General features: G+C 45.5%; 5 protein-coding genes and 1 long non-coding RNA gene across 19 annotated transcripts in view; 4 read left to right on the top strand and 2 right to left on the bottom strand.

The window, feature by feature from the left end:
* The window catches only part of SFR1 (SWI5 dependent homologous recombination repair protein 1), a 10,589-nt gene extending 9,159 nt beyond the window's left edge, over positions 1-1,430 (top strand). For all 4 annotated transcript variants that reach the window (XM_075935531.1, XM_075935530.1, XM_006135381.4 and 1 more), the window contains one exon: positions 544-1,430. In XM_075935531.1, coding sequence (XP_075791646.1) covers positions 544-735 — 192 coding nt within the window. In that variant the 3' untranslated portion in view covers positions 736-1,430. The remainder of the gene's footprint in view (positions 1-543) is intronic.
* Positions 1,431-3,053: 1,623 nt separating this feature from the next.
* On the bottom strand, positions 3,054-93,036 carry CFAP43 (cilia and flagella associated protein 43). 3 transcript variants are annotated; one of them, XM_075935526.1, is made up of 39 exons: positions 92,887-93,036; positions 87,393-87,646; positions 85,336-85,432; positions 80,549-80,716; positions 79,140-79,290; positions 71,456-71,612; positions 67,721-67,783; positions 66,594-66,670; positions 65,416-65,547; positions 64,323-64,439; positions 62,730-62,810; positions 60,048-60,196; positions 58,740-58,843; positions 56,611-56,751; positions 53,238-53,407; positions 51,327-51,479; positions 50,470-50,600; positions 46,482-46,641; positions 45,932-46,042; positions 37,849-37,926; positions 35,442-35,567; positions 34,691-34,795; positions 33,294-33,410; positions 32,733-32,939; positions 27,016-27,222; positions 22,914-23,003; positions 21,098-21,175; positions 19,494-19,619; positions 17,776-17,895; positions 17,588-17,695; positions 15,191-15,277; positions 14,431-14,519; positions 13,442-13,649; positions 12,105-12,217; positions 10,931-11,093; positions 9,039-9,203; positions 7,189-7,269; positions 5,426-5,579; positions 3,054-3,467 (listed from the first exon to the last, which is right to left on the bottom strand). In XM_075935526.1, the coding sequence occupies exons 1-39, from the start codon at positions 92,961-92,963 to the stop codon at positions 3,295-3,297; spliced, it is 5,088 nt and encodes a 1,695-aa protein (XP_075791641.1). In that variant the 5' UTR covers positions 92,964-93,036; the 3' UTR covers positions 3,054-3,294. The 3 variants fall into 3 exon arrangements, with proteins under 3 accessions (XP_075791641.1, XP_075791642.1, XP_075791643.1); XM_075935527.1 differs by having other exon boundaries at positions 46,482-46,638; XM_075935528.1 differs by lacking the exon at positions 65,416-65,547.
* LOC142830460 (uncharacterized) lies at positions 32,836-50,604 on the top strand. The gene is made up of 3 exons (XR_012905729.1): positions 32,836-32,958; positions 49,647-49,770; positions 50,481-50,604. It is a non-coding gene; the product is annotated as an uncharacterized LOC142830460 (long non-coding RNA).
* A 4,065-nt stretch (positions 93,037-97,101) lies between the features above and the next one.
* Positions 97,102-115,518, top strand: GSTO1 (glutathione S-transferase omega 1). The gene is made up of 6 exons (XM_006135385.3): positions 97,102-97,258; positions 98,083-98,191; positions 105,562-105,784; positions 107,152-107,253; positions 111,618-111,724; positions 115,022-115,518. The coding sequence occupies exons 1-6, from the start codon at positions 97,225-97,227 to the stop codon at positions 115,173-115,175; spliced, it is 729 nt and encodes a 242-aa protein (XP_006135447.2). The 5' UTR covers positions 97,102-97,224; the 3' UTR covers positions 115,176-115,518.
* Positions 115,519-118,745: 3,227 nt separating this feature from the next.
* ITPRIP (inositol 1,4,5-trisphosphate receptor interacting protein) lies at positions 118,746-173,399 on the bottom strand. 8 transcript variants are annotated; one of them, XR_012905726.1, is made up of 4 exons: positions 172,610-173,399; positions 131,706-131,798; positions 129,029-129,147; positions 118,746-121,262 (listed from the first exon to the last, which is right to left on the bottom strand). XR_012905726.1 is itself a non-coding variant. In XM_075935521.1 (2 exons), the coding sequence occupies exon 2, from the start codon at positions 142,836-142,838 to the stop codon at positions 141,186-141,188; it is 1,653 nt and encodes a 550-aa protein (XP_075791636.1). In that variant the 5' UTR covers positions 142,839-142,851; positions 172,610-173,337; the 3' UTR covers positions 136,930-141,185. The 8 variants fall into 8 exon arrangements, 5 of the variants coding, with proteins under 5 accessions (XP_075791636.1, XP_075791639.1, XP_075791637.1 ...); XR_012905727.1 differs by lacking the exon at positions 172,610-173,399 and adding an exon at positions 135,802-136,877; XR_012905728.1 differs by lacking the exon at positions 131,706-131,798 and having other exon boundaries at positions 172,610-173,397.
* Positions 173,400-189,917: 16,518 nt separating this feature from the next.
* Positions 189,918-287,497, top strand: CFAP58 (cilia and flagella associated protein 58). 2 transcript variants are annotated; one of them, XM_075935519.1, is made up of 18 exons: positions 189,918-190,002; positions 194,890-195,171; positions 202,247-202,395; positions 204,637-204,793; positions 206,659-206,853; positions 210,637-210,774; positions 213,341-213,500; positions 220,508-220,590; positions 222,767-222,958; positions 231,522-231,683; positions 235,763-235,909; positions 241,295-241,435; positions 241,806-242,029; positions 244,985-245,096; positions 247,134-247,238; positions 272,109-272,228; positions 280,212-280,345; positions 287,248-287,497. In XM_075935519.1, the coding sequence occupies exons 1-18, from the start codon at positions 189,994-189,996 to the stop codon at positions 287,366-287,368; spliced, it is 2,631 nt and encodes an 876-aa protein (XP_075791634.1). In that variant the 5' UTR covers positions 189,918-189,993; the 3' UTR covers positions 287,369-287,497. The 2 variants fall into 2 exon arrangements, with proteins under 2 accessions (XP_075791634.1, XP_075791635.1); XM_075935520.1 differs by lacking the exon at positions 272,109-272,228.
* The last annotated feature ends 861 nt before the right edge of the window (positions 287,498-288,358 follow it).

Genomic DNA, 288,358 nt, shown 5'->3' with positions numbered 1-288,358 from the left:
TGTACTTCTAAGTAGATGAGCTGGTTTTTCCATTTCCTATTCTGGACTGCACCACTACAAAAGTATAAATTCCATTCCAGAGTAGGAATGTTAAAAATCGTGTAATGGAGTTAACCGTATAACTGCTGAAAATCTCAGCGGTTACTTGGTTAGCTGCGCTGCAGGCTCTGCAGCATAAAGTTTAGCCCTTGCCTGGCTCTGCTCCTGCCGAGGAGGCTTTGCTGGGGCAGCAAAGCCTTCACCCGGGAGCTGGCCAGGCAGCCGGTTCCCACCTGGTTTCTGGGGATGCAGCTTTGCTGAGTGTAACCAACGCTGTTAACGGATAAGCATCTGCTTGTCAGTTAAATGGTTAGTCATTTACACTCAAACATCCCTTCTCCGAAGGAGGCTGAAATTCCTTCTGCATATAGTTTTTTGATTGTACAGTAATTGTTTTGGGGAATCCTTCAGTTAATAAAATTATTATAAAAATATCTGTAAAGTTCCAAATATTACCTTTCTATAATTTCTGCAACTCAGTAAGTAACCTTTCCCCCATTTCAGAATAACCTCTCAGAATTGCAGTCTTTGATAACAAAATGGAGACGCAGCACCCAGTTGATGCTTTATGAACTCCAGTCAGCCTTGTCTACAGATGGCAAGAAACTGAGCCTCACTCTGTTGATAGACAATTTTGGATTAGAAGACAAGTTGCTGCACTACAGTAGAACAGAAGACGACTTTACAGATATGTAACACAATTACAAAGGTCTGCGTTATTAAAAAAAAGTCTTCAGAAAAGATTGAATAAAAACTGATTGCATTGTAAGAATTAAATTATCATGATAGTTTTTCAGTAGTGGACTGTTGTAATACTGTTCTGTATATGCTGTAAGAGGCAGTTATTTTCTTAAAGGGATTATTTTATTTATTTGTATGGCAGAAACTTACTTGTTGAGAATTGTCCTTGGTGGATGTAAAAACAGATGCATCCTCTCTGATCAGTTTTACATAGTACAGTACATCTCTTGTTTGATATAATGGGATCAAGTTAAGTGCTTTTTGTAGTTGTACTGAGATGTTGAGGAATTTAACACATACATATTCTGAAAGTTTCTTCAATTTGCTAGTCGATTGATGCAAGCCTTCTAAGGATTAAGTCTATGTGTAATCAAATTGCATGTTGTCAATTACTGAAGCAATATTGAGTTTCGATACCTGGCTTTATTTCCTGTGATACTAGAAGCAATACATATTCTATTGTATTTAACAAAAACAGAACTCTCTCTAATGTATTTAAAGTCACATTTAATTTACCTTTCTGCAATAATTCTTTGTAAATCCCATAGACATTTCCTCCTCTTTGCTTCTTGTGTTTTAGTTCTAATGTGCGAGTGGTATTTTATAATGGTAGAGATTGTGTGAGAGAAATAGATTCCAAATTGACACTGTCCTCCTTGACCGTCTATTTATTTTAGTTGTTTCTTCACTGAATTTCTTTTTTTTCTTCAAAATTCTTCATCCTGTAATTCATTAGAACCCCAGCTGCCCCCCACCTCCAGGATGCACCAAATCCTTGTACATACCCAGATTCTTAATTTACTCTAATTTTCTTGTATTGCACAGGTGTCCATTTAGTCTCCCTTCCTCAACATTGAATCACTTCTGATGCATCTGACGAAGTGGGTCTTTGCCCATGAAAGCTTATGCTCCAACACTTCCGTTAGTCTATAAGGTGCCACAGGACTCCTTGCCGCTTTTGCAGATTCAGACTAACACTGACACCCCTCTGATACTTGACAAACTGCTAATGAGGGCTTGGCAGGATATAAGAAAACTAGGGCTACGTCTACACAGTAACAGCAATCAAGAAGTTTTGATAACAGATTTAGAGTTTGTTAAACAAAAGTATTAATGCTGTTAGTAATGTCACTTTTTGGAATGGGATTCTGACTTGATCCATATTTCTTAGATGAGAGCAGAAATAATTCAGGTGGAGGGAAAATTATAATGGCAGGAAACTTGTGCACCAGTCCATCTTAGAACATGTGGTAAAATTTAGTTAAAGGTTCCTCTTTTTTTCCCCCTTTTCCCATCTGTTTGGGGAGAGGTGGTATGAAAAGAAATTGCATGCCAGCACAACTGAAGATAGATTCTACTAGTGGGATATATAATAGAAACTGAGTCCAGTAGGGTAGAACTCTAGTAGTAAGGCTTATGTAATCTTAAAAAAAATTGAACAGTTTTTATATACGGTGAAGTGGAATAAAATTTAAGAGCAGAAATAAGATACACAATCTCTTAATTGAAACCATTCAATTAAGGGGGGGAGGGATAGCTCAGTGGTTTGAGCATTAGCCTGCTAAACCCAGGGCTGTGAGTTCAATCCTTGTGGAAGTGATTGGGGGCAAAAATTTGTCAGAGATGGTATTTGGTCCTGCTGTGAGGGCAGGGGACTGGACTAGATGACCTTTCAAGGTCCCTTCCAGTTCTAGGAGATAGGCAATCTCCATTATAAAAACATAAACTTAACTTGTATCATCAAGAATTGAAAACCAGTTCATACTTCACTTACCAAGCCTGCTGAGTTCAGAAGCGTGTATCATTTCAGTTATAGTAAGTGGAAAAAACAGTCGTGTAAACATAGTGCTGAGAACACTTTCCTGTGGTATTTGCAGACCTTGGCCTGTTCAGTGTGCAGTGGTATCAACTAAAGAGGTAAAATATGGGTTCCAGAACTCAAGACTTGGAAGTTAAACAAAGCAGGAGTGGGCTTTTAAATTATAATATAATTGAGGTAAAGAGCATCTAAAGCTGCTTGTTATGGTATCATATAGCAATGATGATGAACTGTTTTGTTTTAAGTAATCATTATGAGTAGAATGAAATACCAAATATAAACAAGTAATCTGAATTTTAACAACCTAATTTTAGTTTTACTACGTGGGGCAATTTTGCCTTATATTTTTCCTAAACAGCAAAGATGGAAATAAAATTCAGGGTTTTCTGAATTGATTCCATTGTTCAGTACCCTAGGAATGTGTGTTGCAGACTATCAAATACACAAAGTCACGTTGTTCAAAACATCTATTTTTATAGTAATAAACTACATGCTTATGCTATTAAGCTACAAAATCATTCTATGCTTACAGAAGGCACCCCAAACATAAAACAACTTTCATGCTCAGTCTAGTAAAATATTTTAAAATAGCAAATCAAGGAAGAAATCAATTCATTTGTAGAGAGATTTATCTATCCTAAGAAAGAGTTAAGCAGTGATGAACTCGCGTGTGCTACGTCAGTGGAAGTACCGTTCTAATAGTCCATTTCAAAAAGGGCAGGAAATGTTCTCATTCTCAGCCTCTCAACTTCCGCCTGAAGAACTGAAATCTCCTGTGCCTGTTCTTTTGCAAGTTCCACTAGTTGTCGCTGCTGCACAATATCCTGATAATGCTTCTTTGCAGCTTTTTCAGCAGCCGGCTGTGTGTCTGTGCAAAGCAAAATATCAGAAATATTTTCTCTACCAGAAGTTAGCTATTGTTCACTTCTGGGGAAATTTTGCACTATTGTGTGCATGTGTAATTAATGAGCTGGGCGTATTTTGGGCAGAAGAAAGCTTTTGCTGGAATGTTCCTGCCGTTTTGCCTTTTCCCCACAAGAGGGTTCTGTGGTGCTCGAACACAGCTGCTGCTTCCAGCCAGTTAAGGAAAAGAAAGACTTAGCCTACTTTCTTCACAGTAGGTAGGTGAGACAGGATGGGGGGGGGGGATCATATAGGCACATGAGAGCAAGTGGGGGAGCACAGACTGGGATGGGATGAATGGGAGTAGAGGCACAGGGCCATAGGTGGGTGGGAGGTGCAGGACCACGTGGGCAGAGGGAGAAGAGGTCAGGCAGAGGGCTGGCACAGACACATGGGGGAAAAAAGAGGAGGGTGCAGAGTCACATAGGAATAGGGAACCACATGAAGAGAGGGGTGCAAGGACACATGGGGAACAAGGCAGATGTACCTGGCTGAATGTGAGACCAAGAAGAAACTCCGTAAGGGTATGTCTACACAGAAGCATTATTCCGAAATAACAAAGAGCACGTCTACATTGAAAGCCAATATTTTGAAGAAATGGTGCACTGGAGGACTTCTTACTCTGACTCCTGTAATCCTCATTTTACAAGGAGTAAGGGAAGTCAAAGGAAGAGAGTTCTTCGATTTCCTGCTGCGCAGATATCGCCAAAAGCCAAATTAAGCTATTTTGACAAGCTACGCAATTGACCCAGCTCAAGTTGCTTAGTTTAATCTGACTTTTACCTTGCTATGTAGATGTGCCCTAAGAGTCCCTCCCCGCCCCAGAACGGAAAACTGTTCTACACTTTTTCCCACCCATGTCAAACCTCCAAGTTCACATCCAGGCTCCTTCCCAGCAATTACTCCCTGTTCCTCAGCTCCATTACCCCTGACTACAAGCCTTTGCCGTGCTTCTAAAAGGGTGTGGGAAATGTGGTTCTGTACTGTATTTGAAATGAATTACTACTCAAGAGTTCTGTGTTAATATGTCTGACAAGGAATCTATTTGTCAATAAACATTTTCTGAATCTTTTCGTTGTCTGAATAATACAGACTTGCGTGCTGACAGGGATTTTGCAATAAATGACCAAAAATAATTGAAACTGGTGGGATTATATTGCTATTTTAGGTAAATAAAATATACAGAGTTTTGCAGAATTAAAAAATTGTGCACAGAATTTTTAATTTTTTTGGTTCAGACTTCCCTCAGAAGTAAGGATAAGTCCTGCCTCAGAGTGTATCTTATTTCAGTGGCTAGACTTGCAGAAGAGCTCATATTTGGGACAAATTTTTGTTCTTGCAAATATATTGCTATTTCTGTTTTGCCCAGGCACAAATGCTGAGAGGAGGATAGGTGAATTTATTTTTCAGAGATGTTAAAATCATTGCACCTTATTCTCTGCTGATGCAAATGGGAATAGTTTTATGACTTCAATGGGGTTTCACCAGCTTATACTAACAGCAGTAAACTAACGAGTTAATACAAGCAAAAATCTCAAGTCTAGACACAGCTGGTCCTCGAGTTGCGAATGGTCAACTTACAACCGTTTGCAGTTACGACCAAAGCTGTCATAAATAGCAGACTCCAAGTTACGAACACGATCTGCGCTTATGAACAGCGCGCTTGCGTGTAACTCTATGGGGTCCAACTTACAAACAAACCGAGTTACGACCAATTGCTTGGTCTGTAACCGGTTCGTAAGTCGGGGAGAGGCTGTATATCCCTTACAGTCTGATGGACATAGACATTTTAATCTTAGGCATGGTAATACTGTTTTGTCCCTGTAGTGCTGTTAATGGAGAATAAGATTGACCCGCTTTAGAGCTGTATTTTATGAATGTCCTTTACTTGTGACCTAAAGTGTGCTACAGAACATGACTCACCAGCTGCTTCAAAGATGTGCCGCCTTTCTGAAACAGACACAAGCATTTCTTGCAGCTCCTGGCTAAGTTTGTAGTTTGCTTGTTCCTTTAGACAGATTCGCTTCTCCAGATCTTTAAATATTTTCTGACGGTTCTTCATATTCTTCTTGTGCAGCTGTCCATTTCCAGATGTATAAAGCAAATATGCAACTTTATGAAAGCTGCCTGGACAAACTTTAATGGAAATCTGTCAACTAACGCACACTGGGGCTCACTTTGCTTTTATATTTGGCTAGTTAGTACAATGTCACTTCATTTTACACAGCACCTTTCATACAAATCGTATCCCAATTTTAGGGAGTTCCAATATAACCACTAGGAAACAAATAAGAGGTATGGGCCAAATGAAAAAAGACTTGAAGATGAAATAAAGAGGGGGAGATGCAGGAGAACTATCCCAGATAGCAGGATCTACAGAGAAAAAAAGTATCAGAGGGGTAGCCATGTTAGTCTGGATCTGCAAAAGCGACAAGGAGTCCTGTAGCACCTTATAGACTAACAGATGTATTGGAGCAGAAGCTTTCGTGGGCAAAAACCCACTTCGTCAGATGCATGTAGTGGAAATTTCCAGAGGCAAGAAACAGGCTAGAGATAACAAGGTTAGTTAAATCAGGGAGGATGAGGCCCACTTCTAGCAGAAAAAAAAGGCTCTTCTGCCAACTTGCATGAAATTGTGTGAAAGGATAGAGAGGAAGGTGGCAAATGCCACAGCTGTAAGGAGGATCTTAGAGAAAGTGGGAGATGGCTACTGTATGCTGGAGGAAGTCCATGGATGATTTATAAACAAGGGCAAATTTTGGATGAGACAGTGGATGGGAGCTGGGCTCATGCTTTTTTGTATGTAGGCGGACAGCACTATGCATGTGGAGGAGCTTGGAGAGGCTGGATATGAGAAACCCATACAGAAAGCGGCGAGGAGTCCTGTGGCACCTTATAGACTAACTGAGGTGTAGGAGCATAAGCTTTCGTGGGCAAAGACCCACTTTGTCAGATGCATGTAGTGGAAATGTCCAGAGGCAGGTATAAATATGCAGGCCAGAATCATTTATACCTGCCTCTGGAAATTTCCACTACATGCATCTGACGAAGTGGGTCTTTACCCACAAAAGCTTATGCTCCTACACCTCAGTTAGTCTATAAGGTGCCACAGGACTCCTCGCTGCTTTTGCAGATTCAGACTAACTCGGCTACCCCTCTGATACTTGACACCATACAGAAAGCTCTTTCAGTACAGAAAGCAATAGGAGATGTCAAAGGTTGGGGTCAAAGGATAATACCAAGGTTAAGAAGAGTGAGGGCATTTGGGAGGTCTTCATTGAAGAGGGAAGGAAGGAGTTGGGTTGAACAAAATGGTGCTACTCACAAGTTCATTTGTTCAGTTACAACACATTTACCTGGCCTTTTTCACCCTGCCCCCCCTTCCCTATAACTTGCCCCTTCTGCAGCATGAGGGAGACTCTGATGCACATCTGCCTCTAGTCCACCAGGTTACAGCCCCATTTCTGGTTTCTCCAGAAAAGAACCTTCTCCTCAGGGCCTGGCTGCACTTTCCTCTGCAACTGCTGGTACCTGGACACGCCATTGGTGGCCCCATGAAGTCCTGAGACCTGCTCACCAACCTCTGGCTGGGGGGAGGGGCCTTTAGATGGGGGTGGATTTGTACCCTTCCCTCCTCCCCCCCCCGACCCCCAGGACTCAATAGGTACAACACATTTAGGATTTACCTTGTCCATAACGCCAAGTGTCTGCTCCATTATAGAAACCTGTTGAGTGATGCGGCTGTCATAGTTTAGTATCCTTAGGAACTGCAGAATTAAACAGAAAAATCAGACTATTAGGTATCTGAGTGTTTTTAACCATTTCGGGATCCTGCGTTGGCAGCTATGTTTTATGAAACTTAGAAAAACATTTGTTTTAATCTTGCATAGCACAACGCATTTTATAAATAATAAAATTAACATTTCTAAGATGTCTTAGATGCTGCTTGTGTACTTGAACATTCTATTCAAGTTCACGTATGCTTTATGTATTCATGTACATGTGTTCATTGTCAACTCTAATATACTCTATCGTAAGTGTGTCTGTTGTGAGAAGCAGCTCTCAAACTCTGTAGTCTCCAAGACTAGAGGTCTTAAAAGGAAGCCCAACAGTTTTGGTGACCACGGTTCTGGAGATTATGCTCTACATAGCAAAGGAACGCTTTTACCATTCCGTCTCCCAGTGACAGAATCAGGCTGACAATCTGTTTACACTGTGTTAATTAGTTATGATACACTCCCCAAGCCATGTTCATGAGGGAGAATGGAAAATATTTCTGCCTAATCTAGCTAGACAGTCTGATGTCCCACAGACAGTCTAACAGATGGTACCTTTGAGAGAGAATCCTTTTTCTTTGCAAACTGACCCCCATATAGTTCTGAATTTTACTTTCATGGTTATTTTTCTAGATAATTTATTCAAGTCTCTCTGGGAGACACCAGATGGTAGCATATTATTTGCCAGGATCTTGTTGTCAGGTGGAAAATATGAAATAGTCTTATATAACTCATGACCAATAGCATGCAGTTTGTAGATAACTTGTCCACTTCCTGGTTCAGGTAAACTTGTTGGGCTCACCCAGACAGATAGCAAGGCTCTGCTTGTGATTTTGCAGCAAGAACTTTACAGCTTAGGGTTGATACTGTATTCTTATGTTGGCATCAATCCTAACAATCCCCTTTTTGCACTTCTAAAATAAAAAAAAAGGTTCCCTTTTTTTTTTTTTTTTGGTTTTGTTTTACGGAACAGCACACTGATAATGTTGTGATTTTCTGTGAGATACCAAATGGGGTCACTTCAGAGCTCGCATTGAGATCAAGAATGTGTTTACTTTAAAAATGAATTGGTTCAGGCTGATTCCTTGCTTTAGGTGCCAGTATGGATACTAGAAGTTTAGAACCAATTCTGCCCTCAGCTACGCCTAGGCTTACTAGAATTCATTTTTTTAAATAAGTTTTTGTTGTTAACTATTTAATATAATGGGAAATTAAGTGTGTGGCTGGGTAGGGCAACACTGACAGCAGTGTGCAAGGGAGGCTGTTGGGTCCTGGCCCAGCAGAGGAGAGCCCCCCCCCCCCCCAGCCAGGGCTGTGAGGAGATCGAGTCCGTAGCTCAATGGCTGCTTCTTGGGGCCAGTTCTGCATACTCCATTGCTGAGTGATTGAATGGGCCAGTGACAGTACAGCTGTAGAAGGCTCCCTCGTGGCCATGGGTCCAGTGACAATAGATCCATATGGGAGTTAAGTTGCAGGGAAGTCTGCACTTGCTGACTGTTATTCATGGGAGGTTTTTTTACGGAGCCGGGTCTGTTTCTGAGTGTCAGGTGAAACTGACATTTATCAATGGCTAATGATTTAAATAGAATCTTCCCAAGCCTAATTACCCCGTACGAATCCAAAGACTTCAGAGACAAAGCAAAATTTAGTCCTTAACATTAAATTGTTGTGCTTGTATTCCCAATGAAAGAATACAAATAACAATAGAAACATGGCAACAGCCTTCCTCCATATCAAAACTCAATTGCAGAGTTACTTACTAGCTGGTGATCTCTTGAAACGTGCAGTTTTTGAATATCCCGAGCCTTCTGGTTAAGATCTTCCATCTGCATCTTCATTTTTTTATGTTCCCATTCCAACTGAAATATCCCTTTAGAGAAGTCTTTACTTTCCACCATGCTAGCAATTTTCTTTTCTCCTTGAGCCTGAAAAATAGAGCTTAATTTAAACACATGTTATGAATTACGGAATATTTTTCTTCCAATTTATAATTTCAGTCATTTTAATATGTCACATTGCAATCCTTTAAGAAGGCTAGTGGTCAGACAGACCACATGTCAAAAAAGGACACAATATTAGGGTATGTTTACACTGCAGTCTTCTTTCGAGAGAGGAATGCAAATGCAGCCGAGCGAAATTGCAAATGAAGCGCAGATTTGAATTTCCCATGCTTCATTTGCATAATGGCGTCCGGGTGCTTTTTTGAAATACCCTATTTTGAAAAAAAAACCCATTGTCTAGATAGGGTTATTTTGAGAAAATACCCTTCTTTTGGAACAACCTTACTCCTTAAAAAATTAGGTTTAAGAGTTAATTCAAAAGAAGGTTTTTTTCTCTAAATAACCCCGTCTAAACAGTGTTTTTTTTTCAAAATAGGAAATTTCAAAAAAGCGCTCGGATGCCATTATGCAAATGAAGCATGAGATTTGTAAATTTGCGCTTCATTTGCAATTTTGCTCAGCTGCATTTGCATTCTTCTCTCAAAAGAGGAATGCAGTGTAGACATATCCTTAAGAACCATCAGGAAAGGAACAGATAATATGATAGAAAATATAATGCCACTATATAAATCCATGGTATGGCCATACCTTGAATACTATGTGCAGTTCTGGTTGTTCTGTCTCAAAAACATACTGGAATTGGAAAGGGTAACAACAATATCTAAAGGTATGGAATAGCTTCATATGCAGAGAGATTAAAAAGTCTGGAGGCTTTTCAGCTTGGAAAAGAGATGAACAAGAAGACTTATGACCAAGATCTATAAAATCATGACAGGTGTGTAGGAAGAGAAAGGAAGTGATATTTACTCCTTCTTATAATAGCAGAACCAGGGTCACCAAATGAAATGAATAAGCAAACAAACAAAAGGAAATACTTCATACAACATATAGTCAACCTGTGGAACTCATTGCCAGGGGATGTTGTAGAGGCCAAAACTCATAACTGGGTTAAAAGTATTAGATAAGTTCCTGGTGGATAGGTTCATCAATGGCTTTTAGCAAGATGGCCAGAGATGCAATCCCATGCTCTGAGTGCCTAAATACCATGAAAAACCTGGGCTGAAGCCCTTATATAAAGTGGGAGAACACACAGGTATTGACTGAAGTTTAAAACCTTTAAAAACCCAGGCCTAAGCATTTCTCTACAATATATGAACTTATCCCAGTGTCAGATAGGTTGCAGTTACCACTGAAGACTATATCCAGTAGCAATAAAAAGCACATTTTTATGCACTGCAGATGCCAAGAAAATAACTTTTATATATATAAAAGAGGAATCACGTAATTTTTGAAAGTTTCACTGTAACCCAACATTCAGTTACCTGTCATGACTGTACAATTAGGGAATGTAGAAGTGATGTACAGTATAGGATATTAATTATCTATATGCAGCATATATATAATGAGCATAGTGCTTAAAGATGCTGCTTTTCCATTGATTGGTGTTCAATGTAACCTTTACATTAGAGATTTTACAGAACTCAAGGACCTTTCAAAATAAAGGTTACAACTGAGCCCACTGGTGTATGTCACTTCATTAAAAGAGACTAAATCACGTATTACAGAGATATCAAACTAGATAAAAGCTGTAGTGGCCAAAGGGAAATCTATTCATTTAAAGCCCTTCATTTCCCCCAGAAAATGTAAATTACCCGGATTGTGCAATTCAGTTCTTCAATCACACTCTTGTGAATGAGAATAGCATCAGTGTAATCTGGTATTAGCCCAGGAACACTCTCCAATTCCACCTGTCCTTGTTTCAGCAGAAGCTGGATAGTCAAATCCAATTGAAACCTCATCTTCTCCTCTCGTAGGCTAAAATTGCAGAGAACCAATAGCAGTTTTTAGTGATTAATAAAATGCTTGTGTTTTAAATCTTCTCTTTGATCAGAGGGCAAAAGAAAGATTAGGAAGTCATCTGTAAACTAGAATCACTCCAATGTTCATAATTCTGTGTTTGCCAATGACCAAATGTATGTTTCAGCAAAGGTTTGCTGCCTCACACTCTGTTTCGTCCTTTTTGCTCTTACAATAAGTGTTTTGCACGTGACATCCTACTTCTTTCCATGCAGACTGTGTTTTGTCTTCACTGCCAAGTCAAGCAGAAATTACACGGAAGAAAGCCCATAGTGATCAAACAAAACCTTCAGCAATAATTCTAAAGGATTCCCCCAAACCCTTCTCCCTCCTAGTCAAGTACATGTCTTTCTGTATCAATTATCTTCTTAGACTTTGTTCCCAAATAATACTCCCATCTCAAAAGTGGTGAGAACCAGATGGAATACAGGTTGAACCTCTCTGGTCCAGGATTCTCTAGTATGGCAACATGTGTGGTTTGGCAGGGCCACAGATGATGCTGGACCTGAGAGCTGCAGCAGCTGGGAGAGGGAGCCAGCTGGAAGTACAGCGGCAGAGGGGCTGGCAGCCGGGAGCCCAGCCAGTGCTGGCACTGAAGCCTAGTGGCCAGGGTTGGTGGCTGTGAGGGGAGCCTGGCTGGGAGACCCCAGAAGCTGGCAGCAGAAGAGTCAGAACTGACCTCGCCTAGTCTGGCTAACTCCCTCGTTCGGGACCCGTCAGGTCCTGAGGGTGCCAGACCAGGGAGGTCCAATCTGTAGCAGCTGACAGCCTGGGAAGAATACAGCATTACATGTCTGAACCTTGAACTGAAGTGAAGGCTCTTTCAGAATTAGACTCTCAGAGGAGTTTTGGAGAGAAGCGTGATGCAGTGCAGCGCTCTCACTTCTCTCCAGACTTTCTATCCTGGGTCTGCAGAGGGCTAACATGTAGGTGAATGTGAAAGAAAGAAAGAAGACTAAGCAAAATTACATATTGAGCTCGTTTAGAACTTTTTCAATGTCCATCTTGATCTTTTCATCATCATCCATCCTTTTCTGGAGAAAGGCCTGCATCTCTGCCAGCGTCAGGGCTTTCCGCTTCACCTAAACAAACACACACACACACATCACCACTGCTGAGCACACTGACCTCTGCAAATGTGGAGGAAACCCTTTCATGGGAGACAAATTTTGCTCATTTTCCACAAGAACAGATTTTTAAGAACTGGATAGGGGAGCAGGCTTCCTTCCTGACTCCCTATAAAGTCCAGGTATAGCCCTTACCTGATCTTTGAAAGTTTACCCCTTACTAACGCATGTGTTGTTCCTATGGAAGGAAAGTCTCGTTTCCTTCTCACTTCAGCAAAATGAAAGAGACCTGAGCTACATCTTGGGATATTTAAGGTTGACATTTTGGTGACCTTACCCTCAATTAATAGGGTAACAGGCTGTTTCCCCGCCTCCTGCACCGCCATAGTGGCATGAACAGACTCCACCAGCCAGTAGAATAGAGGGAGTTTATTGCTTCTCCAGGATACAGCACAGCACAGATGTAATCTTGTTACAGGGCAGGCCTAGGATGCCTCAGCCCCCCTTGAGATGGGAGAGACTGGGCCCCTAAATCCCAGCCTGTTGCTTAGGCTGCTTCCTCCATGAAACCAGACAGAAACTAAAACTCTCTTCCAGCCCTGTCCCCCAGCCAGGTGTTGGTCTCCGCCTTCCTCCCGTTGTCTCCCTCCCTGGGAGGCTGAGCCTGGGTGTCTAGGTTAATACACATTTGGGAGAGTCAGTGAGAATCTCCCATCACAGCGCAGGGGGACCCTGGGTCACAGAGCATACAGCCCCCCACTACGCCACACAGGGCTTTCAATCAACATGTTAGGATTTGCTCTTGATTTGCTCTAGGAACCATTCATCGGTGTAAATAAACGAAGCAGGTTTACATGCAAGCTGACAGGTGTATAATGATATAAAAAACCTTGATGATTTCCTTTTGTTTTGGTGGTGACGGGGAAAGGAGAATGAGAAGGGATCTTTTGTGACTGTCCCTGTTACTTTCTTTGGAGGATAGCAGGATGTTGCTTCCTTAGAAGCAACGCACACTGCTCTGTGTCTGCTGGAAGAGGGAGCTCTGCTAAAGAGTGATGACTACTCAGCTCAGCCACATCCTGGAAGTGAACTAGGGACTCACAGATCACCTGTGCTGGGCTGCCCTTTGCCTAGTCCTCGGAACTTGATGCTCTGGGTTAAAATCCCAAAACATCAAAGGGTATGTTCCAAACAGTAAAACAACAGCAAAGAAAATCTGACGGTAATCACACGACATACCAGCTGTTCACTTTCCACTTTGGTTCGTCTAGCCAAACAGAAACGTTGCCAGACAGTCGGGTCTAGTCCCTCAGGCATGTTTTCAGGGCTATCCATTTCATCTATGGCTTTCATTAAATGGGCAAGTGCTTCTTTGTAAGCTCTGGCTGAGCCTGGCCGGTCTCCATAAGGGTTTGCAGTGTCAAGTTGCATCTTGATCTTCTGGGCTCTGGTGTCCCCAGCCACGGCATACATAGTAAAACAAATGTTTTATCTTTCTTCTAACATAGAACAAGGTCTCCTAGCACTAAAAACACTTCACACCACTATCTTAATTTCCGGCAGTGTGCAATGGAAAATACTATTTAAAAACATAAAAAGGCATGTTTTAGGTGGTTGTTTATTAATCATAGAATCATAGGACTGGAAGGGACCTCGAGAGGTCATCGAGTCCAGCCCCCCGCCCTCAAGGCAGGACCAAGCTCCGTCTACACCATCCCTGACAGATGTCTATCTAACCTGTTCTTAAATATCTCCAGAGAGGGAGATTCCCCCACCTCCCTTGGCAATTTATTCCAATATTTGACCACCCTGACAGTTAGGAATTTTTTCCTAATGTCCAATCTAAACCTCCCCTGCTGCACTTTAAGCCCATTACTCCTTGTCCTGTCCTCAGAAACCAAGAGGAACAAATTTTCTCCATCCTCCTTGTGACACCTTTTTTAGATATTTGAAAACCGCTATCATGTCCCCCCTTAATGATTCTGATCATAATCTAAATAGTGATATGTGGAGAGAAGATCGCTTGAAAAGGTCTGTCATTACTATCAGCAGGATAGTTGATCATCAGCAATGATTAATAGCCATTGTCATTACAGAGGTGCATAAACGGATCAGTAATCAATGGCCTACTGCAAACTAAGAGACTTCACAGAGCTTAGAAAATATAATCTCCCATCACGTCATAAAATATCATGTAGAAAATGGTTTGAGTGAAAGGGGAATTTTACCTTGGTCGGCGTTTGTAAAGTTTGAAAAGATGATCAACGTGATGTGCAGGGACATCCGAAAATTCCTTTCTAAAGCCACGTTCCAGAATCTAGCAAGAAAAAACCCCCACAAGAAAACATCAGCATGCACATGTGCTAGAAATATAGACTAAGGATGAAGCATGCGAAAAGGCAGTAGGGCAGGGCGGGGCAATAATTTTTAACCAGGGCCACATCAGAAATTTTTGAAGTGGTCCTGGGCCGTCCCAGAAAGGTCAGGGCCAAGACACTTCCATGCTTCCTCCACCCCCACAGATTGTGATTGGTCTAGGGTTGGGGGAGTGTGTAAAGCCTTTGTCCCCCCCCTCTAGGTACCCTTTCCCCTGGTGGTGGGAGGAGACTTCACATGCCCATCCCCGTCCTCATGCCCTGATTGGCCTGGAGGCGGGGGGAGCGTGTGAAATCTCCTCCCACCCTGCCCCCGTCCTGCAAGGAGTATGCAGTGCTTAGAAGTGCTGCACCCCTTGCTAGGCTAGCAGGTTAAACGCAGGCAGTGGTCTTGGCACTTTGCGAGACATGGTCCTTGTCCAAGAAACTTACTAAGGCCTGATCCTGTGCCAGGCAAGTATTCCCACTGACTTCAGTGTTGCATTAATCTGTATGGAAGACTCGTGCGTAAGAGCGCTCCTCAACTAAATACTGTGTATTCCTAAGGAGGTTTAGTAATGACCCCTTTTCCCTCTGCAATTGCATCCTGCTTGAGCACAGGACTAGAACTTACTTTGTCTTCTGCTGCCAGGTTGTCATAGGTCTCTCTGTAAGCATCAACCTGGGCTCGCACAACCTGCACTGCCTCTGCAGTACTGAGCTGTAACAAAACCAGGTGGGTGTCAATAACAGAGCAACTGGGATGCCAGTCACAGATATCACACCCGCTGACAAGTTATCTTTTCTCAGACTCAGATGCAACAATTGGATTAAATTCACCTCTGGTGTAACATGCTCCTAAGCCAGGGATGGGCGATACATTTTGATGGGGAGGGCACTCCAAGAATTTGGTAAGTGGTCAAGGGCTGCACTTTTCTCTGGAGGAATGTGCAGAGTCTGAGATGGAGGTTGGATGCAGAAGGGAGTTTGAGGGGGGGAAGGGGGTGCAGGAGAGGGTGTGGAGTCTGAGAGGGAGTTTGGGTGAAGGACCAGGGTTGTGACCTGGGGCAGGAGATGGGAGAGGGTTCTGACCTGGACAGGGAGTGCCGAAGGAGGTACAGAGGGTTTGGGTTATGACTTGAGGTAAGGGATTGGGGGCAACAGAGGGTGCAGGGTTGGGGAAGGGGTGTGGGTGCAGGAGAGGAGTCTGGCATGGGGAAGTGGTACAGCAGGGGGGCCAGTGCCTGGAAGGGATTACTGACCTGGGGGAAGAAGGGTGCAGAGGGCTTGGGTGGTGACATGGGGCAGGAGGGGGTGTTGACCTGTAGCAGAGAGTTAGGGTGCAAGAGGAAGTGGAGTGCCAGTTCTGACTAGAAGACGCTTATATAGGTGGCTCCCAGTCAGCAGCCCACCAAGACCCTCAGGTAGGCTCCCTGCCTTTCGCAGCCCCAGACCGTTCAAAGTTGTTGGCTGCTGCGACCATGTGCCTTTGAGCATTGTTTGCCCCTTGCGGGGAGTGCAGAGGGGGAGAGAATTTGCACACAGCACAATCCTCACACCTCCCATTGGCTGTATTTTGCCCACCCCTGCCCCAAGCAGACACCACAAACAGGATTCAATACAAATTGGATTCCTGCAAAGCTTTCTATGGTGCGATTCAGGATGCAACGTAATGTATTGATAGTAGTTCCTGGCTGCCTGAGAGTCTGCCCTGCTCCCTGAAAGGCACGACAGGTTAGATCAGCTAGTGCAAGAGATCCCTAGCTTTGCAGGTCTGTTGAACTGGTCCAATGACAGATTAATAGGTGAGCATCCAGGACAAAGCAGTCAGAATTTTGATAGTACAGGCGGAACCTCTCTAGTTCGGCACTCCCTGGTCCAGCATGATTTTACTTAGCCGGATGTCCACTTATCACGGGTCTGGCCAAGTTTTGTGCTGTCCTGTAGTTTGTTTACAGATGCCAGTCCTGGCTCTCAGTGTCCTATGCTGTTACTTAGCTCTAAATTACTACTACGTCTTCTCAGAGCCCAGCAAGTAGTGGAAGTGCTGGTTGCTAAATATAAGTATGTTTTTATCTAATTTCCTTGTGCCAATAAGGTAGAATTGTGGAACAACACTAACACTTTGTTATGAAGAGAACTGATGAGCCTTGGCTAGGTACAGGGATATACAGGGTATATCAGTACAGTCATACATTATTAAGCAGCATTGCAAACATTGTTCCATTTATTCACCTCAGCAAAATAAAAGGAGACTCACTTGCTACAATATTGACAACCTGAAGTTTGGCAAATTCTCAGGTTCAGTACCCACCAGGTTCTGATAGCGCCGGATTAGAGAGATTCATCCTGTAGAACCGTGGTGTCCAACCAGTTCTGAAGCAATAGCGTCTATAATGGCTACTGTTATAGCAATCTAGCCGCACTCAACTGGCCAAATAGCCACATGTGGCTAGTGTCTAGCGTGTAGGACACCATGGCTGTAGAATATTTGTAGTCCTTTGTATACTTATGTCTAAGTGCAGACATATTTGTATTGAACTCCAGTCACTATGTTGGCTTATATATGGTGAGTCGGTGGGCAAACCCCGATAACTTCAGCTTCAGGAAATTAATTCAAATGTCTTCGAATGTAGCACTTCTTTAAGAAAGATGGCAACATTAGATATCCTTTTGTGCAGGTTCTTGTAGCAACCTGCATAAAAGGATATAATGGTAGCATTAACAGTGCTATCAGACAAGTTACAGACTCCCACTGACACACCAAAATACAATCGTTGACAAATAGAAGCATATTCTCTGCATAGTATGGAAATTTGCACAAGTAATTCCAGACACGCTAAGAGAAGTATGTACCCAAGAAGATGTGCTTTTATTACAGGAGTCTTCTGCCACCATTTAATAAATAGCTCAACAGATGTACAAATCATGGGGGAAATTATTGGTGGCAGCTTGAAGAACATTTATATTTGTAAAGAGCAGGTTCCATACGAAAATTGTTGGAACCCTATAGTCTAAGTACTGGCTTCACCTTTTCTTTCCGCTTCTTTTCAAGGAAGTGATTCAGTCCAGCTTCTCTTGTGCTCAGCTCTTCGTCCAACAGCAAAGAGTAAAGGAGGTTGTTTATTTTGAGTTCCTCCTGGGAACAATTGTGAGGAGAAAGATCAGCAATCTTGCAGCTTGGGCACAGAGATACTAACTCCAAGATCTCTACTTTACCTGGTATATGACCATCTCTGACTCAACTTTCCGCTCAAAGAGCTTGGTCACAACGTCGTCAAAAGTTTGTGTTGTTTCCTGAATGGAGGTTTGAAGTTTCTTCAGTTCAGTTTCTAGTGTCTGGAGCCGGAAGGGGAAAGAGAAGTATTAAAAGTTACAAGACTGTGCATGCTTTTAAAAGTGTGAGTGGGTGGAGAGGTGCACGCATAGTGAGCACTTTGGGTAGGAACCATCTTTGTGTTCTATGTTTGTTCCGTACCACAGTGGTCTATGACTGGTGCCCTTTGGGTCTACTGAAATTGAATGAATGAAGTGATTACACATCTAGAAAACAAACCATAAAATGTTGACAATGGCTCTTGTATTTACATCATTAGACCATTCTCCTTCAGAAGCCATGAATGCTAGCTTGACTATCTTTTGCTAACGTGGAAAACCAAGATTAAAAAAAAAAATCTCCACAAATTTTAATCGTGTTGGTCTGACAATATTGGAACTGATTTGTGAGGTGCTGAGTTCCTATAACTCCTGTTGGAGTTAATGGGAAATAAGAATCATATCCAAACCAAGTCTTTTAAATCAAAGCTTTAAAGTGTGTGGCTATAAGGTTTTTATTTATTTATTTATTTATTTATTTATTAGAAAGAGATTACAAAAATAGCTTTGACCATTGACTTCCACTGAAACTAAGGAGCCTAATAAATATCAGAGGGGGAGCCGTGTTAGTCTGAATCTGCAAAAACAACGAGAAGTCCTGTGGCACCTTATAGACTAACAGGAACCTAAATAATTTTTAAGAATGGGGCTCAGGAACCTAAAACACTTAGACACTTGAAAATATTACCTAAATATTAGTTTTTTATTCCAATTAGAACTAGTAAGCTGAGAAAGAATTATCTAGGTTCTATTTTTTTCCCCTTCTTCCCTTCCTTCCTTCCACTCCTTAACTTTTGTCTCTTGTTCCTTGAATATTTTTTTTTCTTCTTCATTCCAAAGGGCATTGGGTTAAGAAACAAAAGGAGGTGGGGGAATCTCCCAAAGATAACAAAACAAATTCAGCTACATTTTGGGGAGTCATTACGTTAGTGATGCTACTACATGCAGAAAGAGCCCAGATGTGTTTAAACCAGGCATGATCGGTATTGGAGTGTGCTGCACTTCATAAGATCAGGTCCTGTATTTCCACCATCACATAAAAGTTATTCTTCAATAAAAAGTATCAGAGACAATGTTGTAGGACAGGAGCAAAAGAAAGGATCTTTCAGCCAAAAGGGGCCAACAAGTGACACATTGGGAATGAGGGTGTTGCAAAGCTGAATGTTCTGCTGCCCAAATTCCTCTTTGAACGATAAAAATTGTTAGACCATGTGCATCGGATATTCATATTTCCTGCAACTCAGTTAATGGATTTCCAAACATCCTTCTGGAAATATTTGTCCATTTGTGATGGAAAGGAATGACACGATTTCATCAGACGTGGAATGTGCTAGTTATTATAGGTAAACGTCATCTTTTCTTCTCTAAATTGAGACTTCTACAATGCCATGAGTAAATGTTAATTTTTAACACACTTATGGGCCTTTTTTATTTTATTAAAATAAATCTTTTCTCCATCCCCCCTCAAGAAACCAAGAGGTCATGTCATAAATCCTGAGAAAGATCAGAAACTGTGTTTAAGAATACTGAACAAAATCATTCCTTTTCTCGTTTCATTTTACCTTTCTGTATTTTTCCCTTTCTTCATTTAGCTCCTTAACTTTTTTCTCGTATTCTTTGAATATTTTCTTTTCTTCTTCATTCCACAGAGCATCAGGTTTAGAAACAAAAGGAGGTGGGGGAATCTCCTGAAGATAACAAAACAGCCATACAACACATGAGCAACATCGATTTCCATTAAAGAGCACCAAGGAAAATAACCTACAAACACCAGTAAGCAACCTCCAAAACAGTATGGTGAGCTTCATCTTAAGCCAAGTCTATACTAGACCCAGAAGGTCAGCTTAAGAGACACAACTCCAGCTACATAAATAGGGTAGCTGGAATCAACATATCTTAAGCTAAGTTTGGCGCTGTCTTCACAGTGGGAGGTCAACAGGAGCAAATGCTCCCATTGGTTTCAATTGCTCCTTGTGAATCGAGGAGTACCAGCAATGACTGGGGGCACCCTCAGCATTCAATTTAGCGGGTCTTTACTAGACCCGCTAAATTGAATGCCAGAAGATTGATCTCCAAAGGGGCTAGCAGAGACGTGGCCTTCGTAGAAGCTGAAAGAACTACACAAGTCATGGGTCCAAAGAATGTATATCTCTGCCTCTGATCTGGCCTTATTTTATGTTCCTTGACTTCCTCGAGTAACACTAGTGTTGAACCTGCAGCATTTACATGGGATGGAGCATTAACTACACTGATTAGCAGCACCAATGGCTGTGGTGTGTGTAACATGGCCATTTTCACTTGCATTCTCTCCCAAAAAATCATTGGATACCACACAATTCCAGTGAGGTTTTACAGCAAGTTCAGTTCTACTATTATTGCTAAAAGATCAGTTTTTCCATTATGAATCCCTTAATTAGCTCCTAGGCCAAGGTGAACTTTCATTTCCTGAAAACACAACAGCTTTAGACAGAGCACTTGGATCTATTTTACCTTTTTACCCTGGAGCACCATTTTACTTTGATAGCAGATGTTTTCTCCCTCTACTATTGCAGCAGGCTTCCTTTGCTGAAGAATGTAGAGGGAAGCAGCCCCTTCTAAGAACAAGGCTAAAACCCCTTTATGAATTGGCCATTAAAGAAGTAATATAAAGTCAGGTCTCTATACTTGCTATTCTGTAGCACCTCTGAAGCAAATGACGCCATAACAATAAATTACTATGGTCACTGCTAAATTTGGGTCTTTTAGAATCATCTGATTTGAAAGGAACTATAGTAGATTGATCTTCCTATCTATTTTCCTTTACAGTGGAAGAATTGATTCAGTGTCCCTAAATTATCTCTGTTAACGAGGTGCAGTCTGACCTGGAATAGCTCCAGTTAGAAGAGTTCCACAACCTCTTTTTGCTTGTTCTATTGCTTAACTCTGGTAGAAATATTTGCACTGCCCGCGAAAATTCAGATTTATACAAAAATATCAAAGGTTTCCTCTTTCAACACAATTCTTCTGACAAAACATTTTCCCAGGACTGGTGCTTAAGGCAAATTTTCACCATTTCTGTCTCTTTTAAACTCTTGGAATGCCCATTAGAGTTCAGAAATGGTGAATTATATTTAGTTCTAATCACTGCAACTGTTACTTTAATCATATGAGAGAAACAAAAACTCACGATCTTCAAGATGTCATCCTTTTTGACTTCTAGGACCCCGCCCATCATGTCATCAAGGGCACGCAGCCTTGCAGTGTTCTGGAAAAGATAACCAATGAAAAGAAAATGCTGCAGAACAGGGTACTTGGGATATTCAGGCAGGGGTGCTGGAATCTTTCACCTTTACGGTGCCAGTGAGAATGGTCACCACTGAATGGAATGCTGTTTGGTGACCAACGTGAAATAAATTAGCAATCTCAGTGTGATTCGTGGAGGACAGATGCCCATATATCAAGTAACTATCACTACAATAGGCAGCCAAGTTTCCTTCAGACTGGAAGTTCTTCGAGTGCTTGTTCATTTCCATCCCATGTTAGGTGTGCACTGTTGCTGGAGATTTTTTTCCTGAGCAGTATCCAATGGATCCTGGCAAAAGTGGGTCTCTGATTCTTGGCTCAGTGGACAATGGCCTGTGCAGGTTCAGTGATCTTTTAGGAATCCATGGGGTTTCCTCCCTGTACTAGGCCTTCCCTCCAGATGCTCATACATCTGTCTGAAAGACGGGCTCCTCTGTCACACTGACCGGCACCCAACCCATCTACATAGAAAGGTTAGAAAGGACCACACCATTCTGTAAATCTACACAGCTATTTGAGGCAGGATGCAAGGTCTATTCATTTCAGCCTGGGAATTTCGTCCTGACTCACTTCCTGCATTTGCACGTGCTATGAGGAGGTGAGTATCCCATCATCAATAAGAGCTCTGGCTTTATTCGGGGGTGTTTTTGGCCCAAGACCTGATCCAGAACATTTGCAGGGCAGCAACCTGGTCATTGGTACATACCTTCTTCACCCACTGTGCCATCACCCAGCAGGCCAGAGATGGTGCCAGGTTTGATAGAGCAGTGTTTCAAACCATAAGTCCATGAACTCTGAATCCACCTCCTTGGGTACCACTTAGGAGTTTCCCAATGTGGAATGGATACAAGCAAGCACTCAAAGAAGAAAAAAACGGCTACTGACCTTTCCATAACTATTGTTCTTTGAGATGTGTTGCTCGTGTCTACAACCTACCCTCCTGCCCGTTCGTCAGAGTTAGCTGGTAAGAAGGAACTGAGAAGGTGCAGGGCTCGCTGGATCCCTTATACTAGCACCTGTGTGCACATCACTAGAGCTGGCCTGAGGGATACCACTCTGGCAACTGTGCATGCAGCGTGCACACACCTAACGTAGAGTCGACAAGAGCAACACATCTCGAAGAACAGTTATGGAAAGATTAGTAGGTGGCCAGTGCATTCACAGGCATGACTAACTTACTTACTCTTATAAGGTGGGCAAGCTGTTGGCAGGTTAGCATGAGAGAAGGGTCCATTGTCACTGCCTATGCTATATCTATTCTATGGCCAGATCTTTCTGAAAGGCTACTGCAGATACCTACTTTTTAAAGCCAGAAGGGACCACTGTGATCACAGTTAACTTCTTCAAAACACAGGCCAAAAAGCCTCACCCAAAATTGCTGCATCAAGACCATAACCTTTGATTGAGCTACAGCATATCTTTTAGAAAGCTATCCGGCCTTAAAATCTGTCAAGCTAACACTCCCCACCAATGCTATTTAAAAAAAATAAAAACCACCCCTAACTTAAACCCTTCTTTTCTCCATAAGATCTCTATTTAGTTCTGACTATAAAGGATGGAAATGGACAGTAATACATTTAATTGTAATGATAATCATTCCCAAGTGCTGAGTGGAATGTACCAATACAAAAAAAAATTCTTAAACAAAATTGCAGCTAATAGAATATTTAGCAAGGAAAATACTACTTCAACAAAAGTACCATAGCAGCAAGACGTCTTTCCATTTCCAGCTTAGCCATCATCTCCGCTTTTGCTCTTTGCTCTGGGGTGAGGTATTTTTCAACTTTAATCTGTGAAGACAAAAAGACTGAGCTCACATTTTCCTCTGGGTAGGTTCTTTCATAGACCTGACAATTAATGTTTAGAAAAAATATAATAATATGGGCTAGTGTGCTTATTTTTCATATCACTGGTCTACAGTAAAATTCTTCAAAATGTTCATTCTCTTGTGACTACATGTAACCGCCACCAGGCGGATTTGAACCTGGGACCTGTGGAGCTGAGTATAGGAGCCTCTACCCTCTGAGCTAAAAGCCAGCTGACTCCCAGCCCATGCTGTAAAGAGGTCTCTTGATCTTAACTGTTGCTGTGGTCTCGGTACCACTTGCGTTGCTCAGTAACCGCACTAGGGCTACGTCTAGACTGGCATGATTTTCCGCAAATGCTTTTAACGGAAAAGTTTTTCCGTTAAAAGCATTTGCGGAAAAGAGCGTCCAGATTGGCACGGACACTTTTCCTCAAAAACACTTTTTGCGGAAAAGCGTCCGTGCCAATCTAGACGTGGTTTTACGCAAGAAAGCCCCGATCGCCATTTTTGCCATCGGGGCTTTTTTGTGCAAAACAATACCGCGTTGTCTACACTGGCCCTCTTGTGCAAAAGCATTTGCGCAAGAGGGCTTTTGCCTAAATGGGAGCAGCATAGTATTTCCACAAGAACACTGACAATCTTACATGAGATCGTCAGTGTTCTTGGGGAAATTCAAGCGGCCAGTGTAGACAGCTGGCAAGTTTTTCTGCAAAAGCACTTGCTTTTGCGGAAAAACTTGCCAGTCTAGACGCAGCCTAGGTGTTTGGGTTACATACACAGTACAGCTTTCTCTGAGCATAGTCCAAAAGCCATGCTCTAAATTAATAAAAACATAAACTCTTCTAATTTTTTCTTCTTGTAGGTTGTGTTTTGTGCATTATGCATCTGGGTTTTCTGGTATCAAAATGGAGGGGACTGGAACATCTCCCTCATACAACTAGCCTATCTAAAAATCACACAACCCTATTCCCTTCCTTGTATCCAATGTTCTATTTTTTTCCATCCATGTATGGAATACATTTTGTTATGCGCACTAAGGTATGTGCAGATGTGCACCATCAATAAAAAAACACAATTTCAGCTGTTGCCATCTGTGGGTGTGTGGCTAATTAACTGGATGACATTTGAATCTCTCCTGGATGGCTGCCCAAGCGCACAGTTTACAGAGAACACGGCTTGTATCCCTTGATTGCCTCCTTTATCTGCTGCAGAATCAAGCTCCCTCACCTCCACGGTTTTGTACAATTCTGCCCTCAGCTACAGTGCAACATTTGTGACAAACCTTGAAAGGCTTCGTTTCTATTCTAGATCTAGAACTCTTGGACTCTGAGTAATTTCTACATTTAGCAAAAATACCACCACTAGTATGTACATTGCACAAAACAAGCCAATGGCATGATGTGTGTTTCCAGGATTGACATGATGATGTAGACCAAGGCTACTTAACTTTGGAAGCCCCAGGGGCCACAATGATGCACATGCCGAGGGCCACAACTTATGTCTTGTTGCATATACATGCAAATATATGCAAATAGCTTCTTTCATACTGACAGGCATGAATACAAAGATTAAGGCAAGACTACACAACACGCAGGCCCCATTTAAGTCAGTTCTGATTATATTAATAAAATATAATATTTACCCGATTTCCACCCATATGGCAGCACTTTTAATGAGCAATGACAGTCTGGGAATTAAAATGCATATCAACAGAAGACCATTATATTGACTACTTTTTAGTTTTGGCTCCCACCCGCACGCTGCGTGTTGAGTAGCCCTGATGTAGAGGAACACATGAACCTGAAATGAAAGAGGATCCTACAACCAAATTCATTTTGGGAGAGAAGAAAAAGAAAAAAGGTAGATTGGATAAATAGAGAAGCATGTGCCAGGAATTCTGTGATGATTTCTAACTTGCTAGTTGAATTTAGAAGTACTATGCTAGCCATGCTTTGACACTAAGGTAATAGGTGCTAAAAACTGCCACTTTGGGATCACTCTAGAGCAGGGGTCTCCAAACTACGGCCCGGGGGCCGGATGCAGCCCGCGAGGCCCTCTCATCCGGCCCGTGGAGACCTTTTTGGATTCAAAGACAGAAGAAGTGAGATTGTTTCAAAACCCATTTGAAGCAGATGTGGCCAGTTGCCCAGATGAACTGCAGCTGGAAGTCATTGAGTTGCAAGCAAATGACCTCCTTAGGGACAAGTTCAAAATAGGACTGGTGGGTTTTTACCAGTTTTTGCCCAAGGAAGACTTTCCTAATGTCAAAACTTTTGCATCAAGGTACCTTTCAATCTTTGGAACAACATACCTGTGTGAACAAACATTTTCAAGAATGAAATATGTGAAGAACAATTTGAGAACAAACTTGTCCGATGATAATCTCAGGTCACTGTTGATGTTAGGGACAACAAATCTAAAGCCAGAAATGTCTGCTATTTTGGCATCCAGGAAACAATTTCACCATTCACACTAATACAGGTGTTCATGTGTAGTGTATGAATGTGTTATTAAATAATAACTGAATAAAATAATATTAAATAAATAATTAAAAACAACATCCATGTTTTGATTGTTTTTTATTTGGACCTCAAGTGTGTAGTCGGCCCCCGAACTGCTGTTTGATAGTTAATGCGGCCCTCGGGCTGAAAAGTTTGGAGACCCCTGCTCTAGAGAAAGCAGGTGATTGCCTATGAAGACATCACATTGAAAAAACAAATGTATGAAACAAGACAAGGGATTTTCACTCTTATGTCCTATCACAATCCTTCATCGGTTAGCACAGGAGTGGGCAATAATTTTTAATGGGGGGCCACGCCAAGATTTTGGCAAGTGGTCAAGGGCCGCATTTTTACCGAGGGGGTGTGGGGTCTGGGACAGAGGTTGGTACAGAAGGGAGCTTGGGGGAGGAAACTGAGATGTAGGAGGGGGTGTGGAGTCTGAGAGGGTTTGTCTACACTAGCTCGTTAATTCGAGCTAGGTAGGCAAATGAGGCAACCGGAGTTGCAAATAAAGCCCGGGATTTAAATATCCTGGGCTTTATTTGCATGTTCCCGTCCGGTCACCATTTTGAAATTTCACTAGCCCGAACTCACTGCCGCGCAGCTACACGCGGCAGTGAAACGTTAATTTGAACTAAGTCCTTAGTTCGAGTTAACTGTTACTCCGGTCGCCTCATTTGCCTACCTAGCTCGAATTAACGAGCTAATGTAGACATACCCAGAGGGAGTTTGGGTGAAGGAGAGGATTCTGGCCTGAGGGAAGTGTTCTAGTAGTGGGTTCAGGATCTGGGTGGGAGCTGTGTCGTAGGTAAAAGGTGTGTAGAGGGTTTGGGTGGTGACCCGAGGCAGGGGAATGGGGTGCAAGGCCAAGGAGGGTGTATGAGTGCCGGAGAGGAGTCTAGCCTTGGAAAGGGTTATAGGTAAGGGTGCAGAGTCTGGGAGGGATTCTGGCCTTGGAGAGGGTTATAGGAGAGGGTGCAGGGTCTGGGAGGGAGTTGTGACCTGGGGGAAAGGAGTAAAGAGGTTTGGGTGGTGTCCTGAGGCAGGAAGTTTGGGGGGGAGAGGCGTTGGGTGCCAGAGGCAGGCTCTGGCTGGGAGGTGCTTACTTAGGTAGCTCCCAGCCCTCAGCCCTCAGCCCTCCAGGAACCTGAAGGCTGCAGTTGCAAGCTACTCCACCAGCTTTTCTCCCAGTAACATTTCTATCACTTTTCAAGGGATGTTAGTCTAGCATCTTTAAAAGCACTGCTTTTAACTTCTGCGATTTTCGCAAATTTCTTTTCACTTCTACAGACAAAATTATCTAGAATCAATCCTTCCTTCCCAAACCTGGAAAGCCCACGGTAATGCAGAGTTCCCAAAATAATAAATGTGTACCTGGAAATGTCACTTTTATGGCTACTTTCTTTATCCTGACATAATGGATTGAAATGATGGAGAACCGGAGAACTAAGTTTGCCCCAGTGGATAAAAGAGAACGATTTATTATTCAGATACCTCTGAATCCTGGACAGTGAGAGCTCGCTCTGGTATTTCATCATCTGTCAGAGCTGGCTCCCAGACCGCCTCCTGGAGCTCGAGCTGTTCCACGATTTCTTGGATCCTCAGGTTCCTTTCCTTTACACGCGCAATCTCCTGCTCCTTCTGTCTAGCGACGGTGCCAAACTCCTTATTAAATGCAGTTTTCACCTTGTAAATGATGTCCTGAAATACCAGACAAGCAAAAGGCAACAGTGGCAGGGTCATGTCCTTTTTGACTGGCTACCACTCACCAACTAGTCAAAAGACAGGAAACCAAGTGTGTCACCCCTGTCATAATAACCCTAAATGCAAAAGTCTGGCTTTAGGAAGCCTGTGAATGCTAAAGGATATGGGGAAATTGGCAAGCAGAGCTAAAACTTAGTTCTTCTGATTTCTTAGAACCATTCCATTGATTTTCTGAGACCTCCTTTTCATTGGGCAAGGCCGTGAATAAACACCCTGTCAAAAATAGATAAAAACATTAGGCAGACATTGGTTTCTAACTGGTGAATATATGATTGGAGATTATGATAGGGCATAAGCACAAGGCAGCAGCGTTTAAGTTGTGTGGACAATCTTAATTTTATTTCCTGCTTTTGAGTACTATTATCTGCCAATTTCAAATTGCTTCCGAATGGAACAGCATTATATAGTACATGTTTATGCACATAAAGGGTACGTCTAAACTACATGGCTCCGTTGACGGAGCCATGTAGATTTGTTGTTTTGGCAAAGGCAAATGAAGCCGCGATTTAAATGATCACGGCTTCATTTAAATTTACATGGCTGCCGCGCTGAGCCGATAAACAGCTGATCAGCTGTTTGTCTGCTCAGCACGCTAGTCTTGACGCTCCCCTGCCGACATCAAAGCCCTTTGTCGGCAGCCCCGGTAAACCTCATCCCACGAGGAATAACGGGGCTGCCGACAAAGGGCTGTGATGTCGGCAGGGGAGCGTCTAGACTAGCGCGCGGAGCGGACATACAGCTGATCAGCTGTTTGTCGGCTCAGCGTGGCAGCCATGTAAATTAAATTGAAGCCGCGATCATTTAAATCGCGGCTTCATTTGACTTTGCCTATCTGTCTAATCTACATGCCTCTGACGACAGAGGCATGTAGTCTAGACACAGCCAAAGTAGCAGTGAAATGAGTGTTCCAAGTGTGTGAAACAAAGCAGAGTCCCATGAATGATTTTTAGAAGTCTGTATTCTAAGTAGATAAATTCTTTATTCAGTTTCTGTAATTTATTTCAACGAAGGGAACTGGATTATCCAGAAGAAAAATATTCATCTTTCTTCTTATTTCCTATTGCACTAGAATGAAACATAAATCAGTGGCTGAATTAGGCTACTAAATACATGTTTCAAGATGACTAGCCACATATAATTTGTGTGTAATGATAAATATTTTTGTTAATGATTATCTAACCTACTTCTGGCATAATCAGTAATAAAGCCATGTGGCAGATGAGAAGCAATGAAGCAGCAAGGTGACCCACCATGTGCAGCTGTTAGTGCGTCCCTGTGCCTTTGATCAGAGAATTTCAGCAGCAGTGTGTGTCTGGGTCGGGTCTGCGCTACCCCCACCTCACACTGCTGTCAGTGCTTATCTAGTGAGCATAATCCCACCCACCCTTGATTCATTCTCCACTTCTGAGTCTGGAAGCTGAACTCCAAAGTAGAGGGGAACACTTACAGGGACACCCATGTTGGAGAACATCAGTTACTGAACAAGGTGAGAAACCACCTCCCCTTCTTTGAGGAGCGTCCCTGTGGGTGCTCAATGTCCCACATTGGATGGAAGGGGCTTCAGAATTGCCTGTGTAAGTGTAGCAGTGTCAGGTCTCACCTCACTCGATCGTCCCATTTTGGCTAAGTGTGGATTCCTGCACTGCCTTCAATCTTCAGCCTTTCAGCTACTCAGTCCTCCGGCCAAGTCACACAGTCCTGTGTAAAAGCTCAAAGCCTTTTTGGGGTATAAGCCTAATAGGGGGCCATTCTAGTGCCCCCTGTAGAGTGTCTCTTTTCTCTTACTTTGGTTCCTCATTCAGGAGCAAGTGGTGCTCCCAGAACCTCTCCTCCTGGAGACAGTTTCTTGCCCCTCTCTCACGGCTTTTCTTCAGTTCATCAATTCTCAACAGCTCTCTGCTGGAAGCTGTCTCTGGATCTTTCACCTCTGACTTCCCTTCCATGTCTGGGCTGCAACTGAGTTCCCTTCCATGTCTGGACTGCAACTACAGTTCTTTTTGTAGGCCTTCCTGGCCCTTGATTAGCTGGTTTCTTCCCAGCCCTTCTAGCCAGCCTGGAGGATTTCTCTATGGCCCTTTGTAGCCATAAGGGTTTCGTCCATCCCATCATAATAAGCAATGATAACACTGTAAGAGCTAGGAATGCATCTGATCTTGAACTTCGGTTGATTGCGTAGTGTTTTGTAAAAGTGTGTGCAGAAGCCCAAGTGGCTGTTCTAAATATGTCTACGATTGGTACATTGTTTAGAAAGGTTACTAAAGTTGAAGAGGATCTGGCACAGTGAGTTCTGATCTTCAATAGGGACTACAGATTCTTTTGTTGATAACATTGTCAGAAATACCTGAGCTCTATTTAAACAGACTCTATGTAGAGAAAGTGGATCCTTTAGAATGATCTGTAGTGGAAATCAAAGCCTCAGAGATTTTCTAAAATGCTTAGCTCTGTCAAGGTAGAATACTAGTATGTACCTGATGTCTAGAGTATGTAGTACTGAGTCCTGCATGTTCCTGTGAGTTTGGAGAAGAATGAGGGAAGATGGATTGGTTTATTTACATAGGAGGAGGAAGACCATATCCTTGAAAAAGGTGATGTAAGATGGGTGTGCCATGAAGGCCCCTAACTCACCCTCGGTGTGCTGATGTGGTAGACACCAAGAACACCACCTTCACGACTAAACACATCAGAAAACATGTTGCTAGGGATTTGAATGAGCGTCCAGTGAGACAGCATAACACTAAATTCAAATCCCACCGTGGAATTAAAAACAAGTGAGACAGGGAAATCATATGACACATTTCACATATCACCAGAGGGTAGCAGCTTGTTTATTTCTCTGCTCCAGTGAAGTGTTAATCTAGATATTTCAGCCCCCACTGTCATCTCCCTAGGAAAATATAGGGAATTGAGGTAGAATCATCTTATGAAATTAAAGCATGTTTACTGTATTTCCCCCTTCATCTGCAGTCCATCTGTTTTTCCCATCCTTCCCTTAATCTAGGTCCCTCCCTCCCTCCCTCATCATGAGTTAGTATGCACACTTCAGGGTAAAAGTTCTTGATACCCATAAGGAAATGTACCTTAGCTGCGAAATGTACCTTGATTGAGCTAATGGAGAGTCCAGATGTCATTAGTCCCAAAATGTAGTCCAATACCAAAGGTATGGGTGCGGAATGGCAATAATTTGCTTGTTTTGGCATTATATGTGGAACATCTTCCATTTGTGAAGGTAAGTATTACATGTAGTTGTCCTTCTACTGTTTAGTAATATGTCTATAACCTCTTCCAAACAGGCTAATTCATCGTGCTGGAACTATACTCTCTGGGGCAAGTCTCTCCAGATTTGAGTAGTGAACTTGGCCCGGCATACTATAAGTATGACCTGCATTCTTTGTTCTTATACATGTATATACATTTACATTTAGCTGTATTAAAATGTACATTGTTTGCACACAGTTTAGGAAGAGATCCAGATCAATCAGTATCTGTGTTCTGTCCACTTCATTATTTACCGCTCCCCCAGGATTTGTGTCATTTGCAAATTTTATCAGTGATTTTATGTTTTCTTCCAGGTCATCGATTAAAATGTGAGATAGGATAGGGTCAAGAACTGATCACTGTGGAGCCTCATCAGAAACTCTGTTAATTCCCCCTTCAGTTACATTTTGAGACATATCAGCTAGCCAATGTTTAATCAATGTAAGTTGTGCCATGCTAATTTTATATTGTTAAAGTTTCAAGTTAAAAACATTATAGAAATCTAAGTATATTACTTGAACACGATTGCCTTAATCAACCAAAGCTGTAATTTTATTAAAAAAAAAAGCAACTTTGGCAGGCTCTATCATCTGTAAACTCATGTTGATTTGCATTAATTACATTACCCTTGTTTAGTTTTTTGTTAACTGAATCCCATTTCAACCACTCCATTATCTTCCTAGGATTGATGTCACATTGAGAGGCCTATAACAGGTCACCCTGTTTATCCTTTTTAAAATCTCACACATTAGCTTCCTTCCAGTCTTCTTGAACTTCCCTGATGCTCCAAGACTGATTGAAAAGCATCTTTAATGGTCCAACATGCTTCTCAACCAGCTATTTAAAAACTCGTAGATGCAAATTTTCTGAACCTGTTAATCTTAAAATGCCAACTATAGTAGCTTCCTCCAGAGATACTAATGGAATGGCGTATTATCACCACATGATGAGACAATATAATCTGTTATTTCCCAAATGTAAAACAGAAATATTTAATTAACACTTCTGTATTTTTGCATTATTATTGATAATTCTATCAAGTTAGGGAACAGTATCATTAGTGGGAAATCTTTTTATCTCTCTAGATATTAAAGAAAGTTTTTCCTGTAGGGGCGAAAGTGACGTTATCATGTCATTCTATATTGCCCTGCTCCCCAGCCTCAACAGAGTCCCAGAATGGGAAGAGGCAACCATGGCTCATGGTTCCCCTTCCCCACTGAAGGAGGGCCAGGGGGCAGCAGAAGTGGCTCCTTGCTGCGCTGGGGGCCCCAATGCTCCGGGACCCAGCAGGGGTGCTATGTGCCCAGAGCTCCAGCCCAGAACCTTTCTACTCCCCTGCGGGGGAGCGTGGTGAGGAGAAAACCCTGAGGCTCTGCGCCAGAAGCAACTTGTGGAGAAGCGTGCTTACTGCTGAAGGGAGAGCTGTGGCTGTGGCGGAGGGGCGAGAGGCTGGGGATGGGTTGGTGAGCGTAGCAGGGGAGATTGGCAAGCATAGCAAGCAGGGGGCATTGCCCCCTAGTTTGTAATATATTTTAAAAACTCCTTCTCTTTGCCCTTAACTCTGCTGACCATAGATTTTTCCTTGTTATCCTTTGTTTCCCTTATCAATGTTCTACAATTCCTACCGTATGATTTATATTAATTATTATAAATGATTTTCTGATATTATAGTTAACTTCACTTCCCCTGAAAACCATCTCAGATTTTTAATCAGCAAAGCTTTCTTCCTCACTTGTGGAATTGTGGCTTTTTGAGAATCTAGTAAGGAGTTCTTATATAACAGAGATGTCTAGCGACGAGGAGTTCTGTGGCACCTTATAGACTAACTGAAGCGTAGGAGCATAAGCTTTCGTGGGCAAAGACCCACTTCGTCAGATGCAACTGACGCATCTGACAAAGTGGGTCTTTGCCCACGAAAGCTTATGCTCCTACGCTTCAGTTAGTCTATAAGGTGCCACAGGACTCCTCGTCGCTTTTGCAGATTCAGACTAACACGGCTACCCCTCTGATACTTGAGAGATGTCTAGGGATTTAAATAAGGATGGACTAATGAGCTGGAAAAACAAAGAAAGCTGTCTTTCATTCAGCAGAAGAGCATATTGCTGAGAGAGAACCTACCAACAACTCTGAGTGCTGAGAACCTGTACTTGTGGTAGTAACAATGCAAAAACAGAAAGGTATGAAGAGGTTACCTGTAGTAATATGACTTGGTTAATCTTCTCCTCCCTGGTGTGTAGGTCCATTTGGTGGTATAAGATGGATGTGTCTCCCCCATACTGAGAACTCAGGCTCCCGATCAAGGAACAGGCTGTACACTCATCAGTCACAGCTTCTTCTTCTACCTTCTCTCCTTCCTCCTTGGGAGGTACAGCCTGAATCTCAACAATCTCCTTCCGAATCTGAACATCCAAAACCACAGTAAGTTGATCAACTATATAAATGATCTCAGAATCCTCTGTGTAGAAATGGTACCTTAGTCCGTCCATTTATAGCTAATTGAATTCCTAAAAGTATTCAGTTTAAGAGGTACAATTCTACAGTGACCTTACTTCTATTATCAAGACAAAATGTTTAACATGAAATATATTTTTGTCATAAAATAAACAATGGATTTAATGTTTGTTTCTTTTGCATTTTATTTGCTTAGAGCTTAGAAACAAACATCTGCCTGTTTAAGCATAATCACGGTGGTCTTGCAGAAGGCCCTGAGTTAACATCTCTTCCTACTTTTGGGCAGGGGGAAGTGATTGTACCTTAAGATCAGCTGACTCAATCTTCTTTAACTGCAGGACCCTTTCCAAGACTTCCAATTCTTCTTTACTACGTTCTTTCATTGGGTAATTCATCACCGCATAGGGTGTATGGAAGCACTTGTAAAATGAGAAAAAAAGACACAAATAAAATTTCCCCAGTTAAAACACCATTCAGTTCAGCTGTTTTCCAGCTAGTTGGTAAACAGGTACTTAGCTTTATTGCTATGTATAAAGTAGACGAGTATTCAGGAGCAATACAAAATTGGAGGGTCTTTGAAGTGAAAAACAGTTGCTTTAAATATCTTCAAAATAAAAAAAAATGTAAAACAATTCAGGAACCTGACCATTTGCTCCTTACTTTTTTACTGGATCACTGTCCAGTAATCATTCTGTTTAGTTTCCAGGCTTAGCTGCAGTGGGATTTCTCTTTCTCTGTGTTTCTAGCAAAAATTTACAAATAATAATACAAGAGCAATTAGCCATAGTAAATGCTAATCTCTTTCAGAAGCTCCTTGTTCTAGGAAGCTGCATAAAGGAATTCTTGTAACAAAGTGGAATTTCAAGGTTGCTTGTTTGCAAATTATCATCCATTGTTCCTCCAACTAAGAGCTGCACAGTTCTCCAATCTCTTGGGGAAACAATTGGAGGGATTGTATGTTTATTCACTGAAAAATGGATGACTCAAAATTATCTGCAAATTGTACCTGATAATTTTGTCTGAGAAAATTTTTTCAGCAACCTTTAGGAAAAAAAGAGTGAACAGATTACAGTTGATTTATACAGTCTGAATTAAAACAGAACAAGGAGTAAAAGTAATTTCTTCTGTATATGAAAATAGATTAAATATTATTTCCAGTACATCATTAGAACTGTATAACCAGATTCAATCTGAAAACACATCTCCCACCTCACTGATGAATAATCACTATACAGTCATTCTTTTTGGCCCAATGAATATTTAAGCTTTTATACAAAGTGGAACAGATTCAATAAGAGAGACAGAGCAACCCACCCCATATATCCCATTCATATAGCAAGAGGGAGCTCTGGGTTCAGATTCCTGCTGGGGAGTCAAACCTGGGCCACCCACATCCCAGTCAGGTGTACTAGCTGGGGCTGGGGGAATATACACCTAGCTGTTATCTGAAGCTGGCTCACAACAGACTTTGCTGACCAATTCCAAACTTTTAAAAAACCCAACTGGGTATTTTTCCTGATTTTTTTTGTTTTCTGGCTACCAAAAATATTCACCCAGCTCTAATTGTATTTGCTTTGGGAAGCAGCAAGTTCTTTCCTACATGCTTTGCAAACCCAAATTGTGGTAAGCTTCCTGCATACTTAGCCTCCATCCCAAACTACAGGGGAAAGGTGTGAAATAAATTAACAGTAAAAGATACCTTAATAGCACGACCTTTTATGGACATGGAGTCCCAGCATTCCTTTTTGATGATGTCACGCAGATAGCAGTTGGCTAGATTATCCATCTCAATTTCCTTCCTTATCTTTCAGGATTTGGGGAGGGGAGGAAGGAAATAAAGTAATTTTCAATGGGTTCCTCAAGTGGACATCACAGATGTTCTGCATTGCTAGAACACAGCACTTTGTACTGTAGCAATTTGAATCTGCAAAGCACGCCACAAATATTTAACATTTTACAGATGAAAATGGCAGGGGGTTAAGAAATGTGCCCAAGGTTTCTGGGGGAATGTCAGGGATTAGAACTCCATAGTTCTTGGCACAGACCAGATTTTCTAGACAAATTGCAGTTCTGACTACATGACAGTTTTGATCTGTCTGTGGAAACTAGCAAACTGAAAACTTGAAATAATTATATTTTGTACAATGAAAAATAAGGATGAAAAGATACAGCTGCTGTGTGATACTTCTTCATCAGAACTCTTGTCCTATATTACACTGATGAATATTTTTAAAGAACCAACCTGATCCGTTCATTTCCAGGAGATCTTTTGTCATTCTATTTATTTATTTACAGTTGGGCAAACACATTTGTGCAGCTCTTAATTTAACACCTTACAAACTTTTCTGCTTGGATTTTCTCCTTTTTGCGCTTTTTCTCCTTTGCTCCTGTCTAATCCCTTCTCCCTTCCATTCCTGTCATTTTGAAAATTTTACACCATTCTATCATACCCTGGCCACTTCTTGTTCACTCTCCACATGCAGCCTTTCCTGTTCTTCGATGTCCAGGTTGAATTCCTGCTGGTCCAATCTCTCATTCTCAGGTGACTGCTCATTTTCATACATCATTACCTGAATCTGAATTGTATTCAAAAAGTACAAAGAGAAAAAGTGAATTCATCTGTACATAAACTGAAGGAATTCTGTTTTCTAGCACATTAATAGAACGGATAAAAGCTATTCTATATATTATCAGACTTTTAACTACTGCTATGTAGATTTCAAGATCTCAGCTGAAGAGGGTTATATATACACATAGGGGTTTGTATCTACATAAATATTTTTCTTCCTCATTTGAAATTAGTGTCTGGGTTTCCTTAATGATTATTTATTGTATTGCACACTCAGTATTCTGACTATGAGCACTTAAAAGAAAATTCATTTGCATTTTTGTATGATTGTCTTAATTCACGTAACTTGAATACCTCTCAGAACGTGAGTAGGAGTTCGTATTTTTTAAGAGGGAGCAGCTTTATTTTTTGTATAGTGAAAATAATGTACGTTAATAATAAATATTAATAATATAGATTTTTATTTGACAGCAGGCATTTTTAAAAAGAGATTGTCAGAGGTGACAGACCCAAAATTTAACCTATTCTACAAGTAAAACTCTTTTGCAAATCTTGACCCTGAATTATTTGCATTGTGCACACAGGGGGATAAGCCACAGCTGTGTAGTTACTTGCTCAAGGTCACTGAACAGGTCAGTGGCAGAGCTAGGAACAGTACGCAGATTTCCCATTTCCCTGTCCAGCACTTATCCACTGAATTCCAAGGCCTGTAAAATTGCACTTTAGGTCATGCTTAACTTTAAGCACTTGCTTAAATCCACCCCTTTCAGCAAAGCACTTAGGCCCCAATCCTGACTCCTGCTCCCTCACGCATCCTCATGCAGTCCCAACCCCTTGCCCTGGGCCCTCCCCACACCCCAACCCTGGCTCCTGCACCCCCACATCCCCACCCCCTGCTTTAAGCCCCCCCACACCCAACCCTACCCCCTGCACTAAGCCTCTAGCATCCCACCACCACACTTACATTTCTTACTGTCCTATCGCACCCCCCAGCTCCCTATACTAAGCCACCCCCCTTGGGGAGTGGAGAATATAATAGAACCTATAAGAAATGTAAGTTATTTTCACCTGGGCCCCGAGGCAGTGAAGCACCCCAATTCAGAAAAGGCATGTAAATCTGTACTTAGACTTAACATGCATTTAAATCCCTGTGAAGTCAAAGTTGTGCTTTAACTTCAAATTAAGTTCAGCATGTGATCAGGTGCTTTCCTGAATCCGGGCCCTGCCGGCATGTCTACACTTTGCAGTTGGGGTGCAGTTCCCATAAGAACGGCCATACTGGGTCCATCTAGCCCAGTATCCTGTCTGCTGACAGTGGCCAATGCCAGATGCCCCACAGGGAGGGAACACAACAGGAAATCATCAAGTGATCCCTCTCCTATCACCCACTTCCAGTCAAACAGAGGCTAGGGACGCCATTCCTACCCATCCCAGCGGGAGGAGAAATACACTCTTCATCTAGCTCGCATGTTAAAAAGTGTAGTCATAGCAGCAGGTATGTCAGGAAGGACTAAGGTCTCTGGTGGATACATGTTCAGGGCAGTTAGCTCTTCCAGCTGCTTGTGCTGCCAGGGCTACCCTCTACTGTTAGCATGCTATCTTGATCAGAAATAGTGTGTGTGTCTCTTCAAGCTGGGAATCTCACTCCTCGCTTGCAGCGCTTTGCTGAATCAGGGCCTGTGATGCTGGGCCACCCACAGTCCAAAAATCTCAGGGTGATTGTTTCTGGACCAATCTTGCCAGGTGCTGAATTTCCAGTGACCTTGACTCCTATGTACAATAAGTGTTGAGAGTGCAGGGCTCTTCAGAGGAGCCAGGCGTCAATCTGCCAGATGGGCCTTTGTTTGCTGGATTCATTTTTATTTTAGCACCCGTACTCTTCACAGCCTGAGAAGTCAGGCAGAGCAGAGCAGAGCAGAGGGGCAGTGACATGTACACTCAAATCAAACTAAAGCCAGCTAGTGAGGCTCTGCCTTACAGACAGCAGCATGGAGGGGACAGTTGGCCCTGCATGTGTGCAGTGAGAGGACATGCAGGGGTGAATGCACTAGGGGAAGTAATCTGCACTAGTTATAGGGTTGGCACAACTTTTGAATTGAAAGGGGAACTCAAGTCTGGATCCTGGTATGCTTCGAGTACAGTGCTCAGAGCCTGCTCAGGACTTATGGCAAAGCCCAATGGAGCCTAGAGCTTGGAGGTGCTATTCTAATACTCAGAAAAGCAAACTAAAAGTGGCAGATAGAACTAGTTTCCCTGGAAGCAATTTATGAACAGTCTCAAACACTCACCATTTTACGAAGCGTTTTAATTCCTTTTTTCAGCTCTTTTTTCTTGTCAGCAAATTTCTTGACCTCTTCTTTGACGGCCTGGGGTGCAATAAATACACGATTGAAGGAAGAAAGGAGACGAGGAGAACAAGAAAAGAAATGAAATAGCTAAACAGAATATTATCTATTGGAGAAATAAATCACATAATCCCCCCTGTAATGCTGAAGGATTAACAATCAGCAAGACAGGCGACCTGTAAGCAGCCATTAAGGCCCTATCAAATGAGAACTGCAATGGTAAACAAAGTCGTGCCTTACAGATAATTATCAAAGGCTTGTTAAGTGACTGGAATTTGTACCATTTCTGTTCGAGAATCAAAGGGCAGATGCTAAGTTTATCTATCTATCTATATTTACCTAGATCTTGTTAGAAGTTTAACAATGTAACCAGATTAGTGTGACGGTGATAATTCCCTTTCCTGTCTTAATTGCATTGTACTATACTAGCATGGTTCACTTAGCTTTAAGATCAAATATTTAAAACGCTGCAGGAAACTAATAACATTATTTACATTGTTTTCAGCCTAATGAAGTACTGGCTAATTGTTTTATGTGAATGAAAGCAATTAATTTAACTGCATGTATGTAGGAAATGGAAGATTAGCTTCAAAGCAACAATCCTGCTGTAACAATCCAGCTTGCTAGTGAGCTATAAAGGATAGCTCTGGGCATGATCCCACCATCTCAGGTCTGTTTAAGTAAGAACTTGCATAGATGCTGCTACTGCCTATTGGACTATAACCTTTTAAATCAATGCAACAAACACTTTTAAAAATCAACAGCCTCACCACCTCTGCTATGAAACTGATCTAAGAATTTTACACATATTTGTATGTAGATGGCTCTTTTAACCACTTGCAACGCTTTTCTTTCTTTTCCTTTTATTATTACAACTTTTAGTTTTAGGTACTAAAGAATTGGTATCAGCATGATTATTGGGTAAGGTCTGAGACCCATATTGACCTGGGGTCAGTTTCTGGTCCTTAGGGTCTTGTGAACCAGGTTTTCAGTAACCCCTTACTACAGTAGACTTGCCTGTCCGGATGGAAGTCAAGTTCTGGAATGCTTAAAGGGAATTGTATTTGGTTTCTTGGTGACCCGTGTGGTATAACAGAACCTGTTTTGTTACTGGCTTGGTGAATCTAATTAGAGAATACACCACCAGTTTTTTGGACTGGCTGCCCTGAGTGTGGCATCAGCAGTGTGGTCCATCCAGGTACCCAGTCACCCCTTCCCACAAACAGGATTAATTATTGACTGCAAGCAATAAACAACATCAGATCATCTTGTTGGATTCAATTTCGTAGTGCTTATTCCCAGAATCATCCTAACTTACAGGAGAACGCCCCTTGAAATTAACAAATTGCTCACATCAGCAAAGATTTTTAACCCACCAGATTCATCTCTCAGGGAACTTTATACATAGGACGGGGTGTTCAGAATATATTGAATGAGTAGCCATAGACCGATGGCTGAGAGTCAGGCCAACTACCTCTTCATGTACAAAACCCACTAGATATTGAAGCAATCCAAATACAAACATCTATCTTAACTAGTCAGTTTGGAGATTATGGATTTTTGGAATCCAGTTGACAATGAATGAGTTTGAATGGAAGTATGAAGTTGGTGGACCCAACCCAGGAGAGACTTTGTCACTTGAAACAAGAGATGTGAACAGTTAAAATTAAAACTGGAACTGGGTTCTGGAGTGTAAGACTCATGGAGGGCAGCAGCAAATTGAGTCAAGTAGTCAGAGAAATGACTCAGTTTTATATTAGAATTCCTGAAGTGAGCAAAACGAGATAGACGGGATGTGGAAGACTCTATTCAGAGGGTATCACAGTGCTCTATTTAAAACAAGATGACATTGATATAGAGTATGAATACTCAACAAAAAGGCAACACAAGCTTACACCAGTGAATTCACAAGCTGTACGAGCATGCTGTATTACAAACATGCAAAAATAACTTTCATCCAGTGATACACTCTGTAGTGGGGTGGCTGCCCCACTGTGATAAGTGAAGGGTTAAAGCTGGCTGACCCTAGCAGAGGAACTTAGCATAGGGACCCTCTGCCGGAAGCCTCGTCCTACCTGTCTTCACTTCCCTTAACTGCCCACAATATGCCCTGGGCTACTTCCCCATGACCTTTGCATCTTCTCAGGCCTTGTATCAAGACCCACAGCCTGGCAGGCATCAGGCTAGAGCCCCTCTCTCCTGAGCCTGTCCAGGATTGCTCCACCTAAGGTGCTTCTTCAAGGGAACCAGTCCTTCCCCTTCGCTGGTCAGGACCCAACTGCTCTCTGCTCTGCTGAGCAGCTCCTTATAAACAGGGCTGTCCCAGCCAGCCACCCTTCGATTGGCTCCCTATAAACCTCTCTCTGATTGGCTGGGTATGTGCAGGTTCCTTACAGCCTGCTTTAGGAGTTGTAATTTACACAAGAGCCTTTGGTGAGGGACCTTGTCAAAGGCTTTCTGAAAATCTAAGTATACTATATCTACAGGATTCCCCTTGTCTGCATATTTGTTAACCCCTTCAAAGAACTCTAATAGATTAGTAAGACATGATTTCCCTTTACAGAAACCATGTTGACTTTTGTCCAACAAATTATGTTCTTCTACATGCCTCACAATTTTATTCTTTACTATTGTTTCGACTAATTTGTCCGGTACTGAAGTTAGACTTATCGGTCTGTAATTGCCAGGATCGCCTCTAGAGCCCTTTTTAAATATTGGTGTCACGTTGGCTACCTTCCAGTCATTAGGTACGGAAGCCAATTTAAAGGATAGATTACAAACCACAGATAATAGTTCAGCAATTTCCCATTTGAGTTCTTTTAGAACCCTTGGATGAATGCCATCCGGTTCCGGAGATTTGTTAACATTAAGTTTTTCTATTTGTTCCAAAACCTCCTCTAATGACACTTCAATCCGGGACAGTTCCTCAGATTCATCACCCACAAAGGATGGTGCAGATTTGGGAAGCTCCTTAACATCCTCAGCCATGAAGACTGAAGCAAAGAAATCATTTCATTTCTCCGCAATGGCTTTATCGTGCTTGATTGCGTCTTTTATATCTCAATCATCTAGGGGACCCACAGGTTTTTTAGCAGGCTTCCTGCTTCTAATGTACTTAAAAAACATTTTGTTATTTCTTTTTGAGTTTTTGGCTAGCTGTTCCTCAAAATCTTTTTTTGCTTTCCTTATTACATTTTTACACTTGATTTGACAGTGTTTATGTTCCTTTCTATTTATCTCACTAGGATTGGACTTCCACTTCTTAAAAGATACCTTTTTGTCCCTCATTACTTCTTTACATGCTATGTTTTTTAATTTGGGGTATACATTTAAGTTGGGCCTCTATTATGGTGTCTTTGAAAAGTTTCCATGCAGCTTGCAGGGATTTGGCTCTAGTCATTGTGCCTTTTAATTTCTGTTTAACTAACCTCCTCATTTTTGTGTAATTCCCCTTTTTGAAATTAAATGCCAGGGTGCTGGACTGCTGAGGTGTTCTTCCCACCACAGGAATGTTAAATGTTATTATATTATGGTCACTATTTCCAAGCGGTCCTGTAACGGTTATCTCCTGGACCTGATCCTGTGCTCCGCCCAGGACTAAATCGAGAATTGCCTCTCCCCTTGTGGGTTCCTGTACCAGCTGCTCCAAGAAGCAGTCATTTAAGCCATACTTCCATTCAAATTCATTCATTGTCAACTGGATTCCAAAAATCCATAATCTCCAAACTGACTAGTAGTGGGTGGGTCAAGGTCCCCCCCCCCTTCCTTCTTGCACTGCACCTAACCACCACAGAGTGTGACCTTTACAATTGATGTTTTTGCCTTAGGCAAGGAGCTAGACTTTGGGGCTGCAGTTGGCCTCAGTGGCTTGTGTACTGATTGTGGACTGCTGATACATCCCTGGAAGGGACAAGAACAGAGTGGTGGGCACTGCTAAAGGGCAGCGTCCTGAAGAGGACACCACAGCCCAGAGAGTGATGTGGGTCCAGAGCCAGAGGATGGATTCCCACCGGACAGCAGAAGAGAAAATGGGCAAGATATGGCCAGAATGTGGCACACTCCATAAACCGAGCTAATTCTCAGCGTAACTAGCAGGAGGCACAGCGTGGTGAGTTGAGCCTGCTACAAGCACCTACCATGATTATGATGGACAAGGAAAAGATATTCTACAACAAATTGCAAGACTTGCTAAACCAGGCTTATGCGTCTGATGTTATTCAAGTTATGGGTAAAGTGACCCCCATTTAAAACCTGGAATTAAGGGGCAGAGAGACAACGGCAAAAGATTCCTTAAACTGTGCAGCATGTATAATCTGTACATGTATAATCTGTACATCTGTACATAATCTGTGCAGCATGTATAATCTGTGTTTTCCCTCGTCACAGAAAACACAAACTAACACTAAAGTCAAATGATGAAATAACTGAGACACAATTGGATCACACTGCCATCAACAGGCAGCAGAGAAAATCATGGCTGGATATTTGATTTGGGGAGACGACAGCCTCACCTGTCCCTTGGGCAAGGTAAAGGGGTTGGCCCTGTGCTCCTGGAAGGGGTGTGGTCTCAGGTGGAAGGGGTGCCGCCCAGACTGCAGTGTGCCCCTCCACCCCACAGTGCTCTGGCAGCAATTTAAAGGCTCTGGGGTTGTAGAAGCAGCGGTCGGGAGCCCTAGGCCTTTTTGAAGCATCAGGCTTTGGGGTAGTTGCCCCCTTTGCCCTCCCTGTGGGCGGGCTTGTGCTGATGTAAGAAGTTACTACTATCTTTTCATCTATACAGTTAGGCTAAAGCTAAAAGACAAGCTAGGAAGAAAAGAGAGATGGTTTTTGATGTGAAGAGGTTTGATCCCAAAATCAAGGAGATGTTTAAAATCCAGGCCTTAAGGGGATTGCATGAGTAGTGGCTAATGAATGATGATATACAGGGACAATAGGCTCAGTTTAAAGATGTTTTCTGGGAAACTAACAAAACTTCATTTGGACCAAGAGGATCAATGAGAGAAGAGTGGAAAATGTCAGGTACCTGGAAACTGACTGAGGAAAGAAAAGGCTTAAAAAAGAGGAAAGAACAAGGAACATGACAAGAAGAACAATGTACATTACAATGGGTATATGTAAAGAAAGATAAAGATGGAAAAACATATGTTTCATAGATAAGAAAGAATAGCCTGATAAAAAAGTGAGAGAAGCTGAAGCATCAGTGAGAGATGACTAAGAAACTATTTCAGATGTGTAGGCAATTTGTCATCACGATCGCAGAGTCACAGCGGGACAATAAAATCAAAAGATGAAAGATTGTTAACAATGGAAGTAAAACAAAATGAATGATGGTGAAAACATTTCCATGAAATACTTAACCAGCCAGACCCAACAATACTAATAAATGAACACAAAGCAGGTGAAGAATTGAATATGCTACTGCTAGAAATTCCAGAAGCAGAAATAAAGGAAGCAATTAGGCAGCTGAAAAATGGTAAAGTGCTTGCTCAAAATAAGACAACTTCTGAAATGCTTTAAGCCAGGGAGGATGTGGTACTGCATGAAATGCAAAAACTTTCTGATATAGGTTGAGAGAAAATAGTTCTATCCAGGGGACTGAGAGAAAGGTGTGACCTGTAACTTACCAATAAGTGGTGTGTGGCAGTTGGGGAAGAATAACACTACTGTTAGTATGTAGGAAAGTGTTCTGTAGTGAACATAATCAAATGAAAAATTGTAAAATAGCAAACCAAAAAGATCATGTCTAGATCACATCTCTATCCAGAAATGACTGATTCAGAAAGGGCTTGTTTACCAGAGAAGATTAGTTTTGAATTTTATAGATTTCACCAAAACTTTTGACTACATTCATAGAGAGTCACTTTGGAAGATCTTAAGACAATATTGGCTTCCTAGAAAGATAGGGCCACCAACCATAATGCTCTATAAAGGTTCAAAATACCGTACTGTGAAAGGATAATTGGCTTCATATTGTCACTGAAGTACAGCAGCACTACATTTTATCATCCTTTCTCTTCTACATTGTTACAGATTATGTGATAAAAAGAGCATCCTCAAAGGAAGATAGAGGAGTTATGTGAAATAAAGTAAAACTTCAAGATCTAAACTTTGCTGACACTGCCATGAAAAAGACTATCATTAATGTCAAATGTGGGTCTGCCAAAGTAGGATTAAGAATCAGCTAAAAGACTGTTGAAGTCCTGATTGCTAAATGAGGAGTCAGCAATGATGGTGTGTATGTGATTGATAGTGAAAAGTACGGCATAGTTAACAAGGATGTATATCTTGCAGGCACAATCAGTACTGGTGGGCAACTCCTGAAAGAGGTAGATGCAAGAAGTGGGAAGATAAGTGGAACTTTTTCACGACTGGCAAATACTTGGAAAAATAAGGAGATTCACACAAGAACCAAAATAAAGTGATATAATGTCACTCGTGAAACCCACATTTTTGTGTGCTTCTGAAACTTCCAAATGCTAGAAACTCACAACAGGACACTTAGCACATTCCATCAGAGACATCTGCGGAGAATATGTGGCGTACCGTGGTAAAATAAAGTAATCAACAGTGATATGTTACAAAGGACAGGTCAGCAGACTGTAGAGAAAATTATTTGAGAAAGAAGACTGAAGAAGTTGGGAGACGTCATACAGATGTCAAAAAATATTCCTAGACAAGTCTGTGTCTAGATACTACCTGGTAGAAGATGGAAAGGAGGAAGACAACAGATGACATGGAAAACTATTCAGAAGGTTGCCAACGCCATGGAAACAGCTTATGATGCAGCAAGAAACAGGGGATTGTCATACAGAGGTGGAAACATGGGCTGCCTCAGTTGTCAGAAGGCACAGGAGCATCTAATCAAATCTAATAATCAAAGTTTTTAGAACAAAGTCCTTTTAGCATAACCTCGTCTTGTACCAGTGGATTCTAAAGGAAACAAATTTTCCTCTGGGGTAATTAAAACATGAAGTGAATTAACATATCATACCCATTCTGGAAGCTATGGTGGCCAGCTGGAGTCTACAGTTTTGCAAACAGGAAATGTTACAATTCCTCTGCATTTCAGTGACTCTGAAATTTGCTTCCTCCTTCCTCTTCTCCAAAGTGGATTCACAACTTTCCACAGCCCAACTGCTATTAATGGCAACTGGATGGGTATGAGCCTGACGTGAGATAGACTCCGTAATCTGAAAGTCAATCCTATGAGGAACAATGCTCTTTCCTGAGATCACCCAGGAAGACAATCATATCTGTCAGTCATTTCCTTTGCTTTCTCCCCTCCCATCATCTGAAAGCAGATGGCACACAGAGCTCTAGCTTACACAAGGACCATTCACCAGCCACATATCTGTGTGTTTGAAAAATATACACACTAACAATAAAATCAGCAGTTGCCAAGGTCACACAGTTCTGTATCTCCTCTCTTCCCACCTAGAGCCCTACAAGGCATTTCTGCCTCCTTAAAACAGGATCCTTCCTTTTCACAGGACTATTATTCCAACACTAGTCTGGAACATCCACACATCTTTCAGATTTATCTCACAATCCTAAGTATTGATTTAACAAGGCAGTGAAATTCGGTCTGATGGCTCATGAGAAGAAAGCTCATTTGCATGGTTTCTGATGCTGATCCATCTGTGCAAGTTTCTGAGTCATATTTTTAGGAAATCTTTCTAGGCTTTGGCATAATCAGCTTGCTGCCTAATGGTTCCAGTTGTCATAGAGTCCTATTTTTTATTATTTTTACTGCTGTAATGTGTAGAAACCCTACTGTGCAACAACTATTCAAACATATCACAAAGAAATAGTCCCTGTCCCAAAGAACTTACAATCCTGGGCCAAGATTTTCAAAAGTGATTAGTGACTGAAGGGGCCCAACTTTCCACACCTTTAAGGCACCTGATTTCCAGAAAGTGCTGAGTATCCACTCTCTGAAAACTAGGCCCCAAAATGTGAGGCACCCAAACTCACCAGTCATTTTTGAATATTTTGGCCCCGGTTGATGCCTGCCCTGTAACAATACCTTCTGTACTTTCTGGTTCATCCAGGTAATGTCATCAGTAGTGACTACATTCATGCTGAGGTAGCTCTCTTCAATTTGCATCTCCAAACTTGGTTTCTTCTGGAGCATTTCCTGAAATTAAAATTTTAAGACAGATATTTACACAGATTTATATCCACAATGCCTAGTTCCAACAATTCATATCCCTCTCAATCTTTTAGTCACACCTTTTATAAAAACTGCTTCAAATATGAATATTCAGGGAAAACAAGAAAAAAATATCATCTCTTTGGCAACTGCTGTGTTGGGGTGAACCTGCAAACCCTTGCTACCATGCATATGTACGAATTACACCATTGCAATAAAAATAAGTCTGACGTTAATAAATCCATAAAATTTCCCCCTTTCACCTAGAAACTCTCCCAGAGGCAGGGCATGGTGCCAGGATACAATACATTTTATAAATTTGTAATAAGGGATTAAATTTCTTCTCAAGAATTATCAAATCTTTTTCTCGCCACTCTTTTTAAGATAAGAATTTTTTGTTTCAAATTATTAAAAAGTTTAAGACCTGAGATTCCGAGAGTGATTCCACTTTGAACTGTGTAGCAATGTTCCACTCCTCCATGGACTTTAAAACAATATTTTCACTGTAAATTGAATTGTTCAGAACGGTGAGAATGAGATGCCAATAATCAGTAGCTTCTTTAATGTCACTGTCTCCAGTCCTGCTGGAAAAAAGGGGGAACTGACATGTTTTTCTGTGTATTGTGGGAAAGGCTGAAGAATTTAAAAACGTTTATTACAATATATTAAGCTAATATAAGCATGGAGTTTCTGTTCCATAGGGAATCCCAGTACAGGCAGTCCCCGGGTTACATGGATCCGACTTACATCGGATCCCTACTTACAAACGGGGTGAGGCAACCATGCACTAGCTGCTTGCCCCCAGCAGACCAGGGAGACGTGAAGCTAGCGCCACCCCCAGCAGCCCAGGGAGACGCGGAGCGGCTTTTCTCAGCAGACACCTCAGCTTGAGAATAAAGGACTGAGGGAAGTGAGGTGTGGGAGAATAAAACTGAGCTCTGGAGAAATGTTTGGCTAGAGTTTCCCCTACAATATGTACCAGTTCCGACTTACATACAAATTCAACTTAAGAACAAACCTACAGTCCCTATCTTGTACATAACCCGGGGACTGCCTGTACAGGCATTTCAGTATCTGTTTTAACTCTGAAGTAGGACTAACGATCAAACTATTGAAATTTTTCACAGGATAAAATATTCTGAAAAATAATTATTTGGAAATATCAAAACATTTTGTTCTGCCGTTTTCAATCAAAATGAAAGGTTTCAACATTTACAAATTGAAAAGTTTTGTTTCAAGTGGGTCAACATTAATTCTTCTGTTCTGCCTCTGTGATACCTCATGGGATCTGTAGTTCCAAGTCCCTCATAACACCATTCCACGCTCTGGGCTCTGCTCCCCAGCTGGACTTCACCTCCCATGAGATATAGTGGTCTCTCCCTGTGGCTGAGCCACTGTGGTGCTTATGTGACTCCATGTAAATATGGATCCAGTGAGCATCTTCCATATGACCTGCTTGGGCTGGCTGGGAGGGAGCCCACATTCAGTGGCCTAAAGAGATCCCTATGTGTTGCTACTATGCCTGCCACTCCCTGCACAAGTCTTAAAGCTGGAAGGGACCTGCAGAGAACATCAAGTCCAGCCCCTCGTGCTGAAGCAGGACCAAGTAGACCCAGACCATCCCTGACAGGCATTTGTTTAACCTTTTCTTAAAAGCCCTGCAATGATGGGGCTTCCCCAACTCACTTGGAAGCCTATTCAAGTGCTTAACCTTATCTTTATGGCTACAATGTGTTTACTAATATCTAACCTAAATTTCCATTGTTGCCAATTAAGCCCATTTCTTCTTGTTCTATTTTCAGTGGACAGGGAGAACAACTGACCACCATTCTCTTTGTAACAGCCCTTTACATATCTGAAGACTGTTACAAAGTCCACCCTCTGTTGTCTTGTCTCAACACTAAACTTACCCAGTTTTATTAACCTTTTCTAAACCCTTTGTCATTTCTGTTGCTCTCCTCTGGACTTTCTATAGATTATCTACAACTTTCTTAAAGTTTGCCACTCCAAACTGGACACAGTACTCCCGCTGACACCTCATCAGTGCAAAGGAGAGAGGGACAATTGCTTCCCAGGCCTTTCATACAATCTTACTGTTGACATGCTGCAAAATGATATCAACCTTTTCCCAACTTGCATTACACTATTGATTTATATTAAATTTGTGATCAACTGTAACCCCCAGATTATTTTCTGCAGTACTACCACCTTGCCAATTATTCCTCATTTTGTATTTGTTCCTTCAATTTTTCCTTCGGAAGTGTAGCACTTTGTGTGCTCTTGTTTCTGCTGAATATCATCTTGTTGATTTTAGGCCAATTCTCCAATTTTGAATTCTAATTCTAACCTCCAAAGTGCTTGGAGCTTTTCCCAGCATGGTGACATCTGCAAGTTTTTAAAGTGTACACCCCATTCCTTTATTCAAGACACATTCATGAAATTTTTGAATAGAACTAGAGCTAGGACAGACATCTGAGGTATACTCCTTGATAAGAATCTCTGTTTGACAAGAAACTAGACTGAGTATGGTCTTTCAACCAAGTGTGTACCCACTTTACAATAATTTACTCTAAAACAGATTTCTCTAGTTTGCTTATGAGACTATGTCAAATGGGACTATGTCAAATGTCTTACTGTCAATGTACAATATAAATCAGCATAGATGTCTATAGCTATCCCTCCATCTACTAGGCCAGTGACTTTCATTGTAACCTTTTGACACTTCTGCATGCCTCCTTCTAAAGCTTATTTGTCAAACAGCTAAGTAAACATAACTATATCACAAATTATCAAGCAGGGGAGGGGTCAAGATTTATGAGTTACAATTACCATTCCTTTTTCCATAACTGGATGGAATGAGGATCCCAAAACTTTTTTCTGATGTGATATGGGGTCACACTGTAGAAATGGCCAAAGACCAATGAACTATATTATTGTGACTTGAAAGTTTTATTTGTTTTAAGGCTGACTAAGGAGTCAGCTTTAGAAATATGGAGACTGAGCTTCTCAGGATGGATATAGCACGGCTAGATATGACTCTTGGTATTTATTTTTTTAAGTCCAATAGCATATTAATGGCTGTACAGGACAGAAATACTATGACAGTTCCTGCCCAGAAATCTTGTAGTGTAGAAAACAGACAAAGGACAGACAATGCTTGGCCCTGCCATGAGGGCAGGGACTGGACTTGATGATCTCTCTCGAGGTCCCTTACAGATCTAATGTTCTATGAGTCTATGAATATGCAGATGTTCAAGATTTAGAGGAACTGGAACGTGTGTATATACATAAACTTAATGATTTTATATTCTTAACGATCTGGTAGGACAACCTCTAATGTGAGAGGAAGAGTGTCAATATCCAAAGCCCATTCAATCCTTGGCCTTTCTCGGGTGACTGACAAGGAGAAGCATCATTATGTTTCTATGAAACAACATTATCTGTTTGCAGTTTCTACCATGGGAAAGAAAATGCTTTTCTAGGACTTACTCTGGAATAGCCTAAAATGGCCTAAAGCCAATAAAGGGGGACATTTTCCTTCATTTTTCTTTGTAATTATTTGTATTCATCAGTGTTTGTCTTCTTTCAGTTTTAACCTTAAGGTGTCCTGTGATAGAAAGGTCCTGCCACACCCTGCCCCAGGGAAAGAGCTATAGATAAAGTCCTCCACGGGGCTAGAGAGGCTCTGGAAGAACCAGCCAATCTGCAAAGCAGTAAGTGCATGGGAGAGCTCAAACAGTACAGACTGTGAGGCAGGTTGGCTGACCAAGAAAGCTGTCTCTAGGAGGGGAAACCCTGGAGGCACCATTCTCTCTAAATGGGGAACAAACTGACGGAGGAGTTTGAAACTGATGCTGAGACTTGTGATAAAACCCAGAGCCAAGAGCAAGGAGTTGTCTCCATTAGGGAAAGCCCGGGAGGCACCATTCTCTCCAAGGGGAACAGACTAAAAGGGACACTAGCAGAAGGCACCAGGATGGGCCCCTGTTAAGTATGTACCCCACAAGGGGATTGTATTTCCCCCAGGGGTGTGATGCGTCTGGAAGGCTGAGTGACCAAAAGGCTTTTCAAATGAGAGAGAGCAGACACATGCACTCGGCCACATGAAGGCGCTTGCAAGAAACGAGTGCCACCCAGTTACATGCCCTATATAACTAACTCCTGAAGATAGTCATAAACCTGAACTGCAGCCATTGCTGGACTCATCAATCAAGTGATTTCAGCTGATTAACTGCCCAAGTTTGGTAATCACAGATTGCTGCTGTAGGGTGGTATGCTATCTGTATAGAAGATATACAATAATACAAACTTCCACATAATAAAACATATGGTCTAAAGCTTTTAACTGCATGCAGCAATTAGTGTGGTTGGGCACCAGTATTTATGTCATAATCAATTAATCTCATACATACCTCCATTTCAGGCATACAAGGGTACCATCATCTATGCCATTGACTAATATGAACTGGCCATCCAATGAAAATGCCAACGACCTAATCCCATGTCCTTGATAAGAATGGCAGTGCTCCTGAGCAACCGTTTCCTGAAAAAGTTACAGAAATGGTATCAGATCAGGAGAAAATATGTATTTTCTACAGGTATATGTCACGAAATTCTGTTAACAGGTTTTCTTGTTTTAAATGCTCCTTAACATTAGGCTAAAACTTTATTCACAATGTCGTTAAGGAGCATAAAAACCACCTCCAGATCAGCTGCTAGAAGTGGGCCTCATCCTCCTTGATTGGATCCACCTGGTCATCTCCAGCCTGATCCTGGCCTGCATATTTATTCCTGCCTCCGGAAATTTCCACTACATGCATCTGACGAAGTGGGTCTTTGCCCACGAAAGCTTATGCTCCTACACTTCAGTTAGTCTATAAGGTGCCACAGGACTCTTCGTCGCTTTTGCAGATTCAGACTAACACGGCTACCCCTCTGACATTAGAGTGTGTGGCTGTAAAAGTTGTGCCAAGTTTTGACTCCTGCCCTAGATTAACCTCCTAGGGCTGAACCATTGGGTTAATTTCTCAGATGTCTGTGATGCATAGCAAAATGATCTATGAGAAGATTTCCTGTAGAAGAAAATAAGCAGCAAATGATCACCCACCCACCCTCTGAAAATAAAAGCATCAGATTAGTCAATTTCCTTTTCTCTTTAAGTCCAGCAAGTACTTTTCTGTAGCAATTTGTACATTTCCTTTCGTTACACTGATCAATTCAGTAACTCTCCACTTCATAAATTTAATGAGGCCTATGCACTGATGCCTACCAAAGTAACTGTATCATGGATAAATAATACTCCATCCTTAGCCACCGACGCCAACAGCTGTCTGTTGGGTGACAAATGGAGAAAACCTTGTCCGAACTGCTTGCTTGGAATCGTCTTCTGTGATAAAAAAATTGGTGCGACTTTCCAGGTTTTCTGTAAACCAAACAAAATATCAAACAGCAATTGAGATAATGGAAGAATCAACAGCTGGCCATATAAAACTGAATGATAATGCTGGCAGGTACAAATAGCTTGTAGGATTATCTTTCTCATATGTTGCCTTTTGTAAGATCTATGGGCTTGGACATATCACGGCTATGCTGGTAATATGTTATCTTGGTCTCTTGAGTTTCAGAAGGAGATACAGTAAGGCTATGTCTACACTCGCGGCTTCTTGCGCACGTATGGCTGTTCTTGCGCAAGAATCTGCAGACTGTCCACACTGCCCGCCTGTTCTTGTGCATGGAAATTTACAGTACGGCATGGTAAGAGAGAGCTCCTTGCGCAAGAGTTACACTTTTTTTTATCAGGTGTAAGCCCTCTTGCGCAGGAGCTCTTTCACAAGAGGGCAGTATGGACACTTGGCAGGGATTTCTGGTGCAAGAAAGCCCTATGGCTAAAATGGCCATCAGAGCTTTCTTGTGCAAGAGAGCATCCACACTGCTGTGGGAGCTCTTGTGCAAAAGCACAGCGCGCACATGGCAGTGTGGACGCTTTCTTGCACAAGACTACTTGCACAAGAACCCTTGCGCAAGATGTTCTTGCGCAAGAAGCCGCCGATGTAGACATAGCCTAGATGTTTTAGGAGTTGCAATTAATGGAGCTGACTGAGCTGGGGGGTCCTTCAGCTTAATAGGAAAGAGCCTTCCAACAAGGCTTTCTCCATGAGGATTTGCACTTCCACTTGGTCTGAAATAGCACAAATCTGTTGACCTTTAGGACACCGGCCTGCCGACAGGAGAGGAGGAAAGGGGCAGTTGCCCCAGGGCTCTGTGATTCAAAGAAGCCCAGAGCCCCAGGCCCATTAAATCACCACATGCTCCAGGTGACTCTGAGGGCTGAGGGAAGGGGTCCAGCACTGCACTCTGGGAAGCACTGAGGCCTGGTTGCCCCCAACCCCGCCCTGTGGGGGGCGTGGAGCCAGCCGCCTGCACCTTGCCCAACAGCCTGCAGAAGCTGTTCTCCCCCTCCCCCCACCAGGGCATATTAGATAAAAGGGTCTGTCTCTTTTCCCAGGTTTTGGGCTGGTAAGGAAGCACAGAGGGTTGGTGTTTATGGAGAGTAGGACATTTTTGTGGAGGAAGGAACTGAAATTTTCACATTTGGGTGATTATTTTCTGGAGTGGGGCAGCTGTTTGCATGTTTCAACATATGTGAAAAATCACCCAGTGACTGGGACATGTATCTTTCCATGTATTCTACAGATCCAAATAAATATTACAGCAATCTGAAATTGAGTGATTCAGAACTACCCGAGACTGCGCCAGACAGAAACTGCATATTGGCTCTGGAAGGAAATGTAGCAAACAGCACATTCCCTAGACACCCCTGGGTTCAGAGGCTTAATGTCTAATTCTAGCTCGTGAGGAAGAATTGTATTTGAAGTACAGGCATCAGCCATTCTGCAGGATTGTACCATTTTAGGAACAGTGTGGTCTTTGTGTTGGCATACTGATCTAATTCCTGTGATACACACCTCTGAGGCTGAGTACTGCGTGAGCACCATGTAGATACCAAATGGCGGTGACTTATTCTACCGTAAGCTAGTGGAGAATGATTCAATTTTATAGGAGTCAGAGAAAGATAGATGAGATTGCACGTATTTGCTGCTGTGCTCATGCCCCTCCCATGTCTTGTGTTGTCAAGATTACAATATTTTACTTCCACCCAAACACATGATCAGAGAAATACCTTTTCGGCAAGACAGTATTTACAGATGAAAGGAGCGTGGTTGCAATAGCCATACACAGTGTCAACATTCTGTCTGACTGCAGAGGACAGGGGGTAATCTAGGTCATACTGACGCTTCTGAATGACACTGTTCTTTATCAGCCCTCTTTCATCAATACACTCCTCATTGTCTAGAAAATTGAAAGCGAAAGAGATTACAGGTCTTCGAACAGATATTTCACCTTTAAAAATAAAATGGGAATTGTGAACAACAGACACAAGTTTTCAGGCCCCAGCTAATCTCAGTAGAGAGGGTGTGTTTTGCACAGGGGATGGGGAGTCAGGATTTCAGCTTTGCCATTGACTTTGTGTGACTTTGGATAAGTCTGTAGATCCAGATTTGTGCAAGGGCATCTCCATTTTCTCTCTGCCCAACATGAGCCACCTATAATAAGGATTGATTTTCAAAAGATGAAAACACCCATAACTCTAGCTGAAGTCAATAGAAGTTGCAGGTGTTCAGCACCTGTGAAAATCATGCCCTATTTTCAGTGTTTAAAATTGGGCACCTACAAGAGTGGATATTTAAAGAAAATATCGGCCAGAGTACCCTTATGCCTCAGTGAAAATAACTATGTAAAGTGTAGCACTAACAAGTTCCTTTTAGAATTTAGATTTACATGATAAAAAAGCCTACCACCACATTTTCTTACAACTTTATATAGTAAAGCCTCCTCCAAAAATAGTTTTGCTAACAAATTCATGTACAGACATAAACTGAATGACAGCATTGTGGCACAAAAGTCCCATTTTGACTGTAATGTTATAAACTTTATACGCCACAAAACCACCAAACTATACGGCATGATTGGTACTCTCCGGGGGTATGTCTACACTACCCCGCTAGTTCGAACTAGCGGGGTAATGTAGGCATACCGCACTTGCTAATGAAGCCCGGGATTTGAATTTCCCGGGCTTCATTAGCATAAGCGGGGAGCCGCCATTTTTAAATCCCCGCTGCTTCGAACCCCGTGTAGCGCGGCTACACGGGGCTCGAACTAGGTAGTTCGGACTAGGGTGCCTATTCCGAACTACCGGTACACCTCGTTTCACGAGGAGTACCGGTAGTTCGGAATAGGACCCTAGTCCGAACTACCTAGTTCGAGCCCCGTGTAGCCGCGCTACACGGGGTTCGAAGCAGCGGGGATTTAAAAATGGCGGCTCCCCGCTTATGCTAATGAAGCCCGGGAAATTCAAATCCCGGGCTTCATTAGCAAGTGCGGTATGCCTACATTACCCCGCTAGTTCGAACTAGCGGGGTAGTGTAGACATACCCTGGCTAAGGGAGTTCCAGAACTTAAACAGCAGATTGTGACTGTATATCAGGACTAGGCTGTACTCCTAGGCTACGTCTAGATTGCATCCCTTTTTCGTAAGAGGGATGCAAATTAGACGTATCGCAATTGCTAATGAAGCGGGGATTTAAATCTCCCCCGCTTCATTTGCATAAAAATGGCTGCCGCTTTTTTTCGGCCCGGAGCTTTGCCGGGAAAAAGCACCAGTCTAGATGCGGATCTTTCGGAAAATAAAGCCTTTTCCGAAAGATCCCTTATTCCTCTTAAAATAAGGGATAAGGGATCTTTCGGAAAAGGCTTTATTTTCCGAAAGATCTGCGTCTAGACTGGCGCTTTTTCCCGGCAAAGCTCCGAGCTGAAAAAAAGCGGCAGCCATTTTTATGCTAATGAAGCGGGGGAGATTTAAATCCCCGCTTCATTAGCAACTGCGATACGTCTAATTTGCATCCCTTTTACGAAAAAGGGATGCAATCTAGACGTAGCCCTAGGGTGTGGAGGGCACTTGATAGAGCACCACTACATTGTCTATATCTTTCTATTCATATGTACATTCAACCAAGGGCTCAATGATCAGTCTTGTCATTCTGCATGCAATCCTTGGAGTTTATGGTACATGAAAAAAACGGGACCTGCTTTAAAAATGTTATAACATCAAGAACACATACTGAATTCCACAAACGAATACATGGCCTGTGTTATGCAGGAAATCAGATGGATGATTTCAATGCTCCCTTCTGGCCATAAAAACCTCCAAACCTATGAATTTATGACCAAACTACAAAAAAAAAAAAATCACTCACCTTCCAGTGCTGAGCATTTTATAAATGCTCACATAGATTAAATAAGGCTGGGGTACATTTTGAGAACTCTTTAGGGATTGCTCACTTTATTGAAGGTCTAACCTCTCTCACTCCACAAAACACCACTTTCCATTTCAATGTCATGCCCCAACATGTGCTCTGCTGAAAATCAATGACTACAGAAATGTAGGGCCAGATGCTCAGCTGGTGAATGGGGCTATACTGATTTACAAAGGCTGAGAACCTAAAGTCTCCCTACAAAGTAAATCCTAGTTCCCTCCTGCCCTCAGTGCTGTTCCCTTATTTCACACCATGTTCCTTTGTAATAGTCTTAAATTAGGATACAAGATTTTTTTTTAAATGATTGAGTTTTTTACTATGAACTTTTATCTCATGGTTCTATGGGAAAGACAGTCATTATTATTTATTAATGAATTAACATCTGACAAGTTCTCTATTAAGCCACCATAATTCACTGAAGGATTGATGAAATAAACTTCTCTCTCCCACCTTCCTCTCCTCCTGCTAGCCTCTGGCCCTCTCAGGCTATGTCTAGACTGCAGGCTTCTTTCGGAAGAAGCTTTTTCGGAAGAGATCTTCTGGAAAATCTTCTTTCAAAAGAGAGCATCCACACAGCCCAAGCACATCGAAAAAGTGATCTGCTTTTTCGAAAGAGAGTGTCCACAATGAATGGACTCTATCTCGCATTTAAGCTGTGATTACTCTGGATGGAGTGGCCATCAGGGCACCTTTGCTTTTTCCTCTTTCCTCTTCTTTCAAAATAACTCCCTCTTCCCCGTCCACACACTCCCTTTTCCAAAAGAGCTCTGTCAGAAAAAGGCTTCTTCCTTGTAGAATGAGGATTACCAATGTCAGAAAACCTCCTCTGTTCTTTGATTGTCTTTTGAAAGAACGCAATTGCAGTTTTCCAAAAAAAAACCTCTGTAGTGTAGACATACCCTCATTGAGTAGTGGCAATTTGATACCAGAGGTCGATCACCATTCCCTCGCTTCTTTCTTGCCTCCCACACTCAACTCATTGGAATACTGCAGTACTATTTCGTTAAATGAATCAGCTGATTAAAGGAAGCCTACAGATAGTCATACTAGAAATGATACACTGGAAGGGTATATAAAGTAGATAGATAAAACAGATTACAGCAGATGTGCTTTCTGCAAGGGACATTAGCGTACACGTGTCTCAAGGAATGTCACACAAGGAATGTATTTTAGTTTTACCTAGTGTGAGAGTTGAAGGCAGACGAAAGATTTCCAGTCTTGCTCTTTTGATCTCTGGTGGACAAAGAAGTGCCATCACCTCAACTAATTCACTCTCCACATCATAAAATGCAGAAAGGCCTAGAACTTCATTACTCAACACTGAAAGCAGATGGAGATCAACATTTAAACCAGTTAGTGCATCAAGTTGTATTTGTTCCTGTTGGGATCCCTTGGGAAGGACAATAATGATTCTGAACATGACATAACATAATCATAGTGCATTGCATTTAAGTGACTTTATTTAAATTGAGAAAATCAGCACAGTTGGAAACTGATTTTCAAAAATACCAAATACCCACAATTCCACCTGAAGTCAGTGGGTGCTGCAGATGCTCACTACTTCTGAAAACGAACACACAAACAGGCTTTTCACTCCACAGGGAAGTTTGAGACTTAAGCTGATCTTATAGATTAAGCAACCTGAAATTTTAGCAAATTTCTGCTGCTGATAATCACTGGGTAAAATGTAACAAGGCATGGAAAAGGTCAGCCATTCACATTTGGACTGATCATGCAAATTTTGAAATTATACCAGGAGATACTATTTTAGACCAAATCTAATTCTGAGGGATATTGCAATCAATGAAACTCTGTATATGATCTGTTCAAAGGCCACCATGGAATTCAAATTAAATTAAAACACCGCCATAATGCATTTTAGGCTCAAAATTAAGACACGGATACACACCATTAATAATATTAATACCACCAATGGGTTATATACATAACAAGTTTCAACTCTCAGAAGGATCCTTTTCATGAGTTAAAGGAAATTTCATCTGCCACTTAGAATTAATTGCTCATTTACACCCAAGAAGGTTTTAAGCACCTGCTTAAATTGAAATACATGCTTAAGTTCGGGACTATCAACAAAAAAAGTTAACAGGGCAGTTTGCAAAGTGCTGTGTTTGCTAATTACCTATGGCTAACTCTGATTAAAAAAATTTCCTTCATAGCAAAAGAAAAAGTACAGCAGGCAAGTCGATATTAGGGTGAGGTCACCTGAGCCTGTACATTTCAGCTTAATGCATGAATGAAGCAAAGCATTAAATCAGAGTTTGATACTGAAGTAAGAGCATTAGGCTTAGAGCTATTTTCATCGCTGGATGAATTAGACTTGGCTATTAGCATTTGAGAATAGTGGTTACAGCATTTACACATTGCATATTTGTAGTCTTCCTCTATCATTTTGTCTTCTTCGGAATCAATCATTAACACTTACAGTTTCACCAGTCACCATGTTAAAGTGATGTAGGACAGGCCTGCAGCATACTGCTCAGTACTTGGACAAAGGATAGGCAGACTAGCTATCAGTCCCAGTCCCTCACTTATTGGATCAAAAGGGGCTGGGAGTGCTTTGCTGGCACCATTCTCAGCTTCTTGGGCAAGAAATTGGAGCAAATGCTTTATTCTGCTCATCGGTAATTCCTCTGGCCTATGATGCGGAACCCATACTGTTGGGAACCAAAATTAGAGGGGGGCAAAAAGCCAGGGCCAGACCAAACTAAGCAGGAAAAAGATTTTCATACAGAATTCTTCAGGGAGAGAGGCTGGCAGAGAATCACATACACTTGGTTGGTGCCCTAAAACAACACTGTCAGGATGCTCAAGGTTTATGTCTGAAGTTGAAAGTGCAGTACATGTGCACCCCATGGCAAAGATGTCTAGGTTATGGAGAAACTCTCAGAGTACAGGATTTAAGACTCCAGTGAACACTGTCATTGAATTGTATCTATTAAAGTGTATTCGTTCAGAAGAATGTTATAGTTTGATATGGTGCCAAACACAAAGGAGGATTGCACATCAGAGATTGTTGTCAATTGTCATAAAAAAGGGAAACAAATATGACAAAATTGCATTTATTAGGAAAAAATACAGAGCACTACATAAAGAAGTGAAGTCACTAGCATTGCAATCCTCCATCCCAATTCCATCCTTGTATTAAACACTTTAATTTCTACATAACAGCATATATTAAATAAAAGCTTTAGAAATCAATTTTGCCACTATTCAAAACTATTACTAAAGGCACCTAGTGAAAATACAATATTGCATATTAGAATATTATATTCTGTTGCATATATTACCTAAGTATCCAAGAACCTGGAATAACTTTGAAGGTCGGGCATCTAAAATAAAGATATGTCCTTCTGAAGCTGCAGTTATGAGGTACTGACCACTCTGATCATATCTAGACAAAACAGAATTCCACTTAAATACAGTTTTTGCCCATGGCACCCTAATTGCAGTGTTCCACTTGATACAATTTAAAACAAAAAGCTAAGTTGTGCTCTGAGTTGTACTCATGTACCCCAATTGGTTTCACTGGGGCTCATGCTGTAACATATTTAGCCTGTAGGATTTTCTCAGCTAGGACCTGACCTAAAGCCTGCTGAAATCCACGAGAGGCTTGGCTATTTACTTCAGTGGGCTTTTGATGTAAATCTAACAATATTGCACAGTAAGTTATCTGAGTTACATTATACAGTCTTTCATGCCTTTTAGTTCACCTTTTGCAGACTTCTAATCAGGCTTCATATTCCACATGCTCTCTGTCCTTCTATATATTGATACACTTTCAAAATCTATTACTCAATATGTGAATTCTCAATGTTTTATCTTGGAGAAGATAATGAAGAGATGACATCTGATCTCTCAAATAATAGGTTTGTTAACATATTCAATATCAATCCTATTTATTAAAATATTAAAGAAGATTAACGATTACCTCTAGTGATCACTATTAAATGCTTACAATTATTGAAATCCAGCAATATAAATGCCCCTAGAGCTAACTGCATAGGAATAATCACATTTGTTACTGTTAACAAAAATAACAAATAGTAATAGAAACATTCATCATGTGAGAAGGAATAGCTCAGAGCTTTAAGAATCAGATTTGAGATGTCTCCATTTCCTAGACCCATCGGTACTACTCATTGCAGGACTGACTAACCCTTCATCCTCCCAAGTTAGATACACTGAGTTCCATGTACCAGTGTGTGTGTGTGTACGAGGGGGTGTCTGTCAGATAGGACCTTATGAATGTATATCCTTCCTGCACTTTGTGCCATTTTTCATAAGATTATGGGTTTATTCCATTGCCTTCAGCAAAGTGCTGCCTCACCTACTACGATGATTCTGCATAGTTGTTAGCCTGCTTGCTGTTCGACAATGAATGTCTGTAGTTGTAAACCAATTTTGGATCCTTCAACACAATGAGCCCCAGAGCATGTGATATTGTCATTCCTTATTCTTTTCATGAACCTACTCCACAATGTCTCATCTGACATACACAACTCTGTACTAGAACATGCAGAAAAGAGCACGGAGACTTTCAATGCACACATTTTTCAGCCTACCTGCTGACTGCTCCTCTACTACTATGTACTTACTGCAGATGGTGAACAGGTAAGTTGGAAAGAAGAACTCTATGAACCACACGTGGTGTTTCAACTGTGGTAACATCAATGAAATAGACATGACCTGTTTTAGTCCCCACAGCAACACTGCATGAGGAAGGGCAGCAAACCATAGCAGTCACCTAGTTAAACAGTAACATGCACTTAATTTGTATCGCAGCATCTTATTATACAACTTTCTCTATTATGTAAAGTTCCCTCAAAATCAGTAAAATAGCAAAAAGTGATCAAAGAAAATAAGACTTTGACTTCAGTAGGCAGGCCCGGCCAAAGAGTTCACCAGGCCCAAGGCAGCACTCAGTGTCTGGCTGAGCCGCACGGCTTCTAGTCAGGGCAGCGAATGAGCGGCCAGGTGGGCAGAGCTAGGCAGTGCGGGATCCTGAATGTGCGGGGGTCCAAGGCAACCACCTCGCCTGCCTTGCCCAAAGACTGAGCCTGTCAGCAGGGTCACAGAAAAGGTCCATAAAAACATTATGCACTTTGCCCCCAGGAAATCACTACTAGATCCTTAAAGCCCATTTCCATTCTTATCCCAAGGTCTATACACTCAAGCTCCTGAATCAGATCAACAATTAGTCAGTGTTCTTCTAAATGGATCAGAGAGGTTGGCTGATGAGAAGAGATGGTCCGAAAAAGTTTTGACATCCTATGAAATACTTTGAAATTTTAAAATAAAAAATGTCATCCCAACTCAGAACCACAAGAGCATAATATGCCCAGCAATTCCAGTCCAGAAAAGCAAATGACTGGGGGTGCTTCTACACAGCACCCTAAACTCGAAACAAGATATGCAATTTGCACTACGCAAATTGTGTATCTTATTTTGAAACGATTTCAAAATAGCTTATTTTGAAATCTGGTGCATCTACAGAGTGCCAAATTTCAAAATAACGTGCTATTTCAAACCATCTCTTATCCCTCATGTAACAAGGTTTACCGGGAAGGTGAAATAGCACGCCTGTTATTTCAAAAAATATTTCAAAATAACGGGAGGCTTGTGTGGATGCGGGGTAGCTATTTCGGGATACTTCTGGTATCCTGAAATAGCTGTGCAGTGTAGATGTACCCTGGGACTCAAATCTATGCCACCTGTATAGTAGTCCAATACATTAGTACAAGGCTGAATATGCAACAATTTAGTTGAGATTTGAAGACCCTTTTAATGCAAAACACAAAAACAAAGTTGTAAAATATGAAACATTTTAAAATCAAAATTGTAGCCAAGGAGAGGGGTTTGGTGCATCATTAATAGTGACCAGATAGAGTTCTAAAGGACAAATAGTGTAGGCAAATAACTTAATATTCTGCCCAGTCAGTAGATTATTTGTTAGTTTTTGTAGTGAGTGAAGTAACACTTTTCTTGGAGCAGTTTCTGTAAATGGGTAAACTAACAGTTCATGCAAGGAGTTTCCTAGTACAATCAAACCATCAGACTGTTTGCAAGAGTCAAGGACTATTGGGGCAAAGATGGTATAGAGTTTAAATTAAGTATCTGGGGAGAACTATAATGCTGATTCAACATTTTTAAATTAAAGGTGAATGGTAAAGTTGGTTGGCTGCTTTGTTTTTTAAAGGCCAAAACTCTTTTATTGTTTAAGGTTTCAAAAAAGTCAAAATAACCATTGTTAAAACATAATTATCAATTAATTGTATTTTAATAAAGTTGCTGCCTTAAAATTCTAATGAAGTGGGACTGGAGACTTCTTTTTTCTGACAGAAAGCATAAAATCAAGTATGAAACAAAGACCTGAATTCAAAGCTAAATTATATCATTCTTTGGTTATCAGCAAGAATTTTGGTTACTCTTTGCAAAGAACAGCATTTCTTTTGGTTAATAAAAATGCCTTCTAAAGTGTCATGAAATCCAGAGAGGTTTCTTTATGCATAGAAAGTGTTTTGATCTGAGAATTATTAAGGCCCTGATCACTAAAGACCACGTGCAAAGGTTTTTGTCTCAAAGCAAATATGAAGCCTTTATTGCAAATCACCATCTGGGATTTATATCTTAATTAAAATAAAAAAATATTATAATTTTCTGTCCAGTGACCTTCTTGGTAAAGACTATAATGGAAAAGCTCATATGAATGGTGGCCAAGGCTAGAATACTGCTGAAGAATAGCTTTCAGATTTCAGATATTCAGCAGGAGTCAAGTGAAATGCATTAGCCATTTGGCTACTAAGGTAATTCAACACAGTCCATAAAGTCCCCATATTTTACAGATGGGGAAACTAAGGCACGGAGCAGTGAAGTGACTTGCCCAAGGTCATCCAGCAGGACAATGGCAAAGCAAGAAATAGAATCAAGATCTCCTGAATTTCAGTTTAGTACTTCATTCATTAGACTAAACTAAACCTGAAGAGACTTCGGGTTTTTTGCAATGGAGGATCCTGGGAGGCAGTACAGAGCTGAATTGGGTGAAATTAATGAGATATATTATAACAACCAACATTTTAGAAATTATTTTCTTTAAAACATAAAAAAATGGCCATCTTTGTAGTTATAGGACATCAGTATAAGATTCCTGAATCCAGGAGATCTTTATGATCCACTGGGCTTTTCAGAAACACATTTTCAGCACTATTAAAATGGTAAATCAACAGCATTTTGCTTAATGACTTTCCTTGATTTAAACCTAAATTTCCAATAATCTGTACCTCTGAGTTCAAGCAGAGCTTGCTGATGAAAGTTCCGTCTTCCAGCAGCCAAACATGCACTTCCCCTGAAATTGCTACAGACTGATAAAAAAAAAGAGATTGATTAAAGCGGGGAAAAATGGACAGGAAGTGGCCAGTGACTTTCTACAGAAAACAAACCAGGATGATGAGTGGGCATAGCAAGTAAAGAGATGCTGGTTTATTTCTAAATTATCACAGCAGCTCATACACAGGGCTGCTAGTCAAATTCCTTTAGGTTTGCATCTATATTGGGAAAATTTGTAAGCATTTTTACACCAACAATGCTACAGTGATGGTGCTTAGAACAAGATTAGATAATGTACTGGTAATGTATGTGCCTGATCTACACTAGCACTTCCACCTCTGACATTTAGCTGGCAGTGTAGAAAAATGCTCATAATTTTTCCAGTAAATATGCCTGAAAAAGAGGACTTGGTCTTTGGAGATTTATGTCAGCACCTTGCATCTAATTATTTAAATCTTCAGAGAACTGTACAATATTAAGTAAGTAACTCTCATTATTCCCCTAGGCAGCATTTACTAAAAATGAGGAGACTTACACAACTGATTCCTCAGCACCTCAAAGCTTCTTTATGCTGGCTCTCTGGGGACTTCCCTCACAGGTAAAAAAAACAATGTAGCTGGCTGTACACTATCTCCTGGAAAAGTCATTCTCACAAGCAGAATGCAAGTGTGTTTTCAAGATGAAACAGGCATGTCCATGGCACTGCTATCCCCTGGGTATGGAAAATTCCCATGGGATATGTGGATGGCTGGGCACAGGGCTTGTCTACACGGATGAGCTGTGTGGCAGTTGCCCCTTTAAAATGCTGCCTCCATGCATTTCAAAGGGGCAGCTGCCATGGAGCCTGGGGTCAGCTGGGGACTCCCAGCAAAACCTGGGCTCCCCACAGCATTTCCCCAGAACCTAGGATCAGCTGGGGACTCCCCAGCTGATCTCGGGCTCCTAACAGCACGCAGAGTAAGCATGTGAGTCTCTCGCTGACCCCAGGCGCCATGTCTTTGAAATGCACAAGAGCCCCTACTGGGGACTCTTGTGCATTTCAAAGCAGGCACGCTGCATGCAGCCCAGAGTCAGCGGGACTTCCTGCTGGCCCCGAGCTGTACACTGAGTTCTGCATGTACCTACTAGGGGCTCCTGTACATTTCAAAGGAGGAATGCAGATGTGCCTATCAACTAGTGAATGGAAATTCCATCAACTAGTCAATTAACCGCATTTTAACATCCTTAATACAGGGTTACTTTTCCATGGCCACAGAGTGAATCAATAGGATAATCCATTTGAGAATTTAGCAATTGTTCACTTAGCCACACTTCAAAGAATGCAAGGCTAGAATCCATTCTCAGTTATACTAACCTAGACCTGGAATGCTCATGTTAATGGAGTTACTCTGGATCTACACTGATATAACTGATATCACAATATGAGCTCCAGTTTCTGCAGCACATTGGCTTCTATGCTATGTAGGTCTCCACAGCAGTATTTCAGTTACTATTATTTCTACTGAAGATAATCAGTATTATACACAACAAAGGAAACAGTTCCTCACCACACAATACTTGTTCCCTGGAGTAAGAAAATCAGCTGACAGGAAATGATCATTGTATGCATCTAGCAGCTTGATGATTTCCTCATTGTGAGAAGTTTTGTAGATATAGACTGATCCCTAACAAATACAATTGATAATACATTATTTGTCTATAAAATATATAATAAAAGTCCTCAATTGCATCAACAAAATTTTTCTTAAATTTGCTCTTTAAACTATTACAAATGTCCCTGAATTGAAGAGAAAAACTCAGATTATGTAAATCAATGTATTCCCCTAAAGTGGACCATTCCAGAAAAAAGCTGAAACAAAATTGAAGCAAATTCTATTTTTTAATTTCATTTAAAGAACTAATAAAACAGTTTAAAATAAAATAAAATAACATAAAATGCCCTCAAAAAGATTTATAGCTGAATATCGCAAAGCATTTGGGAAACATTTATTAATTAACCCTGTGAAGCAGTGATGCAATATTATAATTATTTTTAAAAAAGAAAAATCAGGCACAATGAGAAGTGTGAATGACCATAGTCACCGTGCCAGTGCTAGGAACAGAACCCAGAAATCCTGACTTGCACACTCCTGCTCCATCCTCTTATCCAGAATATTTTCTTCTTTCTCTACTGTGCTATAATGGTTTTCACATTAAAAATATCAAAAGTGTTGTAGAATTAAAAACAACAATTAAAATTATTCAAGAACTAGAAGATAGAAGAACTAGAAGAATTATTCAAGAACTAGAAGACTTCTCTGAAGAGAATTTGAATTTTCTTCTATTTCTTTTCTGAAGGAATTGAATTATTCCCTTAGGCCTCAATGCTGCGCAGATTTATGTACAGACTTCAATACTTTGATAAGACCAGTAAGTCTCAGAATCATACATGAGAGTCAGGAAACTATATGGTGCAATCCAGCATCGTCAGAAGTCCATTGGTTTGTGCGTCACTCACACACACACACACACACATTAGGCCAAACTCACCTCTGTTGTAATGCCCTTGACTTTAGTGGGGTTAACTAGGAATGGATTTAGCCCCAGTGATATGAAAAGTATCACGCACTGACATGGGCACCTCATTAAATAATACTGTACCTTGTATGTTTCTACTAATAATGTGTTGTAGTCAGGGGAGAAAACCAGACTGGTTATTGGTTCGGCTACATCAAAGTAATCATCCACCTGATAGTATGAGCCTTTGATTTGGTAAACTTGCACAATACCATCCTAAACAGGAAAGATACATTTGAATGCAGATCAGATCTAGACCACTTATCCTAACTAGTTACAGCAAAACTGCACTGTGTGAATTTTTGAGACACCCTGTGGGAACAGATGGTATACTTCCACTGATATCTGTCACTGTTGGTCTTGTCCATGTGAATAGGACACCTCAACTGAAATACTGCATGATGCCAAAAATGAAGAGAAACTAACAATTTTTTTTTAAATCTAGGCTTAAAAATAATTCACATTTAATTGCAATGGGTCAGATTCCGTTATTAGTTGCACTACAGGTACGTCTATATTGCAACACTATTTCAGGATACTGGAGTATCCTGAAATAGCTATCCTGTATCTTCCCACAAGCCCATTATTTTAGGAAGTTTCACAATAGCGCTTTATTTAGAAATTTGGTGCTGTGTAGACAGTGCTAAATGACAAAATAAGCTATTCTGAAATAGCATCAAAATAAGTTACGCGTTTTGCATAGCTCAAAGTGCGTATCTTATTTTGAATGACGGTATGTGTAAATGCACCCTACGTGTCCTCATTTGATTTCAGTGAGATCGCACAGGAGTAATATAAACAGAATTTAGCCTACTGTGTTTTTGTTACAGAAAAACCAAGACAGCTTAGTTAAGTTCTGTCATACATAAAGGCAGATTGGACTTTGGAGCATAATGCAACTGAGCCAATATCTTGGACGTTCTCTTTCTCCTCTTCCATTCACTGTCCACCCTAATTCTCTCCTATCTATTTACCACTCTGTAAGAGCTCTTCGACAGAAAGCTACCTATTGTTAAATGATGGGAGCTTAATCTCTACTTGCTTGTAAGAACTATGAAAAAAGGATTCTTCCCTCCAGATTTGTTGTCCCTAATCATAAACAGAAAAATATTACAACACTAGAGAGATATTTCCAGGTTCTACAGCTCTTTGCTTCTCACTTCTGCACGAGCTAGGGGTTCTGCAAGCACATTTCACTGGACTATGTTTTGTTTTGGGTTTTTCCACACGAGGCCTGGTTCAGGGAATGAGGGATGCCTTACAGTTCCAGCTGCATAGAGTCCATTCTTATGATATGCCATGGCAAGCAGGACAGGTTTTTGTGTCCTCTTTCTGTGTTCTGCAAAAGCAAAAACAACATAAAACAATGTTTTTAAAAAATGGCTTAGCTCTTAGTCTCTCATTGAATGTACTGCTTGTGAAAGATGAGACTGACAACCTTGGAGGGGGGGGGAACTCCACACTCCCCAGCAATGCTTCTTTACCTTGATTTGAGAAAGATTGCACTTGTGGGAGAGAAAATAATTCAGAGAGCAGAAAGGTGTCAGCTGTAGCTGTGGCTTCTGTGATGTGGACATCTGTCCACCGCACAGTGAACTGAGATTATCAATTTATTTTGAATAGGCCACTATACAGTCACCGAGAAAAAACAGATTTGTTTCAAGATTCCCAACAGCAATTGCAAAAGAACAACTAATACAAGGCTAGTGCTATAGAACCAACACATCATTTCTAAACCAAATGTAGGGGCCCGAGTCTGATCTGACATCACTGTAAATAAGAACGAAGACAAACAGGACCACTGACAGGGGAGGAGGTGGGCAAAGAGGACAACTCCTCCAGGGCCCAGTGATATTAAAGGGCCCAGAGCTCCCAGCAGCCGCCGCTGCTACTGCAACAACAGACAGAGCCCTGGGCTCTTTAAATCGCTGCTGGAGTGCTGCGCAGCATGCCCTGGGCAGCACTGATGGTTGCTGGGGGCGATGAAGTGTTGTCTGGGTGGCGCTGAGGGCTGCCTGACCCCAGCCCTGCCCCTTCCACCCAAGGCCCTAACCCTTCCAGAGGTGCAGTGCAGGACCACCCCACCTTGCCCAGAGGCCCGGCAAGGCTGTCAGCCCCACTGAACACAAACCAAATCAGTCCAGTTTCACTGTCCCTGCTACGGCTTTCAAAATGACTTTTCATTAGTTCCACCTGTGTTGATGATTTTTTGATGCAGATATCTGCTCTCGTGCCATTAAACGCTCTCTTACAGGCCACTACCATCAGTAGCCCTTTAGCCAGTGCTCTGCTTGGGACTGAGTTTATACTGATATGAATTATGACTCCCAGCAGCAACTGGTGCTGCCTTAAAAAAAAACCAATCGATTTCATGAAAACAAGTGAATACCTTCCTTTTTCAAGATGTCGTCAGAAAGAAGTGATAAGGAACGAAATTTTGTTTTCTTCTGTTCTGCATTAAAAAAAAAGAAAAATTAAAGCACAACTACATGGTATGTAGCTAATATGTGAATGTTGCATTGAGGGTGAGCCATAGTCTAGTCTACTGAACACAGAGCTGGGAATCATGAGACATGTTTTCTTTTCCTGTCTCTGCCAATTAATTCATCTGTGTGACTGTGGGCAAGTTGTTTCTGTGGCTCAGTTACCTCATCAATAAAATGGAAATAACAATCATAAAAATATAAGATTGGAAAGAAGACAGCTGATATGGTCTCGCCTGGAATTCTTATCAATAAACTGGCAAATACAACTTAGGTAGGGCTACTATAAGGTAGGTGCAGTAATGGCTGGATAACCATTCTCAGAGAGTAGTTATTAATGGTTCACAATCCTGCTGGAAACGTATAACAAGTGGGATTCCACAGAGGTCTGTTCTGGTACCGGTTCTGTTTAATATCTTCATCAACTATTTAAATATCATCATAAAGAGTACGCTTATTAAGTTTGCAGATGATACCAAGCTGGGAGGGGTTGCAACTGCTTTGGAGGACAGGGTCATAATTCAAAATGATCTGGACAAATTGGAGAAATGGTCTGAGGTAAACAGAATGAAGTTTAATAAGGACAAATGCAAAATACTCCACTTAGGAAGGAACAATCAGTTTCACACATACAGAATAGGAAGCGACTGTCTAGGAAGGAGTACAGGAGAAAGGGATCTAGGGGTTATAGTGGACCACAGGCTAAATATGAATCAACAGTGTGACACCGTTGCAAAAAAAGCAAACATGATTCTGGGATGCATGAACAGGTGTGTTGTGAGCAAGACACGAGAAGTCATTCTTCTGCTCTACTCTGCGCTGATTAGGCCTCAGTTGGAGTATTGTGTCCAGTTCTGAGCACCACATTTCAAGAAAGATGTGGAGAAATTGGAGAAGATCCAGAGAAGAGCAACAAGAATGATTAAAGGTCTAGAGAACATGACCTATGAAGGAAGACTAAAAGAATTGGGCTTGTTTAGTTTGGCAAAGAGAAGACTGAGAGGGGACATGATAGCAGTTTTCAGGTATCTAAAAGGGTGTCACAGGGAGGAGGGAGAAAACATGTTCTTCCTGGCCTCTGAGGATAGAACAAGAAGCAATGGGCTTAAACTGCAGCAAGGGAGGTTTAGGTAGGACATTAGGAAAAGGTTCCTAACTGTCAGGATGGTTAAACACTGGAATAAACTGCCTAGGGAGGTTGTAGAATCTCCATCTCTGGAGATACTTAGGAGCAAGTTGGATAGACGTCTATCAGGGATGATCTCTAGAAGGTACTGGGTCATGCCATGAGGGCAGGGGACTGGACTCAATGACCTCTCGAGGTCCCTTCCAGGCCTAGTATTCTATGACTCTATGAACCCCAATAGGTCATCTAGTCTAGTCCCTTCACTAAGGCTAGATTAAGAATTATTTAGCATCTACACCATGCCTGATGTCTCTGCCTACCATTTTGAGATGTATAGATGTAAATCAGTATGTATTCTAATGCACAGTGTTAGTGTTAATATTAGTATTAACTTAGATTCTCCCTTATTTGATTAATCTATGATAACTTCATGTTTTCTGTTATTTCCACTCCAATTCATCTGAAGAAGTGGATTTTACCCAAGAAAGCTCATGATTCTATATATTTTTGTTAGGCTCTAAGGTGCCACAGGACTACTTGTTGTTTTTAGAAGAACTTCATCTACCCCAAAAATGTTCAGGGGAAATGTAGCAGCTGTAAATGAATTGATTCAAAACATGCTTCATTTTGTTTTATTCAATGGGACTTCAGCATTGGGGCTGTGAATGACTTATTAGATAGTCAAAAGCTTATTAGATAGTCAACATGCTAGTCAACTAATCGCTTCCCCCCCTTGCTGCCTCTATCAGAAAGAGGAAGAAGGGGGGGGGGGGGAAGAGGAGAGACTACTTCGAAGCAGCAGCACTGTGTGGAGCCCAAGGCCAGACCCTGGGCTCCACAGGATGCTGCTGCTTTGAAACGCCGTGTGCAGCCCGGGCCCCATGCTGCACACAGCATTTTAGAAAACAGCACCACATGGAGCCCGAGGGCAGTTGGGGACTCCCCACTGACCCTGGGCTCCATGCAGCACTACCACTTTGAAACTCCACTTTGAAACGCAAATTGCATTGACTATTCAATTACACAATTAATCTAAATTTAACAACCCAATTCAGCATGTGCTTGAAGTTGAGGCTGTAATTAAGAGCTTTGCTAAGTAGAAAAGGTCTTAATTGCATACTATATTTTAAGTTAAGAACTTTGTGTTTTGGAACCTAAGAGCATACAACACCACCGCACAATAGTTTAGAACAGGAAGCCATCTGAAACCCCGAAAGTTGGCACCTACTGAATTGAGAAATCACAAACTTTTCTTGGAGACTTCCAAATACAAGTTGTACCTCCCGGTCTGGCACCTTTGGGACCTGGTTGGTCCTGAACTAGGTTATCTGCCAGACCAGAGGAAGTCAATGTTGGCCCTGCTCCGCTGGCAGCAGTGACCAAGCAGGAACTGGGGGGAGGGTGTTCTTGAGAGAAGATCTTGAGAGAAGAGGCAGGGTGGCTGTGCTCCTGCTTGAGAACACGCACATGGATGTCAGACTGCAGTTGTTGCTGGTCTATGAAAGTCCAGACTGTAGAGGTCCAACCTATACTTATCTTGCTTGAGTTATGATAATGCCCAGATCGCAGGTAGGGGATTAACACAGCACTTTTTGTTAAAAAAATAAATCAGTGATAACCCTCCATATCTGGATTAATCACCACACTTTAAGTGAGGTACAGTATGATGCTATTCCCCCATATTTTATGGAAATATGTTTTGAATATGAATATGGATAACTTGAATATGTGTTATGCAAAACAGGGCAAGTAACCTATCATTCAAGAGCCTGTAATCCCTTTAATATGTATATTCTATTTGTGTGCACATATCATACTTGTAGGTAAAGTTAAAAATATTAAGTGGGAACCTGTTTTATTAATTCTAGGTTTTCTAATGAAAGCCATTTGTGGTAGTTGAGGGACTTACTGGCCCAGCGCTCAAGACAATGATTTGTAAGAGGGTTTGTTTTTCCTGTAAGCCCAAACTGTGGTTGATCCTACAAAGACATGTGTTCATGCCAACTGGTGCTTGAATCCATCTTAAATTTAGTATTTTTCCATGCAGACGGGAAGAAGTGAACAAAGTATTCCAGCCCTGGGAAATTCTATTTAAGGGAGGAATACCTCAAAAATGAGGAATAAGGGTTCTCATGCAAAAGGGTTTTTTTGTGCAAATCAGACCCATCTACACTGTGGTTTTTTGTGCAAAAACCTCTTCCACAAAAATTTACAAATGAAAGTGTGACATATGCTAATGAGCACTCCATTTGCATTTCCTCTTCTGCAAGAGAGGTGCAGTGTAGACATAGCCTAAGTCTGGCCTGCTAATGCTTTTACATCAGATCTGCAGGATTGTTAATGAGATCTGAGCTACCAGCAGTGTTGTTCCTTTTTAAGACCAAACAGCATTGAAGCATTTGTAATTTTTTTTTTTTTGCCAGAGGAAAGAGTGGTGAAAGGAAAAGGGAAGAGACCACATACAAAGAGATACATAGAATTTCTGTAAAAACCTTTCAGTGCACCTGTTTGTTACCTTTAGAGTCTTGTGGTTTGTAATAGAGACGAGAAGCTTTGAGTGACTCAACATTAGCTGCCAAAAAATGTCCCTCTTCACAGCCCATATAAAGATCAGATGTTGCAGTCCAGCAGTGGACAGTAGGGTGTACTGAAGGCTGGATGTCATCTTTAGGCTTCAATAAAAAAAAGCAAGCTTCAGTTAAAAGTGGCAAACATTTCTATTCATAAATATGGAGGTTCAGAGATTTTGTAGATCTAATGCATAACGCAGGGCTACTCAACATGTGGCCCATGGGCCGCATGCAGCCCGCGGCCTGTTCGTTTGCGACCCGCGGTGCAGTTTGGTTTATGCAGGGCTCAACACACAGCCCGTGGGTGGGTGCCAAAACAAAAAAGGAGTTAATACAATAGTCTTCTGTTGATATGCATTTTAGTAGTTAAATTCCTGGACTTTTATTGCTCATTGAAAGTGCTGTCATATGGGTGGAAATCGGGTGAATATTGCATTTTATTAATATCAGTAGAATTGACTTAAATGGGGCCTATGTGTTGTGTAGTCTTGCTTTAATCTTTGTATTCATGCCCATCAGTGTGAAAAAAGCTATTTGCATATATATTTGCATGTATATGCAACCACACTTAAGTTGCAGCCCTCAGCATGTGCTGTGAGTATCACTATGGGCCCCAGGGCTTCCAAAGTTGAGTAGCCCTGGCATAATACAAGGAAGATAATTTCATACACTTGCTTCTTCATTATGGAACCCAATAACTTGCATTTGACTAAATATCTTCCAGAAAGTGTCCAATATAGGTTCTTATTGTGTCTTTTCCACTAGAATTCAGAGCCCTTTTGTATCTGGTATCTTCTCCCTGTGAAGATACTTACACTCTGTAACCAAATCACCCCTCAGTCTTCTTTTTGGTAACCTACAGGCAGTCCCCAGGTTATGTACAAGATAGGGACTGTAGGTTTGTTCTTAAGTTGAATTTGTATGTAAGTCGGAACTGGCATCCAGATTCAGCCGCTGCTGAAACTGACCAGCGGCTGACTACAGGAAGCCCGACGCAGAGTTACTCTGCCCTGGGCTTCCTGGAATCAGCCACTGATCAGTTTCAACAGCGGCTAAATCTGGACGCCTGGGACAGAGCAGCTGGGGTGCTGCCGAGTAGGTCCCCGCAGCGCCCCACCTCAGCACTGCAGGGACCAACCCGGCAGCACCCCAGCTGCTCTACCCCAGGTGTCCTCAAGTCAGCTGCTGCTGAAACTGATCAGTGGCTAATTCCAGGAAGCCCGGGGCAGAGCAACTCTTACTCGGGCTTCCTGTAGTCAGCCACTGATCGGTTTCAGCAGCGGCTGACTTGGGGACGCCTGGGGCAGAGCAGCTAGGGTGCTGCCGGGTTGGTCCAGTAGCGCCGAGGAGCGGCACTGCAGGACCAACCCGGCAGTGCCCCAGCTGCTCTACCCCAGGCGTCGGCAAGAAAAGCCTGGTCTGCTGGGGGGGGGAGGACGCACTAGCTGCGCGCCCCCCCCCCAGCAGACCAGGGAGATGCAGGTGGCGGGACCGCCCAGACGCGCCGCGGTCCCGCCGCCCGCCTCCTCCGCGGCTTTGCTCCGCGTCTCCCTGGTCTGCTGGGGGGGCTCCCCCAGCAGACCAGGGAGACGAGGAGCAGCTTTTCTCGTCGCGGAGGAGGCAGACGGCAGGACTGCGGCGCGTCTGGGTGGTCCCGCTGCCCGTGTCCTCCACGGCTTTGCTCCACGTCTCCCTGGTCTGCTGGGGGGGGCCCCCCCCCAGCAGACCAGGGAGACGAGGAGCAGCTTTTCTCGCCCCGGAGGACGCGGGTGGTCCCGCAGCCTGCGTCCTTCGGGTGCGAGGAAAGCCCCGTTCGTAAGTACGGATCCGACCTAAGTCGGATCCATGTAACTCGAGGACTGCCTGTAATGTGATGGAGCTCTTTAAATAATCTCATGATAAGGATAAGTATCTCCAGTCCTTGAATTATTTTTGTGGCTTTTTTCTGCACCCTCTCCAGTTTTCCAATATGTTTTAAAAAAATGGGGGCAGTAGACCAGGATGCAATATTCTTTTACCAGCCTCACTGATGCTGTCCACAGTAGTAAATTCACCTTTCTACCCCTGCTCACTACTATCTTGTTTATACATCTAAGGATCACATAGCCCATTGGCCACACCATTGTCCTAGGTGCTCAAGGTGAGTTGTTTGTCCACTATAACAAAGGACCCCATATCAACTTGGGTGTCATAGGCTATGGGGGGTTGTGACTCCCCAAACAGACTGGCATGGCCGCATCCACATTCTGCCCCCAGGCACCCTCCTGTCTGCTTCCAGTTCCCATCCTGTTCTTCTGTGCCAAGAGGCTGGGGTAGGCAGGCAGGCTTGGAACAGTGCTTACAAGGCCTGGGGCTGGGGATACTGCACACTTAGCTCTAGGATTAGGGGTGCTAGGACCATGTTGCCTGCCTGGTGCTGCACGGCTGGGACTGAGAAGGCTCCATCCATGCTTTCTACCTGGTGCTCTGGAGCTGTGGGCACTGGGGCCAAAATGCTCACCCAGGATTAGAGGACTATGGGGAGGGCAGCTGCAGAGGAGGTTGCTTTCCACAACCTCCATAGGCCGTTTATTCCAGTGTTTAACCATCCTGATAGTTAGGAAGTTTTTTCTAATGTCCAACCTAAACCTCCCTTGCTGCAGTTTAGGCCCACTGCTTGTTCTATCCTCAGAGGCCAAGGAGAACAATGTTTCCCTCCTCCTTGTAAGACCCTTTTAGATACTTGAAAACAGCTATCATGTCCTCTCATTCTTCTCTTTTCTAAACTAAACAAGTCCAATTCTTTCAGTCTTCCCTCATAGATCATGTTCTCTAGACCTTTAATCATTTTTGCTGCTCTTCTCTGGATCTTCTCCAATTTTTCCACATCTTTCCTGAAATGTGGTGCCCAGAACTGGACATAAAACTCCAAGGCTATGTCTACACTGCAGGCTTCTTACACAAGAACTTTTGGTACAAGAGCATGTCCACACTGCCATGTTCTTTTGCGCAAGAGTGTCCATGGCAGTGTGGACGCTCTCTTGAGCAAGAAACCCCTGTTCACGTTCATACGTGCCTTTGTGTGCAAGAGCTCTTGCGCAAAAAGGCTTATTCCTTGTGAGGAAAGGAATAACTCTTGCGCAAAATGCCCTCTCTTCTGACGATCTACTGTAAACTTTCTTGCGCAAGAACGAGCTTATAGTGTGGACACTCTGCAAATTTTTGCACAAGAATGACTGTTCTTGTGCAAGAAGCCTGAAGTGTAGACATAGCGCAACTGTGGCCTAATCAGCACACAGTAGAGCGGAAGAATGACTTCTTATGTCTTGCTCATAACACTCCTGTTAATGCAGCCCAGAATCATGTTTGCTTTTTTTGCAACAGTGTCACGCTGTTGACTCATATTTACCATGTGGTCCACTATGACTCCTAGATTCCTTTCTGCAGTGCTCCTTCCTAGACAGTCGCTTCCCATTCTGTAAGTATGAAACTAATTGTTCCTTCCTAAGTGGAGCACTTAGCATTTGTCTTTATTAAACTTCATCCTATTAACTGTATGTTTTCCAGGATACAGTCCTGCATTCCAAGTAAAGCCTACATTTTTGTACCTACATGTATGCTCTTGCATTTGGCAGCATTAAAATGCGTTTTGCTTGCATGGGCACAATTCACCATGGCTATGTCTAGACTACAAGCCTCTTTCAAAAGAGAGCGTCTAGACTTCAACCATTTTTTTTTTCCGAAAAAATGAACTGCTTTTTTGAAAGAGAGCACCCAGGCAGTGTGGATGGTCTCTTTCGAAGAAGCCCTGTTTGCATTCAAGAATACAACATTTTTTGAAAGAGCACTTTCGAAAAAAGGCATTCTTCCTCATAAAATGAGGTTTACTGCGGTTGAAAAAACCGCCGCATTCTTTCGATTTAATTTTGAAAGAATGCGGTGGCAGTCTCGACGCAGAGGAAGTTTTTTCGAAAAAAGGCCACTTTTTTCAAAAAAATCCTGTAGTCTAGACACACCCCAAATGATTCAGATTGCTCCATTGGACTACCCTGTGCCCATCTCTGCCAGATTTCCTGTGCAAACTTGGGCAAGTCACTTAGAGTGGTGCTGAAATTTTCAGCAGGGATGCTGAAAGCCAGCCCCCTTACTACTGTCTGTGCCCCTCACCCTGCCAACTGGTGCTAGCAGTGCCCTGTCTCTGGGAGGAGGTACGTAGACATTGCTAAGTGGACCAAAGCTGGGGCCACAGCTGGCAGAGGTCCAGGAGCAGAGGCCCAGTTGCAGGGCCCTAAGAGCAGGGCCAGTGGCCAGGGAGTGGTGTGTGGCTAGCGCCCCAGTAGTATAGCCCTGAGCATGGAGTCAGTGGATGGAAACCGAGTCCCAGGTGCAATTCTAAATCCAGAATGGGACCATAAACTTGAATACTCGTGACAACAGGAAAGCACTCCCATTTGCTGTTTGCGTTGTAAGATTGTACAGTCATTCAGAAGCTTTCTAAAGCTTTGTTCCTTTAAATAGCACTCTCTAGAGGTAAAGTCCAGAATCCTCGACATAATACCTGATGGCATCTAACCATGTATGGTCACAAAGAGGATACATAAGAACATAAGAATGGCCCTTCTGGGTCAGACCAAAGGTCCATCCAGCCCCTAGTTCTTAATTTCACCAAATGAAATTAATAGGTAGCAGGTTTAAAACAAACAAAAGGAAGTTTTTCTTCATGCAGCTCACAGTCAATCTATGGAACTCCTTGCCAGAGGACATTTTGAAAACCAGAACTTTAACAGGGTTCAACAAAAGAACCAGATAAATTCATGGAGATTAGATCCACCAATGGCTATTAGCCAAGATGGGTAGGAATGGTGTCCCTAGCCTCTAGCAAATGCTGGGAATGGGTGACAGGAGAGGGATCACTTAGTGATTTCCTGTTCCCTCTGGGGCATCTGGTATTGGCCACTGTCAGAAGACAAGATACTGGGCAAGACAGACTTTTGGTCTGACCCAGTATGACTTTTGGTCTGACCCAACAATAGCCAATGCCAGGTGTCCCAGAGGGAGAGAATCAAACAGGTAATGATCAAACGATCTCTCTCCTGCCATCCATCTTCACCATCTGACAAACAGAGGCTAGGGACACCATTCCTTACCCATACTGGCTAATAGCCATTAATGGACTTAACCTCCATGAATTTATCTAGTTCTCTTTTAAACCCTGTGATAGTCCTAGCCTTCACAAGCTCCTCAGGCAAGGAGTTCCATAGATTGACTATGCTCTGTGTGAAGAACTTCTTTTATTTGTTTTAAACCTACTGCCCATTAGTTTCATTTGGCGGCCCCTAGTTCTTATATTATGGGAACAAGTAAATAACTTTTCCTTATTCACTTTCTCCACACCACTCATGATTTTATAGACCTCTATCATATCCCTCCTTAGTCTCCTCTTTTCCAAGCTGAAAAGTCCCAGTCTTTTTAATCTCTCCTCATATGGGACTCGTTCCAAACCCCTAATCATTTTAGTTGCCCTTCTCTGAACCTTTTCTAGTGCCAGTATATCTTTTTTGAGATGAGGAGACCACATCTGTACACAGTATTCAAGATGTGGACGTACCATGGATTTATATAAGGGTAATAAGATATTCTCCGTCTTACTCTCTATCCCCTTTTTAATGATTCCTAACATCCTGTTTGCTTTTTTGACTACCGCTGCACACTGCATAGACGTCTTCAGAGACATGCATGGTAACAAAAATCTATGTCTGGATACCAAAATTCAGGGTCTCTGTTATAAGAGATACTGAAACAGAAAATATCTTCTTGTGCAAGAAGGTTAAAAACTTTATACTGCTGCCCCTTTTGGGCAATACGTGGTTACAGTTCCAGCTACAATAACAGATTCTGAAGCATAATTAGAGCATGTGGATTTCCATAAATGTAAATATTAAGAATGCCCTTTCATCTGATTCAGACCCAGCAACAAAAGACATAAAAATCTTCTTTTCCTGTTGAATCCTTCATGTAGAATGTTTCCTCAGGACATAATAATCCTGCTCTGTTTGAATTCAATTGAAAAACTGACTTAAATTAGACATGTCCTTCTTGATTGAATGGGCATATGAGGTAACAGAGAGGAAAAAATCCTTTGACAAATACTAAATGAGACATTTGTGCTTTTCTGCAGATGAATTTTTGGATTTGATCCAATGGGAGGAGCTGAACAAACCACTTTCAACTCCAGAAGACCAAATGGGAGTTTTTATCTACAGCAGAGCACCGAGGCCCTAAAAGGCTAGAGAACAAAGTGACCACTGCAGTCCACTATTGGTAAATATTGCAATAGATGGTAAGGGAAGGGAGAAGGGAATTCCTTGGTGAGCACATTATCTTAATCTTCTGCATAAAGCCACTTAGGCTAGCAGATGTCCAAAGTCAATGCTGGGCTTACACACTGACAGACTTTATTGACTTGGATTGAGTAGCCTCCTTTATCAGTAGAAGCAACAAGGAGTCCTGGTGCACCTTATAGACTAACAGATGTATTGGAGCATAAGCTTTCATGGGCAAAGACCCGCTTCGTCAGATGCATGTCGCTTTTGCAGATCCAGACTAACACGGCTACCCCTCTGATCCTTATCAGTAGGTGTTTGAAAGCCTGTTGATGGTGGGTGGGAGGGAGGAGAGACAAGAAGGGGACAATTGCCCCAGGGCCTGGCAAGTCTAAAGGACCCAGGGCTCCCAGACACTGCTATCTCTACAGCAGCAGTGGAACCCAAAACCCTAGGCCTTTTAAATTACTGCTGGAGTGCCATGCAGCATGCTCCGTGCAGCCCAAAGAGATGGGGGGTACCGTGGCATGCTCCAGGTGGTGCTGAGGGATGGCTGCCCACGCCTTTCACCCGAGCCCCCGTCCTTTCCAGGAGTTCAGAGTGTCCCCAACTTGCCCAGTGTATCTGGAAGCTCCTCTGGGTGGATGTGAGACCCTTCCTATCCTGCAGAGGATACCAGTGCTCAACAAGCACCATTTCTTCTTTATGCTTCCAACTGAAGGCAGCCTTTGCTAACAATTTGCTAATTTAAGGAACTAGAAAGAAAATAGCCCCAAAAGGCAAAATTACAAGAAATGAATGAGGAAAGTGAGGACAACGTGTGTGATTCACCCTTTTGCATCTTCTGCAGTCACAATGGAACTGAAGTGTGTGGAGACCTCCCCCTTCTTCTTTTATAATCTTGAAATCTTCTGCAAGAGAGGGGGTGAATGACCACAATGGGCATAACTTGCTAGAAAAAAATCGGTAGCTTGATACCAGAGACACTATTTCTCACAAACAGGACAATGCAGAGATTACCTGAGGAAGAACTACAAGGTACTCCACTATATTTACCTTGGAAAGTTAATACAGGCTATGCCTGTCATGCTGGGATTTATCTAGGATTCTAGGTGTTTCAAACCTGATGCAATAAACAGTAAGCCACCTCCACAATTACAATCTGAATGCTACTAAGGGTTTCACAAACATTTCAGAGGAACTATCCCTCTTTTCTGAACTAGAAAAGTTTAATATGTTTTCCATTTATGAATTCTGATCATCTCTGTCAGTATCATTACAATCATATATAGTTTGTATTAGCAGTTAGATGTAGAGCTGTAATTACCCTGAATGTTTCTGCCTCGTCCCCTGCCAGCCCAGCAATGGCTGAAACTGGCAGCACAGGACCATAGTAGAGATCTTGGAGATCAGGATGTGAAAAAAACTCATCCCGGTTACACATCTGAGAGCCATCTTCAGCAGGGAGTCTGACAGGCCTGCAAACAGAGAGAGAAATAGCACATGAGCAGAGGAAGCACTTACAGAAAATAAACACTGATACATCACCAGAAAGTACATTTTCAAAACCTGGAGACTCTGACTTTTTGTTGATGTTCTAATATAAAGACTTTCCCTCTATTATAACAATGAAAGGCTGAGATAGACAACCATTGTACATGGCAGATACTGTTGTAACACATTCATTCATACCTCCCCCGCCCCCCCGTTATAGTTAAAATAGCAAACCAATTAAGTGTAGACAAGCCATCTGCAGTGTTGGGCAAATTACACTGAACATTAGAAAAATCATCTTTGGATTCGTAAATTCACTACATGGGATGTGGTAACCACAGAGAAGACAAATACTTGACCCCATGGGTGTGTCTACACTACATGGATCCGTTGATGGAGCCATGTAGTCTAGACACACTCCATATGAGGGTTTTTTGCAGACCAGTCTGTGACGAAATCTGTACTTTTAAAATACAAGCATTCTACTTTACTAAATGATCTTTGCCGGCAATAAACTGTCCAAACAGGGTAATTGCATGTAACAGCATTGCCCTGTCAATATTCCTTAGTCCTCTTATGGTGGAGCCAGTTGCAGGAGTGGGTAGATAGCCTCATCTTCACATGCTTTCGGTCCTGGGCCTCTTACCAAATCTGTCCTTTCACAGCCATTATTGTGGTGATTGTAATCTGGACACCTAAGCACTAGGAAATTACATCACAAATTCAAGATACATAATTCAATCGGCAGTTAAAGTTCTTATTGGTTACTAGCTGGAGTTACCTGGCATTGCTCGGGAAAGTGGAAGAACTGAGAGGAGGGAGGGGGAAGGGAGCCGCGCGACTGCCGCCAGCACCCAAGCCCGCCCTCTGCTTCCTTGTCCCTCTGCCGGCCTTGGTGAGTGATTGTCCCCACCGCCTCCCTTGGGAAGCCGCATCTCCCCGCACTGCCAAGCTCTGTGCAGCCCTGGAGAGAGGCGTTGGTCTCTCATCTCTTTCCTCCCACAGTACCTTAAAACCTTCTCCTGGATAAAAGATTATCCTATGCAAAGTTTGATTGTGGTAGCTCTTATAGTGTCCAAATTATTAGCACACAAACATACAGACATTCTCCTTTATATATTAGATGATTTAAAGGGCTGCAATTAATCCTAATTGGATCCATATAGTCTTAATCTTTGTAAACTGATATATGTCAAAAAGCTCTTTATAATTTTCTTTTAATCTGGAGGGTGTGTTACTTACTTTGACCTGAGATGATGTTCCTGATCGTTCCTTTCAATATTCCAGATAGTAAGGGAGTTTTCATTGGACAAACAAAGTTGGTGCCAGTTCATGGGGTTAAAGCTCAGAGAGGTCACTTCTACACCAGGTTGAGATTTACTGCACAACAGGATATTTTCTTGCCAGTCCCTTCAAAAGATAAAATTTAAAAATTGACACCGAGGGCAGTAGTTGATGCTCCGCTCCTCTCAGGCGTCTTGCACCTGATCACACACAAGCACTTTCTACTGCCAGTCAGGTTAATTCCTCTTGGCGGGAATGATAAAGGAAGCTGGATAATCAGCCATAAGTAAAACAAAAATATTCTTTAGGGCTGACATTGCTACTGAGAGCAAACGTTGCAATAATATGCAAAACAAACATGTCCGCAAGTGCTGCTGTGCCTCCAAAGCAGCACTGTTTTGTGGACAGGGCACGAAGCTGGGAGTCGTTTGTTAATTTCCTGAATAACACATTTGACGCCAAAGCTGCTCCTACCAATTTGCAAACTACACAGCTGTGTAGGGTACCATGAGATTCAGGACACCAAATTGCCCCAAATTTCATGGCGCCCTTGGCAGCTGCATGCTGCAGTATGTGGCGCTGCAGGCTCTGGCAGCCGGCCCCATCTCTAGGTCTACATCTCCATGGGCTGTGCCCAGCAAAGCCATCCCTACGTGGTGTGGGTCCCGGGAGAACCCCCCTGCTCTGCCCCTGCTTCACCCTTGCTCCCACTCTACCGCTTCCCCTAAGTCTCTATCTTGCTCACACTCTACCCCTTCTCCTAAACTCTCAGCCCTGCTCCACCCCACCCTGGCTCTTCCTGCCTCTGCTCCATCTCCAGCCCACCTTTATTCCACTAGGCGAGATTGCCTGGGGGATTGGTGTTGGCCTGCTGGCTTCCAGCCACATCGCTCTGCTTCCTGCTGCCAGTGAGTATGAGGATGGTTCCACCCCTTCCTCCAAACTCCTTCCCCCAAGCAATGCAGCTGGGAGTCAGGGGAGCAGAGTGGACTGTGGTCAAGTTGCTCTGCTTCCTACTGCTACGGGTGAGCTTAGAGGAAGGCCTGACCCCTGCTACCTCCCTATCTAGCTGCCCTGTTCTCATTCCCCACAGCTCCTTCCCCCGTGACCCCACAGCTCTTGAGCGCAGCCTCACTTGTAGAGGAGAGGGGCTGTGGAGGGCACCAGAACTTCTAGGGACTGCCCTGTTTGCTGCTAACTTCTTAGAAATCTTTGCAATTTAAAAATGTATTGGTCAACATGTAACTTGAAATTGGAGTTGGAATTTCAGCCTTGTTATGTACCACTAAGGTTAGAGTGAAGATCTCTAGCATGTAGGTGCTACTTCAAATGAGTTTAATATAATCCTGTTGGTCTAGCTTGTAACAAATTCATTTATAGATATTGATCAGGATGCAAGAAAATTATTAACATTAATATCAGATGGAAAAAAGAAAACATGATTTAAGAGGTGTACTTTATCTTGATACACTAGTATTAACACATGTTCAGTAGCTTCCATTAATATTAAAGGAAATTACAAGGTGAAATTCTGGCATGAAAAGATGTTAGTATAGTGCTCTCTCTAAAGATCTGTCAGGGTGCTCCAATACATAGCAAGCTGTGCCAAGATTCTTTTGTAGTAGCTAATTTACTAAGGTACAATGTGATATGGTGCATGTGTCTGGCACTGAGTCATTGCTTTGAACAGAAGAAAGATCTAGGGATAAAATGTCTCCCACGAAAAGCAGCTTTTCATTATCAATAAGCTTCCTATACTTCACGTCCAAGCAATCTTATTAACATCTTTTACCTGCACGTAGCAAACATTTTGAAGTTTGCAATACATATAGACATTGCACAAACATCATGCTGAAATTGCAGCACACTACTAAAATATTCTGCTCTATTTTATCCTGTAAAATATTACTTCTATGTATTCAAAGTAGAAAGAATTCACATTGATGGATAAATTAGACTGCATAGATGAAGGCCCGGATTGTGCAATGAAATTCACACAGCACACAGGTAATTGAGTGGAGCTCATTGCCGGATCAAGGCCTACTATTATAACAACATTCTGGGATATTTTTTATTAAATTGTTTCAGACTTAAATTGTCGGTCAAATTCATTCGGGGGTCACTTTGCTGGTTAAATAATCTTAAAGCAGATGGCCTTAGGAAGTTCCATTACTTGGAAAAGTTCCAGCATTTCCAGTGGAAATGCCTATCCTTATAGATACAGAATCTCTCTAGGACTAGCATAATCTTTCAAACTGATGGAACTTCTAAAGTGCAGACAAGGCATAAACTCAGCCAAACATGTTAATTTTGTTGTGAATGATCATCGTTCATGCCTTTTAGAAAGTAAGCTCTTCTCGATAGAAAGTCTGTTGACTGACTGGTATGCTTTATCTGTTGTAAAGTACATTTAAGCCTAAATCCTGAGATGAAGTGCACAGCTAGAGTATGTAGTGAACGCTGTTGTTCTCTCCTGGGGACTGAGAAGAGAATTACAGAAACTAAGAGTTGGAAGAGACCTCAGGAGGTCATCTAGTCCATCCCACTGCTCAAAGCAGGACCAACCCCAACTAAATCATCCCAGCCAGGACTTTGTCAAGCCTGACCTTAAAAATATCTATGAATCATAGAGCTGAAAGAGACCTCAGGAGGTCATCAAGTCCAGCCCCCTGCTCTAGGCAGGACTAATCCCAACTAGATCAACACAGCCAGGGCTTTGTCAAGCCGAGACTTAAACACCTCTAGGGATGGAGATTCCACCACTCCCTAGGCAACCCCTTTCAGTGCTTCACTAGTGAAATAGTGCAATCCATCCCATCATCCAGATCATTAATGAAGATGTTGAACAACACTGGCCCCAGGACCGACCCCGCAGCACTCCAATACATACTTCTTAACTTGCTGGCAAGAATACTGTAGAAGACTATACAAAACCTTTGCTAGAGTCAAGGTATATTGTGTATCAACCACTTTCCCCATATCCACATAGCCAGTTATCTCATCATAGAAGGCAATTAGATTGGTCAGGCATGACTTGCCCTGAGTGAATCCATGTTGACTGTTCCTGCTCTCCTCTCCTCCAAGTGTTTCAAAGTGGATTCAAAAGATTTTTCATTATCGTTATAATTAATTATTACTGCAGGGGGTTGGGGGTGGCAGCTCTTGCGTATAATCCCAGACACTTGGAAAGTTGAGGCTGGCTGATTGCTCACAGCTATAATGAGTTATACTCGTCAGGTATCCGGTGCCACCGACAGCCTGCCCAGTTAGGGAGCCGAAAGCCTAGCTGGAACAACACAAATGATATCTTGAGATGGGTGCTCTCTCTGGGAGGACTGCTGTTCTCAGCCGGAAGTTAAGACAAGGGTGGTGGTGCTTTAAGATGAGAGAAACTGGGAATTCTCAGGGATGTGATTGGCAGGGCCGCAGGACACCCTAAAATTTGGGGCACCATCGGGACAGCAGGTAAAAGTAGGTTGGTTTCCACAGGTACATGTGTGGGAGCTGATCCACTCCCGCTGTCCCTGTGTATATGGGGAGAGTGGTGTTCTGGATTGCTGCCACAGGCCGCCCGAGCCCAGGGCTGCAGATGGAATGGCTGAGCCCCTGGGCAAAGTGGCGGGAGGAGAGGGGGCATCTCCAGTACCCAGAACGGTGGGGCTTTGGGTGGAAGGCACAGGGTTGGTGGCTAGTCTCTCCCAGCCATACCTTCAGCAATGCCTGGCTTGTGTTGCCCAGGGCTCCAGCAGTAATTTGAAGGGACTGGGGCTCTGGCCAGCATTGTGATATGGGAAGCTCTGGACCTTTTTAAATTGCTAGGCCCCAGGAATGCTGCCCCTTTTGCCCTATCCCTGGCCCTAAACCCAGCTTCTCACATATTAGAGGCTGAAACACTGATTTACAGCAAGCTGCGGAGCCAAGTGACAGCCTTCGCAGCAGCTAGGTGAGGCATTTAACCCCTTTCTCTGCTGGACTCTCCCAAACAATGCCCTATGGGGACGGGGAGAGTGCAAAGGGCTCTGGGCAGGGAGCGGAAACAAATCGCTTGGGGGATGTGGGGCGGGAGGGTTGCCTAGGGCCCCATAAATTCTAAGGATAGCCCTGTTGATAGGAGTGCTGAAGCTTCTTAAGGGAAAACTAATATATAGCCTTTACATAGCACTTTTTATCCCCAATCTGCTTTACGAATTTTAACTAATGAATACTCATATGAGCTCCATGAAGTAATTAAGATTCATTATCCTCATTTTACAGAGGAAATGACTGAGTGGGGACATTAACATGGCAGGCCCAGGACCCTCAAGGGAGCCAGTGTCAGCATTAAAAGTCAGCAGTTCCTGACTATAAGTCCTGTGCCCTGGCTAGCAGGCAACTTTCTTTCACAATTACCACTGAAGTCAGCTTCCAGGACTGTTCACATAATTAAGTGATGGAAATAGCTTATTTTCCTGGATGTCATAAATGCATCACAATGTAAAAGCTTGAAGAGAACAGTCTGGAAGTCAGCTATGGCAAAATAACAATTAATTTTATATGGTGTTTTCCACACCGGCCAATGCAAGACAATTCTGGCAGAGAACGTTTGCAGGCAGTGGCAGATTAGAGAGGAAGGAGGAAGCAAAGGTGTCATTTGGACTTACTGGTTTCTCTTGACAAGTAAGTAACTGAAGCCCTGCTCAAGGAATGTACATACAAAAACCCTGACCTAAGCTACTCAGTATTATAGGAAAACGTCTGACACTTACCATATGGAAAGAACAAATTCTGGAACTGAAGAGTAACTGGCCAGATAAGGACCCATGTAACTGAATGCAAGTAAAGAATAGTTCAGCTGAGCCTGCCCTAAAATATAAAATCAATAGCAAGGGTTTTAGTAAGCTTTAAACTTTGCTTTGGACAACCACAGGCCTGATGCTTTGCTCCATCCGTGATAATTCACTTTGATTTGGCCATATAAAGATAATTTTCGTTATGAGTTCTAAGAAACAAATTGGATGTAAAACTGCTTGTATAGATCTCTTCTAGCAATGGAATAGTCTTCACAGATATCACCCCTTCAATCCCAGGCAACACATGATTTTTTGTGTTGCCCCCTAGGTAACATGATTGCCCTCTAGGTAACATTCTCCTGGGCACTTCCATCTAGTTGTATTAATATTTTGTGCTGTTATAGTAGGGATGTGAATGGTTAACCACCTCTGGATAAATGGTGGGGGCCTAGACTGGGTGTGCCTCAGGCAGGGGCGCTCCAGCCAGCCACAGCAGCCCCTGAAGAAATGCTGCTCTTTGCCTGCTGTTTTTGCATTTTAAAGAGTTAACTGACCCATCATATTTCTATAGTTTGAAAGAATCCATTATGTGGACAGAGAGGCTGGCATCAATCTTCTACTGATTAAACTTCATTCTTTAACTGATTAAATCAGCCCATGAGGTAGGATGCTCTGGAGTAATATACAGGCAGTCCCCGGGTTACATGGATCCGACTTACATCGGATCCCTACTTACAAACGGGGTGAGGCAACCCCGCACTAGCTGCTTCCCCCCAGCAGACCAGGGAGACGCGAAGCTAGCACCCCCCTCCCCCAGCAGACCAGGGAGACGCAGAGCGGCTTTTCTCAGCAGACACCTCAGCTTGAGAATAAAGGACTAAGGGAAGTGAGGTGTGGGAGAATAAAACCGAGCTCTGGAGAAATGTTGGCTAGAGTTTCCCCTACAATATGTACCAGTTCCGACTTACATACAAATTCAACTTAAGAACAAACCTACAGTCCCTATCTTGTACGTAACCCAGGGACTGCCTGTATCCAGCAATAAAACAGGTAAGAAGAGAAGACAACTAGGTTTCTTTCTGTGGAGTCAGATATAGGAGGGCTTCTTATGAAACAGTCAGGAGAGGGCATCATTATTAACTAACTTCTTCAAAAGCAAACACCCTAAAAAACCCAAATTCAATGAGAACTCCTTTGCTACTGAGAAAATTTTCTGCATGTTTGGCTATGTCTACACCGCCTCTTTTTAGCGGAAGAGGCAATGCAAATAAAGCGTTCATTAGCGACTTCTCGTGCTTCATTTGCATATTCTCTTCCGATGCTTTTTGAGGAAGAGGTTTTTGCACACAAAAAAAGCAGTGCAGATGTGTCTGTTTTGCGCAAAAAAAACCTTTTGCGCAAGAACATGTAAACCTCATTTTTTGAGAAATAAGGTTTCTTACGCAAAAGGGTAGTTTTGTGCAAAACGGACCCATCTATAGGGTTCCTGCACAAAAGGGAGTTTTTGTGCAAAACAGACCCATCTACACTGCTTTTTTTGCACAAAAACCTCTTTCACAAAAAGCATCAGAGGAGACTATGCAAATGAAGTGTGAAACATTGCATTGCCTCTTCCACAAAAAAGAGGCAGTGTAGATGTACTGCTTATGTGTCTTATTCCGAAGAGAGAGATGAATTAGTAATTCAAGATATTTTAATCAAGCTGCTAACATTGCTGACTCAGATTTCAGTAGGAACAGAGACTGACCCTATTGCAAAGATCCCATGGACTTCCTCAGGTGCAGCATTAGCCCTTCATAGTGCCCTCTCATTCAGCTCTTAGCTGTGCTTACAAATGTAATGGGTTTGTAGTGGATCTAAGGGCTACAGATCTGGGTCTTTATTTAAAAGCAGTACAAGGATCTTTATAGGACTCCCTGCATCTCTCCTGTCACTGCAAACCTTTCTGCTGTGTTGCTTTTGCCCTTCGCAAGATGGAGATTTAATATTTATTTTAAAAGAATAGAAACAAGGAAGGAAACCTCCATCCCTACCTTTTATTTCTGTCTGTTTAACCAGTCCTGGAAAAGCATAGATATAGATGACAGGATTTAGCTTCTGGTCTGAAAAAGCCACCACTTGACTGTTCCCATTCACAGCAAAAGCTCCCACGAGGCCATTCATACACTTCAGAAATGTCCTCTTCTGTGTTTCAATGTCCACGAAAAGGATGTAGTTGCCAGAAGGGTAACAGATAGTCTTGTTGTTGACAAAACCAACATTCCTGTTCGTGAATCCCTGAACCCATCTTTGGGGGAAAGTAAGTGAGCATTAAACACTGGACATAAACACATTTTACTTAAAATATAATGTGGAACAAAAGGATGGCAACAAATGGAAATTACTTTTGATCCAAGACCTGGGACTTGCTATATTCAGCCCTGGACCAGTTTCAAAAAATCACCACTGGGAGGGATGGGGAGCAGAGACGGTTTCAAGATCTAGCATCAAGAAGAATTAGCGCAGCACTTCTCAAAGCATGGGACATGTCCCATTTGGGGATGCACAAAGGACTAGGAAGAGGAGCTGGGACAGATGTCTATTTTTTTTCTCTAGTTCCAGATTTTACTTAAAAAAATCTGCCTGGTCCAAACACAGCTTTTGTAATCATGTCTGTTAAGGGTGTGGGTTTTTCTGGATATAGTTATAATGGAAAAACTGAAGAAGTGGGTTGAGCCCATGAAAGCTCATGATATCGCAGCGTTTCTTAAACTGTGTTCCACGGCACAGAGGCAGTCAGAGGTGTGCTGCAGAGAGAACAGAAAAAAATTCTGCTCCCCCACACCCTGCAGAGCCCGTAGACAGCTCCCTTCTCCCCAGCCGCAGGACAGCCCTCCCTGTCCCACGGGGCCTCCAGGGCTTCGCAGCCCCTCCTCCTCCATGTGTGCAGGCAGCTGCTTTTACAGCTGCCACTGCTGCTGGGAGGAAGAGGGGTGGCCAGAGCTGAGGAGTCACTCCCGGACCTTGCTGTTTTAAAACTGCCGCCTGTGGGGAACCAGGCTCAGGCTCAGGCTCAGGCTCTGCTGCCGCCCCCTACCTGGGGCACTCTCGGGATCTGCTGCCCCCTCCTTGGCGCATGCTCCTGCTCTGCTGCCCCCATGAGCTGCTGCTCTCTCTCCCTTGTGCCCCTCCCCTGCCTGCTGGGGAAGTGGCAGAGTTGGATGTGGCCGGGATGGTCGGGGTTTCTACTCTTCCCCCCACCCACCGTCCTGCCAACGGGAAGCCTGGCCTGGTGCTGCAGCTGCACTGGGTTCCCCGCTGCATGGGTGGGGGAAGAGGGGGAAACTGAGCTCTCCATCCCTGTCCCTCCCCCCAGAAACAAGAGCATGCTCCCTGGAGGCTTTCCCTGCTACAGCAGGGTGCCAAGCCAGGCAAGCATCTAGGGTTGCCAGGTGTCCAGTATTCTACCGGACAGTCCGGTTTTTGAGGCCTCTGTCTGGTAAAAAAAATCCAGAAAATACCAGACATGTGCAATGTCTGGTATTTCCTGGATTTCTGGCTGGGCATGGGACGGAAGCCTGGCGGAGGGAGTGGCTGGGAGGCGGGGCGCGATCGGCGCTGGGAGCCCTGGCTGAGTCTGAAGCCCTGTCCCTGCTCCTGAGCATGTGGTGGAGCTACAGCCGGACTCACTTGCACTTCTCCAGACCGTGCATGGGACTGACAGCGCCCCGGGATCTACACGTGTCTGGGTCAGTTCCACCTTACCCCCTCGCTTTCCCCGACTCTTCCCAACCAGCTCCACTGCCCCCGACCCACTCCCAGCCACTCCTGCTTCCTGCCGGCCGGTTCTTCTCCTCCCGATCTCCCCTGGCCAGCCACGCTACCTCCAACATCAAAAGCCTTTGTCGACCTCCCCGGTAAACCTCATCCCACAAGGCATAACGGGGCGGTCAACAAAGGCTTTTGATGTCGACCACTGAGCATCCAGACTACTGCGCTGTGCCAACAAACAGCTGATTGGCACAGCGCGGCAGCCATTTTGATGTAAATGAAGCTTCATTTTGCTATGTCTACAAAGCTCATCTAGCTATGCAGTGTAGACATAAGACACCACATTACTTGATCACCTTCTGTCTGCAAGCCCAGCTGGGTGGGGCCACAGCAGGGGGTATGGGTGAGGAGGAAGGAGAGGCTCCAGCTGTTAGTGCCTCACTATGCCCCAACCAGTTAGGTCAGTGGAAGCTCTCCTGGTGAGGACATGTCAGACGGGACATGCATCACTGCAGTAATTACTGCAACAGCTGTACATCAACCTAACTTCGGGTGACTTAATTGTGTAGTGGAGACAGGGCCATAGTCTTTTCTCTTATCGCTTCTAGTCATTTTTCTACTTCTGTTTTCTTTTTCTGTAGTGGTCTTTTCTTTCTTGGGGGGGGGGGGGGCTCTCCTCGCATTCTCCACATGATAGCTTTCTTTTACACCGCTGGTGAGTGCTGCCAGAGTGTTCTTGCTGCACGAGAGGTTTGGGGTTTGTGTGTTCATTTGTGCTTTCTTGAGGGATGAGCATATGTTTACTGAAGAGCTAAGCACCCTGGCAACAGAGATGATAAATTAAGCTAGTGAACTTCTGTCCGAGCCCTCGAAGGCTATGTCTACGTAACAGCATTATTTTGGAATAACGGATGTTATTCTGAAATAACATAGTCTGCGACTATACCACAAGCAGTTATTTTGACATAATGTCAAAATAATGTCGAGCTGGAAGACTTCTTACTCAGACTCCTGTAACTCTCATTTTATGAGGAATAAGGGAAGTCAGAGGAAGAGTGCTCTTTCTTGGATTGCCAGCTGTGTAGACAGTGCCAAAAGCTGAAAAAACCTATTTCGACTTAAGCTACGCAACTGACGGAGCTCAAATTGTGTAGGTTATTTCGGCTTTAGCTGTGTAAACGTGCCCTAAATGTGCCCCAGATTTACGGCCAGCCTGCACATGTTGGCAGACCTGTATGAATGTTCAGAGGACTAGTAACTCACTTTTACCCAGCACAGATTTAGGACCAGTATTGTAAAAAGCATTTTTTTATGTGCATACACTGAAAAAACGTCTCTGAAACATATATGCACAAAGTTATTATGATGGTCATGCAATTTATGCTTATAAAACATACATGTATCGCTTCACAATCAAAATCAGTCTGCAAGCTGAAAATTCAAGTCACAATCTGCAAACAAACTCAATTTCTCTGGAGGGAATCACAAAGCTGGTCAGAAATTTTCAGATGGAACAGTTTTGTCAGAAAATGCAGATTCAGCAAAAGCAAAACATTTCATGGTCACATGCTGATTGATTTTAAAAAATGGAATGGATGGTTTTTATAAGGTCCTTCTGTTTTGACCTTTTCGGGACAGAACATTTTTATGTTCCATTGCAAAACTACTGCTCATTTGATTTTTATGATATAATAAATATGCTAATTATATTTTCTAAAAAGTTATTTCACAGACATTTTCAAAAAATTGTTTTCATTTCAATTCAGAATGGGAAATGTTTTCAGAATCACAGAATTCTCTGAAATGCAAAATCTTGTTTTCACCAAGCTCTAGAGGTCACCTCAAATTTCAGGACTATATAGCACTTTAAAGACTAACAAGATGGTTTATTAGATGATGAGCTTTTGTGGGCCAGACCCACTTCCTCAGATCAAATAGTGGAAGAAAATAGTCACAACCATATATACCAAAGGATACAATTAAAAAAAATGAGCACATATGAAAAGGACAAATCACATTTCAGAACAGAAGGGGGATGCGCGGGGGGGGGGGGGGGGGGGGAAGGAAGGTAAATGTCTGTGAGCTAATGGTATTAGAGGTGATAATTGGGGAAGCTATCTTTGTAATGGGTAAGGTAGTTGGGGTCTTTGTTCAGCCCCCTGCGGACCTCAAATTTCTTGAGTGATCTCTTTAAACTGAACATAACTGCATTGGCTAGCTTCAGAGACCCAGGAAAGATTTGGAATTGGGGCACATTAAGGTTAATGGGCGCTGGGCACATGAGGTGAATGGGGACTGAAGGCAGCACACATGGGGTTGATAAAGGGATGAGGCACATGGACATTGGAGTAAAGGGCGGTGCTGAAGATGGGACTAATGGGGGGCTGAGGATCTTGGAGTTAGGGCGTGGGGTATATGGAATTAGGGGCAGGGCAAGGCAGCTCAAGGAGACACATGCGGTGAAGAGGGCGGGGTATATGGGATTAAAGGATGGGGCAAGGAGGCTCAAGGAGGCACATAGGGTTGAGAGTGGGGTATATGGGATTATGGGGGTGGGGCAAGGCAGCTCAGAGAGACATGCGGTTAAGGGGGCGGGGTATATGGAATTAGGGGCAGGACAAGGCTCCTTAGGGAGGCACATCGGGTTAGGGGGTGGGGTCTATGGAATTAGGGGGTGGGACAAGGCAGCTCAGGGAGGCATAAGGGGTTAAGGGGGCAGGGTATATGGGATTGCAGAGCAAAGTAGCTCAGGGAGGCAAATGGGGGTAAAGGGGCAGAGCATATGGAATTGGGGTGGGGCAAGGAAGCTCAGGGAGGTGGGGGGTATATGGGATTAAGGGGCGGGGTCTATAGAATTAGGGCGAGGCAAGGCAGCTCAGGGAGGTATACTATGGGGCAGAGGGCAGGGTATATGGGATTAAGGGGCGGGGTCTATGGAATTAGGGCGGGGCAAAGAGGCTCCGGGAGGTATTACATGGGGTAGGGGCGGGGCTATGGGGCTAAGGGGCGGAGCGAGGCGGCTCCGGGAGGTATGACATGGGGTAGGGGCGGGGCTATGGGGCTAAGGGGCGGGGCTAAGGGGCGGGGCGAGGCGGCTCCGGGAGGTATGACATGGGGTAGGGGCGGGGCTATGGGGCTAAGGGGCGGGGCTAAGGGGCGGGGCGAGGCGGCTCCGGGAGGTATGACATGGGGTAGGGGCGGGGCTATGGGGCTAAGGGGCGGGGCGAGGCGGCTCCGGGAGGTATGACATGGGGTAGGGGCGGGGCTATGGGGCTAAGGGGCGGGGCGAGGCGGCTCCGGGAGGTATGACATGGGGTAGGGGCGGGGCTTTGGGGCTAAGGGGCGTGGCTAAGGGGCGGGGCGAGGCGGCTCCGGGAGGTATGACATGGGGTAGGGGCGGGGCTTTGGGGTTAAGGGGCGGGGCTATGGGGCTAAGGGGCGGGGCAAGGCGGCTCCGGGAGGTATGACATGGGGTAGGGGCGGGGCTTTGGGGCTAAGGGGCGTGGCTAAGGGGCGGGGCGGGGCGGCTCCGGGAGGTATGACATGGGGTAGGGGCGGGGCTTTGGGGTTAAGGGGCGGGGCTATGGGGCTAAGGGGCGGGGCAAGGCGGCTCCGGGAGGTATGACATGGGGTAGGGGCGGGGCTTTGGGGCTAAGGGGCGTGGCTAAGGGGCGGGGCGAGGCGGCTCCGGGAGGTATGACATGGGGTAGGGGCGGGGCTTTGGGGCTAAGGAGGGGCACAGGCAGCGGGGGGCGAGGGACGCGCGGCCTCCCCCACCTCACTTCCAGGTCGGCTTCCCAGGCGCGGCGGCGGCCGCTGTCGCTGTCGCTGTCACTCTCCTCCTCCGACTCCATAGTCACCCCCCGCCGGCAGCAGCTCCGCGGCCGCACCGTTTACATCGGTCTCCTAGGAACGAACAACAGCCTCTGCCATTGGCTGTTGCCGGCGCTCCCCCCCACCCCCGCCGTACACCAGCGTCCGAACGTGCAGCGGATTGGTTGTCGCCGGCAGCGAGCGTTCAGCCAATGAGCGGCGGGCTGGCTGTCCGGGGAGCGCGCGGTTGGCACGTGCCCCACCCACCCAACACTCCAAGTGGGAGCAAGGGCTGGGCTCCAGGGAGGGACAGGGCGAGGGTGAGCCTGCTGCAGGCATGCGCTGGGGTGTGTGAGCTCAATGCACCAGGGAACGAGAGACCCTTGCCCATTGAGGGGAGGGATAGCTCAGTGGTTTGGGCATTGGCTTGCTAAACTCAGCGTTGTGAGTTGGCTCCTTGTGGAGCTGATTTGGGGGCAAAAATTTGTCAGGATGGTACTTGGTCCTGCTGTGAAGGCAAGGGACTGGACTCAATGACCAAGGTCCCTGCCAGTTCTAGGAGAGAGGCAATCTTTATAAATTCTGAAGAGTGGTCCTGCCCCTCTCTCTCATATGAGCACAACAAGGAGTCCCTGGACCCTGGCACTTGAAAGGCTAACCCATTGATTAGGACCAAAATGAATATTTTGTATTGCGTTCTGAAGTGGTGACCCCCTGTGGTCATTCTTATTTCTTATAAAAGCATCCCACCGTCCAGATCCAATTCTGTCGCAGGACTCAGAAATCTTCTGGTCGACAGTTTAACTGCTCCTAAGAAACAGTGGTGTCCTGGGAAGCTATAGCCACAGAAGGAGTTGCAATAAAGGATAACAGGGACCAGTCCTGAGGACCACTCTGAATATCCAGACAGACCTGTGAACTGGAGTTAATTCAGTAGGAACAGAGAGCAGAGCACTGGGGTTATGTGATCAGGGTTGCTAAACAGAGAAGTTATTGTATTATGTACCAGATGGAACTACTTCAGGATGTGCCACGCCAATCTGAGATATGAATCAGCTTAGATGTCAGAAATATTCTTTTGCCTCCCATAGTGAAAAGTAATCTGAACGGATGGTTATTGCAATGTCATGGTGAGCTATACATTTATATGTGTACTGTCCAACGCCAGAATTCATCATTATCCAGACTGGACATTTGATCTGAACTCTGTCCCACACTTGCCATGGACTCAAAGCGCTCCTGCCCAACTGTAGACTGATTCTTTATGTTGCTCTGTATGTAGGTGAGCCCTTTATATATAATACAATATTCTGCATTTTTATGGCCCTTTCATCCTACAGTGTTTTAAAACATTATGCACAGCACCGCTGAAATGGAGTGGTCTTTGTGGTCGAGGGCACCCACAAAGAGCACAGAGGACACTGCACAACAGTGGAGGACAGACAATGGACATTTTAGCCAAGGACAATAGGACAGAGTTGTACCTTGCCAATACTGCCATGATATTGCCCATACAGATCACTCAGTAAATTGCATAATACCTAGGCAGGATGAGGAGCTTTGTTCATACTAATGAGACTGGATGCCAGGATTCCAGGGAGTTGTCTTTATGTTCAGACCTGAGGCTAAGATAGAACCTCTCTAGTCCTCTGGACCTGATTGGTGCCAAATCAGAGAATCTGCCAAACCACGGGAGGTTAATATCATAGGAAGTGGATCTCTTTTTATTTTGCTGAGGAGCATAAATGGAACAGCACTTGCAGTGCTCCTTACCAATGTATGACTATCCTGATACACCCTATATACTTCTACACCTAGCCAAAGGTTATCATCTCTCTCTGTAATAAAGTATTAGTGTTGTTACACAATTTTACTATATTGACACAAGGAAATAAGTAGATAAAAACATGCTTATGTTTAGCAGGATCACCAACACTTCCACTGCTTACTGGGCTCTTAGAAGACATTTCAAGGTAAATTAGAGAGAACATTGGGAGCTAGGACTGGTGGCTGTAAACAAACTTTATGGGGCTGTGGGAAACTTGGCCACACTCATAAGTAGACATCTGGCTGACCAAAATCATGCTGCTGGACCACAAATGTTGCCAGATGAGAGTGGTGGACTAGAAAGATTTAACCTGTACTTCCGTAACCAAAGAGGATAGGACTGTTCCTTATTTAAACCTCGCCCTAAGTCAGAAGTACATCTGATAAATAAGGACACTCAGAGCAAAACAGAAATATTGCCTAAGAAATTATTGATTTTGGTAGGTGGGGCATTATGTGTTTAAGACTTTCTGGAGTAAGTAGCAATCACAGCAAAGGGTGGTACAAGAAACTGCAGAGGCATGGATTATGTTTGTCCAGTGCACTAACCGCTTAGGCAGTACACACACTCCCTCATAGACACATGCCACTCCCTGGAGCAAAGTTAGATAACCAAACAGCAACAATGACTTAGCAAAAATTCAGGCCCTGGGCTCAGTGCCAACCTTAGGGTTCAAACTACTGAAACCATTGTGCTGAAAGGTGTAACCTAATGTTGTTATCAGATATTGATCACCTCACTACTGTCTCTCATGCTCTTTGGCCACAGAAGAGGTGGGATATTGATCCTCAAGCAATAACTAAGGGGCAAATCTACAGTCAATGGCAAAATAAAACAAGAGTTTTGGCAGTCTGTGAACTAGACTCTGTCAAATAGGCACAGCCTTGCAAGGTCACAGTACCCCAGGATGAGGGATTTCACCTTGTGCCTCATTTTATCATGAGAAACACCCTTTTAGTTGGCCCTTGCCTAAGTAATATTGGGTGGAAGGCTCTTTATGTCCTCCTTTAACTCTATTTTGCACTCACATAAGGGGCAGTTACACTCTGGCTGCAAATGACTTTACCCTGACAGGGTAGGAAAAATTTGACTACTTCTGTGTTCCCCTGGGGACTTGGGATCATGCGATGCTGCCTTGTCTTTCTCTACCCTTTCCCCCTCCATAGTTTGTGCACATTCAAGTCCTAGGCTGTGTCTACATTGGTGCGATCTTGCGCCAAAGCGGCCGCTCTTGTGCAAAAACTTGCTGCCTGTCTACACTGGCCGTGTGTTCTTGAGCAAGTACACTAATGTTCTACTGTATAAAATCAGGGCTTCTTGCACAAGAACTCTGATGCTCCCACTCAGGAATAAGCCCTCTTGCTCAACTGTTCTTGTGCAAGAGGCTGGTGAAGATAGGCAACATGAATTTCTTGCGCAAGAAAGCCCTATGGTTAAAATGGCCATCCGAGCTTTCTTGCCCAAGAGAGCATTTACACTGGCATGGATGCTCTTGCGCAAAAGCACATGCCAGTGTAGACGCTCTCTTCTGGAAGAGTTTTTGCACAAGAACTCTTCTGCAAAAGAGTTCTTGCACAAGATCATGCCAATGTAGACATAGCCCCCTACTGTGCTTTGGGTTTGTGTCAGGTGTATTCACCCACAATGTTCCTTCTAATTTTTTTCATCCACGTGTGGATTTTTTTCCATCCATGTGCAGAATACACGTTTTGGCTATGTCTACACTCACGGCTTCTTGCACAAGAACATCTTGCGCAAGTCTTCTTGTGCAAGAAGTCTTACGCAAGAAAACGTCCACACTGCTTTTGCGCAAGAACTCCCATGGCAGTGCGGACGCTCTCTTGCGCAAGAAAGCTCTGACGCTCATTTTAGCCATAGGGCTTTCTTGCGCAAGAAATCCCTGCCGAGCATCCACACTGCCCTCTTGCGCAAGAGCTCCTGCGCAAGAGGGCTTACACCTGTTACAAAAGAGCGTAGCTCTTACGCAAGGAGCCCTCTCTTACCACGCCGTACTGTAAATTTCCTTGCGCAACAGCAGGCGGGCAGGGTAGACGCTCTGCAGATTCTTGCACAAGAACGGCCGTACTTGTGCAAGAAGCCACGCGTGGAGACATAGCCTTTATGTGCACCACGGCATGTGCAAAGGTGCCCAAAAGTAGAAACCAAAAACTTAGCACTGCTAATCAGTTGGGCAGCCTTTGAATCGCTCCTGAGCAGCGGTGCAAGAGGAAACGTGGATCAAAGGAGCTACAGGAGCAGGCCATGGGGTGAGTTGCTGGGGCAGAGGCTGGTGCGTTCCAGTGAGTCATACGTCATGTGTTGCTGCTGCTCCTTCCCCTTTAACTGGCACGCGGGGGAGGGACCGAGCCGGACGAGCTGCTATTTAAGCAGCCCCGCGTGCAGCGCGCGTGCCTGCCCATCTAAGCGCCGGCGCCCCGGGTGTTGGATCTGCCCCAGCGCGCGCAGCGGGAGCCATGGCCGGGGAGAGCGCGCGGAGCTTGGGGAAAGGTGGGTGCAGCTGCCTCGCGCTGCGTCCCTTGCACAAGGGCTGCAGGGGATGCCCTGGGGGGGGGTTGTAGTTGCATTGCACCCTCGAGCCCTGCCTTGCTGGTTGTAGCCCTGGTACACTGAGGTCTCCCCCCGGCTCTTCCGGGAGGGGGCTAATTGCATGCACCGGGGGTGTCTTTCTTTCCCCCGGGGGCAGGGTGTGCTGGGAAGGGCTGCAGCACATTCCCTCCCCGGACCTGTTGTGCTCTTTGCTCGCTCAGGGTTGGGAGAGGCTCTTCCTGCACCCGCTGGAGCCTATGGCCCCGGGGAGAGGGGTGTGTGTGTGTGTGTACTTGCAGCGGTGAAAGTAAGCGAGGGGGCCAGGTATGCGGCTCCCAAAAGCCAGCAGGGAGCTCTTTAAAGAGCTGGCAGGATCCTGGGTTGCACTAGGAGAGTGCCTGGGGAAAAAACTGAAGTTACTCTCACTGCTGGGGTGCAGGATGCTGCTGGGATTTTGCACAGGGTTTGTGAGTGCCCTCATCTGCCAGGGGCTGAGTCCTTGGGGAAGAGTTTGGCTCCTTCTGGTGGGAGGCTGGAGAGGCTGAGACTTCTCACTGGAGAACTGATTCACCCTAGGGCTTGCCCCAAAGCAAAACAGCCTAATTCTCCCCACCAGCCCCCTTAGCAATGGGGAGTAGTTATCAGTGCAGGGCAGCTCCTACCAGCAAGAATTTTGGACTCCTCTCACTTTCTCCCCAGGCTGCTTTGTTTTTTAGCCTCCAGTTAAGAGGATGCCTGTTTGTGCTGGTGTGAATGCAGAATAACCAGTGTCACTTCTCTTGTAGGAAGCCCTGCTCCAGGCCCTGTCCCAGAGGGTTTAATCCGCCTCTACAGCATGCGCTTCTGTCCCTTTGCAGAGAGAACGCGTCTTGTCTTGAAGGCCAAAGGAATTAAGTAAGATCAAATAACAAGTGCTGGCTGTCTCCTTGGTGTCAAAGTGCTAGGGGCTGAAGCGTCTTCTGCTGCTTTCATGTAACACTTCTGTGACTTTCCCTTGTAAAAATGAGTTGTCCAAGAGTGGTGATCTTCCATAGTTTACCATGGCTAACAGGATGAATCATGCACCCTTGTTCACTGTAACTTTTTAAAGGGCTACAAAGGCAAAATCCAGGAAATAGCTTAAATATGTTTTAGTGGGGAGAGTAGAAGTGTAGCCGGTACTCAGAACTGCTTTTTAAATTGTTTCCCAGCAACCTGTTGTGGGGTTACATTCAGGTTTCCAGTTCTTAGTGAAAAGATTGGAGGGAACACTGCTTACAGCGCCTTCAAATATAGCATGTTTGTGATTTCTGTGGTAAATGTATTTGTGTTCATTGTTGGCTTTGAAAAAGTTGCATGACTAGCTTTGCGTAGATCCTCTTCTGAAATAACTTTATTAACAATAGTTCCTATTTAATAGGGACGAGTTTTATTCCTTGTTTACAAGTGATTAAGGAACAAGACTTAGCTTGTGGTTAGTAAGTTGTGACCCCTACATGGTGGCTGACTCATGCCTCGTCCCAAGTTAACTCTACCAGTGTTTCTCAACCTTTTTTATAAAGTACCTACCCCTTCTTCAAAAAAATACCCCCAAGACCTATAGTTTTCAGACATCTTTTTTCTACCATTGCAACACATTTGTTTAAGCAACTTAATTGTAGCCGGGCGGGTGGTGGAATTTTTGGGTGTAAAGTACAAAAATAAGAAAGCGCTTTAAAACTTAAAACAAATTCAGTTTTCTCCAAATTTCAGTTGATGTATCCCCCTCCCCCCCAAGGTCTCTTGAGTACCCCTAAGGATACTTGTACCACTGGTTGAGAAACACTGAACTACAGGCAGTCCCCGGGTTATGTACAAGATAGGGACTGTAGGTTTGTTCTTAAGTTGAATCTGTACGTAAGTCGGAACTGGCGTCAGCCGCTGCTGAAACTGATCAGTTTCAACCATGGCTGAATCTGGATGCCAGTTCTGACTTACATACAGATTCAACTTAAGAAACCCAGGCGTCCCAAGTCAGCTGCTGCTGAAACTGATCAGCAGCTGATTCCAGGAAGCCTGGGGCAGAGCAACTCTGCCTCGGGCTTCCTGTAGTCAGCCGCTGGTCAGTTTCAGCAGCGGCTGACTTGGGGACGCCTGGGGCAGAGCAGCTGGGGTGCTGCTGGGTTGCTCCAGTAGCGCGGCTCCTCGGCGCTACTGGAGTAACCCGGCAGCACCCCAGCTGCTCTGCCCCAGGCGTCCTGATTCAGCCGCTGCTGCCTGAGGCTTTGCAAAGCCTCGGGGAAACTGGCAGCAGGACAGCCCAGACGCCCCGTGGCTGTCCCGCTGCTGGGGTCCTCAGAGGCTTTGCTCCCCGTCTCCCTGGCAGACCAAGGAGACTGGGAGCAAAGCCGCGGAGGACCCAGGTGGCGGGACCGCGGTGCGTCTAGGTCCGCTGCCCGCGTCTTCCTGGTCTGCTGGGGTGGGGAGGGCGCAGCTAGTACGCCCCCCCCCCCCCCAGCAGACTAGGCTTTTCTCCAGATGCCTGTGGCAGAGCAGCTGGGGTGCTGCCGGTTGGTCCCGCAGCGCTGCTCTGGGCGCTACTGGAGCAACCCGGCAGCACCCCAGCTGCTCTGCCCCAGGTGTCCTGATTCAGCCGCTGCTGGTCAGTTTCAGCAGTGGCTGAATCAGGACGCCTGGGGCAGAGCAGCTGGGGTGCTGCCGGGTTGCTCCAGTAGCGCCGAGGAGCCGCGCTACTGGAGCAACCCAGTAGCACCCCAGCTGCTCTGCCCCAGGCGTCCCCAAGTCAGCCACTGCTGAAACTGACCAGTGCTGACTACAGGAAGCCCGAGGCAGAGTTGCTCTGCCCCGGGCTTCCTGGAATCAGCTGCTGATCAGTTTCAGCAGCAGCTGACTTGGGGACGCCTGGGGTTCTTAAATTGATTCTGTATGTAAATCAGAACTGGCGGTCAGTTTCAGCAGCGGCTGAATCTGGACGCCAGTTCCGACTTCATACAGATTCAACTTAAGAACAAACCTACAGTCCCTATCTTGTACGTAACCCGGGGACTGCCTGTATAGCAAGAGCCCTGCTCACCCTGGATTCCCTGCTGTGCTTCTGCCCTTAAAAGACAGAGGTGCAGCAGTCGGGACCTGGCGGAGCAGGGCCTGCTTGAGTCGTCCTACGTGCCCTTTTCCCCACTGCGCTTTTGCTTCTCTGTGGAGATGGTTCTGGGGGAAACCAGTTTTTAAGCCTGCTCCCTGCCTTGCTGCATCTGATACAGAGGCAGGAAAGCGGGGGGGCAGGGAGAAGGGAGGAAGGGAAGTGACTAGTCAAGTAGCTTACTGGGTAGTCAACAAGTCACATCCCTAGTGGAATTATTATCCCTGATGACCTTAGGCATGTGGAAGCCTAGTGGTCAGGTATGTGATTCTGTTTGGGAACCTTTGCTAGGACAGACAATTAGTCAATAGTTTCCTTGTAGGCAATGTTAGTGTTAATCCCAGCATTTTAAAGAGTCAGGGTGTGTTGTGGGACGTGTGTGGGGGGTGTGTGTGGGTGTGTGTGTGTGTGGAATCTTTGTCAACTTTTGTTTGGGGGAGGAGGCAAACTTTTATGAAGAGCTCTGTGTAGCTCAAAACCTTGAACCAGCTTCTGCTGGAAGCAATGAAAGAGACTGCCTCACCCACATGTCCTCTAATAGTTTCTTGGCAGCAGTTACATAGAAGAGCTATAAGTGTGACTTACCTAATGCCCAAAGAGCGTCAAACACGACTGCCATGACAGAAGATGGGTCCATGCTGCAAAGAGCTTGCAATTGAAACTTGTGGTCCTGCAAGCTGCTGTGCAGGCACCTGCGCAATCACTGTGCGGCTCTACATTGACGCACGGGAGTTGGGAACAGTTCATGCAGTCCCTGTTCCTGCAGATATCAGACTGCCAAAAGTGTTGGAAAGGATACTAGCATCACATAATGATTTTCCCACTTTGGGAATTGCCAGTATTTACATTGGTTTATTGCAGTGGTGGTCTCATTTGCTTTGAGTTAGCTGACATGCTTAATTGGAGACACTACAGAAGTTTGTTCCAGGGGACAGGTACACGATGGAATGACCACTCAACAAATATTAGCTTTTGTGTACAACATGTTCAAAATCCAGGTTAATTAAACTGACTTCTAAAAAATCTCCAGTATGCACAAATCTTGTTCATTTATAAAAAAACAAAGGTTAGAAAAAATAGTCTATTTTCCCTTTGGAGCATAAAATTTTATTGCAGGATGTTACTCCAGAATGTGAGTCCTGCCTCTTTCCTCCTGTGCACATAACGGGAGTGTTGCAAGAGCACATGCAGTCTGAATGGGGACCATATTTTCGCGGAGCTTAACTGCTTTTACAATGGCTGCTGCTTACGTGATGGACAAATTTGGGATTCTGCTTATGCAACTTGTGAGTTGTGGATAAGTCTGACATGGCATCATGAAACTGCTGTCACATGAAGCCTATATGCATGTAGACTTGGGGTTTAAAATCCTGTTTAATGAGTTGACCAGTTACACTTAACATTTAACCAGTTGACTAATTAAACGGAGGTGGGCCATTCTAGCCTGCTGGGCTAGAGCCATCGCGTGGCTCTTGCACTGCGGGCAGGGACACCTCCAGCCTTGCCAGGCTGCTGGCTCCCAGCCTGGAGAGGGTTGGAGTCAGCAGCCTCATGCAGACAGTGGGTGGGGGAGGGGCTTAGGGTCCTCCCCCACTGCTATTTCTGCCCCACAGGAGCCTTCTGACTCGCACCGGCAGCCTTCCCCCTCCCTCCCAAGGCTGCCGACTTCTAGCCCACACAGGGCTACTCCCGCGTTACCAGCAAAGGCACACTAGTAAACTAAAGTTAATGGGCCAGATCTTAAACCATGTTAAATGCCTTTGTCCCAGAAGATGGCCCGACCTGGAAACCACCGTATCTGTCACCGGCAGGTTTCTCAGCTCGAGTCTGAATAAACAGACACGTATAGTGTTCAGATATAACCGTGTATATTGTGAAGTGCAACCGATAAAGGGTAAGTTAACACAATGGATTACGAACACTGAACAGATTAAAAGAACAAAACAACCCTTCACCCTCTGATATAATAGAAAACAAAGTAGATATAACAAACAGCAGAAAATTATACTCGTCTCTCTGTGGCAGCTTGAGGCTCAGGACCTTCAATCCTTTAGCTCAGTGGTCCCCAACGTGGTGTCCGGTGCGCAGCGTGTGGGTGGGGCCACCCCCAAGTGCACGGTGCAAGGGCTGTGCCTGCTCCAGGCGTGTGGCATATGGGCGTCCCGGCTCCTGGGCATGTGGCACAGGAGCAGCCCCGCCCCCGGGAGTGTGGTGCATGGGTGGCCCCACCTCCAGGCGCCCAGCAGCCCCAAAAGGTTGGGGACCACTGCTTTAGCTGGTGGTAGCTTTCAGGGGAGGAACACTGAGGCGTCTTGATGCTCCAGTGTTAACGGTGGTATGGCAAACAGTTCAGTTCACTGCTTAGTCCCTGCCTTCGCAGTGGACCAGTGTACAGTTTGTGAATTGCAGGTAGAGCAGTTCTGGCTGCTTTGAGGGGCCTCTGCCACAGCAGGCACAGAATGATGGAAGGAGCTCTGTGGTCCCAATCCCGATGGTGTGGGTAGAAGCAGGTAGCTGAGGCTCGCTGAGCTATTGCTACAGCTGTGGACCAAAGCACCCTGTGGGCAGCAGCGGAGTCAGGTCTGGTCTGTCACTGGACTGGGCCTTCACCACGGTCTTCAACAATGGAACGACTCTCCTCCAGGATGGTAGGGGAAGGTGGGAAAATTCGGAAGGTCCCGAGTGCAAAAGCAAGGTGTACCCAGTGCAAAATCTTTGGGGCCTTGTGCACATTCAGTGCCATGTGCAGCTTGGTGGTGCTGTGAGCATAGCCAGGTGCTGTGAGCAAAGGTGGTGTTTTGGTGGCAAAGTCACTTGGGTTCCATTTTGAATTGTTCTTTCATGTACAGACTCCATTTTGATTTTACATTGTCCATACAGCTAACACCCGGGTAATGGTTAATGGGTGAGGCTCACCAGGTAACTGGTTAACTTGGCTACTTTTTCACCTTCTTAATATGGATCCACCCTGAGCAGGGGTGTTATGTCTCTAGCCTAGCAGAGACAATGGTGAGCAGCATTCAATGGCCTATTCTAAGTAATACCCCTTGCCGATTGGGTTTCCTGCAGCTGGGAGGAGGCACCCTTTCCTATTGTGTGTGTGAAGGGGGATGGCAGGGTGGTAGTGGAAAATAATGGAAAATTACTGCAGCAGCACAAAATAGCTGCATCCTATTGGAAGTCTTTAAAAACTCCTGGGGAAGAGGGGGGGAAAGGAGAAGGAGGCCTCTGTAGGGGCGGGGTAGGCGAGTGAGTGGAGGATTCTGCCTGCCTCTAAGGATTCCCAAGGGAAAGGTGACCTAGTGACAGACGTTCTATTTAGGATGCTAGGTTTGTGTAATCCGTATTCTGAAGTGACGGGCATAGAGATCAGACTAGCCCATGTGCTTGATTCTTGGAGTCAGTTAAACTTCAGCCTGGAGGGTAAATTTTTGGGGGAGAGGTCGACTTAACGTCCTGGGAGCATGAAGTGTCAATGCTGCGCTCAGGAGGGTGGTGCAGTTGGACAGCTGACTTTCCCCACTTGGTGTGGGGTGCCAGATAAAACCTGTGCATACTTAGGGACCCCAAGGTGGGGCTGTGCCTATATGCCAACAGGTTCCAGTAACTTGAAAGGCTCCAGAGATACAGCCTGGCAGAGACTCATATTCCCCACCCTGCTGTCCAAGGTGTCATTCTCTGCTTTGTCCTTGTATTTGGGTAGGACTTGGCTTAACAAAGGGGAGCTCTTAGGCGAGGTCTACACTGGGAAGGTTTGGTGACAGAAGTACTGTGGACGTGCAAAAGTTGCCAAAAGTGGAAACCAGTCAAACCAGTTTTTCTGCCTCCCATTGTTGACATTTCATGGCCACATTGCTGGCACCCTGTTGACAGAGCAAAGCAATGTGGGTAAGCATCTCACAGTGCAGTGTCCTGGGAAAGCAGAGTGGATCCCTGTGGTGCTTGGGATTCCTTCTTCACTCTGAGCACTCCATGCTGAGGAATGGCAAAGCAGCACGGCAGTCTCTCCAGCTCTCCCCCTGCAACAGCAGTCTGTCTGCCGCTGTGTTTAGCAGGGCAGAACAGGAACATTGCAATGATTTGTTCTTTGTTTGTTCCCCAAAGGGAGCAGCTCACTCAGCTGTCAGATGCTTCCTGGAGCTTTGAAGGGTGAAGGGCACATGCCTGTAGGGCAGCAGAGATCACAGAACACTGAGCACAGCCATCAGGGCAGGCATGGTGGGATACTGGTGGAAGCCAGTTCTCTCAACAAAACAAACAAAGTCCATCCTGGCTGTGTTGACATTAAGGGGTGGGGAGTTTTTTGTTGTCCAAACTGGGTGTTTTTCCCGACTAGTCACATTGCAGTGTAAATGCTCTGTTTTTTGACAAAAGGCAATTTTTGGCAACAATGTGCTAAGGTAGACAATGCCTTAGTCATAGATGACTGGAGCCTGCAGGGGAAGGGAGTATGGGGAAGGGCCACCAAGAGGAACAGGGAGGGAGCATGTGGGGCACTCCATTTAGCAACTAGTATTTGGCTAGGGTCGTAAAGACGTTTAAAATATAACTGCTAAAAATCCTGGCAGCTATGTGGGGGAAGGGCTCTAATATACAACACATATATTGCTTTTATATAGCAGAAGCTGGCTTCCAGGGAGCCAGTGTGTAAGCTGTGGCAGGAGAGCCTAGCTTGCCACAGATGGGCTGCTCCAGCTGCCTAGATCAGCCCCTGCCTGCAGGGCTAGAGCAGCACACTGGCTGGGGTAGGCAGGGAGCTGCTCCTGACCCTCACCCTGGTTAACCATTCACACCCCAAACTTTGGCAGAGACTGGGCGGGGTGTGTGGGTGTAGTGCACCTCCAGAGTGCTACCAGTCACCTGTACTCTTCCTCTTTCCTTGCTGGACTGTGATTCCTAATATGCCATATTAGAAGCCCCAGAACATGGCAGTCTTGCACGACCATCCGGACTTGAAGAAAGGGGAGGTGGTAAATCCCTGCGGGTGTCTGCCTGCTTTCTCCTCTCTCTCCTCCCCCCCCCCCCCCCCCCGTGCCTCTGTATCCTCCCCTTGGTTAGTTAGGGGTCAACACTATTGCTTCCTTTGCAATTTACTGGACTGAGCTGACAAACAAGCCGATCTTGCTTTGTGTCTCGAACGCTTCAGGCATGAAACAGTCAACGTCAACCTGAAAAACAAACCCGACTGGCTCTTTGAGAAGAATCCCTTTGGCTTGGTGCCTATTCTGGAGACCAGCAAGGGTCAGCTGGTCTATGAGTCTCCAGTCACATGCGAGTATTTGGACGAAGCCTATCCCGGGAAGAAGCTGCTCCCTGCTGACCCTTATGAGCGAGCGTGTCAAAGGATGCTCTTGGAAAGATTCTCCAAGGTACAGTAGGGGCTTGGTTACCTGACTGAGAGCAGCACTGTAGATGTAATATAAGAATGGCCATAAGGGGTCAGACCAATGGTCTATCTAGCCCAGTAACCTGTCTGCTGGCAGAGGCCGATGCCAGGTGCCCCAGAGGGCGTGAACAGGACAGGGAATCATCCAGTGATCCCTCCCCCGTCACCCGTTCCAGACTGGCAGAGGCTAGATGTTCCTTTACATGTCTAAGGATTCTGCTGCCTAAAAATCACTTTATTAACTAGAATAGAGCCACTTGGCAAACGCTGCTAAGCTGTTTGCATCTCTGCCAGCATTTGACAGACAGAAAAAAGGGATACCTGAGGGGGAAGCAGGACCTCTTAAGCTAGTTGATGTGTGCAGGTCTCGGTTTAACTGGGTTAGCAGAGCCGTGTTGGGGCTTGTCTGCATGGTGCAGCAAAGTGTGTCCGAGAGGTAAGGGAAGGGTGTGTGTGATGGGGGCGGGGAGCAGCATGTGGGTTTAAGAGGTCTAATATGCGGTGTTCTAACTGCCCCGTGTAAACCCTGCTGGCGTATTCTGAAGGATGCCTTTTTTGCATTAATACAGTCCTGGATCAAATTGCATTACACAGGAATGAGACCTTTTGGAATGCATCAGTAGGCTCCGTGGGGCAATTAGAACATGCTTTGCCACAGCCTGTAGACCCGCCCGAAGCCAGGGCGGCCAACGGGGTGAATGCTGGCATCAGTGCCACTCTCAAATCGTAACTTTCGGATAATTCCTCAAAGCATAGGTCTGTACACTGTTTGGAAGCCAAATGGAAGCTTTAAAAGAGCTAAATACACTTGACTAATACTTGTCACGAGTTACAATATGATCTAACTTCTCAAAGTTCTTGGAGAAAAAGGCCTATACTGTCTCTTTAAGTGTCTAAATCTGTCCATTTTTAATACCCTTTTCTATTAACATTTACTGGAATTTCAAAATTGTCATTAGAATGTCAAAATTTGCATTTCGCCATTTTTATTGCAGTTTTTTGTACCCTAGGCAGCTTGATCAGTGAGTTTCCCTCTTCGGATTCTCCCGAACAATTACAACCCTTCAGAATAGCCTTTACGTTCTTTGTAACCTGCCTTTCTCTGTAACAAAGAGCATGTCTGTCGCTATTAGGCTTTATATATGTGGTGTGGGGATTTTTGGTTTTTAAGTAAAACCTAAATTTAAGCACTAAAGCCCAGATCCTGTTCAGGCATCTAACTTCCATTGATTTCAGATACTTCAGCCCAGATCCTTAAAGTGACATGTGACTATTCCTGTGGTGAAATAAAACTCTCCCTTCTGCAAGGAAGTCCTCCTCTTGTAACCTTGTCTTTTCTGGCTTGTTCAGTTGTCACCTCTAGCCTTCAAATATCTTCTAGCCATTAAAAGTGGGGAGGACAGCTCAGCGTTGAAAGCAGAGTTCATTGAGAAGATTGGCGAATTTGAGCAGGTAAGAAGCGGCACTGTCTGTAACCTATGGTAAATGGAAGTCCTCTTCTGCTTGCAGACGGTGGGCTCTCTGTCTCCGTCTCTCTTATTTCAGACGTTCTAACTATGGCCCTGTAACTTACTCCCCTCTCAGTGAGGGGTGGCATAGAAAATGGCAATGGCTAAGTGTGGCACAGTTTAAACTAGGGCTTTGAATTGTGAACGCCGTGGTAGACTTGGTAGGAGAGAGGGGTGGCGCAAAACTAAGGACTAGCCACATCTGCTATATTTTGTCTCCTGCCTTCTGAGGCCAGAGAGCTTTCAGACTGAGTTGTTACAACCCCGGTGTGTTCGTGTGTCCGCCGCCAAGTCCCTCTGATATTTTTGTGGTGACAGAGATGGGTACAGCAATGTTAGGGTTATATTTTTAGTGTCTGGCACCCTCTATTCTAAGAGCTATTGTCCTTTCTCCTTGACCCTTCCCATGGAATACAGTCCCTTCTCTGAAGGGCTGGTGGCTGAGTGGTTAAGGCACTTGAATCTTGAGGCTCGTGAGTCTGTCTCCCTTGATCTCCAACTCGATTTCACAGCGAGGTGACCTGTATACCTGACTCACTGCAGCAGGGAAGTCGCAGGTGGCTGAATGTGATGCTGGTTGTGAAACTGATGTGCCTTAACCACGTCTGCCAAATAAGTCTGGCTTCGGGGACTCCGCAAAACTCCAGCTATGGACCATGTGCTAGTTAGGGATACTAATAGTTAACTGATGGGGCCTGCTGCAGTCCCATGGGGCCTGCTGCGAGCGGGGAAAGGGGAGGGGGGAAGTGGGCCCTGCTGGCCCCGTTTTAATCAGTTAAACTTAACATTTAACTAATTAAACAGGATTTTACATCCCTATTGCTAGTGCAACAGTTTGCCGCCCACATCAGCGGCGCTGCAACAGGCGGCTTTGGGTCTATATAGTGGGGATCTTAATTTACTTTTACCTCGGGTGCTGGCTTTTGTTCACCTGCGGGGCTGTCAATGGTTCTTTGACGAAGATGTGCTGATGGGTTTCCTACTGTCTCTCTGACAGGATTCCTTAAAATAGGACTGTCGGAATGAACAAACGCCCTTGTGGGTCTGAGGCCTGTGGCCTTCTAGAAATAAAGCAGCCCCCAAAAACCATACCTGGCTCTGATTGGCAGGACTGCTTGTTCACCAGCAAAAATCCTCCCTTGAGCAAGAAGCTGCCTTGCTGCACACCCCTCCCATGTCCCTGTTTCTCGGGTACCTCCATCTAACCTGTCAGTGAGCTGCGCTAATGCCCCAGTTCCAAATGCTTCACACTCTAACATAAGAACGGCCATACTGAGTCAGACCAAAGGTCCATCTAGCCCAGTATCCTGTCGGCCGACAGTAGCCAAAGCCAGATGCCCCAGAGGGGGTGGACCGAAGACAATGATCAATTTGTGTCCTGCCATCCTTCTCTAGCCTTTGACAAACAGAGGCCTGGAGCACCATTCCTTACCCCCTGGTTAATAGCCTTTTATGGACCTAACCTCCATGAATTTATCTTGCTCTTTTTTTAAACTGTTATAGTCCTAGCCTTCACAGCCTCCTCTGGCAAGGAGTTCCACAGGTTGACTGTGTGCTGTGAAGAACTTTTGCTTATTAGTTTTAAACTTGCTACCCATTAATTTCATTTGGTGTCCTCTAGTCCTTATATTATGGGAACTAATGACTAACTTTTCTTTTTTCACCCTCTCTACACCATTCATGATTTTATAGACCTCTATCCTATCCCCCCTCCGTCTTCTCTTTTCTAAACTGAAAAGTCCCAGTCTCTTTAGCCTCTCCTCATGAGACCCGTTCCAGATCCCTCATCATTTGTTGCTCTATTCTGAACCTTTTCTAATGCCAAAATATCTTTTTTGAGATCTTTTTCTGAACAGCACTTGAGCCTTTCTCTGTGCAGCTCACGAGATGGAAGAGCTAATGTACCCCCCACCCCAAATCTTGCTGCAAGGTGCTTGCTGCTCCAAAAATTTGGAAGGATTTTCTAGTTGTGTATATAGACTTGCAAGTAATGGGGAGACTTGCTCTGTTGCTGGGGCTTAAATCCCAGTCTAAGCTATGGGTGATAAGGAGGATCCAGTCACACAAACACTGTTCAGTCTGTTCCAAGAGCTGAAATGTCCTGTCCTGCTCGCTGCTGCCCACCAGAGGGAGCTGTGTTCACATCTTTATGAAACTACTAAGGTCTGAAATAGGGATGCAGCCGTGTTAGTCTGGTGTAGCTGAAACAAAAGACAGGACTATGCAGCACTTGAAAGACTAACAAGATGGTTTATTAGGTGATGAGCTTTCGTGGGCCAGACCCACTTCCTCAGATCAATTTGGGGAAGAAAATTTGCACAACCATATATACCAAAGTGATACAAACAAAAAAGTGAACACATAAAATTGACAAATCAGATTTTAGAACAGAGGGGAACTAACCTTCCCCCCTCGCTCCCCCTCTGTTCTAAAATCTGATTTGTCAATTTTGTGTTCACTTTTTGTTTGTATCACTTCGGTATACATGGTTGGGCCAATTTTCTTCCCCAAATTGATCTGAGGAAGTGGGTCTGGCCCACGAAAGCTCATCACCTAACAAACCATCTTGTTAGTCTTTCAAGTGCTGTACTAACATCTGGTTATTGTCTGGCACCTGGTCGCTGAGGCAGCTCCTGGATGCTGGCTAGAGGCTTTTTATAGATCACTTAGTTGTGGTGAGGAGGGGAGATGCCAGGGGACTCTTAACATCTGCTTCCCATGGATGAGAAGTTGGTGTTAGTCTGACGTGGCCCCTCCTAGTGCTATTTCAGGAGGAAGGCCGCATAGGCGCTCATTCGATTTGCATTCCCATAGCATGGAGGAGTTGTACATGCGGCGCAGTGCCCAGTTGTGCTAGGTGCTGTACAAAGCTTTGCCCGGGCCTCACTCGAACAGTCTCCTAACATTGCACATGAGATCAGACTATGGATGATGCCTAGGTGGCTTGGGGGGACCTTGTTGCCAATCCAAGTCAAATCCTTCCAGATCCTGCCACAGCAGGCCCCATAGAATGGCCATGTGCACCTCTTCTCTCATATCTGAAGCTGGGGATTTTCACCAGTTTCCAGGTGCAGCAAAAGTGGCATGCTCCAGTCTGTTTACACTGCACTCGTTTAGAAGTCTGCACTGGAGCGGCTCAGTTTTGTCCTAGGAAGAGTGCATCTTCCTGCTCCTTGGAGCTGGATGCTGCTGCTCCTATGTCTGAGGATGGAATCTGGCACAGGGTTAAGCATGACAGTGATCTGGCAGAGCTGCATTCACAAAGCTACCTCAATTGGGCATAAGGTGAGACACATACAGTTGAAACCCTAATGCTCTAGCTCAGTGGTTCCCAAACATTTTGGCATCATGCCCCCCTTTTTGAAAAACACCTCATGCCCTCTCTTCTCCCCCCCCACCCCTTCCCTCCAAATAGCAGCTACATTTGTTGAGCAAAATAAGGAAGTGAACAAGGCAGCAAAACTTGATGGGGGAGGCGAGGTTAGAGGTTGGGTTGCCTCATGCCCCCCTGGAATTTCTTCACAGCCCCCCGTTTAGAACCCATGCTCTAGCTTACTAGGTTTATGGCACAGCTGCAGCATGTGTGGAAGGAGGGGGCGGTTGGTTGCCATCTCTGTCTTGGTGCATACATCAGGACTGCTAGTTTAAACCAGTCTCTAACTGCCAGCCTGGCCACCTGGAGCTGAGAAGACTGTTCTGCATGGGACTGTGCATAACTGCCAGTAATCCAGATTCTGCCGCTCCTCTTGCATTTGAGCTAAATAGAATCCTGCTGTCATGTAAAGCAGTGGTTCCCAAACTTCTCAGCATGATGCTCCCTTTTTGATTTTTGAGATCCTCATGCCTTCCTCCAAAAAATAGCAGCAAAACTTGTTTGGGCGGGGGGAACTGACCAGGGCAGAGAAACAGGCATGGCCCCTTTAATTCCTGGGACCAGTGGACCAAAAAAGATGCACTTTTAAGGTGGCCATTTTGAAGTCTGCCTGGAATGCTCCATCCTTGGGGGAGGACTGAAGGGGAGAGGGGGGCTGGGTCACCCCCCTGGAATTTCTTCACACCCCACAGGGGGGCACCCCCCCAATTTGGGAACCTATGATGTAAAGGGGCTCAACTGATACTGGAGCTGTCAGTGATTGACTTGGCTCCCTAAGAATCCTTCATCTAGACGACAAGGCGCCATTTCTGCAGTCGCTCTCCTGTCCATCTCCTCCCCCCCAGCTCTTGTTGTGCAACATAACCTGTTTTTTGTAGGGCTTTCCCATGTAACTCTTATTCTTAATGTGAAATGCTGCCTCCTGTCCTCGGCAGATTTTAGCCGGTCGCAAGACACTGTTCTTTGGTGGGGACTCTGTGTCCATGATTGACTACATGATCTGGCCTTGGTTTGAACGCCTGGAATTCTTCCAATTGCCTGAGTAAGTGCTCGAACATTTTATGGACGGTACCTGTTTCCAAGTAAGCTTCTAATTAACTCTAAATTACCCCAGTGGAGAACACTCCTGCTTAGATTGTGAATGGAAGGTGAAAACTCTCTAGAAATAAGAACGTAAGAATGGCCGCACCAAAGTTCTATCTAGCTCAGTACCCTGTCCTCAGACAGTGGCCAATGCCAGGTGCCCCAGAGGAGATGAACAGAACAGGGAATCAAGTGATCCATCTCCTGTCATTCACTCCCAGCGCCTTATAGAGACTAGGGACACACCATTCCTACCCATCCTGGCAATAGCCATTGATGGACCTATCCTCCATGAATGTAGCTAGCTCTTTTATGACCCTTATTAAAGTCCTGCTCTTCCCAACATCCTCCAGCAAGGAGTTCCACAGGTTGACTGTGCATTGTATGAAGAAATATTTCCTCCGGCTTGTGTTAAACCTGCTACCTATTTCATTTGGTGACCCCCTAGTTCCTGTGTTATGGGAACAAGTAAATGACTTGATCAGAGCAGTGGAATGGGTTTTGTTGGGATGTGCTGTATTACAGTTCCACCTTCTAGCCTTTGCGATTCACCAGGACTTCACTGTGTACCGGAAGGGACCCTACCCTATTGAAATCAGGTCTCCTGAAGTTCTGCAGGAGTAGTGCAGCTAGCCTCACACAGTGAACCTTTGGCTTGTGGGGCACCCATTGCCACAGCTCAAGCCCCACATAACTTTTAATATATGAATGCTCCCTGCACAGTAAAGGTCTGTCATCCCCCACTGTACAGGTGGGGAGCGGAGTGACTTTCCAGTGATTGTGAGAGCAGAGAGTTGAACCCCATTCTCTTAAGTTCCCAGTTACCTCCCCAATCCTTCTGTGAAGATATAAGGAGACCCTAGCATCCAAACTCATGACCTCTGGCACCAGAAGCAAGGGCTAAAGCCAGCAAGCAACTTAGCTTCTCCTTTGGGATTAAGATGTGCAGATGGAGAGGAGAGGTGCTACTAGCATGGCCTTATTCCTAGGGAGAGGCACTTAGATTCATTTTAAGAGCTGAGTTCACTGTCAGATGGGAGATGTGCAGAAGAAGTATTGGACTAGCTGACTGGAAGTTGCAAGCTCTAATGTGCAGAATATTCGGGGGCTGGGGGTAAGAAGGGAGAAAGTTAGCAATGGTAGCTGTTAACTGTCTGCATGAGGCTGTCTATATACTACAAAGAAAAGTTGGAAAAATGCGCAAATTGCAGACTGCAATTTGCGCATCTTTTTCTGACCTCTCTTTCGGAAGAGGTTTTTCTGAAATTTGGCACCTCTGCATGGTGCAAAATACCAGAAAAACCTCTTTTGGCACATCTCTTCCTCACACAACAAGGCTTACAGAGAGGGTGAAAATATGTCCACCTTACCAAATTTTTTTTGGTAAAGCAAATGCATTCCTTGAACATGGCATAGCTTTTCTGGATAGCCCAGAAAAGTGCTGCAGTGTAGACATAGCCTGATAGCAAACAGGGTGTGGCTTTTATGATGCATGGTTTGGATGGCAATATCAGCCCCATGCTGTGTCTTTGGGGACCATATTGTATTCCTTGTGGGCCAGGTGTTGTACACAACTCCAGAAGGGAGGGTTATTTGCCACCTGTAAAGTGGTATCATCCTAGCTGGAGGCTTGTGTACACAGATGGATTTCTGGAGACCCAGTTTCAACAAGGCAAAGAAAGGGCCTCTGATAAAATAGCTGTTTAACCTGGCTTGGGGCCTTTTTTCTGATCCAGCAAAGGGGTCAAAAGAGGGTGGCCCCTTTCTGCTGCAGGGGCCCCCCACCTCTTCTGGAAGGGTTGGAAAGACTTGGTCCTGCTGATGGGTGTCTCCTGGGAGGCTCGTTTGGTGTGTTGTGGGGTGGTTCTGTAATGGATTTTCCTTACGAATAAAACTTGCCGCGAGAGAGCTGTCTAACTTGTAACTGTGGGGAAGACATTCAGAGCCCTCAGAAGGCAGAGCCCAGGCACTGGCCTGTAGCCATAGCGTGCCAATCTGCGTATCTCCAAGGCAGGAAGTGGTGCAGCTTAAAAACCCTCCCCTGGTCCAAAGGGAGTGGGCCAGTGTCCCTGCCCAGGGATTGGGGCGGGATAGCGGTTGGAGTTGACTGGCACTCAGTGGGGAAGGTGCATTTACCCAGAAACTCTGACCAGTGACAGGCCAGCAGTGACTGATGAGTTATTTGGAAACAAGATGTATGGGCAGAAGGGGCTCTTGAGATGGCAAGAAGGGGATATGTTGGGATAGGGGGTGATGGGCATGTCTGACCCACACAAGCAGCCAGTGTAATGTGATTATCTTCCACCTCTACTCCAGTGAAACAGTCTCTCTACAGTAGAGGATGGCATACATCCCCCTCCCCCGGCCACCGTTCCCGAGTAGAATAGAATTTCTAAAGGATGGTAGATACAGCACACTAGGAACCTCTCTTAGGCTAGGTCTACACTCAGGCTTCTTGCATGAGAAATATGCAAATGAGGATGTGTGGAATGTTGCCGAGCCTCATTTGCATACCTAATGAGCTGCCATTTTTGCAGAAGAGGCTCTTGCACCAGAAGGAGCATCTACACTGCCCCTTCTTGCACAACAAAAACCCTCTTGTGCAATGTCGTTATTCCTGAAAATAATCTGTGTAATGGCAATGCACAAGAGGGGTTTTTGGCATGAGAAAGGCGCAATGTAGATAGCTCCTGGCGCAAGAGCCTCTTCTGCAAAAAAGGCAGCTCATTAGGTATGCAAATGAGGCTTGGCAATATTCCACACTTAGCCTCCTTTGCATATTTCTCCTGCAAGAAGCTGCGCGTGTAGACCTAGCCTTGGTCGGGGCTCCAGAAGTAGTGGTGATGCAGCCACAGCTCCATAAAGATGATCAGCCTTACAGGGTATGGCCTGCATTTTGAATTCATGGCTGCAATTCTCCAAGCAGGGGGGAACCTGAGGGGTGGCACTTAACCGGTGGCAATGCTGAGCGTGGGCTCTGAAGCCAGGGGAAGGGAGTGGGTTTCACAACTTGAGATCCACCCCGAGCCCAAACAACTCGACACACAACTCTGGAAGCCCAAGTTTGGAGGCTCAGTATGTGGGGGTTTGAAATGCAGTGCAGATGCACTTAGAGACCCTTCTTGCATTGTGGCCTGAACTGTATTGCCTCTGTCTGTTTTGGATTTCCTCTTCAGGGAGGGGAAGGCAATACGAACAGTAATATTCAGCATCCAGTTTCCCCTCTGCTCATTCATCCCTTTTCCTGTTCCCACAGCGGCCTGCAGCATGCCCCCAAGCTCAGGCGCTGGGTGGAAGCCATGAAGAACGATCCTGCTGTCAAGGCTACGGTGACTGACTCTCAAACGCTGCAAGGCTTTTTTGAGCTGTATGTCAAGAACAGTCCGGAGGCGTGCGACTATGGGCTGTGAGCTTAAGTGGCCCTCCGCCTGTGGCAGCTATTTCTTCTGGGTACCTGCAGTGCACGTGCTGTGTTCGGCTGGGATTGGGCAGTTGTGTTTGCATTTTTAAAAAGGGACTAAATCCTAGGAAAGGATGAGAAACTTCCTGAAGGGTTTGGGGGGGGGGGGGGGGGGAGGAGAAATGTGCTGGCCTCTGACAGAAGGTCACTAGCAGTTTTGTATCGAGGCCAATGAGCCCCGAAGATTTAACCCTTCATCTGTCTTCCTTGTATACAGCAATGTCTGGCTGCTGTATGGTTTGATTGTTGTGATTCTGGTACTTGAACAGTAAAGGCAGAATTATTGCTTTAAACCTGCTAACTCCTTCCCTCTTTGACTGAATGCTGCAACCTCAGAACGGCCTGGGCATGACACTAGTGCTTCCAATGTCCCTCTGGTGTTGACAGGCGATGGGAGAGTGATCTGTAAGGGAAAAGCTTGGGATCAGCAGTCCAAAGCAACTTACTTGGTATGACTCTGCAGGGGGGTTTTCCAGTACCTGCAGGGGTTTTTTCAGTCCCAATCTGACAAGTTTCATGGATGAACTTTCAACTTCAAATGCTTCCAGGCTGGGTCCACCTTCAAAATGGTAATAGTGGAAGAGAAAGTAGCTTGAGGGTTTTTAAGCTGGGTAACCTCATTTTTGGGATGTGTAGATTCACAAGGGCCTACCCTTTACTCCAGGCTTCTTTTGCAGTACATTTTATTTTAGTCTTGAACATCAACCAAGCATCAGGCCCGGTCAGTGCTGCAGCCTACACTGTGCCCATGATGGGTTTGTTGCTAGAGCGCAAAACGGCATGTTCCGATCAGGCTGGAGAGATCTAATGAAGTCTATAGCAGTGGTTCTGCCAGCGGGCTCTGCTTCACTGATGCTCATGTCGCTATGAAAAGCGTGAATATGAGATGCCCTCTTGGCTGTTGAGTTGAAATAACAGCACTTCTCCAGGTACCATTAACCACCCACCTCCCGCAGGGCTGCCCCAGACATACTAAGGCAGACATGCCAGCAGCCTTCAGTTGGAGAACACAGCCCAATGTCCAGGAGAGACCAAAGGCACTCCGTCAACTATCCTGTCCAGCTCCACCAACCTGGCCTCTTACCATTTTCAGAAGCTGGATGAATGAATCAGTAAGCCGTTGCTTAGCAATTTAGTGGGGAATCCCCCTCTTTGGGCCCTGCCCCCTGACTCACCATGTACAGTGGAAGTGGAATAGCCCTAGATCAGAGACTCCTTAGTTTCGTTTACAATTTTCACTGACAAGTTTGGAAGTATGGATTGAGGAGGCAGCAGTCTCAGACTTTCAAGCAACTCCACTCACTGAAGTTGCAGGTAACCAGCTGTTCTAGCTCCTGGCTCTTGTGCAGTGCTAGTTGTGCTCTGTTACACCGGCACCTGGAGCCATTGGCAGCTGTAAAGAGCTTGGACTAATTTCCACACTAGCTGGGAGAGGCAAGCTGTACCCAGTTCTGAGAGGCTGCTGCAAAATAAAGGGCAGGTAGTTGAAGGACAGGGTATGGTTACAGTTCTGGCACTCTGCAGACTCAAGTCAAGTGCCCTTAGAAGTAGGACCAGAGCTGGTTTTCTAGCATCTCCTTGCTAAAGGGCTAACTCCTATGTTAGCTTTGCGGCTTCTATGGTCCTCCACATGGCATCACTCCGTTCCTCCGAACTACAGCCCCTTCAGAGGGGGGTTGGTAAAACATGCCGCCCTTGCAAGGTGAGCGTCACACTGCAAACCCCACCCAGAAGAGATTAAGCCAAAACAACCAGCATGTGTAATACTTGGCAATCCAAAAGTGGGAAGGTACATGTAGAGGGCAGTTTCTAAGGGTACCCCCACCTGCTAGTGAATGGTGCTGGGTTCTAAATGTAACACTGTTCTGCTACAGGGAAGCAGTCATGGCTTTTCCTGAACGTGCTGTGCCCTGAGGTACAGCTACAGGGGGGCCAGCAAGAAGGGAGAAAGCTACAGGCAGTGGGGGTGGATATGATGTGCAGAAGGGGGTGAGGTTTGTGAGCCATGGGGCTTTCTCTACATAGCTTCTTGTACATGTGCTACCATGAACCTCTGTCCCCTCAGCGCTTTGCAGACCTAGATGTACACAGCAGTACGGTCACAGGAGGGGGGTGCTCACGCTGCTATCAACGCTTACCAAGATTAGAAATTCTTTTTCCTTCCTCTGATCTTTGTGTGTTTAAATAAAAACAAAACCACAGCTTGAAAAAGTGCTGCCTAATCCACTCTCGAGTCCCCTCTGTAACAACTTTTAAGAGCTCTCCCAGTCCCAATGAAATAGACACTTTGCAAGCCCTGCAATTAGAGTGCCCCGTTTTCCTTGCTGGGCAAGACAGCTTTCTGCTTACGCAGAGCTTCTCAGCTACCGCACTGCATTTTCCACTTACGGGCAACAGGGTTTCCACAGTGAGCAAGGACAAAGGAGAAACGGAGGCCTCCAGCCACTCTGGGAACAGGCCAGGCCTGCTCCCCTGCTGACCTCACGTACCTTGGTGCCAAACGTGAAGCATCTTGGCCAGGCCAATTGTCCAAAGAGCATTCCCCTGCCACTCGAACACCCAGTCCTGAGAGAGACTAGTGTGTTCTCAAAGGCTGCAAAACGTGCAAATGAAAGGCTTTGGCTTGAGCCGAACTGTTAATTGCAGGGTTGGGGTTTTTAGCCTTGTAAATTCTCCTTTGTCTCCTGCCTTAGGAAGCTGCCAGCAGGGTGTGTGTGTGCTAGAGATGGGCAGAGACTGTGTGCTAAGCCTTAGCTCCAGGGCAAGGAAAGGGGGCATGTGGCTTGGGGCTCAGCAATTTAAAGGGGCCCATGGTTTTAAATTGCTGCTGGAATGCTGCACTGGGCATTCTGCCTGGCTGTGGGGGGAAGGCTGGCCCTGCCCCTTCTTCCACAGGCACAGACCCACCTTGTCTGGGGGGCTGTAGTGGCTGAACCAACCCCCCTCCCCCACACACACACGCCTCTGCAGAATTTGTGCACAAATTTCCAACTTGGGTGCCTTCAGTCAGACCCCTAAATACATATTTAGGCATTTAAGTGGCCTGTTTCATTTTTCAGAGGTGCTGAGTAGCTACGGCTTCGGCTGAAGTTGTTGTGTTCTTACGTTAAATCCATGAGATGCAGCGGTGCCCCTCTGAAAATCAGGCTAGGTATTTGGGCACCTGAATCAGTATTTCAGCCCCAGTGTTTGCAAAGAGATACTTCAGAACACAAGCAGCCAGAGGGCTCTCTCAGACTGTGTCTACACTTGCAGCTTCTTGTGTGAGAAATATGCAAATGAGGCTGTGGAATATTGCTGAGCCTCATTTGCATACCTAATGAACTGCCATTTTTGCAGAAGAGGCTCTTGCACCAGAAGGAGCATCTACACTGCCCCTTCTTGCACAACAAAAACCCTCTTGCGCAATGCCATCCTTCCTGAAAATAATCAGCGTAGCAGCATTGCGCAAGAGGGATTTTGTTGTGCAAGAAGGGGCAGTGTAGACAGCTCCTTCTGGTGCAAGAGCCTCTTCTGCAAAAATGGTGGTTCATTAGGTATGCAAATGAGGCTCAGCAATATTCCATGCTTAGCCTCATTTGTATATTTCTCATGCAAGAAGCCGCAAGTGTAGACATAGCCTAAGAGACTGGAAAAATAGGCTCATTTCTTCTGTTGGGGTGTTTACCCTGATACTTAATGCCAGCAGTTTAAGCATCAGCATGAACAACTTAGCTGACACTCCATGGGTGTGTCTAGGCTGGCAAGATTTTACGCAAAAGCACGTGCTTTTGCACAAAAACTTTCCAGCTATCTACACTGGCCCCTTGATTTTGTGCAAGAACACCAACTATCTAATGTAAGAATTCGGTGCTTCTTGCGCAAATACCTTGACGCTCCCGCTCAGGGATAAGCCCTCTTGTGCAAGAATACTTGTGCAAGAGGGCCAGTGTAGACAGGCCCCTTAATTTTTTGTGCAAGAAAGCCCAATGGCCATCGGAACTTTCTTGCACAAAAGCACGTCTATACGGGGCACGGATGCTTTTGCGCAAAAGCATCTGTGCCAATCTGGATGCTCTTTTGTGGAAATACTTTTTAACTGAAAAACTTTTCCGTTAAAAAGTATTTCCGCAAAACCATGCCAGTCTAGACGCAGCCCATCTGTTCTTAGATTATAAAAAGAGCCTTGAGTAAAACACCACTTGCCTGTTTTTCTTCCCCACTCCAACCTCTTCACTGTTAGTTTGGATCTGTCTATAGCAGGAGCATAAAGGTAGGTGAAGTGTGACAACTTTAATCTTTCTGTTGTAGTTTGAACGTGTAAGGAACTCTCACTGGGCTTTGGTACGACTGTGGCTGCTTTGTCATAGCTAAGACAGGCTTAGTGCATTGGCAAGCCCAGTGCTTACATGGCATGAATGCTCTGATAAAATACAGTGTAGGGGGCAAAGCTGATTCATAGACCCTGGACACACTACCTGTTAGAGGTCAGGCAATGACACATACAATATCCTGTCCCCCTGCAGGGGCAATTAGAGAAACAGAATGACACGAGGCAGGAGTCTGAGCAGCCTGCCCCTGTGGGTTAACGCAGTTTGAAAGGAGACATTTGTCATCTGGAATGATCACAGGTGCTGAGAATCCCTATTCATTATATTACATCTGAACAACTCTGCCATCCTGGGCCTTTTGGGTCAGGGCTGGTGCCGAAGGCAGCCTGCCGCCACTTAACTTACCCTGGCCACTTCCTGTTGCATTGATGCACTGAGCAGAGACTTTCCAGCCAGTTGGATCCAACCTCTCCCTGGTCCTGACTGAGGCATGTTGGGAAAGTATAAGGCCGTGGTTTTCAAATTAGGGGTTGTGACTCAGCACTGCGGGGGTGGTAGGGCAGGCGCTGGGTCTTGGTGCTGCAGGGGGGCTAAAGCAGCTCCCTTCCTGTCCTGGCACTGCAGACTGCGCTGCACCCCAGAAGTGGACGGCAACAGGCCCGGCTCCTAGGTGAGGGGAGCGCACAAGGCTCCACACGCTGCCCCTGCTCTGAGCACTAGCTCCATGCTCCCATTGGCTGGGAACCGCCTGCCAGCCTCTTCTGGGGCACATGTGGTCTGTGGTGCCAGGAGAGGCAGGAAGCTGCCTTAACCCCCCTGCTGCACCGCGGACTGGGAGCTGCTCAAAGTAAGCCCTTCCCGCCCCAGCCCTGCCTCCCCCACAAAGCCGGAGCCCCCTCCGACACCTCAAAGTTTTCATTCTCAGCCCAGTCAAATTATGTTGGGTTGTGGGTGTCAACCATTTTCTTCAACTGGGACATGAGGGGGAAAAAAAGTTTGAAAGCCGCGGGTGTAGGGGGCAAAGCTTGTAAACAAAAAAACCGAACCACAAAGGGAAACGGCTCTGTTTTGCTGAGGGCAGCCACGTGGAAGGCTGGCGGGGCAAGTTCCTATTTGCATTGTGCACAAACAGCCCCGTCCCTGCTAGCGGAAGGGCAGTTCTGTCCTGAGGATCGGCAGCCAGGGTTCAGTACACAACAGAACGGTTTCGGAATGGGGCCCAGGTGCCGAGAGTCAAGCTGTGTTACCAGCAAAAGACTCTGCAGCTGGAACTTATTTAACAACTCCATGGGCAATGTGCAAGCCGGAACAGCATCCTGCTTCCTCTCCCGGAGCTGCATTAGCTCCCCCAGCGTAATCCGCAGAACAGTGTTGGTGCCAGACGTGTGCCCTGCCATGCACTTTAGGGGGATGATGTGAGGACACCAGCCCTGTGGGGGTCTTGCCCCAGGACTAGATCTCACAAGTTCTGTACACTATCAACCATCATGTGCTAATAGAAGTGGGACTTTACTTCCTACCGTGAGCAGCTGGGATCTGCACACACAAAGGGACCAGTGAGTACAAAGCGGCCACGTTTCCAGAACCACTTCACAGATCCATGTTTTTTGATTACAGGCAGTGTTTGTAGAGTGGTGCTGTCCATCCTACCAATGTACTGTACAAGTCCATGAGTGAGCTGAGCCTGGGAAAAATCTCGGTAGGGAGTTTCCAGCTGGCTTTCAGAACTGTTTAAGTGAAGGAAAAACACGGTATAAGCCCTCAAGCTTGTTAACACTGTTATTAAAGCAGGTTGGGACCATGTTGGCACTGACCTAAGCGTACTGGGAATGTGCCGTGACCGCCTCCAGGCCGCTGCTGGGAAGTAAAAGGATCAGGCAGCTAGCTGAGGGGCTTACAGGCTTCACCAGAGACCAGCATGCAAAAATTAAAATGATTAAGGCCAGACATTAGTAACTAAGAGGTTCAGTTGTGTTATTTGAACAGAGACACACTGCATTGTAGTTGGCTGGCTCTGGGATGTACCATTAGAAAGATGTTGGTTCAATAAAAAATAAATGAAATCAACTGCCCTATAATTTACTGTGAAACATCAGCCACTGCTTTAAACCCACAGGCAGACAACTCGGGTCCACAACCCGTTGTCAGTGGTGACCAACAGACGTGGCTGAGACTGGAATGAAAATAAAGCTGTAATAGCGAAGAGACTGGCTCCTTCTTTTCACTCAGGCTGTGCCTACACTACAAGGTTTTTGTGCAAAAACAGGCAGAGCGTCCACACCTCAAGCACGTTTTTGCACCCCCCCAAAAAATACAGTAAATCGACAGGACAGAGGGCTTTTGCCGATAGCGTTATTCCTGCAGTGTAGGTATACCTCCTTCTACGAGGACTAACTCCTTTTTGCACTACTTCAGATATCTAAAGGGGTGTCATAAGCAGGAGGGAGAAAACTTGTTCATCTTGGCCTCTGGGGATAGAGCAAGAAGCAATGGGCTTAAACTGCAGCAAGGGAGGTTTAGGTTGGACATTAGGAAAAAGTTCCTAACTGTCCGGATGGTTAAACACTGGAATAAATTGCCCAGGGAGGTTGTGGAATCCCCCTCTCTGGAGATATTTAAGAGTAGGTTAGATAAATGTGTGTCAGGGACGGTCTAGACCAGCGTTTCCCAAACTATGGGCCGCGGCCCGGTACCAGGCCGCAGGAAAAAAATACCGGGCCACAGCATGGGTGCCGGGAGGGGAGCAGAGTGGGGCGGGCTGGGAGGAGTGGGGGAGGAACCGGCCGCTGGGAGGCAGCGCTTGGGGCTGTCCCAGTGGAGATCCAGGCGGGTGGCGAAAGCAGGGCCAGGGGCTGTCTCGCAGAGATCCAGGCAGGTGGGTGGCGAAAGCAAGGCTGGGGGTAGTGAGGCTGCCCTGGTGGAGATCCAGGCAGGTGAGCAGGGGGGTGGGCGGCCAAAACAGCTGGGAGCGGCAGGGTCTGCCCCGCAGAGTTCCGGCCAGGCGGGCGGTGGAAGCAGGGTTAGGGGTAGCAGGGCTGTCCGGCGGTGGAGATCGGAGAGGACAGGCGGCAGAACCAGGGCTGCACGGGGGGAGGAGGGGCTGGCCGGGGGAGATCAGGAGGAGGAGGACGGGAGAATCAGCTGCCAGAAGCAGCGCTGGACAGGGGCAGCAGGGCTGACCGGGGGAGATTGGTGAGGGGGGGGGGGGGGAACCGGCCACTGGAATCAGGCTGGAGTGGGGAGATCGGGAAGAGAAAGGAGGGGGGGAGCGGGACTGACCTGAGCACATGCAGACCCTGGCAGACGAGTGAGTCTGGCCGGGGATTCCAATTTGGGCCCTCCTCCTCCTCCTCCCCCCCCTCCTCTTCCCCCCTCCCCCCCCCCACATACCCTCCCAGGAGTAGTTGCAACTGCGCGGCAGGTAGACACACTCAGGCAGCGTGAGCACATCTACTATCCAGGCAGCTAAGGACTAATACACCTAATTATAACATGTACCTAACTGGAAAATACCGGGCATTTTATATGTCTGGTAATTTCTCAATTTCTTTCCCAGGCAAAACCTTCACATACCAGACAGTCCAGTACAAAACCGGACACCTGGCAACTGCAACCCTCCCCTTCCTTGCACCTTCCCTCTTAGCCAGATACCTTACCCCCAATCTGCTCCCGCTCCCGCCTCCTGAAGTGCTCATGTGGCACCGGGTCCCCAAAGCCCTGACCCAGGCTGGGTGGAGGATGCAGCCGGGTGAAACACTGAACATTTCTTCATTTTTCATTCTTTTTTTTATATGCGTTTATATTTTTGGGCTGCAAAAGACAGTACTGAAAAAAAAACCAGGTTCCAACTAATGTAAAATGTTTGGGAAACCCTGATCTAACCAGCTTTCTATCCAATCCATATTCCTTAACTTGCTGGCAAGAATATTGTGGGTGACTGTATCAAAAGCTTCGCTAACGCTGGCACTGGAGGCTTTGGGAGGACCAGAAACAACTTATTTGAATATTCATCATTTGCTTATTGAATATGCAAATATGCAAATGAATGCTGCCAGTCCTCCAAAAGCTCATGAATGGATTTACTGGTCCCCGTGTCAAAAAAGTTTGGGAACCCCTGGTCTAGACAGTATTTGCGATGTGCTTTTGAGGTGCGGACGTGCTTTTGCGGAATAAATTTTCGCAGAAAATCTCTTCTGCAAAAAGCTGCTTGAACAAAAACCCTGCGGTGCAGACAAAGCCTCAGGTGGTACACAGGATGCCTGGCTCTGAGTTGGTTGAAATTGGCAGTATAGAAAGCAAACTCCTTCCCCAAAGAGAAGCTTAAACAGCTGCAGTCAACAGGGAAAGGCAGGGTGGGGTTACAACCTAGAGCAGGGGTGGGGAATTTAAGGCGTGGGAACTGGATTCGGCCCTTGAAGCTCAGGCTTCTCCCGCATCCCCCAGCAGTGGGGAGCCTATGCTGGCACTCCAGCCTCACGCCTCCTCCCCACAATCCCACATGGGACTGGAGCACATGTACCAGCCCCGCGCCGTGGAGGGGAGAAGTCCGAAGCCTCGCAGGCCGGAGTCACACAAGCCAGAGCCAATCTCTGCCCGGTGGGGCAGTAAAGTGCTGCCTGGAGGATTTTTCCCTCACATAATCTACTAGCGTGGGCCCTGCGAGGCCTGGTGTGTGAGGGAAATGGGGGATTGTCTTTCTGCTTCTCAGTCGGGGGCCGCCTCCATGAAGGGTCTGGTGGTGGTTTTGCTTCTCACTTTCATGCGGTTCCCCCAACTGATTTTGCAGCTCTGTCCCTACAGCTGCACAGTTGTGATATCACAGCCATGCCGCTGTCCCCTCGTCATGTAGACATACCCTACAGCGACAGAAGGGTGTTTTCTTCTGCATGTGGAATCATAGTACTGCTGTGGAGGAGTAAATCAACCAACCCGCCTCTATAGCTATGGTGCTCAGGGGTGTGAATTTTTCATACACAAGCTAGCCATGACTATCTAATTTTTCAGGGGCGATCAGCCTTAGTCTTGGGCTGTCTACCTTAGGGAGGGGCATTGCTCAGTCGTGGTAATGCAGCCCTACAGCAAAAGTGGTAATGCAGCCATGTTCTTCCCCAAACAAAGTTAGCTACAGCAACAGCCGACATTGCTGCATTTACACTGGAGGTTAGGACAACACAGTTAGGCTGGTTTACATCGTGGTGTACTCACACACCGGACTGACCCAACTATTTTAAGTATAGGCCAAGCCTTGGTTTCCCTCCACTCTACAATCATTCAACTCAAGCAGCTACAGCGGGTGAGTGCTCTTGAGAGAGGTAGAAAGATACAGGCAACAGCACAAAGTTTGGTGCATGACCCGAGTAAGGACCTGTTAAATCGACTGCTGATGGCACCCCAGTTGTCCCCAATACACCATGGGGGTCACAAGGAGTAAGGGAAATCAACAGGAGAATTTCGCCTGTCAACCTCCCACAGCGGGGATGCTTCAGAAAGTCGCCTGAAGGTACATCAACTCCAGGTATGCTATTCTCGTAGCAGGAGTTGTGCATCTTAAGTCAACTTTCTCCAGTAGCATAGACCTGGCCAAGACAAGTATCCCTGGTCCAGGTTCTGCTCTCTGTTACCATTATATCCGTACCACTCCAGTGAAGCCATTAAAGCTGCACTAGTCTAGCAGTAGAATTTGGCCTATTGGGTTCAGGGCCACACCCTTGTTTTATTTTAAAGCCCATTGTAGCGAGGCATGGGGAGAGGCAGGGTATGAAATAGACGACCGCACTAGGAAATCAATTCAGGAAAGCCATCTTCCCCTTGGGACGGACTGATGTGTAAGTCAGCAGGGAGTATCAATGTCTTCTTGGAGCTACGGCAAAACGCCTTTTAGGAATCCTTTATGAAAGCCCGTTGGATGGGGGCTTTGCAAGGACGTGTCCCCGTTGTGCCTTGAGAAGAAACATAAGAGAGCTGGCCTACTATTAAGGGAAAAAAATCAAGCCTCATGGGCAGGAGCCACATAAATATCATGTAGAAATCCAGACAAATACCCAATGGAGCTGGCCCTGAGGTATTGCTACCATTCAGAGTAAAACAAACCGAAAAAAGGGGAAAATATCACAATTCCCTGCTCTGTCTACTTATTGCATGAGTTGAATGTAAAGTGTGGACCCTCCTTGACGCCCTTACCTGCGAGGTGGGATGCTGGTCTCCATGCGGGGCAATATGCCCAAGCTGTGAGAGACATAGGCTATGTCTAGACTACGGGGTTTATCCAGGAGGTATCCTGGAAAAACTCTGCCATGTCCAGAAAATGCATCTGCTTTTCTGCTTATTGTGTGTGGAAGAGCAGATGTGCTCTTTCGGAAGTCCTGTCTTCCTCCTCCCACGAGGAAGAAGGGCTCTTCCAAAAGAAAAGGATTTTCCAAAATTTGGCCCAGTATAGATAGGCCAAATTTCAGAAAAGCCTCTTCTGAAAAAACTATTGGAAAAAGGTACGCAAATTGTGGACCGCAATTTGTGCACCTTTTTCCGATAAGGCCCCATAGTGTAGACATAGCTATAATGGGAACAGAAGCATGTACGAACAGTGGTATTTTAAATGCTATTGTAGCCTCCTATATAAATGTTCCGCCTTATTCGGCAGGGCTACAGCTGGCATGACAGATGTTTTTTTTTTTCCTGCTGTATCTTCCCCATCAGGCAGAAGGAAAGTGGTGAAATAATTCAAGCTGGCTAAGTCACGACTTTACTTGGGAGAGGCTGGTGGGACTCAAATTGCTCTGCAGTCCTTGGGTAGCTAGAACTGACGTAAGTTTTGCATGCCATCCCTGTCTCCCCCCCCGACACATCATTGTTCATATATAGCGCTGGAACTGTTCTTTCCCTACTGCCAATACTTAGTGGTATGGGGGTACTATCAAGAAGTGCTGCTGGTTCTTCTAAATGGCTTATTAACGTAATGCACTCAAGCAGCAATTTCCCTCCAGCAGCACTTTACGAGCCTCCTATTCAAGAATCATTTAACTGATCACCGAGTGAGATGCAGCCACCTGGGGTGCAATGGGAAAGCGGGGGTAACAGGGCAACACAACACAGCACTTCCGGACAGGAAGAGAACATGCACACATGGCTGGCGCACACCTGACAATCCTGAGCTTTCCCTGTGCCGTGGGTCATAGGCCTTACTTCAGTGGGCTCCACCCGGTTTAACCACCGATCACTGTTTCAATTTGAGTGCTAAGATCTCCCTCAAACCCAAATACCCTCGTCCCACCTCCTTCCCTCCCCTTCTCTGAGTCCCTGCTCTTGCTCCACCCTTTCTCCAAGGCCTTGCCCTCTTCACTTCCTCCCCAAACCTCACTCACTTTCACCAGGCTGGGGCAGGGTTTGTGACGCAGGATCTGGTCTTGGGCGAAGGAGTTTGGAGCGTGGGAGGGGCTCCACGCTCAGCCCAGGGTGGGAGATTGGGGTCCAGGAGGGCTTTCAGGGTGCAAGCTCTGGGAAGGAGTTTGGGTGCAGGGGGAGTCATGTCTGGGGCAAGAGGTTGGGTGCAGGAGGAGATTCAGGAAGCAGGCTCTGGCTAGGGACAATTTAACAGAGACAGCTTCCAGGTGGTGAAGTAGTGGGGTTAAGGCAGGCTTACTCCTGCCCTGCCCTCCATCGCTTCTGAAAGCAGCCGGCACGTGCGGCAATGGCTCCATGGCACCATGTGCTGCCCCCCATCTACAGGCATTGAGCCCGCAGCGTCTACTGGCCACAGTCCCCCGGTATTGATCAACGGGAGCTGCAGGAGTGGTGTCTGCAGACCAGGATAGCAGAGGCTCCAAGCCCTACCGGTAGATCCCCATCTACTGGTTGGTGACCAATGTCTTGCTTCCTGATACAAGCGCTCAAACTGTAATCTGGGGCTGCAGGAGTCCACTAAGCAACATGAGGGCTTGCAGCTCTCCTGTTACGAATGAGGCTGAATGAGCACCGTCCGTGCTTGGAAATGGGGAATGAGCCAAGGGAGGGAAAAGCTTACAACCCAGGTCAGTGTGGAAGAGGTAGGATTTCCTGCAATTGGTGGGTAACAAAGCATTTGAAGGGGAGGTCCTAAGAACTTATAAGAACGGCCATACTGAGTCAGACCAAAGGTCCATCCAGCCCAGTATCCTGTCTGTCGACAGTGGCCAATGCCAGATACCCCAGAGGAAGGGAACGCTACAGGTAATCATCACGTGACCCCTCTCCTGTCACCCATTTCCAGACAAACAGAGGCTAGGGACACCATTCCTACCCCTCCTGGTTAAAAGCCATCGCTGCACCTAACCTCCATGAATCTATCTAGCTCTTTTTTTGAACCCTATTAAAGTCCTGGTCTTCACACTATCCTCTGGCAAGGAGTTCCACAGGTTGACTGTGCGCCGAGTGAAGAAAATCTTCCTTTTGTTTGTTTTAAACCTGCTGCCTATTAGTTTCATTTGGTGACCCCTAGTTCTTATATTGTGGGAATAAATAAATAACTTTTCCGTAGTCACTTTTTCCACACCAGTCATGATTTTATAGACCTCTATCATATCCCCCCCTTAGTCTCCTCTTTTCTAAAATGAAAAATCCAAGTCTTTTTAATCTCTCTTCATATGGGACCTCTAATCTCAAACCCCTAATAATTTTTGTTGCCCTTTTCTGAACCTTTTCCAATGCCAATATATATCTCTTTTGAGATGAGGCAACCACATCTATACGCAGTATTCAAATGTAGGCATACCATGGTTTTATATGGAGGACTAATTTTGAGGCGTCCTTGCATGTAGACGTTCTATTTCAAAATAAGTTATTTTGGAATAACTATTCCGGAATAGTTTATTTCGAAATAAGCATGCAAAGTAGACGTACCCATGGGCTGTGTCTACATTGGCACCCTTTTCCGGAAATGCTTAAAACGGAACAGTTTTCCATTATAAGTATTTCCAGAAAAAGCTTGTTTACATTGGCAGGATGCTTTTCCAGAAAAACTCTTTTTCTGGAAAAGCATCCATGGCCAATGTAGACGCGCTTTTCCGGAAAAAAGCCCCGATCGTCATTTTCGCGATCGGGGCTTTTTTGCAGAAAAGACTACTGTGCTGTCTACACTGGCCCTTTTCTGGAATAGTTTTTCCGGAAAAGGACTTTTGCCCAAACTGGAGCAGCATAGTTTTTCCGGAAAAACACTGACAATTTTACAGTAGATCGTCATTGCTTTTCCGGAAAAGCAAGCGGCCAGTGTAGACAGCTGGCAAGTTATTCCGGAAAAGCACCTGCTTTTCCGGAATAAGTGGCCCAGTGTAGACACAGCCTTAGTGTCCAAACTTTTACTAACATAACTAAATAAGTGTAAGGAATATGCATCCGTGGCTTAAGTTTGTATCGTAAGATCATAATTTTCAGAGGAGCCTATGGAAATAAATGTCAGTAGGATGGGGGCACCTGACTGGGAGTTGAGTGTTTTATTTCCAGTTGAAGTAAATTTCAATCTTACCTTCCATGCAAGCTTGCCTCTCTCAGAAGCAGTGATCCTTTGCAGGCGTCAAAAGCATCCATCTGGCTCCAGTTTCTTTCTGCGCCTCTCAGAGTTCACAACTGTCTATTCCGGGAGCTCTGAAAAATTCAGAGTGTTTTGTACAGCAAAAGTTAGGATTTCTCTCTCCCCAGGGAGATTGTTCTAAGGTGGTTTAAAAAAAGAGAGAGCTAAGCGACTTGTTTTTTCCAGTCAGCAGTATTTTTTAGTTCAAACATTTAGTTACTTTAAAAAAAAAAAAGCATCAAGTTCAAAATTGGTTATTTTATAAGTCTCCTCACGGGAGTAATTATATGACAAGCTGCTGGAAGGACATGTGAGGGGACTTTGCTGGAGAGAAAACAAAAGACCATGCCAGAGCAGCTAGTGCCAGCAAACACATTCACCTCTTCATTGAAACTGCTGGGCTGTAGCACCTTCTAACGATTGATCGTACCAAGCAGTTGCATGCACAGTTGCTGCCAGGGGGAAGATAGGGTCTAGCAGTGGGTGGGCCATGCTATTTTGACACAGCAGCACCAGCTAAGAGGAGCTCCTTCTGGTGCAGACCTGGGATTAGGGCCTTAGAATGAAGATAACCCATCGGTTAGGCTAGGAGTTGGATAACTTAGGTTCAACTCTTTGCCCTGCCACAGGTATTGTGTGTGTCCTGGGATAAGTCACCTGGACTGGGATCCACAAAGGTACTTGGGTGTTCTCTTGCCTCAATTTGAAGCATCTGGAACAAGACTCTGATCCACAAAACTGGAGTTAGGTGCCTAAACGCCTATACAATGAACAGGTAGTGAAAGGAACCTTAGACTGTGATGCACAAAGCCAGCATATGAGCCAGGGAGCCGTCCAAGCCAGCCAATGAGATAGGACAGTCCTAAACCCAGATCCTTTCTAAGCTTTTGCTATGTAAGGCTTTTTGTCTGCACGACCAAGTTTTGTCACCAAAAATTGCCTTTTGGCAACAAGAGTGAGAGCATTTACACTGCTATGTGACTTTTGTGGGGGAAAACACCGTTTTGGCAACAAAACACTTCCACCCCATGAGAGACTTTTGTCTTTGTCCCTTTATTGTTGACAAAAAGCCAATGTGGACTCTGTTTTGTCGACAGAACTGGCTTCCGCCAGTAGCCCACAGTGCCTGCCTAGATAGCTGTGCTCTGTGTTTTGTGATCTCTGCTGCCCTGCAGGCATGTGCCCCTCCCCTTTCAAAGCTCCGGCAAGTATCTGGCAGCTGAGTGAGCTGCTCTGTTTGGGGAACAAACAAAGAACAAATCATTGCAATGCTCCTGTTCTGCCCTGCACTAGGAACACAGAAGCAGGCAGACTGCTGCTGCAAGAGGAGGGGGACAGACACTTTGCTGCTTTGACATTCCTCAGCAGAGAGAGCTCACAGAGCTACTTATGATGCTACTCCCAGCAGCTGAGAATGCTGTGGGAGAACTTGGAGGGAATTCCAAGCAGCACAGGGATCAGCTCTGCCTTCCCACAAACACTGTGGGCTGCTCACCCGCATTGCTTTGCTCTGTCAACAGGTACTTAGGGGTTTGGAACAGGTCCCATATGAAGAGAGATTAAAACGACTGGGACTTTTCAGCTTAGAAAAGGGGAGACTAAGGGGGGATATGATAGAGGTCTATAAAATCATGACTGGTGTGGAAAAAGTGAATAAGGAAAAGTTATTTACTTGTTCCCACAATAAAAGAGCTAGGGATTACCAAGTTAAATTAATAGGTAGCAGGTTTAAAACAAACAAAAAGAAAGTTTTTCTTCACACAGCACACCGGCAACCTGTGGAACTCCTTGCTAGAGGACATTGTGAAGACCAGGACTTTAACGGGGTTCAAAAAAGAGCTAGATAAATTCATGGAGGTTAGGCCCATCATTGGCTATTAGCCAGGATGGGTAGGAATGGTATCCCTAACCTCTGTTTGTCAGAGGCTGGAAATGGAGGACAGGAGAGGAATCAGATGATGGTTACCTGTTCTATTCACTCCCTCTGGGGTAACTGGCAGTGGAAATGGAAGACAGGATAGCTGGACCTTTGGTCTGACCCAGTATGGCTGATCTTACATGCTAGCAATGTGGCCATGAAATGTGGAAAATGGGAGGCAGAAAAACCTGTTTGTCCGGTTTTCACTTTTGGCGACTTTTGCATGTCCACTGCACTTGTGCCACCAAACCTTCCCAGTGTGGACACAGCCTTAGTCTGGGCTGCAGGGAGGCACCTATCTCTGCTTGTGCCTCCTGAAGAGGGGAAAGAGAAGCTTCCTGTCACCAGTTACGTGTGGAGCCCAATCAAGCAGGCATGCTCAGAACCTGCCTTCCAGACTGGCCCCCTCAGTGAATTTCTGATGGGGGGCAAAGGAAGCTCTCTCATGCCCTGTGACCTATTAGTGAGGGTATTCACTCAGGATGTGGGAATCCCCTGGTTCAAATCTCTCTCTATTCCTTACCCCACCTGGCGAGAATAAAGGATTTGACCCTAACCACTAGCCTACACATAGTTTAAACACTGCACACTCATCTTTCTTGGCTTGTGGTTCATTCTAGGGCTTAGGCAGGAGAGGATGCACCTTCTCAGCAGCAGACACCGCATACCCAGCGTGCACTGCAGTCTCCTTATAGAGGGGCTGTATTCACATACCTGGATGCGCGAGGGTGGCACATTCTGAGTGAGGGAGAGGGTACCGGGGTCTGAGCAGGGGGAACTGTTGTTCTCCATGACGTGAGCATACCACTTTGGGAACAAAGAGAAAAATCATTCAATTGGAACGCTGTATCTCCCACTCTACTGCGCACACAGAGCCCGACAGAGAAAGGGGTGTGCGGGTGTGCGTGAGAGACTGCCGTGCAAAGTGGGGGGAGGGGCATGGGGGCTGATGTCAGGAGTTTCCCCTGCTTCAGGGTGGATTGCTTTCCTGGGCTCTCTGAATTTAAGCCCTAGACCCTGAAGGTCCGCTAACGGTTCACCGCTCCAGCTGGGTAAATAACGTAGCTGGAGTCGACGCCCCGTAAGCCGAGCTAGGCCCCATTGTCACAGCGGGAGGCCGACAGGGAAGCCCACAGGGGCGTTTGCGCCCTACTCCTCAGAACTGCCAGCCCTGACCGGAGACGCCCTCAGCGTTTGACGTAGAGAGTCGTTACTAGACCTGTTAAATCGAACGCCAGAAGACTGACCACCGGCCAGGAGTGGTCCGAGGCCGGCTGCGGCAGCTGGCACCCCAGGTGGAAAGCGCGATCGGCGCCCCCGCCTGCACGGCCGTCAGTGGCTGTGACATCATCATCGGGTGCCCCGGGCTGGCGGCACCCTAGATGACCGCCTAGTCCGCCTAGGCTCACGGGGCGCCCCTGCCGCCGGCGCACAAGTATACGTGTGGCCTTAGAGACAGCTGGCCAACATATTCTCTCTTCCCCACCACACACGCTGTCTTCACGTACCCCCCTCTTCACTCTTTCTGTTTCTTCCTGCCCCACATGCACAGTCCCCATCACACCCCTCCCCGCCCAGTTGAAAAGTCACTGGCAGGCTAGTCGGATGAAGGCATTGAGAATCCTGCGTCATGTGGCACTGTATCCGCCCCACGGGGCACTGCAAACCCTTCCCCATGTGCTTTGTGGCAAGTTGCATAGTGGGATAGCTGCCAGACTGGATGTGCACAGGACCACAAACGAGTTGTTTTAATTAAATGCTTTAAATAATGTGGCTTAACTCTAGAGCATGGGTTCCCAAACTGGGGGGCGTGCCCAAAGAAATTCCATGGGGGGGGAGCGAAGCGATCCAGTCTCCCCCCCTCCATCAAGTTTTGCTGCTCTGTTCGGTTTCTTTTTTTTTTTTTGCTCAACAAGTTTTGCTGCTATTTGGAGGGGGTGGGGCGTGAGGGTTTTTCAAAAATCAAAAAGGGGGCGTGATGCCAAAAAGTTTGGGAAACACTGCTCTAGAGTGTAGACATAACCTAACTGTGAAACTTTATGTCCCTGATTTAATTTTATTGGCCATTAAAAGGAGGTTAAAAAACCCTCTTGCCCGCCCCCAGGAGCCGCAAATGGCCAAAACCTTTCTTGTAATAACTGAATCATCTCCATAGCCTACCTGAGAAATTCAAACTCCCGCTAGGAACCAAGGGCAGAGGGTCTGGCTCTTTAGCCTCCAGCGTGATGTGAACTAAATGTGATTAGCAAGGAGTAGGTTTGGAACTTATTCAATGTTTAAGCGTCAGTCGCTTTAATCTGGTCTCCTGTGAAAACCAGATAACATCAGATACCTCACTGCAGGTTTCAGAAGCATCTGGCCGGCTTGGCCTTGTTCCTGCACCATTCAAAAGATCTCAGCTCTTTATCCGTATTGCTATGAACATTTCAAAGTATTGTATGCCACAAAAGTTAGGATTCATCATTCCTCCCTGAGATAATTTTAAGGCAGAACAAAAGAAGAGATACTGCTAACTGGAAGACAGGGGGGATGTTTCCATTCAAATTACTTTTAAAAGCCAAGTCAGAATTGGGTGTTTAAAGTTTCTTCACTGCCCTTCCTATTTGGCAAGAAATGGGTCAGAGGACAGGTGGAGGAGGAGAGGACAGGCATTAGGACTTAAAATAGAGACATCATTAAGGCTACAGCAAAGAGGATAGCATCTGGAAGGAAACTATTCCAATGAATCGTCACAGAGGGCATATCTACATGGGGGCACTCAGGAAAGTGAAGATGAATCAGGGAAAGGTTTCAAGTTAATGCATTTGAGTTAAAGTGCATTCACTCCCCCATGCGGATGCTCTTATCCAGAAGTAAAGTGAGCCCAGCTTGGTGTAGCTGAACTGAGAGAGAACCTGAGCTCAGCTCTTCAGCCTCGGAGGAACTTTAGCTGACTTAAATATCACGATTGCTGGGTGCCTCAGAGGGTCCCTCACAAATAATTAAGTCACACCCCAATCAATGAAGGACCACGCCAGAGAGTTGTAGGGGTTGTCTGTTCTTCAAAGTACTGCAGAAAGGGATCTAGGGGTCATAGTCGACCACAAGCTAAATATGAGTCTGAAGGAACAGAACCTGTACACCGTATGTGAAGCAAGCAGGAGAGTTCATTACACACACACAGCGCTGTCAGAGTGTCACGTCGCTTGTTAGCGCTCAGCGAACACTGCCAAACAGTAGGTTACAACTAATTATATAGGATGATCAACGGGCAGATCAAAGTGATGAGAGGGGGGTAAGTTCCTGGATAGGTGCTAATTGTGAGGCAAAATAAGAGCAACAACATAAAGTTACATAGTGTTTCCAGTAAAATAAATATTTAAACAAAACAGACATCGATGATGTGTTAAGTGGTGATAGGTCTGTCAGCTTCAAGAAGGTCTCTCTGCAAGATGTGGTCCATCTAGGGATTAAAGCAGAGACATTAGGAGTACTTAATGGCACATTTGTTCCTAGCGCCATGGAATGTGTCTTGTCCCGTCTCCAATCCAGGGCTGGGGCGGGGGGGGGGGGGTGGTTAACCGTCATGTACTGTGTTTGTGTGCCAGTCCCACACGCCAAATTTAGAATAGGGGTTCTTAACAGACTATCATAGCCTGCCTCAGAAATTTTTATCCTACAGGTCAACACTGTGAGACTGTTGCAAAAAAAAGCAAACATGATTCTGGGCTGCATTAACAGGAGTGTTGCGAGCAAGACACGAGAAGTCATTCTTCTGCTCTACTCTGCGCTGGTTAGGCCTCAGTTGGAGTACTGTGTCCAGTTCTGGGCCCCACATTTCAAGAAAGATGTGGAGAAATTGAAGAGAGCCCAGAGAAGAGCAACAAAAATGGTTAAAGGTCTAGAAAACATGAGCGATGAGGGAGGCTGAAAGCACTGGGCTTGTTTAGTTTGGAAAAGAGAAGACTGAGAGGGGACATGACAGCAGTTTTCAAGTACCTAAATGGGTTCTACAAAGAGGAAGAAAAATTGTTCTCCTTGGCCTCTGGGGATAGGACAAGAAGCAATGGGCTTAATTTGCAGCAAGGGAGGTTTAGGTTGGACACCAGGAAAAACTTCCTACCTGTCAGGGTGGTTAAACACTGGAATAAATTGCCTAGGGAGGTTGTGGAATCTCCATCACTGGAGATATTTAAGAGCAGGTTGGATCGACATCTATCAGGATCATCTAGATAATCCAGCTGGTGCTTGGTCCTGTTATGAGGGCAGAGGACTGGACTTGATGATCTTGAGGTCCCCTCTAGTATTTTATGAGCTCTGCCCTGATCCACACTGTACAGCAGAGGTGGGCAAAAGGGCCTCCGCTGGCCAAATGTGGCCTGCCAAGTGGGTTGATCCGGCTCAGGGAGGCCCTGCTGCTTCCCCATCCCCAGCTCAATTAGGGCCTCGGGGGAGGAGGAGCATGTGACGTTTCCTCTGCCCTGTGAGGAGCACGTGGCGCTTAGAAGGGTCATGTGCTCCCGGCAGGGTGGGAAGAGACTTCGTGCGCTCCCCCACCCCCAAGACCTGAGAGCAGAAGGGGGAGCATGCGAAGTCTCCTCCCACTACCAGTGGCATGGGTGCCCAGAGGGAACCTGGGGAGGGACAAAGGCGTTCCCCCACCCACAGACCAATCATAGTCTGTGGGTGGGGAAGCATCTGGCCCCGCCCCTTCCGCTTGAGGCTCCACCCCTTCCAGAGTGGCCCAGGGCCACTTCAAAAATTTCTGAAGTGGCCCCCAGCAAAAAATTATTGCCCACCCCTGCTGTACAGCCTATGGCGAGTCACTTACCAATTCTAGCTGTGTTTCGTCAGATAGAAGCCAATACTTCCCTCTCAGAGGAATGAGTGTAGAGATGGGTTTGACCACAAACCTCACTTGACTGTGACACAGAGTCAGCAGAAATCAACCCCAGGCTGCCCCAAGGGCTCTTTTTGCTGATTTTGCCCCAGCCTTTAGGTCTCAGGCCCAGGAACAACCATGGGAAAAACTCTTCTGGGCTCGTTGAAACTGGCTGCTAGAAGAACGTGTAGTGGCAGAGCACAGGCATCACAGGGGACTGCTAAGCTTGAGAGCACAGCCTTTTGTCGAGCCTCAGGTCACAACACTCCTGCTCTTCTCCAGTGTTGTCCACTGATGAGAGCCGGAAAAGGACAATTCACAACTCTGGACGGCCTTCCCCGTTTTACCACGGCTTTGCTCTGCGACTTTGGATAAGTAACTTATTAAGTGATTCGTGTTGCCACGGTATGGAGGAGCTCTGGTCACGGGTTCAGACCATTATCCTCCCAGACTTCCTCAGGGAAGAACATTGTCATAATAACGTCTCTGGGTGAGGCAAAGCTTAATTATGGGCTTGCGAAGAATTTGGAGCGTCTGGGAGTTAGTGAAGACGTGTTAAGAATTGTTATTGTAAGTTGCTTTAGACTGGTTGGGAAGAGCAGGTTTGACAGCTTTAGACATTCAGCACTTTCCTGTCAGAGACAGCACTGCACTTAGTTCCCCAGCTAGGTGTCATTTCACCTAAAATGCAAGTGAGGGAGCAGAGCAAAGATACCAGCTTTGTGTGGCGCTTACTAGGTGCCTGTCAGGCAGGAAAGGGACTACAATTCCTCCAGCAGAACTGGAAAGTCAGGCATTTACGCTGAATCCTCATGCGGAGTCAACGGCGAGGAGTGACAACAGTGTACGCCACTGCTGACTTGAGACTCATTTGGGTGAAATCTGTTGGAAGTCAATGCAAGTTTTGCTGCTTATTCACTGGTGTTGCAGATTTCACTCTCTGGGTCAAATTTCCCAGCTGTAAGCTTCTGGGAGATGCAGAGAGAGAGAGAGAGAGAGAGAGCGCGCACGCGCGCACACACACACACACACACACACACACACACACACACTTTTTTTTAAGATTCCATACAAGACTTCCAGTACTTCTTTTATTATAAATAAAGCTGCATGAGAAATGCGTACAAAAATTCAACAACCTGCTTTAGAAGCAGCACTTTAATACAGAACCTTTTCCCCGTGTATCCTTTAAAAGGAATAGGATATGGACGTTCTAAAAACCCCAAGGAAGGGGGAGCTTGAGCAGCAAGATATGGTACTTTGTACTGTTCCCCATCCTCCCAGCTTAGCCCTGCACAATACAGTACAGGGAGACCTCCCTTCTGAGCTACTAAGTTTACAAAAGGGTATAAAAAAAGTCAAGTAATAAATAAGGCTGTTTACCACATATGGCCCCGTGAGAACCTCCAAGCAAACAGTGATCAGCAGCTATGCCATAAAGATCGGCTCGTTCCTCCACGTCTTATAGATTGGACACTAACACATCAGAAAAGCCCAAGCAGAACCTCATGCCCTGCCTGAATGATGGACGGAGAGTTCTCTTTATGGAATACACGAGCTGCACATGGAATGGGGAGGTAGATACCTTGTCCCATGGCTGACACGTGCTGAAGCGTGAAACCTTCACCTTCCCCCACAAAATGGAAGAGCCTCTATTAAAAGACATTCAGCTCATGAATAGCAGTAACGGTTTTAGCCCAAGGTGTTTCCTGCACGTGAATAAGCCCCTGAAGGCTGCACGTTGGGTCCATGCCTGTAATAAAAGATTAAAGCAGTAACTCTGGAGTAGTGGCGGTGGTTGGACTCTATGGAGACAAACCTTTGCCCCTCATGACAATGTTCCCTGGGGAAAACAGAGAGCAACAGTACTACCTCAGCCAGCAAGAGCAGGGGGGTCAGTACAGGATCTGTGCAGTTTTAATTACAACACAGAGGGTCCCTCATCTTCCAGTGGATCGAGCCCTCAGGGCCTCAGCGTTACAGCTTACGAAGGACATCCCTTCCACCAGCTTTACCGAAGCATGCTGTGGGAATACAGAGCGCTTCCCCCAGGCAGGGGCCTTTCGAGCCTGAATCTGCAATATATATCTTTAAGATGCCCCTGCTGCAAAATAAGTACCTCATGTTCAAGCAGCCTTTGCAAAGCCAACTGGATCGATCCAGGAAGTCCCCACTATTACTTCACGCGTAGCTAACACAGGGTAGTTTGCAACATTCCCCTCCCCCGCTGCCTGCAGAGGGTTGCAAACTCGACTTTACAGGCTCTCCCCAAAACCACCAAGAACTGAACTGCTGCTGAGACGTCCACGCCGCTTTTAAGTGGGTTTGCACCCACACTTTTCACAGGGGAAGTGGCCTTTCCCTCTCCTTTTTCTTGTATTAATTTTTTTCATTCCACAACGTGTCATTCCCTCCGGCACCTGGGTCATGGATTTCTTTCTATGCTTCGGACATGCTGCGTTTGGACGCCTCACAGGTAATGGGACACAGATTTTCAGTTCTCTCTAGCTGTAACGGCAGTCCACTGAAGAGGGGCCGAAAGCCACGCCCTGCGTGTGACAGGTCTGTGACACAACAGGGCTGGTGAGGACACCGTTCGAAGCACTGTGAACACAGCTGCCATGGGAGGCACATTGCTTTAGTTTTTAAATGCTCCACAGAGCTTCTGATATTACTGCACATCTCTATTGCTCTCAACCTCCGCTTAGCTTTTTGCTCGTGGCTGTCCAAGTCGCCCTTTAGTCTCTTGCGACTGGTTTTGGATTACCCATCATTGATTAGTGGTCTATGTGAGGGATGTACGAGTGTAGCCACTTAATTGGATAACCAATAAGCTTATTGGTTACCCATATGGTTATACCCAGCTCCCAGTCTGGCTCTCCGGGAACCGGCTACCACCCAATGCTGCTGCCTCTGATGCTGGCTTCCTGGCAGTGGGATGGCAAGCGGGAGCCAGGAGGAACTGGGAGCCAGCTTTTAAGCCAGCTCCCAGTGCACACGAGCTCCTGGGGAACTGGCTGCCGCTCTGCACGGCAAGTGTGTATAACTGCTGAAATTTTTCAGTGGTTACAACAGTTAGCCAATTACCCGCATTTTAACATGCCTGGTTTGTGCTGATAAAGCCCCAAAGCCCAGCAGCGCTAGCTACCTCCTGCCTGCCTGATGTCAGCTGGACATGCCGTGTCACTCTCGTCCTATTCTTTCTTGAAAAGAGACCTCCAATGGTGTGGGGCAGTTTGGAGAGGCAGATACACGGCGGCTGGAACGTGGAGCAGAGACCAACAACTTCTCTTCTCAAGTGACTCAGGGGCTTTAGCCGCAGCCATTAACCAACAGCCCGTCTCCTTCCTTTTTTTGGTTAAAGACTGCAGCAGTCACTCTCTGATCCGAAACGTGAATGTCATAGATCAGGGCGTAGCTAAACCAGGGTGGTCACCTAAAACCCCTCAACCCTTGCCCTAGGGTACGACAATGTGAGTCGGAGGCTAGCTGCAAGCTAGTGGCAGAAGCCAAATGTATAACCCCCTTGAATTTTCAGCCCGTGCGCTCTACTTTTGGGCATAAGACGAACCCCCTTTTCTTCTGGAAGGGGGGCTCTGGGCCTCAATCCACATGGAGGAGATAATGGTTCCTCCTGGAAAGGGGACCATCTCTTGAAGGCTTACTCTCAGCACTAAAGGGATAATTACCCCAGTGGCAGAAAGAGTCACTATCAAGGAGATGGGATGAAATCTACTTTGAAGAAATGTCATAACTAGGTAAAGAGGTACCACCCCTGCTGTCTATGCAGCCAGCATGGACTGAATCCCCCTCTTCTACAAAGAGAGCCGTGTACCAAGACGAGAGCCCTCGCCTCAAAATGCAAAACAGTTGAAAGTTTGCCACATTGGGAAGCCCAGACTTGATTTTCCGATTCCTGCAGCTGCTAGAAGCTTGAGAGGGGTTGTCAATTCACCAGGCTTTGGTCCTACAGGGCTGCGAACCTCACTTCACTCCAGACGAGACTCCTAAAAGCAACTGATTGAAGCAGCAGTGTTTATGAGGACGAGAGGCAGGTCTTGTCTGGATGCAGTCGGAGACCTTACATGGGGGGTGTTTAGGAGGTGGGACAGGGCCTCGGTTTTTACTGCAGAGGCTAAGAATTTGCCTCATCCAGCTATAAAGCTATTTGCCATTCACCCTTGTGCACCAGGCTTCCTTAGTCCTGCTTACCTTGGTGCAATTAAAAAAAAAAAAAAAAGAGAGAGAGATCTCTCACCTTGCTAGAAGGCCGTTATATTTGGGCTCATTTCATGGCAGCAACAGTGGGTTCCTCTATACACGAGTCAGCTGCTTAAGGGCTAACGGTTTTTTCCCTCCCTTAGGAACCTGCTGTTTGTGTCTGTCTTGCTGCTCAGAGAATCACAACATCAAAAGAATGCTTAATTGTGTCATTCAGAACAGCAGTGGGATCCTGTCCTGAATACATTCACCCTGGCACGAAATCCACTCCCCTGCCCTTTACTGGGACGATAATGAAAGAGAGTGATGATATGGTCTCACAAATGTATCCTGTCCCAGTCTCCGGTACGTTCCCCATGGGAGAAGGATTTTGCAAGGTACAGGAAGTGTGTATTTGAGCGGGGGAGGGAAGGGGAAGAGTTGTTTAGCTGCAGCTGAAAATCCTACTAAGCAGGCACTTTTGCAACTTGAATTTCCATTTGTTTAAAAAAAAAAAAAACACCCCCCACCTGTGGTTGATTTCAATGCTGTTTTCTCCGTTGCTACATGGGGGACTGAAATTCATCTGCAGAGTCTGGGTTTTAATCCCCACGCTCCCCCAAAACAGAAAAAAAAACAACTATTACTAAACTTTCAAGCTACATTTCCCCAGCAGTCACAATAGCTGTTGCTCTTTAGAAGTAGACGCTTTAGAAGTAGACGCGTTTACAATATTATTTTTTGGGGCGCCATCTTAAAAGTTTCCCTCTCATTCCCTTCTCCCTCCGTTAGAAACAAACTAATTATTCAATTAGAGATTCTGAACAACACCCAATGTTTGCACAGTTAACACTCGAATAGATTAGTCCTGTCTGTCGCTCATCACCACCACAGCGAGACTGGTGAACTATGGGAGAAAAAAGCCAGCCAATTGGTGTAGTGGATGGACACTGACAGCATAAATCTTGCAGTTTCTATCCTCCTTTCCTTCCCTCCTTCCCACTCTGTAGGAAGCAGGGCCTGGCATGTTCCCATGAAAGGTGAGTCTCTTTTGCTCAAGTTAGTTGCCTGCAGGAGCTTTCTGCAATGCCCAGGATTGTACTTGGAGGAAAAGCATTTCTCTTCCTGTCCTGCTAAAGGGATTCTTTGTGGATCATGTTTGTGTGTCCCACAGAGGGAATGTGCACCGTGTACTCATTTATCAGTGCGGACGTGTTCCTCAGCATCTCATAAAAAGCGTCCACCGTCTTTCGGTAAGCGTCTCTGTGCAGAACAAAAGGCCGGAACAGGTTGAGCGGCTCGGCCTTTTGGAACACCACTGGGAAGTTCAGCACCTCCGGTATCTTCCGGTTCCCGACGAAGAAGTGGTAGAGTTTCTTTTCCTGAAGGCTTTTCTCCAGGAACTTCAGCATGTCTTGCAGCCTGGCCTCGAGGTACTCGGCGGCCCAGTCCTTATAGGGCCGGGTCTGCAGTAAATGCAGCATCACTGTCTTCAAGTGGTAGTTAGTGAGGCTGCTTGGACCGGTTAAACTGCATTGTTTGCCATGAAGGAAGGAGAGGATCTGAAGGCAGCTGAGGTGACAGGCATTGGCTGGCAGCTTTTTGGAGATGGAGTGGATGAACCGCCTCTCGTACACTGCAAAAGTCACAAACCAGTAGGCGCTGGAGGCAGGATCAGCCGTCAGGCCGCTGCGGGGGAAATGAGAGATGAAGTAGGCATCTGAGTCTTCGCACTGCACCACAGGGGTGAGGTGAAAGGCAATGGACTTGCCAGACCTGAATTTTATCTTCAGGGCTCCGGGCGAGTCCAAGAGGCCGAAGGTGAGGTCGAATTCATACTTGTGGGAGATTTTGTTCCAGGCCTTGGTGATCGCGATCTGGAACCACTTCATGACCTGGTCTGCATCCAGATACTGGCTGTTCTTGAAGCATAGCAGATCCTCCATCTCATCGTTGCACTTGGGCTGGTTGTTTGGGCTATGGAGGAGACACAACATGTCCTCCCCCAGCGTAGTCTTGCCACAGATGCAACCTGCCACGTCCTCATCCGCCCGGCAGACTTTTATGGTGCCGTAGCCTTGTTTGTCGGGTGGGATCGACTCCCGCGAGCACCAGGTCTGGGATCGGAAACAGTACGGCTCTGGGGGCGTGAAAGGGACAATCAAGTCGCACACCAATGGCTTGTGCACCCTCCAGTTCTCATACATGCTGCCCACCCCTATGGACTCCTCCACCTCCATGTCGGCATCCCGGTTACACACACTCCTCAGGGCCTCCAGCAAGTCGTCGGCAAACCCTTCCACCAGCTCTCGCATCCTCGCCACGTCGCCAGTGGCGCCGAGTATACACCTCTCATAGAAGTTGGCCAAGGCGGCTTTGTCTGGGAGGGCCACTCCCTTGAATGCTTTCCCTAGAACCGCCATGTCGTCCTCCTCGCCGGCAGAGTCCTGCCAGTTCCCATCTTGGTGATCCTGCCTCCAGAGCTCGATCAGCAGGAAGACAACCATCGAGATGGCGCTCCACACGTCCCAGGCGAAGGGTTCCTTGAGGTTTGGCTCCTCCGTCTCCGGGGCCTTCTCCACAACCTTCAGCGTGACCTCCTGCCTGGCAAGCTCCTGCTCCAAACGCAGCTGCTCCAGCCGGAGGTTCTCCTCGCGCGCCTTCATCTTCTGGATGACGTCCTCCGCGTACTCCGGAACGGTGGCGTTCTCTTTGGGGAAGAGGAGTGGGTGGTTGACGATGGCCGTAATCACCACCAGACACACCCGGAATATCCCTGCCGGCATGGCGGTTCCTTCCCTGCAAGAGAGAGGGGGAGAAAGACCCACGGTCAGTCAGATATTCAGCCTCCTCCCACGTTCAGAGCAGTGAAACCAGGTCATTAATAAAAACCATTTTGCCTCATGTGATCACGTCCTTTCTCTTCCCTCCAGCTAAATACCTGACACAGAGTCTCTGGCACTTTTGGGAGTTCACAAACCGGGTCCCTCCTAGAGGCTTGGAAAGGAAATGGTCTGTCTGGTAAAGCATGTGGGTTCCCAGAGTCATCCATCGCTCCGCTGCCCTTCAGAGCCAGGAGGAGGAGTCTCTTGCTGCTGTCCCCCTGTTGCGAGTGTTGGAAAACTCCTCTCTTTGCCCCCATTCGCAGGAAAGTCTTCCTCCCAGCCACGAGAAGGCAGAACAGCAGGCTGGAAGGAGGGCTGGAAAGCTCTCCCTCCTACCGCCCAGTTTTGTGCAGAGGAGCACTGCCACTTTAAGAATGGGCAGAGGCACAGTGCACGGGGTGGGACGGAAAATGGTCCTGGTAGGGGCAGGCCAAGGGTACCTTCTGTGCGGGGCCTGCCTAGAGCCCCACTTGCCTTAATATAACCCTCCTAGCTTCACACTCAGCGCTGCTCGTTCCCACGGGGAGTGGGAACGTCACTACCTTGCTGTGTGTCTCTGGGGGAAGAGACACATCCCAAGTCGCTTCCTGCAACTTCAACGTGTCCTGGCCTCACGGCAAAGCCGAGGTCATGCTGGGGCACCTCCGTCCCAGTTTGGGGGGTGCCAGAGCAGGGTGGCATGTGGACAAGGAGGGCGGGTGAGATGGAAGTTTGGAGGGAGCGTTTCCTCACACCCGGAGAGGGATGGCGTGAAATAGAGCTTGCTGGTCTATCACAGCGTGATCCAGTGGGAAACATGCCCGCCAGGTCTGAACAAACACCCCCCTTTTCCCCCAGCCCCCCCCTCCCCCCAACTGGCTCTGCTCTGAAAGAGCTGGGGCCCAACCAGTGCCGTTGTGGTGACATGCAGCACAGTGTGGAGGCTGTTGCTGCTACAACGCCTCCTTTCACCCAGTCTTGGTTTGGGGGACAGCGTCACAGTGCATGCAGGGCTTCATCTGTTCTGGCTCCCATACTACACTAGGTTGGAATGGAGGAGTGCTTTGCAACTCAGGGGTTCCTGGGGGCATGGTGAATGGATAAGAGTTAGTATTAAAGAAATTAGTTTTGCTGGGCACAATCCCATTGGCTTACTAGACATCGGCCCAACACTGATTGACAGGCCCAGCGCCGCCTGAGCGAACGGAAAGGAATTCTTCGGGTACTTAGGGGCGGTGTTTCTTTTCTCTCTCTCTCTCCATGGTTAGACATTGCAAAGGTTCTGGGAAGTCACTATCTCTGAAGCTCCTCACAGACAATTTGCACAATAGGGCGTCCACGAGGACTAGAGAAGAGTATTGTGGCTTTCTCTTTCTGCTGGAACATTCAGATGCAACAGACCCTGGGGTGTATGCATGTGTGAGAGACAGAACTTTGCATCGGTGAGACGGAAGGGATTCTGCGAGGAGAATCAAAATACATTCAGATAATACAACGAAAGCCAACCAGAACCAAAGTAGACTACTTCGTAACTAACAAATGTATCCTATATTCTATCTCAGAGGGGTCGCTGTGTGAGTCTGTATCTTTAAAAACAGCAAGTAATCCTGTGGCACCATAGAAAACAAATATATATATATATATAATATCAAGAGTTTTCAGGGGCAAAGCCCACTTCTTCAGATGATGAGCTGGAGGGAAATAACAAAATCCAAGTTATTTATAAACATGGGGGGGAAAAGGTACCGGTCACATGTAGGACCAGAGCAAATGAGGCTAATTAAGTGGGCTGGAAGTGTCCCACACTTAGCAAATTACTTAGACATTAACTGGATGTTGCTTTATAAAGCCAGTCTCCCCTTCCTTTAACTGCACTTTTTACATAAAAAACTAAATACGGGACACTTCCAGCTGTTTTGTCTTCAGTACAAATTCACAAGCTGCTAGTCGACATGGTTTTCTCAGGTCATATTGTAGCATACCCCCACCACCTAGGAATTCATTGTTGCTTCTGTGCTGCACTCATCAGTACTGAATAGCAGCAGAAAGACTAGAACGCCAGTCCTCCTGCTCTAGACACGCAGGCCAACACTTGAACTGAAGAAGACTCACCATTAGGTTGGCAGTATGGGTCATATGACACACAGCTCAGCACTTCTGCCAGTAGGGAATAAGACCTTCACAGACACGAGTCAGTCATGAGAAAATATGGTATCATCGTAAGGTACCCCCTTGCCCTTCCACATGAGGATACTAAGAGGATACCATGTCTTTTACTTTTACTGTGAAGGCACTGTTCTAATATTGTCACACTAGCCTGAGAGCTATCCTGACTCCCACTGAGACCACCACTAATTTAGGCATGATGACATGTGGAGCTACATGTTCTACTCCCCATTTGTGTATTCCCCGAGGCACCACATAATTAGCGATTAACTTATGCCGAGGACAGAGACTTAGCCTCTGTGTATTTCCACAGTACCATGTACACCTACCATGTGTTGGAAAGAACACAGGTTGCTATATATTTATCCGTAAGTGGTAGCCTCTGCGCCAGAGAGGGCTGGGACTGGAACAACAAACCAGGCCAGAGGGACACTGGCAGAACAGCACAAGGAAAGTTCACACAGTGCTCAAGACAATGCTAAAAGTCCCTCCCTTACATTCACTCCCAATGTTTTTCAGCCACCCACACCTCCAAATCTAAAGACACTCTCTCTCACACACACACACACACACACACACACACACACACACACACACACACACACACACACACACACACACACACACACACACACAGAAGACTAGAAATCCTTCCCCCTTCCCCAATTGTTTCTCTTTTTTTTGCATCTGCCACTCACTCATCTCTTTGTAAAACGGCTGCAAATCGGGGAGACGCAGCTACAGCATGAGACTCGTGCCTTGATGTGGTTTAAAAATAAGCTGGGTCACTCCGGTGTCTCTCAGGCTTTTTATCGGTTTGCAAGGGAAAGGCAGGAAATGCGGCCGAGTTCCTGTCCTCGGAGCTGCGTGTTTGCAGAATGGCGTGGACATTTAGAGATTAAAAAAAGCATGGCAAGGTGCCAGAGGCCACGTGCCTTCCGATCCTGAGTAGGGGCTGGTTTACATCCAGGAATTGTACTAATAAAACTAGGTGGGTTGGAAAAGTAGCTTGCTTTTAAAATCGACATTGTCAGATCACTATAAGCCTCGTGTAGATTCAGTTCTGCCAGGTTTGGTAGTAGAGTTCCACCAGTGTGAACGGTGCCTTGTACCAGTAATAGGGTACACCAGTGCAACCCCCTTTTATACCTTAGACTGCATTCACACTGCTTTATCTAGACCAGCATACTTTCTACTGTAGAGAGGTCCAAGTCAGGTTTCAGTCCCTCCAGCGCTGACATAGGCTAGGAACATCCCATTCCCACAGCTCATCCAGTGCAGCTTTTCTGCGAGAAACAACACTGCTACCAACAATCTTCCCTCTAATCTTCTCCATCCCTCTGTGGGGTGATTTTTATGTGCACCAAGGCATGTGCGGATGTGCACCACCAGTAGAACGAAAAACCTAACCAGGGGCGCTCTGCTAATCAGCTGGGCGGCATTTGATGGTACAAGCACCCAGCCTACAGGGGACACTGGCAGGGAGCACTGCCTCTTCGGTGTGCCTGGCCTGACTTCTCACTACCAGACCCTGTTTTCAGTTGCTTATTGTTTTGCCAAGTGTAAACTTTTTTGGCTGCAATGTCCTGTGAGGGACGTCTGACCCAGGCTGTTTTATTTTTGAGTGTTCAGCCATTTCGGAGAACAAGGCTAGGGAACAAGATGTTGTTTTGTCCAGGTTATAAAAGTCGGGTGACTTTTTTTTCTTGAACTGCTCTAGTGTCCGTGCCTTGTAGCAGGAACTCGACGTTTAGCAAGGGGCAGAGTTCCAAGGAGCCAGGAATGTCATCCCCAGGGAAATCTGCCTAAATGCAGCCAAGTGCCAAAGCTTTGGGGAACGCCCCCCCGTCCCTGTAGCAGTTTGCAGAGTCGAGGGTTCGGAGAGCTGAACGGCTAACATTCCCATACATGTGTTTCTTCCCATCCTCAAGCCCCTTTCAGCCCAGCACGGCCCATCCCCTCCCAGTGCCTGTGTGCAACCAGGCTGCTCCTGCACCATCCCTGCAGAGGGACAGAGCCCCCTCCAAACCAGGGTGACAGTGGGGAACGCCAGACTTCCCCAGCAATGGCTGCCCCAGGCCAGGGTGAATCCAGGCATCTAAAGAGAGCAGGGAACCTGTCTCCTGTGCAGTCAGTGACAATGTCCCCCTTCCGCCTCCCGCCCTGGCACCATGTTCCCTGTAAGCTGGGTGAGACGCGGGAGGAGGGAGGGGGGCTGGGTGAGACGCGGGAGGAGGAGGAGGAGGAGTAGGGGGGCTGGGTGAGACGCATGAGGACCAGAAACTGGCACTGGACAGGCAAAGCGAATGGGCCAGGGAAGTGACGGGCAGGGGGACAGGGCAGAAGAGACCAAGGCTGGGTGTTGGGGGTGGGGGAAGGAAGAGAAAGAAGGGGCCCCAGGAGTCCCATATCTCACTACTTTTCTGTGAAGCCCACTGGCAAACTGTAGGCCTCCGCCCGGCCTCTAGCTCTGCTCCCCGCACGGGGCATGACGCGCGACTGCTGCGACGTTACAGACAGCTGCCTCCCTCCCTGTGCTGCCCCACTCCTCCATCCAGGGAGCTGAACAAGGCAGGGATCCTGTGGGGGAGAAGCAGTGTGATCTCGTCTAACCAAAGGCTGTTTCACAGGGGCACGTGCACACGGGGCGTGGAGGGTGCCCAATTAAGATTACAGAGGCAACCTTAACGCTGGCATTTCCTAATGTTTGAGTGGGTGATTTTGCAACCTTCATAATGTTCTCTTACTGTCCCTTTTCGGGGGTAATAGTGGGATACTTCGCCCTTCTAGAGCGCTGTATGATGACAGCCAGACATCCTGCTGCATATTGTGCCCCTTTGTAAACTGAGGCACAGAGCGGTGGCGGGACATTCCCCAGCTTTGCTGCTAAGTGAGCGTGGGTATTGAACCTCGCCCCACACCGGCATGCTTTCTCCACTAAGCCACGCTGCCTTCTGGAGCCGAGTGGCGTGCAAGGTACTCTACAGAGCTAGGCAACCTCTTGCACGCTCAGGCTGTAAAAATAAAGGGGGCTGTGCAGGTTTGCCTCAAAACTCTGCCTAGGTGCCTCAGCCCCAAGTGCATGGACCCCTCCTATCCACACTTGGGCACAATTCGCCGTGGCAAAAAATGGGAGTTTTCTTCTGTGACATGACGAAGGGAAATGAGACCAGTCGTGCGAGACCAAATTCATCCCGATAGATCAGGCCAGAAGAGGCCACTGTGATCTACTAGCCCTGTCTCCCATCTGAATGCAAGCCCAGTGTATCTCGGTCTGCCCCTTCGTGCTGCCTTTCACTCCCACCGTGCTGCTTCCAGGGACGAGCAAGATGGGCAGGGACCCTGGTCCCAGCAGTCGAGACCATCCACCCATAGTCCTGTCTGCTTCCTGCATCCCCGGCCCAGACGTGCAGTGTGGCCCAGTCAGGTCCACGCACCCCTCGGATAACCTGGTCCCACCCCCCACTTGGAAAACCTCTGCTCCTGCTCTCACAGAGATTCAATCAGCAAAGTTCATTGGCCTGTGCTGTACAGGTCAGACTAGGGAACACAGTGGTGTGGCATGAACTGAAGCACTAATGGCATATTGGGGGAGGGGGGCCAGAGAGAAAGGGGGAACCTTTCGTCCATGGACCCACAAAAATCTAAGCTTTCACTAAGAAAAGTTCCAGCTCTTCAGAGCGGCAGAGAAAACTCTATGGAGATGCGCCGTTAACTTCCTGAGTCCACCACAGCTCCCTCCACTGCCTTTGCTGCTGCTCATACTTTGGCCAAGTTGCGGCAACAGGGCTAGAACCTACTGAGAACCAAGGAGCAGCCGTGCGAGACTCCAGCCCGTGTCCTGCTAACACGGAGGCACTCAGAAGCCTGTACTGGCGCTGCTCCTTGGGAAGATCTGCCCCCCCCAAATCTCCACCAAATGGGACTTTACTTCAATACCATAGATCGGTTCCCCAGCTGCCCTTCTCACAGCAGCCAGGCAGCTCTGGAGGCAAGAGGAGGGACAGAGCAGCGCTTCTCCCTGCCAACAGCCAGCATTTCAAACTTACACTCTCGCTGCTTAGAGGCAGATCCAGTCACACAAAGCCCAGGGTCAGGATCCTGGTATACATGCCAGCGCGCCCTCTTCCCAGCCGCCGGTGGGACGTCTTCCGAAGGGGTCACTGCTGGGCTTTCCTGTTGGAATCTCTCCACACGCCCCTCTTTCGTCCCTGCCTGTCAGCTGGTGGGTTTAAGTCCCCCACCTAGCAAATGCCTGGAACATTCTTCCAAGCCCCGAGTATTATCGTCCGACTGGAGCCAGCCTGCAGAACCAGGTTGCAAGTCGGTGTCTCTCAGAGCCGCTGCACATCCGAAGTGGGGCAAGACTAGCTGCCTCCAAACAGACTCTCCATTTCACGAGGCAGGGGCATGCCAGGGCAGGGCACGCTGGCGTGGAGCCCTGCTCCGGGAGAGGGCGCGGCTGTTCCTCTGGCGTGGGATGGATTATGGCTGTTGCATCTAATCCAAGTGCTGAAACACACTGGGAACTCTAATATTTGGAGATGCATTACCTCTCTCCTGGCGCTTGCCAGCTGGCGAACTGCGTCAGCTGTAACAAAGCAGCTCATTCGGGTTTGCTTTGGGGTAGCTCCTAGTACAGACCTGGGCAGGGGGAGGGATGTTTGTTTAGTTTCCATCACCCAGGGCGATAAAACCTTCATCACCGATAATTCTGCCAGGGCTGAATGGTCAAGTGCCAGAATCGTACTGAGCAGTGGGAGGACTTCGCACTCTGCTACCCGCTGGTACTCATCCAGGAATACTGGCACTGCCAGCCTGGATACTGCCAAAAGCAGAGAACCAAGAGGAGCGGTCACCTGGGAAAGGGATAACGCTCTGAAGAGCTGCTGGTGAAACAGGCGATACTGAGTCAAGGGGTGTTTCAGCCAAGACCAGGAATCCCATGGCACTGTAAAGACTAACAAATATATTAGGGTAGAGGTGGGCAAGAGAGCCTCTCCGGGCTGAATCCGGCACGCAAAGCGGGTTGATCTGGCCTACGGCTGCCCTGCCACTCCCCTACCCAAAGGCCAATGAGACCCGGGGATGGGAGAACATGCAAAGTCTCCTCCTCCAGCCAGGTGTGCATGGCACTAGAGGGAACCTCCAGCAGCGTGGGGCAGGAGGCAAGAGACTTCTTGTGCTGCCCTGATTGGCCTGGGGGAGGAGAGAGCATGCAAAGTCTCCTCCCACCGCCAGGGGCGTGCGGCACCGAGAGGGAACCGTCAGCTGTTTAAAAACAGCTGGAGGGTCTCTCTAGGCCAGTGTTTCCCAATTGGTGTTCCACGGAACCCCAGGGTTCCGTAAAGCGAAAGTAAGGGTTCCGTGAGAAACCGGCACTCCCCTGACCCATTAAAGAGACAGAGACAAATTGCGTTTTTTTTCTTCCCTCGGAACCTAGGGGTTCCGTGAAATTCTTTCAAGTTAAAAAGGGTTCCATGGCCAAATAAAATTGGGAAACGCTGCTCTAGGCACCAGGGGGCAAAGATTTCATGTGCTCCCTCTGCCCCCAGGCCAATCAGGGTCTGTAGGCAGGAAAGCATAGGAAGTGTCCTGGCTCCACCCCTTCCACCCGAGGCCCCGCCTCTTCTGGGGCAGCCCAGCGGTCCCCCTTCAAAAATTATTGCCCACCCATGTATTAGGGCATAAGCTTTCGTGGGCCGCAGCTCACTTCATCAGATGCATGAAATGAAAGAATCCGACGTCAGGGATTTATACATACACAAAGAGATGGGAGACTCTCTATGCCAAGGACTCAATGGACACACATAAGACACCAAGAACAAACAAAACACACAAAAACCAGCAGGCGAACACTTCAATCTGGCTGGACACTCAGTTACAGACTTGAAAATTGCCAGACTTGAGCACACACAATTTCAAAACCAGACTGCAGCAGGAAACGGCGGAGCTGGAATTCATACGCAAACGTGACACCATCAGAATGGGTCTGAACAGAGCCTGGGAATGGCTCCTCACAATTAGTACGTTTCCCCTTTAGGTATTCTCACCTTCTTATCACTGTTGGGAGTGTGCACATCCACCCTGATTGAATTAGCCCTCTTAGCAGGGATGTGACACTCCCATCTCTGTATGTATGTATAAAATCCCTGCCATCTGATACTTTCACTCCATGCATCTGATGAAGCGAGCAGCAGCCCACGAAAGCTTATGCCCTAATAAACATGTTAGTCTTTAAGGTGCCACGGGACTCCTTATTTTTATTGAGCAGAGGGAGATTAAAGACAGCAATGCTGAATACGAAGAGCCTTATTGTCCCATCCGCTGGAAAACCTCAAGTTAAGCCCTGCTGCATGGAACAACGTTCAAGGAAGGTTCGTTTTTAGAGAGAGTCAGTTCTGAGTCCATTTAACACAGAACCAGTATTTCATCTGTATTGCACCTGCTGAAATTAACAGCTACAACCAGCAGAACTTCCACCCATCTTCACAAACATTAAATCTCACCTACTCCTGCCAGGATCCCGTCACCCCCATTTCACAGCTGGGGAAGCAAAGGACCAGAGAAATTAAGGGACTTGCCCAAGGACACACAGGGGGTCAGTAGCACAGCCAGGAACAGACGTGCCAAGAATGCTAGTTATGCAGTCCCTTGCTCAGTGCCTCCTTCCACAAGCACTGCGCCTTATGAAACAGGAAGCTGAAGCCCTAGGCCTGGCCTCAGAGAGTCACTACTGAGCAGCAGACATGCACAAGTCAGCTCCTGCCCTTATTCAGCAGTTCTGATTCTTGACGTCTTGAAAACAACCACGCAAGAAAAGAAAAACTAGCAGCTGGATCCCTGTCAGGGTACGATGATCTTTTATAAAGTATCTTTTTTTTAAAATCATCCCTGTGCGATCTAGGTCTTTGGTACTTCTAAGGGCCCCATTGCTGTTTTAGCTAATGACTGTGAGAATAAATACCCCAATCAGCTCACAGTGAGTTACCCCATTGCACAGGGGAAACTGAGGCACAAAGGGGCTAAATGACTTAACCCAAGGTGACACAAGAAGACTATGGCAGAGCACGGAATTGAGGGTCTCCTGAGTGCCTAGACTAATGCCCTAAACCTTGGACTATCCCTCTTACTCTGTATTATTTCTCCCCTCATAGCACATTATTTCAAAGGGAGAAAGGAAAGAAAATACAACCTCTTCTCAACATCCTCCCTCTGAGAGAGAGGCTAGAAGGGTGCCTTGGAAACCCCACCCAAGATGATCCATGGGATCACTTTGCCTGACAAGGATATCTGCCCCGGTGACTGTTGTTTTGCGGTGTGACTCAGAGCACTGTTGCCCTCAGAAGTTCCATGAACCTCCTGCCGGGGGCAGCTTCTCAGTGCCAGGGGGTCAGTCACACGGCCAGAGTTGGACATCCTGCCCAGCAGCCTGCTGCAGACCTTCAAAGGGATGTTTTTCTCCCCTAGCAGCACAATCAGGCATTTTCATGGAAACACTGATGCTCGCCCTGGATGCAGGACAAAGCAGCCGCCCCTTCCCCTAAACAGACTGACTCAGGCCCTAATCCGGCTCTGCTATTTGCCTTAAAAGATCCCAGGCATCTCCAGGAAGTCGCTCTGTCAAAGGCAACAGGCCCAGTGTTTCATTTACAGATCTGTGCGCTTGAATAGCTCCGCTACAATCATGACACTTGGGCTGTGTCCAGACTCGGGTTTTTTCGAAAAAAGTAGCCTTTTTTCGAAAAAACTTCCCCTGCGTCCAGACTCAAGCCACGTTCTTTCGAAATTAAATCGAAAGAACGCGGCTTTTCTTTCGATGGCGGTAAACCTCATTTCACGAGGAAGAACGCCTTCTTTCGAAAGTTCCTCTTTCGAAAGAAGGTGTTCTTCAATGTAAATAGGGCTTCTTCGAAAGAGAGCATCCAGACTCACTGGATGCTTTCTTTCGAAAAAGCAAGCCGCTTTTTCAAAAGTTCAGCGTGCAGTCTAGACGCTTTCTTTCGAAAGAGGCTTGCAGTCTAGACATAGCCCTAGAGAGACAGCAGCTGATTTGGTTCACGCAGAGAACAACCCAGCTCGCTCAGGAGCACTAAAACCCAGAGAACCCGGCAATGTTTGGATTTTCAATCCGATACGCAATTTTTCACCAGCACGTGCACTATCTATGGAGATATTTCCAAGTCGCTGCTTACCATGGTATCTAGGCACCGTTTGCACAAGAGATGTGAAAATGCCTTGATTTAGGTAAATGTGTAACTGCTGGACATTTCTCATACACTGCTGCCTCTCCTACATGTTTACATTTTCACATCCCTAATTTGCATGAGCGAAAGTGCCACTCTGCCCTCCCGTGCAAGAATTATTTGTGCTGCGGCAGCTCCCAGGAGCCAGACACACAACAAAAAGACAGTCCCTGCCCCAAAGAGTTTACAAGCCAAGTAAAAGCCCAGAGACCATAGGTAGATAAAGCCAAAGACACAAGATTAGTCAGCGTAACGGGCAGCTGTGTATCTGAGCAGGTGGGTTTTCCGACTGCTCGCTTGCTCCGTTCTGGTGGGTAGGCCTCAGACACACGTGTTGCAAGAAGCCTCAACTTCCCAGAACACTCTCAGGATGATTTTTATAGCATTTCTCGGCGTCTGCAACCTCCCCGCAACAGACGCAGCCGGTGGGGCAGGAAGTGTATGCGCCGCGCCCCCCCCCATCCCACCCCCGTTCTGCTGCTGCAGAGCACCGGCAGCCGACATCCTGCTTGGCTTTGGAACGCAAGTCAGTTTGTGCTGTTGATCCAGGCTAGGGGTTAAACTGGGCTGGGAATGTCGGGCGCTGGGTCTCGGTGCTGCTGGGGGATCAGGTGAGCAGTGGGGGGCTAAGGCAGCTCCCTGCCTGTCCCGGCACTGCAGACTGCGCTGTGCCCTAAAAGTGGCCGGCAGCAGGCCCGGCTCCTTGGTGAGGGGCTGGGAAGAGCACACAGGGTTCTGTGCACTGGTCCTACCCCAAGCACTGGCTCTGCACTCCCATCGGCTAGGAACAGGATGCTACGAAGCGGGTAATTGGGAGGTGCTCTGTCCGGCTCACGCCGGGTCCAGGAACTACCTCCACTGAGGCTCTGCATTTTAAATGTAGTAGGAGCTGGATGTGCAGGCAGCCCGACTCCTACAACATTTAAACTTCAGAGCTGCTGTGGGGGAGGGGTGTGGGTCCCAGACCCAGCAAGAGCCAGGACTAAGTAGTCCTGGCTCACACCAAGTCCCTCTGCATTTTAAATGTAGTGAGAGCCAGGCGGTACCAGCTTTTGTCTGCTTCCATCTCCCCATTGCTGCTTCTAAATCAGAGGCAGCAAGGGGGGAGGGGAAGCAAGTAGGGACTCGTCACTTACATGCCTACTGAGAACCTGCTGGCGGCTGCTTCTGGGGAGCAGCTTGATCTGCAGTGCCCGGAAAGGCAGGAATTTGCCTTAGCACTCCTGCCGCACTACTGACCGGTAGCGGCTCGAGGTAAGCCCCTTCTGCCCCGGCCCTCACCCACCCCTAAAGCTGGGGCCCTCTTCTACACCCCAAAGCTCCATCCTCAGCCTCGCACTGGAGCCCACGCTCCAGTCAAATTATGTTGGGTCCCGGCATCAACTGGGTCATGAGAAAAAAAAGTTTGAAAATCGCAGCTCTAGGACAACTGGAAGAAATCAACACTTCTAGGATTAGGCCAAAACCTTTTGGCCCACTGGCCTGGACAGCTCCCCCATTAGCTCATGGAATTAGACAGAGGCCATCACAAGAGCTGGTCAGTCATCCCAAGCCGATGCAATCTTTCATCAGCACAGACGGAGGCAAGTCGCAGCAACCCCCTGCTGTTTTACTGGCTGGCCAGGTGACAGCAGCTACAGAGAAAGAGCAAGGCCATTGCACATGAGCTCACTGTCTCTAGCTCATGACCACACAGGGACCCATGAAGGGGTGTTTCTCCCCTGACCTCCCTCTCAAGCCCCACTCCACTCTGTAGGCAGCAGCAGCTGTTACCTGGCATGAGGAGTAGGGAAGGGAAGTGCAGACTGCATTACATATACATGGAGGGCCTGATTGCTCAAAATGTCCACACGTTGAACCTGTCCAGTCTGGCACACCCCGGTCCGGCAACATCTGTGGCCTGGCATGACTTCCGTGAGCTGGATGTCCATTTTTCACGGGTGTGGCCAAGTTTCCTGCAGTCCCATAAACTTTGTTTATAGCCACCAGACCTGGCTCTCAGTAGGGTTACCAGGTGGCTTTAAAAAAAGAAAAAAAAAATACCGGACACACTTGTTCTCAGATGCGGGAGGGGGGGACTGGCCGGGAGGGGAGCGGGGTTGGCCGGGAGGAGGTGGGGCGGAGGGGACTAGCCAGTGAGAAGCAGGGCTGGCGGAAGGGGTGTGTGTCAGGGGCAGTGGGGCTGGCCAGGGAGATCCGGGGCGGGTGGGGGGGAGGGGGGACCGGCCGGAAAGAAGCAGGGGTAGCCGGAGGAGATCGGGGGGTCGGGGGCAGCAGGGTTGGCCAGGGGAGATGGGGGGGGGGAGAGAACCAGCTGGCGGGGAACGGGGCTGGCCAGGAGGGGGTCGGAGGAAGCGGGGCTGGCCGGGAGGGGGGGAAAGGAAGAATCAGCCAGCGGGGAGCGGGACTGACCCAGGCACACGCAGATCCCGGGGTGCTGCTCATCCCGCGCACGGTCCCGGTGAAGCACAAACAAGTCCGGCCCCAGGGATTCCATCCGCCCCTGGCTCCATCCCTCCTCTTGCGTAGTTGCGTACTGCCTGGCTCGTAGACACACTCACGCAGCATGAGCATGTCTACCAGCCAGGCTGTACGCAACTACGTACTGATACTCCTAATAATAATAAAAATTACCTAATTAGAAAATACCATGTCCGGTATTTTCTCAATTTGTTTCCCGGCCAGAACCCTCAAATACAGGACTGTCCGGTTCAAAACCGGACACCTGGCAACCCTGGCTCTCGGTGTCCTGTGCCCGGACTGTCCTCTAACAGCCCAGCAAGCAGGGGAAGTGTTGGTAATGCTGCCAGACAATATCAACCTCCTGCAGTCCACCCACTTCTCTGGTCAGGCCCTGAGGGTGCTGCACTAGAGATGTACATAAAATCTCTCGCTGGTCTCGCAATTCTTAACAAGGAAAAAAAAAATATCAAACTAGTCAAAGTTAAACAAGCGTTAACAGTTACGCTGGCTCTCCCCGCATCCAGACCCGTCCCATCCACTTCTATGGGTACTTGCTACATCAGCGGTTTTCAAACATGGATTGTCAGGAACAGGGTCTCGGTGCTGCAGGGGGGTCAGGTGAGCAGCGGGGGCGAGGGGAGGGGGAAAGGAGGGGGGTGCTAAGGCAGCTCCCTGCCTGTCCGAGTGATTCATAAAAGGAAAAGGAAGCTTGGAAAGGAACTCTTTGCTGGAGAAAAGAGACGTAACGCACACTGCCGCAGCGACAGCACTGAATACAAGGGCGTGCTAGCGTTTTGGGCTATCGGGCCACGTGTTTCTTGTTAGGGACGTCTGTGGTAAGCACGAATATTTGCTGCCTTTATTAATAGGCGTGCATGAAAGGAGGGCTTTGTTCAGAAGCCCAGGGACACGCCCCCACTCTAGCGTAAAAGCCGAATTTGCAGGGCCAGGGGAAGGGTGAGTCATCACCTCAGGGGCCCAAAATCCCCATTGCTAGGACAGCCTCTCAGCTCAGTAGGAGTACAGAGTCAATAGAGACCAGAGTTCAACGGTCCTGCATGCGCTCCCAGGCCTGGAAACTGAGCCAGAAATCCACACGCCCAAGTGCACACTCGGCTAGGATTCCAGCCACGTCCCTAGTGTCTTACAATCCCTCCCGTAGCCACCTCTGAGCTAGCCATCACAACCAGCAACGTACAGGGTCTGAAGCAGCCGCTTGATAATAAGCCAACCTCAGTAGAGAAGGTCTGTACAATTCCCTTAACTCTGGATTCAAACCGGAGCTTGGCTTTAGTGCCTTAGCAGGATTGTAACCTGGGCATCAGGTTAAACCTTCGGAGGTCACTTGGGCCTTGCCTACACTTAACGGCACTGTCGCTCGACTTCAGCTATGCAAATAGCCTGGCTGAAGTCGACATGCTCACCCATCAATCCTAACTACTCTTGTTGACTTGGCAGAGTACCGGCGTCGATGGGAGCATGCTCAGAGATCGATTTATACTAGACACAACCAGTTGAACGCCGGAGGATTGATCCCTGAGTCGGTGCCTGGCATACTGTAGACAAGACCTTTAATATCAGGAAGGTTTACTGTACAGGGGTCTTTTACACAATGCCTTAAAAGAGGAACAAATCGTCAGCTGATATAAATACACATGACAATATTCCCTTCTGACAATCAGCTGATTGACTCCATGTGCCCTAGATCTATACTGAGCCCACAGCTATTCATACAAGGACCTAGGTCAAATTCTTCCCTTCCCACCCCAGCCTGTAACTCCAGGGGTGGTTGTATTTCAGTGATCCCTTGTGTTAGACGGATACAATTTCAGAAACGGCCGTCTGCTTTTGAAAAACATTTCCCCTTAATGTGTAGTGTGTAGACACACACCCTCCCATAGAAAAAGCTGTATTAAGAACATTCAGTTGCACAAGTTAGCACTCAAGGCGAGCGATAACGCCAGTTTGAGATTGCCCAGATCCTTTAATCCTGTCTCCCTGTCTTTCAATCACGTTCTTTACATGATCACCCACTGTTCTCAAGAGGCAGCATCATCCAATTTTGGCTACCTTCTACCATAGTCACAAAGCATCAACGTTCTACAGGTTGAACCTCTCTCATTCTGAATGCTCCAGTCTGGTAACATCCGTGGTCCGGCATGATTTGAGTCAGCCGGATGTCCACTTGTCTTGGGTGTGTTCAAGTGTCCTGCAATCCCATAACGTTTGTTTACAGCCACCAATCCTGGCTCTCAGTGCTCTGTGCTGTTATTTAGCTCTAATTTACTCTTCTAAGAGCCCATTAAGCAGTGAAAGTGCTAGTAATGCTGCCAGACAACACTGACCTTCAGTGGTTCAGCAAATTCTCTGGTTCAGCAATGGTCAGGTCCTGAGGGTGCCCGACGAGAGAGGTTCAACCTGTTTTTCCTTCTCATAATGGACAAATTGACTCTCTACAGTGGTAACTTCTTTAGTCTCTAGCTGAGCCAGTCTGTGAAACCTCATTTCTCACCGCGGAGTAGCCACTGTCCCACTGACTTCGGCAGGACTACACAACTGAACAACTGCTCGGTGGGTGTCAGCATTGGTCTGGTCCTATAGGGTTTAATTTTTGGTGCCTTGTCTGAAGCAAGGTATCAAATATTTTTGACCAGCTGTACTACCCTTCCTTGGGGCAATGCAGGGAAGCAGGCTGTTAATTACAGAGCTAGCTTAGCTGAAAGTGTAGGGCTCACTGCAGACACTGTTTCCGTGTGAAGGAACCTCCAGTCCCCTGCCACCCTCCACTGCTGTCTCTGTATCGGAGGCAGCAGCGCGGGATGCAAGGCAGGAGCCGATCTGCAAGGGGAGTCAGCTTAAAAAACAGCTGTCTGCAGGGGGTCTGAGATCCCCGGACAGAGCGTGCTGCAGCCTCTGTCCATGGGGAGCTTGGACCCTCTACTGACATGGGCTGCTGCCGGGGACAAGCCTCTTTCCACTGCAGGCCCAAGCTCCCTGCGGACCCCCCTCCCCCAAACCAGAGCTACTACCGTGAAGCAGCCTCTGCCTGTGGGCAGCCAAGGCCCGCAGCAGCCTCCCCGATAGAAGCAGTAGCACAGGGGGAAGAGCAAGGGGGCAGGCGGCACCACAGAACCGGTACATGGTGGGAGGGGGAGAATGCAAGTACTCGATTAGATTTACCGATAAACCGAGGCTTGTCCATTAATCCTCTGGTCAACTACTCATCGACACCCCTGCTTTGCACCCTGATCACGTACAGATGTGGTCTCCTCACCTCAAAAAAGATATTTTGGCCTTGGAAAGGGTTCAGAAAAGGACAACTACAATGATTAGGGGTTTGGAACAGGTCCCATATGAGGAGAGGTTAAAGCGACTGGGACTTTTCAGTTTAGAAAAGAGGAGGCTGAGGGGGGATATGATAGAGGTCTATAAAATCATGAGTGGTGTGGAGAGGGCGGATAAAGAAAAGTTATTTATTAGTTCCCATAATAGAAGAACTAGAGGACACCAAATGAAATTAATGAGTAGCAGATTTAAAACTAATAAAAGAAAGTTCTTCTTCACACAGGGTGTAGTCAACCTGTGGAACTCCTTGCCAGAGGAGGCTCTGAAGGCTAGGACTGTAACAGATTTTAAAGGGAAGCTAGGTCCATAAAAGGCTATTAGCCAGGGGATAGATATGGTGTCCCTGGCCTCTGTTTGTCAGAGGCTGGAGAAGGCTGGCAGGAGACAAATCGCTTGATCACTGTCTTTGGTCCACCCTCTCTGGGGCACCTGGTGTTGGCCACTGTCAGCAGACAGGCTACTGGGCTAGATGGACCTTTGGTCTTACCCAGTACAGCGGTTCTTATGTTCTTATCATCACCACCACATGGGCTAGAAAGTGCATTTTAAAAGAGCTTAAATTCTGCAGAAACAGGTGTACTTGGCTCTTGTTCTCACTAAGGCAAGCACTCTCCTCCCCAGCAAGCAGGGGATGTTTTCCAAGCTGTGCATGTGGCAACACAGTGCACAGAACGTTCTCACGGCATGCCCTGAAAAAGCATCTCTGCCCCAGGTAAAAATGTCATTGGTATGAGTAATTTGCCAGCTCAACCAGTCAAGTGACCTCCAAAAGGGGTATTCATGAAAAACCGGGGAGCCCGTTTAGACGTAGGAAGCGTCTACAGGCAGGAGAGCAACAGCTGGAACTCTCCCAACTTTGATCTCGGCAGATGGGAGGTGCATGCCCAGGAATGCTTTTGGAAAACTGCTTTGCTGGCACCAGAACAGCCATTGCAACCAAAGGCAGGCGGTGGGGGTAGAACCCCCTCTTGCAAGACTGGATCCAAAAAACAAACACAAGACAACCTGGTGCCACGCCGCCAGCCAAGAGGAATTCCAGACTGAGTGCCAAATATTAACAACCTCCCCTTTCCGCGCACACAAGCCAAGACTATTTCCAAATTAAGGTCTGACATAAAATCATCTTGTTATTACTTTTCCAGGTGGGCATTGCTGATTCAGTCCATCCCCTGGGGATTTTAGCCCACAACCCAAGTATCCAGATTTCCATTTAAAAAAAGAGCAATCTATAATGTTTTACCTACAATATTGCGCGTTAATATTTTAAAGAAGATTTACTTCCTGTCAAGTGTGATAGCCCCCAAGTGAAAGCCCTTCTGGTATGTCTCTGTGGAAGGGCATTTGCGATTTCCAGATCACCTCTGGGAGGAGTACTTTGCCTGCAGCACTTAGGAGCAAAAGATCTCACGGTGCTTTGCACATATTCATTAAGCTCCACACTACATTATTACCACTGTGCGGTAGAGACATTTCACCCTTCTTCCGCCCCCCCAGAAACACAGCTAGCTCAGGCATGGAATTCTGTGTAACGAAAGAGAACTGAAGAGAGAAGTTAGTTGGGCACAATGCAGTTACTGGAGCTGGAAATGAGTCAGGGCACAGGCTGTAACAGAGTTGTGCAGTGTAGGTTCCATTAGGGATATAAAAGTGTAACCGTTTAAACGGTTCACTGATAAGCATCAGCTTATCGGTTACAGTTACATGCCAGCTCCCTGGGAGTGGGGCCTGCAGCCGGCTGTCACCCTGCACTGCAGGCTCTGCCGTATAAGTCTTATACTGTAGAGCCTTCAGCTAAGCGGACTCCCCAGAAGAGGGGCTGGCAGCTGGTGTGCGCCGAGGGCTGGCTTATAAACTGGCTCCTGGTTGATAGCCCCACTCCTAGGGAGCCAGCCCTCACTCCTAGGGAGCCAGCATGTGGAACCGCATAACTATTAGGATTTTTAGCGGTTATTCGGTTACCTCTTCAAACGATTTTTTATATCCCTAGTTTCCCTAGGGCTAGATCCCCCAGAAGTACTCAATGGAAGTTAGGAAGTATCTTCGGAGCCCTGGGCCTACAGTATTGTGACCAGTTAGGATCAACTTTGAAGGGAAGTCCACAGCAGTGTGAAAATCCTAGCTCCTTTGATTGGCCTCTCCAATCAGATCACAGGTTTGTTGCAGTCACAAGCACACACGCAAGCAAGGGACATCCCTCAGCTGACTCCACTCTTATGGACTCTCCCCCACTTATAAAAGACAGGACTATGCAGCACTTTAAAGACGAACAAGATGGTTTATTAGGTGATGAGCTTTCGTGGGCCAGACCCACTTCCTCAGATCAAATTCTGGAAGAGAATTGGCACGACCATATATATCAAAGGATACAATTGAAAAAAAGTGAACACATATAAAACTGACAAATCAGATTTAGAACAGAAGAGAAGGGAGGGGGAGGGCTAGTATCTATGAGATAATGATACTAGGGGTGATAATTGGGGAAGCTATCTTTGTAATGGGTAAGGTAATTAGCATCTTTGTTAAGGCCCATTTGTAAAGTGTCAAATTTAAGCAGTAATGACAGTTCTGAGGTTTCCCTACGTAGTCTGGTGTTAAAGTCTCTTTGAAGTAAGATACATGTCGTAAGGTCGTTCAGACTACATCCAGGTTGGTTGAAATGAAAAGTGCTGCATAGTCCTTTCTTTTGTTTCAGCAAGATCTGACTAACACGGCTGCATCTCAATTACTATTCCACACTTATAAAGAAGTTTAATGCTTATTAACGGGGGGTGGGGGGGTGGGGAGGAATTAGCAGCCAGAGAGACAGCAGTTGGGGGGGCATGTGGATGATTGTGTCATTTCTAATATATACTAATTGTTTCAGCAAAGGCTCTAAAAGCCCTAAAGAGCTTTTACTGAGCTGAAAAAGCTTAGCAGGGGAGATTGCTTGGATTCAGCAAGTGGCAGGAAAAAACAGAAGGGCGGAGGCAGAGAACAAAGATAAGAGGAGCAGAACGGACACTGAACAACAACCTAAGGAAGGTTCCACCCTGATCTGTTACGGGGAGGAAGAGAGTGATGCATGGGTTGGACTTTTTTGACATCAGAGACTTAGGAAGTTAAGCTTCAGAGAAATTAAGTAGACAGGGGATTGGCCGTGTCCATTATTAACAATGGGTCACTCGAAGGGTGTCCTGCCGTTCCCTTCTGTGCCTGACACTGGGGTAGAGGGAAGCAACGGCGCAACAAACACTGTGCAGACTTCTCATCTTGCTGGGGGTGGGGGGCGTTCGACCTCACACACTGCTCTAGGCCCTGCCCCCACGGCGCTCCTTCCCCCTAGTTCCTCCTCTCCCTGCCCCTGCTCCACCTCCTCCCACAGAAGGGCCTCAACACACTTGTAGAGCTGGGAAACCTCCCCTACTTCTTTGGTCCCAAAAGCCTATTTGCAGGTCGCGTGCCGAGCCAGCAGGTTTGAAAGCGGGGCACAAGAGGCCTCGGAGTCTTGGTCCTGCACACCCTCGCACGAGGGGCAACGTGCTGCCCTCAGCGTTTCTGGCCTGGTGGCACTTTACACCCGACTTGCACGGATGTAAGCAGCAACGGAAGGTGCATGGGAGGCAGGAATCAGGGCCCACATCTGTAAGCGCTGGCGGGCCACAGCTGGGAGCCAACAGACCCCTGGGAACTGTCAGATGTGGTGAATTGATCCTTCAACGCCTGAGGGACTAACGGTCCAGCAAAGACGATGTCACCACTGCAAGGTGCTGGAGAGGCCTTGCACTAGGGGTGCTAATTAATGTTTTAAATGTTAATCATTAGGTTTAACTGGGCGCAGCTCCTTCCCCGCCTGCAGCGCAACAGACTGCAGCTGGGGGAGGGGATGCTCCCCCTCCAGACCTCCCTGGTTGGTGGGGGGGGGGGGACTGTTACAACCTCAGCCCTGTCTCTGCTACAGCCTCAGGCAGCGGGGGGCTGATCCGGCCCCCAAGCAGGGTCCAGCCTGCCAGGTCGGTTAATCAGTAAGCAGGCCGATAAGCTGCCTGCTTACCAGATAACCGGTTAACCTCTTACATCCGTGCACAGCACTATCAGAGAGAGCTGGAGAGTCAAAGGCACAGAGCGCTACCGTGTCAGCATCCGGCCTCTTAAAAACCATTTGGAGCAAGCTGCAGGTGCATCGATCCCCTCCCTCCTAAATGGTTTACTTGGGGAGCAGCTGCTGCTCTCCGTGCGGCCCTTAGACGAGCACAGCTAGGAGACTGCTGCCAAACTCAGACTTTCCAGCGGAGCTTTTAATTACTGGGTGGTGCAGGAAGGTGGTGATTCCAGTTTGGGGAGCTGGGGGGAGGGAGAGCCCCCGAGGTGCGGTGTGGGTGGGTTGCTGCTGCTGGGCGTAAGCACGCCTGTTCCCCGTTCAGCCCAACGCCAGGAGGTGCCAGCTGCACTGGGTAAGCACATTTTTTCTGCCCACTCATTCCTCCCGCAAAGGAAACAGGATGGGAGGCAGGTAGCCAGGAATAGGGCCACATGCAGACAGAGCACCAGCTGGGAGAGCGATTTATTTTTTGATGCAGACATTTTAGAGTTCCGGGCGCGACAGTAAGTGAGCTGCGCCGCTGGCAGGGGGGCTGTAACAGACCCTGAGCTGCAAACACAAACCTGCCCAAAAAAAATCACGAGACAAAGGGTTCAGCAAAGCAAATGGCTTTTCGGCAGCCTCCTAAAGGCCAATGGATACACAGGCCCTGTTGGACAAATAGGGACGCACACGTCAAAGGGTCTCTCCGGAGAACAGCCAGCCTACAGATATTCGTGCCTAGGGACTGGAGGAGGGCATCTGTTGATCTCCGGTGGACACAGAAAGATGCAACCCAAAGCAGGGAGAGCAGTTCAATTGTAAAGGGGCACAAGGAGAGCAGAATGCAGGAATAATAAAGGCAAGAGGCTGCCCCCCAAAGAAGCCATTTTAAGGGGTGTATAGTTGTGTACTGGCAACTTGCCCTGAATTATTACTCCGTCCTTATCCATTATGCAAGTGCAAATCCTGCAGTGCATGCTCGGCTGAGTCAGGCGTGAACAATAGGGCGTAAAGGACAGGCAGCCGTATCATTGGAAGTATTAGTAACCTATCTGCGGAGATCACCTTCCTGTTGAACCAGCCCCTCACCCCCCCCCCCCAGCATATTCCTCTCATGAGCGATGGCCTTTTGGGGTGACATACAGGCACTACTAATAGAGGCTTCGCAAACTGGCCCCATTTCACGGCAACTGCTGTCTTGTGCTCTGGAATCTAAGCATCCATTTGAAACCATAATTAGGGTCCTGATTTTCAGAGCTGCCAAAGGTCCCCACCCGCTGTTAACTTCTTTGGGAACTGAAAACTCTCCTCTAGGTCTTACAGTCCACCCAGATCCTCTAGGCACCTAAGGGCTTGTCTCCACGTACAGCTGTAGTGCTGAAGCAAAGACACTCCAATGCCGAAGGGACATTTTCCCTTGTCAGTATAGTTAATCCAGCTATCCAAGAGACAGTAGCGATGTCAATGGGAGAAGCTCTCTTGTTCACATAGGGCTTAGGTCAGTAGAACTACGTTGCTCAGGGGTGCGGATTTTTCACACTCCTGAGCGATCGAGTTATAACAATATAGGTTTGTAGCCTAGACCTTGCCTAAGTATCTTTGAGGATCTGGGCTTAAGTCTCCTGTGTTTTGTTTTTCCTCTGTAGCAATTTAATTAGTGCTACCAGAGCTGTCCTAGTCCCTATAGTTGTGAAGAAAGCAAGCCTTCAAAATAGGAATAAAAAAAATGTCACACACAGATGTATGCCTGAGAGCACAGACAGCCTGAACCAGTAGCTCAGGAACATGCGGACTGCCCTTGTTCATTATACAAGGGGTTGTTAACTCTGAGCTCTGGTGATGACAGGTTAAAAGGCTAAACTGTTAATGCCTTCATTACTGCTTGGAACATGGAAGAAAGGCCAAAAACAGTTGCCTGCGGAAGTTCTACATATAATATTCTTGTTAAAGGGCTTGTTTTGTGAGCGCACCTTGGAAGAGGGAAGAAATCGGTGGTATTCTCCTATCTCACTCCACAATTCAATCCCCGTTTACAAACGTTATGGACACTTTTACTGAAGCACATCAATGTGATCTAGTGGTGAGAGCACAAGAATAAGGGCCTGGAATCCCCACTGGCTGATCCCAATGCTGACACTGACTCACTCTCTAACCTTGGGCAAGACACTTAGGGTATGTCTACACTACCCCACTAGTTCAAACTAGCGGGGGTAATGTAGTCATCCGCACTTGCAAATGAAGCCCGGGATTTGAATTTCCTGGGCTTCATTTGCATGAAGCCGGCCGGCGCCATTTTTAAATGCCGGCAGTTCGAACCCCGTGCGAGGTGTACAGCTAGTTCGGATTAGGAAGCCTAATCCGAACTAGCTACTCCGTGCCGCTTGTAGCCGCGCGGCACGGGGTTTGAACTGCCGGCATTTAAAAATGGCGCCGGCCAGCTTCATGCAAATGAAGCCCGGGAAATTCAAATCCCGGGCTTCATTTGCAAGTGCGGATGACTACATTACCCCCGCTAGTTCGAACTAGCGGGGTAGTGTAGACATACCCTCAGTTCTCTCCGTGTCCATAGTGCACATAGTTATTGAGTTCATCTCCCATCTGGGATGATTGTGAAGGTTAGCGAAGCATTTTGAAAATTAAACATGCTGTAAGGCCCAGGGTTACGGTGTCATTTAGGTTTCCTATTCCTTAAGCATCCATGACCTGTTCTCAAAGACCGGAGAAGCTGCTCTCAAGTGGCAAGAGAAGACTCTCTCGACCATGGCAAGGAAATAAAGGAAAATCCGGACCAATATTCCCTGTAAGTTGAGCACTTGGGCAGCCATGCAGGAGAGATTCAAATATTGCCCAGCTGATTAGTAGAGTGCCTAGAGCAGGATGTGTTTTTACTGGTAGTGCACATCCACACATGCCTCGGTGCACATAACAATTATTCTGCACATGGATGAAAACAGTTAGAGGGAACACTGATCTGGACCAGTCGTTTTTAAATCAAAGACTTCCTTCCAGAGGGCAGTGTTTCAATAGTAACAGCAGCAGCGATGCAATGCTGAACTGGCATCTGACATGAAAGCAGTGACAAGATCACAAGCTGTGGTGGCTAGGCTGCTGCAGCTGATACATTGGCAGCCCTGTGTTTACCTTCCTGCTCTCATTACATCAGTGCCCGTATCTGTCATGACAGAGTGGTCAAAGGAGATGCTACAGACACAGTTCCTGTCTACACTACTCTGATTGCACTAGTAGAGAGAGTCCACTAGCATTTTTACCACAGTCTAACATGCCTCTGAGTCAATGCAGATGGCACTAGAGATGTAAAATCCCATTTACTCAATTAACCAGTTAAACCTTACTGGTTTAACTGGTTAATTGCTTAAATGGGGAGGGGGGGGGATCCAGCCTGCTGGTTAACCACTAACCATCCCCTGGTAATGCTTACCAGTTAACCACTGACATCCCTAGATTGCACAGAGGTAAGAATGCCAGTAAATACCAGAGCCTGATTTCCACTAGCACATCCACCATTACTATCATGGGAAGCAACACCTGTGGAAGATTCCAGTGCACTGGAGTCCTGAGCCTTGTTTATCACTGGTGATGTCCAGCTGTACCTGATCTGCACTGGTGAGGGGCAAGTTGGAGCCAGGGTATTTTAGGAAGAGTTAAACATACATACAAGAGAAACAGTAACCTTGGTATAAAAATGCCTCCCTCATCAACATGTTCAATAGGCGCAGCTTGACTGTGTTTGCATTAAAATCCAGAGCAGCCACATGTCATGTTGAAGTCCGAGATGAACTTGTATAACATGCATCCCACTCTGGTTATTTTACTGACAACATCTGTGCGCTAAGGATCCCTGGCACGTTTGGAGCAGTGGAAGAAGGGCAGATTACAAAGCTTTCTATGCCGTGACCAGAACCATGCAAAGGCTTACACAGTGCGTCAATTTATGCACTGTGAGTGAGGGATGTTAAATATCAGTTAACAGAATAGTCAATTAACCTCATGAATATTCATGCAGTACTATTCTGTAGTACCTGGGGGGGAAGCTGGCAGCCAGTGCTCTCTCAACTCCTGAGGAGCCCCCTGCCACTCCACGCTGCTGCCTCTGTATCAGAAGCAGCAGCATGGGGTTCCAGGCAGGAGCTGGTCCGCAAGGGGAGCCAGTTTAAAAACCAGCTCCCCTCGCAGAACAGCTGCCCGTCACCCCACACTGCAGCCCCTATCCAGGGTGGGATCTGAGCTCCTGGACCTGGCACGAGCTGGAACTGAGCCAAGCTGCCTGCCCACCTGACTCCTAATACACTTTAAATGCAGAGCCGCAGCGGGGTAGGTCCCAACCCGGTGCAAGCCGGGACTGAGCCAGGGAGGGGGAAATGCATGTAGTCTATAGTATTAATCAACTACACTATTACATCCCTACTGCGAGTCTCTTGGGCGATATCAAAGGGAGTACATACATTCATGCTTCACTTTACACACCGCGTTTGCAGAATTGGGCCCTGTGGCTAAAAGGAGAAAAGTCCCCAAAGCTAGGTCTACACTAGAAACTTTTGCTGTTGGGGATGTGATTTTTGTTTTAAAGAAGTTTCTACAGTGGCAAAAGTCCTTAGTGTGAACAGCAGTCATACTGTCATAAAAGTGCTTTTGCTGGGATAGATTATTTTGCTCAGGGAATAAGCTGTACTGACAAAGATATAGTTTGTGCTGGCCAGAAAGTATCTCCATGGGGGAAAGGGGTTTGCCATTATAGCTACACCAGCATGCCTTCTCCAGAGTGTACTCCATGGAGTAGCTGAGAGTACAGAAATGTTTTCCAGAAGCTGGTGTGCTCTTTTTAAAACCTCTCAACTACCGTATTTTCCGGCGTATAGGGCGACTGGGCGTATAAGACGACCCCCTAATTTTTTAATTAAAAGATAGGGTTTCATCTTATACCCCAGCGCCCCTCCGCCTCCTTTGCTCCCGGTGTCCCTGGTCTGCTGGAGACGGTCCCCAGCAGACCAGAGGCACCAGGAGCAAAGCCGCAGCAGCTTTGCAAAGCCTTGGAGGAAGCCGGCGGGGGGGCAGCCCAGGCGCGCCTGGGATGTATACCCGGCGTACAAGACGATCCCCGATTTTTGGGGGATGTTTTTTAACATCAAAAGTCGTCTTGTACGCCGGAACATACGGTAAGCTAGTGTTTCTCCCCCATCTTATTCAGAACACAAAAATGGCTACATTGGGTCAGTCCAAAAGTCCCTCTTGTCCAGTATCCTGTCTTCCAATGGTGGCCCACTGGCAGATGCCCCAGAGGGAATGAACAGAACAGGGCTCATCTCCTGTTGCTCGTTCCCAGCCTCTGACAAATAGAGGCGAGGGATACCATCCCTGCCCACCCTGGCTAACAGCCATTGATGGACCTAACCTCCATGAATGTATCTAGCTTTTTGTTTTAAACTTGTTATTGTCTTGGGCTTCACAACTTATGGAACTCTTTGCTAGAGAATGTTAACTGTGCATCATGTGAAAAAAAATACTTCTTTAATAGGCAGCAGACAAATTTCAAATGGTGACTGATCCCTAGTTCTTGTGTTATGAGAAGGAGTAACTAACTTCTTTGATTTACTTTCTCCACACCAGTAAGGTTGTTGTTGACCTCTATCATATCCCCCTTTAGACATCTCTTTTCCAAACTGAAAAGTCCCAGCCTTTTTAATCTCTCCTCATATGGCAGCCACTCCATCCTCCTAATCAATCTTTTGCCCTTTTCTTTACCTTTCCCAATTCCAATGTTTTGCACAGTATTCAAGATGTGAGTGCATATAGAAACAATATATCTTCTGTCTTGTCTATCCCTTTCCTCATGACTCCCAATATTCTCTTTGCTTTTTTGACTGCTGCTGCACATCGCATGGATGTATTCAGAGAACTATCCACAATGACTCCAAGATTTCATGCTTGAATGGTAACAGCTAATTTAGTCCCCATCATTTTAGATGTGTAGTTGGGATTATGTTTTCCAATGTGCATTACTTTGCATTTGTCAACATTAATCTGCCATTTTGTGGTCCAGTCAGCTAGTTTTGAGATCCTTTTGTAGCTTTTCACAATCTACTTTTTTTTTTGATAACTCTGGACCCCTTGCTCCCTTCATCTGGAGAAGTGGGTTCTGCCCACGAAAGCTCATGATACCATCTACAACGTGTTTTGTTAGTCTCTAAAGTGCTGCAGGACCATTCGTTGTTTTTTAAGTCTTTTTACTTGGGACTTAACTATCTTGAGTAGTTTTGTACCATCTGCAAATTTTGCCACCTCACTGTTTATCCCTTTTTCCAAATTATTGAGGAATATATTGTAATACAATTGAACTTAGCACAGACTCCCGAGGGACACCAGTAGTAACGTCTCTCCATTCTGACATGTGAACATCTATATATACACTCCTTCTTTCCTATTTTGTAGCCAGTTATCAATCCATGAGAGCACCTTCCCCTTATCTCATGGCAGCCTACTTTTCTGAAAAGCCTTTGACGAGAGAGTTTGTCAAAGACTTTCTGGAAATCCAAGTACACTATATCCACTGGATTCCCCTTGTCCATATGCTTATGGACCCTCCTCCACCCTCAGAGAATTCTAGCAGACATGATTTTCAATTACAAAAACCATGTTGACTCTTCCCCAACGAATTAATGGTCATCTACGTGTCTGATAATCAGGGCTCGCCGAACCGTGGCAAGCCCCGCTCGCCAGCTGCGCTGTCCAGTGATCTGCGCATGCTCAGATTGCCCGAACCCAGCTTTTCCGGGTTGTAATCTACTCGCCACGGGCAAGTAGATTACATAGTTTGTTGAGTCCTGCTGATAATTCTTTTCTTAATTGGGGATGTAAAATCCCATTTAATTAGTTAACTGGTTAAATGTGATGGTTAACCCATTAAAAGGGGGATAGAAAAGAGAACTGCTCCAACCTGGAGTGGACCCCTGCCTACAATGCACCCAGGCTTGTCGCAGACGGGCTGCTCCAGATGACCAGAGTAGCCCCTGTCTGCAACGGGCCCTGCAGGGCTGGAGTATCCCCGTCGTGCAGTGGGCCAGGAGCTGCTCCAGTCCCCATCAGTTAACCGGTTAACCTTACACAAACCTAGTAGGGATATAAAAATGCATTTAACAATGTAATCATGTGACCATTAAAAATCAGAGTGGTTACGCATGCTGGAGGCTCTGAAATGTAAGGTTGAAATAAACTTTATACTGCAGAGCCCACAGCAAAGTCTCTTGCCCAGGAGTGGGTCCAGCAAGGGCTGCTGCCGGCCCACCACAGACACCGCAGGCCATGTGGGACTGGGGCAGCCCCCTGCCTGGAGCAAACAGGAAGATGCTCCAGCCCCTACCAGTTTCCCGGAACTGGTACGTCTCACCCATTAATGGCAAGGTGAACCAACTGACCTCTTACATCTCTAATCCCTAGTTATTAACTATAGTTCCAACCACTTTGCCCCGTACTGAAATCAGGCTTACCAGCCAGAAATCGCCAGGATCACCTCTAGGGCCTTTTTAAAAATTAGCGTCACATTCGCTATTCTACTGTCATTCGGCACAGAAACTGATTTACATGATAAGTTACAGACCACAGTCAGTAGTTCTGCAATTTCACGTTTGAGTTCCTTCAAAACTACTTGGTGAATGCCATCTGGTCTCGGTGACTTGTTCCTGTTTATCAACTTGTTCCAAAATCTCCTCTAATGACACCTCAATCTGGGCCTGTTCCTCAGCTGTGTCACCTAAAAAGAATGGCTCTGGTTTGGAAATCTCCCTCCCATCCTCAGCTGTGAAGAGGGTTGCAAAGAATTCATTTAATTTCTCTACAATGGCCTCATCCTCCTTGAATGCTCCTGTAGCATCCTGATTGGCTGTTTAGCAGGCTTCCTGCTTCTGATGTACTTTTTTTTTTGCTATTACTTTTTGAGTTTTTGGCTAGCTGTTCCTCAAATTCTTTTTTGGCCTTCCTAATTACATTTTTACACTTCATTTGCCAGAGTTTATGCTCTTTTCCATTTTCCCCACTAGGTTTTAACTTCCACTTTACAAACCATTTCTTTTGCCTCTCACAGCGTCATTTATTTTGTTGGCTAGCCACAAGCAGCACTTTCTGGGTTTTACTTTTTCTTGTTTTAATTTCAGGCCCACGTTTAAGTTGAGCCTCTCTTATGGGCTCTTCAAAAAGTTTCCAAGCACCCTGCCCGGATGTCGCTTTTGGCCTTTGGTTTCATTTCTATGCAAAACAGTAATAGAGATGTAGCCGTGTTAGTCTGGTCTAGCTGAAACAAAAACACAGGACTATGTAGCACTTTAAAGACTAACAAGATGGTTTATTAGGTGAGGATGTGGGTGTGGCCCAGAAAAGCTCATCACCTAATAAACTTACACTTAGGGTTAAACAAAGACATTAATTATCTTACCCATTACAAAGATAGCTTCCCCAATTATCATTAGCTCACAGACATTTACCTCTCCCCCCCCCCCATCCCTCTTCTGTCCTGAAATGTGATTTGTCCTTTTCACATGTTCATTTTTTTTAATTGTATCCTTTGGTATATATGGTTGTGACAATTTTCTTCCACTATTTGATCTGAGGAAGTGGGTCTGGCCCACGAAAGCTCATCACCTAATAAACCATCTTGTTAGTCTTTAAAGTGCTACATAGTCCTGTTTGTTATTTCTATGCTAGTAACCCCATTGGTGTGCAGTTCCTGGAATCAAATTATTCCCTGTCCCCCACCTCAGAGGTAATTAACTTTCAGAGAGAATGACACGAGGCAGGCATGCCCACAGATGCGGAAGGAAAATCTATGCAAGCTGCAGGCTGGTGTTGAAAACTCCGGCTGCAGCGCCCAGATGCGCGAGTGATGAATTGCAATGCGAGGGATCATGGCATGGCCTGTTTGGCTCACTTCAGAGGACACACCAAAATCGTTAGCAAAGAGGAGAACATGGATTGGGACGGCAGGGATGTGCCGTAGCTCCTAAGCCGGGTTTTCAACGCCTCTTTTGGACACAGCCCTTCAAACCCGTCGTCCTTTGGCTCTTGGAAGGGGAACAGACTTTTTCGAGGAAGGCAACTAAGGCAGACTCGGGTTGTTCGCCTTCCTGGCTCTGTGCACAGCACATGCTCAAAAAGCCCCTAGTCTGCAGGGACCACACACACTCGTAACCCATTCGGGCCCGAAGGGGTGAAACTCAGGGAGCCGGGGCTGTTGCTGGCGAGTGCATGGCGAGCTCCCCAGGGGAGGGCGGAATGCACGTGAAAAAGGAAACCAACTCACTTTGCACCCCCAAAGATGGAGGATCAAGGACCCCCCCCCCCCCTTCTCTCTCTGCGGATCGTGCCAGGAAAGCAGCGGAGGTCCGAGAGGCAGACGCGGGACTTACTGCGCCTGGCCGCTCCGGGAGCGCTGGGGTCTCTGCCTCCGCGAGGGCTTCAGGGATGCACGGGGCAGACGCTGCCCGGGCTGCCTGCCTTTCTTCTGGGCACCATGCTCAGGTCCCCGCGGCGCCGCTCTTGCTCATTTCCTGGCTGTCAAAAGTTACTCGGCGAAACTTCCCCCCTCCAAGAGCCAGACACCCGGCTCCACTTTCCGCCTCTCGGGCCCTGCTTAAGGAGGACGGGCAGAGCCAGGGGGCTGGCCCACAAGCCCGCCCCTGCGCGTCCTGGCCAGCCAAGGCCCGCTCCGGCGGGGCCGCCCGGAGCCGTGTAAACGCGCGCCCCGAGCCGCAGCAGGATTCGAACCCTTAAACGCGGCCTGTTGCGCAAGGCGCGATCGGAGCGCCCCGCAGCCACCCTCCCTGGGGTGCAGCTCGCTGCTAGGCGCCCCGTCTCTGCGCCCGCCGGGAACGGGCAAAGTTCTCGGTAACTTCCCCCGCAGTGGCTCCTGCAGCTAGTGCAGCACGGAGGAGGCTTCCCCGAAGCTGCCTTTGTTTCGCTTTTCGGGTGCGGGGGCCCGTACAACAGCCTGACCAGGGGAGGACTGAAAGCGAAATTCAAACTTTTGACCATAAAAAACAAGCGTGTGAATGCTCCGCTCCCCCTCCCCGAGAGAGAAAGGCTGCGCGCACACCAGATCGCCACACGCCTGCCTTAGGAGAGAAATAGTTTCAGCCTCATTTTACAGGAGGGACAGGAAAGTTGAAGTGACTGGCTCGCAGTTTTATAAAGGAAATCAGTGGCCGGACTGATTAGACTTAAGGTGGTGCTGGCTCCCAGCCCTGTGTGCCCGCCACAATTAAAATGCCAATTAAAGATCTAATTGACAATTAACGATGACAAACGAGCCTCATCTCCCAAATGAAACAAAAGACAGAACTATGGAGCACTTTAAAGACATTATGAAGTGATGAGCTTTCGTGGGCCAGACCCACGTCCTCAGATAAGCTCATCACTGAGGAAGTGGGTCTGGCCCACGAAAGCTCATCATCTAATAAACCATCTTGTTAGTCTTTAAAGTGCTACATTGTCCTGCATTTTGCATAAACCATCTTGTTAGTCTTTAAAGTGCTACATAGTCCTGTCTTTCCTTTCAGCTACACCAGACTGACATGCTGCATCTCTATCACCATGACTCCCTACCAAGAATGTAATTCTCTGGAGCTGCTTAATAGGACAAAGGTTGCTTTATTTCTGATTCTGATAGGCCAGCAGGGCAGGTAAAGCAGGGCTGAAAGCCCTTTGGGGTCACTGCAATGCCATCTTGTCAGGACATGGTGACAATTGCATTGAATTATGGTAATACACTGGCAAAGCAGCTGTTACCCTTTCCTGGGAGAACTGCTTAGTAGTGGGCCTAGAATTGCTTTTTTCAGCTCTTCCAACAAGGAATGCTGTGGCACTTTCAGGACTAACACATTAATTAAGGAATTTGAGCATAAGTTTTCCCAAACTACAACTCATTTCCTCAGATGCTGAAGCGAAAAAGATACAGAGATGGCAGTGTGACATCAGTGCTAAATAAATCAGAATGGAAGTGGCTTATCTCCAACAGTGATGAGAAGGTGAAAGTGCCTGAGTGGGAAATTCCCTTTTGTAAGGTGAGAACCAATCCATGGCTACGTCTAGATTGAATCCCTTTTTCAGAAAAGGGATGCAAATTAGACCTATCACAAGTGCTAATGAAGCGGGGATTTAAATCTCCCCTGCTTCATTAGCATAAAAATGGCTGCCGCTTTTTCGGCACAGAGCTTTGCCGGAAAAAAGCGCCAGTCTAGACGCGGACCTTTCGGGAAATAAAGCCTTTTCTGAAAGATCCTTTATCCCTCTTAAAATAAGAGATAAGGGATCTTTCGGAAAAGGCTTTATTTTCCGAAAGATCAGCATCTAGACTGGCGCTTTTTTCCGGCAAAGCTCCGTGCTGAAAAAAAGTGGCAGCCATTTTTATGCTAATGAAGCGAGAGAGATTTAAATCCCCACTTCATTAACAATTGCAATACATCTAATTTGCATCCCTTTTCCGAAAAAGGGATTCAATCTAGACGTAGCCCAAGTGTTTACTTAGATCTTGGTTCAACCTGTCATTTGCATATGAATTCCAGCTCAGCAGTTTCTCTCTGCAGTCTGTTTTTGAAGTTTTTCTGTCTGAGAACGGCAACTTGCAAGTCTGAAACTGTGCCCAGCAGCTTAAAGTGTTCCCCCACTAGGGATGTTAAATACCGGTTAACTAGCTAATCCAGAAGTCGATGGAATTTCCATTGACTACTTGATTAGTCGATGGGGGGGGGGAGGGCTCGTTAGCGCTGCTGTAGCTCTGCTTTTTAAATGTAGTGTGAGCTGCTGGGCTCTTACTATATTTAAAGTGCAAAGCCACAGTGGGGTTTGCTCCTAGGACCAGTGTGAGCCGGGACTGAGCAGTTCTGGCTTGCACTGGTTCCGGGACCACCACGGCTCTGCTTTCCCTGTTCCCCTCCTTCTGGCTCCTGCTCCCTACCCCCTTGCTGCCTCTGATACAGAGGCAGCGGAGGGAGGGGGAGCAAGTAGTCGGGTAGTCACTTGACCAGTTGCTTACATCCCTATTCCCCACTGGATTTTGGATGTTGCCATTCATAATGTCTGATGTGTGTCCATTTTGGTAGAAATGGTGCTGTTTGTCCTATGTACATGAAAGAGGGGTACTGTTGGCACATATTACATTAGTAGTCATGCCTGTGAATGGGCCTTTGATGGTATAGCTGATATGGTTAGGAAGGTCCTGTGATAGGATCACCAGGGTAGACGTGTGGACAGAGCTGGCAATGGGGTTTGTTACAAAGACAGGATAGGGATAGCATCTGTGGAAGTGAGTTGTAACTCAGGAAAGCATATACTCTAATACCCTAGTAAAGTTGTTAATCTTTAAGGTGCTACCAAATGCCTTGTTTTTGCTGAAACAGACTTACCTTGCTTATGACCCATGTATGGTAGTGCACCAGAACTGTGCAATATCAAAAAAGAAACAATACATACAGCATAGGACACCTTTGTCTGAAGCCTTCCATGTAATATGCTTTGAGCTGGGATGTGGTGTCAGTTATTTGACGTGCCTGACTTTTCCTAGGTTAGATACTCACATACACAAAGCCTGTGTAGCTATCTGACTCTGTTGGGGCTTATTGGCAATGTGTGTGTTGTTCCTACATTCCTAATCTGTAGGCACCCACTTGATGGCTATTTTACTTGAGAGCTTGAGGTTTTACTTGAATCTGGAGGAGTTATTATTCCCTTTTATTCTGCACTGCTGAGGCCACATCTGGAGTACTGTGTCCAATTCTGCCTCCGACCCCCCCCCCCCAATTGTCCAATAACTTCATAACAGATTGGCTCACGTATTTTGGGTTGTGACCTGGGTTAGGTGATTTGAGTGGAAGGTCTGGGAGGGGGTGTAGGTGCATGAGGGGGGCACAGAGGGTTTGGGTTAAGTGGGGTAGGGGTGCAGGCATGGGGGAAGCAGAGGATTGGGAGGTGGAAGGGACTGGGTTGCAAGAGGGAAGCTTTGGCCAGGAGATATTTACGTTGGTGAATCCCAGCCAGCAGCTCTCTCAGTCAGGTCTTCCTGTGTTCCATGCCCTGGTAGGCTGATCAAAGCAGCCAGATGCAGGGCCCTGCGTGTCTGTGAGCAGCTATGAGCCCACAGGGGAGGAGGGAAAGAAGGGTACTTTGTATGCTGCCTGTTCTTCCAACAGGCAGCTCGCATTGGCTGGAAAATGGCTAATGGGAGCTGCAATATTGTGCTGCAAGAGGGGGCTAGCACACGCAGCCTCTCCCCACCCCCAGGTAGGGGAAATGGAGTAACAGAAGATCTCTACAATGTCTTGCTGATTTTGGAGGACCTCATGACAAGGACCAGCTCTGGATTCTGTCCAAATGGACTTGACAGGCAAGGAGTTGATTTCAGGAAAAGACAGATGTTGATTCTGCTACAGTGATGTCTCTTCTGTTCTTCCTCCCTGAATCATTGTGGGCAAGTTAGTTCTTGAACAAAAGATGGTACTTGGCAGCTTACCCTTGCATGCCAAGTAAGATACCCTTCCACAACCAGTATGTGCGATGCTGTGGTCTACACACCTGAGGCAACCTAGAGACCTACGGCAGGTACGATGCTGTACCTCACAGTAGGCAGTAGCACGGTTAGGTCACAACCCGAAGCCCTGCACCACCTCCTGCACCCTAGTCACAACTTCTTCCTTCACTCAAGCTTCCAGATCCCACACCCCCTCCTGTACCCCAATTCCTTATCCCAAGCTCCCTTCTAAACCCAACCTCCATCCCAAACATCACATCTCCTCTATTAATATGGAAGAGTGCGGCCCTTGACCAATTCAGGAGGGTAGGGGGACAAGGTGGAACTTCGGGAGTGTGGGAGGGGGGTAAAACAGCCATGTGCTCTGGGTTGCGGCTTGCTTTTGATCCCGTTCCCCAGACACTAAGGGTGTGAGGGGAAAGTGCTTGCATCCTGTGCATGCCTCTCACACACCAGCCAGACATGAGAGGCATGCACTGCATACAAGCACTTTCCCCACGCTCCCTTAGCTTCCAGAGAACAGGATCAAAAGTAAGCTGCGCCCCGGCATGCTCGGCTGCCCCCCACCCCTGTGCTCGGGGTGGGAGGGGAGAAGAAAAGAAAAGTAAGGATTGGGCCCAGTGCTATAGGCCTGTTCCTTACTTTTAAAAACTTTCCATGGACCCCCTGCAGTGCCCTCGTGGAGCCTGAGCGGTCCGCGGATCACAGCTTGGGAACCACTGCACTGCAGCTTTAGCTGAAAGTCAACTGGCTTTTAGCTCAATCTGTAGAGGCACTAAGCTCCAGAGGTCCCAGGTTTGGCTCTGCCTGCCATCATTTCACATGCAGAATTAATACTGAACTTATTGGTCAGTAAGTATGAGCCCATGCAAAAGTAACTATCCAACGAGGAAAGTTCCAGCATGACTTAGTCATCACAACCTAATAGCAAAAGGTGACACTTACACCAGAGTGAATAAAAGTGGGATGATTTTGGGTACCACTCCTCCTAGCCCCTTCTGACATACTGATTAGGTAAAAGTTAGTAATAATACACCCACTGATAAAGATATGTGACTCCTTTGGGGAAAGACGATCTAAGAATTGTTGCAAGCGTGCAATTAACCTTGGCCTAACAAGGATTAGCACCACGAGCTAATGATCGCAAATGTCCCTAATTGCCTTAACCTACTCTGGAAGAAGGGGAAAGGAGAGACTCACTCTCACTATCTGCAATCACACTTACAGTCCAATGAAATACAGGCTGAGCGCCAGGCACCAGTTCATCCTGAGGTTCATGCTGTTGGTATCTTCCCCTGATGACCCCAGAACCAGTTCGCTGGCCTGGCGATCCGAGCAGAGGGCACCCTCGGGAGGTCTTGCTTGGTGATCCCCTTTCGGGTTCTCTCTCTTTGTTGGATCGACGAAGTTACAGGCCATGTGTAGATTCTGGGTCCATAGGCCTTCCTCACTGTTCTTTCTGGGCCATGTGCACTGCACTCACGTTCAGGTGAGTAAAAGTTCATCACCGACTGCATGTTCGTTTCCCCACACTCACCATGCATTCATTCAGGACGGGGGAACCATATGGAGAATTTACAGAACCTAAGCCGACAACAATTTGGCTTTACATCAATTATAACTTGCTAACAGATAATAATGTCCTTCGCCCTCAACAAGAATCAAGTAAAGTGAATTACTGGTGGTGGGGATCCATTTGAGTACCGTGATTTGGGGGATCAGACCAGAAAACTGAGAAAAACAAACAAGAAAAGGAGCTGTCTATAGGCTGGTAACCACCTTCCTGTTTCCCCAGCAGGCACTGTGTGGGACCAGGGCCGCATTATGTCTTTCATGGGCCGTAGACACTTTTGCCTCCGTGGGCCCCTTCCTCCATAAAAAAAATATATATATATATATTTTTGATATAACTTTAAATACTTCAACTTTTTTTTTCTGTTTTAGGCAAAATTTAATAGATTTTTGTGGGCCCTAAAAGTTTTTTTTTTTTTGATGTGAGAAAAAAATTAAAACATTTTCTTCGACCCTAAAAGTTCATTTTTTTCTTCTGATTTAAAAAAAATTAAAACATTTTCGTGGGCCCCTAAAAGTATCGTGGGACCTAGCACTGTGCCTACTGTGCCTAATAGATAAGTCGGCCCTGTGTGGGACCAGCACAGGAACTGTCTGTGTATGTTTGTGGAAGAGAGGCTAGTTTAAGGGAATGTTTAGTTTCTCGTGTATTGCTGTGTCTAACAAAGGAGCTGTGTGCTTAATGCAACCCTTTCACTGCTGGTTTAATTCCTTCTCAATAATCCTACTCGGTAGGGTTGGGTTAAATTCTCTAGCTTGACCTTTTTCACTGTCAGCAAACAGTAACAGTCCAGAAGGGACGAATGCAGGGAGGGGAATAGAGAGAGGAGAAGGGATGGGCTCCAAGCCTCTGATCGTCCAATAACCTCATAACAGATTGGCTCAAGTATTTTCAGCATAACACCTTCAACACTGCAGATCTCTTGAACCTATCTTCCATCCCATTCATGATCCTCCATCGTTGCCAGTTACGATGGCATAATATGGCTTTCCCTAGAGATCTTAAGAAAGTATTTAATTTATTTGGATCTGTCTTTTTATGCAATTTAGCAGCCCGAAACAAGGAGATGAGCCAATAATGTGTCCAGACAGCTGTAGTCTATGAGCTATGTCTTAAGATCATTTAGTAAGATATTAATTGAATTTCACAAAGGACAAAAATTCCATCAGCCTTACGCCGGTAGTACTTTAGTCTGCGAGCAGCCCCGCTGAAGTTCATAGGACTGCAGCACCTAGCACAGTGGATTCTTGGTCCACAACTGGTTTGCCTTAATGCTACTACACTACAAACAACAATCGAGTGAAGTTAGCAGAATCTGCCCCAGGATTGGAATGTCGGACAGCTTCCCCATTTACTTTCAGTCAGTCATCCGAGAAGGTAGAGGGATTTCCATTTTTTATTCCTACCATTGAGTCTAATCCTTTTTAAAATTAACATTGCAGTATTTTTCTATAAGCAATTAAAACAAAAACAACGACCACCGACGCCACCACGACAAAAGCACATATATAGATAATTACACAGGCTTTGCAAACAGAAATTAGGGACACAATAGGGGAGTCAAATGTCAGGCCCTGCGTCAGTGGAATAGATCCTGTGGTAGCCCTCTAGCTATCTGACTCACAAAGGGAACGGAACATATGGTTGCCTTGCTGATATGCACACACAGGGATTCAGATTAACAGCACAGAAAGGAATGATAATCCTGCTAGATCCAGGCCTTGCTGAGCCCTGAATGCTGTAGTACATCTGGCTGTGAATGAACAGAACAGGGTGCAGCATTTTAACAGCCACAACCATACAAGTGACCTGAAAGCACATGTCAAATAGCCTACACCTTTGCCCCTATTTACGTGCATCCGCCCCCCGAGCATCCTTCATCATCCACTTACGACTAATATCATAGTCCTTTTTGTGGCATCACCCTTGTACCTCTGAAGTTCCAGTGCCACTCAGCAATGAGTTGTTCAGAGGACAGCGGCACACGGAGAAGGGTGTATAAAGGGGTTGGGGGTGAGGGGGAGAATTCCATCAAACAGTGACTCTTCCACAGCTGCCGGCCAGTTTCACATAAAGATGCAGAGACACAAAGTCGCCTTCTTCTGGCTTCAGGCTGGACATATGGTGGCCTCATCTTCCCCCTGACCTTCTAGTTGTCTTAGGACTTTGCACTGGTTTGGCCTTCATGGGTATTAAAAGTGGAGGGTTAATTTTTACAGGGCCCCCACAGGAGACGCGAGGATCACACAATGAAATGTGTCAGGCTAATTTACAGCTACCAAAGGGTTTAGTGGGAGTGAGTTATGAGGCAAAGGAATATATTATGCATAGGGGAAATTGGAAGTCAGAGCCGATGGCAGCAGCTCCTTTGGAAGGCAGAGAAGGGTTGCTATGGTGAGAAGTGGGGGCAAACTATTTTCATTGGTCAGAGAATAGTAAAACTAGAAATAATGGAACCCACCTCATCTCAGACACGTTCAAATGTTCTTGAACATGAAGACTAACCAGGGAGCAAAAGCAGCAACAGAAGGATGATGGGGGAATCTCTGTGTCTGTATGGTGAGCAGGTAATGGAGGGAGCTAAAAGATACTGGAGTGCAGCAAAAAATTAAGCAAAGCCGCTGACTGCATGTTAGCTATGATGGAAATCACAGTTTATCTGGTGAGCGGACAAGAGGGGAAGCGGGGGCTTGATTGGCTGAGAGATAAAGGGCTTGGAAGGTCTGGCCCTAGGTACAAATGGAAAAAAGGGATGGAAATCTCAGAGGCTGGCAGGGCCATAGGGAGAAAGTCAAGGATGTTTTGTTGCGCTACGGGTAGGCTCTTGTCTGTTGGGGATGGAGGCGGTATGCTAATGAATACTGGGTTAAGTGTGACATCGAGATTAGATGTAACCCGAGAATGTGATTTTCATAGTTATTTTATTTTTTAAAAAACAAAACAGGTAATTGTATACATAGATTAGAACAGGGCTACTTAACTTTGGAAGCCCCAGGGGCCACAATGATACATGTATCATTGCCAAGAGCCACAACTTAAATGTGGTTGCATAGACATGCAAATTACTTTTCACACGGACTGGCACCAATACAAAGACTAAGGCAAGACTACACAAAACACAGGCCCATTTAAGTCAGTTCTGCTGATATTAATAAAATGCAAAAGTTACCCGATTTCCACCCATATGACAGCACTTTTAATGAGCAATGACAGTCCAGGAATTTAACTACTAAAATGCATATCAAAGAAAGACCATTCTATTGACTACTTTTTTGTTCTGGCTTCATAACAGTCCAGGAATGTAACTACTAAAACACATATCAACACAAACTGCATCGTAAACCCAAACTGCATCACGGGACACAAACAAACAGGCTGTAGGCCTCATGCGGCCCACGGGCTGTATGTTGAGTAGTCCTGGATTAGAATAACACTTAGCTATTCTAGCTACTAGCTCACCAACACCTTTACTTGGGAATTTTTATTACAAGAGGGACACAGACTGGACGACCTATTAGCCAGTAAATGATTTGACTGTATGAAAATGGCAATGGGATATGGTTCCTCTTTTCTCTAGGTTACTGGCTCAATTCCAGTTTAAGATCAAATGTTGTTACTAGTTGATAGCTCTTCTGGGTCCTATGTATAGAAGGTCGGAAGGTTCAGTTCAATTTGTAATGGGCATGTGCTCACATCTCCGTTTAATTTTGGAATAACAAAAATAATTGATATAAAAAATCAAACAAAACAAGATAGGCTCAGAGACTAGATTTTAATTGGTAAATGTCAGTAAATGTTGATTTCACTGTTCACTGATAAATGGATGAAGAAATATTTCATCAATAATAATCAAAATCTACAAATAGGAAAGAAAGAAAATTGCTGTTTCAGAAGTTATTAGAGTTTGTTTTAAAGATATTTTTTGTGTATTTTGACATGTGATGTTAACAATCTAACAGTTATAAACTTTAGCTTTTTGAATCTCAGTGCTTGCTGTCATTAAGTTATTTACCAGCACCTGCATAATGTCCTGCAAGTGCAAACATTTAAGTAAATCAGAATTCAAAACATTTTTGTAATGAACATTGATTTTATCTGTCAAAACGATAACAAAAACAAAATTCTGCCATGCTAACAAATAATCAAACAATGAAACAACCCACAACATTTACCAATGACTAGAAACAAATCAGGCTTACTTTTACTAACAATATCCCGCTACTTTTAGTACTGCAAAAAGTGACCCAACTATGGGAGAGGAAGCCAGATTCTATTCTGCCCTGTGAAGAGAAGATTAAGGGCTGACTTAATCACAGTCTATAAGTGTCCACGTGGGGAACAAATATTTAATAATGAGTGCTTCAAACTAGAAGAGAAACTTATAATACAGTCCATTGGCTGGAAGCTGAAGCTAGACAAATTTAGACTGTAAACAAGGGGCAAATATTTGATAGGATAACTAACCATTGGAACAATTTACCAAGAATCATGGTGGATTCATTGGCTGTTTTTCTGAAAAAAAAAATCTGATCTTGGAATTATTGGGGAAAGTTCTGTGGTCTGTGTTACACAGGAAGTCAGACTAGACACCACAATGGTCCTTTCTGACCTTGGAATCTATGTATTTATGAACAAATCAATTTCAGTTAAATTCTACTGACAGAATCCTTATTAGTACTGGTGATGGTGTATGAGGCTGATGAGCACAGCTGGATATCCACATCCCAGAGGAATTTTCATTGTTGGCCACTAGAAAAATGAAGTTGTGATTTGTAATCTTAGCACATTTCTGGACAAATCCTTCTATACTCACATAAATCATCCTGTTAATTCCACCAATTTGCAAAATTAAATACAGTAGAAAATGGACCAACGTATGGAACCTCAAGCACACTTGCCTATTAATTAGGCTATTGTAGATCTTAAATATTGATTAATTAACATTTGTAATATACTCTGGAAATGTAATGGGCTGATTACTAATAATTACTATGATGGCGTAGCCACGGCATCGTTGTGGTAGTACAGCGCCACCTGGTGATTTTCGTTCCGACAATGCAAAGGTGTACAAAGACATAAAAACCAAGTCCCCTGCTTTCTGTTATTTCTTCTTTTTATCCTTATTTATTTTATCATGCCCAAAGGGGTAATATGCACTTTACAGAAAAGACATAAAGTGATGGTCCCTGCCCCAAAGAACTTACAGTCTCCTGGGGGATGTTATGATAAGATTTTACTGCATCTTTATACCTCTGCAGAGGCCCATAAATCCTTCCTTGCTGAATAATGGCTTATCACTTTTATGTCACTACAATTTAAAGTACACATCAAATTATTGGCATAGAACTGTGACCTCAAATACGTCCTAAGCAACAATTTCTATTCAAGTTACCAAATATTGCATGCCCATACATCTGGAGATTACCTGGAGAATCAAGTATCAGAAGGGTAGCCGTGTTAGTCTGAATCTGCAAAAGCGACGAGGAGTCCTGTGGCACCTTATAGACTAACTGAAGTGTAGGAGCATAAGCTTTTCGTGCCATGCATCTGACGAAGTGGGTCTTTGCCCACGAAAGCTTATGCTCCTACACTTCAGTTAGTCTATAAGGTGCCACAGGACTCCTCGTCACTTCTGGAGAATCAAGTTTAGGATAAAGATCTCTGTCCTAAACTTTTCTGTTCAGTTAATTGATACAGCTGATTCTGCTACCTGATTATGGACTATTAATGTCACTTGAGCCAAACCAGAATTGTTACAAGAAGACACAAACAACACCTTAAATGAAATAAAACATTTTGAATCAAGTTCATCCCTGTTTTGAATGGAATCCCACCATAACTGCACCTGGCATAGAATCATACAAGATTAGGGTAGGAAGAGACCTCAGGAGATCTAGTCCAACCCACTGCCAAAAGCAGGACCAAGCCCAACTAAATCATTCCAGCCACGGTTTTACCAACTCTGGCCTTAAAAAACTCTATGGATGGAGTTTCCACAGCCTCCACAGGCAACCCATTCCATTGAAAATTGAATGGGTGAAATTTGTTTAGTTTTTCCTAATATTCAACCTAGACTTCCCACATTGCAACTTGAGACCATCACTTGTTGTTCTTATTGCATCCTATGTTTGTTTTTGCGTGGTACAGAGAATTTTGGCCCTTACCATCACCTGTAGAGGGACTTAAAGGGAGGAAGGATAAAAGCTCACTTTAAAAACTAAATTGAGATGAGTGTGATGATGGCAGATCAGATCATAAATGAGCTCATGACAAGGCCCCTAAGTTTCACTGAGCATTGACCAATGCATGGCTCGCCTGCCTGTTAAGTTGAAAAGAATATTTCCATATGATGAAATGCTTGTAGGTGTTGGTGGCAAAGCTCCAGCTGTTCCCTGTGGGTCTTGCACTATTGGTGGATAGTGGTAGCCTTAGAGGCTCACTGTGGCCCTCCACAAAGCCTCTTTCTCTTTATTCAAGGCAGGAGCCACAGCCTACTGAGCCACACTCATCACAGGCTAGTTCATAAGTTTGGGGTAAAATCCCCTCTGGAGCCCTGATCTCCCTTCTCAAGGCAGAGGTTGAGCTATTGTGGGGAGGAACCCAGGCCCACCTGCTATACCAAGTTCCAGCCCAGGGACCCTAAGGAGGCAGTAACAGGCCTCTCAATCTGGCAGTTTTTCCCTGGGCCACTTCCCCAAATAATCCCTCCTAGTAGCTTTCCTTTTGTCAGTCCTCCACACAGCATTTCCTCCTTCCTTGCCTGGGGGGAGCCCTTTTAAAGTGGTCTTAATTGGCTGCAGGTAACTAATCAGCCTGTAGCTTCTAACAAGTTCTGATTGACCCCGGTGCCTATCTGATTATGCGGGACTTAGGTTTGGCCTTTTTTTACTCAGGAAAGAGAAAACTGTTCACCCAAGTTCCAGAATGTATTACCTCCACCATGTAGAATAGTGATAGAAATGTAGCCGTGTTAGTCTGGTGTAGCTGAAACAAAAAACAGGACTATGTAGCACTTTAAAGACTAACAAGATGGTTTATTAGGTGATGAGCTTTCGTGGGCCAGACCCACTTCCTCAGATCAAATAGTGGAAGAAAATTGGCACAACCATATATACCAAAGGATACAATCAACAAAAAATGAGCACATATGAAAAGGACAAATCAAATTTCAGAACAGAAGAGGGATGGGGGGGGAGAGGTAAATGTCTGTGAGCTAATGATATTAGAAGTGATAACTGGGGAAGCTATCTTTGTAATGGAGACCCATAGTCTCCTATAGACAACCACCTAAGCTCAAGATGATTCTTACCAACAACCACAGGACATACCACACTAATACCAACCCTGGAACCTTCCCTTGCAACAAACCCCGTTGCCAGCTTTGTCCACATATTCACTCTGCTGATACCATTATTGAACCTAACCAATTGAGTTAGATCAAGAACACATATTCCTGCTCATCCAGAAATATAATTTATGCTATCATGTGCCAAAAGTGTCCGTCTGCTATGTACATTGGACAAACGTCTCAGACACTTCGCCAAAGAATCAATGCTCACAAAACCGATATTAGACAGGATCACAAAGAAAAAACAGTTTCTTGCCATTTCAACCAGAAAGGGCATTGTCTCAATGACTTGATTACCTGCATCCTGCTTCAAAGACCTTTTAAGACTACACTTGAAAGAGAATCCTCCGAACTGTCATTCATGCTTAAATTCGACACTTTACACCTAAGCTTAAACAAAGACATTAATTATCTTACTCATTACAAAGATAGCTTCCCCAATTATCACCTCTCATATCATTAGCTCACAGACATTTACCACTCCCCTCCCACCCCCCTTCTGTTCTGAAGTTTGATTTGTCCTTTTCATATGTGTTCATTTTTTGTGATTGTATCCTTTGGTATATATGGTTGTGCCAATTTTCTTCTACTATTTGTTCTGAGGAAGTGGGTCTGGCCCATGAAAGCTCATCACCTAATAAACCATCTTGTTAGTCTTTAAAGTGCTACATAGTCCTGTTTTTTGTTTTACCTCCACCAGTGAGTGGCAGACAGCTGGTCTGAGTCTGTCACAGTGCTGTGTGTATTGATGTATTTTATAACAGATGTAGCTCATGGTAAAAGGTTATATTGAATGTTCGCACAGTAAATCTCTATATTGCGTAGCTCCTAAATAGGAAAGAAGCATTAATGAATTAATGTAAAGTCCTGGGTTTGCACACAAGAAGACTCAAAGAAATCAAATGAGCCACTATGAAATATCAAAGGCCAAAGATTTTGTTGATTGCTCCTCCACACCCACACCTGTGAAAAGGAAACACGTATGGATACTTGTTTCATCCATTTGAACTCAAGGAAGAGAATAAAGATTCCTGACCAGAAGAAACCTGAGGGAAACCTTTCTAGCTAAAAGCTATTTAAGGGATTCAACAAAGTACCTAAGGAGGTTGTGGAATATCTATCACCGGTGGCTTTTAAGAACAGGGTTAGACAAACATCTTGCAGGGATGGTGTTACTTAAGTGTACTTTATCCTGCCTTGGTGTGGTGGGGATTGATTCGATGACCTCTTGAGGTTCCTTCCAGCCCTACACTTCTGTGATTATCTGTAAGAAGGACATTTGAAGCAGCATCAGTTCTTTGATGCAGCTCTCTTCTCTCCACCCCTATAATTTATTTTTGATTGTCTATCACATTAGAAGCTGATCTCTCAATCCTTCCTCATATAAGAAACTTTCATGGTAAAGAAGAGTTGGTGAATTGGATCCTTAGGTTGTTAGGTCTTTTGAGCAGAGACTTATCTTCTTCATTTGTTGCACTCATATCATATAATACTAGAGAAATAATAAAACAAGGTAAAACAAGACTAGATGTATGTTTTTAATTAGTTTGCCCTTGGGTTAGAATCTTCTATACTGTTTCAGCATGACAGAAGTTTTATACATGAATCATTTACCTTCAGAACACAGTTTAAAATTCATGATTACCCATTAGGCCTGAAAATCTCCATTTTGCCATTTAATTGGTAAAACAAGGTGCTAGTTGTTTGTCCCTCATTTGTAGACACGGGTAAGAAAATTTTATAATGTATTATTATTTGTTTGTGTCACAAAAAGTCCTGGAAGACCTAACCAAGATCAGGACACCAGTGTACTAGGCATTGTGGGAAAAAAACCATATTAAGACATAGTCTCACTAGATCAGAGCTGGAAAACAAAGGATTCCAGGCTTTTGGACCTATGGCCGGGGGCCTGGAAGCCCTCATGTTCCTAGAGAACAGGTCCTGCAAACAGGGACACCCTCACAGCCTGTTAGGTGAGCTGGCAGGAAACCATGCAGGTTTCTATGGGAATCCCATCTGCAAACATTTTGATTTTAATAAAAAACCATGATGTAGTTAAAACACGTAGTTAAAACACGTAGTTAAACAATTCCAAACCAGCACCACTCACTACAGGCCTATGATGTATTGTAAGCCCCACTTTACAGCTGAGAAAATTGAGGCTCAGAGGGATTAGGGCACTTGGAGACTGAAAGATTGGCACCAAAATCTATATTAAGGACCTAAAATAAGTTGCCAGTTTCTTAAAGATGCTCAGTACCTGCATCTTCTTGAATTCTGATATGAAATACTTGAATTCCCTTGAGCCAAACATTCAAATCTCTGCAGGCCCAAAGTAATCCTTCAACCTTCTGAGGCAGATAGTAGATGTGTGTGACTCTTCCAGATGAGAACATAAAATCCGTTGAGCTGTCTACTCTGGGCAGATGTTTAATAATATTAATAAAATATATTACCTCATCCAACTTGTCTCTAATAATCCCCAGGCATTTGCTTATGAGTAGCATGTCTCAGTGTCCTTCACCAAAATTCCCCTTGGCTGCACTGATGGGCTATGTACTGGGTGGTGAGCACCTCATGCTTGCGGCTGCATTTCAGAGGCATGGTGTGTAGCATGTAATAATGTTTTGGGATCCCTTGCTGGAAACGCTTTAACAGAGAGAGATGAGAAGGAAGAGGATAGGATAGGATAGAATCAAAGTTGCCTTTCCCCAAGTTGGGTATATCTGTTAGGTCCTCAGTACCAGTGCTCTGGGTTTGACAAATGCTGCAACCTCACTGTGCTCCCATTTTCCAAAGCTATCTAAGCGGTATGTGTGTGTGCTGGTGTTTATCTGATTTACACCTGAGAACCTGGGGTTTGGGAGGCAGCAACCGGGAGACTATCCTCTATGCAGGAGGCTTAGGGGGTAACGGGAATTGGCTGAGTGTGGGGACCCTGGCTCAAAAGAGGGCTGGCATGAACCTTGGAGCAAGGGCAATGATGGGCATATGTTATTGCCTTGTTGGTGTGCCTCTCCTCTTTTCCCACCTTCTGCCCTGGTGATCCCTCTCATCACATCGCATTCCTCACTCCAACCTCCTCCCCACACCCACCAACCTCCATCTATCCCAACTCATCCTCACTGCTGCTGTCCCCACACCTCCACCCTAATGACCCTCACCTCACCCCCTGTACTCTGCCCCATCCCCATACCCCTGCCCCAGTGACTTCCTGCTGCCTCACCTAACTCCCCTGCTCTGTCCCTGCATTCCTGCCATAGTGGCCCCTTTGCCTCACCTCACCCTCTGCTTCATCCTGCACCTCTGCCCTACCTCTATTCCCCTCCTCCTGCCCTAGTTATCCCCTGCCCTACCTCACCTAATCCCCCGCCTTGCTCCATCCCCACACCCCTACCCTAACAACCCCCCTCCTCACATCTCATTCCTCTCCCCAACCCCCACCTCTCCCAACTCATCCTCACTGCTGCTCTTTTCCCACACCCCTGCCCTAGTGACTCCCTACCCCACTGCCCCACCCCTCCTGCCCCATCCCCCACACCTCTGCCCTAGTGACCCCCTGCCCCACCCCCCTGCCCCATCCCCCACACCTCTGCCCTAGTGACCCCCTGCCCCACCCCTCCTGCCCCATCCCCCACACCTCTGCCCTAGTGACCCCCTGCCCCACCCCCCCTGCCCCATCCCCCACACCTCTGCCCTAGTGACCCCCTGCCCCACCCCTCCTGCCCCATCCCCCACACCTCTGCCCTAGTGACCCCCTGCCCCACCCCCCCTGCCCCATCCCCCACACCTCTGCCCTAGTGACCCCCTGCCCCATCCCCCCTGCCCCATCCCCCACACCTCTGCCCTAGTGACCCCCTGCCCCACCCCCCCTGCCCCATCCCCCACACCTCTGCCCTAGTGACCCCCTGCCCCACCCCTCCTGCCCCATCCCCCACACCTCTGCCCTAGTGACCCCCTGCCCCACCCCCCCTGCCCCATCCCCCACACCTCTGCCCTAGTGACCCCCTACCCCACCCCTCCTGCCCCATCCCCCACACCCCTGCCCTAGTGACCCCCTGCCCCACCCCTCCTGCCCCATCCCCCACACCTCTGCCCTAGTGACCCCCTGCCCCACCCCTCCTGCCCCATCCCCCACACCTCTGCCCTAGTGACCCCCTGCCCCATCCCCCCTGCCCCACCGCACCCCCGCCCTGCCTCGTCTCTGCTGCGCTGTCCCAGGCCCCCCCCGCGGAGCGCGCGGGCCGGTTGCTAGGAGGCGGGAGGCGGCTCCGTACACAGCCCAGAGCCCAGAGCCCGGCCCGGAGCCTCCCCCAGCGCCTCCCCGCCCCGCCCCGCCCGCGGCACCATGAGCGAGGTGAGACCCCCCGGCCGCACCGCGCCCCTCCCCCCCCGAGAGCCCCTCCCCTCCCCCACCCCCGTACCCCTCCCCTGCCCCCCGTGTCCCCTCCCCCACCCCACCCACCGTACCCCTCCCCCTGCCCCCGTGTCCCCTCCCCCACCCCACCCACCGTACCCCTCCCCCTGCCCCCGTGTCCCCTCCCCCACCCCACCCACCGTACCCCTCCCCCTGCCCCCGTGTCCCCTCCCCCACCCCACCCACCGTACCCCTCCCCCTGGCCCCGTGTCCCCTCCCCCACCCCACCCACCGTACCCCTCCCCCTGCCCCCGTGTCCCCTCCCCCACCCCACCCACCGTACCCCTCCCCCTGGCCCCGTGTCCCCTCCCCCACCCCACCCACCGTACCCCTCCCCCTGCCCCCGTGTCCCCTCCCCCACCCCACCCACCGTACCCCTCCCCCTGCCCCCCGTGTCCCCTCCCCCACCTCCTTCCCCTGCCCCCCGTGCTCCTCCTGCCCCCACTTTACTTCCTCCCCTCACCCATTCTCTTCCCCCTCACTCTCGCCCTCCCTCCCTCCTCTTCCCCCGCCCTCTTCTCACCTCCTCCTGCCCCCGTCTGCCCCCCACTTCTCCTCCCCATCGCCCTTGTCCCTGTGTCCATGCTGCCCTCTTCCCTTCCCAGCTCTCCTGTCTCCTTCCCAGCCCCTCCCTGAACCCCCTTCCCAGCTCTCCTGTCTCCTTCCCATGCCCCTCCCTGAACCCCCTTCCCAGCTCTCCTGTCTCCTTCCCAGCCCCTCCCTGAACCCCCTTCCCAGCTCTCCTGTCTCCTTCCCAGCCCCTCCCTGAACCCCCTTCCCAGCTCTCCTGTCTCCTTCCCATGCCCCTCCCTGAACCCCCTTCCCAGCTCTCCTGTCTCCTTCCCAGCCCCTCCCTGAACCCCCTTCCCAGCTCTCCTGTCTCCTTCCCAGCCCCTCCCTGAACCCCCTTCCCAGCTCTCCTGTCTCCTTCCCATGCCCCTCCCTGAACCCCCTTCCCAGCTCTCCTGTCTCTTTTCCCAGCCCCCTGCTCTCCCCTTCCCATACATCCACAGTGGCCTCTCCTCCCATCCCTTCTCTCCCCCCTTTCTCCTCATCCCCCTTCCCGCCCTCTCCCCCTTTTCCCCTATCACCTCCTCTCCTCCCTCTTCTCCCCTTTCCCCCTCTCTTCTGCTCTTTCCTTCCTTAGCATCTCAGCCCATCCCAACCCCGGGCTTGTGGCTCCTACTCTCTGGGGGTACGTCTACACTACAGCGCTAATTCGAACTAACTTAGTTCGAATTAGTTAATTCAAACTAATCTAATCTAATTAGTTAATTAGAACTAATCTAATTCAAACTAGCGCATCTAGACTTAAAAACTAGTTCTAATTAGCGTTTTGCTAATTCGAACTAGCATGTCCACACTGAGTGGACCCTGAACAGAGGTTAAGGATGGCCGGAAGCAGTGCTGGCAGAGCATCAGATTAGGACTTAGAGCGTGGAGCTGCTGTCTCAGGCTAGCCGAGGGCTGTGCTTAAAGGGACCCGACCCCCACCCCGGACAGACAGTTCTCAGGGGTTCCCCGCTTGCAAAGCAGTCCTGGCTTGGAGTGCCCGGAGTACCCACACTGGGCACATCACAGCACTCGGCTATCAGCTTGCCACAGGCTGCCATCCGGAGGGGGGGTCAATCAAGGGGCTTCAGGAGAGCTTCCACCCCGAGAAGCCCACAGAGCCACCCCAGTCCTCCCCATCGGGGGCTCGTACCCCATTCCTCCCTCACCTCCTTCCACTTACCCCTCCCTAGCTCCCCTTCCTGATGTACAAAATAAAGGACACGTGTGTTCAAAAATAGAAACTCTCTTTATTGAACAAAACTCGGGGAAACTGGGAAAAGGAGGTGGGAGAGGGGAAGAGAGAGGGAGGGAAAGGGGAGGACAACTAAAATGATCAGGGGTTTGGAACAGGTGCCATATGAAGAGAGGCTAAAGAGACTGGAACTTCTCAGCTTAGAAAAGAGGAGACTGAGGGGGGATATGATAGAGGTCTATAAAAGCATGAGTGGTGTGGAGAGAGTGCATAAAGAAAAGTTCTTCATTAGTTCCCATAATAGAAGGACTAGAGGACACCAAATGAAATGAATGGGTAGCAGGCTTCAAACTAATAACAGAAAGTTCTTCTTCACAAAGCAAATAGTCAACCTGTGGAAGTGCAGGAGGCTGTGAAGGCTAGACGTCTGTTAGTTCGAATTAACTTTATAGTGTAGACATACCCTAAGAGAGCAGTGCCCTGGGCTGAAGCCTTCTGCACAGCTTCCACCCAGCTGTAGCTAAGGATGAATCCACTTTGCAGTTCATTGTGACCTGGCCTTTTCTTGTCTTCTGTCCTTTGTTTGAAACTGTGCCGATGTGGATTGCTGAAGTTCTGGGCAGAGATGTCACTGGGGCTGACCAGACTGACGCTAATACTGTTTATCCCATCCACATCATTTTGTTTTCACACGCACATTTCTATCAGCAAACGTTGCAGAGTTTACAACGATTCGAGACGGCTGACTAGATGGTGGGCAAAAATCTGCTTGGTGGTGCACCCGAAGCTATTTCTGATATTATGGAAGACATATATAGAAAGACTTTTAAGTAGCCAATACTTTTGGATACCTCAGGTTTGGTTTCCATCTTGAGACATGTTGGTCCTAATTTTCAGAGCTCCCACTACTTTGATCAACTTTAATTGGAGGCACGGTGCCAGTCATTTCTGAAAACCAGGTCCAGCCAAGCACCCAGAAAACAGGCACCGCAAATTGTTGGCCATTTAAAAAATAATCTAATCCAGTGTGTGGAACCAATTCTTTTTTGCTGCATCACATACAACAGTGGACTTACATCAGGGGTGCATTTAGTATAGCAGCGGCCTCCCTCCTATATGAAATTCACGTTCCATTCTATTTTTTAAATAGATATCCATTAATTCCACTGAAATAGCTTGACCTTCAGACAGTTGGAGCTCTTGGAACTGAGCATGACTACCTATGTGTGTTGCTGGTTTTAATGTCATGTCACCAAAAAAGTTTTACCAAAAATATTTTTCTTACCAACACACAAAAAGATGAACCTAAACTCATATAATTAGGATGCTATTACTAAGCTCAAAGAATAATATTTTAAGTGTCAAATGAATATTGCAGAGCACCTTTCAATTTAATTAGTCTTTGATGAAATGGCATATCCAAATACGGTAGATGGAATAAAAATACATTTAGTCTTAAAATATGAGATGAATGTTTTACATGTACTAGAAAAGGATCAATTACTCACAAGCTGACTTGGTGCGATTCTCTTCTCACACCAATTTCACACTGGATTAACAACTATTTTAATGAAGTCATTATAGTGTAAGTGAGATCAGAATTCAAGTCTTAGACATTAGAGAGAAAAAGCATCCATTTTGTCCATTACCCTTTGGCTCATACATTATATTTTGGACTGTCCCCACTTGACTGAGTTTTAAATGTGCTAAGCAGCAGAGATTCCACTGCTTCCTGTCAGACATTATTCCACGCTCTTGGGAACTGTTTTTTCCCCCTATTTCTGATATTCAGCTTACATTTTCTTTGCGCAGTTTCATCCCATGATTTCCTACAGAGTTTCAGATAAAGACAGACCTCTGGTTTGAATCTGGAATCAAATCCCAGTGAGAACGTCTACAGAGATAGGGAGGCTTTGGACTCATTGTTCTAAGTCAGCTTGGCATAGAGGAAAGGCTGCATCACAGTGCTGAAATCTAGATCAGAATTTACCTACATTTTGGTGGGTAGATGGGTGGGGAGGATCTGGTGTTGCTGTCCCCAATTTTAATTTGTCCAAATATCCTGAGAAACACAATCCCCTGTAATCCCAAGTAATTAGGAAGAATAAATCCTGCTATTCTTATTCACCAAGTTTCTCCATGTAAATCAGTGGGACTACTTGTGGGACCAGGAGAGTAGGGTGTGACCCTGAGTATGCTGAGTTGGTAACCTACATATATGGAGATTTCTTTTTGGAGGCGGAATGGTTTAATGGGGTCGTTTTCTTTGATTAGCATGGAACTCTCACTACTGTGAAAATAGGAAAATGCTATCAATAACTGGTGAGTGGGGTCTGCAGAGCCAAGGTTGGCAAAATCTGTCTGCACAGCTGAGATTAATCAAAACTCCCTGTGTGACAGGGCCAATGGTAGAGCTTCCTGGTGATGGGATGATACTGTCAGTAGCAGAGCCAAACTTGGCTGAGAGACAATGACGTGCTGGAAATATCTTTGCAGAAAATATGTATCTGACTGAAGGATGTGGGGGATGCAGAAAAAATGGGGTTAAAGTGCTCAGTTAAATAAGTATCTGATGCATTCTTTAAAGGTTGTAGCTATAGTGGCTTTTTTTAGACTTAGCTTTAGCGTCGTCATGCTCAATTTCAGGAGCTTCAACAGTCTGAAGGTTAAGTTATTTCAGTGAAATTAATGGATAGCTATTTAAAAAAATAGAATGAAATGTAAATTTTGTATGGGAGGGAGCTGCTACACAGAACGTTTATATCATGGTTAGTTACCAATGAGCTGTCATTAATATGAATGGTTAACTGGTTAACCGGTAAGCATCACCCTTACCGGGTGATGCTTACAGTTTGTGGTTAACCGGCCGGGGCTGGAGCAGCGTTCTCTGGGTGGGAGCGCTCAGCTCATGCCCACAGCAGGCGGGTGCTCCAGCCCACTAGGAAGGAGTGTTTAACTGATTAAACAGGATTTTACATCCCTAATGAATATATTGCTGTTATCTTTTGTGGTCATCTGCTGGCAAAACTGAGATTTTTGAACTCTCCTTGCTAATTGATTATCCACCTCATTTAATACAGGAAAAGTATGAAAAACTGTGCATAGAAGAAAATGCCTTTGAAGCACTGGAAAAAGATTTCCAAGACATCATCGATGAACTTAAGGGAGATAGAAGTCTGGAGAAATTCCGGATAGAATATGAGAAGCTCCACACAGTTATGAAGAAATCCTACGAAAATGAGAGGCGTCTAATGTCAAAATGCAGGGAGCTGAATGCAGAGATTGTGGTGAATTCGGCGAAAGTGGCTGCAGCCCTGAAGCTCTCTCAAGATGATCAGTCAACGATAGCGTCACTGAAGAGGGTAAAATTTAAATACAATTAAGTATAAATTGTAGTAATAAGCTGAGGGAAATTTTTCATCAGTTCAGTATCCTGAAGAGATTATTCTGATATAGAGAAGTAGTATGAGTTAGAGGACTGAATGTAGAGTTGGGAGCTAAAACCTTCAGTCTAACCTTTGCTCTGCTACTGACTTGCTGAGTTGCATTGGGCAAGCCATGTCATTCTAATTCTGTGCTTATTTACACAAATCACGCTATCTCTGTTGGCGTCAAAGGAGTTACTAATTCTGTGTGTAAGCTGATTTATCTGTAAAACAAGGATAATAATTATGCCACAGGAGCATTCTGAAATTAATTAGTTGATGTTTCTGAAATGTTATACAGGCAGTCCCTGAGTTACGCGGATCCGACTTATGTCGGATCCGCAGTTACGAAGGGGGCTTTTCTCGCCCCAGAGGACGGGAGCGGCGGGACACCCAGATGAGCTGCGGTCCCGCCGCCCGCATTCTCCGGGGCGAGAAAAGCTGTTCCCCGTCTCCCTGGTCTGAGAGCAAAGCCTCGGAGGACGCCCGCAGCGGGATAGCCGCGGTGCGTCTGGGCTATCCCGCTGCGGGCGTCCTCCGCGGCTTTGCTCCGTGTCTCCCTGGTCTGCTGGGGGGGGGGAGCGCAGCTAGTGCCCCCTCCTCCCCAGCAGACCAGGCTTTTCTGCCCACGACGCCTGGGGTAGAGCAGCTGGGGCGCTGCTGGGTTGGTCCCGCAGCGCCGCTCCTCGGCGCTACTGGACCAACCCGGCAGCACCCCAGCTGCTCTGCCCCAGGCGTCCTGATTCAGCCGCTGATCAGTAAGCCCGAGGCAGAATTGCTCTGCCCCCGGCTTCCTGGAATCAGCCGCTGATCAGTTTCAGCAGCAGCTGACTTGGGGATGCCTGGGGTTCTTAAGTTGAATCTGTATGTAAGTCAGAACTGGCATCCAGATTCAGCCGCTGTTGAAACTGATCAGTTTCAGCAGCGGCTGAATCTGGACGCCAGTTCCGACTTACATACAGATTCAACTTAAGAACAAACCTACAGTCCCTATCTTGTACGTAACCCGGGGACTGCCTGTATACATTTTAAATGTTGGCAGGAAATAAAAAATCTGTCTGCCTGTTGCAAGTAGGAGTTTTCCAGGGAAGTGACATCAACTTTTGTAAGTTTTCATTTAAAAAATTAAGCATCTTGTCCTCATGTTTGAGAAGACAGCCTTCTATATGTGATCAGAGCATAAATTCTTGGGAGCGCTGTCATCCCAAGACTTTAGACAGACAGTTCTTGTGCCTCTGCTCCTACTCAGAGCTTTCCCAAGTTGCTGCAGAATGAAAACTTGGAACCTTGGAGTTTTTTCCTGTTGTTAATCAGATCCTTGAACCTCTCTAGTCCGGCATTCTCTGGTTCAGCGATATCCAGGATCCAGCATGATTTTAGTTAGTCAATTGTCCATTTATTGTGGGTGTGGCCAAGTTTTCTGAGGTACCTTAACACTTGTGTATAGCCACCAGTCTGTTTTCTGTGCTGTTATTTAGCTCTAAATTACCCCAAAATATCTTCTAAGAGACCAGTGAGCAGGGGAAGTGCTGGTAATGCTGCTAAATGCAAGCATGTTTTTTATGCTTCAGCTACTCGTTTCCTTGTGCCAATACAGTAAAATTGTATGACAACACTAACGCTTTGTTATGAAGAGAACTGATAAGACTTGGCTAGGTGTGGGCTTTTATAGGTTGTATCAATAGTCATACATTATTAAGCAGCACTGTGAGCGCTTTTCCATTTATTTGCCTTGGTGAAACAAAAATAAAGAGTTCCACCCACTATAACATTGACCTGCCGTGGTTCTCCAAATTCTCTGGTTTGGCACCAGTCAAGGCCCAGGCTGCTGGACTAGAGAGAGTCAGTGTGAAATTGACACAAATCATGTCAATTTCACGCTGCTTCTGTCTTGTCCCTCTCTCAGCCAGAGTGGAGGCAGGCTCTGAAACTGTAGACTAACAAATGGAAGCTGGGGAGTGGGATACAGCAGCAGAGACTCCCCCCAGCCATAGAGCAGGGGTGGAGAACCTCAGGCCCGGGAGCCAGATGCAGCCCCTGTCTAGCCTGGCTCTGACTCCCACTGCTCAGACTCCCCGGCATTGAGGAGCCTGTGCTGGTGCTTCAGCTACCCACTGCCCCCCAGCAGGGCTGGAGCACACAAAAATTACTAGGCTGGGGCCCTCTCAGCTCTGTTGTGGGAGGGGAATGTGGGGAGTGTCTTTCTCCTCCTCACTCAAGGGCCATGTCAGTGAGATTTGTGTTTTGTTTTTGCTTCTCGCTTATGGGCGGCCCCCAACTGATTTTTCTGTGGGTCAGTGGCTCTGACCCAAAAAAGGTTCCCTGCCTCTGCCATAAAGGGATGTACAGAGTAACAGCACCCACCAACGTAGCTGCTTTGAAACCAGTGTAGGAAAGGTGTTGGGCAATATGTTACAGTTAGAAACAGTGCAGAATAAACAGCTCATAAGAGATATTCTTATAACACACAGGCCTGTGTTGATGTGGGGGCAGAAAGCACAGGTATTTCTCAGCTTTGATAGGAGGCTTAATGTTTGGATGAAATATTCTGGTATCACTATAACATTATAACAAAAATGTTCTTGTCATGTCTGAAAAACACTTAATTTGCTATTTCTCAGAGAAACTCTTCAGTTGCTATTGATTTTTTTCAGAGGGCCCTCAAAATTGCATGCAGTTTTACCGTCAGAAATGGAATCCTATGACTAATCCTAATTTCACTGTACTTCGCTGTAATTTCACTAATTGCTTTGGAAAGACCGTCAGATGTGCTTAATGCAAACTAGCAAGTAGATTCAAATCCCAATACAACTTTGAAGCATATTTCCTTTACTACATTAAAACAAAACAAAATAGCCGTTTTATTGCAGTCTACATTGCAATAAAATACCTGCAGCATCGTGTGCCAGGGCTCAGGCTGTAAGGCTAAAAATTGCAATGTAGACACTTGGGCTTGAACTGGAACTAGGCTTTGAGACCTTCACAACCTCGCAGGGTCTCAGAGCCAGGGTTTTAGTTTGAGCCTGAATGTTTACACTATAGTTTTATAGGCTTGCAGCCTAGACCGTACAAGTCTGAGTTAGCTACTTGGCCAGCTGTGGCCATGCCAGAGGTCTTCTGTCACAATGTAAACATGCCAGAATGTGTTAGAGAAAAGAGAATTCTACTGAGGCTGTTCCTGTAAAAGCAACATGAATAAAGACCTAAATGTTAGTGACTGACTAGATCATAGAGGTAATGGGTGCAGAGACTTTTCCTTCTAGATCAGCAGGTCAAATCCACAAGAAGGCCACAATCTTCCAGTCTGACTTGTGAGCTTGGGAAAGAGACAACCAAGGGGAGATATGATTGAGGTCTATAATATCATGCCTGGTGTGGAGGAAGTAAATGAGGAAGTGTTATTTACTCCTCCTCATTATACAAGAACTAGGGGTCACCAAATGAAATTAATAGGTTTAAAACAAACAAAAGGAAGGTTTAAAACAAATAAAAGGAAGTATTTTTTCACACAACTCATAGTGAACCCATGGAACTCCTTGCCAAAGGATGTTGTGAAGGCCAAGACTATAAAAGGGTTCAAAAAAGAGTTAAACAAATTCATGGAGGATAAATCCATCATTGACTATTAGCCAGAGTGGGCAAGCATGGTGTTCCTAGCCTCTGTTTGTTAGAAGCTGGGAATGGGTGGCAGGGGATGGATCATTTGATAATTCCCTGTTCTGTTCATTTCCTTTGGGGCACCTGGCATTGTCCAGTGTTAGAAGACAGGACGCTGGGCTAGATGGGCCTTTGGTGGGACCCAGTATGGCCGTTGGTATGTAACAGCAGAGGCCGAGCCCTGTACCCTGTGAAGTCCTGTTGAAATGTTCAGGTGCAGAAGCCAGACTCTTTAGATTAGAATACAGGATAGTGGCCAGGTCAGTAGGGATCAATTGATGTTACCATCTAGGCTGCTCAGTGCTGTGTTTTTACTGTTTTAGGCCATTTTCTTATGTGCACCTCACATAATAGCCCTTGGTTGAGAGACACATCAGAGAAGGCAAGTACTGAATTGAACTACAGAGAACGAATTTCACGCTTGCCTCTATGATCTTCCACCAGGTTAGGATGGAGGGATGTTGTCAGAGCAGTATGCAGAAGCATGCACTGCCCTGGCTCTGGCTAACAGGACTTCATTCTCTAGGGCTGACAACTGTTAACCCGGCCTCCACGATTTTAGGCTTGGTCTATGCAACAGGCTTATGGTGGTGTTACTATATCACCCAGGGGTGTGGAACATCCACGCTCCTGAAACAAGCCGTTATCCTGACAGAACTCTTGGTGTAACAGCACAGTATCGATGGGAGTAAGGGTGTTAGCTGTTGGGTAATTGAATAGTCGAGTAAATGCACGAATTCTTAGCAATTACTCGACTATTCTGTAGTTCCCAGGGGCAGGACCAGCAGCCAGTGCAATCCAGCCTCACTCCCAGGGAGCCCCCTGCCACCCTGCACTGCTGTCTTCGTATCAGAGTCAGTGGTGTGGGGTTCCAGGTGGGAGCTGGTCTGCGAGGGGAGCCAGTTTAAAAAACAGCTCCCCACGTGGACTGGCTGCCTGCTACTCCATGCTGTTGCCTCTGTTGCCTCTGTATCTCCCATCGATATATATATACCACCTCTCTGAGAAGTGAAATAACTATGCTGCTGGGAAAAGCTCTCCTGTCCCTATAGGCAGTGTCTTCACTAAACACTACAGCAGCTCTACTGCACCCCTGTATGTATAGGCAAACTCTCAGTCTTTGAACAATTAAATTAGTGCAATCACTTTTGTTACTTAAACGCCAATAAAACAAAGCAGTTACAGCTTATGAACTAGGTACTTCATAATTACCAGAAATCTTTTCCGCAAATTTTCTGAACGACTGTTAGTACAAACATCAAGTACGGCTCTGTTTCTGGAGTTAATTATGCAATAAACTGCAGTGCATTTTTAAATTACTAATTATAATCTGATTATCTAAAAGATTATGACATGCTCTGTGTTCTCTAAGCCCTAGCTTCCCAATGAGTTTGACATGAGAATGTGATTTTTAAAAATAGACATTTCCATCATCAGAGATTTCCTTCTATTTAATCTTCAATTTAAAAGAAGCAACCTCCTATAGCCCCATCTGAAGTTAGAAACAATTAGTTGAACTATTAGTTCAATTAGGTAACATTAGGTGTGGTCCCCTTCTAGCAGAAATAAATGTCATAAGCCTGATTAGGATGTCTCCTGTTTACATCTTGCCCTAGATCCGTGTGTATGCAAAGTGAATTTTTACCATTGACAGGGAGCGTAAGGATCTATGGGCACAATCCTGTAACCTTTACTTTCAGGTGAGAAGTCATTACTCACCAGAGTAGTCCCATTGAATTTCACGAAAATACTCACCTGAGTAAAGTTGCAAGTTCAACTGACGTTAATAAAAAGATTCTCCATGACTTTAGTGGGGTTGGGTGCAAGTGCCTATGTAGAGTTGCATTGAAAGGTTTGGGATCTAAATCGGAAACAAGTCTCCAAATTCCTAATAAATCTGGCATTAGATTCTTAACTAGTACTTTTTGCTTGAGTTTCTTTTCTTCTTCCACAATAATGTGAGTTAGAGACAATTGCCAGCCTTTACTGTTAACTTCCGTACTGCCATCTGTTTGTTACACAACCTTGATAAGATATTAAAGGGACACTCTACACTTGAAATCTAGTAAATTTAAAAAAATGTTAAAAACTTCTTCAGATACTACAATTGTGCCTTAGCCACTGGGCAATTTTTGTGGTGTCACAACCACACTTTCCTATCACAAAAAGGTTTCTTCTCTCTGGTTACTGGGTGGGTGAAAGACAGCCCCCAAGACTCCCCCCTAAACAAACAAACAAACAAAATAAAGCAGACTAGGGCTCAGATTCTGTAAAATATGTGGGCATCTGCCTAAATGTAAGCATAGAGTACTTCCACTGCAGCTCTAAGTACCACTTAAAGTAGAGACATGTGAAGTCAATAGGACTACATATGGGCTTAAAGTCAGGCACTTCGGGTATGTCTAGACAACAGGGTTTTGTTGACAAAAGTGGCCTTTTGTTGACAAAACTATACCTGCTTCTACACTACCGCCGAGTTCTGTCGACATAATGTCGACAGAACTCGGCAGTTTTGTCAATGGCGGTAAACCTCATTCTGCGAGGAATAACTCCTTTTGTCGACAGAATTCTGTCAACAGAAGGTGTTATTGCATCTACACTGTCCTTTGCATCTACGCTCTCATGTCGACAAAGACTTGCTTTGTTGACAGAACTGGATGTAGTCTAGATGCTCTTTGTCGACAGAAGTCTGTAATCTAGACGTACCCGTAGTCAAGTGCTTTGCTAAAGCAGGGCATCACTAACTCTCTATATAGGGACAACAAAAGTGATTTTGTGGAATAGTTTCCATGGCAGGTATTGGATGGCCTTGAGGGGCCATGGAGGGGGAATACAGGTGCGGTCATCTTGAGCTATAACATTCTCATCAACCAATCAAACAAACAAACAAACTGGAAAAAAGTCTTCCCCTCTTCTTGCAATCTCGGTTATAATGATTGTAGGTGTTACTTGTAACTACAGTAGATGGAATATTTTAAGACAGAAATGTGGTTTTTAATGTCTTAAAATGTGACTTCTTAGAGAGTTGAGTGGGCTTTTGGCCATAAAACTCTTACTAATTTCAGGGGGAGTCATGAAACCAAAATCCAACAACAAGGCTTTGCAGATTTAAAGACCAATGTGTCTATTACAGAACAATGACTTAATTGATCCTCAATTAAATATAAATGGATGGCACTTGACTGACCCAGTATAATGTCCACGGAAAGAGGAATCTGATATATATCTAAATATGAAAAAAAAACCAAAAACTGTATTATTAGTTAACCAAGACAAAAATAATGACTTTCCAATTTGTTGTTCATTCTGAATCCAATGTAGCTTGTTAAACTGTTTTTCCATGATGTTCTACCAGGAGATTGAAAAGGCCTGGAAAATGGTGGATGCAGCCTATGACAAGGAGCAGAAAGCAAAGGAAACCATTCTCTCACTGAAAGAAGAAATTATGAACCTGACGAAATTAGTGGAGCAAGGATCTGGATTATCATTGGGTCAAGAGCACAAGTAAGTTGTCTCCATGGAGGAACAGGAGAACCTGATCTAATTCAATGGAGCTGTTTCTCCCTGGCCCTGCATTGTGTGGAGTCATTCACACCAGTGCAAGGTGAGTGTAAATTGGAATAGTTGTGTTTTATTTCCACTGTGCATTCGCTTTTCACTGGTGTGCAAATGACAATGCAAATTGCAGGACAACAGAAAATCAGGCCCATTGAGTTCAATGGATGTTGGATCAGATTATCAGCTTTCCTCGAACTTGCCAGCCTGTCTTGTCTGATCTGTGCCTGATTATGAGAGCCTGATCCTGCAAACAGTGGTGCTGGAATAGTTTTTATAGTGGGGTTCTGAGAGCCATTGAATGAAGCTGTAAATCCTGCATATAATGGAAAACACTTCAAGTCAGGGGGTGCTGCAGCACCTCCCCACACCCCTACTTCCAGCACCTATGTCTGCAAATATTTGCATTCATAATGGCAGCATGGCCTTGTGGGGTGGCCAAACTTACTGATTTTCCAAGCCACACTTGACAATTTTTAGATGATTAAGAGCTGGGATGCATGCAAGGGCACCATTTTGGGATAGCGGAGGAAGGGGGTGGGGGAGCAGACTTGCCTACCGGATGTGGCTCGCTTTTCTTCCCATTCCCCTGACTGTCAGGGAGCGAGGGGAAAATATGTATTTTCCATGAATTACACCTCTGCCCATCTCTTCACCAGCCAGGAGTGAAAGGCATGCCCAGAAGCCATGGACTTTCCCCTCGCTCCCCAAAAGTCAGGTGAACAGGAAAAAAAGCAAGCTGTGTCCCAGTACTGCAGGCGCAGGTACTGGAGCTGAGGGCCTCAGTCCTGCAGGGTGTGCCTGCTGGGGCTCAAGGCTTCTACCCTGTAGCAGGTGCCTGCCAGGGTTTGGGGCTTCAGCCCTGAGCTCCCGCTGTTCACTGGACAGCAGCCTATAGTCCTTGCTGCAGGACAGAAGCCCCAAGATCCTCCCCCAGTCTGGTAGGTGGAGAATAGAGGCTGGCGGGGGCAGGGGCATGGTTTCATGATTGGTACTTTACCTGTAAAAGAGCCGCATGTGACTTGCGAGCTGAAATTGCCCCCCTCCCCCACCGACTAGAGACTGGAAGTGGGAGAGCTGGCTACTATTCCCAGCTCTGCCACAAGCCTACTGGTATGTCCTTGGGCAAGTTGATTTTATTGCTCTCTGGGTATGTCTACACTAGCCACCCTAGTTTGCACTAGGGTGGTTAATGTAGTCATACGGAGTTGCAAATGAAGCCCGGGATTTGAATTTCCCGGGCTTCATTTGCATGATCACGGCCGGCGCCATTTTTAAATGCCGGCTAGTTCGGACTGCGTGCCGCGCGCCTACACGCGGCACGAACTAGCTAGTTCGGACTAGGCTTCCTAATCCAAACTAGCTGTACACCTCGTTCCACGAGAGACCAGGGATAGCTTGACTGTTAGCTCCTCAGATCAGGGAGTGTCGTTTATGGCTCGTGCTGCAGCAAGACTTCATCAGTATAGCCACCGCCGTCAGATGGGTTGCAAAGAGAGTGGATGCAGCAGTGCAGGGACCCTGGAAAATTGTGCAAAAATGAGGCAGTAGGACGACTTTCCAAGAGGCACAGGCTAGAGCAGCTGGAATTTTTGTCTTTTCTTGCAACCATAAGTTTGGGGGATTGGTGGGATTTTTAGACCCAAGAGGGCAGTGAAAATAAAGACAGCATTATTTATGGAGCAGTAGAATAAATGTTGGGTCTGTCTGCCTTGTTCATGGCTCATGAATATAGTATGTAGCTCATGTATTTGATTGGCAGCTGCAGTGAATTAATTCAAAAGGACTTAAAAATGAAATAAGTGACTTTTAAACTCCCAGTAATCGCCAAATATCTTGTTCTGGTATCGGTGGGCACGTCTATACTCACGAGAAGATTGATGCTGCGGAGGTCGATCTTCTAGAGTTTGATTTACTGGGTCTAATGTAGACCCATAAATTGAACACTGAGGGCAGCCTCCACCAGCGTCCGGTACTCCTCGTTCTGCAAGGAATAAGGGAAGCTGATGGGAGCACACGCTGTGGGAATGTCAGCACGGCTTGGCGTAAGGTAAGCTGACTCTAGCTACGTATTTTGCATAGCTGGAGTTGCGTACCTTAAGCCGACCTGCCGGGTCTAGAATAGACCAGGTCAGAGAGAACCCTAAAGGGGAGAGTGATATTGTTTGAATATTGTTTCCTTTATTCCAGTGTCCGGGATTTGCTGAGATTTAAGGAAGAAGTAACAAAGGAGCGAGACCAGCTACTGTCAGAGGTTGTGAAGTTACGTGAAAGTCTAATCCAAGCTACAGAGCAACAGCAAGAATCCGAGAAGGCAAAAAATGAGGCAGAACAAAACATCGCTCAGGTCGGTGCAGCTCACCAGGTTGCAATAGTTGTCTTTGTCCTAAACTGTTTCCCACCTTAGCAATTTATTTCCATTGACTACTCTGCCGCTGCCTGCCATTTCACATCCCAAACCTTTGCAGCAGGCACAGTGAGGAGTTCATCATCAGCGCGTTTCTCCTTTGCCCGATTTCTCTGCTACATTCTTTGCAGAGCAGTTTGTCAACTCTAGACTCTGTCCACTGCTGCCAAATCTCCCGCATTCGAAGGCGATGTCAGAGTCACAGTGTCCTCTCACTTTGTGGATGTCCCCTCCTGCATTTGAAGCCTCCATATCTGCAGGAGGCTTTCTATCCCTGAGGGTTATCATACTGTGAATATGTTCTTACTACAGACGCCTGCTGGAGGTGAAGAAGGATGAGAATATGTCAGAGGACATGTAAATGGGGAGAGAGCAAGAGGACAGGGAATGGTGGGAGGATCCCGGAAGGAGAGGTGAAAGGAATATGAGTGTGGTATGGGGGGCTGGCATGGGACGGTCCTCTCTTCTCCATCCCAGGGGTAGAATCTCATGTCCCTGGGCTGCCTGAGTCTGCGACCCACCCTGTACGACTGGTAAAACACCTCTGGTTAGGCCCCTCTTCTTGGGGACAGATGGCCTAATGGCTAGAGTCAAGGCATGGCCCCTTAAAGCAGGGTGGGAAGGGCTACTAAGGCAAAGTCAGTACATCAAAGTCAGAGCCTGGCCCTTTAATGTCAGGCCGGATGGTTCAATAGCCAAAGTCAATAAGTCAAAGTTGGCCCTTTGATGCCAGGCTGGTCGGCCCCCGGCCCCAGGTCGGGGAGTCAGGAAATCCAAGTCAAGGGCTGGCCCTTTAAGGCAGAGCTAGATGGCTCAATGACCAGAGTCAGTGAGTTAAAGTCCGAGGCTGGCCCTTTAATGGAGATCCAGAGATCCTAATGGCCAAAGTTACGGTGGGGGAAGGGAGGTTGCTGTTCCCCGGTAGGGGGACCCGGGCCCACCCTACTCCACCGAGTCCTGGCCTATGGCCCTGTGAGTGACATTAAGGTCCACCACTCCCTCGGTGGGGAATCCAACCGAAACAGACAGAGGATCTCGGGGTGGGAGAGGCTGCTCCTGCACCGCCCCCCCGGGCCGCTTCCTACCATCTCTGACAGGTCGGTGTCCCATGTAGCAGCTGGGCTTTCTTGCTCCTCGAAGGCCTCGTATCCTTGGGAATCTGCGGGGGTTGCAACCAGCTGTCGTCGGGGCCTCCGCTGCTCTTGGCTCTGGCTCTGGCTCTGGCTCCTGTGGCTGCTGCTGCTGCTCAGGAGTTGCAACCAGAGGTCCTTCTCCTCCACCAGCCTGCCCAGACTGAGCCTCTCCACCAGGCTTTTATACCTGGGCTACAGTCTGAGCATGCCTGGTAGGGCTGCAGGGGCAAGGCTCCTCCAGCTAGGATAGCCTGGTTAACCCCTGCCTATTCAGAGTGGGGCTGGCGCACCCCGTCACAGGGGCAGAAAGAGACAGCAGAAGGATGAGGAGGGGAGAATGAGAGACCTGAAATCAGGAGCAGGAAAACAGAGGGGGAGATATCCTTCTTGCTATGCCTTCTTGTCAGGTATACAGAGCAAAGCAAGCTGGGGTCATGCTCTGTACTGCCATGCGGGACACCTAGGTTCCATAGCTATTCCCCTTGTGGAGGTGGTTTACACAGAGTGCTGGGAGAGCTTTGTCCCAGTGCTTCTGCCATGGCCACATTGCCATGTTAAAGCACGTCCGCTGTTAAGTGTAGATAAAGCCTAATAATAAAAGAAAACTGCATTTGATTTGTCTGAATACAAGCCCCTAAGTTCTTTCTTTTCTCTGTCACCATGTGACGGCAGTTCCAGCAGGAAATCCAGATGCGTCAGAACGAAGCATCGCGGGAGGCTCGAAGGAAGGACAAACTGGAGAAGGAGCTGAAGCAAATGCAAGTGGAAATGGACAACAAGCAGGGCGAAATAAAGGCACTGCAGCAGCACATGCTGAAGAACAAAGAGGAGCTCCTAAAACTGGAGCAGCAGCTCAAGGAACAGAAGGTAAGGTTGGTGGTACTGTGCTCTCCAACACAAACTGGGAATAATACCAGAGTCAGATATCAGACACAGTGGAAATGAGATTGCTCTCTTACCATTTCCACAATAGGCGGAGGGATGGAGACAACCCATTGGATTATCAAGATGATCTCTCTGTCAATGGAGGGACTATCAAAGGGTGCATCTACACTGCACCCTTGGCTCGAAATAAGATACGCAATTTGCGCTATGCAAATTGCGTACCTTATTTCGATTCTTTCTAAATAGGCTATTTCGAAATTTGGCGCATCTGCACAGCACCAAATTTTGAAATATAGCACTATTTCAAGACATCCCTTATTCCTTGTGGAACAAGGTTTACAGGGATGCTGAAATGGCGTGTCCGCTATATTTTGAAATAGCGTACGCGTTCAAAAGATGCTGGGTAGCTATTTTGGGATACCTCTGATATCCCGGAATAGCATTGCAGTGAAGACATATCCTAAGACTATACACAGATGCCCCCATTGAAATCAACAATGAGTAATGCCTAAAGACTTGTGGCAAGATATGACCTCAGGATTATTATGCGTGGTAAAAGGAGACTTTCTATACTCTGGCCAAAATGCTGTTCTGCTTTACTCACGTTAATGCATTAGGTTAGTATTTACAATGAAACCTAAAGGATTTAGGTGCTCAATTGCCAATGCAAATCACTGAGATTAGAGTGCCTAACCCCCTTAGACTGGGTTGAAACATGTGGACAAGGGGGATCCAGTGGATGTAGTATACTTAGATTTCCAGAAAGCCTTTGACAAGGTCCCTCACCAAAAGCTCTTAAGTAAAGTAAGTTGTCATGGGAAAAGAGGGAAGGTCCTTTGGCGTATTGATAGGACTGGTTAAAAGACAGGAAACAAAGGGTAGGAATAAATGGTAAGTTTTCTGAATGGAGAGAGGTAAGTGGGGTCCCCCAAGTGTCTGTCCTGGGACCAGTCCTATTCAGTTTATTTATAAATGACCTAGAGAAGGGTAAACAGTGAGGTGGCAAAATTTGCAGATGATACCAAACTCTTCAAGATAGGTAAGACAAAGAAGACTGTGAAGAGCTTTAAAAAGATCTCATCAAACTAAGTGATTGGGCAACAAAATGGCAAATGAAATTTAATGTTGATAAATGTAAAGTAATGCACATTGGAAAACATAATCCCAACTATATATACAATATGATGGATACTAATTTACCTATAACTACTCAAGAGAGAGATCTTGGAGTCATTGTGGATAGTTCTCTGAAAATATCCACTCAGCGTGCAGTGGCAGTGAAAAAAGCAAATAGAATGTTAGGAGTCATTAAAAAAAGGATAGAGAATAAGACAGACAATAACTTATTACCTCCATATAAAACCATGGTATGCCCAGATCTTGAATACTGCATACAGATGTCATCGCCTCATCTCAAAAAAGATATATTGGCATTAAAAAAGGTTCAGAAAAGGGTAACAAAAATGATTAGGGGTGTAGAACGGGTCACATATGAAGAGAGATTAAAAAGACTGGGACTTTTCAGCTTAGAAATGAGGAGACTAATGGGGGATATGATAGAGGTCTATAAAATCATGACTGGTATGGACAAAGTGAACAAGGAAAAGTTATTTACTTATTCCCACAATATTAGAACTAGAGGTCACCAAATGAAATTAATAGGTAGCAGGTTTAAAACAAACAAAAGGAAGTTTTTCTTCACTCAGGGCACAGTCAACCTGTGGAACTCCTTGCCAGAGGATGCGGTGAAGGCTAGAACTTTAACAGGGTTCAAAAAAGAGCTGGATAGATTCATGGAGGTTAGGTCCATCTGGTTATTAGCCAGGATGGGGAGGAATAGTGGGTGTCCCTAGCCTCTGTTTCTCTGGAAGTGGGAGACAGGGGAGGGATCACATGAGGATTACCCATTGTGATCCCTCCCTCTGGCCACCTCATTGGCTACCTTCAACTGACAGGATACTGGGCTAGATGACCTTTGGTCTGACCCAGTATGGCCATTCTTATGAAAATACCAGTCTTGGTATTTAAATCCTAATTAAAATAGTAATGCACGAGAGTCCGATATTGTTACTTTCTTATGGACAAGTTATTTATTACCCACTTAAAGCTTTTTGTTTTCCACTTGGTGGTTGATGATTTTTAGGACTCTTCTTGCAAAGATCACGGTGATTGGGACCAAATGCCCCAACAGATAGTAGTCAGAGTGGCAGGCTGGCAGGCTGGACTCTGATGTCGTATTTCCAGTTCTACAAAAGACTCGATGTGTCGGAGTTGGAAATCTCTGTGCTTTGGTTTCTCTGTTAGAAAACTGGGAAAAATGACACTTACCAACCTCTCAAGTTTCCTGTGAAGCTAATGAATTTTTGTATAAACATTATAAAAGTCTCTAGAGAAGTGTGAAATATTGTCTTAAGTCTTTTTATTTTTTTAACCAAGTACTGTTTTTAAGGCTTTTGCTGGTAAAGTCCTAAAGCAGTGAAACTAGTTCGTATTTTCTATCCACTGAGAAGTGCCCAGAGAAGCAATTTTCAGTAAATAGCATAAGAGATCTAATGATTGTAAAGCAACATTTCCTCAAGGGAAACTTTCCAAGGTTTTGTGTGTCTTGAAAATTTATGGTTCTCTCGTCTCCTCAGGACTATGAGTCAATGTGGGTAGAAGCCTGTGATGTTTTTGTTAATTCAGTATAAAGTCTAAATAAAACACAATTCATGTGACAAGTTGATGGAAAAACTCGATGATTTCTCAGAATAGGACTCGGTCTGACACAGTCTTTGAGAACGGGTCTAAGATCTACCAAACCTAGTGCATAATTTATTACCCAAGATATCCCCAAAAGGCCCTTAGAGCATGCAGCTGCAATGTCATACCCTTCTCTAATGCTTTCTTTGGCCTTCTATACTCTGTCCATGGCCTCTTAGCTGAGGCTTAAGGTAGACCTTATGTCAGAAAACTACAGGATCTATCTGTGTTCGGTGCCCTCAGTAAAGAATCTTCTATGCTAAAAAGTCACTATGCTCACTTCTTGTATTTTTGCTCCCAGCATACAATGGGGGTGGGGAACCTCCCCCCCTTTTTTTAAATAGCATGGTACATCTGCCACACCTGGATGCTTGAACTGAAAAATATGATGGTAGTTCTTTCCTCACTTACCAAGTAATGCCTGTCCGGGGATGTCCCATCAAGCAGAAGAAAAGTCTGGCAGCTCCAATATCAAAATATATGTTCTCTGTATAAACCATAAAAGTGCTGTTCTGGGCTTTTGACTGAAGACAAATTAGAGGGGAAAACTGGCTCTGCCCTGATGTCAGCAAACTGTGCACTCGTGGAAGTGCTGGAGGAATATTAATATGGGGTTTGCTTGCTAAGATAGAGCTCCCCTGTCCCTTCTCTGATTGAAATGATTTGAATCTCAGACTCATTTGCAATGATTGCAGCAAGTTGCTGGGTATGCGTTGCCTGCCAAATGGCAAAGAGGCATTAAAATATTTATCCACCACCTGTGAGGGAGACTTGCAAAGCGCCCAGAAAAAATGATGCTGGCTCTGTTATTCATTAAAAGTTGTCATTTTTCCCAGCCGTTGAACATTTATCATATTTCTGAGCACATTAATAATTTCATCGGGGATAAAGAATAATTTCTGGAAAGGCAATAATCTTCAGTAGCTCTTATCCCCCGGGGAGACTCAAGGTGCCGCGGGTCTGTCTCTGTCTCATTAGAGTTAGGTTAAAAAGAATTAACTGGATTGTTTCATAATCTAACAGATCCTGAATGAAAGAGCTGCCAAAGAACTTGAGCAATTTCAGACGAGGAACTCTAAACTCCAGCAAGAGAACGAGCAGCACAGCCTGGCCTTCGAACAGCTCACACAGGATAACCAGCAGAAAACATTGGAGCTGAAAGTAAGTACCAGCTCCCATTTGCATGGCACCAGGCACATCCCCTTACTGTTGGACTACTTTGGACTGGGAACGTGTTGGTGATTCAGTAGGTGATGTTCTTCCTCTTGAATCAATACTATACCAGTATCCCTGCCTAGTACTATATCATACTGTTTCAGAACACACATAAAACAGAGGTTGTGACCATTTGTGATCATTTAAGATCTCATGCTATTTTTCATAAGGGCAAAGTCTTTTTTTTTTAGACTGTAAATCTCTTGGGATAGGGGCCATGCCTTCCTTTATGTTTTTAGAGTGATTAGCACATTGTGAATGCGGCTGGAAACCAATAATATATCATTATAATAATTGTCCCAGCCAAATTCCAAGGTAGGTAACTACATCCTGCTTACTTATATTTCACCTTTGGTGTCAGTTGGTGAAGTAAAATACAAATGGGTATGTTCTTGGTCGCTTGATGATCTAAACTGTTATCTTGTGTTGTGGTGCATGGTTAACTGCTGTTTTGCAGCACTCCAGAAGTAGCTGCATTTCATCAGTGAGTAAAGTGATTGCTACATAGGGTTTCTAAAGCATTTCTAGTGCTTTTGGAAATGAAAGGCACTGTAGATATTATTACTATATGCCTGTTCTTTCTGATTTCCTCCAGTTAATAGTACTACTGCAGTTTCAATGCTGGCTCTATTAGAAAACAGAGCAGAAAACCAATCGGGTATCAAACTTCAGTACAGTACAACTGATTCAGCTAACTAAGGGTGTGTCTACACTTCACCCTTAGCTCAAAATAAGATACACAATTTGCGCTATGCAAATTGCATATCTTATTTTGATTCTCTTTCAAAATAGGCTATTTTGAAATTTGGCGCATCTACACAGAGCCAGATTTTGAAATAATGTACTATTTCGAGACATCCCTTATCCCTCGTGGAACAAGGTTTACAGGGATGCCGAAATAGTGGGTCCGCTATATTTCGCAATAGCGAATGCGTTCAAAAGATGCGGGGTAGCTATTTTGGGATACTTCTGGTATACTGAAATAGCACTGCAGTGTAGACATACCCTTAGTCAGTCATGGTTAGGAAGCCTTCTTGCAGTGAGCGCTGTTGGATAAAACAGCACAAAAAAACCCTACAACAGACATGTAAGAAGGTCTGTCCAGAATGAATATAACATCAAGAACCCCAGTGAGACATCACTGTGGGTGTTAGTTTTTCTGTTCCATTGCAAATCACACTGGAAGGACACTTTTACTACTATTGAAAAACCAGATTTCTCTGGCCTTCAGGTTAGCTAGCATCATTGTTATTCCCAGCTGTGTCATCTTTGTGCAAAACGTACCAAGCCACATGTTCAAATGGGAACTGAGAACAGGGTTCAAGGTGGGTATTAGCTGTGTAAGGGGCGGGCCTGATGCACACCGCAGTGAAAGTTGAAGTTTAACACTCTGTGGGTATGTCTACACTTGCACCCTCGTTCGAACTAGGGTTTGAACCAAACCCCTTGGTTTGAACCAAACCCCTCATTTTTTGAGGAGTAACGTTAGTTCGAAACAAGGGGTTTGGTTCGAACTAATGCATCCTGGCGTGCACTTTCACTTTCAAAACAGCTGTTGATCGGAGTAACATGCCGGCGAGATCATGCTAATGATATTTAAATCCTCGCTTCATTGACTATTTTGAATGCCTACATTTGCATCCCTACTTCGAAGTAGGGTGCCAGTGTAGACATACCCTGTAGGATTATGTGCACAGGCTTCTGAACATCCATTGTTAAGTTGCTGTCCAGTTATTGAGGAAGCCTGTGGATGCCCTAGTTGTGGACTATGATCTTGTTATGCTAGGCGCGGTAGGTGGAGCCGGCAATGTAAACATGTCTGGCTTAGTGCGGCACATTCCCAACACTTAATGATGTAAATCTTTGCACATTTCTTCAAGTTCAGTGTTTGTCAGTAGGCTTTGGTCGCACTCAGTTCCTCACCAGAGGAATTTGCACCTCACAGGATTAGGCCCCCTAGTAGTGATGGATTCAGTAATGCATAGGGCCTAAAATATAACGGCATTGCCGCAGTGGGGGGATTATTTCTGATGTGCAATGACCCCTACCGGCTACATTTTACTGCAAGGTCTTGGATTAATAGTTTCATTTCCTGCTTCCATAACATGATCTGGACTCGAAGATTTGGTTTCTCAAGCTGTAGTTAAACAAAGGCTGAGGTGGGACCAGTCACCAGTACCTGATGTTTCAGTGGAAGGCAAGGCTATTCAGATCTAATCCATTGAGCCAGTTGTGCAGTGCTGTGCATGTGGCTTGCAGTTTGGAATTCTTTACTGATCTCTCATATGCCCTGAAATGTGAGATTTGATTGCCTTTCTCATTGCCTCCACCGGCTTTGTTTAAATTATTTTAATAGTGGTGCCATTCTCCAGTCTTTTTCTAAATCCAGCCACAGCATTTATCTCAGTGGTCTCCTGTGCCACCGAGTCCTGTACATAAAATGAAGCTTTTCCTTTTGCTAATTCTGATAGGATTGCCTTCCTTAATTCTTTTCCCTCCTGCTTCTATATAGATAAGAGAGGATGAGGTGACTCAGACGCGTCATGAAATTTCGAAACTCTCCAAGGTAAGAGAAGTTATCCAGAGAAAACTGCGCATTGCAGAGGAACAAAAAGTTGAAGCAGAACATGTGAGGGATACCCTAAAAAACCAAATCTCTGGACTAGAGAGAGGTAAGCATCAAAGCGCTGTTGTGTTGCCACTGTTGTGTTGTGAACATAAGAACCGCCATACTGGGTCAGACCAAAGGTCCATCTTGCCCCGTGGTCCCCAACACGGTGCCCGTGGGCACCATAGCGCCCGCGGGGGCATTTCCATGCGCCCGCCAGGTGCTCGGGGCTGGCCTGGCACCGGGCGCATGGCAGGGGGGAGCGCCGGGCGCGCGGCGCTGGGCGGGGGGAGCGCCGGCCCCGGGCGCGCAGCGCTTGGCGGGGGGAGCGCCGGCCCCGGGCGCGCGCCGCTGGGCGGGGGGAGCGCCAGCCCCGGGCATGCAGCTATGGAGGGGGGCCGCCCCCGGGCATGCGGCTATGGGGGGGGCCGCCGCCGGGGCGCAAGTGTCCCCGCCCCCTGGCGCCCGGCGGGCGAACGGCCACGCCCCCTGGCGCCCGACAACCTCGAAAGGTTGGGGACCACTGATCTAGCCCAATATCCTGTCTGCCAACAGTGGCCAACGCCAGGTGCCCAAGAGGGAGTGAACAGAATAGGGAATCATCAAGCAATCCCTCTCCCATCACCAATTCCCAGCCTCTGACAGAGGCTAAGGACACCATTCCTACCCATCTTGGCTAATAGCCATTTATGGACCTAACCCCCATGAATTTATCTAGTTCATTTGTGAACCCTTTTAAAGTCCTGGTCTTCATGACCTCCTCTGGCAAGGAGTTCCACAGGTTGACTGTGCGCTGAGTGAAGAAAAACTTCCTTTTGTTTGTTTTAAACCTGCTACCTATTAATTTCATTTAGTGACCCCTAGTTATTATGTTATGGGAACAAGTAAATAACTTTTCCTTATTCACTTTTTTCACACCAGTCATGATTTTATAGACCTCTATCATACCCCCCCTTAGTCTCCTCTTTTCTAAGCTGAAAAGTCCCAGTCTTTTTAATCTCTCTTCATATGGGACCTGTTCTAAATCCCTAATCATTTATGTTGCCCTTTTCTGAGCCTTTTCCAATGAGAATATATCTCTTTTTCAGATGAGGTGACCTTATCTGTACGCAGTATTCAAGATGTGGGCATACCATGGTTTTATATAGAGGCAATAAGATATTCTCTGTCTTATTCTCTGTCCCCTTTTTAATGATTCCTAACATTGTATTTGCTTTTTTTAACTGTCGCTGCACATTGAGTGGACTTTTTTTTTTAAGAGAACTAGCCACAATGACTCCAAGATCTCTCTCTTGAGGAGTTATAGGTAAATTAGTACCCATCATATTGTATATATAGTTGGGATTATTTTTTCCAATGTGCATTACTTTGCATTTATCAACATTACATTTCATTTGCCATTTTGTTGCCCAATCACTTAGTTTGGTGAGATATTTCTTAAGCTCTTCACAGTCTGCTTTGGTCTTAACTACCTTGAGCAGTTTGGTATCATCTGCAAATTTTGCCATCTCACTGTTTACCCCTTTCTCCAGATCATTTATAAATAGGTTGAACAGGACTGGTCTCAGTACTGACCCTTGGGGGATACCACTAGTTACCTCTCTCCATTCTGAAAACTAACAATTTATTCCTATCTTTTGTTTCCTGTCTTTTAACCAGTTATCAATCCATGAAAGGACCTCCCCTCTTTTCCCTTGACAACTTACTTTACTTAAGAGCTTTTGGTGAGGGACCTTGTCAAAGGTTTTCTGGAAATCTAAGTGTACTAGATCCACTGGATCCTCCTTTTCCACATGTTTGTTGATCCCTTCAAAGAACTGTAGTAGACTGAGGCATGATTTCCTTTTAAAGAAACCATGTTGACTTTTCCCCAACAAATTATGTTCATTTGTGTGTCTCACAATTTTATTCTTTACTATAGTTTCAACTAATTTACCTGGTTCTGATGTTAGACTTACCAATCTATAATTGCCAGGATCTTCTCTAGAACCCTTTTTAAATATTGGTGTCATGTTAGCTATCTTCCAGTCATTAGGTACAGAAGCTGATTTAAAGGATAGGTTACAAACCACAGTTAATAATTCTGCAATTTCACATTTGAGTTCTTTCAGAACTCTTGGGTAAATGCCATCTGGTTCCAAAGGCTTTTTACTGTTAAATTTATCCATTTGTTCAAAAACCTCCTCTAATGCCACTATTGTGTTGTTTGTTATAATGGTCATTCAGGGTATGCTCCAAATCAAGATCAGGCCCCTTTGCTGCGCAGTACGGGGCCATATAAATGAACATAAGAACATAAGAACAGCTATACTGGGTCAGAGCAAAGGTCCATCTAGCCCAGTATTCTGTCTTCCGACAGATGCCCCAGAGGGAATGAACAGAACAGGGAATCATCAAGTGATTCCTCTCCTGTTACCCATTTCCAGCCTCAGACAAACAGAGGCTAGGGACACCATTCCTACCCCTCCTGGCTAATAAGTAGCGATGAATCGATCCTCCATGAATGTATCTAGTACTGCAACTGCACAGGCACTGTGGCTGTACTGCCCTTATGTAGGTCTTCTAGTTTACGGGATTTTCACACTGTGCAGCATGTGCTGGGTAGAAACACAATGGGCCTGATTTGTGGCCCTGTTGTACCAGGCAGGTGCAACCCCTCCCATTCCAGGAAATACCCTTACTGTGTGTGTCTCTGTATTGCCAGTGCACCAGCCCCTCTTGCAGAGGACATTGCTCAGCTGGTTGGGGGGGGCCGATTGGAAGAAGGCAGCAGCAGGGCATTCTTTTGCCACTGCAGTTTTGTGCCCCATACAATGTACAGAGATGATTCCTGCACAATGTGTTAACAGACTGAATTATGGCGAAGTGCTGAAATATAAAGCCCCATTCTGCTATATACCTAGGCCAGGTTCACGCTCGGGGGAAGATTGGCTTAAGGAATGCAATTCCAGCTATGTAAAAAACATAACTGGAGTGGATGTACCTAAAGCTGAGCTGCAGTGCAGTCCTCACAGCAGGAGGTCGATGGGAGAAATGCTCCCATTGGCGTCTCTAGTTCCTCATGAGGAGTAGGAGTACCAGTGCCGACAGGAGCATCCTCGGTATTTGATTTAGCAGGTCTTTACTAGACCCACTAATTCAAATGCCGGAAGATCGACCGCCACAGCGCAGAGTTTCATAGAATCATAGAATACTAGGCCTGGAAGGGACCTTGAGAGGTCATCGAGTCCAGTCCCCCGCCCTCATGGCAGGACCAAATACTGCCTAGACTATCCCTGACAGACACCTATCCAACCTACTCTTAAATATCTCCACAACCTCCCTGGGCAATTTATTCCAGTGTCTGACTACCCTGAAAGTTAGGAACTTTTTCCTAATGTCCAACCTAAACCTCCCTTGCTGCAGTTTAAGCCCATTGCTTCTTGTTCTATCCCCAGAGGCCAAGATGAACAAGTTTTCTCCCTCCTCCTTATGACACCCTTTTAGATACCTGAAAACTGCTATCATGTCCCCCCTCAATCTTCTCTTTTCTAAACTAAACAAACCCAATTCCTTCAGTCTTCCCTCATAGGTCATGTTCTCTAGACCTTTAATCATTCTTGTTGCCTTTCTCTGGACCCTCTCCAATTTCTCCAAATCTTTCTTGAAATGTGGTGCCCAGAACTGGATACAATACTCCAACTGAGGCCTAACCAGCGCAGAGTAGAGCAGAAGAATGACTTCTCATGTCATGCTCACAACACACCTGTTAATGCATCCCAGAATCATGTTTGCTTTCTTTGCAACGGCATCACACTGCTGACTCATATTCAACTTGTGGTCCACTATAACGCCTAGATCCCTTTCTGCCGTACTCCTTCCCAGACAGTCGCTTCCCATTCTGTATGTATGAAACTGATTGTTCCTTCCTAAGTGGAGCACTTTGCATTTGTCTTTATTAAACTTCATCCTATTTACCTCAGACCATTTCTCCAATTTGTCCAGGTCATTTTGAATTATTACCCTATCCTCCAGATTAGTCGCAACCCCTCCCAGCTTGTTGTTATCTGCAAACTTAATAAGCGTACTTTCTATACCAATATCTAAATCGTTGATGAAGATATTGAACAGAGCCGGTCCCAAAACAGACTCCTGTGGAACTCTACTTGTTATGGCTTTTCAGCAGGATTGTGAACCATTAATAACTACTCTCTGAGTACGGTTATCCAGCCAGTTATACCTTATAGTAGCCCCATCTAAGTTATATTTGCCTAGTTTATTGATAAGAATATCATGCGAGACCGTATCAAACGCCTTACTAAAGTCTATACCACATCCACCACTTCTCCCTTATCCGGAAGACTCGTTATCCTATTAAAGAAAGCTATCAGATTGGTTTAACATGATTTGTTCTTTACAAATCCATGCTGGCTGTTCCCTGTCACCTTGCCACTTTCCAAGTGTTTACAGATGATTTCCTTAATTACTTGCTCCATTATCTTCCCTGGCACAGAAGTTAAACCAACTGGTCTGTAGTTTCCTGAGTTGTTCTTATTTCCTTTTCTATAAATGGCCATTATATTTGCCCTTTTCCAGTCCTCTGGAACCTCTCCTGTCTCCCATGATTTTCCAAAGATGATAGCTAGAGGCTCAGATACCTCCTCTATCAGCTCCTTGAGTATTCTAGGATGCATTTCATCAGGCCCTGGTGACTTGCAGGCATCTAACTTTTCTAGGTGATTTTTGACTTGTTCTTTTTTTATTTTACCTTCTAAAACTACCCCCTTCCCACTAGCATTCACTATGATAGGCATTCCTACAGACTTCTCGGTGAAGACCGAAACAAAGAAGTCATTGAGCATCTCTGCCATTTCCAAGTTTCCTGTTACTGTTTCTCCCTCCTCACTGACCAGTGGGCCTACCCTCTCCTTGGTCTTCCTCTTGCTTCTAATGTATTTATAAAAAATCTTGTTTCCCTTTATTCCCATAGCTAGTTTGAGCTCATTTTGTGCCTTTGCCTTTCTAATCTTGCCCCTGCATTCCTGTGCTGTTTGCCTATATTCATCCTTTGTAATTTCTCCTACTTTCCATTTTTTATATGACTCCTTTTTTATTTTTAGATCATGGAAGATCTCGTAGTTAAGCCAAGGCGGTCTTTTGCTGTATTTTCTATCTTTCCAACACATGGGAATAGCTTGCTTTTGGGCCCTTAACAATGTCCCTTTGAAAAACTGCCAACTCTCCTCAGTTTTTTTTCCCTCAGTCTCGATTCCCATGGGACCTTACCTATCAGCTCTCTGAGCTTACCAAAATCCGCCTTCCTGAAATCCATTGTCTCTATTTTGCTGTTCTCCCTTCTACCCTTCCTTAGAATTGTGAACTCTAAGATTTCATGATCACTTTCACCCAAGCTGCCTTCCACTTTCAAATTCTCAACCAGAGAGAAGCCTCATCCACTTCTTCCACCTGGGTAGGTGGCCTGTAGTGGACTCCTAGTATGACATCACCTTTGTTTTTAATCCCTTTTAGCCTAACCCAGAAACGCTCAACACTTCTGTCTCCTATGTCCATCTCCACCTCACTCCAGGTGTGTTTATTTTTAATGGACAAGGCAACACCTCCTCCCTTTTTTCCCTGTCTATCCTTCCTGAGCAAGCTGTACCCTTCCATACAAACATTCCAATCATGTGTATTATCCCACCAAGTTTCTGTGATGCCAACAGTGTCATAATTGTACTTATTTATTAGCACTTCCAGCTCTTCCTGCTTATTTCCCATACTTCTCGCATTTGTATATAGGCATCTAAGATCCTGATTTGACCTTGCCTCCCAGTTTTGCCCTGACCCTCCTTTCTCTCTGCCATTGTAGCCCATGCTCCCTCCCATTTCCGACCCATCTCCCAGGTCTCCATGTTCTCCACTTACCTGTGGGCTTTGCTCACCTGTCCCCGTCGAACCTAGTTTAAAGCCCTCCTCACTAGGTTAGCCATTCTGTATCCAAATAGGGTCTTCCCCCTCCTTGTAAGGTGGACGCCATCCCTGCTTAGCAGTCCTTCTTGGAATAGCATCCCATGGTTGAGGATGCCAAAGCCCTCCTGGCGACACCATCCTCGCAGCCAGACATTCATCTCCAGGATGCACCTGTCTCTGCCTGGGCCCCTACCTTCGACAGGAAGGATTGAAGAGAATACCACCTGCGCTCCAAACTCCTTCATCCGTACTCCGAGAGCCCTGTAGTCACTCTTGATCCACTCAGTGTCACACCTCGCAGTATCATTAGTGCCCACATGGATGAGTAGCAAGGGGTAGTAGTCAGAGGGCCGGATAATCCTCAACAATGCCTCCGTAACATCTCGGATACGGGCCCCCGGCAGACAGCATACCTCCCGAGATGAAATGTCAGGGCGACAGATGGGCTCCTCTGTCCCCCTCAGAAGAGAGTCTCCGACTACCACTACCCTACGTTTCCTATTCGCAATGGTGGCAGCAGACCTCCCAGCCTTGGGGGTATGGGGCTTCTCCTCCTCCGGTGTAGGGGGTGATTGCTTATCTCCTGTATAAAGAAGAGCATAACAGTTTCCTAGTACCACGGAGGCAGGGTTCGGAGCAGGGGTGGAGCAGTGCCTGCTGCCAGAAGTAACCAGCTGCCACTGTCCACCCTGATCCGTCTCCTCCTCCACCAGTGGTGTGTCCCCAGTCCTGTGTACCAGGACAGCTACCTCAGCTGTCTCCTCATGAACACGGTCCAGGAATTTCTCATGGATGCGGGTGCTCCTCAACCTAGCCGCCTCCTCCTGTAGCTCTGCCACCTGCTGCCTGAGAGATTCCACCAGCAGGCACCTTTCGCATTGGATGAGCTCCCCAGCCTGGATAACAATAAGTGGGAATTGCAATCCACACCAGGATCTGGGTAGAAGCATCCATGCTCAGGTGCTCTGTCTGGCTACAGGCACCAGTGGAGGAGACAGAAAACAGTGCTGGCACAGGTGTTGCGGGTTTTCCTGACCATCGTAGGCCTCCCTCTGTCTAACTTCCTCTCAAACTCTCCTGTCTGCAGCTCCTGTCTGTTTATGCTCTTTTCCTTTCTTTTAGAGTTGGAGATTGCTAGAAGGCAGGTGGAAATTGATAAGAAAGCCATAGATGAGCTGGTGAGAGAAAGGGACATATTAAACAAGGTGAGCTTCCTTTGGTAACCCTGATAAATATCTTGCCTTGAATATGGGATGTCTGTAGCTTAAACCATGTTTCCCCCCTATTTCTGTGAATTGGAACATTATGACCTGAGAACACAAAAGGGACTTCTTAGTATTAGCATATAAAACAGCAGGGGGCTGTAAGTGTAATGTGCACTTGCCTTTATTGCAAGCATGTTATTTGATAGTCTAAATAGTTGATTACTCCTCTGCTTGTCGTATCTACAACATGTCAAGTTTAATGTTAATCTATTCAAATTAGGCTGCGCTAATAAAAAAACACACCATCTGTTTGCATGACAGCCTTGTTTGTTTTTAACTCTGATCTCTCCTGCTACAATTTAAATTCCTTTTTCATGCTGACCATTTTTCAACTGTCCACGGTTCTCAAACCAGGCAAGAATATCTTGAGCTTATGGGTAGTTCTGAAATTGACTTTCATAGAGTTGACTCTGTAATATGATCCTGAATGAATCTGTTAGAGTCACCTTTTGAAGAGGAGGAAAACTGATCCTTTAATTTCAAAGGATTTTTTAAAATGGGGTTAGAAAAGTGGCTCCATTAAACTGACATGTTGGTGTCTTATGTTTATTCTCCCTCTGTGAGTACCAGGTCAAGCTTACTCAGTTTACAAGTTCAGCCTGGGTTACTAGAAAATGAGACTGGGAGGTGTTTGGACCAATCATTTCTCTTATGACTTTCCGTATGCTTTAGAATTTATGTACCTTGAAGGTGGCATGTTTTCCCATTGCCTTCATTATACCGCCTCATGAACAACCCTCTGTATTCCTTCTGAAATGCAGACATCAGTATCCAATCTTCCAAGGCAAAAATACAGCCTCATTCTAGAGCCCTGCAGCAAGGACTGGGATCCCGTGGGTCTCGTAAGGTATAATAATAATTCCATAAGAGTGGGAGCAGCAGGTAAAATGTACTTTGTTTCAATTGGGATTGGGTGGGCAAAAAACCAGACTGCAGTAATTTATGGGAAATCACTACATCTGTCGTCAGTTTGTCATAAATGGAATTTCAGCAATGTAAAGCAAGTTTTTCTTTTTCTAAAAGTAAAGGTTTTAATACTTAAGTTTTAGCAAGGAATAGAAAGAAATTTGTTGTCTATTATAACAGGAGTAAAACGTTTTTTTAAAACATGGTTTAAGCAAGATTTATTTTATTCTTTTAGTGGTAAAATTATGTTTGATCTCTCTCTCTCTCTCTATTATATATTAACCAAGGGTTGTATTTGATTTTTGATTTTGTTGTTTTTAAGTAGCATGGAGAATCTGTCTCTCTTGTGATGTCTGTGGGAACTAAGTTTTGGGTGGGAGCAGGATAAAAATGCAAGAAACAATGTGGGGGTGGGTTTTGCAGGGTGGGATGGCAGCAGGATTAAAGAATTACTATGACACAGGGCCCTACCTCATTCTTCAGTGCAGTGGTCCCCAAAATCATGGGGTGCACCCCAGGGGCATGCGGAGGAATGTTCTGGGACTGCAGCGGGGCCTGGGCCAGCCCCCGTGGAGGGTGGGAATGGAATGCAACCAGCCCCACTCTGCCCCCAGCTCCACTCTGGCTTTTGCCCCAGACCTGGCCCTGACTCCCAGCTCCAGCTGCAGTTCTGCTCCTGGCCCTTGCCCTGGGCCCCAGCTTCAGGTCCGTCCCTGGCCCAGCCTTGATAGCTGCTTGTTCCCGGTTCCACTCCTGGACCTGTCCCTGCCCCCAGACCTGCCCTCAGCTGTGGCCCCAGCCTCAGCCCCTGGATCCTGGCCCAGCCACACCGCTGTACTTGTCCATGACCCCAGCTACCAGTCCTGGCTGCATCTCCAACCACAGCCCCCAATTCAGCCCCTGGCCCCAAACCATGGCCCAGCCATAGTGCTGCTCCTGGCCTCAGCCTCTGCACTTGTCCTGGGTCTCTTCAGCCCCACTTTTGGGTCCCGGCTGTGGCTCTGATCCCAGCCACGGCCCCTGCTGCAGCTCCTGTCTCTGCCTTAGCCCCAGGCCACAACTGAGTTTCTTTAATTTGTCAAATCTGATCAGGTGACTCTAGGGCATCCCTAGCCTGCTCGGAGAAAAGCTATTGCTTGACATTGCGTGTGCAGTGGAGCTTTCTGAGTTACAGACGTGAAGGGTCAGTGTTTGGGGATTCTCTTTGCAGAACTTGCTTAAGGCTGCCAGTGTCACTCAAAAGCAGCTGAGCTTGGTGAAGCTCCATGAACAGTCCAAGAAGAACTTAGAAGAAGAAATTCAGAACTATAAGGACGAGGCTCAGAAGCAGAGGAAAATCATCTATCAGCTGGAAAAAGAGAGAGACCGTTATATCAATGAAGCTAGTGAACTCACCCAGAAGGTAAGAGATAATTGGTGTACACGCATGATTCATCTGTCTCTCCCTCTCCTTTGGAAAGAGCCTATTCAGTTCCTGATATTCTGGACTGAGCTGATAGGTAGGGTTGATCAATAGTCTGCAGAGAATTTATAAAGCTTGTGGGTTTTAGGCAGCTCATTGCACTCAGAACTGTCTTGTACAATTGTACACCATTCCAGGCTAGTAGCTTTTTCTCTCCCCTATCCTCCATGTATTTAAAAATAATTTTGGCCACATGCATCCTTTGCTAGATTTTTCTGATTTTTACCAACTGCTCTTTGGCTCTGCTGTCTTGCCGTTGCCCCGCAGGGTGATCTGTACAAACTGATCATAGCTTCCAGGGCCAGAAGAGAACACTGTGGCTATGTCTAAACTATATCCCTCTTTTGAAAGAGGGATGTAAATTAGGCAGATCGAAAGTGCAAATGAAGCAGGGATTTAAATATCCTTCGCTTCATTTGCATAATCGTGTCACAGCGTTCTTTCGAAAAAGGGTATTTTGAAAGTGAAACCGCTGTCTAGATGAGGTTCTTTTAAAAAAAACCCTTTTTTGAAAGATCCTGTACTCAAAAAAGGAGTACAGGATCTTTCAAAAAAGGGTGTTGTTTTTTCCAAAAGAACCGCATCTAGACAGTGTTTTCACTTTTGAAATACCCTTTTTCGAAAGAACGCTGTGATGTGATTATGCAAATGAAGCACGGGATATTTAAATCCCCACTTCATTTGCATGTTCGATCTGCCTAATTTCCATGCCTCTTTCGAAAGAGGGATGTAGTTTAGACATGCCCTGTGATTGTTCAGGTTACTCTCCTATAAAACACACACCATCAAACTTCCCCAAAATAATTCCTATAGCAGATATTTAGTAAAATACATTGAATTGCATTTGTTAGTGATGGAGAATCCACCATGATCCTAGGTAAATGGTTAATTACTTTCCGGCTACTATCTCCAGGAACATAAGTTCAAATCAGAGTTGCTCCTTTATCAAAATCCATCTTTTCCCTGCATAAGTCTCTTCTCTTTCTCAGTGTAAGAGACATGTTAATGTGTTTCTGCTCCGTCTGGGAGGCCCAGTGAATGTGTCTACAGTGATATGCAAGGCCAGGTATGCAAGGTATACAGTGATATCCCAGCCAAGGCCACTGGGGTCTGAGGATATGTCTACTCAGCAAGCCTCCCCACCAAAAAAACCCCCTCTCAGGCCTGCCCTTTCATAGATCAAATCTCAGCCCAGGCCAATAGACTTGGGTGTGTGGAGGACCTCTGAGGCCTGGCTCCAGCCCAAGACTCAGCATCTACACTATCTTTAGCCCTGCAGACACACTCCACAATCCCAAAGCAGATCGTCTGGGCTCTGCAACTTGCTGCGACGGGTCTTTTTTTTTTCTGAGCAGCTGTCCCGTAAGTGTGCCACATTGCTTTTCTCCCAACCTCCCTGAGAAATACTCAAACCTAGGTCTCCTGCTTCTTACCTCTAAGCCACAGAGATGTCCCTTTTGCATTAATTTATGTCTCTCGGCGCTATTTACGCTGCAGAGCTGATCCTTCAAGCTGCTGAGTGCCCTCGCATGCCACAGAGAGCAGTGGGAGTTGAGGATGCTCAGCACAGTGCAAGAAGAGCTCAGACCTCACAGGACTGGGATCTGTAAAATTCTCTGTGACCTCTGAGCACACTCATTCAATCTGGTCTGCGGTACGTAGGCTACAGGGAGAATCTCTGCATCAGCGTTGTACTGCAGCCATTGCCTACTCTTATGTTTCACTTTATTTCACGTGGTGTGCTCAGGAACATGCTGTTGACGTGATCCATTAATTGCTGAAGATCACATTGGAGAGCTCTTGAGAAGTCATTGATTTACTGGGAGGCTAGCCTTCAAGCTGTTTCAACCCACAAGTCATTTGCTACCTTCACACTTTATAATTACCTCTTACAAATTCATGTGATCAGTGGCTTCTAAATCATCTTTGAGTGGTACGTTCCCTCTTGTCTGGCTTATGGTGTATCATTCCTTTGGAGTAATACTCCATTTAAATGAGCGTTCTCTTTGTTCCAAAGTCACATTTTCCATTCCCTCCCTTCCCTCCTCCCCCCGCATCTGATCATATAGACTCATAGATTCTCCTATATCTATGAGCTAGGGTCATTATAAAGCAAGGTCAAACTGTAAATCACAGAAATCAGAACAGCATGTATCTTGCTGTAGAACCACACATTTCTGATGAGGGTTGTGCAATTTTTTTTTTTGTACCTAGGGTGAAAAGGACGGATGCCTGAGGGTTTTCTGACTTTGCCACTTTGGGGGCAAAATTTTGGGCATTTAACCCAACAGTTCCATAACCCTTTGCCCTACCACTGGGGCACCTGGTACAATCTGGTGCGAGATGAAGTTCTTGTGGGTCGAGGCTGCTCCACATGCGCCCATTGAAATGCTCTCAGTGCCTCATAGAAGGTGTGATCAGAGGACTGCTGGACCAACAGCTGCAGAGCCTCAGGAAGTGTAGGTTGTGACTCTAGTGCTGTTTGTGTAGGGGGACCTGTGTTGTGTTTACCCATTTACAGGGGATTTTTATGCTTATTTTATTCACCAAGGGGCAAACCCAGGCTCACCGTGCAGCTGCAGGGGTCCTAGGTCACACGAGGACTGATGCCAGTTCAGTAGGCAAAGCAGAGCAGGCTGCTGGGACCAGCACAGAGCTCCACATCCTATCCCTGCACTCAGCTGCTCTTTCCTTTATGAGGGAAGGGCTGAGGATGGGCAGGTGTCTATGCAGATCTCTCTGCTAGTCACATTCCCCCTTGCACTTGGGGGGCGATGGCAGCCCGTAAGCTGCCATAGAGGAACCGTATGCCAATGTGGGGGAAGAGTCTCTTCCCAGAGGCTCTCCCCCATGGAAAGCCATGGCTCTGTCATCCAGTCTGCACCAGGGAGCACATGATATACCCGGTGACACAGCTGCTGTGCTTTTGAGGGACTCTAGGAATGCGTGTCTGCTGCCCAGTGTCTCCAGAGCTCCTGCTGGGGCCGGCCTTGTCACAGTGACCCTAACACAGGCCTGTAAGTTCAAGGCAGGACAACCCTTAGAGCTCCAATACTCCTATTTCAGGCAACTGATGACTAGCCAGAGGTTTAAAGTTACACCAGAATGGCAAGGGATCTGATCGTGAGAAGCTGTGCTAGCTTCACCCTTCTGTACATTGTGCCCGATTCTCTGCTCTCCTACACCACTTGTACATTGATGTAACTCCACTGCTGTCCGTGGTGTGACTCCTGCTTTACGCCAGTGTAAGAGGAAAATCTTTCCAATGTGCTCTGTATTAACTCCTGACAAGTATTCGTGGGGGATTTCTCTCTTCAGAAAGGAGGCTGTTTTCACCAGAAGCTTCGAGTTGGTGGTAAAATCTCTGTTGCCACTTGCAGCTTTAGACTATGTTTAGGCACACACATGCACATGCATACACTCTCTCTCATGCAAACACACACACACACACACACACACACACACACACACACACACACACACACATGCACATGTGCGTGCACACACAAAGAGAATCCATTGGCTAGCAAACAGATGAGTAAATGCATCAGTCTCAACTGTCATTGTTCCCTGTCCCTGGTTAATGAGAGGTTATAAAGCAGTGTTATATCTTTAAGAGCCCATTACAAAGTTAATGTCATACCCAAGAAAATCCAGAAACCTATTTCTTTTTCAATACGCTTCATCCATTGACAGCCTAATGCTATACCGGGAGGACATTTAAGACCCAGGCAGGACTTCTCAAGATCTCATTGTCGTTAAATAAAATGAAGCAAATAAGCGAAGATCCAATATCGAGTCCTTAAGCAGGTTCGCTGAACTAAATGGCCAGAAAGTATGTAATAGCCAAATATACACATGGGAGGTCAAAGGCTACCGTGGACAGCTGCCTAGGAATAACGGCTGATTTTCCTTTCTAAGCTGTGGCCACACTGTGCCCCTCCACCAGTGCAAAATGCCCTACTAATGAATCCTGTGCCACCTGTGCAGGGGGCATGGCGGAGGCAGAAAAGGTGTGGCCAAGATTCTGACGCCTTGCTGATCCTGGGAGAAGGCTGTTGGCAGGCAGTGAAATGTAGAGGCGTCTTCTAGTTGCTCTAACCTGCCGGGATACTGGCTGGCATGTAGCCAGCTTAAGATCAGGGTTGTACAAAGGCCAGCCTGGCACCCCCATTGTGACCTGCACCACGCACATTTTGCCCACAGTTAAGGATCTAGCTCAGTCTTTATCCTGTAGTCTTGTCTAATTTCATGCCCCACAAAACTGCGAGTGGACAAGATGCAAAATTGCAGCAGTGTAATTGCACATGTGATGGCTTAAAGGGCTAAGTGGCCTTCTCAACGATGCACTCAGTATCTAGAGTAATTATGCAGATTCTGGTTTTTGCATGAGTGCAAGGAAATCACCTTCCCCTCAATACATATATGAATGATTAGTTTTCCTGATACAGATTTGGAGTTTAAAGGGATACGGTCACCACATAGTCTGGTCAGTTACTTTCAGGTTGTACACATGCCTCTGGTTTGCACTGCCATTCTCATGATTAAATAATTGACCAGACAAAAAATACCCTTTTTCCTATGCTGCCTTAGGGTAAAACCCACCCCGACTAAGGGCTAGCACGGGGCCCATACATCACTGAATTCCCATTTACGTCCTCATACTAGTGCTTCACGTGCCAAAGCCCTGCACAGCACTAGCATGGGAAAGCCTCTGTGACCGAGCTAAGCTGGAGTGTGGGGATTAAAGCAATTTCCAGCCTGTTCATGCCTCTAACCTGCATGCCCCACAGTGGCCTTTAGGGTAGGGGCTTAGCACCCTCTTTACCCGAGTCCTGACTCCCTCTTGCCATGGGTCCTGCCCTTATGGAGTGCAGGGCTGCTCTGTCCCCTAGCTGCCCTCCCCTGCTGAGCCATCTCTCTGGTTGCGTTTGCTGAAGCCCTGCAGTCAGGTTCCCTGGGCCCTTGTGCACAATGAGTCTTTAGGACTTAAACCCTTCCTGCCTGCACATTATCCAGTGGATGCGAGGTAGCTGGGTTACGTCAGTGGCCAGCAGCACCCGGGGGTTGTTAGCTGCCTTTGAAAACTGTGTCCCAGGAAGGGACAAGCTTCTTTCAGCCACAGGGGAGTGTGTGTGTGGGGAGGGGGAGAGAGAAAGACGGGGCCAAATCATCTCTTCCCCCTCTCCTCTTCATCTGGGGCTGGAAGCAGCACCTGTCCCTTTCCTCCCGCACAGACCCAAAGGCTGCTGCTGGCCTCATTCTGGTGTGAACCCTTGCAGAAATATGAGGAGAAGAGGCATCTGACCCTATGTCATCCCCCCGTGTATTGCCTTGGGAAGATGTGGTGCCAGGTACTGAGAAAGATGGGTCTGTCGTGGGGGCCCAGGCAGGCGTGGCGTGTGGAAAGCACTGGGCAGGGAAGGTCATGTTGGATGGTCACCCCTTCTCCCCCGGGTGAGAGAGGTATAGGGGAGAGTGTGTGTCTGTCACCCCTCTATGTGTGAACCCTGAAGCCTTAAAGATAAGAAGGTAAAGAAAAAGAATCCAGCTATGCAGTATTTCTTTTTAGAAGGGGTTCACTCAGCTTGATGTTAATTAGAACATTTGTACTGCATAGTTCTCATGGATTGAACTTGCTTGAATAGGAGTAATTTTAGCAGACATCCCGTATTCAGAATATGGAAATATGGTCACCCTAGCGTCAATGGCTCTCAAATGAATGGGCTTTGTGCTGGCTCTCTGCACAGAGAGGAACTCCTCCTGAAAGTTGCTGTGTGCCTTTAACCCTAAGAGATTTGAGGGCAGTCAGCCCCTCACAGGATTAGTACCTGGATCGTATTATGTGTGTCTTTTTCTGTTATACATTGAGAGGGTCCTCCCTTTTCTTTCCACTCTGCTCCGCTGAGGGAGTGGGTTTTGCCCATGAAAGTTCATGGTACTATATATGGATATATTGGATAGTCTCTAAGGGTACATTTACACTATCCCCCTAGATCGAGCTAGGGAGGTTAATGAGGGCAACCGGAATTGCAGATCAAGCCCGGGATTTAAATATCCCGCCCTTGATTTGCATGTTCCCGGCCGGTCGCCATTTTTAGAAATTGACTAGCCCTAAGTAACTGCCTGCGTCTACACGTGGCAGTGAAACGGGCTTCCGATTTAAAGCCCTAAATTGAATTAGGTGGTATTCCTCCTGCAATGAGGTTTACCACCTAATTCGAATTAGGGGCTTTAAATCGGAAGCCCATTTCACTGCCGCTTGTAGACGCGGGCAGTTACTTCGGACTAATCAATTTCTAAAATGGCGACTGGCCGGGAACATGCCAGGCTTGATTTGCAATTCCGGTGGCCCTCATTAGCCTCCCTAGATCGATCTAGGGGGCTAGTGTAGACGTACCCTAAGGTGTTACAGGACTACTCATTTTTTTAAAGTTACAGACTAACATGGTTACCCCTCAGGGAATTGTTTGAGTTTCCTCACTTCAGAAGAGGCACAGTCAGCATAAAAACCACACGGACTTACTTGGAAAATTTAGTCCTGAAGTTTATTACACTTCAGTTGCATCAAATACAAGTTAAAGAGTTACAAATGCAGTGACCTACTTTCAGATCCTGCTTCAGCCTATATAGTCAGTAGGCTATGCTGCAGCTTTTAAACACTCTTTATTGATTTTATCTCACTCTTATTACTATTGGCAGATTGTTTTAACACAAAAAGAAAAGGCAGGAGTAGATTATAAACTGGGACTCTGCTTTCATATTGCATTGAAAGCAGTTTCTGGGCTCTTTTGCAGTCTGCAGTGTGCTGGAACTCTGTCCCCATTGCTGTGATAAAACATACTGTATTTAAATACCTCATTCTCCAGAGCTGGGTGAAGGTGTCTAGTAGAGTAATCAATTAATTACACTCTTGCCCCATAGCCAGCTCCCTAAAGACCTTACACTGCTTTGGCTCTGTTGTCACATTCACAGAGTGGGACATCTATGCTAGCTGTAAGCTTTACTGTTATTGAGTGTCTGTTCCAAACATTTTTATATTTCTTCCTATGAATTTATATGAATATAAATTCTACTTGTACTTGAACCATTACCCTTGAAGAATGGAGACCAGATACTTGGGTATGAACTGCGATCATAAATCAGAGTTGATTCCCCCTGTATTTCTATGCATAAAGCTGTTTTCCTCATTTGTTTTTATACTCTTCAATTTTTCTGCTCATTTTAGAGGTGGAATTCTTATCCCCACCTGCGTGATGAAACCAAAAGCAGGTATTCATCACTTTGTGTACCTGCCTGTTTTTAATTTTCTTTCTGTGCAATATTTGGTGCTTTCCGATTGAATAGCCATACAATGCTGCTTGTGTACTGTATATGCTTATCTGTTACGAAGTCTGCACCAGCAGGTTGAAGGTGCTCATTTTTTATAGAGTCCAGCAAAATGATCAGGCAAACCATTTTTATTGTTTATCTCTAACACACTACTGGTCGAACCTCTCTAGTCTGGCACTTTCTGGTCTGGCAGTATCCGTGGTCCGGCATGATTTTAGTTTGCTGGATGTCCACTTATCAGTGTGGCCAAGTTTCCCGCAGTCCCATAAAGTTTGTTTCTAGTCACCAGTCCTGGCTTTTAGTGTTCTGTGCTGTTATTTAGCTCTAATTTACCCCTAAATGTCTTGTAAGAGCCCAGTAAGTGGTTGAAGTGTTGGCAATGCAGCTAGACAATATTGACGTCATGTGGTTTGGCAAATTCTGTGGTTCGGCACCATTCAGGTCCTGAGGGTGCCGGACTAGAGAGGTTCAAGCTGTACTTGTCATTTCCCTTGAAATGATATGTCACCAATGTTTGTGATCTTCTATGGGCAAAAGGTCCCTCTGGAAAATCCATGCATCACCATCTTTATCAGCCCACCACACTTCACAATTCCCAGGGCCTTGTAAATGCTATTATGGTGGCTTTTTGCCTGGTTATATAGAGCAAATGTAAATATAGATGTTTGACTCCCTTATTGTTGTAATTATCCATTAAATATTTGGGATTAGATATTAGTTCAGACAACTAAGTAAGCAAGAGAGATTGAAACCTCTTGTCATTCACAATGGTCTGTTTGCAATTGTAACCTTTCAAACATATCATACATATTCTCTTTATGTCTCTCTCCCTAATGAGAAGCTGGTAAACATCTGAAATCTGGCCTAGGCTTTCAAAAACACCTAATACTTTCCCAAAGAATGTTATTTTATGTTGATCTGGCCTTAAAGTATGTGTGTGTTCTGCCTTTGCATCTGAGCCAAGGCCTAGGCATGAGGTAAAAATAAAATGTTCCTCAAATCGCCAACTCAGAAAGGTTAAATTTTCCCCTTGTGATTGTGGCTATAGGCACTGATTCTTATGACAGAGATTTGCAGCTGCCACGTCTGATAAAAATCTCAAAGTTTTGTCCCATCCTGATAATCATGGGAAGATGGTTTAAACATGTTCATTTCCTGCTTTCTGCTCCAGGTCCTCCAGCACATGGAAGATATCAAAGTGCGGGAAATGCAGATCTTTGACTACAAGAAGAAGATAGCAGAGGCTGAGACTAAATTAAAACAGCAACAGAATCTGTATGAAGCTGTGAGATCAGACAGGAACCTATATAGTAAAAATCTGATTGAAGCTCAGGTACAAGGACTTTTTTTACTCTGTGATTGTTGCTTGGTTTTTTTTTTTTTTTTTTTTAGAAAATAATTCTCACATACTTTGGACAGGTGGTGTTGTGTGTGTGTGTGTGTGTGTGTGTGTGTGTGTTGGGCTTTAATTTTTAAGTCATCTTCTAATCTGTATTATTTGAATTTTGGTTAAGAAGTAAAATGTGCAGTGCTCATGCAGAAATGTCAGACTGCTCCTTGCTTTGCATAAAATCCCTGGCACTTTGAAGAGATATATTGATATCACATAGAGACATTTTTCCCTTTCTTTCCTTTTTCCCCTCTTCTCTGCCCTCTGTTAGGTTTGGTATAAGCATATGGCAGACATGACATAATTGAAGATGACCCTCTCCTCTCCCCCCATCCTCTTTGCTGCTCTGACTCATGCATTAGAAAGCTGTAATGGAAGAGACACTTGTCAGGTGAAGTAGCATTTTCTCACATAACTAAATGTTTCCACCTGGCTTGTGAATTCCAGGCACTCTCATTCCCCTCAGATTACAATCCTCTACCTTTTCCCTGTGAATCCCTCCAGCAAGCCTGGAAGAAAGGTTAAGATCACTTGTATAAAACTATATTGCATTATTCAAGAGTAATGGCCTAAATTCTACAGTAAACTGCAGAGTCTGGGATGTGGATGAGGGTGGTTTAGAGTCTTGAGATCTGTGAGAGACCAAGGAAATATAAGATAAACATATAGCCCACACTGGACATTTATAATCTACCCTGAGTTAGCAGTGGCATGGAGCTGCCTTGCTCTAGGAGAATGAGCTGTGCCAGAGAGACACTATTGCTACTTGTTCCTCACTATGGCTGCATTATGATCTGGAAGTGCCATTGCAGGACATATAGACATACCTCACCTAGCTTTGATCTCGCTAGCTAAGGGACTGGAGCAGTGATGCTCTGGCCCACCTAGCTGCCTGACAGTGAGCTTGTGCAGTCCACGGAAGCACATATGAACACGGCTTCAGTGCTGTCGGTACTCAAATGAGTTAGAGTAAAGCCAGCTTAGGTATGTCTGCATCACCTGCTATAAACTCCATAAAATCATAGAATCATAGAGCTGGTCAGAAGGTCATCAAGTCCTGCCCTAGGCAGGACCAATCCCAACTAAATCAACCCAACCAGGGCTTTGTCATGGTTTTAGGGAAGAGCTACCTCTAGGTGGGAAAGAGTAAGTTACTTCACCCCTTAGCTTGGTGCAGCTTATTTGCTTCCTCTGTGCATCCTACCAACAACTCTGGCCATCAATGAGCAGAGGTGAATCCAGGATTCCTGTGACTCCTAAACTCTCTCCGACCCTTTGCTCACAGCCAGGGTGGTCCAGATCGCTTTTGCTCTCTCCACTGCATCTGCAGTCACTACCTGAGCCGAGCTGGTCAGGAAAGAAAGGGGAGGGGAGCCGCTCTCCTGTACTTCCCCTCTGTGACCAGGTAACTGCCGTAACACCATTACAAATAGTAACTGAGGAGCTTGGTCCTGCCAGGAGAGCAGGGCATTGGACTTGACCCCTGGAGGTCCCTTCCAGTCCTGTGACTTTATGATGAGCAGCTCATGTTCCTGTGAATGTTTGTTTGCGTGAGGCATCAGTGAAAATAAGGGTGAAGCATGTCGTCATTGCCATAGTCATCATCATCGTGGCACAGCCAAAGGGTATCGCTTTGGTGAGCTTGTGATTGCTGGCTGTGCAGCAGCATTCCTTGGAATGTCGGTGTCTGAAAGTCACATGCTTCACAATGCATTGGTCCTCCATCCCAGTACATGTTCATACTAAGAGAGGCATCAAAACGAGGTAGGGTATGTAACATGTAGTGAACACTCAATTACTTTCCTTTTATCGTTGTTAAAGATACAGTATCAGCTTGGAATACAAACTTCTTGCACCCTCCTACAGAATTGGCAGATATCCTCTGAATTAAACTCTTTAGCTAACTAAGGAAATCGCAACTGGAGGCCCTGCCATGGTATATGCATATATACGGCCCACACAAAGTTCTGTGCAGGATACTACTGACTACAGAGGCCATTAATTTATCCTTTAGCAGATTATTTGATTTATAATTTGTGTTAGCTGACAGCTCTCTGTGTCAGAAGACTGCTAAGGGTAAAATATCCTTTTGGTTGTAATCACACTATACTGTAGGTAGCAATAAAAATAGTAATTCACAGTTCAGTAACAAGCCAGCCAGCCATGGAGAAAAAAATGACTTCACTTAAAAATTATGCAAAATAGTAATTCCTCTTGGGAAGTAAAATAAATTGGCAAACGCTTGTTTAGATAGACGAAAGCTAGCTGTAGCTGTTTTTGGATTGCTTAGTATCGAAATGCTCACCATTAATCTGCCCAGACCCTGTTGCTACAGCTCTCTAGGACATCCTAATCTTTAGCTCAGTGAAACCCTTGGCTGAGTTTTGGCATGAATATTTGAAAGCACACTTTGAGCTCTGGGGTGCTTTTTGACACCAGGAACACATGTATTTGTTTATTTAAATGAAGTTCATCCTGTCCTTGCAAAAATCACAAGATCCTTTATGTCCTCTTCCTCACCCAAAGATGATAGTGTGCTTGGGTATGTACCTGAGCTCCAGATTTTTAAATATCTGGTCTGCTTCCAGGGCATGGGAGAGATTTGTAGGCAGCTGTCATGCCAACTTTTGCATTTTTTTCTCCAGTGAACATTTACATGAATAATTGTGTGTATATGCACATGGGCAGTTCTAGTGGCAAAGGTTACATGATTGTCTGGGTCATTAATTGACTTAGTACCAGAGCACTGGCCAGCTGTGTTTATGGAGCTGCAGTGTATTCCTAACCTCCCTACTATACCCTATTTCATGCATCTGCCAAATACATGTTGTTGAATCCCAGTGTTGTGTTCAGGTTACACTGTCAACAACCGGTCACTGCTCTCACAAATCTAATGCATATGAAGAGCTGTGACCCATCTTCAATCTCATTTGATTAACTTTGTCAGCACCAATACTCTGACCAGAGGCTTGGAGTTGGAGAACTGCTGTCTTAAGTGTCCTATGCAAAAATATTTCACTTATCTACCAAGTGAATTTGCACTTATTGAATTCACTGTCCTCCGATTTCTGTCACCATTCCCCGCAGTCACTGTCAGTCACAAACAAAAGCAGCCTCCCAATGTGGTCCTCGCAGGTGGCTCTCTGGGAGTAGGATCGTATACGTACCTGGGATGAGTGTAGACGTGATTGCATAGGATGCTTGTCCACAGTAACCAATTGCTCTGCCACACTATTCAACATGATTTCAAACACCTTGCTATGGGTTCTGTTACTGGAACATGTAAAAATGTCCTCAGTGAATGGATCTTTCCATCTCCTCACACCCTTAGTCCCAAAATCTCAAAGCCTTCCTAGAAGAGATGGTGGCTTGGCCACTTTTGGGGCGTGTATGGCTATTTATGAAGGATCGTGCATGTTTGCAAACAGACACATGCCTTGGCATAGGAGTACTTTCATTTGGAGAAATAACAGCTCCCCCCCCACATTTGCACAAACAAAGCATAGTTGTACAAATGTTTGTTATAGATCAAGCCAACAAAGTCATGTAAACAGATGGACAGGATCACAGTTGCATTATTTACTTATATCCACTGCTAGGCAGTATTATACTCCAACACTCTAACTAAGGTGGCTTACAGGCTTACTGGTTTTGTCAATGGCCTTTGAACCGTCTGATTGCTGCAATATCATGCCAGCATAAAAGCCAAATGACCATTTAATGGAAATGCTTTTCTTAGTAAATGTTAAAAGTGGTGTCATGTATGCACAGACTAGGTAGAATCAGGATTTGGTTGGGAGTCTTCTCTTTTCAGGTGCCAGGGTTTAATTTCAAATGCCAATATTTCTTGAACTTCTGGGCACAAAATACTTAATTTCTCTATTATCCCTTTTTAGAATCATGGAAACGGGGGGCTGCAAGAGCCCTCCAGAGGTTACTTAGTCACCCTTGTGTGTTGATGCAGAATTATTACTTAGATCCCCCTTCCATGTGTTTGGTGAACATTTGTTTTGTCCCATTAGGATGAGATCACTGAAATGAAGAAAAAACTGAAGATCATGACTCATCAGGTTGATCAGCTAAAAGAAGAGATCACAGCCAAAGAGGCAGCTCTTGTGAAAGTACATCTGGAACATCAGCGAATAGAAAAGGAAAAGGAGTCTCTGAAAGTAAGGCTGCTTAGTTGTAGGGTGTTTGGCAGGACTAACTAGGAAGGACAGCACATGGTTTCAAAGGTCCTTTCATATTGCCTGACCCATGGTTCTTTGCTGAACACTTTAAGAACTGTTCTGGAATTAACGTATAACTCTCAGTGTCCTTTAAGTGCATGAGTATTCCATGTATGTGGTGAAAGACTAGAGCCTTTTGTTTCTCTGCACCTAAAATTATAGTTATTAGATTCCTAGATTACCCATTGAAAGCTTAAATTCTCCCTTCCTTTCAGAATCCCAAACTGTGCTCAGAAACACAGAGTGGTCTTTGTGTACTGATTGCATCATTCTCTGTATTTGGCCATTACAATAGGAATTATTATCATAGAATTATTACAACAGATTTATGAATTATTTTGGAGACGTTCTCTGACCTGTGTTATGCAAGAAGTCAGATTAAATAATCACCATGGCCCCTTCTGGGTTTGGAATCTGACTATGATAACCAGTTTTGTTTCCTTTTAACTTTTGTATCTATAGCTTTAAGTGCTAACACAGTACTGCCACAGTTCTCAGTTCGGCATTGCTGTGTGACTAGCAAGCATAAGCCTTTGGGGAATCAGATAGTACCTTACAATAGCTTCCTCTGCTTAGAAAGAGACTTCATTATTGTGTGTTCAATAAAGCAGCAAAATCTGTGTTAAATCAAGGAAAGCAGGCCAGCCATTTCTGGTTCTTTTTCTCAACATTAGCTGTAACCCCTCTTTGGACATAGTATTACATGTGTGTTGACAGTTCAGCCCAATTTGCTCCTCTTTCCTAAGACTTAGAGAAAGTATCCATAGCAGGTCATTTTCTCTTCGCTTAGTCCCATAAAAGAAATCCCCTGCCATTTTCCATAGTGCTTTCTTTTTGTCAATTTCTCGCTATGGTCCAATGCTTCCTTAGGTTTTCAGCCACTGTCAGCACATTACAGTTATGACAGGATGTCAATAGAACTGTATAAAAAGGCAATTCCTCTATCTGTTCTGTCTCAGACTTGTTATATCAGTTACAGAAAAGCCAAACAGCACCTAATATTCCAGGGTAGGATTCTGCCGTAACTCATCACCAGTCCTGTCTTGTCACCTCTGAATCATCCACCAGCAGTTTGATGGCAGTTTGATTGCTACACTGCTTTACTTGCTCAGTTATTCACTAACAAGTATGTCCATGGACTAGCCTCATATTAGTGACCGGCTTTTGGGCATTGTGTTTTTTCCAGCTGCATGTGTCTGCTGAATGGAAAAGTAGAGAACAGAGAGAGGAATAACTGTCATAGGCACAAAAGAGTCCAATTATTCTTGTGCCATGAAGGCTTCAATTTGTCCTGTTTGCACTGATGTGAAGAAAGCAGGCTTTGGCTGAAAAATCAGCTTAAGTGAAAGTGTGTAACACGGAGGAGTAAGGGTCAAACAGGTGCTTTTCTGCAAATATCAGGTGTGTGCTTGATCCAGGAGCTAGGGATGTAAAATCCTGTTTAAAATGTTAACTGGTTAACTGCTTAACTAGCCCACTGAGTTGCACCACGGGTTGGGATCTGCTGGAGCTGATGGGCCTGGCTAGGCTGGCAACCCCCCCCACCCCCCGCCATTGTGTGTGTGTGGGGGGGGCTGCTCCAGCTGAGTTGGGTACCACTAGTTACCTCATTAAGCATACTGTTAAAGCAGCGTTTACCAGGTAACCAATTAACCCTTTATATCCCTAGTAGGAGCTTAAAGAGTTGTTACTTATATGCACTAATGATGAGCAAACATCACTTGAGGCCTGATCCAAAGGCAACTGGAGACAACAACATGAGAACATAAGAGTTTTTCCATTGATTTCAATAGGCTTTGAATCCAGCCTGTGGTTCGAAATTATTTGCTTGAACGTCCACATGCTGAAAAACACAGAATATCTTACTGTCCCTGTATAAAACTATGGAACACCCACATACTGAATACTGTGTACAGATGTGGTCTCCTCACTTCAAAAAAGATATTTTGGCCTTGGAAAGGGCTCAGAAAAGGGCAACTAAAATGATTAGGGGTTTGGAACAGGTCCCATATGAGGAGAGGCTAAAGCGCCTGGGACTTTTCAGTTTAGAAAAGAGGAGACTGAGGGGGGATATGATAGAGGAATATAAAATCATGAATGGTGTGGAGAGGGTGAATAAAGAAAAGTTATTTATTAGTTCCCATAATAGAAGAACTAGAGGACACCAAATGAAATTAATGGGTAGCAGGTTTAAAACTAATAAAAGAAAGTTCTTCTTCACACAGCGCATAGTCAACCTGTGGAACTCCTTGCCAGAGGAGGCTGTGAAGGCTAGGACTGTAACAGAGTTTAAAGAGAAGCTAGATAATTTCATGGAGGTTAGGTCCATAAAAGGCTATTAGCCAGGGGATAGAAATGGTATCCCTGGCCTGTGTTTGTCAGAGGCTGGAGATGGATGGCACGAGACAAATCGCTTGATCATTGTCTTCAGTCCACCCCCTCTGGGGCACCTGGTGCTGGTCACTGTTGGCAGACAGGCTACTGGGCTAGATGGACCTTTGGTCTGACCCAGTACGGCCATTCTTATGTTCTTATGTATATCGATACCTATCAGAATCTTGACCCTGAAAAGTTAAGTTGGAGATTGCACACAAATGCCATGACTCAGATTTCTGGCATTCGTGGTTCCAACCCTAGGCAGAATGCCCCTGGGAACAGCTTTCTTGTGATGTTGCAGCATTCCTGGTTACAGCCCTGGCTGGAGATTAAAGGTTAAAAGGCCCTCTTTCCTGAACAATTCAGAATTTAAATAACACTCTGCCTTGACTTGGGTTTTAGATGTTGGCAAACATTCAAAGGCATTCTCTCTGGGTATGTCTACACTACCCCGCTAGTTCGAACTAGCGGGGTAATGTAGGCATACCGCACTTGCAAATGAAGCCCGGGATTTGAATTTCCTGGGCTTCATTTGCATAAGCCAGGCGCCGCCATTTTTAAATCCCGGCTAGTTCGAACCCCGTGCCGCGCGGCTACACGCGGCACGGAGTAGCTAGTTCGGATTAGGCTTCTAATCCAAACTAGCTGTACTCCTCGTGGAATGAGGCTACATGCAGCACGGGGTTCGAACTAGCCGGGATTTAAAAATGGCGGCGCCCGGCTTATGCAAATGAAGCCTGGGAAATTCAAATCCCGGGCTTCATTTGCAAGTGCGGTATGCCTACATTACCCCCCTAGTTCGAATTAGGAGGGTAGTGTAGACATACCCTCTCTCTCTCTCTCTCTCTTTCTCTCTCTTTTTTTTTAAAAATGGGTTCTCCTGTTTCTAATAGCACCTTGGGCCGTATCCTCATCTTGTGTCAGAGGAGCCACACTGATTTACACCAGTTGAGGATCTACCCTTTCTCTGCATATAATGTAACTCAGTGCATAACCTAGTCTTGTTTCACTTACCTTCTGCATATAAGACCCCAATTCCGTAGCTGTTGAAACTGCTAGGACCATGGAGTGACTAGCAGTGGTACCTGCTAGCCTGGCTTTATATGCACTTAATGCATTCCAGTTGCGAGTTGTTTATGTCAGTGTTTGCTGCCAGCATATAATGCTGCACCTGGTTCACAACTTGTATTTTCTGTGACGTAAGGAGAATACTGAATTTGATATATTAAAAATAACAGATAGCATTTCCAAATGCATGAGTAATTTTACATTTGTAGGCAGCTTTTACACGCTGTTGATTGCATTTTAATGTACAGTGGCTGACAATTGGGTTTTGCTGATGGATTCCGATCAGTATCCAACACCGAGTTTGAGAGATATGAATGTCGCAGATTATGGGAAAATAAAAGTTTTATTAAAGAAAACAAGAGTGGGACAAGATATTTTATTATGATGACAGAATTGTAGTTTCTGTCATCTTAACTTATTGCTGTTTCAGGCACACTCTTCCTCACATTCTGATTCCCTCTCTTTTGTGTGATGCTCATTCTCCAGAGGCACCTTGGAATCAGATCCTAGCTAAAGCCTTTCCTTTATTTGTGTCCAACCTTAAAAGCTTTTGAATCTGTATAAACAGACCTCATTAAGAGAGGACCATTTTGACTATGGCTAATTGTCTAACAGTTTTAGCCACCTCTTTAGTAATCGAGCAAGACCTTCTTACTCTTTCTCTGGATAAATGTGTTGCATGTTAGTACTTGTGACAATGAGATATAGAGGTTGGTCAAGTCCCATTTGTAGCACAGGTAGATGGTTTGCAAGCTGCCTCCACACAGTTTTACAATATCACGCCTGATGAGTGGCGATCCCACGTTTCTAGCCATTTCTGCCTCTTTCCCAAATCTGCTAAAGCACCTTAATTTTGACTTTCAGCACCTTTTGTAATTCCATGCCTGGCTGTGACACATTTTTGCCCATGAGCCTTAAATCTTACCTAAAGCAACCCTTGTTATTCCAGTCCTGGCCGTCTTTTTAGCTAATGCTTATAACTCTTCTGAATTGTACCAAGTTTTGCAAGATGGATTCACCTGTTTTAGGCACTTGAGATCCTCGAACTCTTAGGGTACGTCTACACTTGCTCCCTATCTGGAGATAGGGATGCAAATGTAGTGTACCAAAATTTAAATATCCCGTGCTTAATTAGCATAATTGCATCTGGGCGCCATTTTGAAATTATGTCATTGCAAAATAAAACGCCCCATGTAGCAGCATTATTTCGAGAGAAAACTCTTCTCTCGAAATAACTTTTACTCCTCATTTTATGGAGGAACAGTTATTTTGAGAGAAGGATTTTCTCTCAAAATAACGCTGCTACACGGGGCGTTTTATTTCACAATAATGCGATTTCAAAATGGCACCCGGATGCGATTATGCTAATTAAGCGCGGCATATTTAAATCCCGTGATTCATTAGCAATTTCGGTACACTACATTTGCATTCCTATCTCCAGATAAGGAGCAAGTGTAGACATACCCTTATTGACTTGCTTTGAATCCAGGTCTGCTGGATTCAAACTGGCTTTGAATCCAGGTCTGCTGTGTTGATGACCCCTGCCATCCCCAGTATTTTCCCTTTATTTGCTTTATATGAAGTGTTCCTGAAATACAGATCAACGTATTACCATAAATACAGAGAAATCCTTCCAAATTTCTCCAGAGTATAACATTCGATACAAAACCATCTGACATGTTGTTTACACTGTTTCCTTATGGCTCTTTCTGTGTTCGCTTATATTTCTTATTTGCTCTTGAGAACCAGCAACACGTGCACAACACAAAAACCTAAATGAAAGTACAAGGCTCTTTCTAAACTCTAATCCTAAATTCCCAGGGTTATGCAGTGGGAAGTTGTTACTAAGCACAGTTTACCTATATTCTTTGCTTCTGTCAGGCTGAGCTGCTTAAGATGAAACAACAAGCCCTGGAGACCAAGCACTTTATTGAAAAACAGGAATCAGAAGAGAGAAAACTCCTGAAAATTATTGCTGAGGCTGATGCCGAGAGGATGAGGCAGAAGAAGGAATTAGACCAGGTAAGAAAGTCTAATCAGGAAGGAGCTTTTCCTTCTTGATTGCTGTTCCAACCCACAGAAACAGGCCTTTGTTCCATTTCTTCCTCCCATCTGCTTTTAAGGACCAGATCTTCAGCTGGGATAAACGGATAGTGGTTCTCTATTGAAATCAACCTGTTGCAGTATTGATGTCAACTAAATGACTTCAGTTTACATCACCCAAGGTCTGACCCCCGCATTGGGGATGATACAGGCCCTTAACAAGCTTTCATTCACCGATAACGAAATAACATTTTGATTGAACTGTTCTCAGCCGAGGAAGACACAAGCTCTCATATATTGCAACTGACAACTTTGTAGCTGTATAGCTTACTTTGTTCTGCATCCCTAGGTTATCAGCGAGAGAGACATCCTGGGGTCACAGCTAGTTCGGCGTAATGATGAGTTAGCACTGCTTTATGAAAAGATCAAAATCCAGCAGTCCATCCTACACAAGGGGGAGACCCAGTACCGGCAGAGAATGGAAGACATCCGACTCCTCAAGCTGGAGATCAAAAAACTTCGGCGGGAGAAGGGAATACTGTGCAAAAGCGTGGCTAATGTGGAGGAGCTCAGGTAGAAAAGCAAAATGAACACATTTCACTAGCGGCTGCAGCCATGACATTGCATTTGAGACACATGAGAGAGCTTGTTTTCACACACGATAAAGGTTTGTAGTGGTGAACAAGTTACTCTGAAGAAGGGGCTTGCTTTATCTGACTTCAGACACTAACTAGTTTAAATTCATAAATCAGTTAAGCAGTAATTAGAAAATACAGGGAGAAAGAAGCAAAAATAAAAATAAAAAAAATAAATAGAAATGCCTGGACCCAAAAGAAGTCACATCCAAAATTCACCTCCGACTTATGAATTACTGGTGACATTACCAGCTTGACAGGCAACAGGAAAAAAGATATTCACAGTCCAGTGAGCTACTTAGTGGTGCACAGGGCCCACATTAGTGGAACTGCTTTTTATTAGGCAATCCATAGAGGAAGGGGGACATTTGACATATTTATAACAAACTCCCATATGTTTCCAGCGTTCCATCCTGCTAGATTTATATGTGAGTTTGATCAGGGAGAAAGATTTAGTTAAATTTTCATTGAAGGTTGTGTTTCTTTAAAAGCACAGTTTTATAGCTGCAGCCTGATTTATCTTCTCCTGCTTTGACTTAATGTTTTCCTTTTTTTCAAACTTTATTATATTTGAGGCATATTTTTTCTTGTGGGGAAAACTTTGTCATTTGCTATACAATCACTGGGGGAGTTCTAAAGAAACAGAACTGTGTTTTTAGCAGGTATCTATGGCCTTGTCTCCACTTACCAGGAGATCGATGCTGCAGAGATCGATCTCCCGGGGATCAATTTAGCAGGCCTAGTAAGGACCCAATAAATCGACCATTGATTGCATCCCCTCCATCAATTCCGGGATTCCATTGGGTCAAGAGGAGTCAGGGAAGTTGATGGGAGAATTTGTTCTGTCAACCTTCTGCAATGGGGATGCCACAGAAATTCGACCTAAGGTACATTGAGTGCAGCTGTGCTATTCATGCAGCTGGAGTTGCATATCTTAAGTCACCTTTCTCCCCTAGTGTAGCCCTGGTCTGTGTCCCAGAGCATGGAGATGGAGGGTGTGGTACCACCCTCATTCACACTAATTTTGCTACATCTGTTTTGGGAGAGATTCTCTGCTGAGAAAAGAAGGCCTAGTTCCATTGATTTCTGTGGGGCTACCCTAATTTACCCCAGATGAGATGCTTGCTCAGTGAGTGCAGAGTTGTTACACCCATTTTTGAGAAATAGGCAAAGAATTTTAATAACTGTGGCTCACCTTCAGTGTAGGGTTTGAGCCTCCTGTTCAGATGCATTGGACTGGAAGCCTATTCCTGTACTGAAATGCAAGGAATGTATTGAAGTATAGTGTGATGCCTGCCATCATGGCTAGATCAATTCTTGCTAACTACAGCAGCAAGCCTACACATTAATGAACTCCCAAACCATTACTAAAACTGCCAGATGGAGGAGTCCTTTCTTCACTTGTACAACTAAGTAGATTAAACCTGGTTCCATCATAAGCTCTCTTGACTAGCCAAAAGGACTTGCCTTTTTCCCCTTTCCCTCCACTCCATCCAAACTACACTCAAGACCCCACAATATCAAGATCTTCCAAATAGCCAGCAAAAGTCAGCGGAGGATTTTGTCAGCTTTAGAGGTAGAAATCTTTTGGGGGCATGAGGTGGCAAAGCAGCCGTTGCCTCCCTTTTGCTGGGTGGTGGGGAATTGTAGGGCCCACAACACCCATGGTTCTGACCAAGGACATGGTAGAGGCAGACTGCTGGAGAACGCACCGATTCAGTGTGTGTGCCCACAACAGCCTTGATTAACCAAGGTTCCCAGGGCTTGGTGGTGAATGAGTTCTGGAGCTTGGGGGCGAGATCAGAATGGGGAAGGGCAAATTATTCTTGGAGTGATTGCACATGTCCTTTCCAATATGAGTAAGTAACTGTCTTTTACACCTCCCCATGCCAGCGCCAGTAAATCTGGCCTGATGTGTATTAAACTGTTTTGTGATGTGAAAGTCACAGTTTAAAGGCTACAATTGTGCCTTTGTTCCGAGGAGAAATTATCTGAAGATATTTAAGGCAAGGAGTCTTTACTAGTGCATAGCAGAGGATAGGCGACAAAAACATGTCTACTGTGACAGCCCACCAAACATTTACCCTTCACTCCAGCTCCCAAGCTATGGCCTAGAAGGCTGTTTGAAACTAGTAGCAAATGACTTGATATCTACCCACAGGCAATTTGGAACTGGGATGACCAACCACCTGGCTTGCTGACAGCTACCCTGTAAACATACAGAGTCCTGTGTTGTGGGAATACCGGGGATGTGTTTATTTTACTGGATGTGTTTGTAACTATGCTAGTTTGTTCTGAGCCCTTTCAGGACCTGTAGTGAGAGACTATGGCTAAGAACCAAATGTGGGTTTCCTGCAGTGTAGTCATCACTAGCTGGATCATAGTTATCTGTTTTCTTATCTGGACTGAGATGCTCGCTCTTACATCTCATTCCCCAAAACTGTGTGACGTGTGGCCGTTAGTGAGTACTGTGGACCACGTGTGATCTCTGTGGGATGAAACGCCGTGGTCAGAATCAAGTTATTAGGTTCAGTGTCGAGGTAGCTGTGTAAAATTCTATGGCCTGAGTTAAGCAGGAGATTAGACTGGAGGATCTAACAATTCTTTCTAGCCTTGAATTTATGAAATTCCATGCAATGAGATCTATTCAACTGAGAATTAGTGGGAAGGGGTGCAACGCCCTCTCTTGAGTCATTGAGATTAGGTGAAGCAATAGAATATTGTGGGGTACAACCATGCGACCGGATGGCAAAGATAATTGGGTGACCACGAGTGTCTTCCATTGCTAATGATATTGTGTGTTAAACAATGAAGAGTTAATGCTAATGCTGATGTTTCATTTCTTTGTGAAAGCTCATAGTTGTTGGGTTCTTTTTCCTGTCCTGGCCTTAAGGCAAGAAGTTTATCACATGCAGAAGGAGCTACTGAAGGAACGAACTCGATGCCGAGCACTAGAGGAGGAGCTAGAGAACCCCATGAATGTTCACAGATGGAGAAAATTGGAGGTAATATTTTAGTGTAACACTTGCACAAGCACCGAAATGGCCATCTTTCCAAATCAATAGCAGAGCGCAAATCATATTTTGTTTGATGTGATGCCAATGGGCATTTAGAGGGGCAGGCAGAGTGAAATTTCCATAGTCCCAATGGTGGTTAACTGCTGAATGACTTCTTCACACAATGCAATCAGTGCTATTTCTTAATGTATAACCAAACCGCAAAAGGCTTTGCTAAAGAGCTGGGGGGGGGGGAGGGTTGAGCTGAAATTTAAAGGGAAATGACTCATTAGCGGGGATTAACAGAGAGAGGGAGGGAGAGGGAGATATTGTTCAAAGAAGAGAGGAAAGGTCCAGCTAAGGTGTGACAGTCCCTGCACTAAGTATGGAAAGCTGTGCACGATGAAAATCAGATGGGTTAGGATGAAAATAGTGAATGAAACACATGGAACAGGGAGTGAGTGGATCTGCAGTCGAAGAGGTAAGTAGTCAATGAGGAAAGAACAGGCAGCCAAATAAATAATGGTCAGTTTCCAATGCAATCCATTGTGGTGAACATGATGTAAATTGTTATGTAAGCAGTGAATTTAAATTTTCACAGTATCCAACCGTGCCGAATGAAGCCAAAAAACCTCAACCTATTAAGCACAAACCAAATATATGATCATCAGTTGACACCATTGGGTATTTCTCACATTAACTCAGAACCAGCTGAGATCTCTTGTGCATGCACATGGTGTCTGATCTGATGCCAAGGGTTGTTTAGCTGTCTTGCTAAATGAGTGATAACATGCTAGCCCCTGAAGAAGTGCAGCTGAAGATTTTGGCTGTGCCGACTAATATGATAGTTAATTTGTGGTCTTTCCATGCTGAGTTTAAAGCTGCAGAGCATGCTGACCTTTTCCCAGGGAGGGGAGATAAAGTACAGGATGCTGAAGTGTGCTGCAGAGATCTAAGCACAGTCTGTAGCAGCTCCAGTTAAAAATGGGAAATCAGGCCATTCAAAAAATCGGGTGGTGGGAGACTGGAGGTATCAGGGGACTGATAATGGGAGATGAAGCCTTTCAATTCTGGGTCATTGGTTTGGAACCAGAGCACTAAAAACGATATGAAATGATTTTGAAGTGGTCCCAGTTCAATTGCTAATGAACAAACATCCCCATGACAAAAGATGCCAGGATAGTTAGCATGTATGAGCACCCTCATTGCCAGTAGCCTATGAAGAGATAAGGACTGAACTAGACTGTTCTCGGGGCCTGAACTGCCTCTATTATTTCTTACAAAACTGAACATAAGAACGGCCGTACAGAGTCAGACCAAAGGTCCATCTCGCTCAGGATCCTGTCTTCCAGTAGTGGCCAATGCCAAGGGTCCCAGAGGGAATGAACAGAACAGGCAATCATCAAGTGATCCCTCTCCTGTCTTCCAGCAAACAGAGGCTAGGGACACTTTGTGCAGACTCAAAATATTTATATAGGGGGAGGGTCCTCCCGGATCTCCTCTGCCACTCTCAGAAAGACAAGGTGGCAGGATCCAGCTCCTTCAGAAGCTCCTCATTGCCCGAGTCTTATGTGCCTACATCAGCATGGGTTCTGAGAGCCTGTGCTGCTCCATGTGAGTCAGTCATGGCTTCTGCTAAAAAATGAAGGACTAATTTCTTCCTCCTTCTTCCCCTCCAGCCCCAAGACAAGCTGCATGTGCAGATATCCCAGCCTGGCAGGTTTGAGATTAGGCTGATGGGCTGTCCCATCACAATGTTAGTTTTGAAAGGGACTCTCCAGCTTGATAGTCATAACCATTGGTTTACCATGGCAGATCTCCCATGAGGAGGGCCTTACCGACAGAAGGATTGCTTGTATGTATGCTCTTTTTCAACCAAGCCATGTTGCTACTAGGGTAAAAGAGGAACTTAGACGGATTTCATTCAGTCTCCTTTGGTACACAGTAAAGACATACAGTCTGCTTTTCAATTGTAAGCAAGAGGCATAGACTGCTAGGTACAAGCTGTACAGCTCTATTTTAAAAAATAATGTTCTCCTTGAATAGGCCAGTGACCCGAGTACCTATGAATTGATACAGAAGATACATACTCTGCAGAAACGGCTCATCAGTAAGACAGAAGAAGTGGTTGAGAAAGAATTGCTGCTGCAGGTACCGTAGCATCATCTCTGTACAGTACAGTGTCTTAGTATAGCATAATTTTTGTACCCAGCATATGCAGCCTGCTTTAGGTAAGCTCCAATATTGTTATTAGGATGCCTTATTTTCCTCTGAATGGTGGTTTGCTTGTTCGCCTGCATTTCCCGTAGCTAGTGGTAGATGGCAGCACTCACTCACACATAGAGAACTGATATCACCTCATTAGTTGATTTTTATACCCCAAGTCACTGATCTCTGGATAACTCTGCAAAATAAAACAAGAGATTTGATTTATTTTATTTGGTCACCAAAACCCAAACTAAATAAAGATGAAATCCAACAGGTATTTTCTTCATTGTTCTGGTAATAACGGGCATGATCAGAAGGACTAAGAAATGCCTGACAAGCTAGCTGATGTTTACTAGCTAGCTGATCTGTGTATTTACATGCATTCATCATCCCAATTGCATAGCTCCTTGCTAAATTACCACACCACCGTTGAACTATACACAAAGACTGATATGGTGCTAGAGAGGAACGTGGGGCAAATCCCCTTTCAATAGGAAGAAATGGGGAAAATCTCCCTCTGACTTAATTGACTAGGGGCAGGAAAACCCCAAGTTCCTCTGTCTAGTGAGGTGGGGCCAACATATCCTCCAGCCCCCAACTAAAGGGATCGAGAAGAAGAGAGACTGTTGTATTTTTCGGATGGAGCTGCATGAGGGAGGTACTCTACCAGTGTTCATGGACTGTCACAAACAGAGCACTCTTATTGGGCATAAAGAGAAGGACTAGACCCTAGCTAAGGTTAAGGACTTTAGGACACAAGCAGCAACTAAACTGTTAATGTGGATCCTTTTTCCTGTCTCCCCTGGGGCTAGCTTGTTGAATTTGCTCTTCAGCCAATGTATGCAGCCAGAGTACAGAACACACCTGTCCCATAAGGTCCTACCAATCTAAATAAATTGTGTTTAAATATATTTGACATTTTTCCACCTTCAGTTATTGTTCCAAATTGCCCTGGTCTCCCAGGAACTGCTCTGCCATTGTAGGAAGAAATGAAGCTTTTGTTGATTCCTGTCACCAACAGAATCTTTTCTTTTATGCGACTGTGGTTGGAAGGTGATAACACAGAAATAAATGGGTCCCTTTATTCTAAAGCTGTAAACACTATGGGCAGACTCACCACTTCCAAAAAGAGGTGAATTTTTATAGGTCTTTTGTTGCATGCAGTTCAGGGCATTTCTGGGTCCGGAGGGAAAGTGAGAATTCTTGACGTTTTGATGTTTTGCTATTAATCTCTGGAATGCTATGAACTGGAGACAGTAGTAGATTGGTGGAGCTGTGATGCTGGTTCAAAGAACCATGCTGGTTTTTAAATACTTGCAGTGTGTTGAACATACTGAGTTTTGTGAATATGTTTTGATTTCTAGGTTCTTTGAATGTGCTTAAATCAACCCATATGCGCGCACACATGGAATTACACCTGGCATGCAGGGAGTTTTGTGGACTGAGCATTGAGCATAGTGTAAGAAGTTGGTAGCTGGAAACATCCCTTTTTTTGGAAATAGTTGCACCCTCTACTCTGAGTTCCATGCAAAGTTTGCCACCTTCTCACAGCAGAACCTTAACACTTGCACAAGAAAGATAAAGGCTACCTATATCATTCTTACTCCTGTCTTTTTGTGTGTGAATAATATTTTAAAAATCATCCCAAAGCACTGAGTAGGGACCATCTTTTAGGCTCAAGTGGACAGATTAAATGGGAATATTCTTGATTAAGAGCTGCAGAATCTAGCTCCATTTAGAAAGCTACCTACTTACTCATGAGATTTTCTCCTGATACATATTTGATCATAGCCATTTACTTTAGCATCCAAAATATGTTTTCATTACTTTTTACTCCTGTTAGAGCTGCAGAAACAATGCCACTCTGAGAGGGTGTGCTACATTGCATTCTGGCTGACACATCATCAACACAAAAATTAACTGTGGTTCAAATGGAGACTCTTTCTTGCAGGTGATATGTGAGCCAGGAAGAAATCCGCTTGCCTCTCAGATTCCCGACTACTAATAAACACCCTTTTAACTTTTTAAGTTGTCATATGAATAGATTTACTCTATAAATCAACCATTGAGAGGTAATAAATATGAAGCATCCTATTGCCATTTTTGAGCCATTTTTCAGAGAATTGCACTTTAAGTGACAAATTGAAAAATGCCTCTGTGTGTGTTAAATTATTAACTCCTTTCTACTTTTCGTCTTATACATAACCTGCAGCCACCTCACCTTGGGCTGTTATTCATCAGATCTCATATGCCAGGCAGGGAGAAGCTGCATGAGGTCTTGGATGGTAGATCTTTAAAGAAAACATAAGTGTTTCTGGAAAAAACATTGGCAATTCAGTAATCAGTATTTCTCCCTATGACTCAGTGCTCAAGTTAGGGCTGCTGTGCTGATGAAGAACATTGTCTTAAAATCAAATGCAAACTCAAGGTTCAGACCACTTCAACATCCCATGCCACTTTCACCATGAATGAGATCTGTTATCTGAGGTTTAGCCAGCTTCCAAATTTGACTCAGTATTTTCTATTCACCTACATTCCTCTTGCAGTTCCAACATGACATGTTATTCTTCCATTGTGCCTTAAACTACCATTTATAGTATTGCTGTGCTCTGTGAAAAATGCTGCTGCATATCACCTCAAAGATTTCAGTGGGGAGTGAAAGTCTTCATGAGCATATTTACTGGAGTATATAAAATGCTTTAGATCCTTCAGGGCAAAAGGTGCTTTTTTCTAGCTACACAATCTTCTTATTGCAGGAGAGGTGCTCCGAGGTGTGAATCATAAATAACGATTCAAAAAGTGTTTGCCCGTTTTGTGTGTATGGGTTGAGTTCTTCACATGTCCGGAGCTTAATTGCATAATGAACAGTGATGTGTAGTAAATGCACAAAGTAACCAAATTACCTTGTTGGGTGGCTTTTGGAAAATGTCCCATTAAAAGTGAATGATGTGCTGCTTTATTTGTTTAAAATCTAGTTCTGTCGCTTCAAAGTGAACTCATGCTTTAATTTGATTTTATGTCTGGCTGGCTAAGTCTGATTTATTTTACTACAGGCCTCTGAGTTTATTACAGTAGGAAGGCTCAGGTTATGTCTCGGTTGTCAGTCTTCTCGAAAGATCTGTCATAAGCGTAAGAAGGCATATATAACATAAGGTCATTTATGGTCAGCAACAATTGAAGACCAGGAGCAGGGAATTAGGATATGCAAAACTGGGAGCACCATGGACTCCCACACCTTGCTGGTTTGGACTGCATCATATTAGCCCAAAACCTCAGCTGCTATGAACTGGCATAGCTCCATTGAAGTCATTATTGCATTTAGAAAGGATGGACAGCATTCTGGAAGCTGGGAAACTAGGGTTCAGTCCCCTTCCCCACTGCTACAGACTTTCTTTGTGATCTTGGGCAAGTAATTTAGCTGCTCTGTACCTCAGTTTCCCCAGGCGATTATAGCATACATTATGGGGATATTGTGTGGATAAATATATTAAAGATTGTGAAGTATCAGAGGGGTAGCCGTGTTAGTCTGAATCTGCAGAAGCGATGAGGAGTCCTGTGGCACCTTATAGACTAACTGAAGTGTAGGAGCATAAGCTTTCGTGGGCAAAGACCCACTTCGTCAGATGCATGTAGTGGAAATTTCCAGAGGCAGGAATAAATATGCAGGCCAGGATCAGGCTGGAGATGACCAGGTGGATCCAATCAAGGAGGATGAGGCCCACTTCTAGCAGCTGATCTGGAGGTGTGAATTCCAAGAGAATAGAAGCTGCTTTTGTAGTTAGCAAGCCATTCACAGTCTTTGTTTAATCCAGAGTTGATTGTGTCAAACTTAAAGATGAACTGTAGCTCAGCAGTTTCTCTTTGAAGTCTGGTCCTGAAGTTTTTTTGCTGCAGGATAGCTACTTTTAGATCTGCAATTGTGTGTCCAGGAAGATTGAAGTGTTCCCCTACAGGTTTTTGTATGTTGCCATTCCTAATATCAGATTTGTGTCCATTGATTCTTTTACGTAGGGACTGTCCTGTTTGGCCGATGTATATAGCAGTGGGGCATTGTTGGCACATGATGGCATATATTACGTTGGTGGATGTGCAGGAGAATGTACCAGTGACAGTATGGCTGATCTGGTTAGGTCCTGTGATGGTGTTGCTGGTGTATATATGTGGGCAGAGTTGGCACCGAGGTTTGTTGCAAGGATTGGTTCCTGAGTTCGAGTTATTATGGTGCGGTGTGTAGTTGCTGGTGAGAATATGCTTCAGGTTGGCGGGTTGTCTGTGGGCAAGGACCGGCCTACCTCCCAAGGCCTGTGAGCTCTCACAGAGCTCTCACAGGCCTTGGGAGGTAGGCCGGTCCTTGCCCACAGACAACCCGCCAACCTGAAGCATATTCTCACCAGCAACTACACACCGCACCATAATAACTCGAACTCAGGAACCAATCCTTGCAACAAACCTCGGTGCCAACTCTGCCCACATATATACACCAGCAACACCATCACAGGACCTAACCAGATCAGCCATACTGTCACTGGTACATTCTCCTGCACATCCACCAACGTAATATATGCCATCATGTGCCAACAATGCCCCACTGCTATATACATCGGCCAAACAGGACAGTCCCTACGTAAAAGAATCAATGGACACAAATCTGATATTAGGAATGGCAACATACAAAAACCTGTAGGGGAACACTTCAATCTTCCTGGACACACAATTGCAGATCTAAAAGTAGCTATCCTGCAGCAAAAAAACTTCAGGACCAGACTTCAAAGAGAAACTGCTGAGCTACAGTTCATCTTTAAGTTTGACACAATCAACTCTGGATTAAACAAAGACTGTGAATGGCTTGCTAACTACAAAAGCAGCTTCTATTCTCTTGGAATTCACACCTCCAGATCAGCTGCTAGAAGTGGGCCTCATCCTCCTTGATTGGATCCACCTGGTCATCTCCAGCCTGATCCTGGCCTGCATATTTATTCCTGCCTCTGGAAATTTCCACTACATGCATCTGACGAAGTGGGTCTTTGCCCACGAAAGCTTATGCTCCTACACTTCAGTTAGTCTATAAGGTGCCACAGGACTCCTCATCGCTTCTAAAGATTGTGAAGCGCTCAGACACTATAGTAATGGGAGCCATATAAGTACTGGAAATAGATGTTGTGTATTCTGTCTGTTACCTGGACAGTAGTTCTGTCTCATTTAATTTTGGATCCTTACACTGTGCTCATTCCTGTTCTATCTGAGTAGGAGTCTAAAAAACCCATTCCTCAAAGGTGTGTTGAAATTACTGCTCATACTGATCCATAGAACATAATGTTTTGGAACTATATTGTACTATGTGTGTTTTAGTTGTAATGCTAAGCGATATCTACACTGTGAGCTAGAGGTGTCAGTCTGCTGCCTATGTACATGTACTAATGCTAGCTCTCCGCATGTTCACATGAGTATAATTAGCCGTGTAGCCACAGAATCGTGAGTAGCAACAGTGGAGCTATGCTGAGTACGAAGCCAGCTGAAACTGGTGGCTATCTGCTTAGCACCATGCCTCTGCTGCTGCTACCACCATGCAACCACAGTAACACTGCTGTTTCTATCCACACTAGCTTAATGAGTGATAATGCAGGGGAATCACCCCCCTCAGCTCACAGTATAGACATAGCCATACTCTAGTTTTTACACAGGCAGGACTCTCAGTGAAGTCAGTGTAAGTTTTCATAAAATCATAGAAGATTAGGGTTGGAAGAGACCTCAGGGGGTCATCTAGTCCAACCCCCTGCTCAAAGCAGGACCAATCCCAACTCAGTCATCCCAGCCAGCGCTTTGTCAAGGTGGGCCTTGGAAACCTCTAGGGATGGAGATTCCACCATTTGCCTAGGTAACCCATTCCAGTGCTTCCCCACCCTCCTAGGGAAATAGTTTTTCCTAATATCCAACCTAGACCTCCCCCACCGCAACCATTGCTCCTTGTTCTGTCATCTGCCACCACTGAGAACAGCCTAGCTCCATCCTCTTTGGCACCCCCCTTCAGACAGTTGAAGGCAGCTATCAAATCCCCCTTCATTCTTCTCTTCTGCAGACTAAATAATCCTAGTTCCCTTAGCCTCGCCTCATCAGTCATGCCCCCTAATAATTTCCATTGCCCTCCACTGGACTTCTTCCAGTTTGTCCACATCCTTTCTGTAGTGGGACCCCACAAACAGGATGCAATATTCCAGATGTGGCCTCACCTGTGCCAAGTAGAGGGGAATAATCACTTCCCTCGGTCTGCTGGCAATGCTCCTACTAATGCAGCTCAATATGTCATTAGCTTTTTTGTCAACAGGGGCACATTGTTGACTCATATCCAGCTTCTCGGCCACTGTAATCCCCAGGTTCTTTTCTGCAGAACTGCTGCTTAGCTTGTTGGTCCCCTGCATGGGTCTCTGTATTTGGCCTTGTTGAACCTCATCAGATTTCTTTTGGCCCAATCCTCCAACTTGTTTAGGTCACTATGGTCCCTATCCCTACTCTCCAGGGTGTCTACCTCTGCCCCCAGCTTTGTGTCATTTGCAAACTTGCTGAGGGTGCAATCCATCCCATCACCCTGACCATTAATGAAGATGTTGAACAAAACTGGTACCAGGACCGATCCCTGTGGCACTCCACTTGATACCAGTTGCCAACTAGACATTGAGCTTTTGATCACTACCTGTTGAGCCTGGTGATCTAGCCAGCTTTCTGTCCACATTATAGTCCATTAATTCAAGTCATACCTCTTCAACTTTTGCTGGCAAGAATACTGTGGGAGACCATCAAGGCATATCACATCCACTGCTTCCCACATATCCACAGAGCCAGTTATCTCATCATAGAAGGCAATCAAGTTGGTGCAACATAACTTGCCATTGGTGAATCCATGTTGATTTTTCCTGATCACCTTCCTCTCATCCAAGTGCTTTAAAATGCATTCCTTGAGGACTTCCTCCATGATTTTTCCAGGCAGTGAGATGAGGCTGACTGGTCGGTATTTCCCCAAATTCTTCTTATTCTCTTTTATAAAGACGGGTACTTGTGCCTGAGTAAAGACTGAGTAAAAACATCTAGGATCTTTAGCATTCCATTCTATGGATGATATAAAATTGCCTGCCTGGCTATTTATTGTAAAATTATCCTTATTTACTTATTTAAAAAATCCTTGACATTTTTCTCAGCATGCTTCATGTGAGTCTAGTCCCCTCAAAACCCTTTTCTCCCATCAGCCTGTCATGAAGCCTGCTTCTTCTAGTTCCCTTCATGCTGAGGGAGTACTTGATATATATTGCACAATTTTTAACATGACCTGAAAGTTGTCAGTCACTCAGAAAAAGGAGATCATTAGAAGGGCTTGCTAGTGAACACCTGTTCTGTCATTATAGGGTCTGTCTTCATTTTGGTTTTCTTAAGGTCTGGTTCAGCTTCACTTTGTGACTATGTGCACATTGACAGTGACTGAGGTTTACTTTGTGTTCTCAGAACTGGTGTATTCATGCTTCGGTTGGCTGTCAGTGACTTCCTTATTTGGAGATTTGTCGGAAACAATGCCATTTGTGAATTTACATGTTGTATGGAGGGTAGTTTTAGATTTTTGACAAAGGATAATCTGTTTAGATAAATACCTGTAATTCCCTACAGGAAATTATTCAGTATGGAATCCTCAACAATCTCTTTTAACCAACAGTAAATTGGCTTCTTACATTCATAGATTCTAAAGCCAGAAGGAACCTCTAAGATCTCCTCTGACCTTCTGTATAAAAAGGATCAAAGTGTTCTCTCCCAAAATAATTCCCAGGGCAGATATTTTATAAAAACAGCCTGTCTTGATTGTAAAATTGCCAGTGACGGGGAAGCCAGTATGATCCAAGTTATATTGTTCCAGTGGTTAGTTACCTTGACTGTTAACCATTATGCCTTCTTTCCAGGCTGACTTTGTCTAGCTTTACCTTCTAGCAGCTGAATCATGTTATACCTTTGTCTCTGGCATATTCTACCATGTGTCGCTTGCAGATCACCATCTTTCATTCTCCTTGCTTGCAGAGAATCTTGTGTAGTTTGGACCAGTGTTTTGCACTCAGTGAAACTTACAGGCCCAGTTCAGCTACCAATGTGCCAAGCCCAAAGAAAGGGAAATAAAAAGGATGTCACAAGTAGGAAAGAACCTAAAAAATGCTCCTGAAAGATGAGTCAATATCTTAAGTACAGGTTGAACCTCTCTAGTCCAGCATTCCCTGGTGTGGCAACATACATGGTCCAGAATGATTTTAGTGAGCCAGATGTCCACTTATCATAGGTGTGGCCAAGTTTCCCGTAGTCCCATAATGTTTGTTTACAGCCACCAGCCTTGGCTTTCAGTGTTCTGTGCTGTTATTTAGCTCCAATTTACCCCTAAATGTATTTGTAGAGCCCAATAAGCAGTGGAAGTGTTTGTAATGCTGCTAGACAATACTGAACTCCCGTAGTTCAGCAAATTCTCTGGTTTGGCATTGGTTAGGTCCCAAGGGTACAGAGGCTCAACCTGTACCTACATATTTCAATCTATATATGGCATTGGAAACCTCTATTCAAGTCAGATCCAAGGTGGAAAATGAAATTAACTTGACCATGGTAGCTTAGCAGGGTGCTATGCATCCAAATGTACAGAGCAGTAACTAGATATTTGCTGTTGGTCTTGGGCTAGAAGTGTTCCAGAGCCAGAGTCCATGGGAAGCTATTCTTCTTTCTAAGAAAGAAAGGTGTTCTCTTTCGAGTCCAAGTGTAGATCACTAGCACCATGCTAAGGCAATTCTGAATGTGTCTTTCAGGGCACTGGCTGCTATGTGTATAGCAGCGGGATGAGGGAGAATTTCTTTGCTGCGACTAGCTCCGAGTTGTAAAGCCAAAAGACAAACAATGTGCCTGATGCTTTACTGTATTATTCCAGCTGTGGATCAGTGTAACTGCAACCCCCTTCCACTTGAAAAATCATCCTTACCTTTTACAGCTATTTTATGATACCCCTTTAAGGAGATTTTTTTTCCACCCAAAAATAAAAAGGAGGGATAGTTTAGTGTAGATGTTTCTGTATCAGGTCCTAGACTACCTCTGTTTCCTGGTGGCCTTTGACACCCTTTGATCTGGAGAACCAGACAGTAACATCACAACTGGAAGTTGAATTTCAATCTATATTGCATCCCCAATAAAGGAAAGGATGTATATTGCGTCTGGGGGTATGTCTACATTGTAAATGTAAGTGTAATTGAATCACAGGTGGGCATACCTATACAAGCCTTAATTTACCTAGTGTGGGAAGCAATATTAGTGCAAACGTAGCAGTATGAGCGCCAGCACAGGCTAAAAGCTTGCTGGGTATGTATTGGGATTGCTGCTCCACACTGAAGTCTGTGCCACCGCAATCTTCACGGCTATTGTTGTCTGTGCTAGTTAGATCAAAGTGAGGTATGCCTAGCCATGCTACAATCACACCTTCCTTCTCAGTGTAGACATACCCTTAGGCCTTGTCAACCCTTAACAGGTTTGCCAGTATAGCTCTACTGCAATAGCTGCACCAATAACTCCTACTAGTGAAGTTTAGATTGACAAATGCATCCCTGACACATTCCTTTTGTCAGAGTATAAACTATGCTGGCAAAAGGACTTTTTTTGCCAGTGTAACAGCATCTACACTCTGGCTTCTGACAGCGAAGCTACTTTGGGAAAAAAAAGCATTCCTCTGTCTGACATAGCTATGCTGGCAAAACTTTAAATGTACACAAGGCCTTAGGATTGACCAAATGTTTCTAATATGAAAAACAAGCAGAAAAATACTCCCCTCTCCCCTGTTTGGAAAAAGCAGAGCACTGGAGCTGTCCTTAGGGCACCATGAGGAGCCAGGAAAAAGAATGGGCACATAGGGCTTGATTCTCAACTGCATGATTGCAACTCGGAGCCAGTTGTGCAGCTATCAGAGGCATTATACGGGAGTAATACAGTAGAGCCTCAGACCCGTGGTTTGTCTTTTGGTTTTGCAATTGGGAGCTAGTAGCAGCAAAGAAATTCCCCCTCTTCCCACCGTACTTCAGCCAGCTTCCTGAAATACACATTCAGAATTGCTTTAGCATAGTGCTAGTAATCTACACTTGGACTCAAAAGAGAGCACCTTTCTTTCTTAAAAGGAAGAATAACTTCCCATAAACTCCGGCTCTAGTGCACTTCTAGCGCAAGACCAGCGGCAAATGTCTATTACTGAACTGTACGTTTTGATGCACAGCAGCCTGCCAAGCTATTGTGGTCAAATTAATTTCACCTCGTGCCTTGGATCTGGCTTGAATAGAGGTCTCCAGCGCAGTATATACATTGAAATATGTAGGTACTTCAGATATTGATTTATCCTTCAGGAGCATTTTTTCAGTTTCTTTCCTTCTTGTGACATTCTTTTTATTTTCCTTTTTTGAGGCTTGGCACACTGGTAGCTGAACTTGGCCTTTGTTCAAGCACCTTTCTGGTGCCTGTAGGTGGAAATGTTTTGTGTTGCGGTATCTTGTGTTATGTTAAAGGGTTTGATTCAGATTCTTTGCATGGTTGGATTAAATTTCTCAACAGTTAGCGTTTCTTTAATGTCTTTTATTGCCACCGACACATCCTCTTTTCTATTAATCTTTTATTCTGTGTCCTTACACAACTATAGGTGCTGCTTATGAAATGTGTGGGTACAGGGATCCATCCCACACTGAACAGATTGCTGGATCAGTGTCTGAATTTGCTGTAGACTTAACTCCTTTTATAAACAAGAGAGCTGTGATGTCATTAATAGGCACATTTCTTAGGCCTGGAGGGCAAAGTTCACCGTACAGAAAGAGAGCATGTATGCACCTCTTAAATTCCCTATAACACAGATGGTTAAACTAGACTGTAAAGGCTTCGTACTTGCTCTCTGCACAGGGGTGAATTTCATAATGCAAATTTTACTAATATGCATTCAGAACATATCTCAAGGTACATTAGTTTATTTTAGCCTTTCTAATCTTAATCCATCTAGAATTAGAATAGTTACACGCTCTGGAAACATGCTGCATGATAAACTGCCTTTAAAAACATGTTGACATTTATATTATTTTCTGCCCTCCCCACTCCTCACCCCTCCTACCTTGTCTACTGCAGTCAAACAGTTGAGAAGAAAATCTTCAGCAGAAAAACAGGGGTTTTTTTGGGTTGTTGTTTAGGGGATGTCTATTTAAATTGCACTTTTAAAAGCCAGGCAGGAATGGTAGCGATGGGTTTAACTGCATCAGGTGAAGATAATCAGCTGTGTTTAACATGGGGGAAATTGTTTTCCAATACAAACAAATTGTGATAATGTCTGGCACTGGGAAATGGAAGACACAGCAGATTGGAAAAACATTTTTGATGGAGAATTTTTTCAGTGTAACAGTTTAATTCTTATTGAATCTTTGTGCAATTGCATTACACTCCCTCCCGTCTAGAAAACCCTGATTTCCTGTGATAAATGTTTTTGGACAGCAGCAAGATGCGAATTTATTTGAGAAATTAGAAGAAAATGGATCCCAATAACAATTCAGGGAAGTCCTTGCCATTTTTAGCTACTCTGATGGTATCTTAACCAGAAATATTTCAGGTATAAAAATACTATTTATAAGGACAAAATTGCTGTTGGAGCAGAAATTCATTTGGTTTTGTAGAGAGGAAACCTGCATACATACTTAATCTGTTTTACATGATTTTAGGGGAATTTCAACTCAATTTATTGAGTTGAAAGGGACCTCTAGCGGGTCATGCGATTCCATCCTCCTGCATCATGCAGGATTGATTTAATTACACCCAAGCCATCCTTGACATCCAGGGTTTCAATGCGCATACTCCTAATGAGCGAACTTTAATATGCAGGGGAGTGATTGAGAGCAATAGCTATACAGTAATTACTCATTTAACAAGTGCCCGCTTAACACATTTCGCAATAGCACGATTTTATTTTTAGGGGACTTTTTCAAATAACACGACCGTCCCTGAAACAACACGAAAATAATCAAGAGGCAGACTACTTCGTGCGGCGGTATCAGTTGGTGAAAACAGCGGTAATATGCATGAGCGGATGAATACATGTGCTCACAGCGCTCCTTTGCTCACTCACGTGTTTATCTTTGTGTTTTAACAAACCACAGTGACTTGTGTTGCTAGAGATCTTGTGTTTCTAGATATCTAATGTTGATGTTGATGACCCAGCACCAACAAAAAATTGACTTTGCCACCACCACCTGAAATGCAACCCCCATGTTTTCCATGATTTTTAATGGGAAAATTGACCCCGCATCGTACATCTTAACTTAGCACAAACATTTTCAGAAACACATCTATAGTGTTAAATGAGGAATTACTGTCTCAGAATGCAATGTAGAGATAGTCCTTACGCCCCTGGCACACAGCTCTAGCCTGTCTTGGAGTTCCTTGTGCATGGTCAGGACATTAGTCTGGAACTTGGGAAACCTGGGATTCTTTGCTCCCTCATGGGCAAGTAAGCCCATTTGTGCCTCATTTCCCTCATCTCTAAAATAGGGTTAATATCACTTTCTTGCCTCATAGTGATATGGAAACGATGAATATGTTAAAGGTGGAAGGCACCAGATACCATGGTGGTGGGGCCCATATAAGTACCTACAATGCAGACCAGCATTATTAATTACTTGTGTTCTGGTAGCACCCACAGATCCCAGTTAAGGCTCAGAGCCTCAGTATAGTGCTATGTAGGTAAATATCAAAGACAGCCCCCATCTCAGAGAATTCCCATCTACATGACAGACAGGATACAAAAGGCAGAGAACAGGTTAGGAGGATGAGATCAATGCCCCAAATGTAGCAGAACAGAAGTCACAGAGACTACCAAATTCCTCTTGGTGGTACCTTGCACCTAATCTGAACCTGTGAATCCCCAGGATTAATCCGCAGTGCTAATAAACTGCAGACACTACGGCTACGTCTACACTGGCCCCTTTTCCGGAAGGGGCATGGTAATTTTTGAGATCGTAATAGGGAAATCCGCGGGGGATTTAAATATCCCCCGCGGCATTTAAATAAAAATGTCCGCCGCTTTTTTCCGGCTTTTAGAAAAGCCGGAAAAGAGCGTCTACACTGGCCCCGATCCTCTGGAAAAGGGCGCTTTTTCCGGAGGATCGGGGCCAGTGTAGACGTTCTTTTCCGGCTTTTCTAAAAGCCGGAAAAAAGCGGCGGACATTTTTATTTAAATGCCGCGGGGGATATTTAAATCCCCCGCGGATTTCCCTATTACGATCTCAAAAATTACCATGCCCCTTCCGGAAAAGGGGCCAGTGTAGACGAGCCCTACATGTATTAGGTCAACCTCTGCAGCTGTGACTCAAGCAAAACTGTAGTTGGCTTCTGTTGGAATTTTTCACGAATAAAGTATGAATGGAGACTTCAGGATTCAGTCCGGTAAGTAACAAATGAACTGAATAAAGAATGTTTACTCCTCATTCCTGGGTTCCAGCATATATCTGGGAAGGAAATAAATCTGCTGTGCACCCCAGGGTGAAGTATATTAATCAAATAGTTATCTCGTTAAGGAAAGGTAAATTACTTGTTCTGCTGAATAAATACATTGCTATGCACAAAGTTTGCTGTGGTATTAGCAATGCAGTATAGACTATTAGCCATCCAGACCCTGCTAAAGAAATTAAAATCCTGGAGGAGTGCAGGAGCAGTATAGCAGCTCATTCACAAGCCCACGTTATAGCAGCCACCCCAAAGCTGGCTGAAAATCCCCATTACTCAGGTACCATTTGGCAGGCGTTTTGCCCACAGGGCAAATGTATTCAACACTGCCGAGTGGCAGGACATGTGAAATCCATGACAACGCCTTCAGTGATGGATGATTATTGTGTGTGTCATTTAAAAAATGACATACCACAGTGACAGGCAAAGTGGGGGTTTTAAAAAATGTCTCTGTTTCATACCCAGAAAAATTTGAAAAGTGTCAGTGTTGGGGGAACATAGATGGCAAAATATGCAACAACAGCTAGATCATTTTGAGGGGGAGGTAGGTATCACTGTTAATAAAATCTGTTATGGCCTGATGCTTTTAAAATAGGGCACACTGGAGTTCAGAGTTTCAAAACATAACATACCCAGGCCCATACTGTGGGCACAGCAGTTGCTTCTGCTTGATAATAAGGGCCACATTGCTTTGCCTTTCTTCAGCATTATTCCTCTGTATTCTTTATAAGCACTCTAGGAAAGCTCAGAGCTGTTAGTGCACATTGGATTTTAGTTCAAGTTAAAGATACTGAAGGGGAGGCTGTAATTTCCCTGTGTATGCCTTGGATGTGTTGTGGCCTTTAAGGCTGTGTCTAGACTACATCCCTTTTTCGGTAAAGGGATGTAAATTAGGCATGTCGATATTGCAAATGAAGCTGGGAATTGAATTTCCCGCACTTCATTTGCATAATGGCGGCTGCTGCTTTTTTCGAAACAGGGCTTTTTCTAACCCCCCCCCCAGCAGTTTAGATGGGGCATTTTCAACAGAAATACCCCGTTTTGAAAATGAGGAGTACCGGATCTTTCGAAACGGGGCATTTCTGTAAAAAATGCCTGTCTAAACTGCCGGGTTTTTTAGAAAAAGCCCCATTTAGAAAAAAAGCGGCGGACGCCATTATGCAAATGAAGCACGGGAAATTCAAATCCCAGCTTCATTTGCAATATCGACGTGCCTAATTTACATCCCTTTACCGAAAAAGAGATGTAGTCTAGATGTAGCCTCAGTGGGTTCCACAGATTTGCAGGGGACAGTTCTTCATTCAGGCTCTTTCTACACAGCAGCATTATTTTGGAATAACTGATGTTATTCTGAAATAACAAAGAGGACATCTTTACCGCAAGCCAGTATTTTGAAATAATGGCTCACTGGAGGACTTCTTACTCTGACTTCTGTAACCCTCATTTTATGAGCGAAAGGGAAGTCAAAGGAAGAGTGTTTTCCCTTTGACTTCCTGCTGTGTAGCCAGCACCAAAAGCCTAATTATTATTCAAAAAATGAGGAGTAATGTTAGTTCGAACCGGAACGCACTTCCTGGTTCGAATCAGCTAGCGAGCGGAATAGCGCGCGGGCGAGATTATGCTAACGAAGCACAGGATATTTAAATCCCCGCTTCATTAGCAATTTCGGTCGCCTACATTTGCCTCTCTAGCTCAAACTAGGGAGCAAGTGTAGACGTACCCTCTGAAACAAATCTCTTGGAGAAGATGAAACAGAAGTTTGTTTAGAACTCTGTTCAACCAAAACTCCTTCAGGGTGTGAGGACCTTGAAGTCCGCTAGAGCATTTAAATAAGTCCATGCGTTTCCACTCTAATCTTCCACTTCAAACAGCTCACCAAATCTCATTTTTTACCCTTGGGACCATATAGAAAAGAACAAATGATAATTAACCCTTCATTTTTTTGTTACAAGGGCAAACATTGACATCAGCAGAGCTACACAGCTTGATACTTGCTGACAATCAAGGCTATGTCTACACTGCATTTTTTGTGAGGAAGAGGATATGCAAATGGAACACTCATTTGCATATCTTCTTCTGATTCTTTTTGCGGAAGAGGTTTTGCCACTAAAAAGCCCCAGGGAGACGGGAACATATGTCAGAAAAAAACCCTTTTTCTCAAGAGCCCTTATTCCTCAAAAACTGAGTTTTACAGGATCTTGTGAAAAAGAGTTTTTTTCTGACAAATGGCCCCATCTACCGGGGTCTTTTTAGCAGCAAAACCTCTTCCACAAAAAGAATCAGTAGAAGATATGCAAATGAGCGCACCATTTTCATATCCTCTTCCGCAAAAAAACCCGCAGTGTAGACATAGCAGACCCCATCTCACTAGCAACCAGAGAAAGACTGTCAATATTTTAGTAAGAGGATCCTATATAATTGCCTCTCTCCCTTAGCCTATTATAAATCTTGTGTCCTAGGCCTCTGAACTCTCAGGGGGTATGTCTACACTACCCTCCTAGTTCGAACTAGCGGGGTAATGTAGGCATTCCGCACTTGCAAATGAAGCCCGGGATTTGAATTTCCCGGGCTTCATTTGCATAAGCGGGGAGCCGCCATTTTTAAAACCCCGCTGGTTCGAACCCCGTGCAGCGCGGCTACATGGGGCTCGAACTAGGTAGTTCGAACTAGGATTCCTATTCCGAACTACCGGTACACCTCGTTCCAGGTGTACCGGTACGAGGTGTACTGGTAGTTCAGAATAGGAATCCTAGTTCGAACTACCTAGTTCGAGCCCCGTGTAGCCGCGCTGCACGGGGTTCGAACCAGCGGGGTTTTAAAAATGGCGGCTCCCCGCTTATGCAAATGAAGCCCAGGAAATTCAAATCCCGGGCTTCATTTGCAAGTGCGGTATGCCTACATTACCCCGCTAGTTCGAACTAGTGGGGTAGTTAAGACATACCCAGGTAGAGGAGCTGAGAGAATCTCTCATATATGTTTTCCATTTGAACAAAAGAGCTGTCTCACCCATGCCCAGAGAAGTAGGTAACACCACCTGGAAATGTACGGGAAGCAATTGCACTTTTGCTGGAAATGTTTATACTTTGCTCCTGAAAGACAGTGATAATGTAGTGTTCAACTTGTGTCATTGGGAGAAAGGGTGGCGGTTGAAGACCTTATAAGAGGCTCCAAGGTATTTTTCCTCTCATTAAGTTGTTTTGAAAATGCTAGTCATTTTGGTACAATCTGCTCCACTCCTAGGGAAACAGATTTGCTCTTCAGAAACATTTTTTATGAGCCAGAGGGATAAATCATCTCAGGCAGGGATAATTTAGCACTGTCTTGAATGGTGCAAATTCCAGCAAAGGCAGGGAAAGCATTCCAACCTTCCCTTCAGTTTGGTGGCACCATTTAATAAGGCGCTCCCTGCAGCACATCCGGCCAACAATGCCACGTTGTGAAGAGACTTCAGTGTTATGTTTCGAGCCTGGTTTAGTTTTAGTTTGTGAAAATCTTGCCCAAGACTGTTAAAGGAGGGTCTACTTGATGATATAAATGCAGGCTAGTCTAGAGAGCTGCCAATTGCAAAGGTGTTTGACATCTTTAAAACTGACAAGGAGAAAGAGCAAGAGCTTTTGAAAGTGTTTATTGAGAAAGTTCATATTGCACATAGCTTGAAGTGCTAGAGGCAAATTTCATCTATTGTTACAAAAATCGTGAAGGTTACCGTATGCTAATTTCTCGTATGCTTCATAAAACTCCTAATCATAGACAACCTGAGCCAAGAACTACTGTATTATACCTAAAAAAGTACCTTGTTTATCAAGGGAAAATGACTATGACGAGGTATAGTTTTATTTCAAACCAGATTCTAGCCACCTATTTAACATCTCACAGTGAGGACTGAGGCTGTACTACTCCATGGCACCATAAACAAAATGGTTCTGAAATTCAGCCTAGCTCTGACATTTTGGTTATAATACCAATAAACAAGACCCCTCCTTCCCCCCCATGGAATCTTGATGAATTGCTTTCTTCAGTACAGCCATGTCGGACTACAACACGTTTGCAGAGCTGCTATGCTTTCTTTTACCCCTTACTAATTAAAATAAGGAATTTCAGTTTGGTTAGATGTTTTGGGAGATGCCAAGGTACAGCAAATGACACTTTTTTTTTCTTTATAACTCAGTCTTCCTTTATTTTTCTTGTGCTCAACACTGTGCTGGAGACAGGAACAAACATAAAGGAAATTTACTAAGATTGAAATACTAGTTTTTGCACGAGGGAGAGCATGGGGTGCATAATAGGATTTTTGCAGAGCTAGTTGAGAAGGCTGTTGATGTGTAGCAACAATACTGGTCATGTTGTTGAATCATAGAATCTTAGAATACTAGAACTGGAAGGGACTTCAAGAGATCATCAAGTCCCCTGCCTCACGGCAGGACCAAGCATCATCTAGATCATTCCTGATATACTTCTGTCTAACCTGATATTGAATATTGCCAATAATGGAGATTCCACAACCTGCCTAGTCAATTTATTCCAGAGTTTAACCATCCTGACACTTAGGAAGTTTTTTCTGATGTCCAGCCTAAACCACCCTTGCTGCCATTTAAACCCATTGCCCTGATGACTTGAAGACATCTAACTTTTCTAGGTGATTTTTAATTTTAAGTAATTTTTAATTTAATTTGTTCTTTTCCTATATTCATTTCTGAACCCACCAGATTATCACTGGCATTCACTATGTTAGGCATCCAATTGCCACCAAACTTCTTGATGAAAACCAACACAGATAAGTTGTTAAGCACTTCTGCCATTTCCACATTTTCTGTTGTTGTTTCCCCTCTTCATTGAGCAGTAGGCCTATCCTGTCCTTGGTCTTCCTCTTGCTAATAATATTATTCTGATATCTAACCAGAAAACCATGTTGGTACTATGAGAGAACTGGAGCTTCCTGGTGTATTTCTGCTGTGAATGCATCTTCATGATATATCAGATCTTTGATCACTTCTAGTTCAAAATTATACAGTGGGCTAATGACTGGGATCATTTCAAGAGTTTGCCAGAATCATGAGCAGGTATGAAAAGGCCCTTTATGGCCAGGACTGTACGAGGGGAGAAAGTTAATCTAAGACATGCAACTTGAACTATGACAATAGCATAGCTGGAGTTGAGGTATCTTAAGTAGAATTTCTACTGCGGCAAGTTAACTGGAAAAACCCTCCTGTCAATTTCCTTACTCCTCGCGACTTGGTGGAGTCCTGGGGTTGATAGAGGCACCATCAGTGGTTGATTTAATGGGTCCTTACTAGACCTGATAAATCAAACCCCGGGAAATCGCTCTCTGGAGTGTTAATCTCAGGGTAAGCGAAGACAAGCCCAAAGAGAACTCAGCATTTTGCTCCCTGTTATGGATTTCTGTGCTGCATACTACTACCTATAGAAAGAACTTGATAGTGACTGAAGTAATGGCTGAGTGGCACTGTGGGAATACAAGGGAATGTCACTCAAAGAGCTGAGCTATCAGTTACTGACAGTCTTTTCTGCATGGGAAGGGCACGTGAAGTGAGAGTTTTTGACAGCACTAAATTCTACTGAGTGCAGCAGATTCAGGCTTTGTCTATACCACCAGCTTGTGTTGGTGCAGGCGTCTTGAAAATCCACACTGTCAGTGACACAGTTTGGTTAGTGCCATGTTGACTGAAGAGCTTCTCCACCTCTTGGGCAGGTGGTAGATTCACTGTGCTGAAGGGAAAAGCTCTCCCATCAGTGTAGACAGTGTTTTCACTTAGGCTGTGTCTAGACTACATGCCTCTGTCGGCAGAGGCATGTAGATTAGACAGATCAGCAAAGGCAAATGAAGCCGTGATTTAAATGATCGCGGCTTCATTTACATTTACATGGCTGCTGCGCTGAGCCGACAAACAGCTGATCAGCTGTTTGTCGGCTCACCGCTAGTCTGGACGTTCCCCCTGTCGACATCAAAGCCCTTTGTCGGCAGCCCCGTTATTCCTCGTGGAATGAGGTTTACCGGGGCTGCCGACAAAGGGCTTTGATGTCGACAGGGGGAACGTCCAGACTAGCGGTGAGCCGACAAACAGCTGATCAGCTGTTTGTCAGCTCAGCGCGGCAGCCATGTAAATGTAAATGAAGCCGCGATCATTTAAATCGCGGCTTCATTTGCCTTTGCTGAACAAACAAATCTACATGCCTCTGCCGACAGAGGCATGTAGTGTAGACGTACCCTAAGTTCTACAACAGCACAGCTGCTGCACTGTAAGTGTGGTTAAGCCCTTAGGGGGCATCTGCATTTGAGCGGGAGAGTATAATTTCCAGCTCAAGTGGACATGCCCGCGCTATCAAACTTCCACCTGAAAGCAGCAGTGTAGCTTGGGGGGGGGGGGGGGAGGGGGACGGGCTTGCTCTCCTGAGTACAGTCCCATCCATGACCCCGGGCTTGTGTTTGGGGTGGCTAGCCCTTGCCACTGCTGCCATGACCACAGCTGGAGCAGAGCTTGTGTGGGTATGTCTGGAAATTGTCCTTCCATGTCGACTATAGACATATCTTTAGTGCTTGGTAAGGTGCTTCTGCCTGACCACAACTTGGTAAATTAATGACCACGGGAGCCTGAAGACTCAGTCCCTTGGAACTTGCCAACTACCTAGTCAGACCTCTGCAGAAAAAGTGATTTCCTCTCAGCAGCCACAGAGTAAGCTGGGCCAGGGAGACGCGAGAGTCTAAGACAGCAGCTAGTTCATATTTAGAGGAAGGAAATAAAAAGCAGGAGAGTAAATGGGCGAGAGACTTGGAGACACAGAAACATATTGTCAGAGTACAGCCTGAAGGCAGATCTGTGGGCTCCTCTGAGATCTCTCCTGGAAAACAAATCTCAGACCGACAAGATTGTTCTAAAAATAATTCTGTTTTATTTACTCAAATTATACAGCAGGTACCAAAGAGGCTCCGAAATCCTCTCCGGAGCTCCTGGAGACTGAGTCTAACCCCTACTCTGAGACTTCCGAAGAGCAGAGCTTACGCACAATGAAAGTGGGCTCATCCCGTTGCCATTGCTGTGTGTTAGCTTTCATCTCATGTAAGAGAACCCCAGAATCTTCCCACTTGTGTATTACAGTTGCAGACTGGGCCAGAGTTTGTCATGGATCAGGAAGGGTTTTCTGGGTCTGCACTGTCATGGCTCCCATGTCCCAAGACTCATGCATCATGGGTGTGAGGTGACTTAACTATTACTCCTGGTGTGTGGCTGGAATACCACCCAGGGTGCAGACCTGTAGGTGGAGGGTTGATTTCTGTCTGCCCCCTCTCCACTTGATTCACCCCCGAAGGCTAAGAATGAAGCGAGAAAGGGTGAATTTCAGCCACTGTCCAAACAGCAGCAGGGAGCCATCTTTAGTGGTTGCAGTACAGGAAATATCACAACTTTGAAAGCAGCTCTCCTTCGAAGGCTGTTAGCTGATGCGTCAGAATTCCATATAGTCAGTGTATCAGCCAGTGGCTGAGTATATGGGAGAGACCCATATGTAGTTTATATTGCATGTTCTTCAGCTCATCCATCCCCTGCCTTGGCTCTGCATTGTGAAAGTTTAGGGTTCTTTCTCAGTTATTTTATGCTGCTTTGTTTTCGTCAGGAATTCCCAAATAGGTATGTGTGGGGATAACTGCACCACTTTTGTTGATAGTATCTGATATCTCTTATATACTGACTTAAATTTATTCTGGCTGGAGGCGATTTTAAAGTAATTTGAAAGATAAACATCATAGCATGATACACAAGTAACATTTTGTCACATCCTTGGCTAAAGTGTTGGAATATTTAGAAGTGTGAACCTGTGAATACAAACTTTTGCTGATGAGGAACGCATTAAGTACACAGGATTTTCTTTTGATGTTTCCCTGACATATGGTGCTTCTAACCTAGTGACAAATTAATTGACTAGATATAAAAGAGATGGACAGCTTAGCAAGAAAGGACAGGATATGCATTACAAGACAGCTGGTTCTGCCACTGCTGGATTATGGAGACAATACACATTGGACAGTTAATGAGTCTCTGTTGCATAAGATAGATTCTCTTTATAATAGAATTGCACGCTTTGTCTCTAAATGGGGTTATTATACACACCATTGCACAATGTTTGAAGAGCTTGGTTGGCCCTTGTAGTGGGTTAGGAGAGAAATAAATTGGAAAACAATTGCACACAAGACCTTCAATCCATCAACTGCTCCATATTTATCCAAATTACCAGTACACTCTCCCAAAATACAAATTTGTGATACATTCAGGGATGGAATGTTAACATAGAGCAGCCTGGTTTTCATATGCTGTTGCTTTAAAAACTTACAAAAAGCTTGAACCCAAAGTAACAAGATGGTAGAAGCACTTTTAGAGACATCATGAAACTCGGTGCAGCAGAATGAAAGTTCCAGGTAATGCTTTGCCTGGAAATTGCCGTTAATGTTTCAATGAACTGCCTGATTATAGAAGAGTTGATCCACCATGGCCGTTGGTAAGCTGTTCCAGCAGTTACTTATGCTGCCTGTTACAAATGTATGCCTAATTTTTGGTCTGAATTTCTCTAGCTTCAGCTTTCAGCAATTGGATCTTGTTAGATCTTTATCTGTTAGACTGAGGAGACCACTATCAAATATTTGTTCCCCATGTAGTGATAGATTGTAATCGAGTCATCCCTTAATCTTCTCTTTGTTAAAATAAATGGATTGAGCTCCTTGAATCTATCACTATCAGGAACAAAATGTTTTCCAATCCCAGAATCATTCTTTTCGCTTTTCTCTGAATGCTCTCCAATTTATCCTCATACTTTTTGACCACCAGACCTGGACACAGTATTTGAGTAGTATTTGCACCAGCACCGAATACAGAAGTAAGATAACCTCCCTACTTCTATTTGATATTTCCCTTTTTATACAGCTAAGGACGGTGCTACTTCTTTTGGCCACAGCATCCCACTGGAAGTTCATGTTCAGCTGATTATCTACCATGCCCCCTACATCTCTTTCAGAGTCACTGCTTCCCAAGGTAGAGTCCCCACCCTGCAAGTCTGCCCTACATTTTGGGTTCCCATATGTATAGTTCTTTGAGTACTTGCTCATGATGATTCCAGAAAGCTTTTCCCCCAGCAGCACATGCTGAGTTGGCTGTGGCACCTTCATGGCGGTGAATATATGACCCTGCCAGCCTGCCTCCTCCTTAGTCCCTCCCAGCCAGAGATGGTTGTTGGAACTGCAGGGACTTGCTATTGCAAGTGCTCTTTATTCTCCTGGTACTTGTACAATTGTAGGTTAGTTTGGCAGTGTTAATAGTTGTTAGTTTATAGTAGTTAGTGTAGGAGTGGGGGTTCTCCCCACCCCAAATGTCCTGTTCCCCTGGTGGCTTGGGGCATGCCTCAACCCCAAGGTTTTAAACCCTGCAGATCTTGCTTATGCCAACGGGTGCCCTCCATGACTTTTGTCTTAAGTATCTGGGGGAGAAGCACCAGCTAGAGCCTCCATCAACTTCGGCCCCACTAAGGGGCCAGCAAGGCCAGTGATCATGGGCTCTCGGGGTCAGGCGGTTCAGGACAATGAGTTGCCGTCCACGCCGGATACCTTTGAGTCTGTGAGGGACTTAATTGCCAGGATGGTGCCATATTCCCTGGCCGGTTGGGAGAAGCCACTCGTACTAACACATGGCAGCATCTTGAGGCAGACCCACCATGTTGCTGGGGCCAAATGCATCTCCGCAGCACTGGTCCCTGGCACTGACCAGGTGGCACCGCTCGGACTCATAGCACCATAGACCTACAGCGTTGCTCCACCTCATGGCACCACTCCCGGCACTGCTTGATATCTTTGCGGCACAAGTCTCCATCGCTGCACCGGTCCCCGAAGAAGCACAGGCTCTGCTCTTCGTCCCATTCCCGAGACTGCTCGTCACTGCACTGTGTGACATGGGACCGCTCATTTTCTTGCTGGGGCTCCAGCTTGTAGCACCACTCCCAGCCTTGTTCCCCAGCTTCCTGGTGCTGATCAGTGCAGCTCCAATCTGCACCGTCCTGGCCTTTACATTCCAGGTCTTCATCTTCGGACTTGAAGGCATAGCCAGCACAAATCAGACCATAAGCATCCGGATGTCGGTACAGGGCTGTGGCGAGCATGGGGCAAGGTCCTGCACAATGGTCATTCTGGACCCCATGGGCCTACCACCCGTTGAATAATAATAATAATAATAATAATAATAATAATTTTAGTCTGAGAGGGCAGATTGCCATCTTTGAGACACAAAAAACCGGCACACTCCAGGTGGTCCCATTCCCATTAAGCTGGACAGTTGCTGCGTGTACTGAGCACACTGACAACTTTCCTGGGATACCCACCTCAAAAAACCAGACAATTTTGGTAAAACCTGAACAGACGACAACATCACTGAGTGTGTGGGGAAACGCTAGCCACGGTGAAATGCGCAAAGCTGTGATCCGGACTTTACCTAATATGCGTATTAGCGCAGGTAAAATAAATTAGACCTTAAACCTTAGTTGGAAGCCTTTCAGCATGAAAAGCCAGAAGTGGCCGAGGAGTGTGAGGCCATCCTCTGGGAACGTATGGCTTGTTACATCCATTTACCACATAGGTTCTGTTGTAATGCGTGGGAAGAGGAGACATATGACAAGAAAAAATTGCTCACTGGTAATTGTGTTTGTCATAGTCATCCCTAATTTTCCTTTCCTCCCACATCCCCTTGGGGGCTCTCTCAGTTAATGGTGTGTGTTGTTTGGTTTCCTTATATATTTATTTGTTCTGTAGGCTTCTATTTGCCGGAGAAAGTGGGTGGGCTGGTTCTTTTATACAGGCCGTGATTGACAGTTCTGTTGGCTCTTTACAGCCAGGCAGGTGGAACTATATCCCTTAGTGTAAAGTGATGGGGGTGAGAGAAGTGGGCTACAATAAACATAATAACGGGTAAGTAATTTTCTCCTTGACAGCGTTTCTGTTGACTCCGTTTCAGACTCCCTGTGCCAAAGCAGGTTTGCTGATGACAGTGTTTAAGAATGTTTAATTCTTGGTATGAACTAGCTGAGTGTTTCTCTTAATGAGCTATCCCATTGCTATCACAACAACTTTAAATACCTTATGGCTAGCAAGGCAGACACTAACACACAGGCAGATTTGTTTCTGCAAATAGCTGCTAGAGTTACTTGCATCTTTCCACCGGGTTGATGTAAATACAGGTCGTACTGTTAGTACTGTAGCTGCAAATAAGAGCACTTACGAACTGTTCTTCTGCTTATTGCATCTCTTAGGAAAAAGAAAAGCTGTACGTAGAACTGAAGCATATTTTGGCCCGGCAGCCTGGGCCCGAAGCCGCAGAACAGTTGCAGCTCTACCGGCATACCCTCAGAGAGAAGACCAAGCAACTGAAAGTAAGAGATGCCCTTGATGGGATGAATCAGATTGGAAGTCCGTTTAAAGGGCTGTGATGCTTATAGGGCTATATCAGCACTTTGCGCAGGGAAGTCTGTCTTCCCAAAGCATCTTTTGGCAGTAAGAACCTGAGCCTCACTCTCTGGGGAGAGGGGACAAGGAGTTAAAAAATGAATCCCCATCACGGGTTTTTCAGAATACTGTAATTCTTCACTGTGCTTTCTTTCACTGTGTGGCCAATGATACTGCAGTACAGTAAGGGGGACAGCAAGTGTGAAAAGATAAGAAAGAATAATGTCAGGGAAAGTAGAACAAACATTTTAAAATAGGACACTTCTTATACCATAGCTGCATATCAAAAGATATGTTGGTTTTCCTTACTTACCTACACGGTTATTTAGCAGTTCAGCGATTTCCTCTCCATTTTTTATGCATCCATATTCCACACTGAGCTGTGATGCTGAAGATCTTTCAAGTATGAGGAACGAGCATTGTTTTCTTCATTTAGTAGTCTTGTCTTGTCCTGATATTTGTCAATGCAGGATAATTCAACCCTACGTTCTCCAGGAAACAGTGGCATAATACTCACAGCTCTGCCCACTACAATGCCAAAAAGATATCAGGATTTTAGTAGAAATTCAGAGGGGAATAGTAATGAATCCAAAAAGGCTGAAAATATTGTTTTACAAGGAAAAATTAAAATGACTGGATCTTCTCAGCTTGATTAGTCAATAGATAAAAATCTAAGGCTATGTCTAGACTGCAGGCTTCTTTTGGAAGAAGCTTTTCTGGAAGAGAAAATTTCGGAAAAACTTCTTCCGAAAGAGAGCATCCACACAGCAAAAGTGCATCGAAAAAGTGATCTGGTTTTTCAAAAGAGAGCGTCCACGCTGAATGGACGCTATCTCACATTTCAGCTGTGATTACTATGGATGGAGTGACCACCAGGGCACCTGTGCTTTTTCCTCTTTCCTCTTCTTTCGAAATAACTCCCTCTTCCCCATCCACACATGCCTTTTTCTGAAAAGAGCTCTTTCAGAAAAAGGCTTCTTCCTCATAGAATGAGGATCACCAATGTCGGAAAAACCCCTCTGTTCTTTCGATTTTCTGTCGAAAAAACATGATTGTAGTGTGGATGTAATTCAAATTTTTTTGGAAAAAAGGCCGTTTTCCCGAAAAAAAACTCTGTAGTGTAGTCATACCCTAAGAGAGTAAACAGGAGCTGCTGTATCAATTATCAAAGATGAAGAATTATTATGAAATGTCTCTGCAAGCAAAGATTGGGCCATCAGTTGAGAACGATCCTTTCTGAAAATCGTCTGAAACCTAACCATTTCCATTTGCCATCGAGGGCAGATCAATAAGTAGGTTCTTCATTTCTTCCAGATAAGTCTGTGAAAGAACACCTTGTAGTTCAGTCCAGGAATAATGTGCTCTGTGAGTACTTACTAACTCAACAGGTTTCCTTGGACAAGACATAGGCCTTACTTATTGGTCTGTCCTCAAAGGCTAATGGAAGCAGTTATATTTCAGACATTGACTTCTTTTTAATAGATCCTTAGATTTGTTTTTAACATCAGCAGGGGCTGTTGGATTATCTAGCCTGATTTCCTGTCTAGCACAGAGCAGAAAATTTCATCCAGTGACCCCTGTATTAAGCCCAGTAACCTCCTTTAAGCTTATCTTCCAGAAAGGGATCTAGTCTTCATTTGAAGACTTCAACAGATGTAGACTCCACCACTTCCCTTTGTTCTTTGTTTCCATGGTGGACAGAATTGTACATGTAATTGCAGGTATATTCATGAGCATTGACTTGACTTTTCTCCACTCTACCATACAATATTGTGAAATACAAGCACTACCTGTAAACTGTGCTTTCAGTAGAAAAGTCCATAATAATATTCACAGCCTCTCTGCTGGGGAAGATAAACGGAGGTTATTTTACTAATGTGTAAACTTCCTAAGCATTCTGAGAATAGAATTGATTAAGGTTATGTTTATTTGTTTCATTAAAAAAAGAAGAAATGAAAGTTCAATTCGAATATTAATTTACAGCGTATTTAAGAGTTCATCCACATGGACATTTTGAGATACTACAGGATTTTACTACAGGATTTTACCTTATGCTTAATTTCATTTTTTCTTAAATGAATGAGATCTTCTAATATATATGTATAATAGTATATATGGTTGTGACAATTTTCTTCCACTATTTGATCTGAGGAAGTGGGTCTGGCCCACGAAAGCTCATCACCTAATAAACCATCTTGTTAGTCTTTAAAGTGCTACATAGTCCTGTATTTTGTTTCAGCTACACCAGACTAACACAGTTACATTTCTATCACTCGTCAATCTTCTAATAAGTGAGTCAAAAACATTTTCACATTCCACTTAACAAGCTAGTGGAAATTCTTGATATTTCCCTCATAAGAACATAAGAATGGCCAACTGGGTTAGATCAAAGGTCCATCTAGCCCAGTATCCTGTCTACTGACAGTGGCCAGTGCCAGGTGCCCCAGAGGGGGTGGACCGAAGACAATGATCAAGCAATTTGTCTCCAGACATCCTTCTCCAGCCTTTGACAAACAGATGCCAGGGGCACCATTCCTTACCCCCTGGCTAATAGCCTTTTATGGACGTAACCTCCATGAATTTATCTAGCTCTTTTATTAACTCTGTTATAGTCCTGGCCTTCACAGCCTCCTCTGGCAAGGAGTTCCACCGGTTCTCCATTATTATCAGCAGGGACTGTTGGATTATCTAGTTTGACTTCTTGTCTAGCACAGGGCAGCGAATTTCATCCAGTGACCTCTCTATTAAGCTCACAGCGCATTACGTATACATTAGTCTCACCTCTTATTACAGGGCTGAGAAGAGGAATCTGTCTTAACCTCTTATCACTAGAAATCAGGATTTCCTGATTCTGAAGAGCTGCTTATGCCTCATGGAGAACTTTTTGAAGCTGTGATATTGAGAAGCAATTCTGCTTATATATAATGTAGGGCTCTTTTCTTGTTCTTGACTGTATGAAAGCAAGAGCCTTCTCCGCCGGAGTTCATCTGCTCATGCAGCTCCTTTCCATGTTGAAGTCATCATCTTCTGTTTGCTGCATCATAATCAACTCTACACCAGGAGAGAAAATCTTCCAGGAGCAGATGGACCCTCAATAAACAAGGAGTCTGTTTTATGCAAATCTTATTTATCCACTGGAAAAAAGAAATACAGAAAATGTAAAATAGAAGCAGCAGTTTAGCAATGCTGAAAGCAATTCAGAGTTTGCCTTCGAGTTTCCATTGGTCTGTAATGCATTACATTGCTGTTGTGTTCATTTTTATTTCCTCACACACAGTATGCCATTAGCAGACAGACATACATGCTGTTCTGCTGCACCAGATCAACATACACTTATGTGCTGAGTGAAATCTGGTTATGGTTGAGTTAAAACGTCACTGAGACTGATAGCTATGAACTCACCTGTCAGTTTATGTAACTTTTAGACTAAGCTGCCTCGTGGAAGATCCTGCGGGGCATCCGTGTTTCTGACATCCTCCTGAGGCTAATTCAAGACCTACATAATGATTCAGGGGCATGGGTGCACTGGGGGACCCAGAGGTTTCACAGATTTCACACTAGATCCAGGGTGAAGTAGGGATGTGTCTGGCTCCATCCCAATAGATTGCTTCCTTCCACATACTCCACAAACAGCAGTATAACTGTCAGTTTAACTTCTTTTACCAACCCGGATTATGTGGATGATGTCATCCTCTTTGGTCAGGAGGCAAAACAACCTTAAAGCTACACTGATGAACTTCCAGCACAAAGCACCTGCTTTTGGACCAATGATTTCCTGGGAAAAAGCAAACATCCAGAGTGTCAGCGCAGAAGTTGTATACAAAATCTTGTACTGCTCCTGGACAAATCCATGGAAGGAGTATTTCATCTACATAGGCAGTAGGCTGACTTCAAACAGACGCAACTGTGACGGCGCGTTGGGGGTCCCCCGTCTCCTGCACCCCGAAATGGCACAAACAGACTGCACCAACCGGTGGGATAGAGGAAGTTTATTGCCTCTCCAGGATACAGCACAGCACAGATGGAATCTGGTCACAGAGCTGGGCTAGGATGCCTCAGGCCCCCTTGAGATGGGGGAGACTGGGCCCCTAAACTCCAGCCCCTCTCCCTAGCCTGTCTCCTCCATGCTCACAGGCAGCCAGCAACCAACTAACCCTCTTCCAGCTCTGCCCCCCAGCCAGGGCAGCATTCCACCTTCCTTTGTTCCTCTCCATGGGGGGTGTCTGGCCACTGGTTTGCATAGTGACTCATCCTGTTTTGCTGGGTCGTGGTACCCACAGCAGCCAGTGGGGGTTACCCCAGAGCCAGCAGCATAGAAACCAGCCAGGTACCCCCACTACGTCACAGCAACTCTCCAGACATGCTAGGGTTAGCCACCTCAGCCACGAAGGACCTGCATAGTGTCTGGAGTGAACAAAAGTTGAAACTATATAAAAAAAGTATGGATTTTGAATCCTGCATACTTCAGATTCTCCTAGGTGGGTCTGACACAGGAGCATGGCTCAAACAAAACATCAGGAGGTTGACAGCACTTCATACGCATTGTCCACAGTGACTACTGCATATAAGATGGTTTGACTTTATCAGTAGTGGGGAAGTATCATGGAGAACTGGCCCAGAAAAGACTGAAGTCATCACTGGCCACTGCTGACTGACCCTTTTGGGTCCTGTGGCCCATCTTGAGACAAAGTCCCTGCTCATCAAAGTCCCTGCTGCCTGGTCATGGACTGGCGGCGGCCATGTGATTGCACCAAATAATTAATAGTCCTGTGGATCTCTTAGAAGCCTGGAATCAACTGTACAGAATCGTGGCTGCTCCATACTATGGACATTTGCTGTCTGAGCTTAGCTGTTGCCATTATTAGCCCCCACTTAAGACAGAATTGTTTTGAGTAGAAGGGTATGGCTGTGTCTACACTGGGCCACTTATTCTGGAAAATCAGCCGCTTTTCCGGAATAAGCTGTGAGCTGTCTACACTGGCCCTTGAATTTCCGGAAAAGCAACGACGCTCTACTGTACAAAATCAGCCGCTATTCCGGAAAAACTATTCTGCTCCCACTCGGGCATAAATCCTTATTCCGGAACACTGTTCCGGAAAAGGGCCAGTGTAGACAGCCCAGTAGTCTTTTCCGGAAAAGCGAGTCTACATTGGCCACAGACGCTTTTCCGGAAAAAGGGCTTTTCCGGAAAAGCAGCCTGCCAATGTAGATGCTCCTTTTCCAGAAAAACTGAAAACGGAATAGTATTCCGTTTTAAGCAGTTCCGGAAATTCATGCCAGTGTAGACACAGCCTATGTGTGTGTGAGAGAGAACAGTCCAAAAACCGGGAGAGACTGAGGACAGAGAGTGAGTGTGGCAGAGGCAAAAAGCAAGGACGCCGAACACTAGCTGATGAACACGGTGTGACTCTGGAAAAACCGGAGAGAGAATTTTTGGGTTTGTTTGGGGTTATAAGCTAAAAAACCAGCTCTTACTGTTTTTGGTTCCTCCTGCATTTGGAGAAGCAGGAATTTATATGTTCCTTGTAAATAAACAATGCTGCATCATAGAAAATACCTGACTCTCACTAGTTTCTCTTTCTAATAGGAACATCTCCATGGTATCAAACGTTGACTGTTCTCAATATTTTTCTTCCTGCAGCAGGAAAGTGTATTTGACATGATCCTATTTCCAAATTCATTGATTTAAACAGGATCAGGATCTTGCCAATAATGGTGTATATGGAATAAATTACATTCTGTAATACAGTGGGTCATCTGGAACAAAAAATGCAGCATTACAGTTCCCATTCACTTCTCATCATGTCCACATGAAACAGATATTTATGAATGTCTTGAAAGGGTGCACAACAGAAGCTAGTAGAATAAGACGTCTAAAATCGTCCTTCAGTTAGGAGCATTGATGTAGCAGTAGAGGCTGGTGGCAGAAAGATTCCAGAGTAACATGTGCTCTACACCCTATGGCTGTGTCTACATTGGTGCGATCTTGCGCAAAAGCCGCCGCTTTTGTGCCAAAACTTGCTGCCTGTCTACACTGGCCGCGGGTTCTTGTGCAAGAACACTGACGTTCTAATGTATGAAATCAGTGCTTCTTGCGCAAGAATGCTGATGCTCCCGCTCAGGAATAAGCTCTCTTGCGCAACTGTTCTTGCACAAGACGCCAATGTAGACAGGCAACACGAATTACTTGTGCAACAAAGCCCTATGGTTAAAATGGCCATCAGAGCTTTCTTGTGCAAGAGAATGTCTACACTGGCAAGGACGCTCTTGCGCAAAAGCACATCTCTTGCACAAAGGCACATGCCAGTGTAGATGGGCTGTGTCTAGCCTGGCAAGCTTTTCCGCAAAATCAGCTGCTTTTGCGGAAAAACTTGCCAGCTATCTACACTGGCCGCTTGAATTTCCGCAAGAACACTGACGATCTCATGTAAGATTGTCAGTGTTCTTGCAGAAATACTGTGCTGCTCCCATTCGGGCAAAAGCCCTCTTGCGCAAATCATTTGCGCAAGAGGGCCAGTGTAGACAGCACAGTACTGTTTTGTGCAAAAAAGCTCCGATGGCTAAAATGGCGATCGGGGCTTTTTTGCGCAAAAGCGCTTCTAGATTGGCACGGACACTTTTCCGTAAAAAGTGCTTTTGCGGAAAACCATCCGTGCCAATCTAGATGCTCTTTTCCGAAAATGCTTTTAACAGAAAACTTTTCCGTTAAAAGCATTTCCAGAAAATCATGCCAGTGTAGATGTAACCTAGAAGTCTAGAACTCAGTGTGGCACAGCTCTGGCAGGGAGGGAGTGACCTGCACTTCTAGGCAGTTAGTGGTAGTCTCAGAGGCTCGCGGTGGTCTCATCCTTTATTGGAACCAGGGGTCACAGTCTACTGAGCCACCCTCATCACCGGCCAGCCAGTGGATTGGGATGAAACCTCTTCATGGTTCCAGTCTTCCCCAGATCTGTAGTGGTGTGGGGAGGGTTGGGGGGAACCCAGGCCCACCCACTTCTCCAGGTTCCAGCCAGCGACCCTGAGGCACTGGCAACTGCTCAGTGTTTTCATCCACCCGCAGTCTTGCAGCCTTTCTCTGGGCCACTTCCCCCAAACCCAGCAGTAGTTCCTGAGAAATTCTTCCTTCCCACCACACCACACAGCCCCCTCTGAAGGGAAGCCTTTTAAACCAGCCCCAGAAGGTCCTTAACAGGCTTCAGGTGACCTAATTAGCCTGTCTCTCTTTTGCTTCAGGCTACTTCCAATTGGCTCCAGATGTCTGTCTGACCTAATTACTCTCCACCAGACCCTGCCCTGGTCACTCAGGGAACAGAAAACTATTCATCCAGTTGCCTGTGTATTTACCTTCCCCAGGCTACTGTAGCCAGCTGCTCTGCGTCTGTCGCACCAGCCAGCTCTCTCCTGACTAGTAAAGAGAGAAAGCACAACTCTGGCTGCAAGCACTGAACGGCATTTGGAAATGCCCAGCTCATATTATATCTCTCAGCTTTCCCTCATGATAGTGGGCAGCTTTCATTTTGAGAGCCACAGTTTTCTCCAGTCCCCATAAATACGCCTTTTCCTTACTTTCATTGCTGTAAATTATTTACATCACAAGTGAATAATCAAGACACTGAAATGATAGGAAAATATAATTTGTGGTAAAGATGGATCCTATGTCATTTTAAAGTTCCTTGGTGAGTTATTTGTCTGTGCTCCTTATTTTGGGTCTTTGCCTCACATTGGGGCCCAGGAAGGCAGAGAACTACAGTAAATGTTAATGTCACTCTCAAGATGCTTGGGGAGGTATGCGGTATAGCTTTAACTCTGTAAATTGTCGTCAGGTAGTCAGAGATTTTATCTGCTTGGGGAAAGAAGTAACTTGTGCAGCTGGCTTCATATTTCCTTTCTTTTTGCTTTTGGTTTGTTAGGTTTTGTCTTCAGAACTGAACATGTATGAGTCACAGAGCCAAGAGTACAAGTATGAAATAGAGAGACTTGGCAATGAGCTTCTGAATGTGAAGAAGAAATACCTCACCCAGAAACGCAAGGAACAACAGATCAAGTAAGGAATAATAATAATTCCATCCCGCCAGCTAATCTTATCCTGAGGCATAGCCCACCTCAGTTGCATCTGAGTGTCTTACAAAGATATGAATGAAGAAAAGTGTGTGTACTCCTGGGGTTCTTCCCTCTTTTCCTTGAACAAGTCTACAAGTTATTACAAATCTAAAGGTTTTTCTTTCTCACATTCCTCTTCCTTCCTTTCTTTTCTCCATTCTTCTCATATGTCTTCCATCTTCCTTCTTTGCCTTTGTATATCCCTCTCTTCCATTCCCTAGTCTCCTTTTTGTGGGCAACACTTGGGCTGTGTCTACACTGGCAAGTCATTCCGGAAAATCAGCCGCTTTTCCGGAAAAACTTGCCAGCTGTCTACACTGGCCGCTTGAATTTCTGGAAAATCACTGACGATCTAATGTAAAATCATCAGTGCTTTTCCGGAAAAACTATGCTGCTCCCGTTCGGGCAAAAGTATTTTTCCGGAAAACTGTTCCAGAAAAGGGCCAGTGTAGACAGCACAGTAGTATTTTCCACAAAAAAGCCCCGATCGCGAAAATGACGATCGGGGCTTTTTCGCAGAAAAGCGCGTCTAGATTGGCCACGGACGCTTTTCCGGAAAAAGTGCTTTTCCGGAAAAGCGTCCTGCCAATCTAGACGCGCTTTTCCGAAAATGCTTTTAACGGAAAACTTTTCCGTTAAAAGCATTTCCGGAAAATCATGCCAGTGTAGACGTAGCTGCAGTATATTTCCTGCTTCAGGGTTGGTTGTTACTGTCTGCATGCCATTGCATTAGGCTGGGATTGGTAACCATGGGTCAAGCACTAAGAAAGCACTGTCTTCCCCCTACCACAACTGAACAATTCCATGGTGCACCCAAAAGCATCTGCCATAATTGTGGTGACTCTTGAGATAGTCTAAGGCCATCATAGTGAGGTAGCTGAAGATCAGTGCAAGGATTGTGTATTTGATGTGGTATTGGGAAGGGAGCAGACTGAACTGAATGGAGCATTGGGGTGATGTGTTTGCTTTGGTCTGTCTCTCGGCAGATGCAATGTAGCATGTTACACCAGCTGGAGCTTTTTTTTAAGGCTGTCATATTCATTCCCATGTGTCCCACACAATCCAGAGTCCTCCCACCCACACCCTGTGTCAGGGCATGACCTGGTAATTTTAGGCGCCCCTACCCATTGCTTACTGCACCTGTATCCAGATGCAAGATACAGGCTGAACATAAGAACATAAGAATGGCCATACTGGGTCAGACCAAAGGTCCATCCAGCCCAGTACTCTGCCAACGGTGGCCAATGCCAGGTGTCCCAGAGGGAGTGAATCGAACAGGTAATGATCAAGCGATCTCTCTCCTGCCATCCATCTCCACCCTCTGACAAACAGAGGCTAGGGACACCATTCCTTACCCATACTGGCTAATAGCCATTAATGGACTTAACCTCCATGGCTACGTCTAGACTACATCCCTTTTTCGGAAAAGGGATGTAAATTAGACGTCTCGCAATTGCTAATGAAGGGGGGATTTAAATCTCCTGCGCTTCATTAGCATAAAAATGGCGGCCACTTTTTTTCGGCATGGAGCTTTGCCGGAGAAAAGCGCCAGTCTAGATGCTGATCTTTCGAAAAATAAAGCCTTTTCCGAAAGACCCTTTATCCCTTATTTCAGGAGGGATAAGGGATCTTTTGGAAAAGGCTTTATTTTTTGAAAGATCAGCATCTAGACTGGTGCTTTTCTCCGGCAAAGCTCCGTGTTGAAAAAAAGCGGCAGCCATTTTTATGCTAATGAAGCGGGGGAGATTTGAATCCCCGCTTCATTAGCAATTGCGATACGTCTAATTTACATCCCTTTTCCGAAAAAGGGATGTAGTCTAGACGTAGCCCCATGAATTTATCTAGTTCTCTTTTAAACCTTGTTATAGTCCTAGCCTTCACAAGCTCCTCAGGCAAGGAGTTCCATAGATTGACTATGCGCTGTGTGAACAACAACTTCCTTTTATTTGTTTTAAACCTGCTGCCCTAGTTTTAAACCTTCCTGCCTCATTTGGTGGCCCCTAGTTCTTATATTATGGGAACAAGTACATAACTTTTCTTTATTCACTTTCTCCACACCACTCATGATTTTATAGACCTCTATCATATCCCCCCTTAGTCTCCTCTTTTTTCCAAGCTGAAAAGTCCCAGTCTCTTTAATCTCTCCTCATATGGGACCCGTTTCAAACCCCTAATCATTTTAGTTGCCCTGCTCTGAACCTTTTCTGATGCCAGTATATCTTTTTTTGAAATGAGGAGACCACATCTGTATGCAGTATTCAAGATGTGGGTGTACCATGGATTTATATAAGGGCAATAGGATACTCTGTGTCTTATTCTCTATCCCTTTTTTAATGATTCCTAACATCCAGTTTGCTTTTTTGACTGCCGCTGCACGCTGCGTGGACGTCTTCAGAGAACTATCCACGATGACTCCAAGATCTCTTTCCTGTCCTCGCTATAAGTCCAAGATACATCCTAAAAAACTGGGACTTACAGTGAAACAACTTAAAGCAGGAATTTTTTTTCCTGTGGCTGATTTTCATTTGCACAGATTGATTTGGTTTTTTTTAATGCAACTTAAGAGCAGGGAATGGGCGGACTCAATAACGCATCAGTTCCTACAAGTGTCAATCACCTTAGTGCAGAACGGATGTGTACCGGAGCAACTTAGAGCCGGGTCACTCTGTACCTACGCTTTCCCACAGGGCTCCAGGAGAAACCTGGTTAATTTAAGTCTTTCCCCCCCCACCCCTTTCTCACAGAGTTCCAGTCTCTACATGGACATTAGGTGAACTCAGAGCTGGGGGAAGCAAGCCCTTGCTCCACCTCTGCCTCTCAGGACCTTGTAGAGGCAGGACACCCCTTCCCCAATGGGCAGTGCACGGCCCTAGCCTACCCCCCTCGCCTGGGAGCATGGGGTGGGAGGGCAAGGCAGCATGTGGCTCCAGCTTTCCACAGGCCCAGCCAGAGTAAAGGAGAGAGGAAGGGCAGGTGGCACACAGCCCCAGTCTTCCCAGGCATCAGCCAGAGCATGGGGGAGAGGGAGGGCAGGCGGTGCAAGACCCCAGCAGGAATATGGAGGAGGAGGAAGGCATAGGGATGAGAATGGTTAACTGGTTAACCCTATTGGGTGATGCTTACTGGTTACGATTAACCGGCAGGGGCTGGAGCCCCTGCTCCGGCAGGCCTGGCCCACTCCCGCCTGCCCCTGTTTAATCGGTTAAACATAACGTACAACTGGTTAACTGATTAAACAGGATTTTACATCCCTGAGAGGGCAGGCGGTGTGCAGCCCCCGCCTTCCCTAGAGCAAGGGGATTGGGTTCCTGGTTCTGGAGGGTGTGTGCCCCCCCCCCCCCCGAACCTAGATGCAGTGTGTGGCCCCCTGGCCCTGGAGTACGGGCAGTGCTTGGCCCCAGTCTCTATGAGCCTGAAGCCCAGATAGCCCTGGGAGACTTGAGGCAGGAAATGCGTTGAAAGGGGACCAGAGCTGGGGGCGGAGCATGGGTGGGTCAAGGCTGGCGGTTGGGAAGACTGTGCCTTCTCCTGCCCTCTTCTACCTGCCGCCAGGATCGCATCCACCGTGAATGGCGAGGATTTACTGTATTTTAAAGATCAAACAGTTCTGATGGTGGAATTAGGAAAATAATGATAAAAAGTGACCTTTGGCCATCTGCAAATTGTATAAGGCTGCCTTGAAGTTTGGAATTATCAACAATTGTTCACTGCTAATGGCCTCCCTGGAGTTTTAGGATCAATACACCAAGCTCCCTTAATGTCTAACAATCCATTTCCGACAGCTAAGTGTCGTCTTGAAAACATTTTTAATGTTGACAGTCTGGACCTTGGTTTCACATTTGCTTTGGAGTATTAGAAGAGAAGAAATACGCTCTTGTTTTGCTGCATGTTTGTAGCTAGAATTGATGTCCCATTATGATTGTATTGAGAATCACATTACTCAGGACATGACTGTTTTTACTTTACATGGGACGGTTATGTTCGCATCTGCAAGTCACATATGGTGATATAGAGGTTCCACTTGAAGGTCAGTTAATGCAAGTCCTGTCATTCTATTTAAAAGTTAAGGATTAAACTCTGCCCATAGTCCAACCCACGCTCCAAGCAGTGCTCAGGGCTGAGGGGGCGGCATACTGCCATCCAAGCAGTGCTCAGGGCTGGTTGCCCCAGCCCCACCTCTTCTGCCTGAGGTCTAAACCCTTCTAGGAGCATGGACACTCTTCCCCCCCATTGCTCAGGGGCCCAGCAAGTCTGTTGGTCCCCCTGTCTATACCTATTTCAGAGCCTGACAGCATTGTTTTGGCTCCCAGCCCTGACTCACACTGGGTATGTCTACACTACCCTCCTAGTTCGAACTAGGAGGGTAATGTATGCATACTGCACTTGCTAATGAAGCCCGGGATTTGAATTTCCCGGGCTTCATTAGCATAAGCGGGGAGCCGCCATTTTTAAATCCCCGCTGCTTCGAACCCCGTGTAGCGCGGCTACACGGGGCTCGAACTAGGTAGTTCGGACTAGGGTGCCTATTCCGAACTACCGGTACACCTCGTTTCATGAGGAGTAACGGTAGTTCGGAATAGGACCCTAGTCCGAACTACCTAGTTCGAGCCCCGTGTAGCCGCGCTACACGGGATTCGAAGCAGCGGGGATTTAAAAATGGCGGCTCCCCGCTTATGCTAATGAAGCCCGGGAAATTCAAATCCCGGGCTTCATTAGCAAGTGCGGTATGCATACATTACCCCGCTAGTTCGAACTAGCGGGGTAGTGTAGACATACCCACTCTTCCTTGGGGAGATCGCTAGAGCTGAGAGAAATTCTTTTGGTGAATACTGTAGTGTATTTGCCAAAAAAGGCAGTTTCAGTGTGGCTGAAACTATTTGTTATTGGTCCTGGCTCCAAAGATTTATTTATAATTGGAAGGTTTACCCGGCATTGCCCGGGTCCTTAACTCAAATCATTTTTCTTCATTTAAATCCTTGCTGTAGGGTGAAGCCGGGGAAGGGGGGTTCAGGTTAATGATGAAGGCTGTCCTGGGGTAAGAGCATAGCCCCAGCCCTTGGTTACCTCTTAGGGCCATGTAAGAAATGCCTGTTCATGGCTGCTGCAGCTGCAGTGCCCACAGCTGGGGGAGCGGTGCAAGTCCCTCAGCTGGGGGACAGACAGACAGACAAACAGAACAAACAAACTCTCTGAAATATAGAGGAAAGAGCAGACCCTTTCTCCACCCCAGCCCCCTGCTGGCTGAATGGGGTTATAGCTGTCCCAGTTCCCATCTCTGGCCCCTTGCTGCCTCCCTGTGGTCATTCTACAACATAACTGCCACTGCTTGGAGAACTCTCCCTTTCTGTGTTACGAGAAAGTAATACCAGGCTCATCCCATTGTCTTGGCACCACCAAACCCTGGCCTTGCTTTAAGTTATAAGAGGAAGGTGTATGCCCAGTTTGGTGGTCCCAGTTCTTCCCATTTAGGAGGAGTTCTTGACCAAGCAGACGGACAGACATTCGCTCACAAACTCTACTTCTGCTGCTCCTCCATTTGGCCCAACTTGACATTTCATATTCAGTGAAACCTGAAACTAAACTTTTTTTGGCTTGATCATTGCAATAGTGGCATATGAGTTAGCAATGTACTGCTGTTGCAGAAAGAAGTACCATTTTAGGCTGCATTAACAGGCACAGTATGCATGTCAGAGGAGGCAATAGTACTGCTCTACTTGGCACTGCTTAGGCCTCAGCTGGATGTAACGCTGTGTCCAGTTTTGGTCACCAATATACAGAAAGGATGTAGAGAAACTGGAAAGGATCCGGAGGCGACTGCCAAAGATGCTCAAAGGGATGGAATGCAGGTCACACAAGCAAAGGCTGAAGGAACTGGGTATGTTTCATTGGGAAAAGAGGAGATTAATAGGGGTATGATAACGGTCTTCAGATACTTGACAGGCTGCAAAAAAGGGTTCATACTACAGCAGAACAGATTTAGATGGACTTTCAGGAAACATTTTGAACTGTAGGAACAGTACGACAATGGACCAGGTACCTCCGGAGATTTTGGAAATGTCTTTATTGGAGATTTTTCACCGGAGGCTGAAGAGCCATCTGTCTTGCATGGCTGAGACCTAACAAATACTGCTTTGTGGCAGGGGGTAGATGACTCTTGGTTTTATAATTCTATGGTTTCTGATACCTGTCTCTGAACCCTGGAGGTGTATCTCAGTAAATTGAAAATGCTACTTCTTTATGTTTATTCTACTCTGGATACCCTCCAGGCCTAAACATTGCTCTGTTCTCCTAAGGCCTCTACATTTAATCTCTGGATCATCAGATAGAGCAAGTTCCTGAGGCTATAGATGCCTCACAGATACCGTGTTGGTTTTGTTCAAATATGACAGGCTGGATAATTATAACCGGAACTTTGTTACCATTTGAAGACTGATAACACGATTCATTAAAATTCAACAAACAAAGAATCTCTCTCCATCGTGCCTTTGATGAATCTAGCTGTTTGTTTGAAAACAAATGAGGAGTTGGTAGAACAGAGTGATGATTAGAAACCCAAAGTTCTAATGAGAGGCTCTGACCGACTTTGGGCAGCTAACATTAGAACTAATTTAATTCTAATTTTTAATAATTCTGAAAACCATCGGTAGTTGCTTAATTAGACCCAAATAGACACCTAGTCTTGGCTGTTTAGCCTAATGGGCTTTAATCAACATTTTTTAACGATTTCTTGGTGGCATGGTTGCATCATCATAGAAACTTGGGAGGACAGAATCTTGCTTTGTTTGAAAACACTTGGGTAGATAACGTGAAAACCATTTCTTTTCTTTCTCTCTGTTTCCTCTAAAGGGAAAAGGAGCATGTGCTGGCTAACATGGAGCAGGAGTATCCAGCACAGAGAATGAACGTTCCCCGTTTCACGGGGGGAGGCTTTGCGCTCACCAAGCAGCCGCCCAAGGTTATGGCCTAAACTGGAGTCAGCTCATCATGTCTTGCTTTTCCTGCTGAACTAAAGTCATTTTGGGGGGGATTTCAGAGAATGGTTTCAGAATAACTCATGTCACATGCTGTATGTGGTATCATAAAAATACTTATTTTAGAGTGGGCAGTGCTGTAATTTACATGGTATGGGCTAAGTTCTGCCCATGATGGCATCGGCATTACTATATGTCCATGGAGGTACACATTCAGGATGCACACTGATATTTCTTCCTTGTTACTGTGACTTTTAATGTAGAATTGCAACAGCCAAAATACTTTAATGTGCACAGCTATATACCCCATATCTACCTCCGCCCCAGAACACACTTTGTTTATTCAACCATGTACATCCACTAAAAGGAAGGAGAAAAACAGCAAAGAAGGTAAAAAGAATGTCTAGAAGCGCCATGTCCCATTTTAAGCAAATGCAAAATTGGCAACTCTTTGTTCGCGAGATGGTTCTTTGTGCAGATTTAATAACATGTGACTCACTCAATAATTGTTACAAGCATTATTAAGATCAGGGAAATCTGTAGCCACAGTAGACCTACCCACTGTCATTGTTAAGGAATGCAGTTCTTCCTACTGGATGTGGATACGGAGTGACATAATTATGTCTGTTCAAATAGGCAGAATATATACTCTGTCTGGAATCTGCCATCCCATATACATTTTTTCTTGTGAATCTGAACTCAAAACAAGGAAACTTTGCACTTCAGTTCCTATTAGGAGAAAGATCCTTCCTACAACATGTGTGTAACTTCAACAAATGGTTTTTGCAACGCAGCTTGAGCCCTCCAACCTTTTCAGCAAAAAGAAATGTAATTACCATTAATTAACAAGTGATACAGCAGAGTCACTGCAAGAGGTGCTGAAGAATACAAAAAGCTCAAGCTGTAAAATAAAATGTTTTGAAACTGATTTCTAGATGCAATGCTCTCTCCCAGCCTAGCGGACGAAAAACTAGTCCAAAGAGATA

Source organism: Pelodiscus sinensis, chromosome 8 (assembly GCF_049634645.1).
Source record: "Pelodiscus sinensis isolate JC-2024 chromosome 8, ASM4963464v1, whole genome shotgun sequence".
In the NCBI taxonomy this organism is placed as follows: domain Eukaryota; kingdom Metazoa; phylum Chordata; order Testudines; family Trionychidae; genus Pelodiscus; species Pelodiscus sinensis.
The sequence above is the reverse complement of the archived record's forward strand: the minus strand, read 5'-3'. Positions and strand labels throughout refer to the sequence as shown.

Bases quoted from the DNA above. Each gene is read 5' to 3' on its own strand.
- CFAP43 (XM_075935526.1), bottom strand. From the start codon at position 92,963: ATGGAGTCGGAGGAGGAGAGTGACAGCGACAGCGACAGCGGCCGCCGC. The intron at 66,671-67,720 runs GTATTCACTTGT...TTGCTTTTGCAG, and splicing joins CGACATCTTGAAAAAGGAAG to AACACAGAAAGAGGACACAA. The intron at 3,468-5,425 runs GTGAGTCATGTT...TGCTTTGCACAG, and splicing joins GCACATCTTTGAAGCAGCTG to ACACACAGCCGGCTGCTGAA.
- GSTO1 (XM_006135385.3), top strand. From the start codon at position 97,225: ATGGCCGGGGAGAGCGCGCGGAGCTTGGGGAAAG. The intron at 107,254-111,617 runs GTAAGAAGCGGC...TGTCCTCGGCAG, and splicing joins AGATTGGCGAATTTGAGCAG to ATTTTAGCCGGTCGCAAGAC. The intron at 111,725-115,021 runs GTAAGTGCTCGA...CTGTTCCCACAG, and splicing joins GAATTCTTCCAATTGCCTGA to CGGCCTGCAGCATGCCCCCA.
- ITPRIP (XM_075935521.1), bottom strand. From the start codon at position 142,838: ATGCCGGCAGGGATATTCCGGGTGTGTCTGGTGGTGATTACGGCCATC.
- CFAP58 (XM_075935519.1), top strand. The intron at 210,775-213,340 runs GTAAGTACCAGC...GCTTCTATATAG, and splicing joins AGAAAACATTGGAGCTGAAA to ATAAGAGAGGATGAGGTGAC. The intron at 247,239-272,108 runs GTACCGTAGCAT...TGCATCTCTTAG, and splicing joins AGAAAGAATTGCTGCTGCAG to GAAAAAGAAAAGCTGTACGT.